The sequence below is a fragment of the Bactrocera dorsalis genome, chromosome 4, assembly GCF_023373825.1.
Source record: "Bactrocera dorsalis isolate Fly_Bdor chromosome 4, ASM2337382v1, whole genome shotgun sequence".
NCBI lineage: Eukaryota > Metazoa > Arthropoda > Insecta > Diptera > Tephritidae > Bactrocera > Bactrocera dorsalis.
Window position 1 is genome coordinate 59,561,157 of NC_064306.1, and position 231,628 is coordinate 59,792,784.

The 231,628-nt window shown below is 34.0% G+C and overlaps 9 protein-coding genes across 15 annotated transcripts; 2 read left to right on the plus strand and 7 right to left on the minus strand.

Moving 5' to 3' along the window:
• Window positions 1-3,670: 3,670 nt before the first annotated feature.
• On the plus strand, window positions 3,671-5,205 carry LOC125778049 (putative exonuclease GOR). The gene has a single exon (XM_049454153.1). The coding sequence runs from the start codon at window positions 3,868-3,870 to the stop codon at window positions 5,179-5,181; it is 1,314 nt and encodes a 437-aa protein (XP_049310110.1). The 5' UTR covers window positions 3,671-3,867; the 3' UTR covers window positions 5,182-5,205.
• Window positions 5,206-48,828: 43,623 nt separating this feature from the next.
• On the minus strand, window positions 48,829-178,348 carry LOC105232943 (transcription factor kayak). Of its 7 annotated transcripts, none has more exons than XM_049454146.1 (5): window positions 178,175-178,348; window positions 169,282-169,817; window positions 164,697-166,384; window positions 81,575-81,940; window positions 48,829-51,188 (listed from the first exon to the last, which is right to left on the minus strand). In XM_049454146.1, the coding sequence occupies exons 3-5, from the start codon at window positions 165,625-165,627 to the stop codon at window positions 49,282-49,284; spliced, it is 3,204 nt and encodes a 1,067-aa protein (XP_049310103.1). In that variant the 5' UTR covers window positions 165,628-166,384; window positions 169,282-169,817; window positions 178,175-178,348; the 3' UTR covers window positions 48,829-49,281. The 7 variants fall into 7 exon arrangements, with proteins under 7 accessions (XP_049310103.1, XP_049310100.1, XP_049310099.1 ...); XM_049454143.1 differs by having other exon boundaries at window positions 178,106-178,348; XM_049454142.1 differs by having other exon boundaries at window positions 178,067-178,348.
• Window positions 178,349-187,665: 9,317 nt separating this feature from the next.
• On the minus strand, window positions 187,666-188,457 carry LOC115066648 (putative exonuclease GOR; the record flags this gene model as incomplete). The annotated part of the gene is given in 1 exon segment (XM_029553263.2): window positions 187,666-188,457. A coding segment is annotated over 1 exon segment (792 nt), but the record flags the coding sequence as incomplete, so codon positions are not given.
• Window positions 188,458-191,865: 3,408 nt separating this feature from the next.
• LOC125778047 (uncharacterized) lies at window positions 191,866-193,674 on the minus strand. The gene has a single exon (XM_049454149.1). The coding sequence runs from the start codon at window positions 193,622-193,624 to the stop codon at window positions 191,936-191,938; it is 1,689 nt and encodes a 562-aa protein (XP_049310106.1). The 5' UTR covers window positions 193,625-193,674; the 3' UTR covers window positions 191,866-191,935.
• A 3,978-nt stretch (window positions 193,675-197,652) lies between these two features.
• On the minus strand, window positions 197,653-200,844 carry LOC115066649 (uncharacterized). Its single transcript, XM_029553264.2, has 2 exons — window positions 200,558-200,844; window positions 197,653-200,286 (listed from the first exon to the last, which is right to left on the minus strand). Exons 1-2 carry the CDS (start codon window positions 200,643-200,645, stop codon window positions 197,741-197,743), a joined length of 2,634 nt encoding a protein of 877 aa, XP_029409124.2. The 5' UTR covers window positions 200,646-200,844; the 3' UTR covers window positions 197,653-197,740.
• A 903-nt stretch (window positions 200,845-201,747) lies between these two features.
• LOC105232945 (putative exonuclease GOR) lies at window positions 201,748-203,374 on the plus strand. Its single transcript, XM_011214855.3, has one exon. The coding sequence runs from the start codon at window positions 201,912-201,914 to the stop codon at window positions 203,268-203,270; it is 1,359 nt and encodes a 452-aa protein (XP_011213157.2). The 5' UTR covers window positions 201,748-201,911; the 3' UTR covers window positions 203,271-203,374.
• A 2,340-nt stretch (window positions 203,375-205,714) lies between these two features.
• LOC105232944 (putative exonuclease GOR) lies at window positions 205,715-207,860 on the minus strand. Its single transcript, XM_011214854.3, has one exon. The coding sequence runs from the start codon at window positions 207,808-207,810 to the stop codon at window positions 206,431-206,433; it is 1,380 nt and encodes a 459-aa protein (XP_011213156.3). The 5' UTR covers window positions 207,811-207,860; the 3' UTR covers window positions 205,715-206,430.
• Window positions 207,861-211,868: 4,008 nt separating this feature from the next.
• Window positions 211,869-214,418, minus strand: LOC105233039 (putative exonuclease GOR). The gene is made up of 2 exons (XM_011214983.3): window positions 214,251-214,418; window positions 211,869-213,847 (listed from the first exon to the last, which is right to left on the minus strand). The coding sequence occupies exons 1-2, from the start codon at window positions 214,318-214,320 to the stop codon at window positions 212,475-212,477; spliced, it is 1,443 nt and encodes a 480-aa protein (XP_011213285.3). The 5' UTR covers window positions 214,321-214,418; the 3' UTR covers window positions 211,869-212,474.
• Window positions 214,419-222,013: 7,595 nt separating this feature from the next.
• On the minus strand, window positions 222,014-225,480 carry LOC105229720 (uncharacterized). The gene is made up of 4 exons (XM_011210150.4): window positions 224,976-225,480; window positions 223,424-223,592; window positions 222,670-222,981; window positions 222,014-222,601 (listed from the first exon to the last, which is right to left on the minus strand). Exons 1-4 carry the CDS (start codon window positions 225,329-225,331, stop codon window positions 222,191-222,193), a joined length of 1,248 nt encoding a protein of 415 aa, XP_011208452.2. The 5' UTR covers window positions 225,332-225,480; the 3' UTR covers window positions 222,014-222,190.
• Between the last annotated feature and the right edge of the window lie 6,148 nt (window positions 225,481-231,628).

A 231,628-nucleotide genomic window follows, 5' to 3' on the forward strand; every position in this document is an offset into this window, starting at 1 on the left:
TTTTTGCATTTTTTTGGCCTTTGTGGCTTGGCTCAACTATGTTGCTGCTGTTGCACTGCTGCAGTTGCAGAAACATAACACAACTGTGCTGCATGTTGTTGCGACAGCGGTCGGTGAGCCGATTCCCAGCTATTTGCCTGATGGGGCCACCAACCCACTGCCAACGTCAGTGACATTTCATTGTGTTTCTCTGTGCTTCCGCTGTCTGCAATTGAGTTGGATGGGCTCTCTTCAACTGCAATAGATACTCTTGGCGTAGCAAATTTTTTGCAATTTTTGATATTTTGCGCTAATTCGCGGCGTTGCTGAGCTGATATCGCACTTAAAGATCAAATCGATTTGCCACACACAACTACACACTCACACACATATCTGCAATTGTTAAGTAAATTTGGCTACCTCAGCGGCACAATGACCGCCCCCACTGCTGTCCGCCAACTCACCACCCCCTACCTACCCACCTGTCTACCCAAATTATTCACTCGCTGCCGTTGATTGAAGACAACTATTTGCCTGCGCGGCGTTGAATTGAGTTTGAATCAAATTGATGGCGACGTTGATGTGCCACCAAAGCAGCAGCAATAGCAACAACAATGCTGACTTTTGTTTAATTTCGCTTTGTTTAGCGTTTTCAATTCCTCTCGTCTGTTTATTTATTTACTTGAAAATTAGAATAATCGAAATATTCGCAAATGCCAAGAAACCCGTTTTTAGCGTTTATGCAAAAACAACAATAAAATATTAGTAAAATGAAATTTAGCAAAAGTAATGACTGGTCTATGCATGTTTGCGGCGAGCCGCAGCTAAAATAGGTGAGGTCAAGCATTCTTTCTTCATCCGTTACGCAATGAGAATTCGAAATCTAAACAAAAGGTGGGCGCAGAAATGCCATGAAAAGTAAGTAATCGCGTTGCAAAGTGAAATTGAATTTTATTTTTAGTTTCCTGCAGTTTCATCAGATTTCGAATTTTTGTTTCAAGTGGCTAACAGGTGATTTCGAAAATGAGACTAGCACAATTCATTGTTAATATTTTAAAATTTGGAAATTAAAATCAAATCTAACATTAATGTATTGACTAATTTTATTACCGATTTGTCTGGAGGCATGACTTTCAGGTGATTTTTGAAGTCTTGTAAAGAGGCAAATACTATTTTTAATCTTTGTTAACATTATAAGATTACAGAAAATAATCTAAAAAAAGTTAAAAAATCAAAAATCAGCAGCTGCGGAAGTAGGGGGTCTGTAGGTGAGCATATCCAAGAGTTCAGACCTCTTATCAAAAAAAAACATAATAAAAAAAGAGACAATTTTTTCACAAAATGGCGACTGCCTAAAAAAAACATTTTTGGATCATTTCTTCGACTGTATAGAATTAAAACAAAAATATTTTTTGTATATGATAAAAGTAAAAAATCCAAAAAACAAGAATTGAAAACAAATAGATGAACCCAAATTTTCATAATTTTTTGCAAACTACTTTTTTATGAAAAAAAGAACAGTTTAATAGCGGGTGATCCGAGTAGTGGTACCTTTTTCCAATTGCCATGTTCTGATAGACCACGCGTCAGTCGTAAAAGCTGTCATCTTATTCGTGTGCATTATTGTTTAGCATTTCGTCATGGAAAGACAATATTTACAAATTGTTCAATTTTATTACAAAAATTGCTGTCTTATAAAGAATGTGTTTCTCGCCATTCGCTCAACTTATGGTCAACATAATCGGCCTACTGAGCATACTATTCGTAACACCATCATGGGACCCAGCATTCATTATTGTATAACATTCGACCGAATAGACCACATCCAGCACGCAATGAAGAAAAAATAGCAGCCGAAGCGACGATTCGGTGCCATTCACAGCAACTCGGACTGACGTATGGAATGACCTAGCGCAATTTACGTCGAGATCTTAAGTTAAAAGTATACAAAATACAGCTTGTGCAAGAACTGAAGCCGATCGACCTTCCCAAGCGGCATCGCTTTGCTCTATGGGCTCTTGAAAAGTTCCAAGCAGATTCGAAGTTTGTGAGCGAAATTTTGTTCAGCGAAGAGGGGTATTCATGGCTCAATGGAGATGTAAACAAGCAAAATTACCGTATTTGGGACGATGAGCAACTTGAAGAGATTCAAGAGCTGCCATTTTATCCAGAAATAACAACGGATTGGTTTGTGAGCCGATGGAATCATATTTCTTCAAAAATGTTGCCAGTAAGAACATAATAGTCAACCATATAACCGACTGTTTGATGCCTGAAGGTCGTGATCCCGGCAACATTTAGTTTCAACAAGACGGCGCCACTTCTCATACATCATATCAATCAATGGATTTATCGAGAGAACATTTCACGTTTTGGGGCAGGTCGATTGGCCACCAAGATCGTGCGATATCATACCATTAGACCTTTACCTGTGGGGATATGTAAAGTCTAAAGTCTATGCGGACAATCTTGCTTCGGTTCAGGCTTTGAAGCAAAACATCACTCGTTTAATTCGCCAGTTACTAGTGGAAATGCTCGAACGGGTCGTCAAGAATTGGACTCAACGGATGGAGCACTTGAGACGTAGCCGCGGCCAACATTTGAAAGAGATAATCTTAAAAAAAATGAAAAAGATGTTTCTTTCGCATGATAATAAACATGTCCCCGCTATTTTGAATAAAATAAATTGATTTTGCCGAAAAAATCATTTCTTCTGTTTTTTTTTTTTAACTTTACTTTGGAACGCACCTTGTATTAATATCACAAAGATATTGGAAACATAAAATTAAAAAAATCCAGGAGAAGAATATTGTATACAGCGGTAAACTCCCTAACCTTTTCAAGTTGAAACCATTTTCAAGCAGCGAACATTTTTTGGGGAAAGCAAATATCCATAAAGGTTTTAAAAATTAAACGTTTTGAAGCAAAATTCCCACAAATTTTTTCAAACAATTTCTTAAATGAAATGTAAGAATTATACTAATAAAATTTGCACTTCTCAATAACACTAAAATTTTACAAATTATTTTGTTTTATTTATAATATTATTGAATCGATGTAAAGTCTCATTCGGGCTACGTTCAAGGTGAACTATTCTTAATTTTAGATTATTCTTCCCACGTATTGTTCAAAATTAAGTTTCATAATGATTTCGAACTAAAGAAATACCTAAGAATCAGAACATTATCCTTCCATTCGAGGCCATGAATGGGCTTTAATCATAATTACAGCTTTTTACTAAAATTGTATAATAAATAATTCTTAGAAGACACTAAAAATAATTTCCACAAAAGTTAAAGGTATTGTCTGTATAATGATTGATCCTTTTGTTATATAAAAATTCAGCGACCCAAATACAAAAGTAGGAGATTACAGGTAAAGTTTGACATCATTGTTTCACAAGATAAATATAAAATTAGATAACAGAAAAATCTAAATCAAAGGATTACGTTACCCAAACATGCACAGGTAGTCGACTACGACAAAATCAAGTTCTGCGAAGGTCCAAAAATAAGATTAACATGAAGAGCCGAAGGATCAAGCCGAACGTACGACCAAACAAGTTCTTGGAAGCCGAAGGATTAAGCCGAACGCAGTTAAATCTCCTTAATCAACTTCGTTACCTGTGTCTACCTGCAATGTGTGCCGAATGACTGAGAGTCACCTATAAAAGAAGCGACAATCCTTTCGAAAATCTAGTATCGTTTCGACTACGTTAGCGCCACATTCTTCTTAAGGAAAAATCAGCTAAAAAGCCAGCTAATATCTGCCATTAATAACACCACCGAAAACTATATAAAAGCGGTTGTTTTTTAAAACATAAATCTAAACAAAAAATACTAAACAACTTTCCATCTAAATACTCACAAAAAACGAAAAATTTAAAACATGAATAATTTTGAGGAACAATCTAAAAATTTGTTTTTGAAACAAAGTTTCCAGAAACCTGGACTAGTTGACTGGTTACAAGAAGAGCGTAAACCTTTGGCTACAAACTTAAAACTGAATTTCTTAAAGGTAAGACAAGTATTAGTGAAGATCGCTACAAATCAACTAATACGTCAGAAAGAAGAAATAAAGAAACAAATTGAAGAGCTATCAAAACAACAAGTAGAACTCGATCAAAAAGAAGAAGAACTTAAGAAGCGGAAAGAGTTAGAAAGTCTTTCAGAAAAAGAACTCAAACTTAAAAATACCGAAAACTATAATGTTGCGGTACTGTCAAAAACCTTGCCACCATTAGATCAGTATAAAAAACTCAATTTATCAGAAGTTGAGTTCGTAAAACGCTTACGTCTGTATATCTTGGCACCAATTGATTTACATCGTTATGGCTACCCATGGGAACGTGAAGATGGCTCTGTCTCGGTCTACTTGCACCGATTTAAGCGACGAAAGCACTCAAACTTTTCGAGCCGATGTTCATTGGAACATCTTTGCGTACGTTGTGATCGACCCTTCCACGTGGATGTTTCGGGAGAATATTTTACCAAAGAAGAGTGCATATTTCATTGGGGAAAGTTTAAGGAGAGGTTTACTTGCTGCGGCGGCGAGAGAGACTCAGAGGGCTGCGACCGTAATAAGCTGCACGTGTGGAACGGGATTATTGAAGGGGTAAACGGACCCTATACAGATTTCCTGTGCACACAACCGCGCCCTGATAAATCCGATATTGAAGCCAAAGTGTATGCTTTGGATTGTGAAATGTGTTACACTGGACGTGGAGTCGAAGTGGCCAAAGTATCCTTAGTTGGTTATGATGGACAAGTGGTATATGACCATTTTGTGAAGCCGACATGTGAAGTTGTCGATTATTGTACACGCTTCTCAGGCGTAACCGCAAAAGATCTATGTGAAGTGCAAAACAAAAATTTGAAGACCTTTGCCGAAGTACAAAAGGATTTGCTGCAGCTTATCGACGCCGATACCATACTCATTGGCCATAGTTTGGAGAACGACATGCGTGTGCTGAAGATTGTTCATAAAACGGTAGTCGACACAGCAGACGAGTTTCCACACCCATTCGGCTTTCCATATCGTCATTCGCTTAAGAATCTGACTAAAGAATATTTAAAACGCGATATTCAATGTGGCAACAACGGTCATGACAGTGCGGAAGACTCTCGTGCTTGTTTGGAGTTGATTATGTGGAAAGTGCATAATAATATGCCTCCAAAACTACCAAAAGAATTGATAAAATAAATATTTTATATTAAAACAAAAAAATATTTACACAAAAAAATGGAAAATTATGAAAATTATTAAAAATAAAATTAAACAGTTGAAGTAATTTCTAAGCGTATAAATATTTTTATATTTTACTAGAAGACCCGCCCACGTTTTACTGTGGTTGATACATAGGTAGTATTACTATTCCATTAGTTAGATTATAAGTATTACTTAAGGAATAATCGGATTTTTGGTGAAGCATACATATATGTACTTCATCGTTCCAGTTTAAATATTGCATTGCTCTGTGCAATGCTTCGAAAAGATTTCTGTAAATCTCGAATTTTAATAGACCTTTTTAACAACACTTCAGTTATGCCCCTATTTTTTATGCCAGATCTTTTGTAATTTTAAATTGCCTGTCAAGATACCCCCTCCAATGGTTGGCAAGTATGAAAAAATTGTTATAGCTACCCATAGATGTATTGAATCACCCAATACTTAAAAACGAACAACTCTGTCCACATTATGAAAACTTGTCTACAGATGTCGCCTTTTACTTTGGCACCGTTTTGTTTAATGCACGTTTACGCAATTTTAAGGTTTGAATATTGGATACGGCGAAGGTAGCGCAATCTATCGGTTCCAATGTAAAACATTCCAAAATTAGCAATTAATTACAAATGAAAAATAAATTTAAAAAAACTTTTTCCAATGGACCAAATTGTGAATCTAAACCATCCTGGAATCTCCTTGAACACACAAAAAAAATTTCAGCAAAATCAGTCCAGCCGTTTAGGAGCAGTTCAATTACAAACACACGTACAGAAGATTTATTTATATACAGATTATTTAAAAGTGGGTAGATTGGGGCTTGATAAAATTATCTTTAAGCAAGGAAGTCATTTTTGTCGCAGCAGTGTTAGAGAATGGCTTCTAAGTGGGAAATTGAAATTTGTCCATGTTCGAGGTAGTCGCTGAAGATAATTCCTTGCAAATCCCAAAAATTCACTTAAATCCATTGCAAACGGGAAATAGCAGAGTTACAGGTAGTGCCGCTTGGAAAGGAATGTTTTTAAGCTTTTAGAGTATTTTAGTTAAATTTAGTACGCCGAGAGATGGGTAAAGATTTTTTGTTTAACGCTAACTCCCAATCAGAGTTTTCGACCCATATAATACATTAGTGGGTCTTGTCCGCTTTTTGATACTTTTCCGGAATCCTTTTTAGTTAAGCTACTACCATGCTTATACCCTGATAAAAAATACTATACTACGAGGTTTGACAATTAAGTAATGAGACTGATTTTATTGCCGCGCTTGTGGTAAACCTGTGACCTTGAAATTCCCTTTCTCTTTTTCCGGCATCCCTCCCCTCTCCATTGATATACATATGTACCATCGCTCTAGATTGTTTAGTTCGCCTGCTGCGTCAAGTTGAGTAGACGTGTGTTTATAGTGCTCGTTACGAAAATAAAATAACCGAAGTCAAGAGCAACGCGTGGCGATAAAATTTTGCGCCAGATTGGGCGAAACAGCTTCGGAAACGTACGCTAAAATTGTAAGAGTGTATGGTGATAGCGCTCTTAGATCCGGAAACCAAACGTCAAAGCTCACAATGGTTGTCTCCGCGCGTCCCCCGCCCGAAAAATGCTCGCATGAGCAAGTCGAAGGTGAAAACGGTGATTATTGCCTTTTTTGATAGCCGTGGTATCGTCCACAAAGAATTCGTTCCACCGGGGAAAACTGTGAATCAAGTCTACTATTGCCAAGTACTCGAAAGGTTGCGAAAACGAGTCAACAGGGTGCGCCCAGACATCGCTCGTAACTGGATCCTTCATCACGACAACGCGCCGTGCCACACCGCCCTCAGCGTGTCCCAGTATTTGGCCTTTAAAGGGATCGCCATGTTGCAACAGCCGCCTTATTCGCCCGACATGTCACCCTGTGACTTTTTTTGTTTCCTAAAACAAAAACGGTGGTCAAAGGAACCCATTTTGAGTCGATTACGAACATCCAGGCGGCCGTGACGAGGGTACTCGCGGACATCCCAGTCGAAGCGTTCCAGAAATGTTACGAAGCATGGAAAACGCGCTGGAATCGCTGTATAGCTGTCCAAGGGGACTATTTTGAAGGGGATGGTAGAGTTGTAGAATAATTTTCAAATATACGGTTTTTATGGAACCAGTCTCATTACTTAATTGTCATACCTCGTATTTTTTGGTTTTAATTTATAAAGAAAATCAGTTTAAAACCTTTATTTATTTGCGAATTACTTTCAAATCTTAAATGAAACCTTTCCATTTCAATACAAAAGTGAATGCATTTCAAAATAATTGACCTAAAAACTAAACTAAATGGCAGTTTCATTCACGCTCGGCATTGTGACAGCCTAAATCAAGTCGAAATGAAAGATAAACAAATCGGAAAATGGACAAAAACAACACTCACACAACTACGAAAGCAGTTGAACTTGCACAGCCTACGAAATTGGCGCAACAAATCTCAAATCGACATAAATAATATTTAATACTCGTACAAGCAATTTGGTGAACGGTAGTGCACGCGTAGCGCTCAACTACAATTACAACAAAAAAATAAATAAAGCAAAACAGTGTTGTAAATGTGCATTTCCAGTTACTTTGAGGCGGCGTGAAAACATTTAGCCAGTGACCTTCCGCCGCCGAGACCCTGAACTCCAATTTCGTGTGCAAATGAATTTTACTTTGCTTTTGCTTTTACCTGCCGCTGCTGTTGTTGTGCCATTTTTGTTTTCGCAAAACAAATGTTTAATTGCACCAATTAAGCTAGAAAAAATCAATTTCACAATGTGTTTGCTTTTGCGCATTTATGTGTGTGTGTGTATGTGTATGCAGGTTTGTTGGAAATGAAAAACGGTGCGTTTACTTGGAACGACTGTGTGGTGGAGCACGTACCGGTGGTGTAGTCTCAAAAACGCAAACAAATAATAATTATGGGGCAAAAATAAGTCACAGTTTGACGTGCATGCAACAGTAAACATAGAATGTGCTTGCCACTGAACTAAATACTTATGTATGTTATGTACATACATATTATATAATATACATACATATGTGTCGAAATGCACGTAAATCTAGTGGGTAAGACAAAGTGGCGATCATATGAATTGGTTAAATGGAAATTTGAATACATTTTTTCAGTAAAAATATGTATTTTATTAAATAAATATTATATTATATTTATTCAATAAAAATATATATAAAAAAAATTTTTTATAAGTTTCTAAGAAAATTTTTATAAACATATTTAGTTTGAAATTTTTTTTTTCAAAATATTTTGTTTTAATTTTGAGACATTTTTATGCTTAAACCTTAATATTTTTTCCAAAATATATTTTTCATCGATTTTTTATCAGCTTTCTAGTTTTTTTATATGTTTAGTTTGCATTTTTTTTTGTAATTGAAAATATTTTCAAAATAATGTTTTGCTTAATTATTTACATTTTTAGGAGTATTATGCTTAAAAGCTTATATTTATTGCCAAACATTTTTTAAGTTTTATATTTTTATTAAATGTCTGGGCAATTTTTTAATAAATTTTTTTTTGTGCGAAACGCTATTTTCACTTTTAATTTTTTTCGCTTAAAAATGTTTTTTTTTTTCAGTAATAATATTTTCCAAAAAAATATTTTTTTGCCAAAAGTTTTAATTTTTCATAAGCTTTCCAAGACTATTTTTAAAAAATATTTTGTTTGAAGAACCGATTAAATTTTAAAATAATTTGTTTATTTTTTTTTAATTTTTATGAGAATATAGTGCTTAAAAAATTTAGTTTTTTTCAATTTCAGAATATAATTTTTTGCCGAAAACTTTAGTTTTTTAAAAACTATATATTTATAAAAATGTTTCGTTGAAGAAACTAAATTTTTTTCAAAATAGTTTGTTCATATTTTTTTTAATATTTTATAAGAATATTGTGGTTAAAAAATTTATTAGGTAGGTCTGCCGCTTCGCAGAGGATCAACCTTAGACTGTTATGTGTAGTTCTTTGTGAAGCCACATGAAAAACTCTCGTAGTTGATCAAAAATGTGTTTGGGTATATCATTTCTATTTCCGCTATTTCCCCTGGATGTCTAAAAGCATGAGATACAAGTTTTTTTTGCTTTGATCTGGCAAAGAAGGGACATTTGAGGCAAAAGCGTTGAGATGATTCTATCTCCATTCTCCATTCTATCCAGATCTGAGAGTGTCCAATTAGAACTCCTACAACCATTTAAAGCGCGAAGAGTTACCTAAACCTCTTACGATTTATCTTGAGATCTTGCGACTGCACAGCTGTTAGTAGTTGAACAAAGCTTACCGATTTGGCCTGAGGATCCATAGTACAGTAGCGAGCCCGAAAAAGTCAACGGAGCTCCTGCCCGCTTATACTCGCTAGTAATAGAGACTGATAAATCTGTCCTATCCTGACATCAGATTTCTACAATACCGCTGTTTCCAGCCACTAAAATATTTAGGGTGTTCACATAGTCTCATAAAGTTATAAGTTATAACGATCCAAAAATATAGCGTTCAGATTGAGTGTAGCGTTTGCTGTATGGCACGTAGCGCCGTCTTGCTGGAACCAAATCTGTGGACTTTTGGAAAACCCGCTTAAGTCGAGATAAGTAAATTTTCCAATTTTATCATAAAAGCACATTTTCATAACGGTCATTTCTGTATCGGCGTACTGATAGAGTGATTAGCGACGGAGATATGAATTTTGAAAAAGCATCATAAGCGGATATTTTTTTCTAAAATCAGTTTGGAAGAAGCACTTATTTCCTTTAAACTTGGTTTAAAATAAAACTGTTGCGGTTAGTCAAAGATAGTTAACTGGGAAATCATAAGAAATCATGATCCTTTTATGTAATGGTCCTATTTCTTTTTAATATGTATTAACAAAAGTTTTCTCCTGTAAAATTTGGTTTTTAGACTTAAGTGGGTTTTCCAAATGTCCACAGAAATGTTGTCCAAGTCTTCCTGTTCAATTTGCTTGAGGAAAAATTCGGTTAACATTGCGCGATATCGCTCACCATTGATGGTTACGGCGGTTCCTTCTTCATTTTCGAAGAAAAATGTCCACAGAAATGTTGTCCAAGTCTTCCTGTTCAATTTGCTTGAGGAAAAATTCGGTTAACATTGCGCGATATCGCTCACCATTGATGGTTACGGCGGTTCCTTCTTCATTTTCGAAGAAAAATGGGCCGATGATTCCACCAGACCAAAATCCGCACAATATTATTCGTGCTGGGTGCATTGGCTTCTCGGCGATTACGTGCGGATTTTCTGTGCCCCAAATGCGACAATTCTGCTTGTTAACGTAACCATCGAGGTGGAAATGAGCCTCGTCCGAAAAGATGATTTTTCGGTAAAATTGACCATCCTCGGTCAAACGATCTTCTGCACAATCTGTGAACTGTAGAATAGTGAATAGCGACTCATTTCGTAAATTTTAGAGTTTTTACTGAATATCCGTCACTTTCCGAATGGTATTTGACGTTTCCAATGTCGAAATATAGATAATTCAAATTTAAAACGTTAGATGGCCCACCCGTTATAACTCGTTAGTAGAGATTAGAAGTCTAGACATCCCTTAACTAGTATTAAGCACACAGTCTGTGAACTCAAGGCTAATATCGCTGCCCTATTACAAAGTTATATTGCCACGTCTCTGGATCAGGATAAAAATGGAGCAGTTGGAAAATTTCCGACAGTGAACTCCTCCGTCGATCGTCTCCGCAAGCTTTGATCCATTCGTAAAAAAGCTTACCGTACCCAAAATAAAATTCAAGCAAACAAAAATTCCGTAGAACTTAAGGGGATTAACTATGGTTGCATAAAGCCATAGAACTACTTTGGGGAGAGTCCCCACCTTTTGTCAATGGTCTATATGTCTAACGTCGTGTCGTTTGGTAGAGTTTAAAGCGCACACAAAAGTTACCCTATATGATATTTAAAAAGCTGATGTGATGGATAATATAATAGTCAATAATAGATAGAAGATAATTTTTGAAAAAAAAAAAATCATATTAGGATGAAATACATCGGAAATTAAACACCAAATAACAAACATTATATAATGGTGAAATAAATTACGGGTGATCTGAGGTCAGGAAAAAGGGAAGAGACGTGATTAAAATTATAATGATCAAAAATGGTTTATCTCCGACAGAACTATGTGTCTTATACAAAAAAGTTATATGGCAATGTTGTAGGTAATGAAAAAATCTATAACTTTTTTTACATACTTTTTTCACATAACCTATAAATTTATGTGAAAATTACATATAACTCAATTTTTTATTATCTTGTACAATAACTTTTTCTTTCACGAAATTTGTTGTACGCTTTCCATTTTATGTGGACTTAATGTCTGAAATAATGCAAATCTTAATCAAAAAATTTAAATTTTTAGTTAAATCTCAAGCAAGAATCAGCTCATCTAAAAATCATGAAAGAAAAAAAGTAAAACTACTACTTTTATTAAAAAAGTGCTCAAAATATGACATTTCATAAGTTGGTTGAGAATTACACATGGCCACTAGTGATCGAGCGAAATTGCAAATGTGGCCTAAAAGTATGCATGTACATTTGTATATGATGGTATTAAGGAAGCATACTTATGATCACTCTCCCTCCCTCTCGCTCCTTTTCTCTTAATTATCTCTCTCTCTATCTAAGGCAATCGATAACTACAAATCCTTCCACAGTCCAACTCCATCACTCACAGTTGAATTTGCACATTATTTCGGCTTTTACTTTCACTGCTGCACGAAATGCATGAAATATAACTGCCGCCAGCAATATTTATTTCCACATGATAAATTTCAAAGCCTATAGTCTTTCCTTTATCGCTTGGCTGCTTGGTGGTTTATTTATATTTCGCTTTTCGTGGAAGCTCGAACATCAATTTCCTTTCACTTCGTAAGCCGGCACTGGCTGTTGCTATTATTAGGCTTTGTTAGCGCTCCGTCGCGCCTCATTGCATGACATTATATGCATGTATGTATGTATATATGTATTCATATATATTTACTTATATATACACATCGTTAGATGCTTTCATTTCCAGCGCTGCGCCTAGCACGTGCCGCCTCGGCCGCTGCAATTATTTTTGCAAGCGCCGCTTGGCTTTGAGTCCACTTTTTTATATTCTTTTTTTTGATTTCGTTTTGTTGACTTTGTTTATTTGTTTTTGCTCGCCGCTCGATTGCACACATTAATGACATTGTGTTTGCTTTCCGATTTCTGCTGTGCCCACAGCTTTCCGGCCAAAGCCAGTATTGAACTTGAAATAGTAAATTAAAATTCGTCAGCATTCGAGGCGTGGGCGTGGGCCACCGAAATTACGCAACAACAAGCTGCAATAATAAGCAGCTCAAAAAAAAAAATAAAATAAAAAAACAATAGATTCGAAATTGCCAATCATAGTTGCTTTTGTTTTCATTGATTTCATTATTTCTAGTCATTTGTTTTGTTCGAATGCGCTTTGTGACCGGCCGGCGTAACGCGGTCGTGCCATATGCGCTCTCTAGCCGCTGCAGACACGCTGACACGCCTGAAAAAGCCGCAGCTGGCTGGCAAGTCAAATCAATGACCGCAATTACATGCGCCACTGACACTCGTGTGCTAGGCACGCGCATGCGCATGCGCCAATTTGCACATTTTCCGGGCATTCAAAGAGCAGCGCACCATTGTGTGGCTGGCGGCCATGGCGTATGCGCAACATATATAATTTTTTGTTTTACAGACATTTACTTTGGATTTGGATTGCGTGCGCGCTGTTTCCCTGTGAACATTACGTTACGTTGAGCTGTGGCTAGCGTGTTTGTACGCTCAATTGGCGCATATGAAAACAATTTACAAATCATAAATTGCGGAAATTAAAAATTTGAACGCACAAAAAATATAAAAGTGCATGAAAAAATTTAAAAAAATTATGAAAAAGCAATGGCGCAAAAATTTTATGCCTGCGAGATGTTTAGTATCTGCGCATGCGCAAAAATATTAAGCAAAAGCTGTTGCTTTAACACAGCATAAAATTCAACTTTTCCATAATTATGCGCAGAAAATTGCGCTGAAGCTGGTTTGTTATGCAAAAACCGCTGAAATTACAAAAAATCATCGATACAAAAACAACAAAAAACTAGAAAAAACCTTAACTTCGGTTGCATAGCAGCTGTAATACCCTCGATCAGTGCATTTTTGATACCATAAAAGGTTATAAATGTAATTTTACTTGATTTTTATGGGTCAATTTGTATGGCAGCTATATGCTATAGTGTTTCGATCTGAACAATTTGTTCGGAGATTGGATAGTAATCCTTGGATAATAATCTCTGATAAGTTTCATGTAGATATAATTTTAAATAAAAAAGTTTTTCATACAAGAACTTAATTTTAACGATCAGTTTGTTTGGCAGCTATATGCTATAGTAGACCGATCTGAACAATTTCTTGGAAAAATGCATTATTGTCTCAGGCAATAACGTAGGCCGAATTTCGTGAAGATATCTTATGAAATGAAAAGGTTTTCCATGCAAAAACTCGATTTTGATGGATCAGTTTGTATGGGAGCTATATGCCATGGTGGTCCGATCTGAACAATTTCTTCGGAGATTGCAGCGTGTTTTAGTAAAATAATCTCTGATAAGTTTCGTGCAGATATAGTTTTAAATAAAAGAGTTTTCCATATGAGGACTTGATTTTGATCAATCAGTTTGTATGGCAGCTATATCCTATAGTAGTTTGGTATAAGCGATTCCAGTAAATAAGCAGCTTCTTGGAGAGAAAAGTACATGTGCGAAATTTCAGTTCGATATCTCAAAAACTAAGCTCAAAAACGCGTACTAGTCGCGTATATACAGACAGTCAGCAGAACACGGCAAAACTGACTCAGCTCGTTACACTAATCACTTATATATATCTTATAAGGTCACCAATGTTTCCTTCTGGTTATTACAAACCTCGTTACAAGCTTAATATACCCTTCTCAAGGTATAAAAACGACTTGAAATCACAGCTCTTTGCACCATTTGGTACCAAACACACGCTTGCACCGCCAACAAGTTGTTGTTGCTATCAGTTTTAGTATTTTTTGTTCTTTGTTTGATTTTTGCACACACTCACCTCTCGCCGGCAGGCAATTTTAGAAAGTTGCACAACAATTTTTTCTTAAAATTTTCTTTTTACTTTCAACACATTTTTTTCTGAAAACTCTTTTACGCGCGACAAAATTTTTCAGGCGGCAAAGTGCCCACTTAAATTCAATTAAATTGTCACAGCAGTCACCGAAAGTAATGCAGCGCCAAACTGCGCACACACACATGCACATATTATACACGCGTGTGTTTGCTTTGCAAAGAAGAAGAAGACAAATTGCATAGTGCATCGGGTCTCGCTTACGATTTATTAAATCTTGAGCACTAACTAACGCGCCACATAAATTGGTGTCGTCGACTGACAGCGCGCTAAGCATACGCACACACACTGCAATACATACGCATACACATACATAGATGGATGCGCCACCGCCGCAAAACGCATACGCCGCCGTGCCGCGCGCCAAATTGGCAGCTTCTCCGCTGCCGCCCCAAATGCGTTGTAATGTAATTTTGTTGGCAATTATTGTGCCATACGCACAGCATAGGCGCTACAGTGGCGTGGAATTGGTTAAAACTGTGTCAAATAAGTGATTATTTAATGCAAATTTAAAGTTTTCGTTATTGAGAAATTTCCAAACATTGACGAGCCCAAAAAAATAAGTTTTTTTGTTAAATTAAAGTCGATTTTTTTCTTTTTTACTGACGTTGACACCGCTTACGCGGTTATAGCCGAGTTTATAACAGCGCGGCTTCGTTCTTTGGCGCCAATTGAAGAGTCGGAAGTGCAACCAGGTCCTTCTCCACCTCGTTTGTTCCTCTGAGAGATCCTCCCTCTCTCTGGAGATCGTGCTCTTACTCCGCTTCCCCCGACGGGTGCTGCGTCGAATACTTTTAGGAAATCCAATCTAGGTTAGATAAGAATAGCGGAAAGCTTTGAGTGTAGGTCCTTTTATATACTCGGACCTATCGTGAATTGACGAAGCGTTTAGAACTTTCCACAAATTATTTAATACTGCTGTGTATACCGAGATATTTCCATCTCTATACTAGCAGTGGGATGGGATTTGCTAAGAGTACGTAGTTTAGAGGACCTCTAACGTTCCAATCTGCCTTAGAAAGATCCCGCAGCCGCACAAGTGTTTGAATAGTGTCAACTGGTTTCCCTGTTCAATTTTCTTTGATGTCGAAGTATATCGGTCAGTTTTTTTTTATTTTTTATTTTGTTTCATATATCATGAGTTTCTGGAAACATCCATGTTTAGAAAGACGTCCGCTATTTGTGTATCAAAATAAGCTATCTCAAATCCGGACAATACTCACATTTCTTGATAGTTAAATCGGAAGTATGCATTCTGGTTTCATCAGAAAAAAGGTTGATTAGCTCAAGTTTCGTCAGTAGGTCTGTTACCTTAGTTTACACGTTTAAAGCACGAGCCGCTTGCTCCAATACAGATGCTTGTTGTACTCGCTACTATAATATGAAACCGAGGCAAGAGACCTTCTCCCTCGTAGGTTGTCTTATGTGGATTGTTTTAGCTTTGGCACACACCTTCGAGGTTATCGGCTTGGGAGGCCCTGATAGTAGTTAAGCTACCACCAGAAGCGCTCTCAGGATGGTTCTGAGCGCCCTCTGTCAACCCTTTTCGGCCAGCTTGTCAAGCTCTAAAGTACTCACGCATTTCGGCCGCTCTCTTTTTTTGTCTACAAATGCGTCTCGCTTTCCTCTTCAACTCTCGGTACGTTGCGAGGTAGGCAGTCTGTTTTCTCTCCACTGCGACACGGCACTTCTCATCGTACTAGCTGTTCTTTGGTTTTTTTGAAAGCAATGGTTTAGTTTCGTTCGGTTGTCTGCTGTGATTGTAGCTTCTCGATGTTGAACCTTCCTTATGTTTGCTGATGTTTGTTTTTTGCTGGACAGAGGCGGGTGCATATCTTCATTGTAACAAGATAGTGGTCCGAGTCGATATCAAAACCTCGGAGCGTACGCACGTCTAAAACACTAGAGACGTGGCTTCGTCTATCACAACATGATCGATTTAGTTAGTGGCTTTTCGATCCCAAGGCAGCCAGGTAGCTTGATGGTTTTTCGTATGCTGGAATTTAGACTACAGATAACCACATTTCAAACTCCGGCGAAGCCGATCAGCTTCAACCCATTTGAGAATGTTTCATCATGAAGGCTTAATTTACCGACCGTTGTGCCAAAGACACCTTCTTTGCCAACCCTGGTGTTAAACTCACCAAGAACTATGTTGACATCGTGACGAGGGCAGCTGTCATAGGTGCGCTCCAAACGCTCATAGAAAGCATCCTTGGTTTCATCGTCCTTCCCTGATTAGTTATAGATTTGGTTATATTAAACATATGTCGGCTCAAACTCTTGAAGATTCATGCGAGGTTTGATTTTTCTAAAAGTTAGACTATTGAGTCGAAGTTATGTTTGACTTGATCAGTCTTTCAAAAAAAAAAAACTAAAAAAATGTCCGGGAATTATTTCCACAAACACTTTAATTCCACTATGGATCTCCCACACACGTCACCGCCGCACAACGCTTTTTACCTCATTTAAATCCATTGTGCGCCACCTACTAGCAATCATCTGTACGAAGTCTTTGACATTTGTGATAATTTATGATGTTGGCTGGCAGTTTGCGTTGCAATTTTCCATAATTTATTTAACCACCTGAACGCCTTCGGTGTTCGTAAACACTTAATAAGTTGATTTTCGTGTCATTACAATTTGTAATGGTGAATTTAAAGTCACTAAAAAATCGTCTGTCGACAAACTACGCACTGATAACACTCAGTCCATTACATATGCGGGTATGTCGCCGCGGCGGGCGCTTGTGAGCGGTGACAGGAAAAATTGTCCGCTTCAATTTGCAATGCGGCACGCATTTTTCGCCATATTGCGTTGAATGAAAGCGAAAGCATTAAATAGTGAGTCGTCAAAAGCGACGATATGGCACCAGGCAACCGTAATTGGTAACTACGTCATTACGGGTAGTTGAATAGTGAGCGATCGAAAGCGACGAATATATTTAGTTAAAGCCGGGGTGGTGTTTCGATTATAAAAAAAGTAAAATGTTTGTTGAGAAAGAATAAATATTTAGGTTAGGTCGTAGGGTTGATCCTAATCATTGGATCTCACTTGATCTATAAACTCTTAAAAATGGATCACTAGATTCTCTTAGATCGACGGTGTGTTTCGAGCTTAACACAAACATAATTCCGGCGAGATTGACTTTGCTCAGAGCAAGTAGCTCAGAGAACGTCTTATGGTTCACTCTGGGTCAAAAGAATATTACAGTCATCCAATTATTGTTTTGACCAGCGCTTGTTGTGCTCGCAAGACGTCCATAGGTCTAGCGGTAGAACGTAAGAGGGAGGATAACATAGTACCAACTCACTTCCAGTTGGTCGGAGTAAGCGTGACGTCCCAAGCCAGCTCATCGGCTCTGCAATTGCCGGGTTCCTATATAAGTCTAATATGGCAGAAGCTTGATTCTATTGCTAAATCGGTCATGTACTTCTTCACTAGTTTTGAGTACACTGTCAGCGAACTCAAAGGCAGTATAGCCGCTCGGCTGTCGGAGTGAACGCAACCTCTTTCTCCTCCCTTTGGAGCAGTACAACTATTACAACCTTGTTGACAGCCACCACTGTTTGAACGACGCTGTTTATGGAGAGCTCTCGACTCTACTTTCTATCCTCCTTCTTAAGTTCGATCTATCCGTGAATTCTTCAACGGCTTCGCCCCGCCCACAAGTATATTGCAGATGTGCAGAGAAAGAATCGGCAGTACAGAATATATTTAGGTTAGGTTAGTCTATTAGGTTAATGAGCCACGCATAGACCAGTTTTGGTTCATTGTGATACCAGATAGAGTTCCGTTACGATATATATATAGCTTAAGCCTCAACTGAATCACCATTTACCTCTACCCTAACACAACGGACCGGCGTTATAAGCTGTTTAAATGAGATCTATGCAAGTATCGATTTCATAACCTAACCTATCTCTACCATATGGCATACAGAGAAATGATTCATATCATATATTCCATGTCGATTCACACCTTCAAGCAAAGAAAAATTTGAAAAAACCCTAAAAATAGTTTACTCTATCCCCTCCTTCAATATGCTGGGTCGAATAATTCGCCGAAATAACCAAAACAATCAGGGTAAACGAAATTAGTACCCAAAATATTCGGCAATCAAAACCTCGACTGTATATTTAGCAGACAGTAGACATTGCACATGACCAGCCTGCCAGTCAAGAAAGAGGCTACGTAATCGAACTCGTTGCGTTCACTTACCACCGACTTGCTTTACCGGCTCAAAGAGATCACGTACTTCATGCAATGCATTAACTGCAGCTAACTGCACTTTATATTAAATAACCTAAAAAGCGTAACAATAAACTACGGACAGGTTGAGTGCGTCAAGTGTCTGCGAACATACAAACATTTGTTTACATATTAACAAGTATTTGTTTGGATTGCCTGCCGATTGCAACGGCGCTTTTGATACCAATTTATATGGCTCACTCGTCCAGATCGTCGCTTTTTCGCTTTTACACCTTTTTTAGCGAATGGGTTCATTCGCCAAACTTTTACTTTCATTAGGTGATAAATTCGGTTTTTAATTGCATTTGGTTTTATAAGACGAAAGTGGCTGCCCGCTTGTCGGCTGAAAATTCGCAGAGATAGCGCAAATATGGCGAAAACACGCAACAATAAATTAGAGCAGCTGCCCAATGAATGAATGAAGAATAATTAATTGTTTATATAATATTTGAATAGTTTAAAAATAATATAATTCCGTTTTGTATAACTGTAGTTGTTTACAGAAATTTATTAATATGAATGAAATGTTATAGGGAAATGCTTACTAATTTGATTTATGTTATACGGAAAAGTACAAATATACGTTATACTGACATTCGAACGATAAATCTACGATGACTAACGAAATAACTGATGTAGTTGCACATCTTTCTGAAGGTATCACTCATATACCAAATCCACTGTCTAGGATAAAAACATTCAGTTTACAAAACTTTAGTGTTGAAGCTCTCTTTTCCCCTTGCTCTTTCCAACGGAGTAGAGATCTTCCTCTGCTTCCTTCCGGTGGTCGAATACCCTCAGAGCTGGAGTGATTTCATCCATTTGGACGAGATGATCTAGCTAGCGTAGCCGCTGTCACTTTATTCGCTGAACTATGTCCATGTCGTCGTATATCTTGTACAGCTCATCGTTCTATCGACTGCGGTATTCGCCGTTGCCAATGCGCAAATGAATATAACTCTTCTTTCTTTCGAAAACTCGTAACGCCGATTCATAAGATGTTCTCATCTTCTATTCCTCTGCACCATATAGCAGGACTGGGATGATGAGCGACTTCGTTGTTGTTGCTGTTAATGCTGATTCCAAGAAAGAAGTTAATACTGGTTTCAAGATAGACGAAATTATATACTTCGAAGTTATGGCAAACAACATTGACGTGGGAACCAAGTCGCGATTGCAACGTCTGTTTGTTTGATGACAACAGATATTTTGTCTTGCCCTCGTTCTGGAGATTCAGAACTAACGCCGCGGTTGTTGTGGACAATAGTATCGATGTCTTTGGTATACGCCAGCAGTTGTACACTCTTGTAGAAGATTGTACATTCTCAGTTCAGCTCTGCAGCAATATATTGAAGAAGTCACATGAAAGGGAGTCGCCTTGTCGTAAACCTCGCTTAATGTCGCACGCCTCGGAGGGACTCTCTCCGATCGTGACCGAGCTTCTTGCATTGCTCAAGTCTTTATCAGTTCTTCCATCACGAACATGCCCTCCATTTGTTGACGTGCGTTTTTGCTGCACAGAGGAGAGTGCTTGCTAGGACGTTGGAGAGTAGGCACGCCTGCAACACTGGAGACGTGTCTTCCGTCTATCATAACATGATCGTTCTGGTTGGTGACTTTTCGATCTGGAGACAGCCAGGTAGATTGATGAGTTTTCCTATGCTGGAATCTAGTACTACAAATGAGCATATTTCGAGTCCCAGGGAAATCGATCAGCCTCAAACCATTTGGCAGTATTTCATCATAGATGAATTTACCGATCGTTGTGTCAGAGATACCTTTTTTGGCCACCTTGGCGTTAAAGTCGCCAAACACAATTCTCACATCGTGGCGGGTTAGCTCCCATAGGTGCGTTCCAAGCGCTCATAGAAGGCATCTTTGGTCACATCGTTATTCTCTTCCGTCGAAGCGTCTCTGTCCCACCACGAATCCCACACCGAGCTTGCGCTGCTTTATAATGCCACAAGGACCTACTCGCCTCAGTCCTTGTCCCGTCCATCGCACTTTTTAGACGACGGTGATGTTAACCTTTGCTCTAACGGGGGTCTCTCATCCGAGTTTGTCGTTTCGTTTTTATTAGGTGGTTTATGTATATTGCGGGTCCCAAACCCAACGTACAACACTGGGGGAGGATGACTTGCCTTCTTATTTTAGCTCGCATTCAAACGGGTATCCAGAGGAGAGGAAAGGAGAGGTGAGGAGAGGAGAGGAAAAAATCGTAATAGAAGTCAATTCAAACTTTATTCGTAAAATTATTTACATGTTGCACTCTTTGGAAAATTTTTGTCCATCTGTAGTTTTTGGATTTTGAAAAATGTTGCTCATTTGTATGCTCGCCCATATTTCTATATGTAGATATACATATATGTATATAGTGTTTATTATATATGTTTGTAGTATATCTGCCACTGTATCATAATTTTTGCCTACTTAATGCCATCTCTACTAGTTTTACAAGCCACTAAACGCCTACCCAACACGCCTTTGAAGTATAGTACATATTTCAAGCAAATTCCATCAATATTTAATATTTTCGTTTTCAATAAATACACCTGCCTTTTAAGCAACTAAAATCCATAAATTATTCCACAGCTTAAGAATAATAAATCGCTACAAGTGAGGAATTAATTGTTCGACGCAGAAATAAAGGCTTGGCGGCTGCGGCAATTAACAATTGCCGACCAAACAAAGGCTGACTTATGGCCAAGGAAATATTAAATATGCGCACATGTATATGCATATGTCGGTGTGTGCATGTATAAAATACTTGCTGAAAATATATAGTAGGCCTATGACCAAATTGGCGCCAAACCAAAAACCGAAATTGATTTGACAAAAATTGTTGACTTTTGACTCAATTTATTGAATGGTTGGACATACATATGTATGTACGTGTGTATGGTTGTGTGCATGGCGTTGAGTGTTGTAAGCAAATTAGGTTTTTGTAAGTATTGACTGCATAAAAACTCCAACAGCAACAAAGAAAACTGCAATATTTGCATAAGAAACGGAATAATCAAGATTTTATGCGAGATAAACAAGTGTTAAAGTGACAAGTGTTGGTGGTTTATGTTTGTTGCGGTGTTGTTGTTGCTAACTGCATGTTGGCGTTGTGGCTCACTAAGCAGCATATACAAATATTTATACTTACATACATATATTTAGTATAGCTTCTGAACAAGTTTTTTGTTAATCCACAACTTTTTCAACCCAATATATTGTATACGAGTATAAGTGTGTTAGTGTGTGTTGGCGCTAAGGTGGGCAGATGTCACTTGTGGCTTTGCGTTGAACCATTTTATTATCTCGCTTACAAAACGGTTTCGTAATGATCACACAAACGCACATACATATGTACAAATATAATCACAAGATGTGTTATGACATATGCAAATTCATATATACATTCAGATTTGCATATGAAGCTGAGCATTATTCAATGGGCGTATTATGAACCGACTGTGATGTCATAACCCGCATGTATATATATATGATATGTATGTATATCTATCTACGCATATAATTTGTATGTTATGTATGTTTGTGTGTCTCAATGTCTCAATATTCATAATCCAGTTTCATTTTGCATATTTCATCATTTCATACATACATATGTATGTATTTGTTTTGCTGTAAATAATATTATAAAATTACAAACAAAAGCCCGTGCGAAAGATTTACATATGACTATGAATTCCATTCGGAAACTGGTTTGCAAATTAGAAATCTTTTCTTCTTGTTACTTTACGCGTATATTCGGCAGCATAATTAGGCAGCTGGAGCTCAAGGCCTTTTAACAGGATTGCAGCATTTACAGTTGGCAGTGAGCGCAAATGTCGCAGTTTCGGTGAAAATATTTCCGAGCGTGTGGAATTCATTAACTCCTCGCACATGGGAACAGTGAAATTAGTTATTGTTATATAAGATATGCGAAAAAGTGCGTAAAAAGCTTTTAGCACATGTTATTTATTTAATATATGTAGTATAGGTAATTTGTTAGCTTTTAAAGGTAGACATTTAAATCGATAGATAAATATATAAAAGAAGTTTTGTGATAGGTTTTTGTTGTTGTAACGGTTATATAGCCCCTTTAGGGTGGTTAGGTTCAGATAAGTTGTCATTGAGGTCTTCCAACAGTAGGCCCAGGAAACTTGGTCGACTGGGTCGGACCATAGAGAGAGGAGTGTCATCTGTGTAGGGTTTGCTGGGCATGCAAAAAGATTATTAAAGTCATGCAAGAAGTCGTTGCATACTGGACATATATTTGCTAAGTCGGGGTCGATTCTGGATAAGTAAGAGTTTAACCAACAACAGCATACAGAACGAAGCTGCCCGAGGGTCACTCTCGATTGTATGTAATGTGTGGTGGCTTGACTACAACCATTCACTAAGAGGGAGTCGGTGAAGGTGTTTATGGCTGAAGTAAGTTGCGTCCGAAGTCTAGTCGGCGTATTGTCTTATGCCATGGACTTAGTTGTGGTAGGTCCTCTTAATGCTCATAAGAGGCGGTTCCGCTTCAAGCAGATGACTGCAGGGATGGTATCTAGGAAAACAACTCCGCAGAAACTGTATGGAGAGGAGTTGTTAAGAAGCACTGGGGGCAGACAGGCCTCACTGTGCAGATGTTCGATAGGAAACATCAAGAGGCATCCCATTATAGTCTGGAGTGCAGTGCTCTGATATGAAGCTTTCTCGTATGCGTTTCACTGCATCCAGGCGACCGTATTGGTGCGGCGTAGTCAAGGACGGGCTGGCCGATTGCCTTGTATGTTGCCGACAACGTTTCTTTGCCTTGTCTCTATGTGCTGCCAGCTAGCGACTTGAGGATTTTGTTGCGGCTTTGTACTTTGGCAATAGTCGCGGTCGTCTGGGAAGTGAAGAAGCACAGGCTGTCGAGTATCACAGCTAAGATCTTAGGGTTATTGAAAGTCGGATATTTAACGCCATCGACTGCATAATTTGGACGTATTATTGAATATGGTCACTGTGGATTTAGTGAGGGAGACTGTTAGTTTCCGTGCAGCGAAGAAGCGAGATAGGTCCGAGAGATAGCCGTTTACTTTTGAGCACATGCCGTCGATTCCGTTGCCCGACGTTTCGTGTAATCATCAACGTACGGTGATAGAAATTTCTTCAGGTGATGGGGTCTTGTCGGACGCTAGTTGTCAAAGTTGTATGAAGGAGGTTGAGGTGAAAATATTCAGCACTTTCCCCTCATTGCCAATTGACGGCATTCGTGATATCAAGAAAATAGTTCTATGTAGTAAATGAAGGCTAGAGGATATAATAAACCGTTTCGTCTGATTTTCAGGTTTAACCACACTATTGAACGTTTTTCGCTTACTTTCAATACGATGCTTGGCAATTCTATCGATATTTCTGTGAAAACGTCAATCCGTAAGACGTGGATTTTCTTATTCCGAACATTGGTCTAAGGGGAAAATTTTTACTATTTTCTTGTCTTTTTGGTATTAGACACGAAAAAAAGCTCGATATATGGCTGCTACTCGAATTAATGCAGAAAAACGTTAAGGATCGTAACCCCGTCTGCGAATCGATGCTAAATCGCAACAAAATCGATATATTTCTGAATTTCTGAGGCGGATGGTTGCTCGTGAATAAAAGTTAGTCACTTACGACAAAGTCAAGCGAAAACAGTTGTGGTCGAATCGCAGTGAGCTGGTGCAAGCATGACGGTCAGCAAGGTTTTGCTATGCGTTCAGCAATATTGACAAGGAATTATTTACTTGGAGCTGACTCCCTATAGTCAAACTCCTAATTCGAACCTATACTGTACCATCTGTCCAATCGCCCAAAAGAGACGAGCTTTGGCAAATAGTAGAGGAATTATGTTTTCAATAAGGACAACAATCTGCAGAAGCTTGGTTGGAAAGTTCCTGTATATCCATCTTATAGCCTGGTACTCCTAACACGTAATTACTATCTGTCCCTGTCTATTGCGAATAATTTATCGTGTCAATGTTCGAATAAAGGTCGATTATTGTTTTATGTTTTATCAAGACACATTCTAAGTACCAATATCGATAACTAATTAGTAAAAACCTTATCGATATTGGTGGCAATAAACAAATAAGCGACCTTCTCGGAAGTGCAATAGCCTATAAGAGGCGAAATCCGCTTGAACTTGGCTCATTTTGGATTTTCCAATAATTTTAGCAAAAAATATGAAACTAGGTCACAGCTACCAGCAGAAGCTAGATGTTGGTGTCTTACATATTAGTATGCATAAGTGGCCGAAAAAGAAATCAACAACAAAATTTATTAAAGAAGTTAAATAACCGCCCAAATCTCACTTCCACGCGCTGCAAACGTGAATCACCACCGAAGCAACAAGAAAAAAGACACCAATAACCGAGACACTTAACAACAGCGCCTACAAGTGCGTGTGTAGGTGTGCCGTCGCAGCGCGAAACTCGCCACTTTCGCTTTCGAAAAGGGAAAGGCCAAACAAAACACACCGACAAACGTCAAACAACAACAAAAACTACATAACATAATAATTAAACAAATACAAGGCACAATATGAAACCAGCCGCGCCACGAACAAATCAGACACGATCAAGACCAAGTCAGCTGATTAACATTGACGCATGCGCTGACAGACGCTTAACCGTTACCACACTGGCCACACAACGAACGCTGCCGTCGCTGTTTATGGTGGCACTGGAAGACTTTGACATTAGCAGCGACATCACCAATATCGCCTCAAGCAGTCAGCGGTACATACATACCATATGTATAGCCAACAACAACAGCAACAGGTAACAGCGCCATCTCCAATGACAATAAATGTTAAGGCGTTTTGGGTGCCACACACTCTAGGCGTATATATGTATATACATATATATGTATTTAGAGGAAGAGTTGTGGAATAAATATATATGTTTGTATATATGTCAGCTACGTCTCATATGATAAATATCATATCGCATTACATTCATGATGGTCGCACATCTCTATTTACTGCTTAGCCCGCTGCTCTACCATATTTTCTCGATTTGTTGGTAATTTAATCGCACTACTCGTATGTGTATGTATGTATGTTTGTATATATGCATATGCGTTAAAAATGCGGTTAAGCTTTGGTTAGTGTACTGAGCTGCTTGAGATGGTCACCTGGTTGTATTTTGAATGTCGGCTTAAAGCGCTTTGTAAGCTGTTGTTGTTGTGTTTTTTTAATCGCAAACGAGGTTGTCGACTGTTGCTGTTTGTTTAATTATACCCTCAGCAGTGTTTATAAAGTTTTTCATGAAGTTTGTCATATTGAAAAAGAAACTTCTGAGACCTGATAGTACTTTATTGTAAATGTTTTGAGCGTGGAGGGTTGAGTCCATTTAACTATACGAACTAATTCCTTAGTTTTTGAAATATCGCTCTGAAATTTCGCACACGTTCTTTTCAACCCAAGAATCTGCACATTCTTCCGAATCGCCGATATGGAATCACTATAACATATAGCTGCCATACAAACTGAACGATCGGAATCAATTGCTTGTATAGAAAACTTTTGTATTTGACGAAATATCTTCACTAAATTTGGTACAGATCATTATCCAAGACAGGTCTATAATTTTCGAACAAATTATTTAGATCGGACCACTATGGCATATAGCTACCATACAAATTGATCGATTAAAATAAAGTTTTAGTATGAAAAACTTTTTTATTTGATTCTATATCTCTACGAAATTTGACAAATAATATTATTAAAGACAGAGCTACAATCTCCGAAGAAATTGTTTTGATCGGACCACTAGCATATAGCTGCCATACAAATTGACCTATAAAAATCAAGTTTTTGTAAGGAAAACTTTTTTATTATACAAGATATCTTTACGAAATTATGTACAGATAATTTTCCTAGGCAGCATTATAATTTCAGAACAAATTACTCAGATCGGACCACTATAGCATATAGCTGTCATACAAACTGATTAATCGAAATCGAGTTTTTGCATGGAAAACTTTTTCATTTCATGAGATATCTTCACGAAATTTGGCCTGCGTTATTGTCTGAGACAATAATGCATTTTTCCAAGAAATTGTTCAGATCGGTCTACTATAGCATATAGCTGTCATACAAACTGGCTGATCAAAATCAAGAAAAAGGTCTTTTTATACATTTTTATTGCATCTGAATGCACATGTGAAGGGTGTTGTAGCTTCAATGTAGTCGTAGATAACTTTTTATTGTTGTTGTTGTTTTTTTCTTTTTGTCATTATCGCTTTGATTATGCTCTGCTTGTTTTTGTTGCCAATAAAATTATTAAAGTACAGCGAAAGTGAACTATGTTTATATATTTATGTACATATATTTATAATACATTTTATATCTATTCTGTATATGTACATACATATATACACACATACACACATAAAAGTAACACATTACTACTTACAACTCGCCATTTTCAGTTGTTTTGCGCTTTAATTTACCATTTTTTTGTTGTAAGTTATGAGTTACTTACCCACATGGCTAATACATGCATAAATACATTATACAAATTATATACTTATGTATGTATGTTTATTTGTGTTTGTGTCTCTCCAATTGTGACTTCAGTTCAAGTTGAAGTTTATATGTTGCAGCTTTGTCGTTTGCCAGTTTGCAACATTTGCGGCTTGACAAATGTGGCTTCTGGCATTCACATACACATACATACATTGCCATACATATACACACACACATCGTTTTTCCAAACACAATAACCTTAGTCGGAAAGAAGTCTTTGTTACAAGCGACAAGCTTTTTTTCTTCGTTGCTACAAGTAGCGTTAGACCGGCTAGCTGGCTGGCTAGCGGGCCGTCAGGTAGATATGTACGAAAGCTAGTGTAGCAGCCAACCAGGCGACCAGCGACGGCCAGCAAGCTAAGCTAACATGTTTTACAAAATACAAATTTTACTTGACGCTCAATGAGTATCTCCAAGCAGTGGATATAAATAACGGGTGATTTTTTTGAGGTTAGGATTTTTATGCATTAGTATTTGACAGATCACGTGGGATTTCAGACATGGTGTCAAAGAGAAAGATGCTCAGTATGCTTTGACATTTTATCATGAATAGACTTACTAACGAGCAACGCTTGCAAATCATTGAATTTTATTACCAAAATCAGTGTTCGGTTTTTTTTTTTTTTTTCGGACAAATTTTGTTCAGCGATGAGGCTCATTTCTGGTTGAATGGCTACGTAAATAAGCAAAATTGCCGCATTTGGGGTGAAGAGCAACCAGAAGCCGTTCAAGAACTGCCCATGCATCCCGAAAAATGCACTGTTTGGTGTGGTTTGTACGCTGGTGGAATCATTGGACCGTATTTTTTCAAAGATGCTGTTGGACGCAACGTTACGGTGAATGGCGATCGCTATCGTTCGATGCTAACAAACTTTTTGTTGCCAAAAATGGAAGAACTGAACTTGGTTGACATGTGGTTTCAACAAGATGGCGCTACATGCCACACAGCTCGCGATTCTATGGCCATTTTGAGGGAAAACTTCGGACAACAATTCATCTCAAGAAATGGACCCGTAAGTTGGCCACCAAGATCATGCGATTTAACGCCTTTAGACTATTTTTTGTGGGGCTACGTCAAGTCTAAAGTCTACAGAAATAAGCCAGCAACTATTCCAGCTTTGGAAGACAACATTTCCGAAGAAATTCGGGCTATTCCGGCCGAAATGCTCGAAAAAGTTGCCCAAAATTGGACTTTCCGAATGGACCACCTAAGACGCAGCCGCGGTCAACATTTAAATGAAATTATCTTCAAAAAGTAAATGTCATGAACCAATCTAACGTTTCAAATAAAGAACCGATGAGATTTTGCAAATTTTATGCGTTTTTTTTTAAAAAAAGTTATCAAGCTCTTAAAAAATCACCCTTTATAAATATAAATGTGTCTATATAAAATTATAAGTAAGTATTTACATACTTACATATTTACAAAGCTACATACATATTTACAAATATATGTGTAAAAGCACGAGCATTTGCTTATTTGTTATTATTATAGCCATGTTTCGGCCTGTTTTGTTGTTTATCATGTGCCAGCAACTTACAAATATATGTATATGTACATACTTACATGCCTTATACATTCATATACATACATACATACATATGTATGTGTGTGAATCTGTATGCTTGTAAATATATCGAGCACTTGACTTCAAGTGCACAATAAGTAAAGCGGCAGTAAAATTAAATGGAAAACAAATTATCAACTTCGTGTTTACTTTCGGCCGTTCAGCACTTTGCTTTGGCTTTGTTTTTGTTTTCAAAATTTTACTACTTTGACTCATTTAATTCTTTATATCTTAATTTTGTTTGTTTTTTCTGTTGTTGTTGCTTTCATTTTGTTTATAAACACTTGTTTATCACTGCTATTTAGATTACTGCCTTTAAAGGTTAAGTTCATGTTAACTGTTTTTACGGCCTACCAGTGCAGCCAATTGAAATATATTTTTCTCAATGTCTCAAAAGCTGAGATACTAGTTGTTTATGTTATTTCTAAGAAATTTTTAGGACTAAAACAAGTTATGTCAAAAGTATTGGGACATCCCAATAATAACTCCCTCTTTCTTTCTTTCTTTATTGACACTGCTTACGCTTTTATAGCCGAGCTTATGTTTTAGAGATTCCAAGTGTGGCCAAGACCTCTTCCTTTACTTCCTCCGTTGGGTATTGCGTCGAGTACTTTCAGAGCTGGAATGTTTTCATTTATTCGGACGACATAACCTAGCAAGAGTAGCCGCTGTTTCTTAATTCGCTGAACTATGTGAAGGCAGTCGTCTATCTCGTACATCTCATCGTTCAATCGACTGCCGAATTCGCCATTCCCAATGCACAAAGCGCCATAAATCTTCCGACGAACCTTTCTCTCGAAAACTCGTAACGTCGACTCATCAGATGTTGTCATCGTCCATGCCTCTGCACCAAATAGCAGTACGGGCCTTGTTTTGTCTTTGTCAGAAGCGGACTTATAGACAAAATTGTCTACGACTTAAAAGTTATGACTCCCACAGTGACGTGGGAGCCAAGTGCGCGAGTGCGACTACTGTTTATTTGAATGCAGGACATTTCGTCTTGGCCTCGTTCGCAACCAACCCATTTGCTACGTTTCTTTGTTCAACCTGAAAAAAGGAGACCTAACAGCGTGGTTTTTATGGCCAATGATAACAATGTCATCAGTGTACACTATGGTAGAAGATTGTACCATCTCAATTCAGCTCTACCGACCTCTATCTGACGGAGCTTTTAGTATTGCTCAACATCAGTTTACACAGCCGTATTAGTTTTGCGGGGATACCAAATTCAGATATCGTGGCATAAAGCTGTGCTCTCAAGAGCTGCTTTAACATCGACGCAGAGGTGGTGTGTGTCGATCCTGTTTTCAAGGTCTTTTCCACGATTAGACGCATGATGAATCTTTGGTCGGTTGTTGTTTCCCAAGCCTAAAGCCACACGGATAAGATTCAATTAGTATGTTGATTGTGGACTTTAATCTTTCACACAATATGCTTGATAAAACCTTATATGCGATGTTGAGGTGGCTTATCCCACGGTAGTTGGCGCAGATTGTGGGGTCTCCCTTTTTGTGGTTTGGGCAGAGCGCACTTAAATCGGCGGGCATGCTTTCGTTCAACCATATTGTACAAAAAAGCTGATGCTTGTACATTCTCAGTTCTTTTCCGCCGTATTTGAATAGCTCAGCCGGCAATGCATTGGCCCCCTGCCACTTTGTTGTTCTTCAGGCAGGCAATTGCTATTCGAACTTCTTCATGGTCGCGCAATAAACTGCCGCTTCATCGTCATCGATTGGGGAATCGAGTTCACCATCTCCAGGTGTTATGTTTTCACTGCCGTTCACCAACTTGGAGAAGTGTTACCTCCATAATTTCAATATGCTCTGAGCATCAGTCGAGTTCTCTGAGGGTTCAACATGAGTATGCTCCGGTCTTGAAATCTTCTGTTAGTCGCCGCATCTGTTCATAGAATTTCGAGCATTACTTCTTTCGGCCAGTTTGTCAAATTCTTCGTACTCGCGCATTTCGGCCTCTCTCTTTTTTGTCTGCAAATGCGTCTCGCTTTCCTCTTCAACTCTCGGTATCTATCCTATCCCGCACGTGTTGTGGTCGATTGTAACGTTGCCTGATAGGAAATCTGTTTTCTCTCCACTGCAACACGGCACTCCTCAACGTACCAACTGTTCTTTCGCCCTTTCCGAAAACCAAGGGAGACGTTGTCTGTTAACCAAGTTCATTAATGAGGAAAATAAAGAAAGTGCAATTTTTAATTACAAACTCTACTGTACTTTACCATATTAATAATATTTTATAATGACAAAGAGATTAATCACCTCGTATTAGCATTTCCTCTTACGGTTTCAAGCAAAAAGCGCACAATTTTCTTACTTTGTTCTACAAAACTAGCTGTAAAATAATAATTCTGTAATATATAACTGTATTTATTTGAACAATTGTTTGCGTTACAAAAAACAAGATATTTAATTTAATTAAACAACTGAAGGTACTTCCTTTTTAATATTATTTTAACCTTAAAAACTTTTTATAGCAAACTTCTTGCCACGAAATTTATGATTATTTATTAAAAGTATATGCAAATAGGTTAGGTGTAAAGGTAAAACCCAGTACTAGGCTAGTAAACCGATCAAAGTAAATAATTAAGTACGAGTGGTAGGCAGAGATAAAAATAATTGTTATTGTATTTTAATATATGTTTGCAAATATTAATAAAACGTTATTTCAAGTAGTAAATATTAAACTCATACACGTACTTTAGAACCAAAGTGTACTTATTTATAACAGTATTTACGCAAAACTCACGTTGAGTGCCAGCATGTGACCCTGAAAGAATACACGGTTGACAAAAGGTGAAGTGCGCATATGGAAATTGGAAGGGGTTAATAACTGTACTTTTAAAAAGTTCATTGTTATTAACACTAACTGTCAACTTGTGTAGAAAAATGTACACAGAAACACATGTTATTCAGTTAAGAGCGTTAATGGTAGTGAAAGAGAGATAGAGAGTGTGAGTGACAGAGTTGCACCACTATATCAAATGAGGAAATGTGTATTTGAAACAGCGAGAGAAAGCATATAAATATTAATTTTAATTTTAATATTTGTTTCAAATATTAATTGTTTATATGTGTATTTAAGGAAATTTTTAAATGTTTGCTGTTTATTTAACTGATAAATGTTAGGGAGTATTTCCTGTTTGTATAATAGGCGCGAAATTTCCACAACGAAAATTATGAGTCAAAACAAACGGTAACTCTTAAAGGAATTTGGAAGTATCTAGTAATGGTTTCGAAGTAAAAATTATATTATCAATTATTTCTCATATTCATGGAAGACATTTCTTTTACTGAAAAAGCGGTGCGGTGTGGAGCAGACTTTTCTGCTTAAAATTAATGCAGAGCCAAAAAGTAAAAAATATTATAGAATTATGTATATTAATACAGGTTAAAATTTCGATTTTTGACAAAATTCTGGCTTCCCAAAATAAAAATTCGGCTTTGTGAAAAAGTGTCTCCTTTTGAGCGACTTAAAAATTCACAATTATTAACAAAAAATTATTTCTTTTGTTATTATCTTTAAAATATATCCAAGAATGTCGAAAAAGGCTTCAAGGTTTAGCCATTTCGGAGAAAATTTTCCCATCGCCGTTCCGTTTTGAGCAAAACGTGCTTAAAGCTTTGTGAGTCAATAATTTAAAAAACTCTTAGAAATACGCTCAAATCTCCGAAAATATTTAGACATGATTCAATTATATAAAAGTTATTTTGGTATATTTTTGCCATAAAATTCGAATAATTCTAAAGATATTGGAGATAATATTGGGCAGTCGAAAAAGTCTTTTCGTACTTTGTCAATAGATGTCGTTTCAGTCGTATATCTATCGTATCTGGCCTAATAATGAAAATAGGAATATTTATCAACGAAAATGGTTTTATTGTTTTTCAAAATATTCTCCATCAAGATTTATACACTTTTGCATGCGCTCAAACCAATTTTCGAAGCACTTTTTCCACTCCGATTGAGACACCTCCAAAACATGGTTTTTGAATGCTTCAACAGCATCTTCTGGCGACGAAAATCGTTGACCACGCATTATTTTCTTGATGTATGGGAATAAAAAGAAGTCATTGGGTGCCAAGTCAGGGCTGTACGGCGGATGACCCATCAATTCGACGTTTTGCCCGGTCAAAAAGGCACTGGCTTGAGCCGATGTGTGAGAGTTCGCATTGTCATGGTGCACAATGATTCGTCTTCTCTTGTTCGTTTTTTCGAATTTCTCCGAAGACTTCAGGCAAACAAATGGTGGTGTACCACTCAGAATTGACCGTCCTACGTTGCTCAAGCGGAGCAGTCGCCACATGACCAGTTTTGCCGAAGAAACAGGCGACCATTTGCTTCGAAGTGCTTCTTCCACGAACAACTTTCGTTGGATTTGGCTCGTCTTGGAAGACCCACACGGTCGATTGCTGTTTTGTTTCGGGCTCATACGCATAGATCCATGATTCGTCACCTGTGACGATCTTATAAACGTCTTTTGAAGCACCGCGATCGTATTTTTTCAGCATTTCTTTGCACCAATCCACACAAGCCTTTTTTTGAGCGATTGTCAAATTGTGCGGGATCCAACGAGAACAAACCTTTTTTACGGCCAGGTGTTCATGCAATATCGAATGCTGGTGGGAGAAATGCATAGGCATGCCTCTATTTGAAGGTATGTTACATGACGGTCTTGCATTACCAGTTCTCGTACGGCATCGATGTTTTCTGGCACAACGGCTGTTTTTGAACGACCTTTCCAATGGAATTATCAGATTGCACCTGGCAATACTTAGTGTTGCCTAGGCCAGAAGTATATATAGCAGCCCTCGTACTATCAATCACATTGTGCTACCATATATACATATATGCAGTTTGATTAGAATACGAAAATACTTTTTCGACTACCCAATATTTTCACATAAGAAGCTCTAATTTGGGTTTTTTTTTTTAATTTCTAAGCTGAAAAATCAATTAGAAGTAACACAAAATTTCACCTTACCTAATGGCGAAACGAACACTCAAGTTAGATTAGTCTGGTAGGCCAATGAGGCACGCACAGACCAGTTTTAGCTCTTTGCGATACCAAATGGAGCTCAGTAAACTAGGTGCATTAGGTTGCCTGCGCTTGACGTGAATTTTAACAGACTCTGTGGCCTCACCATCATACCGTGGGAACCGCAGATGCTTACATATAGTCTTGCCAATGCGGGACAAATGCACAGACAGATGCTCCATTGTTTCCCTGGTGCCTTGCTCTAGACATTTCCAGCAGCCTTCCGATCTGTCAGCTTCAGTTTCAGACAGTGACCAGTTAGTATTCCGATTATGTTCCTACAGTATCTTCTAACGAGTGAATTTTGCAGTTTAGCACCCAGATAGCTCGTTCAATCGGAACAGTCAACTATTTATATAATTATAATCTATTAGCAGCATTTAAAAAGGTCTTATTGAGGCTTAGACTTAACTCAGATTTGAATATAAGGACTACAGTGTTCTTTATATCTCTTATCAAGAGCAACACGTAGAATAAATCGTTATTCATATCTTTAAAAATTCAACAACTGACAACTTCGAAAATCAGCCTTGAGTTCACTGTACGCAACTAAGCACCCAATAAATATGCACTTACTATATATGTAATTGTATATTATTGATGAATTGCATATAATTCGCAATCACCCATCCTATTCGTGGGTAAACATTTGTATCGTTGTGCCGTCTCGTATCTAACATTTTTTATTTGTTTAGTAGATTTCAGTTTCACTTCCTTTTCATTTCACATGTGCGAATTTGCCAAACACGCGATAGCGAAAACGAGCCGCGAAATGGTCACACCTTAAAAAAATCTCGCCTTGCAAATTATGGGGACGGAACATTTGAATTTCACATACACGTATTATCACACTGGCAAGTGAAGTTATTTGCAAATATGTACTTTATACTTCACAAAAAGATGTGTGCTCTTTGGAGAAGCAACAACCCACAAATAGAAAAAAAGTCATAAACATGTGTACCTATGCATTTCAAGTTCGTAGGCAAACAAATTACAAATTCGAGTACTAGTACTAATAATAAATATAATATTTATTGTACTTATAACTTAGTTTTGAGTGGGCGCTTGTTACTGAGGACAGGCCCTGCTGTATTCCCGTGCTAATTAATAAAAATAATATAGTTTTGCAAATAATGCAAATGTTGAACAAATTATTTATTAGTTTAGATCAAGTGCCGCAGTCGTGATAGAAATTATCATATGTACACACCGTGTTATTATGCAAAATATAAGCTTTGTTTTTTTTATTTTTTCCTTTCCTTTTGATAGCACTGTAATTTCTTATGGGATTTACATGGCTTCTATATAATTCCAAGTATCAACTAACTTTTGCTAACTCCAGTACTAATTGTCGTCTATCATTGGTTCGTCAAGAGAGTCCCTTTTGTCGCCAATTCGTTTGCTATATATTTCTGTTCTATATTCCTATGCCCAGGAAACAAAACGAGGCAGTCATTGATGCTCTAAAGATAGTTAGCGATATCCTACACTTTTAGATCTGGTCTTTGGTAACTCTAATGCCTTTCAGAGTAACATTTAAGATTTTTTGTGAAATGACCGGCAAGTTTCTCAACCCTAGTTCTGGAAGATGCTTACTTCGTTTTCTAGATAGAGACTCTTCATGTGGCGCCCTAGAATATATAATGTATATTATGGTATACGACGGCAATGACATAGTTCATCGAATTAAAAGACACCGGTTATGAATGGATATCATCCGAATGGATGAAAACACTCCTGCACTGAGAGTATTCGACGCAGTACCCGCCGGGGGAAGCAGAACAATACTAAACATCTTTAAAAGGTCTTGACATAACCTACAAAACGACGCTATGCATGATTAGTTAGGATTGATATTGCGCCCAACAGTTATAGACGTGTAAACATGGAGTTCACTAACGCCGAAATTCGCGCTATATTAAAGTTTTCCTTCGTTAAAGGCAAATCCGCTAGAGAAACGTTCCGTGAGATTAATGGTGGTTTAGGGGAGTGTACTATATCACTTCGAACTGCAGAGGAATGGCTTCGACGATTCAGAGTGGGTGAAAATACACCATGGATAAGCTAGCCGTCGCAAGACCTGCGCCGACGAATACCGATCAAATCATGGAAAACATCGATTTAGACCGGCATGTGGCATCTCGTGACATCGCCCAGAAAATGGGAGTTAGTCACCAAGCCATTTTAAACCATCTGCAAAAAAGCAAAAAAAACCTTCTGGAGCGAATTAACGCCTGCGATATGCTGCGGAAACGGAACGAACTCGACCCATTTTTGAAGCGTATGGTGACTGGCGATGAAAAAAGGATCACTTACGACAATATCAAGCGAAAACGGTCTGGGTCGGAGGCCGGTGAATCGTTCCAAACAGTGGCCAAGCCGGGATTGACAGTCAAGAAGCTTGTGCTGTGTGCTTGATGGGATTGGAAGAGAATCATGCAACATGAGCTGCTCCCATATAGTCAGAGGCTTAATTCTACTATCTACTGCGAACAACTGGAGCGCTTGAAGCAGGCGATCGACCAGAAGCGTCCAGAATTGACAGGAAGAGAGTAGTGTTCCACCAGGACAACGCCAGATCACGCACTTCGTTGATGACTCGTCAGAAGCTATGGGAGCTCTCATAGGAGGTTTTATCGCATTCACCATATAGCCCGGATATAGCGCCAAGTGATTACCACCTATTCCTGTCCCTGGCGAACGCTCTTGTTCTTGTAAAGTTGAACTCAAAAGAGACTTTTGAAAAGTGGCTGTCCCAACTCTTCGCAAATAAGGAGGGGGGTATTCTAAAGTTGCCGTCTAGATGGAAACAGATTAACGAACGAAACGGCGTAACACTTTTTATAAAGCATTGAATAAAGAGCAAAAAGGCGGAAGGGAGATATTTAACAACCTAATATTTGAAGCCCTCAGTGGAACTACTTATCTTCGTTATGCTCCTTGTAGTCAGCTCTTCAAGGATGGGTACCTGATGAATTCCAAGAGATCTATGTCGTGTTTTTTGGACATTCACTGAGAAACTGGTATCATGCATTTGGTTATTAATTTCGATCTGTTCTGAGCTACTTGTTCTAATTGTGTCTAGCGATCCCACTTTATCCTTCTTGGTGGGCACGGTACTGTCACTGCTTCGGATTTGTCTAGAGAAGCTCATAATTTGGCCAAATCCACTGCTTTTCAGTTGCCAATAATGTTCCTGTGACCGGGAATCCAGATTATGGACAAGGGGAGTCGATTAATCAGAGTATCTTTGGCGGCGACAAGACTAGCAACTTTGCCCGGCTATTTGTGAAAACTGCCGGTCTCTGAATTCTACCGTAGTTATTAAGTAGAATACCACAGGCGTTCTTCATGCCACATACTCGTATATTCGCTTGAAGAAAACTGAGTTTGGAAGATGGATAGAGAGAGATATTAAGATCCTTCAAGTATACTCCCGTCCCTACTTCACAGTATGGATGAATAGTATCCTCCTTCCCTTACTACAACTTTTCCGAATATAGGGTATTCCCACCTCGGAAGTCTACCCTTCAGAACTGTTTCAGAATAACGCTATGCCCGATATCGGACAGACCTTGATTTGGAACCCTGATTCTATAATCTACAAAAATCACTACCAAACGTAGTTAATTCAATTTATTTTTACGTTTTACAATTCACACGTTTTGAGAAGAGATTTAAATTGCTTACTGTAAACACAAAATGGTAGCCCTTTGCCACATTTTTCTTACAAAATTTTATATTCACCATAAATAACACCTGATTTCAATATTTTCTCTCCCGAAGTAGGTAATCTTCAAAGTCTAGACTCTCAACATTTCGCGACCCACACATTTTTCACATGACAATGCCATGGTGAACCTGCTAATTTTTATGTTAATTTAAGCTTTTTTAATTTTTTTATTTCTGCCACAACTCTTCTATTGACATATTGTTGTAGCATCGGTGATTGACGTTGTTGTGCGCGCGCTTCCGCCACTTCTTTGTGTTACGGCAACGGCGGAACACGGTTTAACACTTTCTACTTTCACTACCGTCATCGCTGCAGTCAAACATCACAAATGAAACAAATGTATACGGGTAAATGGAAACGATACGTTCGTAACTGTATATGTACACAGATAGCCGTTAATATAAATATATACATATATGTGCTATTCGGTCGAATGGGCAGTGTTATTAATACTATATGTATGCCTATATTATACATACTTATCGCACTTACCATATTTTTATCCAAATGCATAATAAATTAGGCGACCCAGTAGGAAATTCGGTTGGAGTAACAGCTTTGACTTAATATCGCATCTTTTCCTTTATAACTTGGAACTCCTTTTATGACCTGGATTTTTAGGAGATCTTTAGTGTACGTACTGAAGGGACGTACGGGTATCGCCCGTTATACGAAATTTAAGTTAGAAACATTTTTCCAGTGATTTCAAGCAATTTGTAAGGCATTTTCTTCACGATTGAAAAGTACAAACCATTTATCTCAATGGGCATTAGAGAAACTGTGAATGCCCCTAACGAAGATTAATAGACTCTTGACTAAAGGAAATTGTATACAATCCCGAAAATATGAAAGAGACAGGAAACTAGTCACTCCCATCTCCAATTCAGTGCAATGTCATCAGTAACCACGGATATACTCGTATTACTATTATTAAAATAGTTTTTGACATCTGTTCGGGAGCATGCTTCCCATAATACCACATCCGGTCATCAAAACTTCGGCCCAATAAATTCATACCATCCTTTTTTAAATGACGTGGCGTTTTTGGGCTAAAACAAACTGAAGAGCCACACACATTTTGTGGCAATCTTTAAAGTTTCTTTGAGACCGTAGAATACACGAGAAGAAATTACAAAATTTTCTATCGTTTTCATTGATGTTGGGAGACCTGAGCTATATCACGTTGTTAACTACCATCTGATCAAAATTGACCCGGACTAAAAATAAACTAAAACAATATTTTCATGTATTTCTTTCGTTTTTATTGATATTGGAGGCCGGATCACAGTCACGTTGTGAAGTACCATATGATCAAATTTGACCCGGACTAACAAAAAAAATATTTTCATGTATTTTTATCGTTTTTCTCGATATTGAAGGCCGGAGCACAAACACGTTGTAAACTACCACATGGTCAAATTTGACCCGGACTGATTCATTTTAATTTATTTTAATAAAAATACTTATTGTCAGCCTCAAAATACCAAAACTTTATCTAATTTTTCATATACTTGTTATAAGCCTCGCCTGGAATGGTCTTCAGTGACTTCAGTGAATTTTAGTTTCTTCGGTTTCGGTGTCACATTCATAAACGCACGTCTTAATGCCAATGGTAATGTGTTCGATGAATATAAGGTTCTCAGCTACGTTATCAAATATCTCTTCTGAGATCTCTACTCGACGTCGTCTTTTGTCATTTTTGTAAAAGATTCAGATCCCTTGGTACGAGTCTACCCAAAGCATTAACCTAAATGTGTTGCGTCCATTCATAAGAGATATTGAAATCCTCTTTTTTCTTTCTGATGCAAACATGACAATTTTCAATCACTGTTTCATTAACTTTTTCGATGTTATCGTTATTAATAAAAGTGGATGAAGGACTCGGATGAGGCAAGTTTTCGATGACTTCGATGACGATCACGACCTTCACTGAATGCTTTATGTCACTAAAATAATTGTCTTCGTGATGATGTAGACTTCCCAAAAACATTATTTAAGCAAATTCGCCTTTCAATTATTTTTTGGATGGATAAAGTTTCAAGTAGTTTAAATAGACCGCTCTAAGTAAAATATGCTTAGACGGTATATATTTCTAAAAAGACATATTCATTTTTATTTGTAAGTCGGTGACGAAGGACCGTGGCTATTAAAAACTTCAAGTATGAGCCCTTCCAATAAATTTTATTACAATAAAATTATGTAATTCAGTTTACAATTAATTTCAATATTTACAAAACTCGATTGTTGAGTTGTGTGCTAACACTTTGATAGCAACTAAAACTTAGTTCAGCTACATCGAACAAAATTAATTGCTCTCGGCTTTTGAAAGCAATCGACTTACTGTCTTCTTTTCGACTTAAACGACTTACCACACGTGATCTATAACTATTTTGCGGGCTGATAGCGTGTAAATAGTTGTTTGATTTTTCGCTAAGATTTAATTGTACTTAACTTTAATACATCAACAATTATCGTGTTTGCCCCTCATCTAATATTGTATCTACACACACAGAGTGCGGTAGCTGTATGTAAGTGAATTTGTGCATTGCTGGCATTTACTGCAATCAATTTCAATTCGTCTTAATTTAGATGGCTATAAAAATAAGTTTGAAGGTCTTTTTTATTATCTAAACAATGTCAAAGTAGAATAGCCATTAAATAGATTCACTCGGTCTTTTGAGTTCGAAAAATTATATTTGGATATGTCGTATGGGTATATAGGTAAATTGTATATGTACCAAAATGGCAGGTAATGGCAGTAAATAGACTTCAGCTTACTTCCTGCTTTGGCTTTTAAGCGAGTCTAATGAATTAATTTTAATTTTTATTTGCGTTCACTTAATTTAATTTACTTTTTTCTTTTCAATATTTATTTATTTATTTTTACATTTTGGTTTTTTGTAAATAACAAGCAAGGAGAGCTAAGTTCGGTTGCAGCCGAATATTTTCACTTTCTTATAGAAATGATAAGAGTAGTATAATATACTATATATATTATATACTATACTGTGCCCAAAAAATGAGGTCTATTATTCTTCCAAATCAATTTCATCCCCTTCAAAGTGATCACCTCCCGATGCAATGCACTTATGCCAACAGATTTTCCAATCTTCGAAACACTGGTTGTAGTCACTTTCCGGGATGGCTTTCAGTTCCGTCTTCGCTGCGGCTTGAATCTTCTCTATTGATCGGCTGTTTCGGGGTCGTAAGCATATATCCAAGTCTCATCGCCAGTTATAATGCGTTTCATGACACCCTGGTAGTCGGAAAGCATCGTTTCACACACTTCAACGCCTTTTTTCCAAAAAATTCAATGTTTTCGGTACCAGTCGAGATTTGACGCGCTTGAGGCTCAAAACATCCTTCAAAATGGTATTGGCTGAGCCTTTCGATATGCCAACTTCATCAGCAACGTCTCTATTTGTTAGTCGACGGTTTTTCAACACCAAATCTTTGATTTGTTGAACGTGAGCTTCGCCGGTTGAGGTTGATGGTCGCCCTGGACGCTCTTCGTCTTCGACTCGTTCACGGCCGGCTTGGAACTCACTATACCACTTGTAAACATTTTTTTTTAGACATAGCTTCATCATCAAGGGCTTTCTGCACCATCCTCAACGTATCCGCAGCAGAAAATTTAATCCGTAACAAAAAACGAAAAACTCACTTTTAGCAGCTCACAAAACGACACGTCACTCATCATATCCGCCCTGCTGTATGGTGCAGAGGCTTGGATGATGACAACATCTGATGAATCGGCGTTACGAGTTTTCGAAAGAAAGGTTCCGTGGAAGATTTATGGTTCCTTACTCATTGGCAACGGCAAATACCACAGCCAATGAAATGTTGAACTGTACGAGATATACGACGACATTGACATATTTCAGCGAACAAAAAGACAGCGGCTACATTGGCTAAGTCATGTCCTCCGAATGGATGAAAACACTTCAGCTCTGAGAATACTCGACGCAGTACCCGCCGAGGAAAATAGAGGAAGAGAAGGACCTGGTTACACTTAAACCGATATATCATCTGATCAAATTTGACCAGGACGATTCACTTAAACTTTGCGCGTAAACCGAAACTTTTTTTCCTTTCACTTATCTGATACGAAGAATTCATCCACCTTCGTTAATGACGATAACATACAAAAAGTTAAAGAATCGGTATCTCAACGTCGTCTTGTTGGCATCAAAAAAACAGCAGAAGAGCTTAACCATACGAATCCAGTCAACATATTTTAGTTAATCTTTTAGGTATGAAACTTGCCAATGCTAGACTCCTACCAAAAAGCCTGAATCTTTTGCAAAAATGACATATATTTATCAAATGCAACATTAATGCTCACGAGGTACTATAGCTCCAAAAATAAGTCGAACTCGAAAAACAACCGAATTCGCTAAAGGCACTGATGTTTAGGCGATGTTCACATAAAATAGATAATCGAGTGGGAGTCTTCTCTTTAGAAATCTATTTATATACACATATAGGCAAGCGGCTTTGAAATCATTTAAGTATATCGTCACCTGAAATGCAAATTAACGTAACAACATTTTCAGAAATTGACAGTGGCATGAATGAAACACGGAATAAAATGGAACATGAGTGAAACAAAATATTAATATTGGTTAAAAGTGGTTTATATATGACCGCAGAAGCAGAAAATGTTGAACATATTTAATATTATGTATATAATTTGAAGTAGTGAAGCGTAATCAATAAGACACTCAATTTCGATTTTTTTGATGATACGTTATTTTGCATTTCAGGTGACGATATAAGGCTTTCGTCAAAGATAGGGGAAGAATGCCTTGATATTTTAGTTCTCTATTTCAACCTGCTATGTGCTCCAGGACATACATACATTCCTGGTAACTGCGAAGCAGAGGAGCTAACCAGATAATGTATACGTTCCGATGAACTTCATCACTCCAGAGAGGAGACGATACAATAAGGGGATTTTAGTACCTAATGGGACAAGTATATAAAGGGTGATTTTTTAAGAGCTTGATAACTTTTTTTTTTAAAAAAACGCATAAAATTTGCGAAATCTCATCGGTTCTTTATTTGAAACGTTAGATTGGTTCATGACATTTACTTTTTGAAGATAATTTCATTTAAATGTTGACCGCGGCTGCGTCTTAGGTGGTCCATTCGGAAAGTCCAATTTTGGGCAACTTTTTCGAGCATTTCGGCCGGAATAGCCCGAATTTCTTCGGAAATGTTGTCTTCCAAAGCTGGAATAGTTGCTGGCTTATTTCTGTAGACTTTAGACTTGACGTAGCCCCACAAAAAATAGTCTAAAGGCGTTAAATCGCATGATCTTGGTGGCCAACTTACGGGTCCATTTCTTGAGATGAATTGTTGTCCGAAGTTTTCCCTCAAAATGGCCATAGAATCGCGAGCTGTGTGGCATGTAGCGCCATCTTGTTGAAACCACATGTCAACCAAGTTCAGTTCTTCCATTTTTGGCAACAAAAAGTTCGTTAGCATCGAACGATAGCGATCGCCATTCACCGTAACGTTGCCTCCAACAGCATCTTTGAAAAAATACGGTCCAATGATTCCACCAGCGTACAAACCACACCAAACAGTGCATTTTTCGGGATGTATGGGCAGTTCTTGAACGGCTTCTGGTTGCTCTTCACCCCAAATGCGGCAATTTTGCTTATTTACGTAGCCATTCAACCAGAAATGAGCCTCATCGCTGAACAAAATTTGTCGATAAACACATTTCGAACCGAACACTGATTTTGGTAATAAAATTCAATGATTTGCAAGCGTTGCTCGTTAGTAAGTCTATTCATGATGAAATGTCAAAGCATACTGAGCATCTTTCTCTTTGACACCATGTCTGAAATCCCACGTGATCTGTCAAATACTAATGCATGAAAATCCTAACCTCAAAAAAATCACCCGTTACATACATATGTACTGACGAACGAAGGGACAGAGGTCACCTGGAATTTTAATTATTCACTCCAACCTGTCTCCTTTGACAGCTATCTCGTTTACTTTTAAACGTTGCAAAGAAACCTTAAATGGACAAAACTATTTTACTCTGTACAACATGTTGCAAGAATAAAAAAGTAAACCTTTTGGCACAACTTCGCAAATGCCATAAATTTAAGAAAACAGGCTCAGCAGAACGCTCTTTACTAAAATCAATATGACAAATATTTTTATGAAATTGTTGTTATGTTCACCAGGTTTTCGCATACATTTATTTCCATTAGCCTTAATGTCTACAAACATTTTGAGTCCATAGTTTATTTTTCTTAACACTTAATTTTCTGTTTATATTTTTGTTCCGCCAACCTGTGAATTGTGTTAATTGCTTGTTGCAATAAATAATGCGATCATGCGCTTTCGACGTAGTGCCCTCCTCATTTGTTGTGACGTACATACATACTATATATATTTGTGCATGTGTATCACTATGCCGTAAGTAGACTAGAACTGCGAGAATTTCGTTCGTGAAATATTGTTGTATGACAGCAATCAATATTTATTCGAGGTTATGGCATTCGTCCGTGTTATTGTGTAGGTTATGGAAATTTTCACACAAGTGAAATTAACACTCCTTAATTGACAAAGCCAATTATAACTTTATATATTAGCAAGTTTTATAATAAAATTCAACTTTCATATATGAAGAAGTCGCAATAAAAGAAGAGGAAAGTCAATTTTATAAGCAAGGAAATAGTGATAAATCGAGTTTTTTCGTTTCTGAGAGGTTTCGTTTCGAGAAAGGCTTGCTTGATTTAACTATAAAATGGTGAAAGCAAAATGTAAAGCTTGTAGAATGCTTTCATTATTTGTAAGCGTCCGATAAATAGTTAATTATATCACCTTTTACCGAAGAAAGTGTGTTTTTCTGGTAACTCCAAGTTAGGCTTTACTTTATGTTACCATCTGCATATATAGTATTTCACTGTCAATTAGGGCTCCCCAAAGTAATCTCAGTTCACTTGTAATATCACTTAGTGTTTGAACTTTTATTATAACCAAATTTGACCTGACTGACAAGAAACTCCATTTTCTCGTATTTAATACAAATTTTCATTAGCGCCTTCTAAATAAGTTCCAGAACCTTGCTTTAAGCATGTAAATGTTTAATCCAATTTTCCATATATTTGATATGAACTTCAACTGAGATCGTCTTCATTGCCTCAGCGAATTTTGGTTTTTTTCGGTTCCGACACATTTTTGGAGCGCTATTCGTTGGATTGTTTAACAATTTCGACCTTATCTTCGTAAAATTACGTCTCGGTATCAGTAATGATGGTTTTGGTGAATGAAGGGTCCTAAACAACTTTTTGACGACCTCTACTCGACGTCGTTTTTGGAAAAGATTGAGGTCTTTTTGGTACTATTTTAGGTTTGACACGCTGTATACCCAAAGCATTAACCAATATTTATAGAGTCGATTCATATGTGATGTTGAGATTCTTTGCTATCTCTCTGATGCTAATACGAAGATTTCCAGGCACTTTTTCGTGAACTATTTTAACTTTTTCGTTGTTAACGTTATTTAGAGAGTTGGATGGACGACTCGCATGAGTTCAGAATTCCATGACTTTTCAACCTTCTTTGAATGTTTTCTGGCATTCATACTTCTGTTCGTGATAAAGTAGTTTTCCAAAACCCGTCTGCAATATTTTCATGGATTTGGTAACCGGGTGAAATTTGATCTGATAGTGTTTTCAGAGTTGGGAAATACCTGTTTGCAAGTTTGAGCAGCAGAAAAAACACAGAAACTTCAAATTTAATTGGGAAAGGTTACTACCATTCAAAAGAACATTACATTTATTTTTTGAAGATTATCTCTTTCAAATGTTGGCCGCAGCTACATCTCAGATGGATGGTTGAGTCGAATTTTCCATGACTCTTTAGAGCATTTCGACTGGTAACTGACGAATGACTTGCGTGATGTTTTGCTACAAGGCCTGAATCGAAGCGTGATTGTCCACATAGGCTTTAGACTGTACATAACCCCACAAGAAAAAGTCTAACGGTGTGATATCATACGATCTTGGTGGCCAATCGACCCGACCAAAACGTAAAATTATCTACTCACCAAAGTGTTCTATCAATAAATTCGTTGACGCGATATGTGGGAAGTGGCACAGTCTTGTTGAAACCAAATACCGCCGAGATCACGAGCTTCAATTTCAAGCATCAAATAGTCGGTTATCAAGTCGCCATTGACGATGATGCCCTCGCCAACCAACAAACCACACCAAAGCGTTTTTTTTTTTCTGAATGAAATGGCAGGTCTGGACTCTCTTCAGGTTGCTCTTCGTGCCATTTTTGCTTTTTTTCATACCCATTGGCCTAGAAATGGGTCTCACCGCTGAACAAAATTTGACTCGAAAACGTCGGATCTTTTTGGAACTTTTAAGAGTCCAAAGAGTGAAGTGAAGTCGCCAAACAATACTGAACAAAAATAACAGCTCGACACGACTCATGCGGGAACTGTCAAAAGAGGCTATTGGAAAAAGTATCTTTACTTGGACAACCCCTTTTGGGATTGAAACTGGTCGGAATTGATTCCTCTATCATTCTCTTTTGAAATTCTTGATACTTACCCATTCTGATAACGGTTTATTTTCGTAGTTTGTTCTCCAGTGTGATCACTACCCCCTCCCACCACCACGCATACCACTGCATCCTATGCACGTGGCATGTGAAAATGAAAAGATAGTTTTGTTTTTGTTTCAAATTATCGTAAAAAATAAATCGAGCTTTATTTTTTAGCAGCCATAAAACATCTCAACAAAAGTGTTGAACGACATTTTATGTTCGTTAGGTTTAAGTTTTTTTTTTTTTGAATTTTTGTTTTTGCATTTTGTTACCATTTTGCTTTTCAAGGCTTAAGTTTTGCTGATAATTGATTTGTTATCCATTTTGTATTTTTGTTTTTGTTTTTACATTTTGCTGTTGTTGTTGTTTACTATTTCTTAATAGAAAAGTCGATACTTTGAAAATGTGCGCCATACAAAAAGGTGTGAAAAATTTGTTTGCTAATCATAATAGTAGAGTAAAAAATACAGAAAAACTTACATAAAAGCAACAATAACAACATTGCTTTGCTTAGCTTTTCATATACGTTTGATAAAGTAAGATTTGCTTGCGCTTGCTTCTGCGTTTTTCTCGCTTTGTAAGAAAAATTAACAACCTTTTATGCTCAGCTTGTGCTACATATGTGTGTGTGTACATGTATGTATGTGTATGTGTATGTAGTATAATTTTTTAAAAACTAGGAACATCTTTTTACAAACGGGTTTTGATTTTCATCCCGCATATACATTAATATTTTTGTTTTTGTTTTTGCTTTGATTTTTCTTACTTCAATTTTTCTTTTTTCTTGCATATTCATACTTCATTCTTCTTACATATGTATGTTTGTTTAAATATAATAAACAGCGCAACATTTTTGTACAAAATATTGTTTTTTTTCTTCACTGCTTTTTTTGCCAACCGCTTTTGGCTGCCAGTGTTGCCTTTGAATGCAAAATTTAAATATAAAAAAAAATATTTTTCGCAATATTGCTACAAAAAAATTACAGCTTATACAATATTTCTTGCTTTTCCTTTCACAAAATGATATATTTTTATATATTCTCGCTATCGTAGTAAACTTACAATTACAATTACAAAAAAATCACTAAACTAAACTTGCATGAAATGGTGGGAGGTCAACAAATGTGTTACCACCTTACAAACGATTTAAAAAAAATATATTTTTTTTGTGCTTTTAGGTATGTTTTAGTTTTTTGGACATTTCTTGTGTTCTACTTTAATTTTTTTCTTAATTAAATTAATTTTTTAAATTTTTTTTAATTAAAATTAATTTTTTTAATTAAATTAATTTTTTGAATTAATTTTTTTAATTAAAATTAATTTTTTGAATTATTTTTTTTATTTAAATTTTATTTTTGTTTAAAATTTTATTTTTGTTTTAAAATAAATTTTTAATTTTTATTTTGCATAATTTTTTTGTCTAATCGTAAATGAATGATGTAATCGTCAATAAATAAAAAATAACATGTTATTATGGAAAATTAATTGTAAATTAATGAACTAAAAATTCAAATGTTAAATCGTATGTATTTTAACAATGTTAAAAATGTATAATAACAATGTAAAATTTTAACTACATTCTTTAGCGTAGCTTTTACATGTGTTTATGTATGTGTTTGTATGTACGTTTTGTAAAAAAAAATTGTATGAAATGCAAATACGTAAAATAATATTCGTATGTTTCCTTATGAATGTTGTTGCAAATCGATATATTTTTGTCTGTTGTACATTTGTATTGACAATAATGGTAGTTTGGCAAAATTGGAGTGAAATTTTACAAAAAATCTTACACAATTTTTATAAAAAAAATTTTATTTCAAAAAATACAAAAAAAAAAAATGATGAAAAAATAATTTAAAAAATAATAAAAAAATTGAAAAAAGAAATTAAAATAAAAAAATTAAAAAAAATAATAATTAAAAAATTAAAATAATAATTAAAAATATCGATAACTTAAAAAATTGTAATAATTAAAATAAATACTTCCGAAAAAAAAACTACAAGAAAATATCAAAAAAATTATATATGTATAAAAAAATTAGCAATTTTGAAAAAATATAGCATTATTTTCCCAAATTTTGAAAAAATTAAGGGACTCTTAAAATTTGTATAAATTTTTTTTTATAATTTTTAAAAATTTTGAAAACAAAAATTTTTTTAATTTATTTAAAAACTTTTTTGCAAAAAATTCAATTTTCAAAATTGTTTGAATTTTGTTTGAATAAATTTGGAAATTTAATTTTTTTTAAATATTTCAAAAATTAAAAAAAAAATAGTTTTTGAAAAAACATATTTTAAAAAATTTTTCAACTTAATTTTAATTCATTTTTTTTTTTTAATTTTGAACAAGTATAATATTAATTACATTTTTTTCGAACACAAACATCAAATAAAAAAATATTTAAAAAAAATTTTAAAATTGAATTTTTTGTAAAAAAAGTATTTTTAAAAATTAAAATAAAAAATAATAATTTTTAAAAAAAGTCATTTGATAAAAATATTGAAATTTTTTGAAATAAAATCATTTTACGAAAATTTAAATTTTGTTTAAAAAAAATTAATATATTTCATTTTTGTCTATATTTCGTGTATTTAACATAATTTTTGTTTCTTGAAATTTTTCGATTTCACTCATCATGATTCATTTGAATTTACGAAGGTGGTGAACTGAAAGATATAAATGAGAACAGCGCGCGCTAGTGCAAAAAATCACAGCAATAAATCAGTACATTTTTTTAAAAAATTCCGCTCCATTTTTGTAATGTGAATATCAGCAGCTTTTTGAATAATAAAGAGATTTTCCACTTTCTTCTGGTACGGTTTTGAGTTAATTGACGCGGGCGTAGCGGCATTTGGACCCGCAAGCAAGTTTTAAACTTGTAAACATATACTATAACATATGTATAATTGCATGTATGTATGTAAGTGTATTTGTATGCCTGATTAATTAGTAAGAAATGAAACGAGAGCTTGTAAATAAAAAAATAAAACAACAACATTTTCATTTAGAAGTTTAACCAGCAAAAGTTACAATATACGCACACGAACACAATATACAATATGTATATGTATGTATAAAAAATCGCAGACACACACACTCACTCACACTCAAACACAACCACACATTGCGAAACAGCCCACTGTTTCACATTTACCCCCCCACATACATACTCAACATATGCCCGCTTGCCGCTCAATACGCCGTCGGTCGCATTTCCTTGCGCACTTTCCACAGCATCAACTCCAGGCAGGCGCGCGAATCCTCAAAACTGCTGTGGCCCGCATCGCTGCACTGTATGTCGCGATTGAGACACGCCTTCGTCAGGTTCTTGAGCGCGCGCCGATAGGGGAAACCACTCGAATGCGGGAATGCGATCGATGTGTCGATGATCGTTTTATGCACTATTCGCAGCACACGTAAATCATTGTCCAAACCATGACCGATCAGTATGGTCTCGGCATCGATCAGTTGCAGCAGATCGCGCTGTACTTCGGCCAGCGTTTTGACGTTCTTATTCGAGTGTGCACAGAGATCTTTCTCGGTGATGCCCGAGAAACGTGTATTATAGTCGACAATTTCGACTTCGGGTCGCACGAAATGCTCATAGACCAGCTGACCATCGTGACCGACCACCGTCACCTTGGTGACTTCGAGCCCACGCCCCGTGAAGGACATTTCACAGTCGAGCGCATACACTTTGGTCGGCTTGTCATCGCAACGTGCACGTGTATGCACGAAATCGGTGTAGGGGCCGTTAATGCCGACCACAGCGCCGGTCCACACATGCAGCGGATTGCGCGAGCAACCCTCTGTATCCTTAGTGCCGGCACAGCAGGTGTATTGTGTCGTGTAACCCTTGCTGCCGGTATATAGATTATACAGTTTACCCCAGTGGAAAGTACAACTCTCGTAACTGAGGTACTCACCGGTCTCGGTGACGTGGAAGGTGCGCATACAACGTACACACTGTTTCTCCAACGATTGATCGTATTGTGAGAATATCTGATAGCTGCCATCGGGTGTGAAGCAGGCAGTGGTGGTGGCCGGTTCATCCTCACCGGCCTCGCTCGAGTCCGAGTCCATTGAAGGCGGACTGGAGTCGCCTGAACCCTGACCCGAATCGTTTGAATTGTCACCGCCGAGCGTCCATTGCGACTTAAAACCTGTGGTGGTTGTCGTGCTGCTGCTGCTGGTCGAGGTATAGTGCACCTGCAAGCCGTCGACTGTATTGACGACATCCGTTTTGGTTGTCGAGTGATGTGTATGTACGCCGGAGGGGCGTGGCAGACACTTGTAGATCTCGATGCAGCCCTCATGTATGGCGCTCTCGACCGGATAGCCGTAGACGCGCAACAAATTCGGATCGATGATGTAACGGCGCAATTGTTGCACCAACTCGTGTTCAGACATATTCAGTTTGGTGTGCTGGCGCAGCGGTGGTGCGAGTGCGCGTGCAATTTTGCGGAAATTCTCTGCATTACGCTTGCTGGCGGTGGGCGAGGCAGTGGGTGAGCAATTTGCCGAATTGGTGGGTGAGCTCGCGGCCGACGAAGTGCTCGAGGCCGAGGATGAGAGCGAATATGTGGACGATGCCGAGGAGAGCGCGCTGCATACTGATGAATTCGATGCTGAATTGGCGAGCGCGTGTGCGCCGCTATTCGGTTTTGCGTTATTGCTGTTGCTGTTGTTGCCGCTGTTGTGTTTATTGACCGCTTTCAAAGCGGCTGCCTTTGTGCATTGCTTACGCAAGTTAACGCTGGTTGCCTTTACTGTTGATTGTTGTTGCTGCTGTTGTTGTTGTTGTTGCTGATGTGCGTGCTGTTGTTGTGCGGGACGTCGATTCTCTTTGCTGTCCTCGTCGACATCCATGGGAATGGCTTGAAGTTGGTCGGCGCTCTGCTCGTCGAGACGCTTGCGGCGGCGCTGTTGTCGATTTCTGCGTGCCTTGTTGCCAGTTTTCTTGTCCGGTTGCGACATTACCGCATAGACGGCGCTCAAATCTTCATTGCTGGAACTGGAGTTGAGGTCGTCGCTGGCGGCCGCGTCGCTCGAGGTGCTGTTACGATGCGCTGGATTGTGGCGTGCGGCCAACAAATTGTCTGTAAGAGTAAAAGAACGGAAGAGTGCGTTAATTAGTGGAAGTTTGTGTGTAGCCTTAAGCTGAAAAGTAATATACATTATATTGGAAATCAATAATTAAGATGCATAACTTGTTGGCGTGCGCGTCCTTGAGCATAGGCGCGTGAAGTTGTTAGCAAACTCATCACGCGCTTAACACTTCTGGTTTTACAAGCCTTATCGCATTGGCTAACAAAACGCCGACACGACAAAGCGCTCGCTCACACGTGTATAGACATTGTTGGCATAAATCATATAGCGCTCAAGTCAAAGTATTCAAAAAATCTGTATTCCTATTCAACTTAATCCCTCTGTGGGAGACATAAATAAAAATTTGTCTTTCGCCGCGCAAATTATGACAGTGTCAGCTGTTGTTGTCACTTCGCTGCGTTCGAACGAAAAGTAAATATTGATTTTGTTTTTGTTTCATTGTGTTTGCTGTACCATTAAGTAAATAGCAGGCAATCAGCCAATTTGGCTGGGCACATGTTTATTTGTACAAATTAGCTTTGCAAATAGTTTATTTCATTGTAATTTCATTATTGGCAGTATGTGCTGCGCTCAATATAGTTTTTCTACAATTTTTGCGGGCTTTTGTTTGCTTCTCAATTTGTATTTTTGGCGCTAGTTAGCGTCTCTGCATAATTTTGTTTCTATGCTACTGATTTTGGCACAGATAATTCTATAATAAATTAGATATTTCGATCGCATTTCAGATAGCATTTGGCTAAGTAAAGAAATAATATTGAATCTTATGACCAAAGAGGAGTTTATTCGGTTATTATTGAAAGTAAAAATTATACAAGTTATGAAGCATATTAGGAATAATAAACAAAAAATCAGAAAAAAAGTCTTGCCTGTGGTTGCCAAACGTTTTGAATATTTGCAGAAAAAATATTTTTATATATTAATTTAATTTCATTATCATTTTTTTGTGGTTAACTACCCAAAATGTAACCAAAAATCATACCTCGAACGCAAATTTCATTGATCAGCTGGTAGAATGGTTGGCAAAGACACCAAATTTGCACCAATTTTATTAGCTAAGATGAATTATTATTATTTTTTTTTTAATTTTAAGGGTTGCCAGACTATTTTCCGATTGCATCAAATACGATTTTTTATGAAAAAGACTTCTAGAGTAACCACATACAATATGAATAAATCAGTAAAATATTTTTATACAATATTTAGGGTTGCCAGACTATTTTTCGATTGCACAAAATACGATTTTTAATAAAAAAGTTTATTGGGGTTCCACAAACATTTGGAGTAAAATATTTGTATAAAATTTTTTTCAGGGTTGCCAGACTGTTTGTTTATTGCATAAATTGTGAATTTTTATATAAAGGTTACCTATAGTAGCCACAAATATTATGAATAAATTAGTAAATATGATTATAAATTTTGTAGAGTTGCCAGACTGTTTTTTGATTGCATAAATTGTGAATTTTTATATAAAGGTTACCTATAGTAGCCACAAATATTATGAATAAATCAGTAAAATATTTGTATACAATTTTTTTGGGGTTGCCAGACTGTTCTTTGATTGCGTAAAATGTGAACTTTTAATAAAAAGTTCCCTAGCGTTCGCACAAACATTTGAAGTAAAATATATGTTTACAAAATTTTTAGAGTTGCCAGACTTTTGATTGCATAAAAAGTGAATTTTCATAAAAAAAAAGTTCCCTAGGGTAGCCAAAAACATTGTAAGTAAATCTGTAAAATAAGCTTATTATTTTTTTTAAGTTGCCAGACTGTTTGTTGATTGCATAAAATGTAAATTTTTATAAAAAAGCTACACAAGGGTTACCACAAGCATTTTGAGTAAAATATTTGTATACAAATTTTCAGCTGTTCTAACTGTTAACATTTAAAGCAAATAAGTAGTCTTTTAGGGTTGCCAAATTGTTAATATTTATTAAAAAAGTTTTTTTTAGTTGTTAATCAAAGGAAAACAAGCTCATCTAGTCTTATATCAGATGCTAATATAGCAGAAATTCTGTGTAAGGAAAATTTTGACACCCACAAAGGTTATATACATTTGTATGTATGTATATACAGCACCCTATATGTATAATAATTTGCACCTAACAATATGCTCCTCTAAAACATTCCTTTTTTGCTTATTTCACTTTCTTATGCAAAATTGCTGCTACTCTCTTACTTTTAAATTTTTCCTGCTACCTCAACTGCCCACTTTCCGCCCACATAATCACAAAAAAATCACAAGCAAGTGAAAAAAATTGTATTTCCTCATTTACAAGCGTTTACGGGATACTTGCAAGTGATTGGAATACCCAAATGCGGGCGCGACACCGACCGGGCGTATACGTAACCTCAGACGGGGTTGCTTACACATTTTACATAAGTAAGAAAGTAAGTATATGGAAATGCATGCTTATGCAAATACTTACATACACGTGTGCCTACCAAGCGCCTTAACTATGTAAATGGGAAATGCAACGCGCTCAAGCGTGCCTTACTGCGCTCATGCATGTGCGTTTTTACATACAGACATATGTGTGTGCGTATATGCGCATGTCATAAATAATTTATTGCATGCGGAACGGCGCTGATATCGCGGCAATTTAAAGGAAGTAAAATTTATTTTAATTTCATTTATTTTTATTTCCTTAGGCCTTTGTGACGAAGCAATGTAATGCGTAGCCAAGTAATGAGTAATATACATACATATGTGTATGTATGTATGTATGTGTGTTTGCTTTTGTGTGAAATCAGGTGTGTGTGTGAATGCGGGCGGAAGACAATGCGTGCGTCTGCTTTGATTTATTTAAATTACTTGCTAAATATATTTTTTTGTTATTGTTGTATGAAATTTTTTTTTGTGGTTTTGGCCACGTGCTTTTACAGGCGTATAACTAAACGTTTTAAGAAGTCTGAGGGGATTTGGCGGTTGTGTGTGACATGCTTCACATAAGAAATTAACTTTTTGGAAAATAAAAATGTATATGAATTTTTTATTAAAAAATTTTAGTATTAAAAAAAAATTATACAAATTTAAGAAAATAAAAAAAACTGTCATAGCATAGAATAGCATAGGATGACATAGCGTAGAATAACAGAACATAAAAATAAAGCGAAAATGAAAATATAATAAAATAACCTAACATAACATAACAAAGCATAACATAACATGACATAGCATAACATAACATAACATAGCATAGCATAATAAAACATAACACAATATAATATAACATAACATGACATAACATAATATAACATAACATAACACAACATAACATAACATAACATAGCATAACATAACATAACAAAATAAACCATAACATAGCATAAAATAACACAACATAGCATACCATAACATAACAGAATATAACATGGCATAACATAACACAAACTAAAATTTATTTCAAAGAAAAAAAATTCATAAAAGTGCTGATTTAAGCGCCACAGCGCCTTAAAACACTTGAACCCATTTTATGAACTTTATATTAACTTTATTATAATTTTGTGGGCGTAACAGCTTAGACAATTTCGCAGTTTATTGAACTAGTGCCTCAATCATTCACAAAGTCGAATAATCGAGAAATTAATGCCGGCAAAGAGTGTGCTTTATATACAAATTTGATTATCACATACACACACATATACATATGTACAAACACACATACATATATATTATATTAGAGATATAGTTCTAAGACCGAGCCATATATGTTCATTAGTATGTGCGTAGTATGATCAGCAGCGCCTTAACTTCCACCCGAAATCCAGCGCTTACTTAGCCATTTGTCACAGCCGCTGCCGCTGCTGAGCTTGACACTTGCCAAGGACGCGTTGTTCAAACACTGTCGTGCTTAATTTATGGCCGAAAAGTCAACTTGTTTTTTCGTGTAGTTGAATATATTTTCCTCGTTTAAGTTATTTGAGTATGTGTGTATGTGTGTGTATCTACTTTTTATGTGTTTATATGTTTGCTTTCGTAGTTATTGCTGTTGACTCGAGATACTAGTGCCTGTGGAGTTTGTTTGCGCGTTAAGGCGCTGCGTACGTGAACTGAAATTTTTTAGCGTAAACTTAAAACTTAAACAAACAAAAGAAAATAAATAATAAAAAAATTAAAAAGGAAAATATTTGAACAAACCTAAAAAAAAAATAAATAAATATAATAAAAAAATGTACAAAAATATTTTTTTTTTAACTAAATAGAAATTAAAGAAATATAAAAATAGAAACTAAAAAACAAAATTTCAAATAATTAAAAAAATTAATAAAATAATTAAAAAAATTAAAAATACTTAAAAAATCACAAAAAAAATAAATTATAAAAAAATTAAAAAAATATAAAATCAGCGAAAATGAGTTTAAGAAATTCGGCACGTCGAAAAAATGAATGAAATAATTCCAGATAAATCTTGCTTAAAGAAATCACTTGTCTGTATGTATGTAAGTGTGTTAACTACAACAACCTGAGCAACGTGCTTAGCATTTTGAGGAAGTATTTGCACTCATGATAATAATTTGCGTATGCTGTTACGTCAATTGTGTGCGATGTATGCACCCATTTGCAAATTGGTCTCAAGGTGCAAAGGCTGATTATTCGCACAGCACTTTTTTCATTTCTTTATTAAAAATTTATAACAGACCTGGCTCAAGCCAGAAATTATTGCTATAACTGCAAAAAAATAACATATTTTTACTTATTTTAATTTAAATTTAGATAGGTTACTTTTATGAACTAGCGTCAGACTGGTACTTTTGCAACCAGTCAAAGCAATGCTTTAGAAATAAACGTAAAATGCAAAAATTTTAAAGCTTTTATATTATTTGTACTAAACTGCAACTAGTGCAAGCAGAACTAGTTATTTTGAAACCAGTGGCTAACTAGTTGTTTTCTAGAAACTTGAAACAAGTTTAAATATATTTAATTTAATTTTAAAGCAATTATGCAATTGAAAAATTATTAGTTACAGACTGCTTAGACATAGTTACATATGGAACTAGTTTCGGGCGAGTTAAACTTTTGTACCTAAAAACTATGCGAAACGTTTAATAATATTTAATTACATTTCAACGCAATTATGCGATTGAAATAACGTTAAGACTGGTCTTAATGAAACTAGTTTCGGACTAGTTCACCATTATTTTCTATAAACTAAATAAAACATGTTTAGTAATATTTAAATGCATTTTAACGCACTTGTGAAACTTAAATATTGTTAGTTAGAGACTGGTCCTTATGTAACTAGTGTCGAACTAGTTCAACATTGTTTTCGAAACGACTTTATGCGATATAACTCGCACGCTTCTGTTTAAATCAACATTTAAAGTAAATAAATTTCATTGAAAATACAAGAAAATTGAATTTTTAGCTATTCTATACATATCTACATATATACATATGTATGTATGTATGTTTTTGTATTTGGACTGTTGTATGTATGCTACTTCATATACGTACATATGTATGCGTCTATGCATGCAATTCTTCATTTATGGTCACTGGCAAATAAGCCGACACTTTCGTGCACATAAAATATATTTTTTTATATCCAAATATAGACATTCAAAACTGACCTTAGCTTTAATTGTGTTTTGTTGTTGAGTTGTGGTTAGTACACAAGCAGTTAAGACTTAGCAAATATAAAATATATTCTATTCGCATTTATTTTTGTTGCACGCGCTTACAAATAATGACATAAAAAATATTTATGGCGCATAAACGCAGAAAAAATTTCAGAAGAAGAAGAAGAAACAGCAAAGTTAAGACGAGACATGAAAAGTATAATACCACATAATTGCGGCTAAAACAACAACCACAGCAACAAATTATAAGTGGTTAAACAAACTTCACTTGATTGTCACGTAAATTGGCCGCCGCAGCTGAGTGGCGAATATTAATATAAATAATAATAATAAATTTAATATTATATAATTCACATGTCTGTCCGGGGATATGAGGAAAAATGTTCGTAGCTCAATTTGTGATTATTATTTTTATTATCATTTTTTTGTTTTTGTTTGAAGTATTACCAGCAATTAGCGAGCATCTGGCGGCGCCGCTATTAGCCAACCAAGTGCTTGTGTTTAATTATAGATGTGTGTGTGTATGTATGCACATATGTGTATATATGTATGTACATAGATATGTGTTTAATCATGCTTTACTATGTACATATAAGTACTCCAGCTGCGTATTTAATAGCGTGCTGTTGACATTTTCATGCTGGCCATCGCCATGTTCGCGGTGTTTCACGCTGGAGGATGAGCCCTGTAGCGTAATAGCAATAGAAACTGAAAGTTTTCTGTGGTAAAATTTTTTGCTTGTGTGCTGTATGTACATAAATTTGTGTTTATTATGCTGTAATTATAATTCTGCGTACGAGATAGCTATTAATACAAAGCTTCTATAAAAATTTTATTGTTTATACATAATTAATGCTGCGCGTCACAGCGACTGGAGGAACGTGCAAGCCCATAAATGTTGCTGGAGTTAATGGAATTTTTTCCATGCGTTTTTGTCACTGCCTTATCGCCAAAAAATATGATGAGGCAAGATTTTTTATAAGCTGTCATATTTCTAGTTTCTCGCTTGTGATTTTTTTTATTGCTTGGATTTGGTTGTGTTGGACTGGGCGTTTGGCAATGTTTTTGGAAAATATTTTAAGAAAATTGAAAGGTTATGCATCTCTTTAATGTAGTAATTTTCAAAATAAAGGGTGATTTTTTAAGAGCTTGATAACTTTTTTAAAAAAAAAAACGCATAAAATTTGCAAAATCTCATCGGTTCTTTATTTGAAACGTTAGATTGGTTCATGACATTTACTTTTTGAAGATAATTTCATTTAAATGTTGACCGCGGCTGCGTCTTAGGTGGTCCATTCGGAAAGTCCAATTTTGGGCAACTTTTTCGAGCATTTCGGCCGGAATAGCCCGAATTTCTTCGGAAATGTTGTCTTCCAAAGCTGGAATAGTTGCTGGCTTATTTCTGTAGACTTTAGACTTGACGTAGCCCCACAAAAAATAGTCTAAAGGCGTTAAATCGCATGATCTTGGTGGCCAACTTACGGGTCCATTTCTTGAGATGGATTGTTGTCCGAAGTTTTCCCTCAAAATGGCCATAGAATCGCGAGCTGTGTGGCATGTAGCGCCATCTTGTTGAAACCACATGTCAACCAAGTTCAGTTCTTCCATTTTTGGCAACAAAAAGTTTGTTAGCATCGAACGATAGCGATCGCCATTCACCGTAACGTTGCGTCCAACAGCATCTTTGAAAAAATACGGTCCAATGATTCCACCAGCGTACAAACCACACCAAACAGTGCATTTTTCGGGATGCATGGGCAGTTCTTGAACGGCTTCTGGTTGCTCTTCACCCCAAATGCGGCAATTTTGCTTATTTACGTAGCCATTCAACCAGAAATGAGCCTCATCGCTGAACAAAATTTGTCGATAAACACATTTCGAACCGAACACTGATTTTGGTAATAAAATTCAATGATTTGCAAGCGTTGCTCGTTAGTAAGTCTATTCATGATGAAATGTCAAAGCATACTGAGCATCTTTCTCTTTGACACCATGTCTGAAATCCCACGTGATCTGTCAAATACTAATGCATGAAAATCCTAACCTCAAAAAAATCACCCGTTATTTATAAGAATAGGTAAACATTTTCAATATTTTTTAAAAATATTTTTGAAAACAGTAAATTTTAATTTTTAAGTATAAAATTTTCAATCAAAAAAAAAATAAATTAAAAAAAATGCATATTTTAAATATAACTATAGATAAAAAAATTAAATTTTTCTAAATAGAACTATAGATAACTTTTTAATATAAATTGTTGTTTATATAAAGCTCTAATTATTTCATATTAACTTAGAAAATTTTTATAAAAATAATTATTTCTTGTCAATTTCAGATTAAAAATGATTAATGTGTTAATTTTATATATTTTTCTTTGGCTTAAATTAATGAAAATCTTTGAGAAGTCAGTTTATTTTAATGTTCATAAAATATATTTTTTTTATAAAAAAAAATTAAATTTCATATAAAATCATTTTATTTTAAATTTTTTTGGAAGATTTTACTTATTTATAATAAAAAAAAAATTTATTTTTTTTAATTTTGTTATAAAAAAATTTTTGTTTTTTTTTGTATAAATTTAGAATAAAAATTACAAATATGTTTTTTCATATACAAAATTTTTTTATACATAATTTTTTTATATAAACTTGTTTTCTATTTAAAAATATTTTTTCAACATACTATTTCTGTTACATACAATATGTACATAATTTTTTTTTTTTCAAAAATAAATATATTTGCCATAAAATTTTGCAATTCATCTTGACTGTAATAATCAGCTAATCACAACTCTTGAGTTACTAATTACGCTGCACTCAAACGCTTATACTACGATTACTAAAATAAATATTTTTAAATTACTTGTAAATATATTACCTAACACCTTGGTAACTAATGAACAAAGTTAAACGAAAAAAAAAAAAATCGAAAAACTGCAAAATAGAAAAATTCAATGAAAATCCGCTACAAATGCGTTGGGTGGCGCAAAAAATCGCAAAGTCAACACCAAAGCAAAACTAATAACGCAACAACAGTAAAAACAACAACAATAAGCGCAGCACGCGCTGCATATTTATGTTAATTTATATTTAATTACATCATCGCCAAGCGGTGCGCAGCAATAACTGGCATAGATATATATGTATGCATATATACATATAAGTATGTGTATATGTATGTGTGTTATTTTGCAGTAAATTTGTAAGAAGCATGCAATATTGAGCGCTACTTATACTAAATACATATGCATTTCTATATTATGTATGCATGTATATGCGTGTGTGCGTTAGCTGTCATCATGCAATTATGCATAGTTGTTGCTGTTCGCATTGCCAACGAGGCTATTGACAGTCATGCAATTGCAATTGTTTATAAACAAACCGAATTGTTGCTAACAAGCGAGCAATGGACGGCAACAAACAGACGCACACATGTATATCATATATCGTACACACATAAGCACCTACATACATACGTATATGTATGCGAGTGTGTATGCTTGCATTTAGCTTGTAGTTACATGCATGTATATATATGCATATTTGTATGTGTGCGTTTGCATTTTCAATGCTGTCGATTGACTCATAAGCCGGCTGCACATTGTTGACAACAACAAAATTGGCCAATAAATTGGCGTCGCACAAACAGTTAAGCGAGGTTAGTTATTAGCAAGCAGGGCGGGGCGTAGCAGTTTCTAGACGCCGACAGCTGTGTGTGTGTGTGCAAGAAAAATATAAAATCAAAGAAAATGAAATAATAAACGCAGCAGACAGGCGTTGCAGCGGACGGCCGAGCGACGCACTTGACAGTCGCGGGCCATTTAAGGCGTCATCGAGGAAAACGACATTGCAATGTTAACGTCACGCTGACAGTTGTACGAGTATTTATGTGCTTAATGACGGGTTTATTAAAATGTTTTCGTTGTTGTATATACTATATGTTATATTATTGTATATATGTATGTGTCTAAGAGTATACGGTGTGCACGCTAAGGCGTTGATTATAATTGCACCAACTAATGTTGTTTTTGCTTTTTATGTTGTTTTTAGGTAAATAAAAAATTTAGAGACTTTTTTGGCAGAAATCTTGAAAAAAAATTTAATAAAACTTATAAAAATAATAATAACTAATTTTCACTAAAGCCTAGGTTACTTGAAATTATTTTCTAATCAAAACAACCTTTGAGCTACCACTAAAAGCTTTATATTTCTCTTTAATGTGCCAAAATTATTATTTTTTATTTTTTTTAACTTACTTTAAACAATTTTTTTAGTTTTTGCTCAGAATACACCTTCAGTGTTAAAAATTATTGCAAATTTGAATTTTTATTTATAAATTTTTTTGTTAAAAAAGTTTTGAAAAACTATTTTTGAATAATTTTTTATGATTTTTTTATTCAGCATGCATCAACCTTGTTAAAAATTATTACAATTTTGAAATTTTGTTAATAATTTTTTTTTAATTTCGGAAACATATTTTTGAATAATTTTTTTAAAAATATTTTTGATTTTACGTATAGCAAATATTTCAAAAAATTATCATAATAATTCTTTTGGCAAGTTTTAGAAATATAACGGTGTTATTTTACTTGTTACCTTTTATTTAAAAAGTCTTGAAAAACCTTTTTCGAAAAGTTTTTTTTTTAATTTTTGATTTTGCAACAAATGTGTAAAAATTATTATAAATTTGAAACTTCAGTAAATTAAACTTACTTTCGATTTTTTTTTTAATTTTAGATTTTGTATGTAGCAATAGTGTTAAAAGTTATTACATATTTGAAGTTTCATTTACAAATTTTTTATGAAAAAATTTTGAAAACTTATTTTCGAATAATTTTTTCAATTTTTTTGATTTTGTATGCAGCAAATGTACAATGTAACAATTATTAAAATTTGAAATTTTGTTCAGAAATTCTTTTCTTAAAAAATTTTCAAAACTTATTTTTGAATTAATTTTTTGAAATTTTTTATTTTGCTGCATGCAGCAAATGTGTTAAAAATTATTATAATAATTCCTGAAACAAATTTTAATAACATTACAGAGTTATGTTAATACATCCCAGCCTGTGTTAGAAACACAACTCTACTGTTATTCACATTTCACATATTTAAATACTTTTTCTGTTTTTTTTTTATCAATTCCACAATATTTATGGCACATTTCGTTTCGACCTCTCCTTGGAAACCGATTAGCAGTCTAGCCTTTTTAACATAGTAACAGTTGTTTACAGTTGATGTTATCAGCAGACATATGCATTTGTTTGTCAAATTTTGATTTTAGCAAAATTTTGTAAATTTCTAGCGGCAAAAATTTCCACCACAAAGCTAATCAAGACTTTACAATCGTTTAATTATAGGAAAATTATGAAATCAAATCAAAATAAAAGAAACGTGTGTAGTCTATCAGCTGCCAATCAGGCAAACAAACTGCTATCTCTTACAAAAAAAGCGCACGTTCACAGCCTGCCTCAATATTCGCGCATACACACACATACACAGAAACATATTTATGGCATATAAAGGGAGTGTTGTGCTAGAACACATGTTTTGTGCTGTTTACTTAAACCTACAGTGGGTTGGTGGTGATTCTATGCACACCTCTTCTTTATATTATATTAAATATATGCTTACATATATATATACATATGCTTGGTATATATGTATATAATTTCATACCTGCTTACTATTTCACTTGCAAAGAACAGAGAGAAAAATGCATGTGTGCAAAGCGCCAATTTCAACATAAAAGCACAAAAAACAACAACAATGATGTTAATATACATATCACGAGCAGCAGCAGCAGTGCGCGGCTAAAATTGCTTGAGCTGTCAAGTTGTCTTGTGTGTAAAATGATTTTGACATTTTGTCATTTTGTGTTGACATACTCAAGTATTGTTGTTGTTGCTGCTGTTATAAGGAAGTTTGTGTGCGCGTAGGCCACATGCTGCTCCTCAAATGGTTAGTGAGGAATTTGAAAATTTGCCGGCCAACAAATTGCGCTGACAATTCATAAAATGCATATTATTTATAAAATTGTTGTATTGCTTAGAAATATTTTATTTTTTAATTTTTTTGTTGAAAAAAATAAGAATAATAAAAAATTTTAATTGACTAGAAATAATACCATAAGAGATTTTATAATTTTCAAATAAGTGTTTTTTTGTTGTGAAAATTTTAATGCCACTTATCATTTTATATGTTTTCTATAAATATAAAAATGTTTATAAAGTTAAAGAATTGTTTTATTAAATTTGCTATTATTTTATCTATGTGTATTATTTTTTGCCCAATACTGCCCACTGGTTAGCTATCACCCTACATTTCACTGCCGATAACCATCCAATTGGCTACTCAGCACGTGGTGGCGCTAGTAAAAGCAATAGTAAGAACTTTAGTGATATGTTAATAGTATATTATTCGACGCAAAAATGTTGCTGATAAGCTCTGCGTCATTTGTCAAGTACAAATGGTGATTTTTTTTCGTTTGTTTATCAATTAATTTGATTATTGCATAGTGAATAAGAGCAGTAACATTTATTTAGAAATTTTTTGGTAAAAAATATTTTTGTAGTTTTGGGTTAAAAAAATTACTTCGAATAAACTAAAGAATATTGGTAAATAAAATTATATTTTTTTTTGATTTTTTTCAAATAAATTATAAAAAAATATTTGTTTTATAAAATTTTTTTTTTTATAAAAGAAATGTATAGTAAGTTATAACAAGCCTTTAATTACTTGAATTGACTATTGTTTAAGGTGAATATTTGAATTAGAATATTTTTATACGATATTTGGAAAAATGTAAAGAGTTTAATATTAAAAAAAGAACAATTATTTTTTAATATAAGAAAATTTTATATATTTTTTTTTATAATTGAAAAATATTTATTTAAAAAAATAATATTTTGTTCGATTTTTTTACACAAATTATTGTTAAATATACAAAAATTATGTTTTTGTATAAAGAAAAAATTATAAAATGTTATATCAAGCTTTATGAAATTAGTTAAATTGACTATTGTTGAAGTGAAATAAACTTTCATATTAAAATAAAAAGAACAAACAAATTTATTTTGGACTTCAAAAAATATTTTTTTTAAATATTTAATTTTTAAAACTAAAATGGTTTTATTTCATTATTATATAGTAAGTATAATTTAATTTTTTTCTAGTACTATTATTTAAATAATTTGTAATTTCTTTTTGTTACAGAAACAAAACATTATCGAATAAAACAAAAAATAAAAAAAAAAATTTACAATAACAATTTTTTTTATAATTTTTAAAAATAATTTTTGAAGAAATTTTAATGTAACTGTTGAATATTTTGATCAGAACTATCAACACCAAGACATTTTCAACTGAAAAAAAATTAAAATTTTTTTATATATGTATGTATAACATTTTTTATAACTTTTATAATTCTTTTTCAAAAAATATTTTTAATTTGTAAAAAAAAATATCGAACAAAATATTGTTTTTTAAATACGTTTTTTAATATTTCACTAAAATTTTAATACAATAATTTCTCTAAAATATTTATAAAAATTTCATTAAATTTATTTTTCAAAAATAAAAGCTGCTCTACTGCAATAACCCATTAAAATATGTGTGTTTCCATGCTGAGTTACATTCTAAAAATTGTGATGACCGTTGCTAACTACGATACCCACAAATGGTATGTACATATAAATATATAAAATCAGCACGTTGCGGCAGTTAGAAAAGCGTGTATGCGCATATTTATGAATATATATATAAAAATATATTAACACGTGTAAAGGCACCTGTTCACTTACAAGCGTGTTTTCTTGCTCATTTTGTGGTTCTTGCTTTTGTTCCCGCTCTAATATACTTATATACGCATGATCTCCATTAATACTGGTGATCACCTATTTCACAGAGTAGCAGCCGCCATGTGCTTGGCGGTTAAGTCGGTGATCGTGTTCAAGGCAATGCGTAATTATGCTAACTACAAACATATATAAATAAATATATATACAAATAAATATATATGTACATTTATGTGTTTATGTATGTATGTGAGTATATATGCATATTCATAGCAAGATTTCGCAAGCCAAACACGCGCTTCTTTATCTCTCTATCTATTCATTTATTTACTAATGTTTTTAATTATATTTGTTTTCACGAAATAAATTAATAAATTATTTAATAAAATACGTATTAATTTCACGCGCTCGCTTATCTGCTTGGCAATGTTAGAGTTTATGAAATATAAAACATGTGTTCTACTTAATTTTTGTGCGCGCATAAAATGAATGCGTCAGTGCGTATGAGTAACTTACATGTATAAGTATACATACATATGTATGTATGTGTTCATCTATACAGATGTGTTATTATAACCTGAATAGTGGGTATATTAAGTTTGTAAAACACCGAAAGAAATATCGTATATACTATAAAATGCATATATAAATGATCAGCATGATGAGCTGAGTCGATTTATGGAGCTATATTCGACCACCTACTGGTACATAAGCGAACTAGTGCTTTAGTTTTTGATTTATCAATCTGAAATTTTGCACACATAATTTTCACAACAAGATGCAGCTTATTTGTCGGATTCATCAATATGGTAGAGCTGTAGCATATAGCTGTCATACAAACAGATCAATCAAATTGCTGTACTTGTATGAAAAACTTTTTTATTTGATGAGATATCTTCACGAGATTTTGCATAGATTATTCCTTATAGTTACGATACAATCTCCCAAAAAATTGCTCAGATCGGACCATTATAGGATATAGCTGCCATACAAACTAATCGATCAAAATTAAATGCATGTATGGAAAACTTTTTTATTTCACAAGATATCTTGACAAAATTTAGCATGGAATATTACTCAAAGCAGCGCTTCAATCTCTGAATATTTTGTTCAAATCGATTCATTATAGCATATAGCTGCCATACAAACTGATTGAAAAATATTAAAATTTTGTATTTATTATTTCTATATTATGAACAAAAAACCTGTGTAGGGTATTATTCGTTGTTTTTGTGTTGTTGTATTTAGTCACATCTGCATTGTTACTGCTTGTAGTACAAAAAGTCGCACAAATATTTACAAATAACTAGTGACACAGAAACACAGTTTCCAAAAACTCAAACAAATATAACAATATACATACATATCTTTATTTATTTATGTATATTTATATGTATGCGTTTGTGTTTATTTATTGCAATCGCCAAAGCATGAAAATCACATCAACTATGCTGCTGCTGTTCAATAAATTAGCACAGCAAAAATGAGACCAAATAAAGCATTGTCACAATTGAGCTGCAAGTAAACCATATACATACATACATATGCATAGAGCTAAACATATATGTATGTGCATGTGAGAATGGGCGCATAAATGCTGTTAGCTTCTTTGTTTGCATCCGCCAGACATGCAAAATCAATTGTAACTAGTTCAAAAGTATATTTCACTCCACTTAATAGCCGTTTAACAGGCACATGGAAATTAAAGTAAAACAAAAGCAAAGCATACAAGCATGAACGGCGCACATACGGCAGCTACTTGTTCGACGACCTGCTTATTCATGCCTAGAAATACACGCTTACTAAGTGCAGATATCACACACATCAAGCAGAAGCAGGTAGTTGCGGGCAGCACGCGAAACATAACGCGGCCACTAACTTGTAAAGTGCTCAAAACACACTTATAACTAGACCTAACATACACTACATCAACTCTGCATGTGTGTGTGTGTGTTCGTGTCTGCTCGTGAGCCGCATAAGTTTGCCAATAATACGTATAAAAAAGTGCCGGCATTTTCAAGGTTCAATTTTTTCCTACTTCAATTGCCACTAACACGAGTTACTTGTTGTTCTTGATTTTTTTCTCGTGTTTTTCTTAATTTTTTATTGTCTTTTTTTTGCGTTTGAAGTGAACACGTTTCTGTTTGAGCGCATTTTGTTGGCGTTTTTATTGTGTTTTTTTATTGTTGCCAGTTACTAAGTTTGTCGTTTTTGATGTCGGCATAAAGTGTGAATGATTGATTTGAATGAAGCCGGTTTCTCTACAATAGTTGTACAGCATAAGAACAAGTCGTAATGGTGTTTTATGCCCAAGTAACAATAAACCTAAAATTCGCACACGTTGGCGACGATAAGTGGTGCACTTGTTGCCGGTAAAATATGACTGACTTAGTGACAAACTAGTTGCGGCGACCGGCATTTACACGCTACGTTAATTAAGCGGTCAGTCACAGGGGCAGTGAGTGACTGTAACAGTCGATTAGTTAAGGAGTCACTCAGATTAGTTTCGAAGCCTAGCGTTTTAGCTAAAAAGTCAGTCTTTTATACTTTTATGTAATTTCTCAGGCATTAAGTCGGTTAATTGATTTGTAAATAAAAATTTTCCGAAGAAATCATTTAGTTCATTTATGTGCGCCACTAATTTGCTAAGCAATCAATTGATTTACCCTCAAAGTCAAAATTTTAGCAAAGTCAAAAAAACTTTTAATCAATATAAGTCCTTTTTAAGGTATCTGCTGCCGACTAATTAGTTGTGAAGTCATTTCGTCCCGATTAATTTGTTAAGCAGTCAATTGATTTAGTTTCAAAGTCAAAATTTTAGCGAAGTCAAACAATTTTTTCATTTTTCAAACAAATAATTCAGTTAGTTATGTTAGGTTTAATTAATTAAGTGACTAATTGCAATATATTAGTTAATTAATCAATGTGTGACTTCTATGAGTAAATTATTTACTTTGCAGATTCTCTGATTGTCGAATTTTAAGTCATTTAGCAAAAGCAATTTTAATGTATACTTAATAAAAGGACATTCAAATAATTTATACAAGCACTCCCAAATTTTATCATTCACAAGTAAATCAATCTGTCAGTCACTTAATCTCTAAGTCACTTAGCAACTATGATTTTCTAAATATGTTGACAATCAAATAAGTTGCGTATAAATCATAATTCAACACTGAAATAAATCAGTTAGTCACTAAAAATCTCTTGTGACAGCACTTCGCCTATGTAGGTGTGCCTGTAATTGATTTGCAATCAAAAAAGTCTATTGTCACGTTCTATCTTAAGTTCTTTTTTCCTCAGTTTCGGTTGTCAAGTTGAATTTTTGGCAATTTAGCTATTAACAAAAATGATAACTTATTTTAATTTGAACAAGAATCATTAAAAAAATCCATTAAATTGTTCTTACAAAAGCTTTTAGCTTCACCACTGCTGCGTGGGTAGTTAATGATTATTTGTGGTGGTTGAATGACACTTGCGAAATATCAATTATTCGCATAGATAGATTTCATTATTTTTCGAAAGATAATGGCACTTAGCAAATATTTAATGAGTCTATTTGCAAAATTTATTATCGAAAGTAATACATCAACTATTACCAAAAATACAAAGAAAAAATCAATGCTTTAATGACAGGCAATATGACAGCTGGTTAAAAGACTTCAAGAAACCTTTTAACAATTAAAGGTGTTTTTTTTAATTTTTTATAAAAAATATAGATGTTTTTTTTTTTTTAATTTGAAAGGAAAAAAATTGTTTAATAAAAAATGTAAACTAAAAAAAAATATTTTTTAATACAAATTTTAATAAAAAATATTTTTTAATAAAAATTTTAATAATCAATATTTTTAATAAAACAAGTTTAACAAAAAATATTTTTTAATACAAATTTTAATAAAAAATATTTTTTAATAAAAATTTTAATAAAAAAAAAATATTTTTTAATAAAAATTTTAATAAAAAAATATTTTTAATAAAAATTATAATAAAAAAATATTTTTAATAAAAATTTTAATAAAAAAAATATTTTTTAATAAAAAAGTTTAAATAAAACAAAAATATTTTTTAATACAAATTTTAATAAAAAATATTTTTTAATAAAAAAGTTTAAATAAAACAAAAATATTTTTTAATAAAAATTTTAATAAAAAATATTTATAAAAAACAATTTTAACTTAAAATGTTTTTACTAAAAAAATTTTGTTGTACATTTTTTTTATAAAAAAATTTTAAATTAAAAAAAACGAAAAAAAAAGTTTTAATAAACAAAATTAATTTTTTTTTTAATAAAAAAATGTTTAATAAAAAAATATTTTAATTTTAAACACATATTTTTTTATTAATTTTATTTAATTCTTTTAGAATTTTTGATTAAGAAAATATTTTTTTAATAAATAAAATATACATAACTAATTAATACATACTTGGAGATTAAAGTTATTTGAAATAACTTAAAATGTACAACAAAACTTTTTCCATCACTTTAAATTAACTTTATGTATTTAGAACTCTTCCTTAAGAAAAATTAAAAAAAAAATACTTTCACAAAAAATTTAAAAAAATAATACATTCTTATTTTATTTTTAATAAAAAAAAAGATTAAAAAAAAATTACTTAAATTTCAAGAAATATTTTAAAATTAAAAAAAAATACCACTTATTTTTAATTAATTTTTTAAATTAAAAATTTTATTTGCTAATTTTTTGTAAAGTAAGTTTGCTAAATATGCCTCATCTGTTGCACAGCTGTGCCATAAACCCAAAAAACTGTACAATATAATGAGCGGCTAACATTTCAACAGCGCCGAAATAAAATTCATTGCAAAAATCCAAAGTCATTCGTGTAAAGTGCAAAAGCGCGATGTCACAAGTCGCGCTTAAATAACTTTTATTGCACTTTACTAGCCAAGTAACTAACGGTAATTGCAATTAAATGTCGACTTAAGTGATTTGAAGAGTCAAAAGTTGCCTGCAATAATTGCCGCGTAACGGTAACCAGTTAATTGCGTTATAATTTATATAGACACACATACATACACATATACATAAACTTAGCTATGATTAAATGCACATGCGCAACTTATGTAGAAACACACATACACACTTATATACTTAAGTGAAATTGCATGCTTGTGCTTGCAGCATATGCGCTTATTATTTTTTTTTTTTTTGTATTTTCTAAGCATTTTGAAAAGCCACACTAAACTTGCAAAACGGAAATTAATAGCAAACTGAATTACAAAGTGTTATTACACTCCGCTTGGCTGTTGGCTGTTGGCGTTTGGTTGAATGGCTTTTTACGCTTTAATGAGCGTGCTAATGGGTAATTGCAACGCCAGCGGGGCACAATGATATGTGAGTGTACGAATGGGTACAGAGTTGCATAGGTACAACATGGGGTACTTCACAAACATACATGCAAACATATGCACATTCATAGCCGCTTAGCGTAAGCCATGCAATTATAACGGTTAACACAGCCGTTAAGCAAAGTTAGCGCAAATAAAATAAGAGTGCACAAGTTTATAGTCAAACTGGCGTTATTTACATTTTTTTTGAGGTTTTATAGAAAATTAAATTAAAAGAAATATTTTTAATGTTTTGAATATTTTTTTTTTATTTTTATTTTTACTTTTTCTATTTCTATTTTTTTTTAATTTTAATTAATTTACATTCATTAATTTCCAACTAAAATATTAATTTTCATTTACTTCATTTTTCTCCTCTGTAAACTCTATTGCAATCTACTTTATAAAGGCATACTCGGCGTATGCGCAACATATTTGCCAACTGTCGCCAGCCATTTAATTGGCGCTAAAATGAGTGCACATTTCAATTGAAACGAGCTTAACAAAGTAATTGAACGTTGCTTAAATGAAATAAGCTGACATTTTTGCATTTTTTGTTTATTTCCTAAATTCATTATTCAAAAGTCAAAACAGCTGTAAAGGCAACGCATGTGAGAAAGTAAAAAAGAAAAAAAAAACTAAAAAAAAATACTTAACAATACTTAAACTGACTTTAAATAGAAAAAGTCCCGAAACCGACTGGAAGATGAGCCCCTTAATTTTTGTTGATTCTTCTAACCACTTCATAAAGTATTGGGTATTACCCAAGATATTGCTGCTCCAACTGCTCGTAGGGAATTCCTACACTTGAAGCGCTCATACAAAATTTTGCCATATCATTAGCTATCCAAAATTAGCGCACGATTTCTTATAAGCGCTCATCTCAATAGCTACCTCAGAGTAACTTGAGTAGCGCTTGCGGTGAATTGATAGACGAGTACTAAGGCTAGCGTGTGGAGTTGACAAAACTCACCAAAACTCACCAAAAATTGTTGCACACTGCGAATTGTATTTAGAAATAAATGCGCTCTATTACTCATTAGCAACTGAAAAGCGCGCTATAAACATTTATAATTACAAATTTTATACATATCTGATTGGGTGCTTGTATTTCGCGCACTAATTGCGCGCACTTGAGCAAGCAAGCGCTTGTGACATGCTTAAAGCGGCTTTGAGCCATAAAAGACGATAAAAATAAAAAACAAATAAAATCAGAAGAAAAAAATTAAAAAAAAAAATTATAAAAAAAAAAATTATAAAAAAAAATCTAAAAATTAAATAAAAAAAAATTTTAAAATAAAATTTGTAAAAATAAACAAATTTGTAGCAGCACAAAATGACAACAACAACGCACACAACAAACCGCAAACGCTGTCAAGTGTCACCTTTTAATGGCGTGAATTTATAACTTTCAAGAATATATGGAAGGAAAAAGTTGTGTGCGAGCACAGAGTTAAGCTTATACGACGTCTCCTTCACCCAAGCAGCTCATTCAAGTGATGAGCAATTATAAATTTTGCTCGAAAGCGCTGCTACTACGCATTTTAATTTATATGCTCTTGGAGGTTTTATGAGATTTTTGATTTAAAACAGCGGTTTTAAGTATTTAGTATGCATTTTTATATCTGTTATGTGAGATGTGGTTATATACCTATTCTTGGGTATCTGACTATATAATCTGCTTCTAATTACGCGTTACTGAAAGCTAATGTAAATTTGAGATAATCATATATGCTTTTATTGTTGTTTTTTTTTGGTTTGTTTGTATTATCTGATAAGCGCATCAGAATGCTAATTTTTAATCGCGAATTTCTATTTTTTTTGTAAATTTTTATATTAAAATTGGCCTGAAACGACGACTTATCAAAAGTTCGTTGTGTCTTAGTTCAAAAGTTGATGAATTTTGTTTTTCAAATCATAATTTGTATTAATTTTAGATTTTATCATAGCATTTACTTAATTTGGTTAGATTTTAATTGCTGGTGATTAGTTTTACATAGTTGAGATTGTCTGCGCTCCGAAATGTAGACAACGTTTTTTTGGAATATTAGTGTATATTACTAGACGGTGTATATTTGTTGAAAAGAACTAACTAATTGAAATGATAATTTTGTACAAACTCTTCACAAATATATTTTCATGAAAATAAATGTTTGAAACCGTAAAAAAATCGTCTAGAATAAAATCCTGTAGCACAGTTTTTGGCGAAGAAGTTAGTAGAAAAATTTGAAAATTTAAGAGCATGAAAGAAATTATTAAATACTTTTTTTTACTTTTGCTAAATGGCATTGCCGTTTCAAAAATTCAGAAAAAAAAATCTTTCTTAAGATATTTTTAGATATTTCACAATTTTGTGTTTATTTTTATTTATAATATTTTTTCAGTAACAATAATTTATTTATAAATCAATATTTTTATATTTATTACTTATACTTTTTAATACTTTTTAAATCATATCAACATTATCCTAAATGTAGGCCACATTTGGTGATATGTGTTTCATTTCTTTACTCATTTGCAGGATTTATTATAAGCAATTCTTGAATTTGCATAAAAATCTAAATAATTTGCTACAGATTGACAAGTAACAGTCAATTAACTATGGCAGCATCATATGATAAATAAATATTGGCTGTATTAGCTAGGCAAGCTGTTAGCATAAAAAGTATTGCCTACAACTAGGCGCAGAGATAGCAACTACTATCCTAAGTGCTCATAACATATTCTTTTCAGCTTTTAGTTACCTTATTGCCTGCCTAAATATTTTTATATTTGCTTTACAAACTGTTCACAGCTTTTAAGAAACTATAAAAAAATCATCTCTAAAAAACAAAACAAAAACAAAATCATTCTAATGTCTATTCTTATAAAATGACCGCTGATTCATTTGAAAATTCAAAGCAATACCAATCGCAATTAACAAATGATGCGGCTTTTGATACTTAAATTGCCACAATTTGTATGCGTTTTCTACTGATTAATCACTATTGCCACTTCAAAGTAAGCATCAAAGCATATAAATGCCAGGCCTTGAGTATTTATGAGTCTAGCGGTTATGAGTCATAACAACAAATGGCATTGATTTTCGTTTTCAATTTCAATTTCGATTTTATATTATTTTTAATTTTTAATTTTTTTTTAAATTTATTACTCGAATCGTATAAACATTGAATACTCGTAACATTAAAAGCGAAAGCTTTGAAGTTAATTTATTTGATAATAAATAATAAAGTTCAATTGGTTTGTTAGAGTTATTAATTTGTTAATTGTACTTGAAATTATTTTGTGGTGCCTAAAGTGAAAATAGTAACAAAAAAGTGCCAAACTTTTCAAAAAAAAAAAACAAAAAAATTAAAAAAATTTGATTAAAAATTTAGCTAAATTCTCCAAAAAGAAATTGGAAAATGTTTAACTAGAAATTGAGATAGATTCTACAAAAAGAAATTAGAAAATAAAAAAATTGTTTCATTCCAACTGTAAAAAACTGCGAATGAGCCACAACAAATATCTTGACAACCGCTTGTAGGCCGCCACTCGGCGTTCATTGTACGACCTCAGTGCCTACGATAAAGTTAAGCTACTAACAACGTTTTTATGAGCCTACTAAATACCCAAATGGGGGTTAGGGCCCACGTGACCCCAATGATAATGCAGCAGCGGACGTCTAAGTAGACGAAGTAGTAGCCGTTAGAGGCAACTAAAGCGAATTCGAAGTCAACGACTTGCAAAATTACAGCAAAATTGTGTTAAAAATAGACAGAACTGCAAGCGAACAGGCAGACAGACAGGCGAACAGACACAGACGAAGATAAAGTGCAATAATAGATGTGGAAAAAAGTAATGATTTACTTAGGTGCTTAGGTGCTTGCAAGTATATGTGTATATGTGTGTTTATATGTATATGTGTGTTTGTATGGATATATTGTGCCGTATCTACGGTTGCTTTGTTGTTGTAGCTTTTATTGCATGGTATATTTAGACTGCAAATATTGCAGCGACTGGCTGGCTGGTCTATACAAATGCAAGTGTGCATAACCATTGACAGCCGGCCGGCCGGCAAATGCAGCCGCTAACAAATTTGAGTGAGTGTATGCCCTGTAGGACATCGAAGAGGTGTTTGGAAAAAATAATAAAATTTTAAGAATCAAATTTGATAAAAAATAATTATTTTTTTGCAGGAAAATAAAATTAAAAAAAACTTTAAAATTTTAATATATTCTTCTAAGAATTTTTTTTAGTTTTTTTTTTATTAAATTTTAAATTGATAAAAAAGTTAAAAATATATACTTTTATAATTTGTTTAACCTCAATTATTTTAAAAGGCAGCTTCTTTTTTCCTATGCGGCCTCTAAAGGCACATTTTAAGAGATTTACTGTTGAAATATTTGCAAGACACACACGCCACGCACACATATGTACTTGCGGGTGAACGCATCTCCATTGCTTGTGTTTTTTACTGCTTGAAAGCTATTTGCATGGGCGGTCGTGTGCGGCAATAAATAGGAAAATTGCAGGAAATCTCTGTTTAAAAAACAACACGAGCAACAACACAAACAAACAGACAGCTTAGGGCAAGAAAAAACGCAAAGTAGAATGAAGTCAAAGCAAATTGCACTCACTGCCTGAATGCGTGCGTACCAATAGCCACCGGATGAGCAGATTTTGTGTTAACATAGATACGTAGATAGATAGATATTTATACATATATAAATTGTATTCTATATAAATAGGCACATATGTAAATATTTGAGGATGGCTGAAGCAATTGCAAAACGCTTGAAGGTGAATTTTGCAGAGATTATTTGGAAAAATTATGTCACATACATATATTATATGTATATAATTATTTAATTTTATAACAAAAATATTTTAGTTGAAAATATATATTCATAAAACAAAAATTAAAAATTTTTTCGAAAAAATATTTTTTTATATAAAAAAATTAAATTTTATTTTTAAATAAAAAAATATGATTTATTTTTTCGTTTAACAAATTTTTTATTTTTGGGTAATTTGAATTTTAATTTAACTATATTATTTTCAATAAATGTTAGTGCAGAGAAAATAATTAAAAAAAATAATAAATTTTTCTTACTAATTTTTACTTTTTTTTCGAAAATTTTGTATAGTTAAATTTTTTTTTATTCTGAAAATATTATTTTTTTGAGTTAAAAGACGAAAAAATTTTACTTTTTCTGGAAAAAAAGTTTTAATGACCAATAGTTTCGTTTTTATATTTAATCTTTTGTTTTATTATTTCTAAAATTTTTATTAAATTTTTAATTAAATTTTTTATCAATCACATTTTTTTTAATTTGTTTAAAAAAAAGTTTCTGCTATTTTATCATTTTTAAATTTTTATTTTTTTTTTAATTCAATTAAATTTTTTTTTACTAAAATTTTGTTTATTTATTTTCTTTTCATTTATTATACTTATTTATTTTTATGTTCTTTTTCTCCATTAACATCTTTTAACTTAATTAAATTATTTTTATTTATTGTTTATTATTTAATTTTTTTTCATTAAAATCCAACACTTCTCAAACACATTTCTCTCTTAAAATGGCACATTTTTTTGCAGTTTGACCTAGTTTTCCAGTTCTGTGCACCAAACACTTGGAAAAAGCTGTCAACTAGTTACTAACTCCACATGACAACTAAGCAAACTAAGCTAAAAATCAATATTGACTTTCGTAATTCAAGTATAAATAAACTGAAGTGTCTTAAATAACGCAAATAATTTAGTGTTATACTACGCTTATCGCCTTTTAAACAATTCGCAATTTTAAAAACACACACACGCAATAACAAAGCAAACAGAACATAAAACTGTAAATAAGAGATGCCATATGATGCAATAAAATATTCTAATTGCTTGATACAATATGGAGTATTCAAAAAATTAATAACTAAAAACTTTTAATTTAGTTTAAAAAGAGATTTAATATTTTTTCAGAAAATTTAAGGGAAAAATAAATTTGAGAAATCAAAAAAAAAAAACAAAAAAAGCAAAATTAATAAACACAAAATTGCTTAATGTTATATAACTCTAGCAGAATGTGCACAAAACTTTCGCACAAAATGTAAACAAATACATTCACTTGCTTATTATATTGCTAATCCCGCTAAAAATATTTTTCAAAAATCGATTTGTCCGCTATGACGCTACGAACGATATTCTTATCACTCAAATAATTTCAAAACAAGCGAGTAAATACTAATTTTAAATTGCAACGCAAAATGACAACACAAAACAAATGCATACACAGTATTTATTTACATACATACGTATGTTAGTTTATATGTATATTTGCATGTCATGGCTATTTAGTAAACAAAATATTTAAAGTGGTCCGACAAATTCACGTAATTATTTACTCTAGTCTATATTATGACCAATAATATTTGCGTGCGAAAATAGAACAAATCAGAAAATATTGTGATAGGCGGCAACAATGTATATGGATTTTAAATATAAACACGCATTTTCGTTTAAGACTTTTACTCTGTGCTGTAATCCATATTCGTTAACAGCAACGGTGTATTTACATTCAGGATGTAATGAACAGCGCTGCTATGAATGCCTCGCTGTTATTTACGCCTATGTAAGTAATAGCAGTTGATTTCGATTTACTTTCTAAAGTCATAGATTTTTACGGAAGAGTTCGTGAGAAAAAATACGAGTTTTTCATAAAGTGGCCGTGGCACATATTTTCTCATATATAGCCAGTATAGTTGTATATAATTATACTGCTCTGTGCTGTAATCCATATTCGCTAGCAGCAACAGAGCCATTCATCATATGTATAATGGGCAGCGCTGTTATGAGGTTGTCCCTGTTATTTGCACCTATGTAAATAATAGCAGCTTACTTTTCTATACTTTCTAAAGTCACAAATTTTTACAGAAAAATTAGGAAGGAAAATTATGGTTTTTCAAAAAATGGGCGTGGCTTATCTTAGTACTTCTATAAAAATTAAATTAAATTATTTTTTTTCTTTATAAGTTTTCAAATTACTAAAAAAAAACTATTCCTGACTTTCAAAAAAATTCTATAATATTAAAAAATTATTAATATTCGTAAGATAATATTATCTCTAGCTTCCAAAAACTTTCCCTAATTAAAAAATAACACCAAAAAAACAAAATTAATATTCCATAATAATAAAATTAAAAACAAGACAAATTACAATTATTTCTTTTAATATTCAAATTCGTAATAAAAGTTTGTCTCCTTCTTCCCAAAAACTTTCCATAATATTTTCAAAAATACTGATAATTACTAGCACGCCAAGTATGATTAAAAGAAAAGGTAGAAAAAAGGTTTGCCAATACATATTAACTCAGCGAGCAACCGGCTCTGGGAATCGCGTGAGTCAGCAAACGTAAATTACTTAATTTGGTTAAAAACAAAGGTGCTTACGAATTTCATATTTTTACAATTCTTCAGTACTATTTATATATGTACATTTTTGTTGTTTTTTAGTATACATTATTTATTTACTTATTCTTTTTGTTTTTTCATTGTTATTGGTTTTTTTGCACAGACAAGAAATGTTAAGTATTAGTCATCGTAGAACAGCACGATAATATCTATATAAACAGTTTGTGCGAGCCACGATTTATATGGCCACTTGAAATTGAAATTGAAATATGCAAAACAACAACAGCGTACAGGAAATCATGCCAAAGTTATCAACGCTTATTTGGCATATGACGAAGTCGGTGAAATATGGCAGTGACAGCAATGCTAGTAGTGATTCTTTCTCAAGAAATAAATCTTACTAATTGTAATTATTAATATCATTATGAGTTAATGTTTATTTAAAAAATGCAAAATGAAGCAGCTGAAAGTGATATGCACGACTTTGTGAAAGATAAAAAGTTTCGCTGCAAATGCAGTCGTGCGCTGATTCTGACTTCGCTCTAAAGATGAGCATAACTTTATTTATATGCCATCAAAGGAAATATTTAATCAATTTATTGTATCTAGCAAATTTTTATGATATCTAAAACATTATTTTATTGTATATAAACAAATCATTATTGTTATTATTAAAATAAATAAAAGTGCGCAAGCGTAAGCTGAAGTTCCACGCCCTGTCTGCAGCGCCAAGCTTAGTGGAGTCAAATGTCAAAATATGCTGCTGACGCCGCAATTGGCTGCTAAATGATGCGCATAACCGGACCACCAACCCATTCCGGTTTCGCATGACTAGACGTGCATTTATCGTGCTTTGTGATTTTTGAAATGCAAAAATATTTTTCTGCTGTGGTTTTGCCGTTTGTGGTTTGTGGGCTTGTAGACTGTGACAAATTGTCAAAGCGAATAAGGTTTTTTAGTGGTAGTGACGCATGTTGCTTTTGAGGTTTGGAAGATTTAAAAAATTCCCATTGAAGTTTTTGGGAAATAATACTTTTGATATTTTATTTTATTTTTGATATTTTGACTTGTATTTGTATGAAAAATTATTATTTTTTAATTTAAAAAAATCTCAAAACTAGAAAAAAACTAAATAATTAAAAATTCATTTTTTTTATTTATTTTTTTTTTTTATTCAATTTTGATGCTTTTTCTACTTTTTGTTTTTAATTTTTTTATTTCAGTTTTTTTCTTTTACAATTTTTTACCAAAAATTTTTGGTTTTTTGAGACGTCTAACTATTTTTATGCATTATTTGATTTTTATTATTATTTGTGTTTTTTTGCTGGAAGAAAATCTTATTTTTTCATATTTCAAATCACTTATGAATTTTTTCTGCCAAAAATTTGACGCGAAGTTATTTTTCTTTAAATTAATTTAAAAAAAATTAATACAAAAACAAAAATTAAAATAATTATAATTTATATTAAAAAAAAAATATTTTAAATTGTAAGTTATTATTTAAAGTTTATAATTTTTTAAAAAATATAAAAAATTTAATAAAAAAGTTGTATAAACTATTATTGAAAAATTTTCATTTTTTATCAAATATGTTTTTTAAATCTTTGAGAAATCATTATTAGCCATAAAATGTGTCCAAAAAATTATTGAAACTATGTTTTTATTATTTAACTCAAATCTAGCCGTTTTCTAAACAATTAAGAATATTTTTTTCATTCTTCAAAAACATAGACTCGCAAAAACTGCTCAATCCCAATATATTATTAACTCATCAAAAGCCAAATAAAAATTATCATGTCAGCCTCACAAAGACACAACTTTAAATAAATACAATTAAATTAATCACGTAAGACTTAAACAAAAAATTAAGCAAAAAACTGTAATTAATTCCAGCTTCCTTATTAGCATTTTTATCATCTTTATGTTTTGGCACGAATTTTGAATTAATTATAACTCAATTTGATATCAATTAAAGCCACTTCAAACTAGCTACTCGAGTTTGCTAACTACTTCAACACATGCGTGTGAGCAGCCAAACGAGTTTCCCATGTGCACAAGTACGCTGAACTCATGCTAAATGCGCGGGCAATAAGTTTCAGTGAAGGAAAAAAGTTGAAATTGCCAGAGAAACTTTTGAAATTAACAAACAAAAACTCACAAAAAAATTATAATGCCAAATAAATGGTGAAAGACCGCCGCCAGACAGCCATGCTGCTCCCATAAAACTACATACTTGAAAATAGAAACTATAATTCAACTAAAAAAATATGAAAAGTGGAAAAAAAGGCAGCTGATGGGAATGAAAACTGGCAGCCAGTTGTGAAGATGAAAAAACTGGAAACGAGCATTTTGTACGAAAAATGAAGTGTGAAGCTAACACTTCCTTGTTTTGGCCATGGCTAGACGCGTACGCGGCATTAACATAATTGAGCAATAAAATTATAGCTAATCTGGCGGGTTGTATTGCATGTTTAGGACATTTACACTTAGAGGCAGGGCGAAGATATGACAGCAATACGGGCAAGCTTGTATGTAGATTTCTATCAGAAGTGTGAACACTCACAGCCCAAGCCCAAGCCTTTAAAGTCAATTAAAAAAATAATTGTATATTTTGTGCAGACTGTTGCGACAACAACAACAAAAAAAATCATAAGTTAGCTTTAAGTGAGTCAGTCAGATTTATTTTCTGCTTTTTTTCTTTCTAGCAATAAATGCGTCTCGCCTTTGCGTTGTAGCGAAGTGTTTGCCTTGGCGTATGTGGAACATTTCGCTTCAATGTGTTTCAAAGTGTATGCAAATGCTTTTAACTGCCTATAAGCATTTTCATTTCAACGTTTAATGTTTTTCGCACATTTTCGCTTACTTTTAATAATTTCATAAAATTTCGAAATTAAAAATATTTTGCTTTCACACAAATATGCGCACTTAATTGCCTGCCAAAGCGATTTTCAAATATTTGAGCAATATTTCACACTTATTTCCGCAACGCTTATGATCTGCAGACGCTTTTGAGTTTTGGAAAAAAGTCTTCTTTTGCACGCCCTTAATTGCAATGCCGTTGAAACCTATGCCATTTCCATTCCAGGCATGTTTTATTGCCTTGGCACGTCATAAACGAATAATACAAAGTAAAGATAAACATTTCTATTTTACAATAGACTATAAGCTTTGTAAATAAGTAGTTTTGAAAGAAAATTTGGAGCAATAAAATGTTGTTGTTGTGTAAAATGACTGCCGATGCTGCAACGTTTCTGTCTTAGATGTAATTATAGTGGTGATTTTTGTTGTTGTGGAATTTATTTGTTTACTATTTTTAAATTTTTATTTGACTCACCATATTGCTATTTAATGCTACATTAACAAAATCGCTTTTCTCCACACACATGGCGCTATGAGACTTTTTCTAAATATAAACTCACTGGAATGTGGATTTTCTCATCACAATTGATGTTTATTGCAACAAACAATTTACATTGCAAAATTTCAAACGTAGAAATTTGATTACTATATATATTTTCCTATGAATTTACTATATGTCAGATGTTATTAATTTTATTTTACCGAAAGAAGTTTAGAATAATTGTTTTTTATGGTATGAGAGATTTTATGAGATATGTATATAAAAATACGGTACATTGTAGTTAATTAGAAATATTTTTTCTTGCTCAGCCGTAAAGTGTGTTAAAAATGCAAGTAAAAAATATTGAGTAAAAATTTTGAGTGGAAAAAAAATTGAGTAAAAAATTTTTGAGTGGAAAATTTGAGTGTTAAATTTTTTGTGCTTATTTTTTAACACATTTCGAAAATTACAAAATAAGCCCAGTGAAAAAAGCTGAGAAAAAACTTTTTGAGCGAAAAATTTTTGAGTGGAAAATTTGAGTGATAAATTTTTTGTGCTTATTTTTTAACACATTTCGAAAATTACAAAATAAGCCCAGTGAAAAAATATTGAGTTAAAAATTTTTGAGCGAAAAGTGTTTGAGTGGAAAATTTGAGTGATAAATTTTTTGTGCATGCTTTTTAACAGATTTTGAAATTTGAGCAATTAAGTTTGATAAATACTAAATAAAGTTATTATGGAGACGCTGCATCAACATAGTTTACACCAATTACTTCATCAAACTGACTCAGTTTATACATTTAAGTGTACTCAAACTCTGCGCTGTTGGAGCAATTGAGCTTACTTGAGTACTATTCTTCATACTTCAGTACCATTCTATTACTATTATAATATCTTCTGTGCAAATTATTTTTAATTGTTTTTTAAACTCACCTTCGGCGCATGAAGATATATACCGATGACCGTAACAGTAAACCATTTCACGACCCAACCAATCATCAACCGTATATTCGGTTGTACGCTTCTGTGTTGTTGCTGTTGTATTATTATCTTGTCGTTTACTGTTCAAACGCGTTTTACGCTGTTTCTGATTATGTTGCTGTGGCTGTTGGCGATGCGCATGATGATGATGATGTTGCTGATGACGTCCATTTGTAGAAATACCCGAATCGGATGAATCAGTTTTCGCATTTAATTGTGTATTGCTACTATTCTGCTGTTGCTGTTGTTGTTGTTGATAATATCTAGGGTTACGTATTTGTTGACCAACTCTGCTACCATTACGTTGCACAGTGTCATCTGCAAAGAGCGAAGGCAAAGCAGAGAATTCCAATAAGCATTTTGCGGTAAATTAAACTATGAATGAGCATAGAGAAACAACAACAACTACTTAAATAGTACGAAATTGAAAAATTGTTTTACTTTTGTTTTAGCTGCGAGCATAATGTTTTATTGCGCCATTGTACGCTAGTTGTAACGGTGATATTTAGAATAGCAAAATGCAAAGTAGCAGTAAAAATAAACAAAAAAAAAAAATATGAGGGGACCGGTATAAATGCAAAAATGAGCAAATAGTAAAAATATTTGAAATTTGAAATAATGAAAATTTTTGTTGTTGCTGACAAAGAATGCAAATACTGCATAGCTAACGGTTAACGCTTCATAAAGCCGGCAGCATAACAAGTTTGCATTGTATTGAATCAAGTTTATAACGAGAAATTTTATGAGCATTTTTTTATGGCAAGGAATCTGTTTATATATTTTTTTTTTATTTTTATGGAGGCATAAATACATATGCATATATGCAATTTCGGTTTTGAATATTTTTTTTATTTTTATAAGCAATTTGTTTACTTATAACTGTATTGCTGCGCTTTTATTAATTAAAAATATTTTTATTGTCCAAATTAGTGAGCTTTTTCCTCTCGTCTAGCCTAATTTAACAAGTTTTATCGATTATATTTTACCACTTCATTGAAAGGCTTACAAATGCAATGGAATTTCGTGCTGATAAAATCATTTATTAGGCTATTAAGAGAGTGCAATGACCTGTTGGTGCACCTTCTAACTTTTTTCGATTGATACCTCAATATTTTTATGCTTCAAAGAAGGTGTTGTTTGTGTTTTTGCATTATTTTATATCAATACTGGAGTTATTTTACTTCAAAGGCTGTGTTTCTGCCAATATTTTATATCAATACTAGGGTAATTTTGCATTTTAAATTTGAAATTTAGCGGAATTCTTACCAGTTATGTACTAAAAAATCCGAATTGGCAGTAATTAAAACGAAATACACTAATTTTTCGTTCACAAATATGATTCGTCTGTAATTCTACTCCTCTTTATAACTTAATATAATGACTTAATTTGTGTTCCACAAGTTCAAAGTCGGAAATACACTCCAAGTGATTAACAATATTAAAAAGAATGAATTATTATTAATAAATAAATAAAATAATATTTCGAAACATATGTTATTAACATTGTATAAGCTTTTATAAATAAATAAATAAATAAAATAATATTTCGAAAATGTTCCATCAGCATATTTTCCGTCATTATCTTTGACTCAGTTCAACCCAAATAATTTTAAAACAAATTGTACTTTTAACGCCTTCTCTATTAACTTTTAACACCTTCTCTAAATTTAAGCTTTATTGCTAATATATATTATTTTATTACCCATTAATTTTCCAAATGTGTTGACAATTATATATTATTTGTCTAGTCATAAGCGCCGGCGCTTTAAGTTTTTTCTCCTCGCCGCATTGAAATTAGCGCAATATTTCACAGTCATACTCACTACAGCTAAATTAATTGAATTTTTTTACCTAGTTAAATATGTGGCGCTGCTGTATTGACGCTCCTAATTTATTGGCTACTTAATATTCATTTATTCTGCATAATTTTTACTTTGGTAAACAAGACTTTTTAACTTTTTTATGTCTTCTATGAAAAATGCTTTTGATAAAGATTCTAAGCATTTTGCATACATTTGTTTGGATACTTGTTATTTCTGCGTAGGTCTAAGCTTCTGAGAAATTTCTATTATATTTGTTTATTTTACTGAGATGTGAGCATAAGTTGCCATACTAAGTTATGTGTATTTTTGAAATAAAAAATGTTTACGCTAAATTTTAATGTTAATAAATTTTTTTTAAACCCATTACTTTACCACTCTAAGCCCAAATAATCTCAATTTCTCGTCAAAAAACTCAACAGTTGCATTTCAAGTTCTTTTATAACTCTCTAGCTAACTTTCTAAGTTAGTAAAATTATATTACAATTCTCTAACTCAATTCTCTAGGTCAGTAATATCATTTCAAATAAGTAGCTATTTTATTTTCTCAATGCTATCTTTTTTTCTAAAGTGTGAAGTCCATCTATTTTTGTAGTTTGGAGCGGAAATTGAACCTTTATTTCTTATCAATACTGAATTTCGCAATAACTATCTTGTTGCCAATTGAATTTTTATAAATTTCTTCAGCTGCCACTCACGCGCTTTGGACAAACAGCACGTTTTTGCGCTACTTAAATCATTTTAAAGAGTAAATGAGGTCATACAGGGTGCTATTTTGAAATGTTACTTTCATAAGTAAAATTGGCTTTCCTGAGCTCAGCCATAACATTTAAAAATTTTCATTATTATGTAACAATATTGTGCTTGTTTAAGCAATGCGCCAAAATGTAGGCAACGATTTATTTGTTAATATTTTATATATTGAATTTAAAGCTTTAAAATGGCGTAAGGTGTTGTAAAACTTGTATTTGTTGCAAGAAATAATATATTTTTCAAGTGATGAAATGCATTATGTGACATGCGCCAACATGTAGGCAATACTTTTTATTATTGTTCTTCTTATATCTAAATATATTATTAATACATTAATCACAATATTTTTTTTGAAAATAAATAAATGAAAATTTTTGAAAAATTTTTTTAGTCGATACATTTTCCAGGCACCGAAAAGTATATACAATATATTTTTTTAAATTTTGTAATATTTTTTTTTGGTTTTTCTTCTTCGATTTAAGTAAATTTTGTAGTACAATTATATATTTTTTAGGCAATAAATTGTTTTGGCGCCAAAATATAGGCAATATATATTCCGATTTTTATTTTTTTTAATTTTTTATATGTATTTATTTTTTTTAACTTTTTTTTTTAATTTTTTATATTATGTTTTTAGTTTTCTTCTTTGATTTAAGTAAATTTAATGGTCCAATTATTTGTTTCTTCATCTTTATATTGTTTAAGCGCCAAAATGTAGGCAATTTATTTTTATAATTAATATTTTTTATTCAAAAATTAATGAAACATTTTTATGCATATTTAGTCATGCTCAAAAAGCACCCTTTATATCATCAGCCCATACAAATCTTATGCCAAAAATGGCAAACAATATCAGCTACTTTTTGGTTTATCTCCCATCACATGTTACTGCCTGAAAACCTAAACACTTCTATTCACTTTACCTTTCCTGATACTAAGTGCCAAGTTAAGTTTATGGTCGAATTTTAGTCGATAAGTTTTTCAGTGTGTGTAACAGGCGCGCAGCAGTCAGCAGTTGGTAGGTGACTAAAATCGCTCGATAACAAACTAAAATGTGCGCAAATATAAGCATGGAAAACAATGATACACACACATTGACACACCTACATCCACACAGTGCGCCGTTTATGCTTGCCTCTTATCAACTGCCGCGATAAGATAAACTCGTAGTAAAGTGAGATACTATGCTTGGCGCTTTTATTATTCTATAAATGTTGTTTTTGCATGTATTTGTTGCTTTTGTTATTATAATCTGCCACAATAACCAAAGGCGGTTGGGAACAATAATATGATTTTTATGAATTTATGACCGCCGTTTGCGGTTATGTATTCCAACAACATTAGCAGGAAGCTCTATAGACCATAAGTCAACATTAACGTCCTGTCACATCAGCTGCTCGTGGTGGCTTGCACGCATACATACAGCTGTTTGTGTATGTGTAGGAGTTTGCATATGTGTGTATATTATTTGCATGCGTTTGCAAGTATGTGTTGTATTAAGCAAAAAGCTTCTACGTTCTTATTTAGTGATAGCGCTAACTTTCCGAAGTTCCCAAAAGAAATTAACGAGTTATTGCGTCGTAGAAAATTACGAGCTGTAATTGTAAAATAACCCAAGAATTATTTGTCAACGCTAATGCCATTGCTCATAGTTATGCTTGTTAACTTTAGGGCGTGAAATATTTTGGAAAAAAATAAACAAAAACTAAATAAATAAATATTAAAAAAAAAAAAAATAAATAAATAAAAAATTATTAAAAAAAACAAAAATAATAAAAAATTATTAAAATAAAAAATTGAATACGAAGTATTTTGACGTCAGGAGCGTAGATTATGACACAAGATACAAAACATATAACTATGTATGTACGTATGTTCTTACTTCTATGCTGACGTATGCTTTGTGTGTGATACGATTTTCGTATATCATTTCCTTGTTTACTGTCGACATTAGCATACTAAGCACGCATTAATATTTGTATTGATATTATGATTACCACAAATGGAGTGCTCACGTAAGCGATGCTTATGAAACGGTGCAATTTTGTTAACCCAGCAAACATTTTGAAAGAAATATTATGTAAAATGTATAATAATATTAAAAAAGTAAAAAAATATATATGTAGATAAAATATAAAACTACTAAAAATAATATTTTAATATAAATAAAAAATATAAAAGTATTTTTTTTAAATATATGTATTTCTTTATTTTTTTTTACTATTTATTATTATATTTATGGCAATTATATTTGCTAATTTTATTTTAAAGCAACTATTTTTTGTAACTAGTGCTTTAGTAAACAAAAAGATGAAAAAAAACAAAAGTTAGAAAGAAAAATGTAAAAAAATTTAATTTATTAATTTCTTTCTATAAAAAAATTTTAAGATTTGAATTTTATTACAAAACAAGTTAAAATTTTTTATCAGGCATAATGATTCATTAAAAAAAATAGAAATGAACATATAAAAATAGTATTTATTGATTTTTAGCAATAAAATTTATTTTTAATAAATTTAATTTTTATTGTAATGATTAGTTTAAAGAAAAAATAAATATTATAAACATATAAAATAGTCGAAATGAATCATAAACTTTATCATAATTGCATTAATAAAAAAAATATTTCTTCTTTCATATGCGCTCAGCTTAACTCAAATTAAATATTTTTATAAAACTGTGTTAAATTTTGAATTAGTTTTTTATAATAAATTTAACTTTGCTTAGTTTAGTAAAAATTATTAACAAAAAAAAAAGAATGAGAATTTAGAAAATTTTAAATATTTTTGTTCTTGGTTCTGTTTTCTTCTGACTCAATGGTGACAAATTTGATCTAAATCGTATTTTTTTGCACCATTTATTGAAACTTATTATATAAGTTTTCAAACACGCAAAAGATTTTCTTAAAAAACGACGATATTGCCAAGCAATTACATGTATTTGATTAGTAAATTGCGATATTGCCAAGCAATTACATGTATTTGATTAGTAAATTGCTTTAAATTGTAAAAAAAAAAATAAAAAATATGTATATTATTTAAAAGTTTACAAAAAAAAATTAAAATAATGAATGTGTATAATTTTTTTTTAAAGAGTTATAAAAAAGAACTAAATATTTTTTTGTTAAAACAAAACTTAATTTTTTTTTTGGAAAATTTGGTTTGCACATTGCCAAAACTTAATTGCAAATCGACAGAAAACAAATTTCCATATAATTATTTTTTTCTAATTTTTCAACATTATGCCATAATTTTTGTTAAATATTTACCTACGACTAGTTTCTATATTTTTTTTTATAAGAATATTATTTTTACAATTGTTTTCATAAAAATAAAATTTTCTTAAAAAATTTTTTTAAAAATGTTTTTATAATATTTTTTTGCATAAAAAATAAAAATTGTTAACATTTTTTTTATAAATATTGTTTTTATAAATTTTAAAAATTATATACGTATTAAAAAAAATTAAATAATTAAAAATTGCTTAAAAAATATTTTTATAAATTTTAAAAAGTATATACAATTTATAAAAAAAAAATAACTAAAAAATTAATGAGATTAAAAGAATAAAATAAAACAATAAAACAAAGTACAAATTCCAAATCCAAAGAAATAAAACGCATTTTCTTAATTATCTTAATGTCTAAATTTCAAGATATACATATATGTATGTAAACTACGCAAATTACAAAAAATTGTAATAAAAATAATTGATCACTTACAATTCACAACGAAAGCAAGCGAGCATAATTGAACTATTTGCAATACCAGACTAATAATCATTCAATCATTTTAAATAGTTTATTGTTGTGCGTTTCAATTATTTTTCCACTCAATTAATTTATTTGCGACAATTGACACACACACTCATGCACACAACCTTAAATAGGCGGCGCCTTCGTAATTAGGTGCGTGTGCGCGGCGCTATTTTTCCGCCTAGCAGGCAAGCACTTCCTACTTTTGATATATTTTCATATCACATACAGACATTTCCATAGTTGCAAATACATATAGACACATTACACACATATACTGCTATATATGAGTGTAATCATATAACATACAAACACATATAAATATACAATATATAGTCTCATAGGCAGCTAAATAAAATTGTAAAAAGGCAAATTCATTAAAATGATGTGAATGTCATCGGTTTGCGGCGTCTACCACAACACGATGACGCATGTGCCTACGCGCGCCTATTTATTATTTGTTTCAATTTAACAATATTTCGTATTGAAATCTGTACATTGGCCGCAATCTGCATTCAAAAGCAATCAATGCGCTGATATACGCAATTTGGTATGCGCCAGTGATAACGCCGCTTCCAATAAGGCAAGTGAGTATTGATTACGCAGTGCATGAAATTTTGCTGATTAAATTGCAAGCGCACAAACACATGCACATACATACACTGTCGTATAGAAATGTACGTCTGCCTTGCTGCAATTAAAATATAAATAGGCTTGCATTGATCAAACTGGTTTGCGGCGGTTCACAGTGCGCGGGTGAGGAAATAAAAGTCGATACACGCCTACAAAATGACAAATCGCTATAAAAAGGAAAATAATTAAAAACACTTGCGTTTAATGAAATGGTTATCAAGTATGGAGTGAGTCAGTCGGTCGACATTGTGCTACAATTGTCCGTAATACTGTTATCAATACGTGCGCAACTCGCGGATGTGCAAATAAAAGCCGTTGAGCCCTTTTCGAGCATGAATATTGAAAGTAAATACTTTTGATGTTTAAAACGAATTAAAGGATTAAATAAGCTTAGTAAAATAAGCGAAAAATATTTTTTTAATTTTTTTTAAATCTTCAAAATATGTTGTTGAGGTTAGGATGAAAATTTAAATAAAAATTTATTAAGTCTGCTCGAAGGGACACATTTAATATTTGTAAAGTTTATTTTTTCAGTTTTATATATTTTATTAAATTAATTTTGTTTTTTATTTATTTTTTCTTTTAATTTCATATATTTTCAGAAATAATTTTTTTTTTTATTTTTTAGTATTTAAAATTTTTTTTTCGAAATTTTTCACAAACACAAAAAAAAATATAATACAATACCATCCAAAAAATTGTTATTTTTAATTTTACATATTTTATAATTTTTTTCGATTTTTTTTTAGATTTTTTTTTTCAATTTCATATATTTTCTTAAAAATTGTTTTTTTTTTTTTTAAATATTTAAATTATAATACTATAGCATCCAAAAAGTTGTTATCTTAATTTATTTATATTTTTTTTTATTTCGAATTTTTTTTTCAATTTCATACATTTTCAAAACTATTTTTTTTAATTTATTTATATTTTTTTTTATTTCGAATTTTTTTTTCAATTTCATACATTTTCAAAACTATTTTTTTTTTCAATTTCATTTATTTTCAAAAATAATTTTTTTTAATATTTTCGTTTAATTAAATAAAAAAAAAAATTCTCAGATTTTTCGATAACTTTTACCTTTTAAATTTATATAGTTCAAGTGGCTAGTCTTTGCGTAAACAAAAGCTTCGTAGCTGAAGCTGAAAGGATTTCTGTATAATTTTACAACAAAACTTTAATACTCGAGATAACAACAAAGTATTTGTTTCATATAAGAAAGTAATGAGAGCTCAGCACCGCGAATTTTCTGGTATTTCCATGAAAGGGTTGTATTCGTTGTAATTAAAAATGACGTACATATGTATTGAAAATAAACATGCCTTAAGCTTAGCAAAAGTAAGTGGAATTCCCTTTGTATATATTTTATAGAAATATGCGCTTCCAATTAAAAATGTTATCTACTTTCATGTTCAAGAGTAAGCATAAATTTGTAAATTCCCTGAAAAGACATAAATATATATTTCGAAGTACATATTTAGTGTAAAATTACTCTACTTTCCTGTAATATAAAATTTGTATCGAAAGCTGTGGTAATTCCACTATTTTTTATGAAAAGCGCGCGCTTTTATAAGCTAAATAATTTACCCGGGTAATACCCCAAACACCAACAAGGATATGAAAATGCTTTACTTATTTTACTTACACACACTATTTTCATGCAACAATCATTAAAATGATTACAATGTGCTCGCAGTTTACAAATTCCCACACTGACAGTGGCGCTGTAGTAAGCATATACAGTCCGTCGTAATAAATATTCATTAAAACCACGCCAGAAGCGAGCTTGTTTATGCAAATCTCGACATTTATTTGCAATTAAAAACTCTTCATATGGACTCGGCGAAATTATTTGCATTGGAAATTTTCAATTAACTCTCGTGCGCTTTTCGAAATGAGAAATGTGCAAGCAAACAATATGCGATCGTATTTTATCCACACATTTACCGTTTATGCAAAAGCGGACTTGATTTATGGCAGCCGGATGCTGGGCTGGAGGCTTTTAGCATTTCATAGCGCTGCATTTCTCTCATGAAATCCCAGGCTATTTGCTAATTTGCCCATAAATCAACGTACGGCTTTTGTAAAGAAATGTAAGCAACAAAGTAATAGGGCGCTATAAATTAAATGATACCATGTAAAATATTGTGTCGTATTCGCTTTTAATAGAAACCTTGGAATGTATGCTTTGTTGATGAAAATATCATAAACTAGAACAAAAATAGATGGCATATATTTTTCTCTTACTTCTGCTCATCAAAATATGTCACTCATTTGAACACAAGGTCGCTCAAAAGTGATAAAAAAATATGTAGGCTGAGAATTTGTTTATCTTAAGGCATAGTTTTTCAAGTATGAAATGAGAAAAATATAATTTAAATACGATAACTTTACCTATGACATTTGTAAAGTAGTTGTATTTCTTAACAAAATATTTTGCTAGATCTTTTGCTGAGTTTTCAAATATTAAACATAAATTAACAAATATTTTCCAAACAAACTTAGAGAAAAATTATTATAAATTACTTCATTTTGAACTTTTAGGTATTTGACTTCGCTATAAATAGCCTAAATGTAGGCTTTATTTATATAGGTGTGCGGCTTTGTTAAGTTCAGCCTAAATTAAGGCAACATTATAGAACACAGAATTTTGGAAAGTATCAAGTTTACGCTAAAAAAAATATCAACTGCTTTATTTTGCATTTTTAGGTTTGTGATATCGCTTAAAATAGCCTAAATGTAGTACTGATTTCTGTAAATGTGAGACTTTGCTAAGTCCAGCCTGAAACTAGGCAACACTAAAAAACACAAAATTTTGGAAAGTATAAAGTTATCTCTTAAAAATTTTTGAATGTTTTTTTTAAGACTTTTAGGTGCGTGACTTCGCTTAGCCTAAATGTAGGCCATGCAGATATTTACTTTATTTTCTTCAATTTTTTATAATAAAAATTCACTCATTCTAATTCTTTACAAGATGCTTAATTGAAGTTGAAGACGCTGCTAATCACATCATTTGAAATCGCATCTCAATAACTTATTTGATTGGGTGTGCGACTTTGCTAATTTCAGCCTGAATATAAGCAACACTACCTTTACTTTTTATTTACATACATCTTATGCTATTTTTAGTTTTCTTTCACAAAAATATATTCAAAAATATTTTATATTTTTTGCGACCAAATAGGTTTCATATTTTCAAAACATCATCATACTTTGGCTATATATTTATGCATATTTTTAAATCCCCACTAATTGTTTACTAAATATACGTAAATGACGTGCACGTGACGTCTTCCGCTTGCCACTCACGCAATCGCTCACACGAGGTTTGCCAAATATACCTTTTCGTCTTTTTGAAAATATTTTTCCTCACATAAACTAAAAAGAAGATTATGCTTAAGGTGTTGGCGCAAACAAATAGTAATGATATATGATTTACCAAACTGAAAAAGGGGGCAAACGCATATGTTTATAGTATACTTGTATAGATGTATTTTTAGTCAAATAAGAAACACATAACATAAATAAACACAATGAAATATTTATAAAATAACCCACTTTTGAGTTAGCTATGTATGTTTCAACACATTTCGCTTTTCACTTTCCATTTTCAGTTTCAATTTCAAAGCGAAACATCAACGTCAACTGAACACAAACATCTGAAAGCTATGCAAAGGCTACAACAACAACAGCAAAGTAGCCAAAAGAATGGCAGCATATAATTATAAGAGCAAATAGAATGCAAAATAAAAGTGGCATTCAAGCAGAACGGCAGGGAAGCAGCAATGTATGCGTTTACAGGGGAAAAAGGCGAAAAAATGCTGTAATACAAGCAAAGTGTTTATGTGTGTGTGTGTGCGATATATAGATTCAGATATAAATACAGTTGTGCAGCGATTTGTGAAATGTGCGCTATGAGCTAGCTGTCATTATTAATGAAGCTATTAGCATCAACAGCGGTGGCAGTGTCACAGTTGCTTGGCTGCATTTTCGGCGCACACGGCGTATGAGTAACATAATATCAAGTGCAGCAGGTGATACGGATGCCGTCATGTGTTTGAAGGGGTGAGTGGGATTTTTGCGTAAATATTTTTAATTTTTATTATATATATTTTTTAATTTTTATTAAATATTTCTTATTATTTTATTTTTTTTATTAATTTTTATTATTATTATTAATATTTTCAGGTGTTATTTGGATGTGTTTAAAGGGGAGGGTCTCATTATTTGCGTTAAATATTTTTATGTTTTAGTGAATTTTTATTATTACGATTATTTTATTTGTTGTTATTATTATTCTTTTTTTATCATTTTCTTTTCTATTTATTTTTTGATAGTTTTTTTTATATTATATTATTTTTATATAATTTTTTTTTTTATTAATTTTTATATATTTTTTATTGCTGCCTAATATTTGTTTTTTCACAATTTTTTTTTTTATGTTTTTACTATTTTTTTATCATTTTCTTTTCTATTTATTTGTTGATATTTTTTACTAGTTATTTTTTTATTTTATTTTTTATATTATTTTTTGTTTTTTATATTTATTTTTATATATTTTTTATTGCTGCCTAATAAAACTATTTTTTCCCAATTTTTTTTTTTTATTTTTTTTATGTCTGCTCATCTCGTAAATTTGACGAAATTTATGCCAAATGTCAAAACTAATCAAGCGTATAGTGCTACATATATTCTCCTAGTGTGTTTATATGTTGTATATAGTGAAAAAAACAACAGTGCTTGTTTGTGTATTTTTATAGTTTGGGGCTCCGTATAGGCTGTCAACAGAAATGAAAAGTGATTTGGGTAATTTGTACCGAATGAGTTGAGAGGTAAAAGCATATACATATGTATGTATGTATATACACAGCTTTAGGCATATAGTATGTGCTATAAATATTTGTATGTATTTATGTATATATATGAAAGTCTAGGCATAGTAAGGAGTGTTGAAATTGAACAGAAAAACATTAAAATAGTAAAAAAAAAATATATTTTGAAGACTGAGGACTATTTTTGTATATAAAAAATTATTGTATACTACATTATGGTTGTAGATTTTGTCACTTTTCAAATTTCATATTAATGTCAACTACATAATTTTTTTTCAAACTATTTTAAAACACATTCTAAAGTTAGAAGTAAAAATGTTTGAGTTTATTTGTGAAAAAAAAAATTAAATAAATATTTTTACTAAATTAATTTTTTATTAAAAAAAAATAAAATAAAATTTTTTTATTAAAAAAAAATAATTTTAAATATTCATTTTTTTATATTAAAAATTTTATTTTCTTATTTAAAAAAATGTTTAGCCATTTGGAAAAAAAAATCTTAAAAAATAATTATTTACTTATTACTTTTTTTTAAATTTTCTTTCATGATTTAAAAAAAAAATATTTATAACATTTTTTTTATATTTTTTTTTTTGTTATAAATAGTCTCGATCAATACTTACAAAAAAAACGTTATAATTATAATTATCACACAACATTAATGTCAATTTTCATATAACTCCAAAATAAACTGAATTTAACCACATCGTGAAATCCTCTTAAAAACCCCAATACATTTAAATTACGACAACACACTCCTTTATCTTGCCCACTCTACAGCAACATTTATCACTTGTGGTTTTGTAAATGATTTCAGCTTTTCCCTCACAAGAATTTCATAAAATTATAAATTTGCACCAACCGCGTGATTACATTTTCTTACAAGCTGCTTATCTGCATATACATATTTACAGTTGCAATCACAGAGTTGCTTAATATTTCATAAACTCCCTTTCGAAGATTGTATGGCAGACCACAGGCATCACCATAAACGTCAGCGTATTTATGATGAAATTTTTATGAAATTAATATTTATAATTAAACTGTTTTCATTATTGTTGTTTTTGCATGTCTTTCGCTAATTAGCAACTGTTTAAGCAGTCTCAACACGTCTCGCCTTCACTGCGGGGCACTGAACTCTCTTTGTAGCTGCTCATTGTCAAGTGCATTTCAAAATGAGAATTTTCTCTCAATTTTTTTTTTTGTATTTTGTTTCACCCTTTTTTGTTTTTATTCCGCTTACTGGCTTTCATAATGAAGCCACGTGTGCATCGGAATTTATATGCAAGCTGCAAATTTGCATGCAATTCCATTATTTCAGTAAGTAACTCTAATAAGCTTTTTAAGTTATTATTTTATCTGTTTTCCTGAGGTCGTTTGTATTATGAAAATATTCTTTTCAAAAGTAGACAAATGCTTTTGTCAGTTTTTATAAATAGAAAATAATAATTTTTCCTCCAAATCAATAATGTAATTTTAAAGCTCAAGACATTAGTTGAAAGCTACGCTGAGCAAAAGTTTTTTGTATTTTTAAAATATTTAATATTTATAATTGAAAATCATTTAATGAAAGCTTCAAGGACTTGAAGTTGCTTCAAAGTGCATTAGTTCTTCAGCCTCTTTTCGAGGTATAAACAGAAAAATTATTTTGACTTTCCATAATTCGAGGCTGAGCTTTCACCAGTTTAATGAAAGCTTCAAAGGCTTGAAGTTATTATTTTTCTTTTTATTTTTGGCGCTAACAACTAAGTGTGGTTGTTAACTTGAATTGAATGAAAGCTCTCACCATTTAATTACAATTGCAGCGGCATACCAAATTGAATGAAAGCTTTCACTATTTCAAAAAAGCTTCAGAGGCTTAAAATAATTTCACATCTTTTTTTCATTTTTAGGCGCTAAAAATATAGTATGATTTTTATACTTTTTTAGACTAAAGCTCTCTTCACTTAATGAAAGTTTCAGAAACTTAAACAATATTTCCTTTATTCTTAAGTAAGTTTCTGTTTTTCAAACATTTGTTAAATGAAAACTTTTAAATTGCATACTTGATAGGTCTAAATCATATCAATATTTCGCAAGAAAGGGTTTATTTTTAATTTGCTGTATTTTCTTAAATGAAAGCTCTCTTCATTTAATGAAAGCTCCAGCCAACTATATTATTTTGCCCATTGTAAATACTTTGATAAAAGTTTCTGCTTGGAAACAAATTCTTAAATGAAAGCTTTAAGTTCTATGAAAGCTCGAATTATTTAAAATTTTTATTAAGCATTTTTAAAAGTTTATTAAAACTTCAAATGAAAAAGTTTTATTTTAATTTTCATGAAATAAATGCATTTGAAGGTTTTTAATTTCCCGTAGTTTCTTAAATTAAAGCTCTTTTCGTTTAATGAAAGCTTCAGAATATTAAAAACTACTTTGTTTGCCAATTTAAATGCTGTTGTAAAGTTTTTGCTTTTAAAATAAATTTTAAATGAAAGCTTTTAAGTTCTATGAAAGTCCTCAAGCTGTTAAGAATATTTATTTTATTTTTTTATTTTTAAATTTTATGAAATAAATACATTTAACGACTTTAATTTCCATGCTTTATTTAAATGAAAGCTCTCTTCATTTAATGAAAGCTTCAGAAAATAAGAAAAATTATTTGTATATATACATATCTATCACTAATAACTTTATCCATGCAGATTTATAATTCAACTAAATTCTTAATTAATATAACCTTACTGCGCGATTACTTTGGTGAAAGCTTCACATGTATGTAAATGACTTACTTGCCGTTAGTCATTCCCATATATGAATTTTCTCGTACTCATTTTGCCTTTAGCTATTCCCGCTGAATTTCCCATAATTTAACTATGCTCCCACCCACATTTCCTCAGAGAAAAACAATGGAAGCAGAAAATATATGCCATTTCTTGCCGAATTAATGGACAAAAGCCAACTTTCTCTTGCAAGAATGTGTGGTGCTTATATAAAGGTTTATGTACATACATACATATAATATGTGTGTATATCCACATGGCATCAGTAATGTATACATATATGTATTTTTATATGAACATGTACTCTATGATATACAAAGCTTATATATTATATGTATATGTACATATGTTTCTTTGTATGTGTGCATTTTTTTCAAAATCGCTTGCATTGCGCAAATCCGTGAAAAACAAAAGCAACACCAATAATTAAAACGAAAAAAAAAAATATTTACAAAATAATAATCACAAAAAATTCCACAAATAATTTATGCACATTACTTTGCTTTGAAATTGCTTATTTAAAATGGCTAAAAATGCAGGAAAATATAAATGAGAGAAATATTTGCAAAATCTGGTATTCCTATTAAAGTTAATGTATACCGTTAGCGTTTCTGTGCAGTTTCAAAGTAATTGCCTTCGAGTCATTTAAAGCATGATTAAATAACTGTTGTTTAAATAATACACTTTATAATTGTTTATAAAGCTGGCAACACCAATAACTGTTTATATGGCCATATTTGCGTCGCTGTCACATATATACAAATACATACGAGTTACCGTTACAAGCGAATGAGGCCATTTCTCGGCAAACATCGTTTTCAAAGTAATTTCACATAGCTTTTTTTTGCCCATTTTTCTTTGCTTTTGCATTTGTTTTGATTTTTTTCCCCCCCTTTTTTTTTTGGTAGTTGCTAATGTTCATTTAATCGGCGCAATTTTCTATGAACTAGGCAATTCGGGTCCTAATTAAAATTGCTTTTTTCACTCATTCACGATTTGCTTTGTTTGTATGTATGTATGTTTATTGGTAGACAGACAAATTTCCCTGCAGTCGAAAGTCATCAAACAAGTACAAGTGGAATTACTCGTGTAATTAACATTTGATAGCTTGATAAGGTAGAGGTTAGTAGGTATGTGTGTAGCGGGATCTGTATGTTTGTATGTACATATGTTTCGACAGTCACTTGGCTGGGTTTTTGCCTAGCATTTTACAACTCTGCTTTATAGGTTAGCTATAACTCGTACTTTATGTTACTTTCTTTAGCAATAATTTCTAGCATGTAAAATTGAAATGTATGCCAAATACTGCTTATTGCGCGAATTATTAGAGAAAATGGCGAATGTCAAGTTGATAGTTCAAAAGTAATGCGAAAGTCGTACTCTGTGTGCTGGTTGCTGTGGGGTTCATGGTCAGGTTTTCGGTTTAATTTATTTCTTTTGAGTTGTAAAAAACATATCTGTAAAAGGTTTTAGTGAAAGCTTTGACATTATGTAGGTGAAAGCTCTTAAGACTTTTGGGAACTTCAAGAAAAGTATGTTATTTCTGTATAATTATATAAAACCATACAGCCGAGCGATAAAAAGTTGATAATATGGTATGAAAGCTTCGATGAAAGTGCTACTGGGTGAAAGCTCTTAGAGTTTTGAGAGTCTGCAAAATTCGTATTTCCTTTGAACTATAAAAACATATGTATATATAATATAATAGCGATAAAAAGTTGATAAAATGATATGAAAGCTCCGTTAAAAGTTCTGCTGGGTGAAAGCTCCTACAATTTCGAGCGTCTCCAAAAGAATTGTGCCATTTTGTTCAATTGTATAAAACTTAACAGCTGAAGGACCAAAAATGTATAAAATGGTATGAAAGCTTCGATGAAAGTGCCACTGGTTAAAAGCTCTTAAAGTTTTGTCTCAAACAAAATTTTGTCATTTCTATTTACTTATATCAAATATTACAGCTCAATTTTTATAAGAGAAAATGCTCAAAAGCTTCCAACTGCAAAACAGTGAAAGCTTTATGGAAAGCTATGCACGAATAAGGTGAAAATATATTAAACTTAATATGAGGAGACAAAAATCACCGCTTTTTCAACCGTGTATTTATAAACATCCAACAAATAAAATATAATTTCAGCTTTGCTCCACTTCCGCATTTAAAATTTCCAAGCACGTCAACTCACTCATCACCGAAATACAAGTTTAATGCTACATTTCAACATTAAACGCATACAAATTAATCTAAAATGTTGGGCGTATAATTTAAGATTTTTATTTGCTTTTAATTCAACATTTTATTTTCTTTTTGTTTTACTTCAGAGAATATTAAAAAGATATATTTTCGAGTGGGAAACTTAGTCATATATCACCGCGTGTTGGTGGTTTTCTGTGAAATTTTTCGGCTTCGCTCATAAATCAGCGGTCGCATTGTGGTTTTTATGGGTTTTTGTCCAAATTCAAAAACTAGTGGGCCACAGAAATCATTTAAAAGCACGGTGGAAACTCGTTTATTGCTTTTATATTTATATTTAATATTCTTTTTCATGATGGTTCTATACGTGGTTTCGGCGATATTTTGCATTTTACACGCACTTTGTCATAAATTCAAGCTGGTGACCCTCGCCGCGGCGACGTTGCATGAATGCGAAAAATGTGAAATTTCGGTTCCTGCTTGAGCACGCAGCTGATATTCATTCATGTTACAATGTTGCATGCAAATATGATTATAAATATTCTATATATTTTTTTGTGGGTTTTTGTTTTGTATACGAAAATAGATTTTGAAAAATCAAATTTTTGAAAATGGTGCTTAAGTAATCATTTCGGCTATGAAAATCGGGAAAAGCTTTGAAGGCTCATAAAAATATTAATGAATTTATAATGCCCTAACAAAAAAATGTATATATTTTTTCTTATTCTATATTAATTTTTAGTGAGTTCAAAATTTGAAGTAATTTGAAAAAAGCTTCGAAAGCCCCAAAAAGAATTTCTTTATTTATATTTATAATTTCCTAACAAAAACATATATGTTTGCTCTTATTCTATTTTATTTTTTAACTAAAATTAAATTTGAAAAAATTCGGGAAAAGCTTCGAAAGCTCAAAACGAAATTTTGAATAAATTTATACTGCTCTAACAAAAAATACGATTTTGTTTTCTTATTTTAAATTAATTCTTACTGAAATCAAATTTTATGAAAAATCCTTAAAAAGCTTCGAAAGCTCGAAAAAAAATTTGATATAATTTTACTTTCCTAACAAAAAATATATACTTGTTTTCTTTTTCTTAACTAATTATCAATTAAATCAAACTTTGAGAAAAATCGGGAAAAGCTTCGAAGGCACAAACAGAAATTTGATTGTAACAACTTTTGATTAACTTTTTACTTTCCTAACAAAAATATCCATTGTTTGCCTATTCTATATTAATTTATATTGCAATAAAAATTTTCTGAGAATTCCCTATAGTATTTTTTAAATAAATCAAAATTTGAGAAAAATCGAGAAAGGCTTCGAAAGCTCAAAAAAGTTTGTAGAAAATAAATGTATGCCTCTCATAATAAATTTATTTTGTATTATTATCATATTTTTAATTTGTTCCGCTTTTCCTAATATTTATAGGCCAAACTATTACTAGAGCACCAGCTCCTCAAATTTTGATTTCATTAAAAATAAATATAAAATAATAAAATAAAATTCCACAAAATGTTGTTTACAAAAATATTTGTTTTCTCACTATATCTTTAGAATTTTAATAGCATAACACAATTGCTGTTGTTGTATGGAAATTTTTCTTGAATGATCTCCATTGATAAACAACACGGTGGCACAAATTAGCAACGCTGCGTGGGCGTGTTCTAAATTCAGCCAATTTGTATAATTTTCAAATAATAAAATAGCTGAGATTGCATTCATGATTTCATTTTATTTAAAATATTCAACACAGTATGGCCAAATTTAGACATTATTTACTACATTTTAAATTTCGGTATGATGCAGCCAAATGAGTCACTTCTACATTGACATGTTTTATTGTTCGCCTTGTAAACGTTTCATATGCCATATAAAGTATTTGCATTTAAATACGCGATGAGCAACTATCAGCTGTCAAAACAGCAGCAAATGTCACTTTCTTCGTTGACGTACCGCATATTTGCTGTACCCGCAAATTTCATTCAGCCATTCGCTTATGCCCGCCAATTCGCTTGTGTTAAACACGTTGTCCTAGTCGTCTTCATTAATTTGAGAGATGATGATGAAGATTTGCGAACGAAACGCGACGTACCAGCTCGTACCTGGCGCCTACGACATAACAAATGAATTTCTTTCGACATTTTTGTTTTGATTTTTTTTATCGATTTTGTTTTATTGCATTTTTTCTAAACAACGCATTTTGTTGTGTTTTGTTGCTGTTGTTGTACATATTTTTTTTTTGTTGTATACGTAAAGAAGTGGTTACCGGTTACTGAGCAGTCAGTCAGTGAGTTGAATGAAACGCCTGCGCAGCCTAGACTGCATTGTTGTTGTTATAAATTTTTTATTGTATTTGAATTATGGGTTATTTGAATCGTATTTTGAGTAGAGCGTAAACAGTTTTTAACACTTTAATGTTTTTAATGTGCTTGTTATGTTGTTTTTGGTTCTTTTTTCTGATTCTTGCTTCACATTTTGTATACTTGTTAAGTGTTGTTGTTGTTTTTTAATTCTTATTTCGGGTTTACAGGTATATTTTTGGGAGTTTTTGTGTTTTTTTCTCTTTCTCTTGGACTTTGTATTCTATACAATTCTGTTAATTTTATACAGTTATTTTCGATAGATTATTTGAAAACAATAAATCATCATTATTTAGAGGTTTCTGTGGTTATTTTTTGTGCCAGCTATGAAGCATTTCTCAAAATTGTGATAAAATCCGAATTTTTTGTAGAATTATTTCACGGAAATCTTCGGTAAAATTATTACTTAAATAGTCCTGCTGAAACTATACATTTTTGGTTTGACAGATATTATATTTTCCAACTTCAGCTACATATCAAGCTCATTCAACAACTGTTTTCGTTATATAAGGTGGTTCCGATAGTTTTCTGTATATTTTTATTGAGCTATAATCCATCACCTAAAATGGTAAACAATGTAACACCAGTTTTTATAACTTTACAGGCGAGAAATAAACAGTAATATTGAACCAAAATCTGAGTTTTGGTTAAACTGGTTATTTATTGGTTAGCATATACCCATATTTTCATTTCAATAAGGTAAAATATCGGTTAATATTCGGTTATTATTATCTGTCAACGATTTTAATTTTTCTTTATGTTGTATTTTAGGTGATGGAATATTACTCTTACAGTAATATTTTCAATTTCTCATACAGAAATGTAAATCTGCGAAGCACTCGGAAATTCTGTGCAGATTCTTAATAGCAAAAAAATTGTTTTGTTTATTATTATTTTTTTTGTTTTAATTTTTTTAAATTTTTTTTTTAACAAATACTCCTCTTTAACTACATAAAAATCCTTACCTATAATAATATTAAGTAAAACCAAGACTCATAGCATGACGAAGTAAGCCTCACAAAACCCTATCACGAAGAAATTTCTGACTCATCAAGTATCACGCTCCATTTAAACGTAGTAACTGTAAATTTCGCAAGCAAGTCAATAATTTTAAGAATCTCTGAGACTTAACAGAGCATGACAGCACAAACAGTAAAGCAGTATGATGCATTTATGGAAGTAACAGCAGAAATAAGTCAGAAAAAAGTCACGCTCCGATACAACTTATGGACAGAAATATAGTTTTTTATATATAAACATACATATATACATACAGCGGAATTCCAAAAAGAGTCAATGAATTATTGACACTAAAAGCATATACACATATGTAGTATATAAAAAGCATACAAATCAAGCTGATTGAAAACATATGTATGTATAAAGTATAATTGCAAAAAGATCATTGGCTTTAAAAGGAATTTATCCGCAATTTGTAGTCTCATGTGCGAGGAAGCGCTTGGCAACACAAGAGCAAGCAAGCATCATTAAGTGACTAATCTTCAGAGAATTGGCGCGCAAAACGCGATGCCAAGCCACGCTATGCTTTATTTCAAAGCTTTGGTCCATTAGTGGGTAAAACGGAAAATGTTGAAAATGAGTTTGCAAAAATAAAAACAATTATAAAGGTATTAAATGTTGTAAAAAATGAGCATAGAAAGAAGGGAAGACAATAGTAATTGGCAATAATAAGCGCGGTAGCTTGGTAAGATTAGCTAGTGGAGTGCTAATGCTCTTTGCATTGAGTGAGGTAAGTTGAGCTACTTTATATGAATTAAAAATTTATTTTTATATGAGTGTGGACGGCACTTTTCAGTGATGAAACAGTTTAGTAAAAAAATAAAATAAATTAAAAAAATATACCATATACCAAACTCAGGCGAAATTTAAAAATGAAACATTTTTTTTTTAATTTCAATATATTTACTTATACAAAAAAATTAAACCTAAAAAAATCATAAAATCTCACCACAAATAAAAAAATTGATTTTAATTCGTAGAGAGAATAAATAGTATGCAACAGATAAGAAAAATTTGGTATGAGAAAAAAATTAATCACACCGATGACTCAAAAAAATTTCCCATATGCACGTCAAAAATTCCAGCTGCTTAAAAAAACATTAAAATAATCAGCAATCTTAGCATTTAAAATCAATTTATAAAGAATATAATTCTTATCAAAGTTAAGTTATTATTGAGGTCTCAACGTATGGTACTTTATCATTTTTGACGGGAAGGCACGTCCCTCAAAAGCTTAATAGACAAACATTAAATAAATACCTATAAAAAAAATATCACATGGCGGAACCGGCAATAAACATTATTATCTCACCTTGGGGTAATTAAAATATTTTATCACCCTTGGTATTAATAAATATTAGAAAAAAAATAATATTTTTGGTAATAAAATAATTTTCCCAAAGATAAGTTATATGAGTCAGACTTCTAATAGTATTAAAAAAATACAATGGCTCTGAGAAAATCAAGCAAAAAGAGACAAGATGTGAAGAAAAATCAATAAAAAGAGAAATGCATTTACAAATTATGAAGAAAGCCCTCCTAGAGAAGAAATTATCAACTTATTTTCGCAGTCGTGGGTATGATCTTAAACATAAGTGAATCTAGATTTTTATCAACAAAAGTTCTTAAAAATTTAATCCGAGACAAAAAATTGTTCGAAAAACTATTAAAAAAAATTTTAAATTTGGAAAAAAAAAATTTAAAAAAAATTAAAAATAAAAATATAAAAAAAATCATAAATTAATTATAGAGAAGAACGAGACTGTCAGGAGCAATAATATTGAATACGAAAAGTTGGGGAAAAAATATCCTCAAAACAATCAACAAAAATTATTAAAAATCATAAAGTGATTATAGAGGAAAATGTCTCTCCGGAGCAGTAATATTGAATACGAGAAATTAATCCAAAAATATCGCCAAAACAATCAAAAAAAATTACAAAAATCATAAAGTGATTATAGAGGAAAATGAGACTATTGGATACTATGATATTGAATATGAAAAACTAAGAAATAGTTATTAGTTATTAAAAATCAGAAAGCGATTATAGGGAAAACAAGATATTGAGCACGAGATATTGAGAGGACAATATTGCCAAAACTATAAAAAAAAGTATGAGAAATCATAAATTAATATAGCAGAAAACGGGACCGTCAAGAGCAATAATATGAATACCTAAATTAAGAAAAAAATGCCATCAAAACCATAAAAAAAAATGATTAAAAATCATAAAGCGATTATAGAGAAAAACGAGACTATCAGGAGCAATAATATTAAATACAAAAAATTAAGCGAAAAATATCCTCATAACAAAAATATTCAGAAATGCTGCAAAAAAAAATTAAAAAATAAAAAAAAATTCTGATAAATCACAAGTCTTTCTTTACTCTCCTCCACACAGTAAATCTCCGCAAAAATGCCGTTAATTTCTTACCAATATCACCAACAAGTTATTAAGTCATTTCTCATTTTTGTACACCATCAGCGTAGGCTTAAGAAGCTGATAAATTAATTGCGCCAAACTCGTTTCTTTTCGTGGTTAACGAAAAATAAATAAATATGACGCCAGTAATGACGTGACAATGGCAACATATGGCTGTCACCAGTGCCGAATTAAAGCATGACCAACTGGGCAGCAAAAACGATGACAGCGCCAAGCTGCAGAGCAAAGATATAGCACGAACATATGGCGCACCAAGCGTATTAACTGGTATATATTAGATACAAGTTACTGACTTGACTGAAAAAATATGCGGAGTTGGTTGTTATTGAAAAAGGTTAAAAAGCGGAGTCATATGAGACACACTTGAGGTACCTGAGTCATATGATGCGGGAGTATTTACTGTATTTTTCTCAACGCCAACACAAGCAAACACGCAACTAAATATTGATTATGGAAGTAATAATGACCTTAAATGTAGTATTTTTGGACTTCATATAAAGTATAGCCAGCCACTTGTGTGAATCACATGTGCCATCATTTGTAACTGTCTTCGCCGCGCTGCAAACTGGCTGAGAAAGAAGTGAAAGTTACAAGCGCGCTTTATTAAGTACACACACTTCTTTTTTTTTTACCGAAATTCACCGTAGTACGGTAATGTCAGAAAGTAAGAAGCAAGCAACAAAAACAAAACGAAAAAATCAAGAAAATAAAACTTTGAATTAAAATGCATGTAACTAACCGAATGTGCTACTTGAAATGACAATGCAGGCGGTCGAGCATGCGAACAGCAAAACGGGGAAATTGCTTGGAAAGAGAGTTGTTGCCGAATGGCTGCTGGTGGCGCAAATATATACATGCACACAAATATATGTACATGTACACATGAGCAATCGCTTGGAAAAAATTGGGTTCACAAGTTTTTTTTTTTTGGACGAAAGCAGACATGAAATTCAAGCGTGTTTGAAGAGGAAAGCAAAGCAATACATGAGTATATTTTATGCGGTGGCATCTTGACTTTTATTATATGCACATAAATATACATACATGTACATGGCTGTCTGTAAAGTTGGCAAGCGCCAGGCCAGGCGAGATTAAATCTGCAAGCGACCGCAACCGCAGAAGAAGATACAAAGAAGAGGCATGACGCCACCGCTGTTAAAGCTAAAGAAGAGTTGGTTATGTAAAGTATACAATGTGGTTAAACGGAAAAGTGAAGAAGCAGCAGCAACAGCAACAACATACTTTGGTATTATGTGATGCCAAAAATGAGGAAGACTGCCGTTAAAGCGTTAATAGGAGTTGCAATAGAGAAGATGGAGGTGATTAAAGCATGCTGAAGTTAAAGATTTGAATAATCTTTGGAAATTTCTTGGTTTTTAGTAAAAAAAAAAATATATTTGAAATATTTTTAAAATCTTTAATGATTTTTTATTTATTTTTTTATTTGATTAAACTAAAAAATTGCAAAAATAAAACGTAATATTTTCCCAATTTTACTAAAAACGATCTTAAAATTAAAATAATTTTTAGAAATATAACGAAACTGCGGCAAAAAAAAAAATAAATTAAAAAATCAAAGATTTTTTTTTTAATTTTATTTCAAAAATGCATACATATTTTTTAGGAGTTTAGTATTTAGCTTAAATTAATTTAAAAAAACTCAACAGATTTTTCCTTAAATTTGATGTTTAAAAAAAAGCATAAATTATTTTTAAAATATAACGATTTTTTTTTTTCATTTAAAAAAATGCCTTAGTTAGTAAATTTAAAAATTATTTTTTTTTTAGTTTTGAATTTTTTTCTTTAATTTTTCTTCAATTTTACTTAAAAAAATGTATAAATTAATTTTAAAAAATTCAACTGATTTTTTCATTTTACACAAAAACAGTGTTTTAGTGATTTAAAAAATTCTACATTATTTTCAGCCACAATATTTATTATATTAATTTTACGATTAATTTTTAAGATTCGAAATAGTTTTTAGTTAAAGCTTAACTTTTTAAAAATTTTTCAAAAATATTTTTTAAAAACTAAGAAAATTTCTCTCCATTTTATTAAAAAAAATTATTTTCAAAAAGAAATATTTTTTTTTTTTTCATTTTAACAACTACATTAATTTTAAATTTTATTAAAAAAAAATTATTTAAAAAAATTAAAAAATATTTGCTTCAAAATTCAACAAATTTGTCTGCATTTTATTTCAAAAAATACATATATCTATTATTTACAAAATAAGTTTTTTTTAATTTTTAAGAAATATATTAATGTTAAATTTTATAAAAAAAAACTAAAAAAATTTTTTTAATATTTTCAAAAACTCTACAAATTTTTCTCCACTTACTTTCAAAAAATGCATAAATTATTTTCGAAAATGAAATAATACTTTTTTAATTTTTTAAAAAATTTATTAATTTTAAATTTTATAAAAAAAAATTATTTTTGAATTAATGCCAATTATTATGATTTATAGCAGATGTTATACTCAAAGACAAGTTGTTTTGAGCATTAAAATTGTTCTACATCACTTTTAATTTCACTTAATTGAGAAATATCTCAGTCTACAGTCTTCACCAATTTTTCACATACTTCCTACTTTGTTTATCACCAGGAAAAATGAAATTTCTCCAAATCAACAAATGCCAATTAGAATTGATTTAACAAATTCCTATGTCAGCATTAGCAGTCTGTTTTATATCCAACAAATGTGCGCCTGCCGGCCTGCTGCCTACTTTTTATAAGTTAATTAACAGCATTTGAGTGTTGAAAGATTTCACAACATTTTTCATGTTTTTTTGTTTACGACAGCACAGCCAGGCTATCTCTAATATTAAATAGTGTTGTTCTTGAAAACCCGAGAATTTTTAGTTTTTACTTTGATTTTTTTTTTGTATTTGCTTTTTACAAATCACAAATTTTTAGTAAATTTATTTTTTGTAAGCGCCAAGAATTTTCGAAATCCACACAAAGTTTTTTGATTATACATACACATATATTTTTTGGCTATTATTCGTATGTTTTTATTACTTGAGAGCTATGCGTTCATTTATTTATTTAATAAATTGGCTAATAGGAATTATCATAAAATAGTATAAAAAAATAGGTTTTACTGTGGGCTGCCAAGGTTACGCAAAATGTTTATTGTTTGGACAATTGCCACAGACGGTATGTTTTCAATGTTCCAAAAAGCTTTTGTAGGCGCCGAAAAAAGATATAGGATTGTTTTTTGATGTGGGCTTGTCTACGAAAAAGTGAACACAACCTTTGAGTGTTATAAATTTTTGTTTTTTTTTTTTTTTTTGGTTTGTTTTCCTGTAGTAAAAAGTTCGTGGTTTATTATTATTGTTTCCTTCTCCTACTTATGACTCTAAATTGAGAGGTATATACAGTTCTTTTGTTGATGAACGGATGCTTTCACCTATTACATATCTAAAGGAATGTATTACGGAAAATAAAAACAATTTTGATTTAATCATTATTGAGAAATATGTGTTGAAAGCTCTCAAGGTTTTTACCATACTCAAAATTCGTTTTTCATAAATTATTTCTCTTTATACCCAGAACCAGCCAAAATCTTGAGCTTATATGCATTTATATTGCTTTAAAAATTCTTTAATTTTTTGAAAGCTCTGAAGATTGCAAATTTTAATAATTTAAGCTTTTAAGCTTTTTTTTTCTTTTCCCAATCTCTCCAGTCGAATTCAGTAGCAGTTAGCTTTCAACCTGACTTTAAATTTTGAACTGGGAGCTTTCACCTCCATTATGATTTTTTATATATTAAAAAAATGGTTTGGTGTTTGAAAGCTAAATTTCTCATCACTGATGGTTGCGAGCAGCTTTTAAGCTTACATTATTTTTCTAATCCCTCTAGAAAAATTCATCAAGAGTGAGCTTTCACTTAATAACTATTGTTTTAACTCTGAACATTTACCTTCAACTTTGTTTGTTATATGAAAAGTAGACAGCTTTCACCTGCATTATGATTTTTTATCTATAAATTAAAGTGGTTTAGTATTTGAAAGCTAAATTCCTCATCATAGCGAGCTTTCACTCGATAACTATTTTTTTTAACTCTAAGCTTTCACCTACAACTTTATTTGTTATATGTAAAGTAAAATGGTTTAGTATTTGAGCGCTAAATTTCTTTTCACTGCAGGCTTAGTAGAACTTTTAAGCTCACACTTTTCTTCTAACCTAAGCAGTATATTGATTAGTAGTGAGCTTTCACTCAAACACCACTTCTTAAACTAAGAGCTTTCACTTTAAATTTTCAATCAACCTTTTTAATATTTTGAAACTACTCACTGAAGGGTTAAAGTAACTTATGAGCTTTCCCTAACTTTTCTAAATAATTTCATTACCAAAGAGCTTTCACTTTTTATATATTTTTATTCTATGAGCTTTCACCTACAACATAATTTTTATATTTATATGCATTTTAAAAGCATATTTTCTTCCCCCGGCTTCATTTTCGAATCCTCCCAAAAAACAAAACAGGGGCTACTTCAGACTGAGTAGGCAATTGAGAAGCAAAGTCCTCTCTCGACAGACAAAAACCAAACTCTATAAGTCACTCATAATTCCCGTCCTGCTATATGGTGCAGAGGCCTGGACGATGTCAACAACAGATGAGTCGATGTTGCGAGTTTTCGAGAGAAAAGTTCTGCGAAAGATTTATGGTCCTTTGCGCGTTGGCCACGGCGAATATCGCATTCGATGGAACGATGAGCTGTACGAGATATACGGCGACATTGACATAGTTCAGCGAATTAAAAGACAGCGGCTACGCTGGCTAGGTCATGTTGTCCGAATGGACGAAAACACTCCAGCTCTGAAAGTATTCGACGCTGTACCCGCCGGGGGAAGCAGAGGAAGAGGAAGACCTCCACTCCGTTGGAAGGACCAAGTGGAGAAGGACCTGGCTTCGCTTGGAATATCCAATTGGCGCCACGTAGCGAAGAGAAGAAACGACTGGCGCGCTGTTGTTGACTCGGCTATAATCGCGTAAGCGGTGTCTACGCCAGTAAAGAAGAAGAATAATATATTTTCTTCCCGCTGCTTCATTTTTGAATCCTCCCAAAAAATGCAGCGCTAATTTTATATTCACATATAAATGGTTTTAGAAAGTTTGTTTGCGGATTTACCAATTTTATCCAATATAATATATTTATAGTGTAGATCAAATGGAGATTACGAAATTATATCATCACGATCTTTCACCAAGCGCCCTACTTACTAACAGCTTCAAAAGAATTATCAATTCAAATATATGCATGACAATATTATGCAAATTTCAAAACCAAAATAAACAAGTCAACTTTTTACATAATCATTATTTGAAGTGAAGGCGCAAGAAATCAGCAGATCTCAGCACAACGGATTATGCGGTAAATAAAATCATAATAATAAAAGATTGGGTCAGCATGAAAGCTTATAAAACTCAGCGAAAAAAAACAAAACCGAACAAACGTCACACACTTTCTTTCTTGTTGAGAAAGGTCCAAGTGTTAATACTTTAAATACACATATAATATGTATTACAAAACATAAAGCAACAACAATGCATACAAGACAAAAATCACCAAAACATGAATAATCGAAATTCAATATGACAAGGCGCAGAGATAAGCTCGAAGCTCGCTGAGCTTAAGCACGTTGGTATTAAATATATACCAAAGATTTCTGTGTGTATGTGTGTGTGCCCCTTGAAAGCCATGGAAATTTACTATCTTCACTAGCAGCTACGGCACCAAACGCTAGAAACAAGTTTAGAGCAAACTTTTATTGGCCAACGAATGTGGAAATGCGCAGAGAAAGGTTGTTTGAAGAGCCCACAACAATAAGTACAACAACGTTAGCACAACAACGCCGAACTACTGAAGACGTCCTACAAAATGAAGCCGGTAGCTTTATCGTTTTATGCTTGTGCATTGAAGTCATGCCTCTTAATTTCAACGAAATCATGCGATCCCGAAAAATCAGAGCCAACATTGGCCAAAAACAACAAACAACAACAATTCACGAGAAACATAAAAATTTAGCGAAGCGAGGTAACACCAAAGAAACTACAATGGCCTGCTTGCATATGGCCAGTGTTGTCTTACGCGCATAGACTATAAATGGAAAGAAATACAAGTAAAAGGTAAACAGCGAAAAGCAACAAAAATAACATACAAAAAAAGTAAATACGATACTAAAAAACTGAATATAAAAAGCAAATAAACAAAACAAAAGCTATGAGTGCGGCGAAAACGCTTTCTTTCATTATGCCATGGGCAGGCTGGTGGTGCCATTTGAATGTATATAATATATATTTGTATGTATGTACTTATATACACATACATACAATTATCATATGCACAAGCATGTATCACATGTCTGCGGTCAGCCAACGTTATTAAAGCTCATCACATATCGCTTGTGCGCTGCTATAAACACCGCTACTTTCGGCAAGTATGTATTTTACTTCTCAGTGTTTTCAATTCAATTTTTCATTAAAATTTCTTTCGTTTTTTGATTTTTTGTTTATCATTAATTTTCATTTTCTCTGCGGTTGGCGTGTGCATGATAAATGCTGGGATTTTCTTGATATATGGGTGGGATATGAGTTTGGCGCGCCATAGCGCTCAACAGGCAGTGCAGTGGCGCTGCTGGAAGCTGCGCTATTTTCAAGTTGATGCCCCTCTACTCTTTTTATAATTAATATAATTTTTTAAGGCAGATATTTTGCTTTAAAAAACTACTTTGGTCAACATGTTTTCAAAATTTCGACATTTTTTTAGGTTTTAGTACTAAATTTGTACTAAAATTTCAGTATTTCTACACTAGTACTAAACTCAATAGCTAAAAGATTTAAAACTTTTCTGTGTTTTCTCAAGTTTAGTCAAATTTTTGAAAGCTTTGAAATTATTTGGTACTAAAATTTTATAAGTTCTAAACTAATACTAAATTTAAATCTTAGAAAAATACATTTATTCTGTGTTTTCTCAACTTTAGTCAATGAAATTTGAAAAATTTCAGATTTTTTTTAGTTTTTCGTACTAAATTTGTACTAAACTTTCTTTTATTCAGAATTAGTAAATTTTTTTTTAATTTTGTCATTTCATTTTCCTTAGCTCTAAATTAGCACTAAACTCGACTGAAAGTGGTATACATATTTTCTGTGTTTTTTTAAGTTTAGTCAGTTATGTTGTTTTTTAGTTTCTAGTACTCTTCGTACTAAATTTTCATTCGTTCCGAATTAGTACAAAACTCGATAGTTAGAAAATTATAATTTTTCTGTGTTTTCTCAAGCTGCATCAAAAAAATTGAAAATTTTGTAATTTTTAGTTTTGTTTTAGTACTAAATTTGTACTAAAACTCGTAATAAAAGCTTAAAAATAGTAATCAAATGCTTGAATTAGTACGGCACAATTTTCAATTGCTTTTGGAAATATTCGGGAAATATCACCACTTGTAAAATAATGCTTAGAACCTTAGTTCTAAAACAGTACTAAATTCTGAAAATGAGTTTTAGAACACCTTTTATTTTATATAATATGTACATATATGCGGAAATCTATATCGACATAAAAAACCTCCAGAATATTATAATCATATGAATTAAATTTTATTTAGTAATGAATAAACAAAAATAGTACAAAAAGTAGTACTAAATACTCAAAACTAGTATTAAAACGTTAAAAACATGTTGGCACAGTTTTCAGTTGCTATTAGGTTTAGAAAATATTACGAAAATATTAGCACTTGTAAAAGATTTCTTAGAATATTAGTTCTAAACTAGTACTAAAAACCAAAAAATAAGTTTTAGTGCACTTATTACGCAATAAAATGTGTGTGAATAAATATAGAAATAAAATTTAGTACAATTTAGAACCATATTTAGAACACTTTTAGTACAATAGTCGAATCATAAAAATGTTTATACTAAATCTGATAATAAGATCTTATACTATTTTAACACAATGGTTCAACAAGCCATAAAAACCATTGTACTAAAATCCGAAACCAATATTTAGTACAATTTTAGTACAACAAATAGATATTCGTTCTCGATTTATATGATAATATCCATGTTGTGATGAATATGAGAGTCTTAAGAAACTTTATAAAAATTTATAAAAATTTGTACCAAAAAATATGTGTATCTCTTCAAAAGTGCTAACAATCAGCAACTTTCGAAGTTGTTGCCAACTAGTTGCACTGAAACTAGTTATAACCCGGCAAATGAGCGCGAACTTTGTTGCACCAACCCAACGATTTCCCACAGGGCTGGCGCAGCAAGAGAGCACAATTGTAATTGCAGCTGCAGCGGAAATGTGCATGCGTAGCGCACACAGAAACGCATACATATTGTATGTACATATATAAATATATATACATTACAGAATTGTATATGCAGCATAGTGTGTGTGTGTGTACCAAAATGGAAATGAATGAAATCTTTGCGGGAGTCGCACGTTGTGATGTAAAACAAAAAGCAAAAGAGTAAAAAACAAACACAAAAGGCAATTAGTGCTAAGAGGAAGTGAGCTTGAGTGGCTGAGATGTGGGCAGGTGCAGGTCGCACCATTGAATAACGCCTGGGGAAGCGCTTGAGAAGCATGTCTAAATAAAAACAGTGAAATGGAAGCTACAAATATTTCAAGTCACTGTGATTTTCGAGCCACAAGAAAGTAATAAAGCATGTTTTTGATTACTTTTGAGCTACCTGCACGCACACACGTGCACAGCGCTCAAAGCAAAGTGACCCATAAAAAGTGATACATGCGCATGCGCACGCCTCGCGCAACGAAAGCTTATAAAAATGATATAAAAATGTGTGTATAAAATGTTTTCAGCAGCAAAAAGAAATTGATGCATGGAAAATTTTCGTCGTTTGAGAGTTTTGCGTATGTGTGTGTGCTTTTATTGGCAAGTTGTTGAAGTTGCTTAATCATGGAAAATATTAAATATTCTGGACAAAATTGCAAAAATAAAGAGTGCGCTTGAAATGTAAATTTTATGCGCCTACAGTTGCACTCAAACTGTCACTTCCCTTTGTTTATTGCTTGGCCACTTTTTTATTGATTTTTTGTTGCTTTCTGCATTTGTTTGTCCGTATGCATGCATGCCTGCACTAAAATAATTATGCGCTTATGCTACTTTTGTTTCCATGCACGCATGTACCTATGCGTGTGTATGTGTGTGCGTATGTGCATGTAATTGCATATTTTTGCATACAAAGTCGCCCCATTTACTTCACTGCCTGCTTACAGCTACTTCACTTGCTCGCACTTCACACACGCACACACACTCGCACACTTGTATGCATATTTATGCATGTGACTCCCTGCCATGCCTGCCAAATGCATTTTAATGCTACCCCACATTGCAGGCATGCATATACATAAGTGAGTTTGTATGTTTATGTGCGTGTTTTTGTTTCAGCGTACTTTGCGCATTAATTGTGCGCTGCCGTGGAAGCTTTATTTTGCATGTCTGCACGTAATTTTCAGTGGCCGCATTTAGATATGTTTGTTGCTTTTATTGTTGTAGCACATTTTTGCATGTGCAATTTTTAATGTAATTTTTACCATAATATTTTAGTTATATTATTGCTGTTTGTTATAAGTGGCGGCATGTTTGGAAATTTATTGGGTTGAAATGAAAATTGAATTTCAGTATAATTTTTTTTTGGAATTTAAAAATAAAATTTTTTTATTTTTATTTTACTATAGATTAATAAAAAATTATGAATTTTTTGAAATGCTAAAATTTAGTATTAATTTTTTAGGTTTTTTTTATTTAAATATTTTTATATTTATATTTAATAATTTAAATTTTTTTTTAATTAAATTTTTTATTTTATGAATTTAGATTTTTTTTTAATTTTTGAAATAAAAAAATGAGTCAATTTTTTTGGTCAAAATATCCTGATTCTATTTTTTGAAAAATTTGAAACATTTTATATATATTTTTTTATTTAACATTTTTTGCTTTATCTTATTATATTAATTTTGTTTTCATTCATTATGTCTAAAACAAGATTTAAGCTCATATGCTTTTCAAATTTATATGCAGCTTAAGTCGACTTAAGCCAGTTGAGTTATTTTGAGATTTAGGAAAAATCTGACAACACTTGCTATCGCCTTTTTAATCATATTTTAAAGCCTTCTATACAAAAATATTGCTTGAGATACAAAACAAGCTCGAATGTCGTATAATATCAGCAAAATAAGCTAAAAAGTCTTAAATGACTTAAGTCAACTTAGGCAGTTTTAAATTTAAACACAAATATATTTGTAATTGAAATGAAATTTATTTTATTTTGCTTGTTCTAAATACTGTTTTAGCGAAAACAATACAAAAAGTTAAATAACGGTATAAATTTGAAGCGTAAGCATGCAAATAGAGGTTATGTAATTTCTATTGTATTATGAATATACTGAAACTGTCACTTGTCGCTGAAAAAATTTAATTAAGATTAATGAAATGGCAAAGCATTTAGTAGATAATTTGCGAAAATCGTAAACAAAATGAGGTAATGAAAATCGGAAGCAAAGCAGAGAACTAAAAAGCAGTTAAAATAATTGAATGCTAAACATATGTCGTAACATGTTTATATGTTGAAAAAAATATATTTTGTAAAATTTTTGTTGTAATTGTTGACTTTTATATTTGAGCTTAATTTATTAGCTTTGGCTTTGTTGTTTTTTTAATTTTTAAAATTTTTTTGACAAAGTGTTTTTACTAATTTTTTATTTTTATTTTTTTTTTAAAATTTTTTTTTATTTAAAATATAAATTTTTAGTTAAATTTTTTTTGTTAATTTTTTGTGGTAAAATTCTCTGATTCTACTTTTTTGGTAATTTTTTTTTATTGTTTTTGTTTTATTTAATTTTTTAAACAAAAAATATTTAGTACATTTTTTTGGTAAATTTTTAAAATTTAATAATTTTTTTTTTGGTTAAAATTTTTTAAGTATTTAATTTTTTTTTAGTTTTGAAAATTTAATATGTTTTTTTTTTAATTTTTTTTATTAAATTTTGAAACCTAAGAAAACCAAACTAAAAATTTTAGAACTACGCAAAAATATAAAAACAAAATTTACAAATTTATCACAAACAAATTTAAAAAAATGTACTAAAAATTTGTTTGTTTTTATTTTTTAATTTTTAAAACAAAAAAAATTTTTTAATGATTTTTCGTAAATTTTTTAAATTTAATTTTTTTAGTTTAAATTTTTGTTTTTTTTTTTTATTTTTTATATTTAAAATTTAATAATTCTTCTTAGTTTAAATTTTTGGTTTATTTTTTATTTTTAAAATTTAATATTTTTTTTTAATTTTTTCTAAAAATTTTAAAACTAACAAAAACAAAGCAAAAATTTTAAAACTCTGCAAAAATATAAAAATTTAAAATTACAACCAAATTTTCCAAAAAAAGCTGTCCATAAATTGCAATGAAACGGCCAAATCACTAAAAAAATGCTTTCAGTCTCCACTGCATTAACTTGAAAAATATTTGCGCGCAAACAAATGCCATTTAGAAAGCAAACAACAGTAAAAGCTTTGCCAAAATACGCCGCAAATATTTTTTTTATTTTGAAAAGACAAAAATTAAAAAAAAATAATTGCAAATATTAAAAATAGCTAAAATGTGCAAATAAATAAATATTTTTAGAAGCTAAGCAAATATTGGTACATTTATATATTCATATATAGATTGTTTATTTAGGTATAGATATATACATACTATATGCATTTATTGCAGATAATTAGCTTTTTTGATATAAAAGTGACCAGTAATTTTATTATATTATTAATTAATATTTTTTTGCCTTTATTGTGACATTAATTTAATAGGATAAAGTGAATAACATAGCTAAGATATGCAAAATGTATAATGCTCCCAAATGTAGGCACGTTTTATTGAAATCACGCTCAAATTCAGGATATATCAAGCAGCAAATATTGCCTACATCTAGGCTACATTAAAATTTGTATCAAAATAATGATGCATTCAATGATGCCAAGCCAATGTAGAAAAGTATTATTTCGAAGACGTTGAAAATTTTGGCGAAAATTTTTAATATACATAGTTTCACAACTATTTTAATGTAGTATACCGAAATTTATTTTTCTAGTTAGCAACCGACTTTATCAACACAATATGAATTCAAAAAAGTTCCACATCTCCTGATTTCAATTTCACTTAAAAAACATCTCATTTTCTTAAAACTTATTATCTCCACGCTTGTCATTACTACTTGCACACGAATTTCCAAATCAAACAATCATGTTAACTTGTACACTTCGCCGATAAGCTTTGTTGTATGCTCATGTTTTACTACCTTTCCAACAATAGGTAGCGTATCGTCGAAATAAACTTAAGAAACCAACAAAATATGTGTAAACACGCGCAGCACAAACCACAACTGATAGTGTAGCACATAAAATATCTATAAAAAAATCGCGCACATTTGCACCGACTGTGCAGTCTACCTCCTGCTGCCTGGCGCTTTAAGTGTGAGCACTCAGCCAACGACAACTAAAAAAAACACGTAAAAAATTCCAAAAAATAAATAGCAAAAACTAAAACATCTGTAGTGCTTATTATATTTAGACAGTGCAAACAATTCAAGGTGATGCCAATCGTAGTTTCTTATCAGGCGTTCGCGTACTTTAGCCGACCGCTGGTGTGCGGTCTGATTTGAATTTCACTATTACGCGAGCATATTTTCGCCGCAGATAGTTCGTATTGCTTATCGGGCTCATATTTACGGAAATCACTTGCCAGCAAGCAAACCAGTTCAAAGCGGTTGCGGTGGTTTTTGAAGAACTTTTGAATGATATGACAATTTTCGACCTTTAATAACATTCGAGATTTTCTAAATATATATCCATGTATATGCAAATAGATAACTGCCAGTTGAATTTCACAATTTGTGTCAATAATGTTTTATGAAGAATTTTAAATCATCAGATATATGCGCACTTTTTGCTATAGAAAATCTTTCCATTATCTTAAATAGTAAAACTAGTCAAATACGTCAAGCGAACATATACAAACATATGTATGCATATCGTCACTTAAAATACTAAACGATCTGACGTATCTGAAAAAATTCAAAATTGAGTTTTTCATTGCTCACGATAAACTATATCATATTACATACATGTAACATAAACTTTTAAGCTTTCTCTGATCAATATATCCAACACATACCCAATATATAACCATTTTATAACCAAACACACATTTTGTTTCAATATGAGTGCTTTCTATTACTATATTGCTATTTCCTCACTTATGAACTTATGAAAAGGCTACTTTTCAGCTTCCGCTAACCAATATATCCATTATATAACTGGTTTATATAACCACTTTATAACCAAAACTCAATTTTTTTTCGAAATGAGTGGTTTCTATTATTTCGTTTTTTCTGCACTTGTAAACTTATGAAAAGCGTGACGAAAGTATATGGTTATATTAGATTATACGTAGTATCTACTGCTAGATAATCAACGAACTTCTAACTTTAGCTCTATGATTAGAGTTGACAGACGTAAGAGCGTTGTGCGTTTGCTCAAAATGACGTAAATAACAGTCAAAATCGTAGCGTAAATGACGTGTATCACACTCTTACTATATTTATTAAGCAAATACGAAGCTAAGTACTAATACTTATACAACTAATAGTTCTAATACTTTAGTCAAATGTCGTTACTTTATCATAAAAATTCGTGGTCGTGAAAAAGGATAGCATTCTAGTAGAAATTTAGTGGAAAATGTGTTATGTAATATGAGCGTGCAATGGAATTAAGTAATTTACTTAACCCAGTGGCAATTTTTTGTTTTCAATTTTTAATTTTTTTTTTTTTTTTGTTAAGTGCAACAAGAAATTGTCATGTAAAACGTGAGTAAATTCGATCGAGATTTAAAATTTTATGACTTTGCATTTTTTTGCACTTTTTACGTAAATAACACTATTGAACATTGTGAAGAAACATGTTAATTCGATGGAAATACAAACAAAAAAAATTTAAATAAATAAAAAAAAATATTTTTAATTGATAATTTTTGCAAAATTCACTGTTCAGACCAAAGTTTTGTTAACAAAAAAATCATATAAATATTTTTTGAAAAAAATCATTTAAATATTTTTTTTTTATTTTTGTTTATTTATATTTACATAAACATATATTTATTATTTTTTGTTTTTATATTATATCTCTTATTAAAATTATTCTAATATTTGTTATTATTTCTTTTATGTGTCACAATCGCCACACAGTTTGCTTACTCATAATTTTTGTTTGTGTTTCTGTTTCGTTAATTCCCACCGGTTTAGCGAAATGAGGTCTAGGATTTCCCCTAAAATAATTCATGCCGGCACATGTTATTAAATAGGTTAACTATTTGCACCAAAAACAGCAAGATAACTAAAGTAGTACAATAATTTTCATTTTTCTTTATAAAGTTCGAACTCAATTTTAAATCTTTCAAATATTAAATTGTCAAAATTATTCTACATATATTTTCTTCCTATATATTTTGAAAAATTTAATTACATGGTTTGGCCAAAAATTCATATATTATTATAAATATAGGGATAAGTAGTTAAAAATTAAAAAAACAAAATAAAAAAAGTAAATAAATAAAATAAAAAATATTAATTTTTTAATATAAATATTTTAAAATAAATAATAAAATTTATTTTAAATATTTTTTTCAATTATTTAATAACATTTTCCTTAGTAAAATGAAAATTTTAAGACCAATGTTTGGTTAAAAATTTATTTAAATATTATTAGAAATATATGAAAAAGTGAAAAAAACTAAAAAAATACTAAAAAAAAAATTAAGAAATTAATAACATAACATTAAAAAAATTAAAAAAAAATATATAAAAGCTTTTTCTTTAAATGAAAATTTTAAAAATTAATAAAATTTAAAAATTAAAAAAAAAAAATTTAAATCAAAAAAAATTTAATTTAAAAAAAATTTAAGTAGACAAATTTGAAAAACGTTTACTGTTTAGTGGAACAATAAGAAAAATCTTCTTGGGAAAAAACCCCAAAAGTTTGTTTTCTAAAATATTAAAAAAATAATATTTTTACAAGTTTAAAACCCAAAATTTTTTTTGATAAAAACTTGTAAAAAATATTATTTTTTTAATGTTTTCGAATATTATGTAAATTTTTTTATGAAAAACAGTATATTTAAAAACTAGTGGAAAATATCTTCTCATTTATTCTCAATCGTTTTTGCCCCATAGCTAGCATTTCTAGTATTTTTTATGAGTTTTGCTATTTTTAGCAAGTCACGAGTCACAACAAAAAAATCACGCAAAGTTTTATGAAAAAAATATTTATACACGCACACACTCAAAATAAGCAAACTAATGAAGATTTAATTTTATAAAAAAAAAATTATTTTATAAAAAAAAAATTTTAAATATTATGTCTTAAAAAATTCATCTTCGCACTCACTTTTTCTCCATATCCGCCGCAGCACCAGCGCCAACACCACAACAGCCAAAATTGGTACAGCCAACAGGCTCAGCACCTTGTAATCCATTATATCCAAATGCTCGAGCATAGCAACGAAGTAATCCATTTTCACTGCAATTTTATACACTATTTGCACACACAAATTAAGCAAATATCTCTATGTATGTATATTTGTATGATATGTTTATCGTTAACACACTAAAAGTCCAAAAAAGAACTAAGAATTCTGCGGCACTACACTTTGAACACGTGAAAGAAAACAGTCCTTTCCGCACGAAGGCGTACGCGCGTTTATTTGCCAATAAGAATGAAATGTCCTGTGACTGCCAGCACTTTATGCTCTACACTTCACACACACACACGCGCGCGTTTATACACTCAATACACCGCTGTGTGTACTTGAAGCTTTTGTACAATTGTTTGCTTGCGCCTTAATACAACGCTGTGTTTGCGCCTGTGTTCGTTGTGTGCGCGAGGACACCAATTTGCATATGAAATGTGCTGCCAACGTGTTCCAACCACCGCTAGTCACGTCACGTAGTACAACGAGTGATTTGTTGTGCGGCGCGTTGCTCAATGGCTTTCGCTTTGCTGCTGTGCTGGTGGAACCACGTGTTGTTCAGTGCACGCACACCAATACTAATGCACACACAGATACAAGCGCGTCTTCGGCGTGGGTTCAATATCCTTTGGTAAATGGTCGCAGCAGCTCCTTGCTGTTGCCTGGCTGCTACTTGCGCCTGCTCGCTCTCTTTCTTTTATTATCTACGGTTTCCTGTGCGCCGCGCTGAGTCGCTGTCTATGTAACTCTGCCGCCTGTTTGCCAGATGTGTGCGCCTGCTGCGCGCTGTAGTCTCTGACTCTTATTGTTGTTGTTTTTGACTTTTTTATTGTCTGCGCACCTTTTGTGTGTATTTGTTGTCTCCTCAGCACTTGTATGTATTTGTTATTGTGACTTTTTTCACTTATCCTTACGTGTTGCGCGCTCACTTATACTCACGCGCGCGCTGGAACGCTCGTACAATTGCTTGCTGTACAGGGTGCACCAATATATTTTCTGTAGAAAAATGTTGTTTTAGTCCTTGCGCAACGTTTTTCGCTTTGACACTTTTTCTTTTTTTGCTTGTTTTTGTATGTATTGGTATTTTTTGTAATTCTGTTTCTGTTTCTATTGCTGTTTGCCTCAGTACTCTTATACCGTTTGACTGCTAGCTGTGCTTGTCTCAATTGTCACATGTGCTTTGGCTTTTACAAAGTTTCTAATATGTTTGTACAGTGTGCGGTTGCCGTCAACAATTTGCATGGACTGTCGTAAATGGTTCATTTGGCTGCGCGTTGGCAGGACATGCAACTCCATGTTAGATAAATGCACTGCGGGGGGATACAGCTGCGCACTGTTACGTTATTACGTATGTAAGTTCAATAGCGTTGTCACGAATTTTGCTTTTTTCGCTGCACTTTGCTAAGTTTTAACCGTTATGCGCGCACACATATACACATATGTACACATACACTTAAAAACTTGTTGCACTTTATTTAAAAAATTTATTTTATTTTTTTTTTGTATTTCTCTCTATTGTTCACTTGTTGTTGGCTTCACTGCAAAAAAATATAAATATTTAATTAAAATTATTGGAATAAACTTGCAATTGCTTTGTAAGCGCACGTTTTTTCGTACACTGAACGTGTCAAATGCGCCAAAGCATTGCTTTTTGTCGTAAAATTATTTCAAATGTCACGAATTTTCATGCGTTTGACAGCGAAATTATGTGATAAATTGTTTGACATTTACTTTTTTATTTTTTTTCTTATTTTTTCTGTATTTATTTCAGATTTTTTTTTCGAGTTTTTTTCAGATTTTTTTTTCGATTTTTTTTTTTCATATTTTTCATTGGTTTTTTTCGAATTTTTTTTTTAGTTTTTTTTTAATTTTTTTTCGTATCTTTTTTCCAAATTTTTTTTCATTTTTTTTTCTCTCGAATATTTTTTTCTTTTCTACTTTATACTTGTATGTACTCTTTTAGTCAAATTTTTGTAAATTTCGCTTCACTTTGTGTGTTTTGAAAGCATTTCCAAACTAACACGTTGTTTACACTCTGTCGAAATGTTCAAAATCTGAAGCGTTTATATATTTTATATTTTTTCAGCGCGCTTTCACGACAAATTATTATTTATAGTGTCACAAATGTCGCGACATTTAACGTTCTGTCAGCGCATATACACTTTTACATACATAGGTACATACGTACATGTATGTATGTATGTAGCATATATGTACTTGCAGTTATGTCTTTCTATTTACTTTTGTTTTTGCTTAGTGACAATTTCACGTTTTGTTTCCCTGCATATTTTTGTGAATCGCTGGCGTGTACATATGTATGTATGTGACTTCAAGCGCGTTGAATTTTCACACCCACACGACGTCCAAGCGCACAATGTATTTATATATATATGGTATATAGCATATCAACTATTTGGACGCGTTGACAAAGTATTTTCAATTTATTTTTGATTTTGTGTGATTTCAGTTTTTTTTTTGAGTGTTGCAGGGCAACAAATATTTTTTATTATTATATTATTGTTTTTGTAATATTTTTATTGTATTTTCTAAAATAAAATTATAATTAAATTATTACTTTTTTTATTATTCATTTTTTTTTTTATTATTGCCTTTTTAATAATTTTTTATTTTTTTTTGGAAAATTTTTATTTGATTTTGAAAACTATTTTTGTTATTAATTTTAGAATTATTTATTTTTTTTAATGTTTCAGGAAATAATATGTTTTATTATTATATAAAATTTTACACATTTGTTTTTTTTTATTTTTTTTATTAAATTCTGTTTTTGAAAATGTTTATTGTTATATTTTTTCATAATAAATTTTGAATATTTTGTTACTTTTTTTTTAATTATTGCTTTATTTTTTTTGTGACTTTTTTATTATATATTTTTTTATAAAATTTTTGTTGTTAAACTTTTGTCTTATTTTATTTTTATTTTCAAAAATTTTGCTTATTATAAATGTTTATGTTTATAATCGTTGTAATAGTTTTTTATTTTTATAATTTTTGTAATATTTTTTTAAAATATTTTAATACATTATTTTTCTTCTAATATTTTTTATAATTTTTTATAAAATTGTACGATTATAATTTTAAATTTTTTAGTTTTATAATTTTGGTAATATTTTTGGAAATGTTTGTTAAATTATTTTTGTAAAATTTTTGTTTTTGTATTTTTTTTTAATATTCTGCAATATTAAATTTCTGAAGTTTTTATTTTTGAATTTTTGGAATATTTTTTTTTTTAATATTCTGTTAAATTATTTATGAAAAATTTTCGTTATTATATTTTTGTTATTGTTGTTATTATAATTTTAGTTATATTTTTCGCAATTTTTTGTTATTTTATTTTCAAAAAAGTTTTGTATTTATAATTTTTTTGTAATATTCTTTCAATATTTTGTAAAATTATTTTTTGTAATATTTTTCCAATATTATATTTTAAATTTTTTTCTTTTAATTTTTGTTATTGTTGTTATTTGTTTTAATATTTTTTGTAATATTTTTCGCAATATTTTGTTGTTTTATTTTCAAAACAGTTTTGTGTTTATAATTGTTTGTAATATTCTTTCAATATTTTGTCATATATAATAATCCCTCTTTTAATTAAAATATTTTATTTTTCTTAAAAATATTTTTATTTTTCTTTAAAATTTAATAATTTTGTACTCCAAAAAATTTTCCGCGCTTTATATAATTTTACACATATTTTGCAATAATTTTTGTATTTTTATTTTTACACTTTTCTCACTTGTTAATAACCACTTGCTTGTGTTGTTCGCTCGTTTGTTGCTTTTCAATGTAATTATGGAATATACTTGATTGTCAACAAGCTTTGATTAGCCGTAAGCATGCAAAAATTGACATGCAAATCGCTATTTATATGCAATTAATTTTCAAAATCATTTTTGCTTTGCATTTAATCAGCATAAATAAAATTTGCTTAACATTTACTTTAATTAGATATATAATTACTTTTAATTTTTTTTTTTCAATTACTCGTTAAATGTTACACACACTTTAATTATTTTGATTTTCAATATTTTTTTTTTCTATATGTAAAATTAACCGCTTGCCAAATTGCTCGTAACCGCGCGCAAGTGTTAACACTTTGGCCAATTGTACTGAACTAAAAGCGCACGTATAAGCGCCAAGCGTACAAGTATTGCACTGACTGCGATTTGGGTGTTGAGCAAATGTCGAAAAACAATGATTAAAATCAACGAATGAGTTAGCAGAGCGCCAGAGCAGCCGTTAAGTGGCCCACGCTGCTGGCATAGCGCGCCAAGCGCCACCGTACTAGCGAGCGCGAGCTTAGAGAGCGCCAGCAAGCGTTTCGGAGCGCCAAATGTACAGCAAAAAGTTTTGCGCATTGGCAAACCGGTTTTTACTACGATTTTGGTAAATATTTGAAATTGTGGAGAAGGCTTAACTGTCGTTAAATAATAATTTTATATAATAAATATTATTTTTAAATAATAAATAATATTTTAAAATAATTATTTTACTTTAGAAAAATATTTTTTTGTTTTCAAAATTTAAAAAATCTGTTAACAGTTACCCAGCGCATTGCGCTCCGTTTTCTAATTTACCCACTCAACCCCCAATACTCTAACTCACTTCCACTTAACTCTCTCGTCGTCTCTCACTCTCTTTTGCGCTCTCGCGCCAATTGCAGCATTTTGCACGTTGTTCGAAAATTCGAACATGCCATTGTGCTCCACATGTTGGCCCCAACAAGCATGTGCTAATCATGCTATATATTTCTCGTATATATGTATGGGTATATGTATATTTGTATGCGAGTGCTCCATACAAATCTCTCTGTTTCACTCTGGCTCCCTCCACACTGCAATTGCTCCGCCAACACGCTCAGGCCCCCAATCCCAACTTGCGCGAATTTCTGCATAACTTCTTCACTTGCCCTACCCCACCACCTGGTGCCGGTTAAATTGATTTTACCGGGAAAATATTTTATACGCTGAAATTCCACAAATTCGCTGTGCTCTTGTATAGCATTTATAGATTTTGTAACTTTTATATAAAAATTGCATGAAATTCAATTTTTTTATGAACTATTGATATTATGAATTTATTTCTATAAATATGCCTTTGAGTATTTAAACCGCAACCATTGCATAATTTTGATTTAGGTATGGCAGGGAGCGAATGTTTCTTTGACAGCAGTTAGCTGTTGAAAAATGAAATGTAAACAAATAACTTGATCTCAGTTTTTGTTTAAAAATTTTGACCTCACCTCCTCACGAAAATGATGACATCGCCAATTTGAATTTCAACAGATATGAGGGTCGTTCACTCCATAAATTAGAGTGAAGAAGGCTGGTGCGAAGTTTGTCGTTCATTATCAACAAACGAGGCAGGCGGAGAGCAAAGTGCAACGAATATTGATGGCATGGTAGCTTTGAAGCAATAATTTGAGGTTAGGGCAACTTAGACGAAGTTAGTTCCAAAGAGAATATGTATGTGGTTAGGATAATTAAGACAAAATTAGCTTAAGGAAATACATTTGTACTGAGTATTTCGTTCTTATTTTAGAGAGAGCTTTATTAATTTATGTCTTTCATTTTTTCTCCAATTAAAATGAAATAAAAAATTCACGAGAACTTTAAGCTCAATTCATCCCTGTAAGTTCGTGAAGTAAGAAAAATTAACTTCACGAAGTGCATTAACGGAATGTAGATTAATATATTATATCACTGTCTGCTAAACGATAAGCATTTTATAGTCCTAGCATAATCGCTATGTCGGTAATAGCGTTGAACTATTATCTTCGATGAAAATTAGAGAGATCTAATCTAATAAACTCTCAAAGAGACTATTAATGATATTTTCACCCTCAACAGGATATTTTTAATTTACAATGAAATTTTAACATACAGATGGAAACGTCGAAGACCCTATAAAATACATACATATATAAATGATTAACATTATGAGTTAAGTCGATTTAGCCTTCCCCGTCTATCTGCATACCATATAAGCGAACTAGTCCTACAGTCTTTGAAATATCGATTTGAAATTTTGCACACGATTTTTTCTCTTCAAAAAACTTCTCATTTGTTGGAACCGCCGGTTATGGACCACTATAGCATATAGCTGCCATATAAACTGAACGTTCGATATTAAGAGCTTCTATGGACAATTTTTTTATTAGACGAGATATCTTCTCAAATTTTGGCATAGGTTATTATCTACAGCAATTATGTAATCTCCGAAGAAATTGTTCAGATCGGATCTCTATGGCATTTAGCTGTCATCTGAACTGAACGATCGGAATCAAGGGCTTGTTTGTAAAGCTTTCTCATTTGACTTGATATCTTCATGAAATTTGGGATAAGTAAGTAAGGCAATAAAGTAATGTGTCCGAAAAAATTATCCAGATCGGATCACGATACCAGAAAATTATAGATAGATTAAACGTAAAATTTAATACTTTTTTTCGAATTCACTAGAACCGAAATCGGAATGGTTGCGAAAAATTAATCTGTAATAATCGTATTATTAAGCTGACTGTTTAAATATGACGAAAAACTCTGACAAAAACTCTGACAATTACAAAGTTGGAATTGCATAAGCGAGTTATGTAAGCAAAAAAGAGTTGCCACCCTTATTAAATGTCTAGATATAACTAGCCATAACTGAAGAAAGAAAGAGAGAGTATTAAATATATAAATATAATCAGACATAATTAAATTTTTAGTAAGGGTGGCAACTCTCTCTTGCTTAATATTTGGAATATGTTGCTTAGAAGATAATTAAACTTTATATTTAACCGTCAAAGCAAATTTAAGCAAATTTTAACAACAGGTGGCAACTTTATATAGAATGTACATATACATATGTATGTATATGTATTTGTAATAGGCCCATAATTTATAATAGACTTTTAACTGTAAAAAATTAAATCGAAATTTTTTATTGAAAGCCCTCTAGATTATTTACTTTTAAAAATTCAAAATTAATAAAGTTTCAAACACTTAAAATTTATTCAAAATTTTTTTAATAAATTTTTAATATTTTTTTTATAAATTTTCAATACATTTTTTAACAAGTTTTTAATGAATAATTTATAAATTTTAGTAAATTTTTTTCTATAAATTTTTAATATTTTTTTTATAACTTTTCAATAAATTTTTTTTATACATTTTTTAACAAGTTTTTTTATGAATTTTTTATAAATTTTAATAAATTTTTTTATAATTTTTTTTAAAAAGTTTTTTAATGAATTTTTAATAATTTTTTTTTATAAATTTTTAATAAATTTTTTTATAAATTATTAATACATTTTTTTATAAATTTTTAAAAAATTTTTTTAAAAATTGTTAAGAAATATTTTTAAATAAATAATATATATATTTTTAAATAATAATTAATTGACACTTTTTTGTGTAAATTTCAAATTAACTTTTTTTAGATTATTTCCTTTTCAAAAATTCAAAAATATGTACATAAATCTCAGAAACTTGAAATTTACACGAAAAAATGTCATATAAATAAAAATTTTTAATTTTTAATTTTTTTAATAATATATTTATTATAACATTTTATTTCATCGAAAAATTTACAATTTTGTACAAATTTTACCAATTTTTTATGCTCGAAAAATTCCATTTTAAACTTTTTTATACAAATATTTGCTTTTCACTCAATTTTCTATTTTATTTTATTATATTTTTTGTTGAATACACGCTTTCTCATTTTTCAATTGTCATTCCCTCATCAATTATCAATTAATATTAACATACACACACAACAGTATATTTGGTATATATGTATTTATGTGCATATAATTGCTAATGACGACACGTGCGCGTGCCAATTAAGCCCACAATCAAGAAACACAATCAGTAACCTTGCCCTTAGTTTAAAAAAAGTGAAAATATAGCAATATAAAACGATAAGCATTTAGGTACATATGTACATATGTATGCATATGTATGAATGTACAATATACCACACGCATTCAATATTTATATTAAAACTAAAAGTGAAAAGCCCCCAGCAAACGCACGTGCTTTATTGTTATTGTAAATTCCCACACTTTAAATACAAATAATTCTATGCAAACCGGAATTCCCAGAGACGCTTTGTAAGAGACGCCAATGACACACACATACCAAAACCAAGAACAACATTTGAAAGCCTTTCCCAACGGAATACAAACTGCCCCCAACTGGCGTTTGTGGTGACAAATACCAACGGCAACGCACTCCACCACTCCCGCTGTGGCCATATTAAAATATACTAATATACACATATATGTAAGTACAGATATACTTATGTTTGTATATATGTGAGTAGCTATGTGCGCTCACACGCTCCCGTAAAAAATTCCCTGTACGCTTGCCATTCATAGTTATCGTTAAACGCCAGAAGCGCACAGAGATTTCCACTCGTAACCGCCACCATAAGGATAGAGTAAGCATAGCAACAATTTTTCTTGTCTACAAATTCGTACTTTGATACTTCGATTTGGTTTCCGTTCGCCATCACAAGCCATGTGAATGCGGTCAACATGTGCTCGAAGCCAAAAGAGCGCCAAACCAATAACTCAAAAAAGCCCTTGATTACCCACTTCCCGTTCGATAGCAAACGCACTCAACATACTACAGAGATATGGATGAACTGGGAATATGCACAGGTATGAGAAAGCGGTCAAGTCAAAACAATGACAATGCAGTTTATTTATCGCAGTTTGCTAACGATCAGCACCGGGGAACACCCCTTTCCCCGCCAGCTAGTTTGTAGTCTCCCCAACAAGTGTGTATACACATTCAAGTTTTAGAATAAGTCGTGATTAATAATATTTCCATGTAAGTCGCTTGCATGCTCGAGATGACTGCGCGCCTGTTCATTGTTGGCACTTTGCCAAGAATTGATAAACTTGTTGAGTTTTTCGTTTTACGCTTTTTACTCAGCGACCGGTGGTTCGTATGGGCATGACGTGTTGGTTGCTTGTTGCTTTCGTCATTCAAAGTTGGAAAGAACGTGGAATACCCGGCTGCAATGACTGTGAGCGCGATAGCGAGAGCGTTAGAGTGTAGTATATCTCGTAGGAGCGCTGAAGATTTTTTCTTTTTCCACAACTATTTGACTGTGTTGAGAGTGGCGCGCAGAGCATAATAGTGAGCACGCTGTTTTTTGTAGAGCTTTTTGAGTTCGCGCACGAAACCCATGTGGGGCTTTTTCGATTTCGAATTTACAATTTTATGGTGCTGAATGTTGCCACATAAATCTTTGGACTTTTGTATTTTCAATTTATTATATTTGGGTGTATAAATATTTTAAACTGATAGTGAAAAATCAATGAGAAGGTTTTTATTTAAATTTCGGAAGGAAGTTTCTGTGAAAGCTATAAGTTTCTATATTCTCAAATTGGTTCAATATTTTATTGACATTCATCTGAAACTAAGTGGGTCTCATATGATATCCAATCGCTATTAAAAAATAGTACTCGTCTGAAAGTAAGTGGGTGTCATATGTTTTTCCCAGCACTATATGAGGTCCACTTAGTCCCATTAAAAATGCAGGACCGCGTTATGTACTGTCACTTTGGTCCAATTATTTTCATCTAAGTTGAGATCTCTCATCAAGTGAACATTTTAATCGACTGTGGATTTCTTATATATAACTAGAAGAGACCTGGACTTTTATTTCGTTAAGGAATGCTATCCTACTATTTCCATATATGTTAAGATCTCTCTCCAGGTGAATATTTTAATCGACTGTCGGATCTACATGCATACATAACTAGAACGGACCCGGACTTTTATTGAGTGAGTGAGTGCCCTCTCATGAACATTCCTCAAAAGTATTTGAGGATCTTTTTTCGGTAACAAGATATTTCCACGACTTCTTTTTGTTACTCGTGGTCTGCCTACGGAGTTGAGCGTATTCAGACTCCTGGTCCCATATTTTTATATCCATAATAAAAACTCCTTCTTCCTGTAGGAACTTTATTTCGATTTTGATGAGATTAAAATGAAACAACTGTCGGATTGTACCACCGCATCACCACTCTCTAGGACCCGGACTTCACTCTAGTGGCAGACTAACACAAAAATATTCTTTTTAATGACGGTTATAGCTCTGCAGATAAACAATTCTTTGGAGGAATTTTTACTATAAAAAGGCTTCTAGTAAAGAGTAAGTCTGCTATCTTAGAAAAGCCTAAAACCTTAGATCGTTTAATTTTTGAATTTTTAGATAGGTTTGTGTAAATTGAATAAGACTTCATATACAGTATCATATATAATTTTAAAATTTATCGAACCCAAGATAGCACACTTATCCCAGATCGAGAAAGGCTCTGGAAAATTATATCTTGACAGATTCTTGGGTATATTATTCAAAATTTAAGGTCTTAACTTCTCAAGAACTGCTTCAACAATCAGATCCATTGGTTGTTCGAAGACTTTGTCTAAAGACCAAATCAAAGAGCAAGTATTTCGGTGTCTCTGCCACAAAGTCACACATAAAGCAGTACTTTGTCGACCAGTGGTCCATTTTAGACAAATTCCACTTTAGTCTACAGCATATAAACTCATCTTATTCTTCCCGATGTGCTTAATTATCTGTAGACTTTTTCAGATTACCGCCCAGTCTAGTCCATTGCGCTTACTGTTGGCCAAAAGTTTGAAGCTATGTAGGCCCTTCCCTTTCGATGAAGATTCATAGACTGTTAAGCCTTTCTACGCACCCAAGAAACATGAGAGATTATTGTATAAGACAATATTGCCTTATTGATTTCTTATGGACTTGATCTGCATGAGAATGGAGCGAAATGTCGCATATATTGCTCTCAAATCTTGCCTCCCGAGAGACTTGACCAATGAACACACATACATTGTGACAAAAAAGCACTCGGAAATTGTAATTAAATTCCTCGGGTAAATGATTAAAAAAAAATATGTTTTGCTGAGATAAATTACTATGCCAAATAAAATAACAAAGAAGCTCGACATCCCTCGCGAGTCTGTTCGAATGATTTTGATGGATATTTCGAATATGAAACGCGTTCTCGCTCCACTCGTTCCGATAAAGCTGATTTTTTTTTCAACAATATTACTGTAAACATTCCGGGAGAGCATTATAACCGACGATGAGGCATGGATTCATGAGTTTGACATGCAAACAAGACAACAATCATCGGAATGGAAGAAAAATTTAAAATGATGCTCATTGCTTTTTCGATATTTGTGGTTTGGTGCATCTTGAGATTGCTTCGGAGCGACAGACGGTCCATAGAGAGATATATTTGGCCGTACTGAGGTGTTTGCGCGAGAAAATCCATCGAAAACAGCCGGAATTTGGAAGAACAATGAATGGATTTTGCACGATGATATTGCACCATCGCATCGAGGCACGATTGTGATCGAATTTAAAACCAAAAACGCAATAAATACCATCGAGCAATAACCGTATTCACCAGATTTGGCTCCGTATAATTTTTTTTTGTGCTCCCCAAACGGAAATTGCCGCTCCGTGGAACCCGTTTTCAGTCGATCGAAGAGATAAAACAAAATTCACTGAAGGAGCTGAAGGCCATCCCAAAAAGTGCTTATGAAAAGTGTTTCGAGAACTGGAAAAATCGTTGCCATAAGTGTATTGCATCTAGTGGGGATTACTTTGAAGGCGACAAAATAAATATTGATGAAGATATTTTATATATTTTTATAATAGTTTACAATTTCCGGATACTTTTTTGCCACAAAGTATCATACATTTTTTTTGTTTCAACTTACATATACTAATATATTTCTTCTCTCTATGTGACCACGCGAAGGCATTACGAATAGCCCCACGTGATTCATTAATCGTTTTAGCGTCTATGTTTTGCTCTCATTTGCCGGCCAAACGATTTGATTATTGTTTCAAAAATGCATACATACGTACATATGTACATAGACAAAAAACTCAAACTGTAGTAATACTTATTAAGAGCACATTGATATTTCGAATATTTCTTTTCGTTTTTCCTCGCTTAATTAAACGCCTTGCATCACCCTTGTCTGGCGAAATACACCGAAAATAACTTGCAGACAAATTGGTGATAGTAAATTAAAGCGAGCAACAAAAAGCGGGTCAATAAAACATGCACTTGAATTGATTTATATACACAATCATACACATTTGATTTATTATTACCCTAATTTAATTTGATTTAAATGAATTTAATTGTATTATCAACATGGACTTATACACACACACACATTGACGAGTAGAATTATATCACGTGTATGTATTGGCGATAATGACACCATACTTGTCGATTAAGTGAATTGTGTTCTGGCATTGGGTCACTTAATTGCCTTGCTGAGCTCATCCGCACATCTTTTGGAGTTGCAAAAGCAAAAACTACTTAAAAAAATTTAATAAAAGTATTGCTCGAGCGGAACTAAATTTAGTTTCAATGCGATGCAATTTTTTTTTTAGTTCGACAGGTGTTTTGTTTAGATTTTTTTTTTCTCTTTTTGTTTTTCTTTTTCTGTTTAGTACTGGGTTTAAGTTTCCATTTTCGTTTAGAAATATGAAAAGCGAACACGAACTTTTATGTTCTTTGCTACTAAATTGGAAGTGTGTGACTTTGTAAAATAACACATGTCTTATTAGTATAAAGAAATCGTTGTAAAATAAAATAAAAATCGAAAATAGTCGTTCCACCAAGTCGTTTGAGACAAAAAAAATTAATAAAATATGAAACCTGTATATATAATCAGTTTCAGCTGAATAGTTCTAAAATTAGTTACTAATTACCTCCGCAGATTTTTCTATAATTGTTTTGAATGTTGCCTACATTTCGGCGCGCATACAAAAACTGCGCGAAAAGAGTGAATCTATGCAAAGAAGGCAAATGTATATAACGGGGTTTTCAATAAGAGTGCTACAAAAACGGTTTGGCACATCAATGAAATTTTTTATGCATGGAACTCGATTTCGCTTGCATGGATACCACGAGCACGCTTGCATAAGTCCAGACGCTGAACCCAATATTCGACGATTTGCAAGCATAAATCGACCGATACTGCTGCAATTTCACGTTCGATATTCGTACGAAGCTCATCAATCGTCACTTCTGGCTTCTTGGCATAGACCATAGACTTGACGCAGCCACACAAGAAATAGTCTAACGTTGTCAAATCGCACAACCGAGGCGGCCAATTGATTGGGACATTTCGTGAAATAACACATTCCACAAACTTGGCTTTCAATAAATCGATTGTGACATTCGCTATGTAGCTGGTGGCACCATCCTGTTGGAACCACATATTTTCAAACTCCATATCATCTAATTCGGGACAAAAATATGCGGTTATCATTGAGCCGTAGTGACTCACATTCACAGTAACATGCTGATCTTGATCATCACGGAAGAAGTACAGTCCAATGATGACGGTCCATAAACCGTACCAAACCGTAATCTTTTTGGGAATGCAATGGTTCATGAAGTACGGGTGGATTGCGGCCTGACCAATAACTCATTTTTTACTTATTGACTAAGCCATTCGCCCAGAAATGAGCCTCATCGCTGAAGATCATTTTTCAATGAAAATCCGGATCATTTTCAAGTTTTTGCTCAGCCCAATGCACGAACATACGACGATTCTGGTGGTCAAGCGGCTTCAGTTCTTCAATTTGATTTTGTAAGGTTGTAGGCCAAAGACCGTTTCGCAAATTTCGGAACAACGACGTCACAAGGATGTCCAATACATGAAAACGACGTAGAGGAAACTGATTTGGGTCTTCCTCAATGATACACTAGCGGTAGCAATATTCTTGACACTACGGGCACTACTTTATCTCATTGGCACGGGAACATTTTGTACTGTGCCTGTGGATACAAATTTTTCCACTGGACGCTCAATTGTTGATCTGACAAGAAAATTATGACGACCAATTGAACGTAGTGCTCCTAAAGTTGAGACCACTGACTCCGAATTTTGGTAGTAAATTTTCATAATTTCGACTCGTTGTTGAATCGTATATCTTTCCATGATGAAATGACAACTCTTACTGAAGAGAAGTGTCAAAAGGACAGGAAAAATAGGGCGTAGTTTACTGTCCCTATTTATTTTTATAGCGTCCCTAAAAAACCCTTTACTTTAAACAAATGCTCAAAACAGCTACAACCTGCTCTTTCAGCTTAGGCTACGGCTTAGAGGTCCACGAAGCTAATTTTTCACCGAATTCAGTAACATTATACAATATAACTCTTGCCAACAGGTGCTACTTCGGACTAAGTAGGCAATTGAGAAGCAAAGTCCTCTCTCGACAAACAAAAACCAAGCTCTATAAGTCACTCATAATTCCCGTCCTGCTATATGGTGGAGAGGCATGGACGATGTCAACAACGGATGAGTCGACGTTGCGAGTTTTCGAGAGAAAAGTTCTGTGAAAGATTTATAGTCCTTTGCGCGTTGGCCACGGCGAATATCGCATTCGATGGAACGATGAGCTGTACGAGATATACGACGACATTGAAATAGTTCAGCGAATTAAAAGACTGGCTAGGTCATGTTGTCCGGATGGACGAAAACACTCCAGCTCTGAAAGTATTCGACGCAGTACCCGCCGCGGGAAGCAGAGGAAGAGGAAGACCTCCACTCCGTTGGAAGGACCAAGTGGAGAAGGACCTGGCTTCGCTTGGAATATCTAATTGGCGCCACGTAGCGAAAAGAAGAAACGACTGGTGCGCGGTTGTTAACTCGGCTATAATCGCGTAAGCGGTGTCTACGCCAATTAAGAAAAAGAAGAAATGTAGGCAACTATTGAGCATGTTTTAACTATATTAAATATTGTATATCAAGTTGTTTACTTTTAGTCCCAAGAAAAAGAATATTGGTAATAAATATCAAATGAAGTCAGCGAAAGCTTGTCCCCGACAACACTTAATTAAAGCGATTTATTTCCATAAAAAAATATTCTAAAATAATTTAAGTGCGCACTCGAAATCAACACTCTTGCGCTTTAAGTGCTTACTACTAGCAGTACTAATAATAATACTTAATTTGTGCAAATACCTCTCAAATATTCACAAATACTCGTACAATGTAGTCTGTATTTTTTCAACGAAAAAACGCAAATCAAATGTTCAGTCATGAAATCACTAAACCATAACTAAACAACCTTAAATTTAGTCAATAATGTGCCTCATTAGAATAGTGTTACCAATCTAAATTAGCGCTAATTGTGCGCTCTATCACTAATCACAGGTCTCAATCTAAAACGAATGCAAATGAGCGTGGAGGTGACAATTAGTGACTTTATGTAAAGTGACACACCGGCGTGTGGAAAATAAATAGATTACGGAACAGACATGCATAACGGATGAAGATAAGGCTTGTAGTAAATATATTTGTGGACCTGTGTTTGATTATTTTTTATCAGCTTTTAATTCAGTCGCTCAACAACACGGTTTTCAGTGATTATTTAAAAACTAGTTTTTATGGGTTTTCTTTTTTTTGTATTGAAGTGAAATTGATTTGTCATACCCACATTGGGCCAGGAAGGTTTTATACCCAGAGGAATACTTCGGAGGCTCCATAAAATGTATATATAAATGGTCAGGGTGACGAACTAAGTCGATTTAGCCATATCTGTCTGCATATAAGCAAACTAATCCCTCAGTTTTCGAGATATCGATCTGAAATTTTTTACCCATCCATTTCTTTCCAAGAAGCTGGTTATTTATTGGAATCATCGATATCGGATCACTATAGAATATAGCTGCCATACAAAGATCCATCCTTCTGGCGAACGAGTTTGCGATTCGCCAGAGGAACTTACAGCAACTATACAGACGGATCGAAAATGAGGCGGAATATATTGATTGGAATTGAATCTGAGGTGACCCTTCAAGCTTCTAGAATACTACAGTATCTTCCAAACGGAAGACTTTGCAGTGAGGAAAGCGGCTGAGATATAATCTCACATCGCATTAAGTCAGAGAATGCGGCTGCAAAGATGCTGGGTTCCAGGACACAAAGGAATTCCAGAAAACGAAATAGCTTATGAGATTATGCCATCCTTCAGGCTATCGAACCAGTACAAGAAACGCGGTAAGTGACTTAAAAAGGATATATATACATGAATTTTCCGACGAAGCTCTCTGACGGATCAGGGCGAGTTGGAATGCCTTAAGGACATGTAGGATCACAAAGGTCATGTGCAAGAGCTCCGAAGAAACACAAAACATGGTTTTTACACACAAAGAGCTGCAGGACGGTTGTTGACCTAATGACAGATCACAACCTACTGGCAGTTCATGCGAGGCGGTTGGGCATTTGTAACGACGATACTTCCAGAAAGTGCAGAGAGGTAGGCATAGGAGACATGGTAGAACACCTCTTATATATATATTTTCCCGTACCTAGGATTATCAGGAGCTCGTCTTAAGTGTCTTGGAGCTTCGCAGTTCGAGAGACTAGATGAAGTACGAGTATCAAAATTACTAGATATGAAGCCACTCTTAAAGTTCGCAAAAAACAGTTGACGTCTTGTATGACTTGAGCTCAAACATCCATTTGTTATTACTAAGGATCATTAATTCTATGTATGGTGTGGCAACCAGCCCGTATAACCTAACCTAACGTACAAGCCTCGAATTCGCAGACTCATCAGTTAGTAACCACGGAAGGTCATCCCGTTCCCACGACAGTCGGGTCTAGGTAACCGGAACGCTGCCGGACTTTGATCCAATAAAGTACTGTCAACTCTCGGCACCATTCCCCAAAATTTCTTCAAGAATTTTTTCTGCCGCTACAACAACAATGGAAGGCCACCCTGCACTTACCCCTATACATTTATCATAACTACAGCCACTTGCCACATCTTTCATTGAAGACCCTTTATCAGCGCTCAACTTTAGCCGAGTTCAATTAACTAAGGACCACAATAAAACAAAAATCATTGAATTCGGTTGCTGATCTGTCGCGACGCCTACGCAATGAAGCCCATTAGTTGAACAACCTGTGCCACAGCGCTCATTATCCATGCGAACATATGTAGCTACATACTTACATACATATGCACATGGATAAGTATGTGTTTGCTTAACCTCAAGTAGACGCGCTTAAATTGCCTGCTCAAAGCGACGCGCTTATTTTAATTAAAACAATTAATTTCCAACAATGTTTTACAAGTTGTGGTATCTGTAACAGTTGTTGTTGTTGTTGTCATGTTGATCAACACTGTGCGGTTTTATCGTGATGCCTTGCAAAAAGGGTGGCTGCTGGCGCAACTTTTACATTTCGGGTTGAATAACTGGATTGGGATCAATGGATCTGCTGTGTGTGCATGTATATATGCTTGAGTGTGTGTGTGTGTGTATGTAAATCGTCTGGGTCATTGTGCTGTGTCAAGTTTAAAGCACTTTAGATACCAACACTTGGCGGCAGCAGCATCCAATGCTCTCAGTGTGCGAACGCTGACGCTGACGCTTGTATGGCCTTAAAGCACTCATACACACATAACTAGATATAATGGCAATGGCAGGGCCTTTATTTGCCTTGTGACTATTTCTGAGTGCAGATAAAGATATACATATGTATGTATATATGCCCTCGTATGCGCATAAATCGCTCGAAATCTGCATGTGTCATTCACATAGGCATTATACTATGCATGTGTCTGACTGTCTCTTAGCCGGCCGGCCATTCATTCACTCACTCTGTCAACTGTAAATTTCAATGAACTTTCAAATAATATATATTTCTTTATTTGCATTTTTGAAAAATGTGTTTTAATTGCATTTTACTGCATTTCTCTTGTGTTCAATTAATTTCTTTGCCTTTTGTTTTTGTCTGCTTGTCGTCTGAGTCATTCGCTGCAGCTATTAATCGCTCTGAATGTTTAGCTGTGGATTTAGCTGCTGGAATGTCAACATTTGACAAGTCTGTATTTGATTTGAACTTAATTTTGACGTTTAATAATAAATATCGCAAATTCCTCACGAACACCTTTGCCTTTGGGGTTTCTGCGATGTGAGCTTTTAATATTTTGTTAAAATTTTCTATGTGGACAAATGTCTTCATAGAGCTCCATTTGTTTATTATTTTATCTTCTTTTGAACCCACCTGAACAACAACGCTGGGTGCAACTATTTGCTGCTAGCTGCGGTCAAACAAAAATATAAATGGATGAGGTGTCAAGGTGTCAAGGTCGCCAATAGATTCAAACTTCAGTTAGTTAAGCGAAGAAGCAAAGAATGGTTTGAGGAAATCTTTATTCTTATTGACTTAAAGCTGAGGTTAAGGATTAGTTACAAATGGAAAAAAACTTAATGTTTCTATTTAGAATAGTAATATAATTCAAAAACCGGAAAAGTTAACTTCGCTTGCACTGAAGCCACAAACGAAAAATGTCCAAAAAAGAATTTGATTTATATAGGGAGCGTATCTAAAGAGTTTGTTCGGGGATTATATAATATAGAGTGATCCAAAGATACTTTTCCCAATAGCCTTTTTTTGACAGTTTACGCGACTATTTAATGCCTGAAACTGAAGCTCGAAATCTCAGCGACTTTTGGTTTCAACAAGACGGTGCCACCTCTCACACATCGCTTCAGTCAATGAATTTATTGAGGGAACGCTTCGGTGAGCAGAGCAGATCATGTGATATCATACCTCTAGACTTTTTTCTGTGGGGATTTGTACAGTTTATTCATTCCTTGGAGCAAAACATCACGCGTGTCATTCGCCGGTAACCAATCGAAATGCTAGAACGAAAACTGGAATCAACGGATGGAGCATCGGAAACGTAACCACGGTTAACATTTGAAAGAGATAATCTTCAAAAAATAAATGCCAAAGTATGTTCTTTCGAATGATTATAAACATTCCCCATTAAATTTGTAGTTTCAATGTTTTTCCTTTAAAAAAGTAAGGAACCTCGAAATGCATCACGCTATACAATTTGTGCCAAGTTGCTTGAAGTTATTTTGTCAACTAAAACGTTTTTCATATAAGAACTTGATTTGCATTAGTCAGTTTGTATGGCAGCTATGTATATGCTATAATATTCCGATCTGAAAAAAATATTGGGAGCTTATATTTTAGCCTCGGTCAAGAATACGTGCCAAATTCCGACAAGATAGCTTATCAAATAAAAAAATTGTCATACAAGAACTCAGATTGGATCGGTCAGTTTGTTTGGCAGCTGTACGCCATAGTACGCCGATAGCGACGATTCTCACAAACGAGCAACTATTTGGGGTGGAAATGACCTGTGCCAAATATCAGATCGATATCTCAAGTACTTCGACGTTTCCTTCTAGGTGTTACAAATTTCGTAGCAAACTTAATATACTCCATTCAGAGTAATATATAGTTACTAGATGGTTTAACACAATTTTTTTCTTAAATGTTGCCACCTTTTTAATAATTAAATAGAAGCAGTGGCAGTATAAGGACACACTACTTAAGTTGTGAACAGGTTTAAGAAGGCTTAGAGTTGAAAATATTGTTTGTGTTGAGTTGCCACACATTTCAAAAATGTAATCTTAAAAAAATACAAAATTAATTTCAATATGAATTATTAGTATATAAATAACCAATTAAAAATATTGCTTTTACCAACAGCTGAAAGTGCTTTTGGCAATTGTTGCCACCTGTTTACAATTAAAAAATAAAGTTAAAAAATTCAATTAAATAGTAAAAAATATAATAAAAGTAACGCAAGAAAACAATTTAAGAATAATTTTTGTTGCAGATTTTTGTGGAGTTGCCACACATTTCAAAAATATAAACTTAAAAAATTACAGTATGCATGACTTATTACTATATACATAAATAACCAAATAAAAATATTGCTTTTACAAACAACAGAAAGTGCTTTTGGCAATTGTTGCCACCTGTTTACAATTAAAAAATAAATTTTAAAAATTCGATTAAATTGTAAAAAGTATAATAAAAGTAACGCAAGAAAACAATTGAAGAGAAATTTTTGTTGGAGATTTATTTGGAGTTGCCACCCATTTCAAAAATATAAACTTAAAAAATTACAGTATGCATGACTTATACTATATAAATAACCAATTAAAATATTGCTTTTACTAACAGCTGAAAGTGCTTTTGGTAATTGTTGCCACCTGTTACAATGAAAAATTAATTTTAAAAATTCAATTAAATTGTAAAAAATATAATAAAAGTAACGCAAGAAAACAATTTAAGAGTAATTTTTGTGGCAGATTTTATTGAGTAGTGTTGCCACCTGTTTAATTTTTTTAAATAATTAATTCGAAAAAAAAAATGCAACAAACTAAACAGGTTTAAAAATAAATCGCAGACATTTTTTGAGAGACGTTGCCACTTAATTAATTTTTGTAATCACATAAATTGAAAAAATATATGTATAAAGAAACAAAATAAAATATTGCTGCACATAATTTATGTGGTTAGAATGAACAGATGTAAAAATAATTCATATCATACATATTTTTTAGAATGGTTGCCACCTTTTAAAAAATTGAGTTTGATAAAATTGATTTCACAAATTCCACATCAGAATATGGGTATTAAATTGAAGGCAAATCACAATATTTTCAATAACAATTTTACGAAATCGAAATCGAATTTCGAAAATAATGAAAAATATAAAGTTTTTTTTTTTAATTTTAAAGGGGCACGCCTAATGTGATGTCGATAGTTTTTAAATAAAAAAAATACTAAAATTGTTATCGATATCTCAAATAGTTTTTGAGTTACAGTCATTTGAAGGGTGCCCATTCAATCAAATTTTTCAGTCTAAAAACGAGGTAAAACTCATATTTTTAAGTCCCTGCCCTTTTGTTAATTTCTTTCTTTATTGCGTATTCTTGAAAGATGTCTAAATATAACCTGAAATTTTCAAAATAATCGATAAGGTAGTTTTTTTTTCAATTTCCCAAAATGAAGGCTTTTTAGGCTGTCACCTAACTCGGTGTGTTCAGTAAACCCTGAAGTATTGCTATTGAACAATTTAACTGAAAATTCGTACAAATTTTTTTACGGGTTTTCACCTAAGCAAAAGTCGAAAATTTCTAACAATGAAATGATTATGTTGAGGAGTTTATTTGGAAATTTTAAGCAAAGTTGGTAACCACAAATAACTTAACTTATTTCCTTTTCACTACTGAAACTAGTAAACTCCACTTTAGCTGCTTATTTCCAAAGATTTAAGGTTATGAACGGAGGAAATTTTATTTTGAGTTAGTCTTACGCTTCGCCTACATTTTGGCGCAATGCTTTAATATAAGCATTATCATCGAAAAAATTAAAGAATTGGGTATAAAAATCCAACTCGTTTAATAATAAATGATTTGCTTTCTATTTTTATTATTTTTTAGGTTATAAATAAATTTTGGGTTATAATCACTGCTTTCAATATGCTTTCCTACTAGTTAGCCTCAAAATATGCGAAAATTATAAATATTTAATTATAAAAAATTTTTAAATTCTTAACAACATATGGTATTTGAACAGCTGAAACCTGCAACGGCATTCACTAAAATATTTACCAATCTGTAAAAAAAAACTGTATAATTGCTAAAAATATATATTTTTCTTTAAAATCGATAACTACGCCTTACTACGTAAAAATTCTATATAAAATAATTTTTACTGCGCACAATTTTGATAAAAACATTGTTTTTGTAAAACATGTAATAACAACAAAGTAAACAGAAATGCCTTCCCATTGACTGCGCCATTTCGGTTCGGCATTGTCTGACTCAATTATTGTTATTCGCATTTATCTTATGCACGAGTATATTTACGATTAACAAATACAATATTTAAATGTGAATTATAAATATTTATTTGTATTTTGCAATTCGCAATTTGCATGTAAGAATGTGCCATATAAAATCTTTTTGTTTTTGTAGTAAAAACACATTTTTTACGTCTTAAAAAATCCACAAAGCCGAGTGCGCTGCAGAAAAGCGCTCTCGCTCTCGCACTTCCGCCGGCACAGCAGCAGCAGCTCGTTAGCCATTCCATCTTCGGGCACTGACTGCACTTTCTTTATACTTTAGATAAATATTTATTTTTGCGCTTTTGTTTTTGTTTCTGTTATTGTTTTGCTGTTTATAATAACGCTGAGAACAGCGCAGTCGATACTGGAGGTTAATAAAATGATAGTCAAGTCAAGGTTGACTGCCAGGGCACAATAATAAACACACTGACAAAGTATGTATGTATATTAGTTCGATAAATGCGAGGATTCTTAGTATAGTTAGAGGTGCCTCAAGTCAATTTGACTACTGTGTTATGTCAATGAACTCATATTGATGGCAGTTGAACTATATACCGGTATATATGTATGTATCTGTGAGAGAGTGATACTTTATTATGAATTCTTGTCACGATTGTTTACCGCTAGGTGATTGATTGATAGAATGAGAGGCGCTTTGAGCAACTTAATTGCAGTGAAAGCATGCGTAATGAGAATTTTGTTAGATCATCTGTGACGTAACTCTTTCAATACACGTTTTGTATTATTTAATTTTAATATTTAACGCAGAAAATTTCCTATTAAAATAGCCAATAATATTTCACCAACTATATAACAAACTATTATACAATATAAGACTATGAGCTCACCAATTCAAATTTTCTTCATTTATTTGTACATCAACTCACCTGAAACGAAAAAAAAATAACATTAATTGATTTCGAAACCATGAAAATATTATTTAAAATTTAATGTCAATATTTCGTTGATAAATAAGTAGGGATTAAGATCGAAGAGCATGAAAAGCAGGTTCGCCTCCGTATTTTGAGTAACACTAAATGAGCTGCGGCCTCCACGGCCTTTCAACTTCTACTTACTTTCGACACTTTGCTCTACGCGGACCTTTGACTATTGAACTGTGGCTCGACATATTCTGCCAAATAAGTATTGAAAGAGGATTGACATTCTGCAGCAAAACAGAATTAATACCAAGTCTGTTTCCGTTCCATTAAACCCTGGCAGGCTTTACATTACATCCACCTCCCTTCATCATTAGGTGGGTATGGTATGCGCAGGTTGAGATTGAGCAAAAAGGGAGTTTGCTCTGGTCACCACGTTACTGAGCTAACCTTGGTCATATAAAGCGACTACCGCAACGGGAGGTTAATAACAGCTCTGAGCGGGGACTTTTAGAAATATAAAGCCATAAAAAGGACACCTCCATCGTCAAAGAGTTGGAGCCGACCTCAAAGAATTCGGAACGTCACTCATGTTTGCTGCCATTACTTGGGCGGACGAACCGTTCCCCGAAAAAGATGATGGCATAACTAGGATCGCCATTAGGGACATCAAATTAGTGGGAGTCGACAGGTGCCTGCCAACATAAACGAAAGGTAGAGCTGAAGGACGAAGCGGAAGCACCAGCAATACATAGCAGAGGAATCTCTAATGTGTTCAAAGGATGGACGGGGTCGCCAGCAAACGCTAAAGATCCTGTCAGGAAGCATGTAGATAAAAGTATGAAGTCAATCATCTTTATCTAATTTTATTAAAACATCTCCCACTCTAATCGATATACATTATTCAAAAAAAAGCACGTGGAAATTGTAATTAAATTATCCCTGTAAATCTATTTTACAAAGAGATCGTTGAAGACATGCCCCGTTCTGGACGACTTTCGATCTCTTCAACTAATGAAAATATTAAAAAGTGAAGGTTATATTGCTTGAAAATGATCAGAAAATAGCTAGAGAGATAGAAAGAGAGCTCGACATCTCTTACGAGTCCATTTAAAGTGTTTTGGTTGATATTTTGGATATGAAACGCGTTCTTGTTCGACTCGTTCCGACAAAGCTGAATATTTTTCAAAAAGAGTACCGTAATCAGATCTCTTTAAATATGCTAGATCGTGCGAGTTCCGTTTCCATGGGTTTATAATATGCAAACAAGTCAATAATCATCCGAAGAGAACCCGTTTTCAGTCGATCGAAGAGATAAAATAAAATTCGCTGAAGAAGCTGAAGGCCATCCCAAAAAAAGGTTATAAAAAGTGTTTCGAGGGCTAAAAAAATGTTTTCTAAAAGTTGAAGCTTTATTTATTTAATTTTTCTTGTCCTTTATTTATAATTTGTGAAGTTAAATAAGCTTTCGATTTGGAAACTAAGAAAGTAGATGTGAATCATGAAGAATGTTTTGAATCCAATACGGCTCGCATCAGACGAATAGCTTATGAGATATACATATATCAGTTTTTGAACTAAATTTAATATATTCCAATTGAAGGAACCTTGTCATTTAATTTTATGTTTTGAGCATTTTTCTTAAGAGACCACCTTACATCGCTCTACTTTTCGGAGTTTTGAAAGAATTTATACAATTTCGCCAAAATTTTAATTGTAAAAAATTAAAAAAAAACACGCTATCACTTTTGATTTCATTTGAAGATTTTTAATTTTCTATATAAAACGAAACCCACAGGAAGTAATAAAATATATATGTAGAATGTATATATGTAATGCCATTTATTGCACAGGAGGCGAGTTTTCCAATTCTAAAAATACATACAAATGCACATGTAAGCCGGCATACATCACTGCACTTGCTACGTGTGCAAAATTTAAAAATCAAAATTCTAAAATAAACACGAATAAATTAGCACTTCTACCAGAATACTTCCTGGTATTCGAAAAACAAATGAAATACATTACAAAAATAAATAAATACATGTTCATATATTGGTGTGTGACTGCTGAAGCCACTTAATCTTTTGGCAAGTAACGTTTACATATGTAAGTATGTATGCTTGTAATATTTATTTGTTTACTGCCAACGCAATCCAGTCGCACAAAATACAACAAAAAAGTCGAAGTAAAAACTTCCGGTTTGGTTGCGGTGCCAGACACTTTTTATGTGTTCCAATGCCAACGGTGTCTGGCAAGTTATCTTTGGAAAGGTCAAGATTTTACAGCTGTCATATTCAAATTTCTGCAAGCAACTGCATTAGACTTGCTTCTTGTTTAGATTTATTTTCTCTGCAGAAGATTTATTAATAAATTGTGGTTAATGTTTGAAAATTTTCCAAAATCTATGTCAAAATAAAAGCCTGAAGAGCCTTAGATCCATTTATATATGCCAAGAACTAAGATCGTTTAGGTTGTTTAGCATTCTAAGGGGTGATCTAAGCAGAGGTACTTTCTTCAATAGTCTTTTTTGACAGATCGCGCGTTAGTCGTTCCAGCTGTCATGTTATTTCGGTTCCGTATTAATTGGTATTTCATCATGAAAGGACTTACGCCCGGACAAAGTTAACAAATAGTTCAACTTTATTACGAAAATTCACGTTCTGTAAAAAATATGTTTCGCTCGACTAATGGTCAACATAATTCGCCTACTGAGCGTACTATTCCCAACACTATAACCTATATTGTGGCCCAGCATTCATTATTATATAATATTCGACCGAATAGACCACGTCCAGCACGCAGTGAAGAAAACATAGCACCCTTAGCTGAGAGTGTACATGAAGACCGTGGAGAGCCGATTCGGCGCCGTTCGCAGCAACTCGGACTGAGGAAAGGAACGACTTGCCGCATTTTACATCGAGATCTTAAACTGAAAGCTTACAAAATACAGATTGTGCAAGAACTGAAGTCGCTTAGTCTTCCCAAGCGACATCGCTTCGCTCTATGGGCTCTTAAAGAGTTCGAAGAAGCGTCGAATCGCTTTCGAGCCAAATTTTGTCCAGCGATGAGGTCCATTTCTGACTCAATGGGTATGTAAATAATCAAAATTGCCACATTTGGGAAAAAGAGCACCCTGAAGAGATTCAAGAACTGCCATTTCATCCAGAAAAAACAACGGTTTGGTATGGTTTGTTCGACGGGGGAGTCATCGGGCCATATTTCTTCAAAACTGATGCCGGTGAGCAGGTAACCGTCCACGGCGACCGTTATCGCGCTATAGTAACCTACAATTTGATGTTTAAAGTTGAAGCTCGTGATCCACATCGCATCAATCAATCAATCTATTGAGAGATCACTTAGATAAACAGATAATTTAACGCTTTGGGCCGGTCGATTGGTCACCAAGATCATATGATATCACACCGTTAGACTCCTGCGGGGATATACTTATAAAGTCTAAAGTCTATGCGGACAATCCCGCTTCAATTCAGGCTTTGAAGCAAAACATTATGTGTGTCATTCGCCATTTACTAGTCGGTATGCTCCAACAAGTCATCGAAAATTTGGTCTCAACGGATGTACTATCTGAGACGTAGCCGCAGACGACATTTGAAAGAGATAATCCTAAGAAAATAAATGCCAAAGAATATGTTTTCGAATGATAATAAACATTATCCATTAAATATGAAGTTTCGGTGTTTTTTCTTAAAAAGAAGTAGGGAACTTCGAAATGGAATATTCTTATTTTTAATCGAAATACGTTTAATAAAATTCTTTAGATTATCAATCCAAACAATCAGTTATACTCAACAACTAGCTATTTTTACAAGTTAATGCTTTTATTTTGCTCATAATTGCGTTTCGCATAAAAGAAATCTACAATTGCCGCTAAAGAAAGCCATCCTTAATAAGTAAAGCCTATGTATCAGTCACTTACCATTTATCAGACAATTCCGCATTTGCATTAATTCGAGATTTCGCACAATCACTTTCTCATAAAAAATTTTACAAAGCATTTCAACTTAATGAACCGTCTCCGGCACTACTGATAACGCGTCTGTGAAATTGCGCTTGCTTGCCAAATGAACTGAAGGACCGCGCTCTATATAGACTGGCGATGGCCGACACTGCACTTGTGCGCGCCTACTTGGATGACTAGATTATGAGGCAGCGGCTCAGCATGCGGTCCGCTGTACTCCCATACAACTCTATGTATATGCAAGTGTGTAGGAGCGGGTTGCAAGCGACTTTGAAAACGAGCATTAACCCATGCAAAGCAAATAGCATTCACATAAGTAGATAATTGAGTATAAGTATGTATGTGTGTGTGTGTGGAAAGGCTTATATGCAAATGAGCAAGCAGTTGACATTGACGGGGTGCATTTCTCCCGACACTTCTGCAATTGTTGCGTATTTAATTTTAGCACATAATTAAATTGCTCAGACCTATTGTACATATGTATGTATGTATATACGGATTATTTGCAAACATTTGCTTGTTTAACATTTTATTTATTTAAATATTGTTTTCAAGCAATTATTTGCACAATTTTATGGAAAGCCCTTTCGGTGGTTAATACAAAAGCGCTCTATTATTAAGACTAGAGTTTGCTTAGCTGTATCCCATTACTCGGTGCTCAATTACGTACATTTATTGTGTTGAAAATTCCGAAAATTATTTTTTATTGTTTTGAACTGCCTTAAAGAGTTTGTTGTGATTCGAGTAACATCAAACTCCGCTTACCGGTGAACTGGGTGCTTACGTCTTGTATATATAACCATCTGAGATATTTGCTTTATCAATACGAACACGATTTTGATTAAAAACTCTTCAAAAACACAAATCTCCAAAAACATATTTCGGGATGGTTTGGTGACTAGTATCGGCTCGAAGCATCTTCCTAAATGATCTAGCACTGATATTCTGATGATAAATAACAGGAACTCTACCATTAGATTCCTATAAAGTACTATGCAAGCATGTCTCTCGTCAACGCAACTCTGGTGGCTCCTTTTGTACCCATATACAGGGGAGGCAGTTGTGGGTGGATTGAAGTCAGTCGTTGGAGGAGAGGTACAGTGACCTTCTTTAGAAGAAGGCTTAGGTTGGGTTAGGTTAGATGGCTGATCAAAGATCACACGTAGACTAATAGTATTCCTTTGTGATGCCATTGAAAAAGAACTCCCGTGTTCGGACTTACAGATTAGCGAAGCGCTTTGTAGCCAATACATACTTAGTTACACAAACGCTTAACTTCAACACCCGCCAGTTCGGTGGGATGTCCAAAGGTATGCGGCCCCAAGTGTCTAAGTCTTGACCTCCCTAGAAGAAGGCTTACTGTCGCAAGTTTTCTATCAACTCCATCGTAAGACTTCAGACTTCTTGACTATTGCAGTGTCTTCCAGGCCGAGGTTGCAGCCATTAAGCCTCCTTCAGAGAAGTGACCATCCACTCAGATAGCAGAGCGGCGTTATTAGCTTTGAAAACATAAACAGTGCGTTAAGGGCAGATCAGAGGGTGCCCAATCACGCTATCAATATCATCGAGTGTGTTTCTAATAAGACTTGTATGGGTGCCAGAATATAGAACAATCGTAGGAAACTGTAAAGCTGATGAGCTAGAAAAAAGGCACTTTAGTGGCGCTTTCGGTAGAATGAGGGCAGTTCGTTGCTCCCGTATCCTCTTGTATTTTACTACCAGACTTCGCGGTAGCTTGTCTAGCGCTGAACCACCATCGGTAAATGCGCTGTCGCAGAAGGCTTTTGGCCCAAGATCGATCTCAAAAGATCTAGTGATCTCTTTCTCCTCAGTAAGGCTAGCCTCTCCCTGGTTAGGTAGTAAAGCTGGGAATCCTACTAGACGCCATCTGCAGAAGCTGTGTGGAAGAAAATGAGGTAGAAACAACTCAACACTTACTTCTTGACTGTCTCCCGTTTGGAAGGTCAAGATTTAAAAACTTGGAAGCTCATTTTAGAGATCTTTAGACATCCCAACGAAACTGACGAGAATGGCGCCTGTGCAAAATTTATATTGGCTACTAAACGTTTTTCAAATTTATGAGTTCGAACACAGGAGTTTTTCTTTTCTATGGCTTCACAAAGTAGTCCACGTGCGACCTTTGATCAGCTATCTAACCTAAAACCAATGCCGTATGCCACTCGCTGCCTGTAAATATGGTTTCACAGTGGGCTTTTTGGCGACTTTTCACAAACTACCCATATGCTGTCTAATATATATCCCCCAGAGAAAAGCTCTTTAACTTTTTTAGATAAGAAATGATCGTTGCAATACATCGAAAAGACGGCAGATTTGAAGTGGAAAGCCGACAGCGGTCCTCACACGACCGCGATTATTGCCAAAGTACAGAGCCGCAACAAAATACTCAAGTCGCTAGCCGGCAGAACATGGGGAAAAGACAAAGAAACGTTGTTAACAACATACAAGGCAATCGGCCGGCCAGTCCTTACGATGACAGTTCAGACATGCTAGAACACTGCAATCCGGACTACATATGTATGTATAACAGGATGCCTCGTGATATCTCCCATCGAGCATCTACACGATGAGGTCCATTTCATCCCGGTTAAGGGGCATAATAGACCCCTCTCCAAGCAGTTTTTGCCTTCTAGGTTCTTCAAGAAGTTCTTCCTCAACTACATCGACGATATTTGACAATACGTTGACCAGACTGCGGACGCCACTAACTTCAGATATGCACTGAACGTCATTCACAGTGGAGCCATGAATACCTTCACCGACTCCCTCTAAGTGAATGGTGTCCTTGGAGCCAAACCAGAACATTTTTGGATACCGAGCAAACCCTGCGCATCTGACACCCCTCTCTCAAAGGTCCAAATCCGTCGAAACAGCACGTTCTCTGGGCCTACCGTTGTATGATCTCGATGACAACTTTTCTGAACTTTATCACGCTAACGGGGTCTAGATAACCGTTACAACAACAACAACAAGCATCGGACCCCAGAGCACTTTCGCAGTAAAGTGAAGTACTTAAGTACCTTCTCGCACCAAGTTCTTTTAGTCAAACATTCACTGGGCCGCTAAGCGAGAACACTTGAATTTTCCCACAAATACATATATGTATTATAGACAAGTATGTATGTAAGGTTCATTCAGTATGGTGTAATCGTCTTAATATAGCTTTGGCGTGCGATTCTTGTCACTTTCTTCGATGTTTCTTTTCATTTTCCCTAATTTCGTAATTTTAATTTAATTTTTATTTTTTTTTGCGATTTTTTTGTGGCATGCCACAAGCGGAAGTAGACAATCTATTAGGTTCTCAAAAGCTGCAAAAGTCAACCATTTACACACCAAAATACATAAATACATAGCATGTATTTTGGCATAAGTATACACACTTGTCTTATGCTTCATCTTGCTGATTGATCTTGTGCGAGGACAAGCCAAATTAAAAGTCACCCGAAGCAAGCGCACGTTGGCTCAGGTGATGTTGGCAACATAACGTTGCGGTGAAAAGGCGTGCGCGTTAATTTTTCTTTTTTTTTTGCATTTTTATTAGTTTGTCATTTATTTTCGCAATATCATCTGCTTTCAATTTTAATGACAATTTTTGTGTGAATTCATTTAAGTGCTTTTAAATATTTGAGCTCGTGTGCGAGAAAACTTGTGATTTCACTTGCCATGTGAATTGTGATGAAATAATCAGTGAAATTGAAGGCCAAAACCATAACCCAGTGAAAAAAATTGAATGTTGAGGGTGATCAAGGAGAGAAGTTGCTTAAAAACTAAAACTTAAGAGAAGAAAATTGAGAAGTTGGAATGAGGATGAAGTTCAGGCTTGGTTTAAAAACTTAAACGACACATGAAGTTGGTGAAAGGAAGAAAAAAGAAGATAGTCTGGACTAAGTTATGCGATCTGACCGGTAGACCACAATAAGCCAAAAAAAAGTCTGGTCATGTGGTCATTAGAAGGAGCACGTACGCTATAGCTTTAAGTTGTTGAAGTTCAAATTAAAAAAAGAAAACTTTCTAGATCGCTGTAGAATCTTAGCTGTAACAAAAGCGAAATTTTTTTTTAAGAAATCTGTCTGAAAGATGTGTATCCTGAATAATTCCCATACTAAGGTCACCTACTGGTTCTATCTTTTTGTGCAAATTACGGGTTCTGCGACAGAAGCCTAAAACTGCAGAAGACCTGTTAATTGACTGCATGACAGACTGCAGGCGGAAGATAGAGACCACACCACAGATCCACAGAAGGGATCACATCACCTCACTAGCATCCAGCAGTATATTGGAATTTATCAATATATTGGATCTAAAGGAGTCGTTGTGACTTAGGAGAGGAGACAATAGACCTGAAGTCGTAGTGCAATCTCACCTACTTGAAGTATCAGAATCTACATCCATTGACTGAATATTTTGTTCTTGGCAAATTTTGTCTAATTGCTTTGACTCTTCCTTGACCTTTTGGACATCAAATGGGGTTCTTACCAATAAAACCCTCTAGTAAGGATCAATTAACCAATTTGTATCAATTTTCTGTGGGTCCCACCAGAACGCAGTACAAAATCTTCGTGAGCCGATGAAGATAAACGAGTGTGGCTGTCACTAGAATTCGGAAGTCGCAACCTTCGAATCGAAAACCGAAGCTGTAGTTTTCCAAGATAACACAGTGATGGCGTTCGACTAAATTTATTTGACTTTTCAAGTGCTGGAACTAATCTGAAACAACTTATACAGGTCTTCTTCTCAGACACCGTAGACAACGCTTCCGTGGTTATGGGCGAGTTTACAACAGCGCGCCAGTCGTTCTTCCTTTTCGCTGGCCATTCTCCACCTGATCTTTTCAACTTCTTCTCTTCATCTGCTTTCCTCGGCAGATACTTCGTCGAATATGTACATATACTTTCAGAACTGAAGTGTTTTCGTCCATTCAAACGACATGACCTACCCAGCGTAACCTCTTCTTCTTCTTTACTGGCCTAGAGACCGCTTGCGAGGTTATAGCTGAGTTAACAATAACGCGCCAGTCCTTTCTTCTTTTTGCAAGGTGGCGCCAATTGGAGATTCCAAGCGAAGGCAGGTCTTTCTCCTTCTGGTATTTCCAACGGAGTGGAGGTCTTCTGCTTCCCCCGGGGTACTACGTCGATCACTTTCAGAACCACTGTCTTTTAATGCGGTGAACTATGTCAATATCGTCATATACATATCTCATACAGCTTATCGTTCCATCGATTTCGATATTCGTCGTGGCCAATGCACAAAGAACCATAAATCTTCCGCACTACCTTTCTCTCGAAAACTCGTACTCCTAACGTCGACTTATCAGATGTTATCATCGTCCTTGCCTCCGCACCATATAGTAGGACGGGAATAATAGAATTTGGTCTTTGTTCCTCGAGAGAGCACTTCACTTCTTAATGCCTACTCAGATCGGAGTATCACCTGTTGGCAAGAGTTATTCTGCGGCTGGCGTTGTTGTTGGAGTTAATCCTGGCTCCAAGATAGACGAAATTAACTACGATTTCGAAGTTATGAGTGTCAACAGTGATGTTGGAGCCATGTTTCGAGTACGACGGCTGCTCGTTTGATGACAGGGGATATTTCATCTTGTCCTCGTTCACTTATACAGGTCTGAGCTAGCAATTTACGTAAAAATTTCGAGTTTTCTTGGTATGTTTTTACACAAATCAATGGTTCGATATTTAATAAATTTTTATTTTGCCTTTGTACCAATTTTAGGCCATTGCGAATAATAATAATTATATATAATTCGATAACCATCTTTTAAACAAAAATGGCTTTTGAACTGCAGTACTGAAGGTACATCCTGAGTAATGTGGGTCCAAATAATCTCAAATCGACTCCTAAGGACTGGTTTACTTTAGCTGTATTCGGAAAAAAAATCGTGAAATCATATATTGACTTACAGGTGTTTTTAAAAATCTCAGTAACTGAACCTTCGACCTACTGCGTGACTCCCAGTCAACCCTTGAACACCGTGATAAGTGTTTTGTTTACATGGCTTTTGTTAATTGTCGTCTGTCATCGCCTTTTTAAGTAACATTTCAAAAGTACAGAAAATCAATATTACATCTCAAAATTATCATAAACTTAACTGAAAAGCCGAAACGCATTGAAGCTCTCAACCAAAATAAAGAAAAAACTCAAAACAAACTATCAACAAGCTGCGGAGCTGCGGTCGTATTGTTGCCACACAAAGAAGGTTAACCAAATACGGTTATGACCTACGCCAACTTCATGTAAATTTACAGTCAACAGATAAACAAACTCACATAAGTACATACATACGAACAACGAACGGTTAATAAATACGACCGACAATTACATGGCACAAAAGAGTGAAAGGTGCGCCGTAACGCCACCGAACAATGGGCGCTTGCCGCTGTACAATCAGTAAAAAGTATAATAATAATAAAAATAAATAATAACAAAAGCGTTACAACAATAAAAATAACACTAACAACACCAAAGTCACAATGGCCATACATACAAATAAAGAGAAACCTTAACGGTTGAGTGCCGGTCTGTCAATTTTTACTTTGTCTCTTTACTTGCACGCCTTTTTAAGTGGGTCACATAGAGGCCAACACAGCAACAACAATAATAATAACAACGATGATATGTAGCGGAAGATGCCGTAAATGGGTTGTGTGCCTTTGCTGGTGGCAACGACAATGTTTGCAACCAAAAATAGTTATACAGATGAATGTCACTCCAAGTGAAGAATATATGGTGGATATAAAGGGTGATTTTTTAAGAGCTTGATAACTTTTTTAAAAAAAAAAAAACGCATAAAATTTGCAAAATCTCATCGGTTCTTTATTTGAAACGTTAGATTGGTTCATGACATTTACTTTTTGAAGATAATTTCATTTAAATGTTGACCGCGGCTGCGTCTTAGGTGGTCCATTCGGAAAGTCCAATTTTGGGCAACTTTTTCGAGCATTTCGGCCGGAATAGCCCGAATTTCTTCGGAAATGTTGTCTTTCAAAGCTGGAATAGTTGCTGGCTTATTTCTGTAGACTTTAGACTTGACGTAGCCCCACAAAAAATAGTCTAAAGGCGTTAAATCGCATGATCTTGGTGGCCAACTTACGGGTCCATTTCTTGAGATGAATTGTTGTCCGAAGTTTTCCCTCAAAATGGCCATAGAATCGCGAGCTGTGTGGCATGTAGCGCCATCTTGTTGAAACCACATGTCAACCAAGTTCAGTTCTTCCATTTTTGGCAACAAAAAGTTTGTTAGCATCGAACGATAGCGATCGCCATTCACCGTAACGTTGCGTCCAACAGCATCTTTGAAAAAATACGGTCCAATGATTCCACCAGCGTACAAACCACACCAAACAGTGCATTTTTCGGGATGCATGGGCAGTTCTTGAACGGCTTCTGGTTGCTCTTCACCCCAAATGCGGCAATTTTGCTTATTTACGTAGCCATTCAACCAGAAATGAGCCTCATCGCTGAACAAAATTTGTCGATAAACACATTTCGAACCGAACACTGATTTTGGTAATAAAATTCAATGATTTGCAAGCGTTGCTCGTTAGTAAGTCTATTCATGATGAAATGTCAAAGCATACTGAGCATCTTTCTCTTTGACACCATGTCTGAAATCCCACGTGATCTGTCAAATACTAATGCATGAAAATCCTAACCTCAAAAAAATCACCCGTTACATATGTATATTATACATTAGAGCGGGTCGATTTTTATTTCTAAAAAGTCCGATATGTGAGAAATGTTCTCCGGATCAGGCATCGAACAGGCTTTCGGTCCAAAACCGGTTTCGAGTGAAGTTTAAAAGATCTGAATAATTGGTTGTATAGACCTAAAAGACTTTTAGTCTAAAGCCAGTTACGAGTGAAGTTAAAAAAATATAAGATATGTGATCGATTTTATCGAAAAATAATCGACCCGCTCTAAAATACATACATACATATATGTATAGGCTCATATTGAGTTATATATATACATATGTATATGTACATAAACTTATATAAATAGAAGCAGTTATAGAGGAATGAGACTAAACGCGCCTTGAATCCCACCTTCATAAATAAACTTTTGATGATAAAAGTACTGCTAGTGCTTCAAAGTAGAGGTCTCAGTATTCCGCCTTAAAATAGCTTAAAACTTTCGAATTTCTACTTCACTTTAACATTTATTGACTGAATGTCCCGAACTTGCATAGAGTGCCAGCAGAGAAGGATTAAGCAGATTCGCGAAAAAAAGTAGACAAAAAAGTCCATTTTTGCCGATTTTGTTCCATTTATTTTGATTCAAAAGCACCGAACTGGAAGGATAGTAAATATCGATCAAATAATGGAAATATCAAGTGGGAACTACTATTTCGATTGCACAGAATTGGGTTAGGTTAGATTATACTGGCCAGCTATCACGCCATACATAGACCTACTGGTCCTTAGTAATGCTAGATGGAGGTTCAGTTTAGTTTGGGGTAAAGAATTTCTCACTCAGGACGTTAACGTTTTTTGCGAACTTTGAGAGTGACTTGAGGTCTACGCTTGATACTTTGTCAAGTCCTTTGAACTCCTGAGTCGAGTTCTAGATAGAGATGGACAAAGACTCATGTCAACTTCTCTGCATGTATCGCTATTAATTATTCCAACCGGGTAGCAAGTGATGCCAGTAGGTTGTGACCTGTCAAAAGATCAACAGCCGTCCGGCAGTCCTTTCGAGATCATATGACATGATCTTGCAATCACATGATCTTCTCAGTTCTGCATGTACTTAAAGCATTCCATCTCGCCCTTATCCGCTTTTTAGCCCTTTTGGGAATATCGTTGTATATCGTTTTTCCCAGTATTAAACATCACAAAAAATTTGCTTTAACACATTAAAATGAGGCAGGATACAAAGAGGTCCATGTATGGGGGTCACACAAATTAAAGTAAAAATCCTCATTAACTGAATTTCTCTTGGCGATTCGCTGCTAAACCGCAAAAAAAACAATCCACTTTTGATGATGAAAAGTTGGGCACTTATGACAACTTAAAACAAAAATCACGACAAGCACGATGGTCAAGTACGGATTAACAGTCCGGAAAGTTTTGTGTGTTTATGTGAGATCGGCAGGGAATCATCCCTTAATTCTGTACTACTGTCAAAAATTGGATCAGCTAAAAGAAGCAAGTGCCCAGCACCGGCCAGCTTTGGAAAATTTGAGAGAAATCCTGTTCCATCGCGACAACGTTAGGCCATGCACAAATGTAGTTAGCGACTTGACAGAAATTGCAGTACCTTGACTGGGAAGTTTTTATGCATCCATCATGGGTTCTGTTACTACTTGCTCCTGTCTATAGTGCATGATTTGGATGGCAAAAGGAGGATTTCCTTCAAAATAACTGCACTATAGTATAGCAGAACGGGGATGATGAGTGACATGTAGAGTTTGGTCTGGTCTGCATAATAGCAGCTCCTTTTCGTCTTTAAATACCATTTCTGAAATGGTGGTTAAGACCGTAACAAAACTTTTTCAAAAAAAACTACTTTTGAAAAGTAATTGTTTGTTTTCTCGAGGCGTAAATTTAAAAGATAAACGTATACCTTCAGGAACTTTCTAACTAGAAAGTCTCTATATCTATATGACAATACTCAGATAAAAATTATTTACGATAACATTCATATATGGTATAATATATAAATTAAGTATCTTTATTATGCCTGCGACAATATCTTTATTATTAAAGCTTACAATCATAAAAATTATAATGTTTACTCATTAATTCATAAACAAGCCGAGTGCATGATATTAATTAATGGACTACGTAGTAAACGCCGGTCAACAAACTCAAAATTATGAAAAAAAAATATGCATAAAACAATTAATTAAGTCAAAATACCGGCAGATATAGAGTGAGTAGTCGGTCAGTGGAATATACTCTCATATTATAAAATACTATATCATACATACTATACATATATACTCTCTAAGAAGCAATGAATGCCGTCTGTGCTTATTAGCTTATCGCCATCATGTGCGCAGGCATACTCAAAGCCCTAAAAATCTTGACACTTGCAAAGGCGTCTGTGTTGTTCTTACTGTTCACTTGGATGTGTGCAAATTCTTAAGCAAATCAGGTCAAATGCCTACAGCAATAAATTCGTATCTACATATATATTGACTTATATACTTGTTTTATATTTATATAGAAGACTGTGCGATTGTTGTATGCAAATATGTGAGTGTGAATCTCGGTGACGTGTGATGGGAGACGATTAAAGCAAGCAAAATAATAACAATACAGTGGTGTGACAGTGACACATAGAGGGGTTTGAAATGGGGTACGATTGCCTCCATATATTGCTTTCATTATTATCTCGAGAATTTATCTCAGTATACATACGTAATTTGATGAAATACTGAGGTCGCTGCAAGCTCAGGAAGCGTTTGTCTAATATGGGCATAGTCTCATGCGCAAACTACCGGTTTGCAACATGGTACAAGAAACTCTAGAATGCTTGATTCTAGATTATCCAGCAGCTTGTTGAAGCAGGCTCAAGGGCCTAGGTTCCCTCTACGTGAGCAGGGATCACATCACCTCAGTCGCGTCCAGCAAGCTTCTGGAATTATTCAGAGTGCTGAACCTTTGCGACCTTCTGTGATATAAGAGATGGCACAATTGACCATAGGTCGCAGTGTGAAGCCTCAAATATTTTTTATCTATCTATCTATCCATAAATAAGTTAAAGCTCTATCAAGACCAGCATTTATCGATAGTATGGTGAATTCAATCGAGGTCGTAGAGCACTTCAGGACAAATTTCGCCGAGTTCGTCAAAACTCAGTTCTTGTTCCGAAACCTATTGATGCTCTGCGGGACAACTCTCGAGAAAAGACATTCCAAGGCCTACGTACTTTATGCGTAACATTAAAATTACATTGAAGAATAATTTTATTTATTTTATCAGAAATCCTATTTTTTGTGTCGTTCTTCTGGGCATTTTTCCTTAGAAGCTTATCGCCAAGTATTGAATCCATTCCAAATTCCTTAGTTAAATACTTCCGAAAACGGATCACTCTTTACAATGAAAATGCGAACTCTCACAGGTCGACTGGAAAAAACTACATTATTGGGCTCAAAGCATCGATTTTGCGAATAGGTCTAACCTGACATGGCATAACTTCCCTTTATTCCCGTACGTAAAAAATAAACTAATAGGTCGACAGTTGAAGATGAGGTTGATGCCCTCCGAACACTTGGTTTGGAGATACCTCAATCAGAGGTAGAAAACGCAAAAGCGCTTCGACAGTTGGTTCAAATTTATGGAAAAGTGTATATGTAAAGAACATTTAAAAAACAATAAAACGATTTTCGTTAATCAATATTCGTTTTTGTTCTCTAATCACGTAATGTAAAAGGCAATTCTCGCATTATATACCAAATTTGAACTTGATTTTGATCGTTCAGTTTGTATGGCATCTATGTCCTATAGTCGTCCGACATTGGCGATTTTGATAAATTTTCAGCTTCTTGGTCAGTAAAGGAAATACATATAAGCTTTTGAAAATTTTTAGGCTTGAGATTTTATTTGTATTTAAGAATATCTTGTTAATTGAAAGTAATTTAAACTCTAACAACTTCTTAAAAAAATTATTTTCTTTGCAGTTATCATCACCGGACTCACGACATGTTGGTAAGTCAAGATACATCTATTTATTATTTCCATTGCCAAAATTCTACATTCCACCATTTAAAGCTGACGATGAAAAATTGTTGCCTACATTTAAGCGCGCAGCTCAAAAAGTGCAATCGAAAGCGAGTAAAAGTAAACATTTCTTCACTAAAAATTTTTGATTTAACACTTTCTCCTCTGAAAATTTTTAATGATTAATTGCATAAAAGCTATCGAATTAACACGTTGACTGCCAGTGTATCACCGGTGGTCACTATGGGGAATTTGCCCGATTTCATGGTATTTAGTCATTTTATCGAAGGTTAAATATTTGGGTTTTTTTTTAAGTTAAACATATTAAAAACAGATGGCTCCATATGACTCCATACCAAAAATGTTAATTAACAGTGCACTGTTAAGGCTATGCACTGTTAAAGTCAGCTGTTGCAGCCCAAAAGCACGTGGTTGAGAAAAGGCAGTTTTGGTTAGTTACTTTGAAAGTGCGATACTTAAAAGTTAAACAATTTATTAATTCAATTTATGATGGAAAACAATCATACTGGTTTGTATTATATGTTGTGCGTACTAATATTTTGATATGTGCCTGTCTTACTAATATTTAGCCAATTTTAAAACAGGTCTAAAAGGTAATTTTTTGAAAAAAAAAAATTAACTTTACGTATACTTACAAAAAATAACTTTCGTTTGTAACAGTTTAAGTCCAGTATATGTCGTAGAGCCATTAATTATGAATAAAAGACAATTTGTCTCAATGTGCACAAATGCGCACAATCTGCGTAATTTCGTTTTTTTGTCAGGTGTATCTTCGAGTTTTCGAACGCGGAGCTTTTTGAAGTATGGCTTAAGGAGACGGAGAACTCAAACCAAGAAAGATCAATTCTTGATTTTCTTTCGAGTAAAATAAGTTAGAGACATTGATGTTGTAAAACACAACAACTATTTGAAAAAGAAAAGCAGTTTATTTTGCCTAAATATAAATGGTAAATGGAAGATATGCAAGAGAAACAAAAAATATTTTGAGAAGAAGTATGCAAATGGCTGCAAAGTGCAATAAAACTTTGTTTTCTCTGAATCGAATCAAATCGAGAAACGCCAAATTGGACGCCCGAAATTGGCTTATTCGGTTAAAGGAGAAGAAGCACAGAGGAAAGAAGCTGCAGCTCTATCTAAATCACACGGTTGCAACGTCTCCTTGTTAATTCAACAGCCAGTAAAGCTGCCCGATCTCAGGGTTTCATGATCTTTCTGTAGTCCTTAATACTCTTGCAATTAGTCCGGAAAAGGCAAAGGATCTAAGGGAGATTTTGAAATGCCCTATTAAGCAGCCTATTTCGTGCATCAAAGGACGAAGCATTGGCCCTTTTATTAGATCAAGGCTTAAGCAAGGAGCAGTACTGCGCAATTAGGGACGATGCTAAGCACAGAGATGCCGACATATACCCTCTATATAAAGATGTTGTTGAACAAAAAAAGCTTTGTAGACCTGCTAATATATACATTAGCGATACTGTAGCAAAGGTCCCAATGCAAGATCTTTTTAAGTCATACGGCTACTCGAATTGTTGTGCTTCAAGAAGAAGTCATTATGAATACGATGAGGCAGCAGGAGGTAGATTTTATATCAGCTGATTTAATCCTAAGTTATGGGTTCGATGGTAGTACCGGGCAGTCGAACTATAACCAGGCCTATGCTGACCAAGGATCATGCGATTCAGATGCAAGCCTATTTGCCTCAACCGTATGCCTCCTTCGACTAATTGATGCTTCTGGACTTGTTTTATGGAATAACCGTACTCCACAGTCGATAAGATTTTGCCGCCCTCTCAAATTGGAGTTTTTGAAAGAAACAAGAGAAGCCATATTAAAAGAGGACCTGAACATCAAGAAGAAATTAAGAACTTTTACCATGCAAAATAATGTTCAACGACAGGCAGTGCATTAACATAAAATTTCAACTTCATTTGACTGTCATAGATGAAAAGTGGTCAATGCACTGACAAATACAACGTCTTCTCAAGCATGCCCAATATGTAATGCAACACCTAAGGACTTCCTTGCCAACAAAAATTTTAAGTGCTCGAGTTTGTTCCACTTTTAGATAATTTAAAAACACGGGTTAAGTCCGCTTCATAGCTGGATAAGATGTTTTGAATTTGTATTACACGCCGGTTATAAGTTAACTGTTCAGAAATGGCGAGTGACAACATCTGTGGACAAAAAAACGATTGCAGATCGGAAAAAGGAAATTCAGCGTATGTTTTGGGAGAGGCTATGCTTAAGGGTCGATAAGCCAAAACAAAATGGATCTGGCAATACAAACAATGGAAACACGGCACGGCGAGCATTTACCAATTTTGAAACATTTGCAGAAGTTACCGGAGTTGATAAAGAAATAATTCGGAACTTAAGAGTTATATTAATTTGCTTGTCTTGTCTTGTCAACTGCCGATTGATTTGGAGAAATTTGAACAATTTTGTTTTAAAAACTGGGGAACAAATTGTGGATTGTTATCCATGGTTGCCAATGACGGCAACTGTTCACAAAATAATTGTCCATTCAAGGCAAATTATGGAAAATACAATACTTCCCGTTGGATATTTCGGAGAAGAAGCGTCGGAAGCACGCAACCAAATTTATAAAGCAGATAGACTGCATCACGCACGTAAGCATAGTCGTGTCAATATTTCATGGATGTTTTCAATAGAGCCTTAGATACTTCTGATCCTGTCATTTCTTCAACAAACCTAATGAAGCGAAGTCGGAAGCATAAAAGTATGGAACTTCCTTCAGAAGTTTTAAGCCTTTTATTGTGCAATTTTGAAGGCCAGGATCAAATTGAGGAAATTGGAGATGAAATTGACGATTTTTATTTTATGTCTGACGAAGACCTTGAGAATGAAAATATTTTATAAGCTTATTATTGTATTATTTGGTTGTCACTTTATCAACTTTTCTATATGAAAAAAAAAAAATTGTTTTCTCGTCCTGGGAGGGCGGAACCACACCCATTTATACAACAACTATTTCCAACAGAGTCCATATCAATAATAAAAAAAAACTGTTTTGAAAAATCTTATTTATTTTAAAAAGTTTTTGATTAAATTTATCCAAATGGGAGGGCGGAACCACGCCCATTTTACCAAAAACTATTTCCAACGATCTCCATAAGACTAATACAAAAAAAACCGTTTCAAAAAATCTTATTTAGTTTAAAAGTTAATAAATAATATTTCGTCAGGGAAGGGGCGGAGCCACGCCCATTTTTCTAAAACATTCCTATCGTGTCTATAACAATAATAAAAAACCGTTTCGAAAATCTTACTTAGTTCAAAAGTTATTAATTAATACCATGAAATCGGCCAAATTACCCCATAGTGCGGTGGTCATGACAAAAATCTATTTCCAGCTGCCAAGCAAGAAAATAATTGTTTTATTTTGGCATAGGTGTGTACACCAGCGATAAGTTGGTTACTTTTTGTCATGTTTTACCGGTGCGATACCGCAGTCAAGGTGTTAAAATATGAATATGAAACTTCTCTCCAAATGAAAAAAGTTAGCGGCGCCACTGTATGTAATGAAAGCCCAATGACGCTATAAAGAGTATTTTTAATCAAATTAATTTGAGCACATTTAGGCTACTGACCCATTTAATTGACATTTTAGAACTACGGCAAAAAATACACAATAAACAGTAGAGGCCTGCGACGCCATCAACGTGTGGTTTAGCTCACCGCAGCTTAGAGCTTTTGGCTTGAAGCTTTTTAATTTCATTTTTTTTTTGTCTGGCTTTTTATTATTTCTTATCAAATTCAGTTTTTATTGCTTTTTCTATATTTTTTTCTAACTAAATTGTTTTTTCCTTTCAAACTTAATTGTTTCTTTTCTTAGCATTTTTGCTACTTTTTCTCCAAAGCTTTGTCTTTACTTTGCTAGTGCAATGAACTCTTTGCTACAAGTTGTTGTTGTTCTATACTTATATGAATTTGTTTTTATCTTTCACTCAGCTGCTCGCTGCTCGAAGGTGTATGCGTATTGTGAAATTATTCTAAACAAATTTAGCGAACTCGTTTTTACCGCTATTATGCAGTCGCGCCAACCAAAAGCACACCCCCCACAGGCCACGCAGTCAGCAAGCCAAGCAATTTGCGCTTGAAATTTTGTTTATTTTTGCTTAAATTTTATTATTTTTGGACTTAAAGATTTTTTAGTTTTTTTTCTTTGTTGGACTTTGCTATTTTAAGCTTTTGTTCGACGTTTAGAGAACACTTAGCACCAAATTTGTTTGTTTGTTATTTCTTGCTTCTATTTTTGTAGCTCTTTTCTTTTTAGTTGTTGTTGTTGTTGTTTTTCGTGTAGATTCACATGATTGCTGGCTGTTATGACTATTATTGTTATTATTTTTTTATCTCATTTCTTCTGCAAACTTTTTTCGCTGCCGCGTCTTGCCTAGCCACCCGCTTGGTTGCTCGTGCGCTCGACTGCTGTTTCGGCTTTCGCGAGTAGTGTTTGCTGGCATTGATTGTGGTTGTGGGGTTTTGACCTCGAAAACAAGCGGCAACCTTAACCAACAACTGCAAGTTCAATGCCACGCATTGACCTTGAGTCGTTACCACCCCTTTGCGACGCAAATGGGCTAGCTGTCTGCATGCATTGCTGTGTGTGTGTGTGTGTGTGAGTTTGAGCGCGCAGAGGTGTGTTGATTTTTCATGTTATTTAACTGGAATTGATTAGTTTGAATTTGTTTTTATCAAATGGCAGTTTGCAAATGCAAACGTAAACGCAAACAAGCGCATCCAACACTGTACATTGTATGTACCTACGCACACACACAAACATACAACATAGAAAATATTTTTTTTTTGTAGCAAAAACAAATATGTAGCTAAATAAGTGTAGACGCTGGGTGTAATAACCTGTGAAAGAAAGCAAAAGCAAAAACGCGCACAACAATAACAACTACCTAATCACCTACAACAACAATGATGATAACAACTCGAGCACTTTTTGCCAAAAACAGTTGCAAGTCATTGAAAGGCGTTGAAAGGCCTCAAATCATAAAATCTCACCTCGTTTGCCATTGTTTTCATTATTTTTATTGTTGTTGTGTTTTTGTGATATCTTATTTGTGTGCGTACTTGCATTAGCATTTATTTAATTAAACTGAGTTATCTGGAATTTAGAATGTTTTGTGATGACTCCACAAAGTAGCAAATAAACACAGTTGCTTGAATCAAATTAAGTTGAAGCGGGAGTCATGCAAAAATTATCAAGAAAAAGTGCAACTAAGACATAAAATATTTTCATTATAATGGTGGTAAGGCTCTTGAAAATTTCCAAGAAGATCTGACGTTTTCGAGCCAACTTTTGTGCAGCACTGGGGCCCATTTCTGGTTCAATGGGTATGTAAGCAAGCAAAATTGCTGGTGATAACGTAACCGTCAATAGCGATCGTTTTCCCGCACTGTTAACCGACTATTTAATGCCTGAAATTGAAGCTTGTGATCTCGGCGACGTTTGGTTTCAACAAGACGATGCCACTTCCCACCCATCACACAAATCCATGGGTTTTTTGAGAAAACACTTCGGTGAACAGATACAGCGTTTGTCCGGAAAGTAATAGGACTGATTATCTTCCGCCGTGACTGTTCTTCGCGCACCGACTGAGTTCGGTAGTGGGCGTTCCTAGCTAAAGAACGAGCGGCCTGTCAGTTGTCTCCGAGCACCTGGAGAATCAGCACAAACATTTTCACTTGACGTGTTTCTGTGAGTGGTGCAAGCCGAAAATGCAGAGTTCAATTGAGCAGAGGGACACAATGAAATTCTTTGTGAAACTCGGTAAATCTGTGACAGAGACGTTTGATATAATCAAGCAGGCTTACTCAGATGTTTCGGTAGCAAGAAGTGTTGTGCTTCGGTGGTGCCAGGCCTGTTTGGAAGGCCGGGAAGAGGTCGCTGATAAAGACCGTGCTGGGAGGGAAGAATGAACAAATCCAAAGTGAAAATGATGCTCATTGTCTTTTTTGACATCAAAGGCATCGTCCGCCATGAATTTGTTTCTTTTGGACAAACAGTCAACGCCAAGTTTTAAGGGAAAGTAATCAAGAGACTCTAACGAAGGTTGAATCGGGTTCGACAACACATGGCAGTCGATTTGATGTTGCACTACGACAACGCCCCGATTCACATCGCCTTTCTTGTGAACAGCTACCTAACCAAGACCGGCATTCCAAGGCTTCCGCAGCCGCCCTACAGCCCAGATATAGCCCCCGGACTTTTTTTGTTTCGATGAAAGGGGATCCAAGCAGCATACACCTCGGCTCTCAAGGCTATTCCGGAGAAGGCCTTCCGTGACGCCTTCAATGCTTGGAAATCGCGCTTCTGGAACCCAGTTTACTACTTAATTTGAACCGATCAATACAATATTTAATCCAACCCTAGGTTAACTGATTACAATAAGAAAATAAGTACGAGTATAGCTTTGAGGTTATGATTCTTTCAAAAATTATTTCGTGAACCAGGAAAATACTTCACAAGTGATCGTTAAACTAAAAAATGGTGTAATATTCTTGAAATATTGCACAAATATAAATTTTATACAGATATACTGAATTATTTTTAACTGCATAACGGTTCATTAAAGGTTAACACTCACCTTGCTTTGTCGATATTTCCGCCTCTTCAACCAACTGAGTTGATTGATTTGGCAATGTGGTTGTACCATTACTTATTGCTGCAAGTGTTGCCATATTGATATCTTCATCCACTTTGTTGTTGCCGTTATTGTTGTTCGAAATTGTATTTTTGTCGATAACAATATTATTGCTATTTAAATTATTGTCGTTTACAACATTAATGTTGATAATTTCTTCAGCCGCTGGCAGCAACAACAACGTAGCTTGGTTGGCGTTTGTTGTTGTTGTTGCAATTGTTAACTTCGGCGAAAGCGATTCGTTTGTTTTATTCGCAATCGGAAATTTTGTAATATTCACAGCTTGTTGTTGTTGTTGTAGTTCCGTTAATTGTTGTTGTTTTTGTTGTTGCAAGGCTTGAGGTTGCATTTTCTGCTTCTTGCGCCGCTGCTGCTGTTGCTGTGCAGACACTTCCGGCGTTATTGCTGCTGGTGCTGTCGCTTTTGTTATTTGCTTACGTTGTTGCTGTTGTTGTTGTTGTCGCTGGCCGATTGCGGCGTTTAAATTCTTCCGCTGCGTCCACTGATTGTGAAAGTTCGGCAAAGTTCTTTGACGCTGTACAAAGTGTTGCAAATATTGTTGCTGATGTTGATGCTGTTGTTGTTGTTGCTGCTGGCAAAATTGCAAGTAATTGCTGTTGATGCCGCATGGATAGTATGCCGCGGCATTGTTGACGAAAGGCCAATAGCCGCCCATATTATTGTTCTTGTGCTTAATGTTGTTGTTATCCGTTAGTTTGCCGAAAGCAGTTGGCGTTACGACGCCTAGGGCCAACGCGGACTTGGGCGCTTTAGGGTCCAGCAGCGACACGCCCGACACCTTCAGCTGTGTCGCCGGCGTGGCGGTCATTGGCGCGTTATTGCGCGGCACAAAAACCGGACTATCGATATTCATGGCGCCGCACTGTGCCGTTGCCACTGCGTTCCAATGTGTTTCGTTTCGTTCCGTTGTGTTTCGCGAAAGCGATGTTCGCACACACTCTTCTGTTCGGCTGAGTTTTCTTTGTATAACTGGGAAAACAATTCGATTTCTTTTACTGTGTCTTTTTTTTGGCGTTAATTAACGGGGCCGTTGACGTTGTCGCAAAAGCGTTGTTATTGCGTCGTTGTTGTTGAGGCTGCTGCTGCTGACGGTCGCCGCGCGCCTATCTCTTCGCTATGTGTAATCGATAAAATATCTCAGCTCGGCGCTCGCGATCAGCTGATGCGCACGTCCGCTTTGCAGGAAATGTGTGATCAAATGCAATAAATTGCTAAACGCGCTCAATTGTCGCTGATAAGCGCTTAACAAGCGTATATGATGTATAAGTAAACTTTTGTTGTTGTTGTTCTTGTTGTCTGAACTTGTTGTTTTTGCTTGTTTGCTAGCAAATTGTATTGTAGTCGCTCGTGTTTGGCGTTGCGTTTGGTGCAGTTCGCGTGTTGTTTGAGGCGGTGGTTCTTGTTTTTGGTGTTGTTGTTGTTTTGGTCGTTTAATTAATTTTGATGATTTTTGTTGTGTTTGTTCGGACCAAAGTTGCAATTTGTACATAGTATGCGCTTATTTATCGATTTGGCGTTGCTTTGCGAAATATTCTATTTTGCTCGGCAGCGGCGTCACTACGAAATGACTGCACGTACGAGGTCTGCCACGTCAGAAGAATTGATATATTCTGTAATTGGAAAAACATAATCTTCAGTTTTTTGCATAAAATATCTATATAAACTAATAGTAATTATATAAAATTAATAGCGTTTAAAAAGGTTAGGTTAGGTTAATCTGGTAGGCCAATGAGCCACGCATGGACCAGTTTGGGTCCTTTGCAATACTAGATGGCGTTCAGTTACTAACTAGATCTAAGAGGTCTAGTCATTCTTTAGGATGCCTGCGCTGGACACGAATAACAGACTATGTGGCCTCACTATCGATACCTCCTCCAGTGTATTACACCGTGGGGACCACAAATGCTTACAGCGAAGTCTTGCTAAGTCGGTACAAGTGCATAAGAAATGCGCCATTGTTTCCCTGGTACCTTACTCTAGACCTTTCCTGCAGTCTTCTTGATCTGTCAACCCCATTCTACGCGCGTGTGTTGCCACCCGACAGTGACCAGTTAGTATTCCGCTCATGTTCCTACAAGAATTTTGTGTACCACCCAGGTAGCTCGTTCCATACGGTTTTGATCTCCTTTACCATGCTTCTTTCCACATCGTCGTATAAACAATAAATGGTTTCCCAATCCTGATTACATTTTCGGGTGTTAGACGTACACCATTCTTGGCAATCTCGCCAACTATTTCATTACCCTCGATGCCTATGTGGCTTGGCACTCAATAGAAGTGAAGCCGCTTGCTTCTGGCAATACTTTTCACTGCTGCTCTGCTCCCCAAGATACTCCTGGCCGATATACGATACCAGGTTATTGCCTTGATTGCTGCTTAGCTGATATTTTTGACTAGTTTTGAGAACATAGTGAGCGAATAGCCTAAAGCTACGATTGACGGAGAGTTCAGCTTACAGTTTCCACCTCCGACCTTCCCTTTAGTTTCGACCCATTAGCGGACTCACTGCATCACTTCTCTAGTGACTGCTCCCCATTCACATATCTCCCGTTTAGGTCTTAACGACAGAACCGTAAGCGCTGCCTTTTCAAGTCTAGAAAAAGGAACGAATGTTAGTGGTGTTGTAGTGGACGAGGTCAAGACAAAGTAACTTGAAGGCACATACAAAATTTCCTCGCGCCTAGCGAACTACGTTTGCGATCGGGAGGCAATAAAAGTAGATCCCTCTCACGCCGACCAAGAAATACACGCTATAAGTCGCTTATTATTCCCGTCCTATTCTACTAGACTACTTGAGACGATAAAGCACTTGGAGTATTCGAAAGAAATGTTCTCCGAAGAAGATGAAACCACGAACCGTGGCGACATGGATATAATTAAGCACATAAAAATCCAACGAATCCAGTGGAAAGCTCCTTCGACTCGAGACTCATGGACGGACAAACAAAACAAGGGCGCCCACACAACCAATGAAATAACCAAGTGCATTGCGACCTGTCTGCACTTGGGACGTACAATTGGCATGACCTCGCAAAGGATAGAAGCAATTGGCGAAGTTTCGTGTTCTCGATCCAGACCAACTCACGATTGTAGTACTAAAGAAAAAGAAGCTGTGTTGGAAATGACATTAAGTGTTATGGTTGGTGTAGTCCGTAGTGCACCGGAGATGCCGATGAAAGCAAGCTTCTTAGTATGCAATTCTGGCGCCAGCCACCAGCCGAATACACCATAGAAAATGTTTGGCTTAACTACGGTCTCGTAGAGCCAACACACCATCTTTGGTGAGAATCTCTACCTCTTACCTATAGCTCCTCGGGCATTTAGGAATTTTCTTTTAACCACAAGAACAACATCATCAGCTGAGTTATCACCCGATAGCCTCGTTCCTGGAGGTCTTTAAGTAGGCCGTTTACCACCAAGATCCGAAGTAAAGGGTGGTTTGTAGACATGTGGTTTTCAATAAGACAATACGTTAATCGGAATTCACCTCTGTGACAGCTGATATTTGATTTATACTCAGCCAGACGACCATCAGTCGCGACGCACTTTCGGTGAACAGGGCCAAACGAGATAGCCATCAGTCCCGATTTCTACATTTAAATGAAAATTTCATTCAAAGATGAAGCTTCATTTTGGTTGACGTTAGGTTCGTTAATAAACAAAATTGTCGCATTTGTAGTGATGTTAATCCACTAGTCAGTATTAAGACGCCGTTATATTCGCAAAAAGTTAGTGTTTAGTGTGTATCTATGGACCAATGATTCTCATATTTCTTCAAAAATGAAGCCGGCCATTGTGGCTATTGTCATTGGGGAACGCTATAGAGCCATGAGTAATGACTCTTTCGTGCTTGAATTGGAGGCTGTTGATACGGAAGACCTCTGGTTTCCACAAGATGGCGCTTACAACGAAAAAGCCAAAACGAATGTCAATGGAACAATCAACTTATTGAAGGAAACTTCTGTTGAGCGCAATATCTCGCGTGCCGACATGTATCGTGACCTCCAAGAACGGGTGATTTAACACCGCTGGACTATTTTTGTGAGGTTATATGAAGTCGCTTTTCTACGTAGATAATCTCGAGAAGATTGACGCCTTGGAAGAGTATTTTCGGGTTATAGCTGACATGTGGCGCCATTTGCTGTGAAATTTGTCGAACATTAAGTCTTTTGGCTGGAATTTATTCGAGCCAGCCACGCGCTAACTTGCCCTAAGTCACTTTCAAAATATAATTGCATTGTTGGAGACCACACACTTTATTTTTGCTCCATATAGTTGTATTTTATGCTGAACATCAACTATTAATTTTACAAAAACTGCAAACTAAAACCCAATTTTAGTATCTGCATTTTGCAATCCATCGTTGCCACTTCGTCGTACACTAGTGTCAACATTTGTGCAAATACACTTCAGTGCTTAAAACAAATCACTAAAAAGTTACTTTTAAACATATGTACAAGTATTTATGTATGTATGTCAATAATGAATAATTGTGCAAAATATTTACCGTGTTAATTTGTCGTCTTATTTACACGTCACAAGCTTGCAATAGCATTAACAACTCGAGTGCATTTCACAAGCAAAAAAACAGCACGAAACGCAAGTAAAAATCTATTCTAAATAACTGGCGATTTTTTGCACTAATATTATAATTTTTGTTATTATTTACTTTCGTCAATTTGTGTTTTTTGACACGTTTGCCCGCTTTTTCCACATTTATCGGCGATTAAAGTGAATTATTTTCATTTATTCCTTTAGCAATTGGCTCAACGTTGCCTTTTCTGCGCAAAACAAGTGCAAATCTCTGCTCACATGTGAACTTAAGTACGTACTAACAACAATAAGCAAATGTTTCTGTAGGTGCGCACGTTGTCGCGCCACACAGACTGACGTCAGCGCAATTATTTAGGGATTTCTACGAAATTGCTATGATTGTATGCGATTGCTTTTTTGCAGTTTTTAAATGTTATTGCTTCGACACTGCTTGGGCAAAACTTTCTGCGTTTTAAGCACAAGCGAGCGCTTTGTAGTTACAAATTTTCACTTGAAAGAAAAACAACAACAAATATTTTAATAGGTTTTATTATATATTTTTAAGTTTTTGCAATTAATTTAATTTAAAAAAAATTAATTATTTTAAATTTTAATTAACTTTAATTTTTGTAATTAACTATAATTTTGTTGAATTAATATTTATTTACTGTAAATAACTTTAATTTTTTTGTAATTAATTTAATTTTAATTAATTTAAATTTGGAAATAATTTTGTTTTTTTTTTTAATTTTTTTGATCCACTTTAATTTTTATAATTAGTTGAATTTTAATTTTTTAATTAATTTAATTTCATAATTATTTTTATTTCAACTAATTTAAATGTTTGTAATTAATTTTAACATATTTTAATCCATTTTATTTTTCGTAATTAATTTAATTTAAATCGTTTAATTAATTTTAACTATTGTATTTAATTTAAATTTGTTAAATTTTTGTAATTAATTACCATTTTGTTATAATACATTAATATTAATTTATTTTAAACAACTTTATTTTTTGCAATTAATTTAATTTCAATTTTTTAATTAAATAAAATTTTGCTATTGTTTTTATTTTTTAATTAATATTAATTTAATTTGTTTAAACTTTTTTAATTAATTCTAATAATTTTAAATTATTTTTCATTTATTTTAATCCACTTTAATTTTCGAAATTAATTAAAATTTTGCTATATTAATATTAATTTATTTTAAACAACTTTAAAATTTTGTTATTAATTAATTTTAATTTTATAATTAATATAATTTTTGTAACTATTCATATTTTTTTAATTAGTTTTAATATTTGTAATTAATTTTAATATTATTTTTACCCACTTTAAGTATTTGTAAATAATCATAATTTTATTCAAATAATATTAATTTATTTTTAAAAATTTCCAGTTTTTATAATTAATTTAATTTTATTTTTTTTAAATTTATTTATTTTTTGAACTTTTTTTATTTTTTTAAATTAATTTTAATTTTTGTAATTAGATCTAATTTTTTAATTAATTTTAATATTTGTAATTAGATCTAATTTTTTAATTAATTTAATTTTTGTAATTAATTTTAATTGTTTTAATTAATTTTATTTTTTTTATATTAATTTTAGTTTAATTTAATCCATTTTAATTTTTATAATTAATTTTATGTTTTTATCTAATTTTAGTTTGCTTAATTTTTTTTTTTGTGTTTGTTTTCTTTTACACTTTAATTTTAATGTTTTAATTTAAGTTTTTCCCATTTCTGCAATTATTTTTTTTTTTTTATTTTGTAAATTATTTTCCAAATTTTATTTTTAATTTTATTTTTTAATTTTATTTTTTTGAGCTAATTAATTTTTTTCCCAATTTTTTTTTTAATTCGTTTCCTGCTTAATTTTCTCTATCGCAGTTTGCACTGCCTCCAAAAACAGCTGATTTTAAATCACCTTCACTGCCTTTGTTTACATTTGCACTGACTGCATACAAAATGAATTTTAATTGTGCAAAAGAAAAAAGCACACCTCATCGTTAATCTCAAAGTTCAGCGTCTGTGTTATGTATGTCAACGACGAAACGTTGTGGAAACGAAACAAAACAAGTCTCAACCTTTCGATAATGTATATTAAACGGAACCGTTGGTTTAATTAAGCGACGCTTTCTACGTGCTTTTTTCTTTTCAGTTGTTCTTGTTGTTTTATTTATACTTTTTTTAATAATCTTTTTTTTATAATTTTTGAATTTTTGTTTTAATTTTTATGTTTTTTAGAAATTTTTATTTTTTTTTTAATTTTAATTTCAACTTTCTTCAACTCTTTTCGACTTGTTTCTTCTTTTTGCATTCTTTTGCTTTGTAACTTCTTACCACTTTGTTTATTATTTAAATTCTTTACAAATTCTTGCCGCTTTCACTTTGCACCGTTATTAGCTAGACATATAAACATAGGTATGTCGATGTGATAGATAGATATTTATCTTCGTTTAGTAAAAACACTACAAATTCTAGCGGCTAACAACAAATAGCGCGTCCCCAACGACTGACGACTGCAACTGACTGCCGTTGTTGACACAACAAATTCGTTTTGTGTTTTGTAAAATTAGTTTTTATTGTTGTTGTTGTACATTTATTAATGACAACTACGCTCTGACTGCAAACAGACTTGGCAGCGGCCATTCAAAATTTTATTTTCACGTATAGAATATAATATTTTTCTCGCATGCAGCAATTTCAGCCGCTGAGTTCACTTCACTTGACCTCTTCGAACTTTGCACGGAAAAAGTGTGATATTTATGTATATTTCGTATAATTCACTATAATTTATGCTTTCTTATGGCATATACTGCTCTTCACGTTGGCAGCGTTACGTTAAGGCATGAGACAGCAATTTTCGAAAACAAAACACTATAGTTGAAATGAAAAAAAAAATTTATTTATTATCAACAAAAAATATTTTAATCGTCATACAATTTTTTAAAGAGCAATAAACACTTAATCAGTCAACAAAATTCCCGTTAATAACACGCTTACGTATTAAAAAATTCCCGTTTTCCAATTATCAATAATTCATTTTTTGCAATTTTTTTGTAATTTTTTCACCTTTCTTGCACTACGCGCCAGCATCAATCTAGTATTTTTTTGTATATTCTCGTAAATTTATTTTAAACTCGTGGCACAACGCTGGCAGCGCGTCTTACCGTTAGGCGAACTACGAACGTTTTGAATTAATTTTTGACTTGCACAATTTTTAACACAAAATTGATAAAAGCAAATCACAACGTCAAAGCTGCGCAAGAAGAAGCAGCAGCAGCAGCACACCAAACCAAAGCAAAGTCAAAGAAAAAAACAGAACGAAACCCAAGGAAAAAACAAAAAAGCACCCAGCAAAAGCAAAGTAAAAGCAATAGAGCATTCTGATAGTGCCGTAAACAAACACAAACACACACACATGCGCTTAAGTGTTGTTGTATTGACATCAACAATGGAGAGCTTTTCAATTTCTTCGCAGCATTTTCTTGTTGTCTGCGTAAACGCGAGCGTAAAGTTTACAAAGAAATGCTTTACGAGACGCACACAACATGAATTAACGACCGAGGTGCTCTCAGAACGACCGCACTCACACACAGGCAAATCATACTAACCCATGATGAAACAAAGCCAAAAGTTGATGAAAATTAACCACATGGAAATCTTAAAAATCAAACACAGCGTGATAAATGAAAAAAAAAGTAATAATAAAGACTGCACTGAGTGGAACAAAGAACCCAGCGGCGGTCGAACACTGGAAGCTTTTCATTCTATATACATATGTTTGAATGTACTATATATGAAGGTGTGCGGTTAATTGGTGTCAAAGTTTAGCCCGCAGTACAAGCTGCCATGATTCATAATTTATTCTATGATATTCTTGAGGGTCACTAAAGATCTAGGTCTATATGGGTTACTTTATAATATTTCAATATGCAATCAAACTTACTTATCTTAACCACAACTACTCATTTGCAAAAATATTACTTAACCAGAGTTCGAATGACTAGACAAGAATAACTAAGTCTAGAGGCTTTTACAAGTCTAACCATTGACAAAGAAACCTAGCATACCTTTAGGCTTCAAGAGAATATCAAATAATATAATATCTCTTCCAATGATAGTATTGATAAGAAGCAGTAACTTAAGGACGGAGAACACAGTCAAATAGCTTTCGATTGCATCCAAATTATCCTTTTTTGATAGGCCTTGGAATCTTTAGACGATTTTTTATGGAATTGACAAAAAACGTGGCATACCTTTAGGCTTCAAGATCAAATATAATATCTCTTTCAATTATCGTCTTGATATGAAACAGTAAGTTAAGCACGGATAATATAATTTCAAAACTGCAGTGAGTTCAATACCTGTCTATAAAGAAAAGCTTTATTTCGGATATCAAAATTGTACGACATAATGAAATAACTAAATATATACCCAAACTAAGCATTATTAGATCAGCGTATCCACTTAAGAATCATATTTTGTTGAAATTATCAAGGCGTTGGAGCGCTTCTTTTACTGGTTCATTGTTACACTTTTTTTTGAAAAGGGAGATAAGCCAAGTTTTGAAATTAAAATAAGTCAAGGACGCAATATTTTCCAGAAGGTCTGTCTCAGAATATCATATACCCATCTGATTTTGATTGATTTTGTATAGTCGACCAATTTGTTTCAATGACAATTGCGACAATTGAGGATCAAGAAACACAATTACGTATAAAATTGTTCCAAAAAACACTGTTAGGACATTTTTGGTGAATATGATCTCACTCTTCCCCTAAATTTACAAATGGTAAAACAAAATTATAAAATTTCATTGTCTAAGACTACGCTCGAATCAGCCTTTTATTTGTCATATATACCATTGTGGGCAAAAAATAGTGAGACTATTTATCATGAAAAGTATTATTACAGGCGATGAGTCTTAAATCTATGCTTACGACCCGGACACAGACGATCAATCGGCCGAATATCGTGGCAAAAGTAGGCATGTTTTTTCGACTATTTTTTGAATTCATTCCTCGTGAGTTTTCGCGAAATTTTCAACCAACATCATGCCACAACGACCGTATTCGCCTGATTTAGCTCCGTGTGACTTCTGGCTATTCAGTACGCAATATGCCTTTGTATTATATATTTACAAAACTAAGTGTGCCCTACTCAACCCTAAAAGTAGACTTAAATAAAATAATGTTTCTTTGTTCTTAAACTAAATCTTCCAATTTAATCCAAAACCCATGCCTTCCTCACCTACCCACGTACATATGGGTATTTTCTGATTTCATAATTTACACATTTTCATTAGTAAAACACAATAAAATACAATCTCTCTCTCTCTCTCTCTTTCTGTGAATGTATAAGAATGCTCTATGCTTTATGTCGGCATATTCTAAAGCGCTCTTTTATGAGTAAACAAATAAGTTGGAAAAAGCTACATAACACAATCAAAGAATCTTTAGTCAATTTAGTTGTTTATTGTAATTTGAATGCAACAATAACAACAAAGCGTGTATACAAAATCAGCTGTATTGATTGAGAGAAAGTACAACAGACGGCCGAGCAACATGGCATGCAAATAAAAACGTTGTACTGTGGGCAATTTTGGCAAAATGACGAGGTAATTTATTTTGAGCTAGAATGATACACAAATTATTTATTGCTAAATTTTTTTCTAAAGTGAGGTTAACAAATTTATTTTTCACTGTCTTGAATTTTTATTAAGAGAAAATTTGGTGATAAGTTAGGTTAGGTTGGGTTAGATGCAGAGGTTAATCCTAACAGGGATCTCACTTAAACAGCTTAGAACGCCAGTCTGTTGTGTTAACCAAAACTTCCATAAATAGGTTATGAGACCTTACAATTCAACAAAGCGCTTTGAGCCTACCTTAAAGTTGTTGAAGCAGAGAATGTCAGTTTCGACTATATCTTCTGGTTCACCGTATTGATTATTCCTAAGTCTAACTTAGGCTGGAGAAAGTGGCTGGATGTTTCTACCCATCCTCTTCTATACAACTTTGACAACTTGTTGTCATGTGAAAAGAAAACTAATAAATGAAGTTCCCAAATTTTATTTCTAAATCCAATGTCGATAATAATAAATTACAGTAAATACCGATATATTTTATTGCATTACCGAAGATATAATCCCCTCACAAATAAAAAAAAACTTCCACAAAGAACTTGATTTCAATCGGTCAATTTGTATGACAGCTATAGGTTATAGTGATCTAATGTCGGCAGTTCCAACAAATGAGCAGCTTGTTGAGAAGAAAAATAAAGGTGAAAAATTTCAGACCGATATGTTCAAAACTAAGGGACTAGTTCTACATATAGACAAAGAGACGAACGGACTTACGGACAAGGTTAACTAACTAGGCTCGTCATGCTGCTCATTTATGCATTTTATAGGGTTTGCGACGTTTCCTTCTGGGTATTATAAATTTCGTGGCAAACTTAACAGGCTCTGTTCAGGGCATATCGAGTATTGTTTGAAGAAAAAAATTGAAATGTTGCCTACATTTAGGAGCTAAGCAGACAAAAAAGCCGACAAGAAAATTGTTGAACTGAAATATTATATTTTGAATATGTGGAAAAAAAAGAAATGAAATAGGAAACTGTGAATAGCAATCTAAATTAAATATTCTGAAATTCAATAATTTGTTTCCAGAAAAATTTCAACAAAAGACCAATTTATTGCTTCGTAGGGTGTTTAACTTATGAGTAAAAAGAGGTTGTAGTACTGTTTAATATTAGAAATAAAGTAAAAGAGTCAAAACACAAACAAAAAAAATTAAACAAATAAAATTTTAAAATTTTAAAACTTAAAAATTTAAAATTTGAATTTTTTTTTAGATTAAATTTTTTTCTTATTTTTTTTTTGTATAAATATTTATTATAATTTATTTTCAAATATGAATTTGTTTTTCTTAATTTTTAATTTTTTTTTTTTGTATAAATTGATTAAACAAATAATTTAATTTATTATCAAATTTGAAACATTTTATTTTTTTTAAATAATACAAATTTTCACACATTAAATTTTTTTTAAGACAAGTTCAGCTGAGGAAAAACTTTTGTGAATATTTCTCCTAAAAGGGTTAAAAAATAATGCTAAATACTTAAAGGAACTGGAAGCGTTTTCTAAATTCTCTAAAATACAGCAAACTTTACTAAATCTGTCATCTTCTAAGCCAATGTATACAAAAAAGATCCCTCCTCTGCGAAAATCTAAGGAACTCATAAAACTATGAATATAAATAAAAAAATATATAGTATAGCAAAAAGTTCATTAGTTCAAAAGCATTTAGTAAAATTTTATTTCTTAAAATTCAACAAAAATCGCCTATAGTGCCATAATTCTTGTGACATCTGTTTTCGCTGCTGATTGAGCAGTAAATGTGTAGCGCTCGCCACACGTACGCACACACACCCACTTACAAAGCACAAACAGTTAATAATGATCCTCAAAAGGCAAAAAATGAACCACAATTTAAACTTGCTGAAAGAGAGTGTGGGTACCAATAAGCAGTGCGGGTATGTGTGTATGTGTGTCTGTTCGTGCAGGGAGCGCATGTTTTGTGTTGTTGCAACACTACCAATGTGTGTTTGAACTTATGACGCAAACACTTTGCATATTCGTTTGAGTACAAATTTTAAAAACTGTGTGTGGCTGCCGTTTTGTTTTGCTGTTCGGTTGCGAAAACTGCCGTAAAGGTAACACGATAGATGACATTGTGAAATTTCGATTGCAATATATGGAGGTACACAATGGACAGTCATTCAAGGGAAATGGCAGTTGTTTGAATTTTTATTTATATATATATTTTTGATTTTATTTTAGGTATTATTGTTTTCAAGTGTGAAATAATTGTTGTTGTTTATTTTTAATTATTGGCGAATTAATTTTTTGGAAAGAATATATTTTACTAAATTTTTATTGAATAGTGTTACGTTTGACTTTTTATTAAATTTTTTCGAAGCGAAATTATGTTTTTTAGCGTTGGTGTTTTATAAAAAATATATTATCTGAGACAGAATTTATTTTATTATTTTATAATTTGTTTCTATAAAATTATTTTTGGTACTTAGTGGTAATTAAAAAAATAAATAAAAAATTACATAAATGCTTCTGTGGAAATAAATTATAAAAAACAAATTTTAAACAAAAAAATATATACAATTTTAAACTAAGAAGCGATTCCAAAAATAATTCTATAGAACTACATTATAAAAAAAAATTTATTATAATAAAAAAATTTATTATAAAAAAAATAAAAAACACATTTGCTAAATTAGTTCCATAGAATTAAATTATAAAATTAATTTTATTTAATTTTCTAATAATATATAGATTTTTTTATTTTTAATTTATTTTTTTTTATTTTATTTTTTTTTTAATTTAATTTATTTTTTTTATTTTATTATTTTTTTATATAAATTAATTTTTTTTGTAATATGTTTTTTTATTTTTTCATTTTTTTTAATTAATTTTTTTTTTTTCAAATATTAGGTTTTTTCAAATTTTAATGAAGTTTTTTTTATTTTTTCAATGTAATTGTAATGTTTTAAATATTTTTTTTTCTTAATTTTAAATTTTTTTTTATATTTTCGGTTTTATTTTTTTTCCAAATATTACTTAATGTATTTTTTTCTTTTAATTTTGATTTTTTATTTTCTCAAAATTCAATTTAAATTTATTTTTCTTTCAATTTTCCAATCAATTCTCACATAATTTCCTAAACTACCAACCCAAATAGTTTTCGTATTGGCATTCTTCACTTCACTCACACTTCCCCGTCACTTGCTTTCTATTCACACGCGCCCAACTTCCGCAATATAAACAGCTGATTTGCTTACGTTTCGTTTTCGAACTGCGCGCACACACACACACATACACACGCCACTGAAACGTTTACAGCTCACACTTAACACACGTAACACGTTGCCGTATAACGTTCAACTTGCCGCGTGCCTACGTCCGTCTACTCGCGTCGCCAACAACGAATCGCGCGTTGTTTCGTACAAAACTGAAATGCTCGCCAACGCTTCTAGGCCTGCACACCCAAAGTAGTACACGCGCCGCGTACGCACACATACACTCTCGCATATTTGTAGTGGCACACACGTACGCTCAGTTGGCTCTCATGTCGGCTTGCTCCATATAGCGAAACAGGCCTGTCCGTAAGAGGCATGTTTTTTGGGGTACTTGGGGCACCACACTTCCATGGACTGCTATACGACGTTTGTTGTTGCTGTTTGCATTTACGTTTATTGTTGTTAACGGCGGCTGGTGGAGCCACAGATAAACAGCGCAGCACGCGGCCAACTTGTTGTTGACTTGTCTACCTCATTGCACACGCTGGCTCTCGCGCCGCGCCGCGCAGATTGCGGCCGACTTGGAATTTGTCGATTCCGCTGTCAAGTTTGCGGTTGAGCAACATTGTTGTCAATTGTTTTGGCAGTGTGTGAGATGAAGTTTTTATAAAATTTTTTTTTAAATATTTTTTTCATATCTTAGCTGTTATTTTGCGCTCCAAAATTATCTTGATGTGTAATAGACCTAAACAACATGCCAATGCCATAATTTTATCAGCAATCAAATATAACCATGGCACAGGTCGCTCTTTTTTTCAAATAGTAACGCATGTACACATTTACATACAGTCAAGCATATGTACATATCTAAGTACAAATTATAAGTACAAATATATGCGACAATATCATCGGTCAATTAGTCATAGCCATTTGCGAATTTTCAGTTAGTCCACTCGTTTTGTTTGCGAGTGCCAATAGCCGCAAATAAAAAGTGAGATATTTTCAAACATTTCTCTATTGAAATTTTGTAGCACATACTAGTGCATACATACATACATTTGTACATATGTACTCGCATGTGTCATTTGATATTCACTCACTGAGCTATCAGATATGAATAGATGCTATTTTGAACAAATTGATTGCACACTTCGCTCGGTAAATATCTAGCAGGAACATGCAGAACAGTGTGTCCGAAAAGTATACATACAACAATTTACATTCACAAAGTTTGATTTGTACATCCTGGTCAGGCTGTTGTATGTTAACTACGAATTTTACGAGTATAACACCCAAAAAGAAACTTCGATGACCCTGTAAAGAAGCTATATGTACATATGAAAAATGATCCATTTCGAGGTTCTTTTTTGAAGAAAAAACACAGAAACTTGAAATTTAAGAGGAAATGTTTTTTATCATTCGATAAAACATTCTTTGGCCTTTTTTTGTTGGGGATTATCGTTTTCAAATGTTGACCGCGGCTACGTCTCAGATGGTCCAACCGTTGGATCCAATTTTCGATGACTCGTTCGATCATTTCGACCAGTAACTGACAAATGACAGCCATGATATTTTGCTCCAAGGCCTGAATCAAAGCGGTACTTTTCGCATAGACTTTAGACTTTATATATCCCCATAGGAAGAGTAAAACGGTGTGATATCACACGATCTTGGTGGCCAATCAACCGACCCAAAACGTGAAATTATCTGCTCACGGAAGTATGCTCTCAATAAATACATTGATTGACGGTTACGTTCACACCGGCATTAATTTGAAGAAATCGGTGGAATCACCTCACCAAACCTTTGCCTTTTCTAGTTGAAATAGCAGCTCTTGAATCCCTTCAGGTTGCTCTTCGTCCCAAATGCGGCAGTTTTGTTTGTTTACATACCCATTGACCCAGAAATGAGCACCATCGCAAAAAAAAAATGGGCTCGAAAAAGTTAGATCTTCTTTGGAGGGTCCTCATCCATCCGGGCAACATAACCTAGCCAGCGAAGCCACTGTCTCTTGATTCGTTAAACTATGTTAATGCCGCCAAGGACCAGAAATCTTCCACTTTTCTCTCAAAAAGTCCTTCTTCTCCATTCTATTGGCGTAAACACCCCTTACGCAATTATAGTCGAGTTTGCAACAGCCAGTAATTCTTCCTTTTCGCTGTTTTGGTTTTTGTTTCCAACGGAGTGGAGGTCTTCCTCTATTTCCCCCAGCGGGTACTGCGTCGAACACTCTCAGATCTGGAGAGCTTTCATCCATTCCAACGACATGACCGAGCCAGCATAGCCGCTATCTCTTAATTCGCCAAACTATGTGAAAGTCATCGTATATCTCGTACAGCTCATTGTTCTATCGACTGCGGTGTTCGCCGTTGGCAACGTGGAAAGGACCATAAATATTCTGCAGAACTTTTCTCTCAAAACTTGTAACGTCGACTCATCAGATGTTGTCATCTTCCATTATTCTGCGTTGGATTTCCAAGCTGGCATTGTTGTTGCTGTTAATGCTGATTCCAAGATAGGCGAAATTATCTACGATTTCGAACAGTGACGTGTTAGCCAAGTCACGAAAGCAATGACTGTTTGATGGCGGGAAATATTTCGTCTACTTCGACAGATCCCTATACTTCTCTCCAATTAAATATAAATATCACCAGCGTACGCCAGCTCTATTTGACTCTGCAGCTCGTATTATTTACTCGAACAACAGATCGAAGAAGTCACATACCGGAGTTTCCCTGTTTGAAACTTCGTTTGGTGACGAATGGCTCTGAAAGGTTGTTCCCGATCGCGAGAGAGCTGTTGGTGTTGCTCAAGGTCTGTTTGCACAGCCGTATTAACTTTGCGGGGATACTAAGTTCAGACATAGCGGCACAGAGGTAACTCATATGCTGTCGAAGTCGCCTTTGAAATCAATGAAGAGATAGGGTGTCGATCTTCCTTTCATGGGTATTTTTCAAAAATTGGCGCATGGTGAAGTTCTAGTCTATAATATACATATATTCTAGGCCTAACCTTGATAAGGTTCTATCAGTTTGTTTACGATGGTCTTCAGTCCTTCACACAGTATCTTGGACCTTGTATGCGATTTTGAGGGATCTCAGCCCATGGTTATTTGTGCTGATTGCGTAGTCTTCTGTTTTGTATTTTAGACGGACCGCACTGAGGATCCAATCGTCGGACATGCTTTCATTCAACCACAACCAGCAAAGAAACTAGTACATTCACCATGTCAGTTGTTCGTCGCCGCATTTGAATAGATATCTGCTGCCGAAATCAATATCTTCTAAGGCGATTTTAGAAAACGAAAAATTTTTCTTTGCAAAGAGAGTATTTTCTAAATATTTGCTATTTGGATTTCAACAAAATAATGATGTTCTTAACCTATTTCGAAATTTGTTGCATACTTTAAGTAATTAATGTACTCTGATCAATATATAGAGCAAGACAAATAAATGCACTTCCAAGTCAACACATACGAGTTCATATGCTCCATATACCATAGAAATATCATTTTTATCGACTGATTTTTTCTCTCTTTTTCATCAAGCTCATTTGCTTTTATAGCTCACATCTAAAGTGACGAGACATATACCTCTGTACCCATTGGCATACATTACTTTATTTGACTTTGTCAATACATTGATCTCTCGGTTACGACTGCGTCATAGTTCAGTGCCATTTATCTCAACTGTTGCTCGCTGCCAATATACACACGAACGCATAGATTGTCTTCGACCGCAACTGTGGGCGTGAGTGTACGCGTGTGTCTGGCGACACTGGCACGAGTCTTATTGCGTAAATGACCCTCAGGCAGATGTCGTTGAGCTAAAAGCCCTCAACACAAGTCAGATTTATTTTAATTATTTCACGCACACGCATACGCATAAACATATAAACTAACGTGCGAATATAACATTGTAATGTAATATGGAGCTATTTTGCGAGCTATTGTCACATGCAGCAAGCACTGCAAACCAATAGAGGCACACTTTGAAGTCAAATACACATACTTATATAAAAACGTAGTTTTGATATCTCTGTGATTTTTATATTTTTTATTGTTTTTGTAATGTAATTTGCTTCGCACACAATTCTTTCGCTCGTGTCTGTGTTGTAGGTGGCGCCGATTTGCCTATTAATGCTCAGCCGCACACGCTTTAAGAAATATCTACGTATGTACATATACTTATCTTCTCAAGTCACTTTTGAAAAGGTCAAGATTGGATTCACATTATTCGGTACATTTGCATACGAATGCGGGATGAAGTGAATGAGCAACTAAAACAAACAAAAGCAAGAAAAACATTGAATATGACTAGCAATTGAGGTCATATTTTGAAGGTCTTTACAAGATAGCCAGCGCCCGCAAGACAAGAGCTGACCTTTGTTGGAGGAAGCAGATGTGAATATGAAGCAAACAATAGTTGGTAGCACCCATTTATTGGTGTTGGCTGGAAGCCAAAGCAAAGTCACCTGGAGATTCGAAAATCCTTGTGTTAGGTATATGGGAGCTAAGGGATGTATTGATCCGATTCAACCCATATTTGAAACACAGAAATACTATTATCAGAAAACGATTCTCTCTGAATTTCAATTCTATATCCCATACATTGACCAATATTATCGATCAACTAGGCGATGGAGTCCACATTTCCGAAATAAGAGGGCTTGAACAATTTTAGTTGGATTTGGACAATTTTTGGTCGTAGGCTGGCATATTTTATAGGAATTATTAGTATTCCGTTATATAAATTACTATTGATTTGTGTACTGGAAAGTGCAGGAATCAGATGGAATTTAAAATTTCGTTATATGGGAAGTAGGTGCGCTTGAAGTCCATTTTCGTCTATTTTCGCACTGTGACATAGGGATGTGAGGAGAACGCCACGGACTAAATTTAATCGAAATCGGTCCGACGGGTCCCGAGATATGTGTTTTCAACAAAAAGTTGGCGTTGCTATACTTCTAATCCAATTTTTATGCCACGGACTAAATTTAATCGAAGTCGGTCCGACGAGTTCCGAGAAATGTGTTTTACCAAAAAATTGGCGTTGCTATACTTCTAATCCAATTTTTATGCCACGGACTAAATTTAATCGAAGTCGGTCCGACGGGTCCCGATATATGTGATTTCATCTAAAAGTCGGCGGTGCCACGCCCAAACGTCAAATTTTCACACCGGCTGCCATATAGCTTTCTCATACCATCTCGGATGTAAAATTACATGTCCCTGGCATATTTAGTCATTGATTTACCGCACTTTTCGTATAGTTTTACCAGTGTCGATGGTTGTGAATCGTTTTTCATACGATATGGTTTTGTGGACGTGGCAGTGGTCCGATTACGCCCATCCGCGAACTCGTAGTTTTTTTGTACTAAGGAGCCTACATATCAAGTTTCATCGAGATATCTCAATTTTGACTCAAGTTGCGGTCAGATAGACAGTCAGTCACCCGGATTTCAACTCGTCTCGTCATCGTGAGCATTTGTATATACCATATAACCCTATATCTATCTCGCTTAGTTTTAGGTGATACGTACAACTGTTAGGTGAACAAAACTATTATGCTCTGTATCACCGGGTTGCAAGATTATAAAAATATACCGTTATACTTAATTAAAAGATTTCCAACTAAACCATATGATAACCGATTAATACTTCGCGTGTGAGCTTCAATGGAAATTCAACTGAAGTAACAATGATTAATCACCACTCGTATAATTCCCAGCGATTTTGCGTCCCACAGCGTCAAAGCCCAGCAATGCTATTACAATTAATTGATTGCAAAGTGCAAAAGCTTAGCAAATTATTGTAATTTATTTATAAGAAATTAATCCAAATGGGAAACTATGAGGTAAACAAATCAAACTAAACCGCTTGTGGAGAGTACCGATTGCAACACACCGCTCACTTGTGCTACGTCTCACACACACATGCACACACTTGTAAATAAACAAATATCTTTGCAAGTCGGCACCTACAATCGCACATACATACATACATATGTACATATTTGCTCTCCTCTAATTCCGCATTGCACCTCATTCTAAACAAAAGCAAGCGCGAGTTTTATTTCAAAGTTTATTTTTCTTAATCTTCAAAAGCGACGACAGCATAAAAGCGCTAAATACAGTAGAAAGAAAAGCCAATGCAACAATTATAAACAAATACGCTTAATTATACATGAAGTAGAATCTCATTACTGGGAAAACAGACACAGATAAGCTTTGAGCTGTTTCGATTTGAATATATGTAGATGTGTTTATATTTATGTTTAAGTTTATCAGCTTATAACTAGAATTTATTTATTTTTATTTCCTCACTTCGATTTCATTGTAATATAATATTTAGACCTTGTGGTCCTTCTACAATACATGTGAATATGTATATTTTCCGTTCAACAATCACTCCTATTTACGAACCAGTCTCTCAGCTTTTGAGATATCGATCTGAGATTTAGTACACCTCCTTCTCTACCACCCTTCGCTACCCATTTGTCGGATTTAACGATGTCGGGTCATTATAGAATGTAGCTGCCATGCAAACTGACAGATCCAAACCAAGTTCTTGTATCGAAAACTTTTTTATTTGACATATGTACATACATATCTCGTAATTTAGTATGGATAATTGTCCTAGACAATGGTACCTACTATAAGTTGCCTGGCAAACTAATTGACCGATGAAAAATAGATCTCCAGTGATGGCAAACTTAATCTAAAACTCACCGATCCGCACGGGGTTAGATATCCGAAAAACAGTCCTTGGCCAGATAAAATCCGGGTCAATTCCGGCAACGCAGAACGGGCTGTTGTAGGAATTGAATCACTGAAGCAACTCCTTGCAGCAGGGTTGCTCTGAAACCTCTTAACTTGTGCTGGCATTGAGTCCAACTCGGACAAGGAGGAATTTTTCTGTTATGTCGGCGCCAAAAGGCTTCATCCAAACACCAACTCGGTTAGGTGTAATAACATACATGTAATGCATGGAGCTGCCTTCGCATTAATGCGAACATAGCCTCTACAGCTGTACATTATGCACCAAATTCGCTCACAGCACCGCCACTCCACCAGAGTGGCCGTATGGTTCATAAGAGCTCCAACAGGGAGCATGACTCCCATTTTGATCCCCCCAGCGCTCATCTTATTCCAATCCTCGTGCGAGAACCACTCAGCAACTTCTGGTTCCTCGCACAGTCTGTTCCGTGTGTCAGACCGTCAAACGTCGGGCCATTACATCAGTGTTCCAGCCTGCGCACCACATGTGACTGGAGTCTCCCCCAACACCACAGTGCAACAACCGTCCTTCGGGTTCCACAGCTGAAAAAACAACCAGCTATAGGCCACTTCCTCACTTCCTGGATCCCCCACGGACACTCGCGATAAACCAATACAAATTAAGTTCTTGTGTGTAAACTTTTTTACTTGACAACATACCTTTACGATATTTGGCATGGATTAATAACCAAGTTAATGAGACGAAATGTGAGTCGAATCTGTTTAGAAAACGTGATTTAAACAATTTTCATCGGAAAGCATTAAACTTTTTTCCTATGAAGGTCATTACTCGCCACTGAAGGTAGGTTAATCGCATTGTCGTTTTCATTAAATGACTTGGAGAGGATAATAAGGATGATTCATCATCTGTTCAAAGTTCGTAGGCAAATTCGGAAAGCAGTTTCCCTGAAACTACTAAGATTCATTGATAGAGTAGTCACCATAACGGAACTGTATGTTCAGGAATTCTTCTTTTTCGATGTACAGAACCAATTTCACTTGTTCCCACTTACTGTAGACATACTATAACAATTCTTCCCATCATAACACATATACTAGTATATAGGACAATCGATCATTTCTGCTACCTTCAGCACATATTTAATATAGAATATTTCCACCGAAAAACTCGGTTTACTGCTAAACCCCAAGTACCACATGATTTTATTTGTCGACAAACAGTTATGTGTTAACTAAAAATAGACGTCCACGGCACACCTCAATAAAGTGCCGACAAAAAACCAATTTCACCGCCAACAAACACAAACGCGCCTATCAAATACAAGTGCCTACACTTGTGCATATATACCTACATAATTATATGCCAAGTAAGAGCAAGAATTCGGCGGAAAAGAAATTACACAAAAACCGCAAACTGTTTCATCAGCTAAATAAACAGCTGAGGTATACACAAACAACAATAAATATTTGTAAGCAATTAGGTTAATAGCCGGTCGAATGAAGATGGAAATGAAAACCACAGAAAGCAGGAAGGAAACTCGACGTATGAAATCACTACAAAAAACATGAAAGTGAAATTAAAAATACTAGGAAACATATGTGGCGAATAGTTTATTTGCAAATATTTTTTCTCTAAAATTAATAAGCTGCAACTTTTATGCAAATATTAGCGTGTGGTTTTAATTGATAACACTTAACGGCTGAGTTAGCTAAGGAATGTGGATGTGGATTTCAATTTTAAATTTTTATACATAGTAGTCTTCAGAAGTTTACCGTTATACACTGTCCACGTGATGGTCTTATATAATCTTTCATTTCCGTTTCCCTACAAATTTACTCCATACAAGAGCTGGTATTTGATTGGTAGGTTTGTATGGAAGCTATAATATATCTTTCGTTCGATCTGAACTTCGGAGATAGTAGCGTTATTTTGACCACAACAATCCAGAGCCAAATTTCATACAGATATCTTCTCAAATAAAAAAAAAATCCGTACAAGGACCTGATTTGGTTTGACCAGTTTGTATCGCTGCTTTGTGGAATAGTCGTTTGATTTCGCTGGTTTCGACAAATGAGACCAGAAATGTATTGATATCTCGAAAACTGAAGTATTACTTCGTGTATATTCAGATAGACAGAAGAGCAGGCAAGCGGACAAAGACTTCGCAAGCGCCAGGAAACGCTTAGTGGCCCGGCAAGATTTTAGCAGCAATTTTTGAGATTTGCAAGGAATTATCTTCAGCGGCAACTTCGAAAGTGATCAATAATCAAAAAACATTATTACTGTAATTATTACTTTAATGAATCAATTTGCATGTCGAGTTCAGAGATAGGACAAATTTTTATGCAAAAAACCTTTCAGCTCATGGAGTACGAGGGTTACGAGAGTAACTCACTCTATTTTATTGTGTCCTAAACCATCATACTTTATGATTAATAAAACTTTAAGTTTCAAACAATTTTCGAAGTATTCTAATTGAGAGAATTTGAAACATTAAACCATCCGAGGGCACTATTCGTCTGCTCTTATTTTGAAATTGTTACATCATAGGTGAGGGGGTACATCGATGGCATAACCTGTCACATCAGAACTCTTTCGAATTTCCCACTTAGAAACCATTCTTTAATACTGCTACGGCCAAAATAACTTGCTTGCCGTTGTGTTTTTACAATATCATCAAGCCAAACCTACTCACTTTAAAATAATAAAATATAAAAATATTTATACGTTAACAAATTGCTTCAACTATTTAAGTTTTTTATTTAATTTTCATATTTTTTATAGTATAAAATATTTATTTTATCCATTCCTTTGGTCGTCTTGGAGGCATATTGTTACGCACTTTCCACATCACCAACTCCTAACAGGCACGAGAGTCTTCCACACTATCGTGACCGTCGTTGCCACATTGAATATCGCGCTTTAAGCATTTTTTAGTCAGATTCTTTAGCGAATGACGATATGGAAAGCCTGATGGATAAGGAAATGCATCTGCTGTGTCGACTACCGTTTTATGAACAATCTTCAGCACACGCAAATTGTTTTCCATACTATGACCAATGAGTATGGTATCGGCATCGATCAGTTGTAGCAAATCCTTTTGTACTTCAGCAAAGGTCTTCAAATTTTTGTTTTGGTTTTCACATAAATCTTTGGCGGTTACGCCTGAGAAGCGCGTACAATAATCGACAACTTCACATGTCGGCTTCACAAAATGGTCATAAACCACCTCACCATCGTAACCAACTAACGATACTCTGGCCACTTCGAGTCCACAACCGGTGTAACACATTTCACAATCTAATGCGTACACTTTGGCTTCAACATCCGATTTTTCAGGGCGTGGTTGTGTGCACAGAAAATCATCATAGGGTCCGTTCTCCCCATCAATAAGCCCATTCCACACGTGCAGTTTATTACGCTCACAACCCTCTGAGTTTTTTTCACCCCCGCAGCAAGTGAATTTCTTTTTAAATCTCCCCCAATGGAAGACACAGCTTTCTTTGGTTAAATATTCTCCAGACTCGCTCACGTAAAAGGATCGATCGCATCGTTCGCAAACACGTTCCTCCAAATTCAGGCCCCGTCAGTCTGAGCGGTTTCGTGGCTTAAACGGGTGTTGATAGATCAAGACAGAGCCGTCATCGAAGTAACTTGACACTGGGTAGCCATAGTGACGCAAAAATTTTCGTGTCAAGATATGCCGATAGCGACGTAAACGTTTTACGAACACGACTTCTGATAAATTGAGTTTTTTATGCTGATCTAATGGCGGTAAGGCTTTAGGCGGTATCATGTCATTATAACTTTCGATCTTGTTAAGTTTGAGATCTTTTTGTAGTTCTTTTTCTGAAAGACTTTCTAACTCTGCCCGTTTTAGTTCTTCTACTTCTTCATCGAGTTCCTCTTGTTGCTTTAATAGCAAGTTAGTGTTACAGTTTTTGGACGCCCAGGACGTTCATCATCTTCCAAGCTCCTGCGACCACGTTTAAATTCAGCTGCCCAAAATTTTACGGTAGTAAACGATGGTGCAGAGTCACCATACACAGAGTCCAACTCATCTTTGATTTGTGAAGGCGTATTGCCTTTCAAAAATAAAAATTTAATTACAGCTCGATATTCAATTTTTTTCATTTTGGGGAAATCACCGAAATAGACTCACAAAAACGACTGTCAACAGATAATTGCGCAAGATAAATTTCTGAAATTTTGGCGAGTAGCTATTATAATATGCACAATTTGAAGTAGAAATTTTTTTTTTCAGATGTGCCGCTAGCTTCACGTTGAGGTCGGTTATTTATCGGACAACCCTCCTAATTGATTTGTAGCGATCTTCACTAATGTTTGCTTTAGCTTTAAGTAATTCAGTTTTAGATTTTTAGCCAAATGTATCTGCTGCTCTTCTTGTAACCAGTCAACTAGTCCAGGTTTCTGGAAGTTTTGTTTCAAAATCAAATTTTTAGATTATTGCTCTAAATTATTCATGTTTCAAAATTTTCGTTCTTTATGAGTATTTGGATGTAAATTTGTTTAGTATTTTTTCCTTAATCTTTATGTTTTAGAAAACAATCGCTTTTTTATAGTTTTCGGTGGAACTTTTAATAGCAGATATTAGATGGCTTTTTAGCTGATTTTTTCTTAAGAGGAACGTGACGCTATCGTAGTCGAAACGATGCTAGATTTTCTCAAGGATTTTCGCTTCTTTCAAAGGTGACTCTCACTTATTCGGCTCACGTTGCAGGTAGACACAGGTAACGAAGCTGAGTGAAGGTGATTTAACTGTGTTCGGTTTAATCCTTCGGCCCTTCGTGGTAATCTTATATTTAGGCCTTTCCCAGAACTTGCTTTGTCGTAGTCGACTACCTGTACGTGATCGGGTAACATTTATCTTTTGATCTAAATTTTTATGTAATCTAATTTAATATTTATCTGTAAAACAGTGTTGTCAAATTTTACCTGCCATCTTTTGTATTTTTAATTTTTTATGTAACAAAAGGATTATTGTTTTTACAGATAATTCTTTTAGCTTTTGTGGAAATTATTTTTGGTGTTACCTGATGCTTTCTATGAATTATGCATTATACTATTATATTTTTAAAATTATGTAATTTTGATGAAAGAGCATTCATGGTCTCGTTAGGGATCATATTTTGAGGCTTTGGTATTTCCATAGTTCCAAATCATTATGAAACTTAATTTTAAAGAATTTGTGGAAATAATAATCAAAAATTAAGGAAAGCGCACCTTGAAATTTGAGAGTTTAAATGGATTCAATAACATTATAACTAAAATAAAGTAATATGCAAAATTATAATTTTTTATGGATAATTAAATGAGGATTGAAATGTTTTGTTGATAAATGTAAAATTATTTAGTCTTATTTTTGAATTTTGTTCAAGAAATTGTTTGAAAAAATTTATTAAGGGATAGTAATTTTGTTCTAGAATGTTTAAGTTTTAAAACCTCTACGGATATTTGCTTTCTCCAACTAATGTTCGGCGCATGAAGCTCGCTTTTGCCTTGGTGATACCAAATTCTTCTTCTTGAAATTTTAATTGTTATGTCGCCAATATCTGTGAGATGTTAATAGAAGAAATAAACGTGTATTTAAATTTGTATTAAACCCTTACCTGTCGTACAAACGTAGACTTGAAAATTCTTTTATTTAATAAGAGTCATATACAGAACACAAGAGAGAGCACAAAAAAGCCCATTATGCCACCATTTATAATTAATAATAATTGTATAAGCCTCAAAATTGCTCTAAACATTTAAGAAACAGATTCATCATAATTATGTGGTTCTTATATCGACTCCCTCTTGTAACTAAAATTCTACAATATCGCTTATTTTGTTTCATAGATTATCATTCGGAGTTACAAAGGACTATAAACAATTTTTCTGATTTCTTAAAATGTTGTCTTGATATTTCATATAGACACTATCAACTATATATGTCGATATAAAACCCTTAACAGGGAATCTTTTATAAAAAAATATTTATCTTCATTTTCAACGTTACCTTGGACAATAGTCTAAGCCAAATCTCGTTAAATTTGATAAAACTTGTACCAAAACGTTTCAATTGATGAAACAAGTTTATGGCGATGATTGCCTATTCCGTAGCAGAATTTTCGGAAAAATGCATTAGCCCATGAAAGGAAAGCATTATGCAGACGTAGAGGCCATTCAAAAGGGAAAACCCCATTTGTCCTGTTTTTTTTTAAGTCCTGTTTACTTTGGAAAGCACCTTGTATGAATGTATGGTTATAGCGACATCGTCGAAATAAGGAAACATATTCATGCGTACATCACATAGAATACGGGCCGCACCACTTCTAGAAAAAGAAACTGGCAAATCCAAAGCATAAAGAATTACTACAGAAAATTCGATCGAATGATATAATACTACTTTTCGTGACCGAACAGTCTCGATCTCTTTGAATTTCCATATATATAAAAAAAAGTAAGCAATAGCTCAGAAGAAACTATAGTTATGACCTATAGAAGAAGAATTGTGTTCCACCAGAAAAACGCCAACGATAGATATATCTCCAGGAGCCTGGTTGGCATCTTCCTTATAGTCACCTGACACCAAGTGATTACTACCTGTTCCTATCGATGGCTAATAATTTTGTTCTTGAAAAATTCCTCTCAAGTGAAGCTTGCGAAAATCGACTGTCCTAGTTTTTTTCGGAACATATGAAGATTTCTATGTATACGAGTATATTATGAAATTACCTTCAAAATGGTAACAAATTTTCAAACAAAACGGTGCATATCTCACCTCAATCGGTTTATGCGAACCATGTTAAATACACGCCTAAATTTTATGCAACAATAATGGATTGCTTTTCACTAGACCTATTATTCGAATTTTTTCAGATTTCAATTTCGTCCAGTAGGAACGCTAATGTTTCTTTAAAAACTTGAGTTGTAATTTGTATTATGAAACAACAATTTTAACAGTTTAATATCAATTTTAAATATTTTATATTTTTTTTTTCTTATTTCTTACAACTAACTGCTTAATCTAATATAATAAATATATACAATAATAACAGCTACGCTAGATCAATGTATTTACGCACTTTCCACATCATCAGCTCCAAACATGCTTGCGTATCTTCCAGACTATCGTGACCCTCATTTCCACATTGAATTTCGCGCTTTAAGTATTTTTTAGTCAGACTTTTAAGCGAACGGCGATATGGGAAACCTAAGGGGTGTGGGAACTCGTACGCTGTGTCGACTACCTTCTTATGAACTATCCTCAACACACGCAAATCGTTCTCCAAGCCATGACCAATGAGTATGGTATCGGCATCGATCAGTTGTAGCAAATCCTTTTGCACTTCTTTGAGCGTCTTCAAATTCTTGTTTTTATTTTGACAAAGGTCGCTTGCAGTCACACCGGAAAAGCGTGTATTATAATCTACAATTTTGACTGTAGGCCGTACGAAATGGTCATAAACCACCCGACCATCGTAACCAAGAACTGTGACCTTAGTCACTTCGAGTCCTCGATCGGTGTAACACATTTCACAATCCAATGCGTACACTTTGGTGTCAGCAGGCGTTTTACTAGAGCGTGGCAGTGTGTGCACGAAATCACTGTAAGGTCCATTTATACCATTGACAACACCGCTCCATACGTGTTGTGAGTGACGTTCACAGCCTTCCGAATCCTTAGCACCGGAACAACAGGTGTATTTTGTGGTATAGCCCGCTTTGCTGTATGTGCCATTTAGTTTACCCCAGTGAAAGTTGCAGCTTTCGTGGCTTACATGTACAAAGGAATCCGTAACGTGGAACGAACGTCCGCATCTTGCGCAAATTTTCTTTGTTTCTTCGAAAACGTCTTCTTCATCTTCACTTGTTTCGGTTGACTCACAGTCCATTGCTGTTGAACAGCTATCTCCTGAATTCGAGCTCCTTGAGGGTGAACGTGAACGGCTACTGTTTTCCGACTCGCTCGAGTTGCTTCCTCCTAAACCAAACTGATAAGGTATATACTTAAAAATTTCGATGCAGCCTTCGTGAGTGGCGCTCTCCGTTGGGTAGCCATAGAGACGTAATAAACACGGTTCCATAATATACCGTTGTAAATGTTTCACGAACTCAGTCTCCGACAAATTAAGCTTGGCGTACTGCAGTAAAGGTGTGACAATATGTGTTTTGATATCTTCGATTTTTTCAGTTTGGACCTCTGGTATAACTAGCTGGTTGCATAGGAAGTCCTCGTCTTCAAGCTGTTCAATAAACTGCTGTTTCTGCATCAGCTTGAGCTCATATTTTCTACGTAGTTCTTGTTGGCGATGTTTCTTCTCTCGTTGTTGTTGCCTTTTCAATTCGCGTTGCTGTTTCAATGTTTCTTGTCGCTTCTTCTTCTGCAATAATCTTTTTTCTTCACTCTGCTGTTTCTGTTTGAGCTTTTGATCGCCTAATTTTTGTTGTTTACTTTTCTCTTTCTCCAACTTTTTTCTAATTTCTTGTTCTTTCTTCAGCTCTGCTTGTCTCCTCTCTTTCAGCTGTATCAGCTCTTGCAGTTGCTTCGATGGCAATCGTTTCTGCCGACGATTGACATTAATAAAAGTAAAGACCCGGTGATCTAGGGTTTTTGGTGCAAGATCACAGAATGTTATCAGAAGCACTGCTGCACGTAGCAGTGGTCTGATGACATAGTCGAACAGTGGTCTAACATCGTGAATAATCTGACTAAGATAGACTGGTTGCAGTTGTCGCTGACTCATTTGTTAAACGCGATGAAAAAATTTTCTATTATCTCAGGTGGTGTGTAGCTTTCAAAGTCTGATCGAAACTATGCGAAGGAAAGGATAACAGCTACTTATATACTCTGTAAAAAAATATTAGTAACAGGCAGGTAGAAATTTCAGATTTTTCGGCTTTTGGTGATCTACCACACAGGTACTCCCTCAAACGAACATTTTCCTGTGATCGAGTTTACAGGAGTGGTAAACTAAACAAAACAAATTAATTATCAAATTAATGCATTTGTAGTTTTCAAGGTTTTCTTTTCACCATGTTAATCTCAAAAAATTATATCCGGAGTGTTTGTAATTTAAATACGAGGGCTGCTATATATATTTCTGGCCTAATAATGTAAATAGGCATATTTATCAACGAAAATGTTTTTTTTTTCGTTGGATTTGGCTCGTCTTGGAAGACCCACACGGTCGATTGCTGTTTTGTTTCGGGCTCATACGCATAGATCCATGATTCGTCACCTGTGACGATCTTATAAACGTCTTTTGAAGCACCGCGATCGTATTTTTTCAGCATTTCTTTACACCAATCCACACGAGCCTTTTTTTGAGCGATTGTCAAATTGTGCGGGATCCAACGAGAACAAACCTTTTTCCGGCTAGGTGTTCATGCAATTTCGAATGTATGCTGGTGGGAGAAATGCATAGGCATGCCTCTATCTGAAGGTATGTTACATGACGGTCTTGCATTATCAGTTCACGTACGGCATCGATGTTTTCTGGCACAACGGCTGTTTTTGGACGACCTTCACGGAATTCGTCTTTGAGCGAGCGTCGGCCACGATTGAATTCGTTGTACCAGTTTTCCACAGTGCTATAGGATGGTGCTTCATAGCCATACAAAGATTTTAGTTCATCGATGCACTCTTGTCGTGATAATCCACGTCGAAAGTTGTGAAAAATGATCGCACGAAAATGTTCACGAGTTTTTTTGGCCGAGATGAATTTTTTAATTCCCTGTAAATAAAACAATTCACGATTAAATGACAAAACTTTCTGAGTGATGTTATGCTAAAAAATGTCAAACTTTCCAATGGAAATGTCAGATTGCACCTGGCACCACTTAGTGTTGCCTACGCCAGAGATATAAGTATATAGCAGCCTACGTAGTCTTATACCCTATACCTGATATATTTCGTGTGCAAGCACAAGCCTCGGACTAATGCAAAGCCTTCAAAGATGGTCGAGAGATCGTTGAAGACAAGAGATCATCGTTCTGGACGACCTTCGACCTTTTCAACTGATGATAATGGGCCAAAGATTCCACCAAACCAAAATCCGCACTATACAGTGATTCCTGCTGAGTGCATTGGCTTCTCGACGATTACGAGCGGGTTCTCTGTGTCCCAAATGCGACAATTCTGTTTGTTAACATAACCATCGAGGTGGAAATGAGCCTCGTCCGAAAAGATGATTTTTCGGTAAAATTGACCATCCTCGGTCAAACGATCTTCTGCCCAATCTGCGAACTGTAAAATAGTGAATAGGGACCCATTTCGTAAATTTTAGACTTTTTACTGAATATCTGTCACTTTCCGAGTGGTATTTGACGTTTCCAATGTCGAAATATAGATAATTCAAATTTAAAACGTTAGATTGCCAACCCCGATGAGACATGGGTTTATAAGCTAAAGAGCCGAAACCAAAGAATCCCTGCCAAAGCCGCAAATTATGCTAATTTTTTCTCGATATTCGTGGTTTGGTGCATCATGAATTTGTTCCGGAAGGACAGATGGTCAATAAGGAGTTCTAATTGGCCGTATTGAGGCGTTTGATTAGGAACATCGAAAACGGCCGAAATTGTTATGAAGTACCATCGCATCGAGCCACGATTGTGACTGAATTTAAAGCCAAAAACGCAATGAATACCATCGATCAACACCCGTATTCAACAGATTTGGCTTCGTGTGATTTTTCCTTGTTCCTCAAACTGAAATGGCTGCTCCGTGGAAGCCGCTTGCACTCGATCGAAGAGATAGAACGAAATTCGCTGAAGGAGCTGAAGGCCATCCCAAAAAGTGCCTATGAAAAGAGACTGGAAAAATCGTTGTCATAAGTGTATTACATCTGGTGGAGATTACTTTGAAAGCGACATAATAAATATTGACGAATAATTAAATATTATGCGTTTATTAACAATTTCTGGGTACTTTTTTGCCACAATTCATATATGTGAACTGGTCTCTCAATTTTTGAGCACTTCCCAAAAAGCTGTTCGTTTGTCAAAACCGCTAATATCGGACCATTATAGCATACTGCTGTCATGCGAACTGAACTGTCGATATTAAGAGCTTGTATTGGCATCTTTATTATTTGAAGTGATATATTCACAAAATTTGGCATGTGTTTCAATACAAGGCAACAGTACAATCTCCGGAGAAACTATAGCATATAACATAAAGCTATCGTAAACCAACCATTCCAGAAATGTCTAGATTGTAACGCCCACAAGAATATTGAGTGGCAGAAAGCGTTCATCATCATCAAGACCATGAAGTCATCGAAAACTTGCTTCAATCGCTTGTGGAATCGCTTTTTCAGCATCGAAAAGGGCCTGTGCATCTGTGCAGGGCTTCAAAATCGTCGTGTTGGCATCAAAGAGGTAGAACAGAACATCTCATATGGATCTACTCAACAAATTTTGGCTAATGTTTTGGGTATGGAGCTTGGCAATGGTATACTCATATCAAAAGGCCTGACTGAATATTTTGCAAAACGACGTCGAGTGGAGCATAAAATAGATGTTTTATAACGTAGGGGTCTACATTCATCAAAAAAATCATTGGGTTCATGATTATGACGTCGAAATTGTCCTGTCGAGTGGAGCATGAAAGAGGTGTTTGGCAACGTAGCAGGGATCTCAACATTCATCAAACGTATTATTATCGGCGACGATCCTTTGGTTTGAGAACATGGCTTGATAAAAAATAAAATTCACTTAACTCAAACATGAGTATGCTAATCCAAGGCTTGTAACACGTTTTCCATACGCTTCGATTAAGCCGGGAAAGCTGTCGGTTCGATCTGTTCAACCCCAAACTACTTCAGACAACAAGCATAATCTTGAGGCAACGTAACGTTACAAACTTAACCACCATTGATTGATGAAAAATTGTTCTACTGGATTATACACACCAGAGACCAAAAACAAACGAAATAGTTAACTTCACTCGATGAACTTTTTGCGAAAACAGTTCTATTCTCAGAAAATATGATAACCCCATGTTCTGGGATTCTCTAGTTGATATGCGTACATCAAATAACTAGAGAAGCGCAAAGCACTCACAGAGCTATAAAATACTAAATTTTGACCATGTTATGCTTTTACGGCTTTTTTATTATCTTATTAAATCTCCTAGAGTATTGTCCTAAGTTTTCAAGTTGAGCCAAGAAATAGTTTTGGAGATACAGCCTTAAGAACTTGTGCGCTTGACGTTAGCTAGGCTAAGTGCGCCGTTTTTAAACGCGTTCTTTTTGAAACTCTGTTTTTGAAGTCGGTTGGCAAGGTTTCTCGAGAACTACTCAACTGATTTTACACAGGGCATTGATATAAAACTCTTAAAGACTTAGACGAAAGATTTTCTTTCGATTACAACTATTTGAAAAAAAAAAAATTCACGAATTTTTCACTGAAATATTCTTTTTTTTTTTGTAAAAATGTCTGCCAAAAATCCAACTTAAATTTTTTTTCGTTCGTCCAAGTTAAACGCATATTTTTCACTTTAGATGATGCTGTAAGGAGTTGTCCTGCCAACTGGGGTGCAACTTTTTCCAAGGAGTCAACGGAAATGCCTTCCCAATGTCCGAGTGTAAAATATTCTTTTCCAAAAATTTCAGAATTTCTTTATTATTAGTGTGTATTTGTAACATTAAAAAATTCTAATAAAATGTTTCGTTTTTTATATGAGAAAAAATGATGTTTTTCACCCGATGGAATTCCTTCCACTAACCTGTACTACAAAATTAAAATATAAATTACAAACAGATTCAAATTAGTTTCTAGCTGTTGTTGTATTCAATATTTATTATAATTTTTCAACAAAATTAAACATTTCATATTTATTGGCATAAAAACATAGAAGATTAATAAAGTTCCGGTATTGGGTTAGATCCGATTTGGCGCTTATGTTCTCGCACTCTCCACTTCATGAGCTCTATACAAATGCGCATATCGTCCAAACTATCAGCACCTTCGCTGCCACCTTGAGTGCCACACCTTAAATAAATCTCAGCCAAGTTCTGAAGTGAGCGACCGGGGAACAAACCCAATGGATGTGCGAATTCGATAGCTATGTCCACGATATTGTTATGCAAAATGCGCAACACACGCAACTCATGTTCTAAACAGTGTCCAATGAGTATGGTGTCGGCATCGATCAGTTCGATCAAATCCTGCTGCACATCGGTCAACCTCTTAAAACTTCTACTTTCAAGTTTATCTGTGCGACTGTTGTCCGCGTAGTACATCCAATAATCTACGATGTCAGTTGACGGCTGTACATACTGGTCATATACTAATTGTCCGTCGTAGCCCATCAACATTACCTTGGTTACTTCGAGTCCACGCCCAGTGAAACACATTTTACACTGGAGCGCATACACTTTGGGCGCATCGCCGGTTTTCTCGCAGCGTGCACGTGTACGTAGGAAGTCATTGTAGGGCCCGTTTACACCGTCCACAATACCATTCCATATATGTAGTGGATGGCGTGCACAACCTTCGGAACCTTTGCGACCCTCACAACAGGTATATTGTGGAATGTAACCCCGTTTACCTTTATAGGCGTAGTGTAGCTTACCCCAATGATAAGTGCAAGTTTCACGATTTAAATATTCGCCGAATTCGTTGACGTAAAAGGGTCGCCCACAGCGTACGCAATCTTTCCGCAAGGACTCATCGAATTTCCGGCAGTTTTGAACCCTTTCATTGATCATTAAACGATCTACATTATTATCGTTCGTATCTGATATGACTGGCGTTGGAACTTTAGCGAACTCAACGAGCTGTGTGTGATTTGAATCTTTGTCACTTTTGTTAGCGATCGCTAAATCGTCAACATTATTATCGTTCGTATCTGATATCACTGAAAATGAGCTGTTAGTGCTTGACGATACCATTTTTGACGATTTGTGTTTTTCTGGCGCTGGAATTGAACCGAATTCAACAACTGCACCGAGTGAGTGGTTTTGATCTTTTTCATCCTTGTTAGCGATCGCTAAATCGTCAACATTATTATCGTTGTTTTCCGATATCACTGAAAATGAGCTGTTAGTGCTTGACGATACCATTGTTGGCGATTCGTGTTTTTCTGTCAGCGGAATTGTACCAAACTCAACGAGCTGTGTCTGGTTTTGATCTTTGTCGCCTTTGTTAGTGATCGTTAAATCGTCAACATTGTTATCGATCGTTTCCGATATCACCGTGAACGAACTAGAGCTACTGTTAGCAGTAACCCCATTGTTTTTAATAGATTCTGATAAGTCAATAAGGTCTGGTTGGTATTGGTAGATCTCTACACAGCCATCATGAGTGACGCTCTCGACTGGATAGCCATGGCACCGCAAAAGTTTTGCTTCGATTACGTGACGTCGTAAATGCTTGGCAAAATCAGCCTCCGACAAACTGTGTTTGGAATGTACAATGGAATTTTTTTGTATTTCTTCACTGTCATTCGCTTTTTTCAACTTCTCGAGCTCTATTTCCAGCTTCAGCTTACGTATCTCTTGCTTTAGCAACTGCTTCAGCTTCTCTCTTTTTGAATTTTCTTGACTCTGCCGTTTAGCTAATTTTTCAATATCTTGTCCCACTTGAACTTTCGTTTGCTTTTCCTGTAACTTTTGTGGTTGCTCTTGTTTTAATGTTTGTTTCTTCAATTCGCAGCGTTGTTTTCTTAATATACGCTTACGATTTAATATTAATTCCTTCACTCTAAACTCTTCCTCTAAGTGACGCATATGTAATGACTCCTTGGCTTTCAGCTCTTCCTCGAGTTGTCGCTCCTGTAGCAATCTCTTTTCTCTAAGCTCTTCTTCCATCTGTTGCTTTCGTAACGATTGCATAACCTTGAGTTGCTCTTCCAAGTGACGTGTTTGCAATTCTCGTTTGGCTTTTAGTCGCTCTTCAAGGTGTCGTTTTTGCAACATGTGCTTCGCTCTAACCTCCTCTTCGAGGTGACGATTTTGTAAAGAATCTATAAGCTCATTTTCCAATATTTCCGTTTGTAATGCCATTTTTTGGCTCTTTTTTTCATCCCACTTCGGGATCTCCCACGTACAGGTCAAGTCAGTATTCATCTCTTGTTTTTGCTCTTCTTTCAGCTTTAGTCTTGTTTCTTCCTTTTCTTTCTTGAGATTTTGGTGTTCTTGCCATTCTAGTTTCTGTTGAATATATTGCTTAAATTTTTCCTCCTCTTCTGTTTTCAGAAACGCTTGGTTTTGTAGCTCTTCTCGCCATTCTCGTTTCTGTTGAATATAATCTCTCAATATTTCCTCCTCTTGGGTCTTCTGAAAAGCTAGATGTTTTTTCTCTTGCTTTTCCTGCTTAAAATCGTGTTGCTTCAGTGCTGCACGCTGCCTATACTGCAAGCGGTTTCTATATTGTTGCATGAAAGTCATTAGACTCCGATTGGCTGTATTTGTAAAATGGGAGAAAATTGTAAAGATTCCATTATTCAAACATGTGAAAAGTAAGTTTAAACATTAAGTTATAAAACTAAACTTTAATTAGTTTCAAAAATTCCCGAAAGATCCCTTGTCAGAATATGCTGAAGCAGCCTTTCAACTGCATCGTATACTCGTACAAGGTTTCGTTACTCAACTGACTTCAAGAACTTTTGCTGCCAGTCGTATTCAACTCAGATCATTCGCTATGTATGAGCTTTATATACGATTTCAACTTACCTCGCCCTGGTTCAATAAAGATCACGTAGACTGGCATGACGCCGAAGTAATGTTGATGGAAAGTGAAACTAGGGTGATAACGGTACATTTTGGGTAGTTTAATATATTATGTAAATACTGTTACTATGTTTTTTCGATCACGTGGCTGACTTTTTCGGTTTTTTTATTATTATATTATGGAACTGTGTCTTGGAGAAATATTTCTATGGCTTGTTTTTATAGTATTTTGCGATATTGCTTTGGAAAATAACTGCGTACGTGCTGTCATCAGATGCAAAGTCGGAACTGTGACAAGGCAACGGTTTCGTTCGCCCTTTATAATGCCGGTGTAGAGCGACTTAGTGTGCAGGTAGTCTCGTTACCTGTTATTCAACATAATCCCTCGGAAAGTCCCGAAAAAGTGCAAAATACATTTCTAAGTAACTTACAAGGTCAAGCTAGAGATTAAGCGATGTACGATTTTCTTAATTCCGATGATGAGATTAGTATATATGGAGCGGTTACGCCCATTTTCTGGATATTAATTTATACATATATGTAAATATTAAAAAAATATAAGGGTTGTCGAGTTTAGATTCTACGGAAGGAATACTATGAATCAATCATACATCATACTTAAATAATCGTATTTCTTTCTATTAACACTATTTCGACAAAAAAATTTGATTCAAGCGGGAAACCACGTTATATTGTCAAAAGAATACGAAATAAAATTTAAAAAGAAGTTAAAGAAAACCCATGTAAAACCATTCATCCCTTTGATACATAAAAAACCAAACGACCCTGATATTAATTACCAATGCAGGTAGATGACTTTTGATAGATGAATTGAATCGAATATATGAAAGACTGTTAGAAACTTGTAAAAATATTTTAAATACTGACAACTTTTGTTCGGAAAAAAAGTGACAAAACAGGTAAAATGTTCGCTCATTGTTTCACAAATAAACAAAAAAACTAGATCAAAGGATTAAGTTACCCGACCATGCACAGGTAGACGCCTACAGCAAGCCAAGTTCTTAGAAAGGCACAAGATAAACGCGAAGAGCCGGAGGATCAAGCCGAGTGTAGTTAAATCACCTTTGCTAACTTTGCCTACCTGCAACGTAAGGTGAGTGACTGAGAATCACCTATAAAAGAAGCGACAATCCTTTCGAATATCTCGTATCACTTCTACTACGGTAGCGTCACATTCATCTTAAAAAAAAATCAGCTAAAAAGTCATCTAATATCTGCTATTAATAACTCCATTGGAAACTATATAATAACATTTGTTTTCTAAAACATAAATATAAAGAAAAAATACCAAACAACTTTTCATCTAAATACTCGCAAAGAACGAAAAATTAAAAAAATGAGTAACTTCGACGCACTGTTAATCAATTCCTTGGAACAGTCCAAAAATTGCATTGCAAACAAGCAAGACTTCCAAACCTTTCTGAAACCTGAACTAGTGGACTTGATTCAAGAAGAACACGCTACAAATCTACAATTAACTCTCTTAAAGCAACGGAAAGAAGGAGCGAAGTTGAAAATAGATATGCTAACACTTCAGGAAGACGAAATTACGAAACAAATTGAAGAGCTATTAAAACAACAAGAGGAACTCAATCAAGAAGTAGAAGAACTTATGAAGTTAGAAAATTTTTCAGGAAAAGAACTACAAAAATATCTCACGCTTAAAAAGATAGAAAGCTATAATGATAATGATACCATGCTGCCAACAACTTTGCCACCATTAGATCAGCATTTGAAACTCAAATTATCAGAAGTCCAGTTCGCAAAACGTTTGCGCAGCTATCGGCATATCATGACACCAAATTCTTTGATTGACTATGGTTACCCAGTGGAAAGTCCCGACAAAGACGGGATCATCATCGACGAGTACACATCTAAGCCACAAGAGTACTCATCCTATAGATCACATTGTAAATTAGAGCATATTTGCGTACGATGCGATCGATACTTTCACGTGAGCGAGGCAGGGGAATATTTAACCAAAGAAAGCTGTGTCTATCACAGTGGCGAATTTAAGGAGAGGTTTACTTGCTGCGCAGGTGAGAGAGACTCCGAGGGTTGCGAGCGTAATAAGCTGCACGTGTGGAATGGGTTTAAAGATGGATTTAGCGGACCCTATAATGATTTTCTTTACACACAACCACGCTCTGATAAATCAGATGTTGAAGCCAAAGTGTATGCGCTGAATTGTAAAATGTGTTATACCAGTCGGGGACTCGAAGTGGCCAAAGTATCGTTAGTTGGTTACGATGGACAAGTGGTTTATGACCATTTTGTGAAGCCGACAAGTGAAGTTGTCGATTATTGTACACGCTTCTCAGGCGTAACTGCAAGGGATCTATGTAAAAACCAAAACAAAAATTTGAAAACCTTTGCCGAAGTGCAAAAGGATCTGCTGCAACTTATCGATGCCGATACCATAGTCATTGGCCATAGCATGCAGACCGATCTTCGTTTGCTGAAAATTGTTCATAAGAAGATTGTCGACACAGCACATGAGTTCCCACACCCACTAACCATTCCACGTCAGTTTCATTCGCTTAAGAAGCTGACTAAGAAATTCTTAAAGCGCGATATTCAATGTGGCAACAACGGTCACGACAGTGTGGAAAACGCTCGTGCCTGTTTGGAGTTGGTTATGTGGAAAGTGCGCAACAGGATCCTTCCAAGGCGGCCGGTCAGATGGTTAAGATAAACATTTTATATTAAAAAAAATATATTATTTGCACAATAATTAGAAAAAGTATGAAAATTAAAAAAATTAAACATTTGAAATTATAAATAAATGTAAATAGTTTTATATTTTAAAGTGGGTTGGTTGGGGCTTCGTACGTATGTATGTATACTTGATGAAATTCTTAAAAATACACCCTCTTTAAGGAAGCATGGCATTTTAGTCGCTGCAGTATCAAATAATGGCTTCTTGGGATGGTAAGGAAATTTACTGCTCTATAGAAATGGTCTTTTATGACTTTTCGAACAATATATTTTTCAAGTAGTTGGAAGCGAGATATAAATTTTTCTATCTAAAAATAAGAAAAAATACAAAACTGTATGTAGGAGGACCTTCCCGTTACAATTAAGATTAACTCATGCTTGGAGAGGCTTTCTTAGAGGTGTCTAGGAACCTATTTTTCTGACTACCAAAAGGAAATTTTTTTTTTGAATCACCCTAGTATATATATTAATACATAATATATAAAAATTAATAATAATATATTAATAATTTAATAATAAACAGTTTTTTAAGTTTTATATTATATAATAATTTTACTTTTCGTCTAAACGTTAGGATTTAAAGAGGCCTAAAGTTAACTTTCTTTCTTTCTATGAAAGATAAAAAAATCTGCTTACGAGATTGGTCCGATAAGTTGTCAGATTCATCGCCCTCCACTCAATAATAAATTTTCATACCCTAGACTGTTGCTGTTCGAAATGAACTCGTAGTTGCCTCTATCCTTTGTGAGATCACACCAGTTGTACATTCCTTCTATATTCAAGGCTCACGCGGCCGGCTTCAAACGTCCTTTTAAAGAATAGTTCTCTCGAATGCTTCAAATTCTTTTTCAGCTCGCTTAATCATACTCGTAGCTCATGTTTCTACTGCCGATGAGAGACTTATAAAGCGTAATTTTTGTTTTAGAGAGGGATCTGATTGCTTCACAAATGTCTACCAATCCCAAAGTAGCACCTGTTGGCTGGAGTTATTCTGCGCTTGATCTCCTTATTTAGATTATTGGTAGATTGATGGTAGATTATTGTATGGCTTCGAAAAAAAGTCCTTCAATTTTTCACATTTATAGTTGCCAACAGTGACGCAGATACTAAGGCGCGGGGAATCCTTATGTGTTGCTTTGAGGTACTTTGATTGCTCACTCTGTACAACCACTGGTACAGTGAGACAACTTCTAACCAAGATTTGATGCTGTTTAAGCCCATTTCTAAAGAGTTTATACATACATATGTGCAGTAATGACTGCCGACGAAATATGGAACTAGTGGTACACACCAGAGACCAAGGAACAATCAAAACAGTAGACTTTAGCCATCATAACCTATATTCTACTAAATGTCTGCTTTATTAGTGTTTATTTGTCGGCACACGGAATTTTATTTATAGCTCTTATTACTGAAAAAGTCTTCATATTTCGTGGATCTTGATTTCATCAAAAGTAAAGTGAAAGGGAAGTCGAAAGCCTGATTGCTGAACATGACGTAGTTTTTTTGAGCAGGGTCAATATTTTGGCGGAGATGTCTTAATAAAAGATCTTCTAAAATACAATTTATTAATGTTCCATACATATAACAGGTAAATTTAAAAGTCTTCAGCCTAATAATTTTTTTCAGCAATTTTTTTATTGAACATAACTAGTTTCCCCCAACTTTTCGAGACCATTTTTGCAATACGATTTGTCCTTTGCTTCAAAATAGGCCTCAGTTTAGACAATCATTTCATTCGACGAAAATTTGTTCCCAGGGAGCATTTTTTGAGATCTGAGGATAGGAAATATTCGCTGGGAGCCATATCTGTAGAATACGGTGGATGCCGAAGCAATTCGAAGCTCATGGTGGTTTTCCTCAAATGTGGTCGTTATTCTACAACTTTGGCCTTCAAACAGTCATATAGCCATATGTAATAGGCGCTGTTGAAGGTCCTTCTTTTTCAAGCTAGTTAATATCTCAAAATACAGGAGCCATAACCTTACTAGCCGACAGCTTGGATTTTCAAATCTTTGAGTTCATCGTGTGCAGTCCACTCGAATGACTGTGGATGGAAATGATGGAGCCATGTTTCACCCATTGTCACATGCCGACTCAAAAATTCCATTTTATTAATTATTATGCGTCGTTTGCGTGAAGCTATGTAAAAATTCGTGCCGGAATTATGGGCACCAGCATAATGCATCGTCGCTTACTGCATTGATTCTTCGTCAGTTTTTCGGCAAATTTTCAACGAACATCGTGCCACAACCACCATATTTACCTGACTCTGGCACTGTGTGACTTCCCTCTGGGTGTTATAAACTTCGTTGCAAATTTATAGGAATACACTGTTCATAGCATAATACGCTTATAAATCTTCGGAGCAAAGCTTGTTGGTTAAAAAAATATAATAAAAAAAATTCAAAACTTTTTTAATACATTTGTTCTCTTTTTCAATTTTTATTGATATTTTAGATAAACAAGGTATTATATTTCTTACATCAAAATTTAACAGCTTTTACCGCATAGCTCCTGGCTGGATCTTCTTCTTTACTGGCGTAGACACCGCTTACGCGATTATAGCCGAGTCAACAACAGCGCGCCAGTCGTTTCTTCCCTTCGCTGCGTGGCGCCAATTGGATATTCCAAGCGAGGCCAGGTCCTTCTCCACTTGGCTCATGGCTGGATCATCTGAAATTAAAAAAGCAAATTGATTTTATTAGTTCATAAGTTTCCTCAGGTACACTGTCGAGTTTTTTTTTAATGATTTTTCAATTTTTTATAACGCTCGGAACTCAAAATACTGAAGGAACCTATGTAATTGCAAACGAATATTTCTCTCATGCACTCATACAAAGAAACGTTTCCCTTGGGTAAGGCCAATTATTCTAAGACGAAAGTTTTTGAACTGCGGTGGAGTGATTTGAAGGACGACGAACGGCAAAACTCCGTGGTAAAACACCTTTGGAATGTGGAGAGACATGACGCAGCAGCGCCGAATAATGAAGCATGACATGCCCTCAGAGCGATGAGAAATTCAACGCAGAACATACTTCGTTTGGAAGAGCCACGCCACCACAGCGTTACTAGTACAATGGGGCACCCAACGTAGACATAGTGTACTCCTAGCCATTAAAATCGAGATCCATTTGTCAGCCCTCCTGTTTGTCGTTGGCCACCTTCCAGAGCATAAGCTCCCAACATGCTACTGTATCCTCTAAAGTATCGTGACTCTGGCCATCTAATTGAATGTTACGTTTCAAATACGTTTTGGTCAGATGCTTTAGCGAGTGTCGATAAGGAAAACCGTTGGAATGTTTAAATACGATCGAAGTGTCGACAACTGTCTTATGGACCATTTGTAAGACCCGAAGGTCGTTCTCGAGGCCGTGTCCTATAAGTATTGAGTTGGCGTCAATTATCTGAAGCAAATCACGCTGCACCTCGCTGAGCGTCTTAACTGGTCTTTTTGATTTGAATACTTCTCTGTCAGTAACTCCCGAGAAACGCCTATTGTGGTCTACAATAGGCGTTTCGGGACGCACAAAATTCTGATAAACTAATTGCCCATCGAAGCCGATCATAGTAACCTTGGTCAAGGCCAGTCCACGTCCCGTATGAAACATTTCGCAGTCTAACGCATACACCTTGGGCTCGTCGGTAAGTTGGCGTGTATGTACAAAACCGCTATATGGTCCATTAAGGCCGGACACAACACCGGCCCATACGTGCACCGGATTAGATGCGCAGCCCACTGATTCTCTGGAGGCGCCACAACATGTATACTGTAAGTTGTATTTCTTCTTTTGAGTATATACCCTCCGTAACTTTCCTTTATGGAAAATACATTTCTCTCGCGTTATATAGTCGCCAGTGGTAGTCACGCGGAAAGGACGTGAACAGCGTACGCATTGCTTAGGCTCTTCATCGTTATTGGGCACGTGTTGTCTCTCCAAGTCAGCTGGGTTCACGTTGTCATCGTTGTTGGGCGCATTCGGCTTGTTGACCTTATTTGTGTAAAACCGGGGTGGCAACTTCTTATAAATTACAACTTTACCGTTGTAGACAGCACTGTCAAATGGGTAGCCATAGATGGGCAACAGATTCGGTGCGATTAAATATCGTTGTAATCTCTTTACTAACTCCGTCTGTGAAATTTTGAGCCAATAGCGATCGCCCAGCGGTGAAGCGATCACTTGTTGATTTTCCGCAGCAATATTAGTGGTTTTTCGAACCACCTGAGGTTTTTTCCTTCCATATTTTGCCTGTTTCTGTGGGGGTTTCGCGTCACTTTTGGCAGCGGTCGTTTGCGATTGTTGATGTGCAACTTGGAACTGTAAAATCCTTAGTTCCTGCAGAAGTTGTGGCAAATGTAGTAATAGTCGTTGACTCTGCTTTGGTTCCACTTGTTGCCCACACATATGTGATGCACTGCGAATGGATTTGTAGGGGTTCGAATGTCTGGTCCGTGCCTCAACATTTGAATACATTTCTTGTGGCATAATGAAATTGTCTGCAAGAATGATTTTCATGATGTCAGTTTTATCGAACGTGTTGGAAATAAAAAAAAAATATTTATAATTTATGCTTATTATTTATTTGATGCGAATAAATTGGAAATATAACTGGTATATGGTAAAATATGCGCGACTTTGTTGTGTAATAGTCAAAAGCTTAAGGCTGCTAGAGATGTTTCTTTGATCACTTCGTAATCGTTTATAAATCAATCCTGAAAAATTATGGCTTTTATAGTAATTTCAGGTAGCACAGAGGCTAATTAATGTTAACCGATATCCTGCCACGCATTCGTTTCGGGTATATTGCTCTCTCTGTCGCTCTTACAGTTAATGCGCATACCTGCTTAGACGGCAGTTAGTCAGTTACCTTGAAAAATTATGCAGGAGGAGAAACGAAATCTTTGTTTTCAATTGTTGTTATTGTTAACAATTAGTTCTTGAAAACATGTTTTGGAATTTTATAAAAATAATTATCTTTTTGAATTTGTATTGAAAATCTTGTTTACAAAAGTAATCATTAAATATTATGGATTTTAAAAACATTTTATTTTTTATTTAAATACATATATTATTATCCAAAACCTAAGGCATGTTTTCAAAATTTTCCGAAGATATTAAAATCATTACATAACGAAAATTTCAATCTATTAAAAATTATGCTCCCAGTGAAGATAATATAGCAGTCATAGCTGAGAGTGGAATACCGTGGAGAGTCGATTCCTCGCCAAATTACAACTTGTGCAAGAACTAAAGTCGCTCGACCTTCCCAAGCGACATCGCTTCACTCTACGGGCTTTTGAAACGTTCAAAGAAGATCCGACGTTTATGAGCCAAATTTTGTTTAACGATAAGGCTCTCATTTCTGGCTCAATGTGTATGTAAACAAGCAAAATTGCCGCATTTTAGACGAAGAAAAATCTGAAGAGGTTCAAGAGTTGTCATTTCAGCCAGAAAAAACAAAGATTTGGAGTGCAGGATTCCGTCGGTTCATTTTTCTTCAAAAATATTGCCGATGAGAACGTAACCGTTAATGGCAAACGTTATCGCGCCATGATAACCGACTATTTGTTGCCTGAAAAAGAGGCCCGTGATCTTGGTGACATTTGGTTTCAGCAAGACGACGCAACTTCGCCCACATCGCGTTAATCAATCATTTATTGAGAGAACACTTCGGTGACCAGATAATTTGACGTTTTGGGCCTGTCGTTTGGACACTAAGATCGCTGTATACCACACTTTTGGACTTTTTCCTGTGGGGATATGTAAAGCCTAAAGTCTATGCGATTCAGACCTTGGATCAAATAATAACAAGTAACATTCGCCGGTTACCAGTCAAAATGCTCGGATAGATCATCTGAGACGAAGCCGCGCCCAACATTTGAAAGATATAATCTTCAAAAAATAAATGCCAAGGAATATTTTCAAAAATATTATATATAATTACATTTTATTATCTATGTAGATCGCCCGTTAATTCCATAGAGAAAAAACTGTTCCTTAAGGGGGTATTCTAGAATTTTGAAAAATTCGATTTTTTTCATATATTTAAAGTTTAGACCCTTAAGAACATATCCTCCAAAGGATTTTTAAAAATTAAAATTATTTTAAGAGCTACAGTTACTTTAGTAACGCAGTACCTAGCCCGGTAGATAGGTAGACTCTCCTTTTTAAACGCGTTTTTCTCGAAACTACTTTTTTCCACACGGTGCCGGCATAATCTCAAGTTCTATACAACCGATTTACTTGAAATTTTGTATGAACCTTCTTTATATAATCCTATATTCTTTATCTTTATATAATCCTTAATCCTTTGTTTATAATATTTTAAAAAATTCAGGAATTTCAAAAAAAATCGTAAAAAATGATTTTTATTTTCAGGCAGTCGCCAATTTTTAAAAAAAAAATTTCGTGTTCCTTGAGGTAGGGACTTTAACAGCATCCTTACTCATTAAGAATTTCTTTTGATTTTTTTTCTGACCACCAGGAGAGTCAGGATCAATGTCACCAGGATGCGCCATTTTTTTTACACCTGTCTTTCCCTCCCCTCTAATTATTTTAATTTTTAATATATTTTTTGTAAAATTTTTTTTCTGTATTCTTAAGATATCAATAAAAACACCATAAAAAAATGGATAGTAAAAATATTTTTGGTTTTTTTTTTATAAAATTCAAAAACTGCCTAAAATTTGATTTCTTGCGTATAATACCCTTTAAATACCTAAGTTCTATAGTTCAATAAATAAGTTTTATACAAAAATTCGTGAAATCGCCTTATTTATATGTCTCTCGACTAAAGTCCGTAAAGAGAAAATAGGAGCCCCGGGAGGATTTATGATTCCACACCAGATTCATCAATTTATTGACATTATATTTTATACTTTAGGAAAAACTTAGTTTTTGTTACTAAATGTATATTAATATTTGACTATTTGATAATATAGAGTGATCCATTTCGAGGTTTCCTACTTTTTTAAAGAACAATCACAGAAACTTTAAATTTAAATGGGAAATGTTTATTATCATTCGAAAGAACATTCCTTGGCATTAATTTTTTGAAGATTATCTTTTTCAAATCTGGGCCCGGCTATGTCTCAGATGGTCGACAGTGATGGTCTTTTATTGGCTCATTTTTTGAGGTTTGATACAATAGATATTTTAAAAGACTGCGTGTACGAGGTTTGACAATAAAGGAATGAGACTGATTTTATTGCCGCGCTTGCGGTAAACCTGTGACCTTTATATTCCCTTTCTCTTTGGTTTCATTTGATTATTGCCTTTTTTGATAGCCGTGGAATCGTCCACAACGAATTCGTTCCACCGGGGAAAACTGCGAATCAAGTCTACTATTGCCAAGTACTCGAAAGATTGCGAAAACGAGTCAACAGGGTGCGCCCAGACATCGCTCGTAACTGGATCCTTCATCAACGCGCCGTGCCACACCGCCCTCAGCGTGTGCCAGTATTTGGCCTCTAAAGGGATCGCCGTGTTGCAACAGCCGCCTTATTCGCCCGACATGTCACCCTGTGACTTTTTTGTTTCCTAAAACAAAATCGGTGGTCAAAGGAACCCATTTTGAGTCGATTAAGGACATCCAGGCGGCCGTGACGAGGGTACTCGCGGACATCCCAGTCGAAGCGTTCCAGAAATGTTACGAAGCATGGAAAACGCGCTGGAATCGCTGTCCCAAGGGGACTACTTTCAAGGGGATGGCAGAGTTGTAGAATAATTTTCAAATATACGGTTTTTATGGAATCAATCTCATTACTTAATTGTCATACCTCGTGTCTTGCAAATAGCGCTTCCTAATTTCCTACAACTACCAAAATCGTGAGACCATTTTCAGCAGAGTTTGATGCTGTCTAGTTCTACGAAACATGGATCCGACCATCACACCAACCAGAAACTAAGTCGTAATAGTGGAATTCACCCGACGAACCTCCACCAATGAAGACATGTATCGAAGAGGTGATGACCACCACTTTTTGAAGTTTAAAAGGTGTGGTCTATATCGTCCTGGAGGAGGGCAAATGGTCAAAGAATTGTACTATGAAGATTCGTCACTAAAATGGTTCCATTAGGTGAAGATAAAAACGCTCTTGCACCAATGATCAGCCTCATTATGTTCTCATGGCCCCAGAAGCTTTCTTTGCAGATTTTCAGGAAAAGTGTTTTTCAGGAGGATTAAGGGGCACATCTAATATCACCGTCTGAAAAAAGGTGATTTTTGTCAGATCTCAACAATTTGGATATTGTGGAGTTACTTTGTAAAATACTTCATGACAAATTTAGTCAAGTCGAAATGAATATACCCTATTAGTAATTAATTCCAGGTGCCAGTTGGGCGCGACTAAGGTGATGTGTTCCCTGTCCACATAGATGGCACCTAGAGCCTTTTGCCTGCTCCTGGAAATTGCTGGGCAATCCAGAATCAAGTTTCCTGTCCTTAGGGATTACAAAGACTTAAAACACTTCAACTTGTTTTCTTTTCAGTTCCAACTTCTCCTAAAATAACTGAAATGAAGTTTCCTAAAGTAGCTTCAAATTGTTTAAAATCTAAACTTTGTTCAAATTAATTTATTAAATTTGTATTTTTATTATTTTAATTTTTGCAATTTTCACAAGAACACACACGTATGTATGTATATATTTTAAATAATCGAAGTAGTACAGTTCTCACTTGAGAATATTTTAATCTCCAAATACATTCTTAAACTTAACTTATAAATTATTAAGGAAAAACAACCTCAGGCTCGGGATACACAACTCATAAGCAACAAAACTCATGTACTCATACACTCTCATCTCATACAAACTCTGATCACAATACACATCTCTCAATTTGTTGAGAAGGGAGACACATAGGCGCCGAACCAGCTTAGACCAGCGTTAAGCCTATTGTGCACTAAATCAACCATCTCTCTCGTTTACTCATACATACAAAACAATTTCTCGAGTGAACCCAAACACTTTAAAAGAATCCTAACCCAATACAGACATGAAACGAAGCTTTCGTAATTTTGCTTGGACTGTGGTGGAGTGATATTTGAGAAGTACGGAGGGCAAAACTCCGCGACATCTTTGGCATGTGGAGTGACACGCCACCACAGCGTTGCTATAAGGGAGCCCCAAACAAACGTGTCATGTTCCTAGTATTTACAACCGAAATCCTTTAGTTAGTTCTACTGTTTGTCAGTGGCCACCTTCCACAGCATCAGCTCCAAACACGCCCGTGCATCCTCTAAACTATCGTGACTCTGGCCATCTAATTGAATGTTACGTTTCAAATACGTTTTGGTCAGATGCTTTAACGAGTGCCGATAAGGAAAACCGTTGGTATGTTCAAATACTATTGAAGTGTCGACAACTGTCTTGTGGACGATTTGGAGGACCCTCATGTCATTTTCCAAACCGTGTCCTATAAGTATTGAGTTGGCGTCAATTATCTGAAGCAAATCACGCTGCACCTCGGCAAGTGTCTTAACTCGCTTATTCGATTTGGATATGTCACTTTTGGTTATGCCAGAGAAACGCGTATTGTAGTCGACAATTGCACCAATGGGGCGCACAAAGTGCTGATAGACTAATTGCCCATCAAACCCGATCACAGTGATCTTCGTCAAAGCCAGTCCATGTCCAACAAAGGACATTTCACAGTCCAGTGCGTACACCTTGGGCTCGTCGGTAAGTTGGCGTGTGTGCACAAAATCGCCATATGGTCCATTAATGCCGGGCACAACGCCGGTCCATACGTGCAACGGATTAGACGTACAGCCCACTGACTCGCTGGAGCCACCACAACAAGTGTATTGTTTATCGTATTTGTTATGGCGGGTATTTACTTTGTACAGTTTACCCCAATGAAAGGTACATCTCTCTCGCATCAAATATACGCCAGCGCTTGTGACTTGAAAGGGACGTTCACAACGTACGCATTGCTTAGTTACTGCATCCTTATTCGGCACGAGTTGTCGCTCTAACTCAGCTAGGTTCACATTGTCGTCGATGTCATTGGTGCTAGCATTGAAAGCGGGTGCTAACTGCTTGAAAATTACAACTTTACCGTTATGCACTGTGCTTTCAGTGGGATAGCCATAGTTGGGCAACAGATTCGGTGCGATCACATATTGTCGTAATTTCGCCAATAACTCCGACTGTGAAATTTTGAGCCAATGGTGTTCGCCCAGCGGTGAAGCGACTACTTGTGGGCTTGGAGCAGCAAGTTTAGTGGTTTTTCGAACCACTTGAGGTTTATTCGCATTGTGTATTTTATTCGGTTGTCTTTGTGGTTTTTTCTCGTGTCTTTTGTCTTTAGTCCTTTCCAATTGATGGTGCGCAATTATGTGTTGCACTTTTCTTTGTTTCAGCACCATGTGTGGCAACTGTTGTGGCATCCGACGGTTATATCTTGCCAGAGTGGGTTGCTGTTGTTGTTGCCCATATATTTGTGGTACATTTCCATTATGGTTGTAGTAGTTTCGATTAGTATTTTGATGAAACCTTTCGAGCTGTGTTCCACTGTATTGCTGAGTTTGTTGGGGTATAATGAAGTCGTCTGCAAGAATAATTCAGGTATACTTTTATTATTAGTGAGAACTTAAATGTAACGGTATATAAGAGTTGTATAACAGTAGTAGTAATTATAAGCATAAATGTAGGTTCTGTTCTGAGATAAAATAAAAATATCGAAGTCACACACCTCTTTTCTTACTATTATGGCTTTATTTAAGAATTTTTAGCTTGGTTATGAACCATATGTTTCGAAGTTATTGTCGTTATTTGTAGTGCAAACCTTAATCAAATATTTAAGATGGAACTCCAAAAAGCATATTATATTTCAAGAATTTGAAAAATTTCACAACGTATAATTCTGTCTCAAATTTAATCTAGAACCGTTTTTCAGTTATTCAAAAAGTGTTACAAATATAAATATACATATATTCATAGTTTATACTTACCAATTATTTGTTGAGCATAAATTTGCTGAATTGCATATAGAATTTGTTCTGCTTGATTAAAATAATCCATTTTTAGTTGTTTTGTTGTTTTGTTGTTTAGTTGTTCACTGTCCAAAGATTCAAGACTACGAAAGAAAAGCCGTTTTACCTACGATCACTTCGAAATCGTTTCTAAATATATCCTAGAAAATTCTGGCTTATATACGGAATTTTCTACTATAATTTCACCTTCAGAGTCGCATTTTTGCAGGATTGCAATTACCGTTCATGTGATATATATGTATATGATATGCGCTCTTCGTCGCTCTTAAAGTTAATTAACCTGTTTATTGAGACGGAAAGTGCTTAGTTACCTTGAAAAAGGGATAAAGAAAGACAAAGCTGTTTATATTTTACTTTCTTGTCCAAATATTTATGTTTACTAAATCTTGAATCTATGTTGACGAGAAATTGAGATATTTTTTCATAGTCGTCATTCTTTTGTCTATTAAAAATTACGGGCTTGAAATCCCCATTTTTTCTTTTTTTCTCAGACTTAAGTAAGGGATTTTACGCATGGAAAATACCCAAACCTGAAAGACATAACCTTGGCCTTCCCATAATTATTATTATTTATTTGCAATAATTACAAAATAATTCAAAATAAATTAAGTTTTTCAAGAAAACAAGTTTAGCGAAACCGTATCGCTAAATAATCCCTTGAACAATACATACAAAGAAACGAAGATTAGAATAGCGGAGGATAACAATGCAGGTAGAAGAGGTAGATTAATTAGTTACATTCTGAAGGACGAATTATTTTGTTGTAATAAAACATGAACACAGATTTGTAAAACTCGTCTTAAGTATCTAGAAGCTTCGGAGTTCAAGGGAACAAACTTTAATATCAAATTTATATTAAAGTTCGCGAATACTAAACGGAATCTCCATCTAGCATTACTAAGAGCCATTAAGGGGTTACATGGGGTTTTTCGGGTAAAAACAAAATTTTTTCTCATATAAAAAATTAAATATTTTTTAGCTCTTTTTATTGGGACAAACATACACTATTAAGGGGGTATTCAGGTCTAGACGCATGAATTTTACGCATAAAAAAAATGAAAAACATTTTTACTATCCATTTTTTTTATATGTTTTTTATTGACATTTTAATAATATAAAAAAAAAATTGCAAGAAAAAAACCAAAGTTCGTCGAGATACGGGCCGGTGGAGTGGGGGCTTCAAGAAAACGGTGCGTGCTGGTTGACGTGATTTCAACCCTTGTAGAGATCTAAACACACAAAAAAACAAGAAGATTCTCCATTAGTAAGGATGTCGTTATCGGGTTGACCATTTTCAAAAAAATTACAAAATGGCATCGACTTGAAAAAAATGATTTTTTTTACCCGATTTTTTCGACCTTTTCAAATTTTTTAAAAATACTTCAAATCAAAATTGTTGGAAGTCCAAGGCAGATACGATAGAGCATTGTATAAAGAAAATATATAGTGTATACCAAATTTCAAAGGAGTCGGTTCAGTAAAACTTAAAATATCATGTCCACCACTTCAAAAAAAGTAGTTTCGAGAAAAACGCGCTTAAAGTTTAGGAGACAATTCTAGTGAATGCGGACGCCAAGTCACAAAATCGGCTGTATCTCCGAAAATGAGTCGAATTTTGAAAAATTCTTCCAAGGTAATATGTTTGAAAATCTAAACTTTCAAAATATGCAAAAAAAAGTCGATTTTTCAAAATCCTAGAGCAGAATACCCCCTTAACAAAGAAAATCTGAAATTTTTGGAAAAAAATATTTTAAATCGCCATTTCCGGTGACCCCTCGGAAAATAGATGCGCCCGCGTTGGCTGAATAACTTCTTTATAGGATCATATAAAGTAAAAACATACTTTAACTTAGAACTTGGACAAAGGAAAAGAACTATAAGTTGGAGTTTACATTTTTACAAAAAAAATTACAATTCCAGAGAAAACATTTTTTCTAAACATTTTTCTTTTCAGATAGTTGTAATAGAAAAAAATATTCGCTCAAGTTTTCAAGAATTGTATCTAAAAGACATTTCATGAAGATCGATTGAGTAGTTCTCGAGAAATCTTGCCAATCAGCACCAAAAACACAGTTTTGAGAAAAATGCTCTTAAAGACGGCGCACTTATCCTAGCTAGGCTCGAGCGCACAAGCTATCAAAGCTGTATCTCCAAAACTGTTACTCGGATCATTATCAAGTAGAGCATTATTCTAGAGGAGTTGTAAATCGATTTTTAAAACCCGTAAACCCATATAACCCCTAAAGTTATATCAGAAGAAAACGTTGGAGATCCTTTAAAGTATGCATATATACTTATATAAAATAAGGGCGTTATGAGCTGAGCCGATTTAGCCATATCGAATCGCGAAACAGATCTCAATTTTTGGAATATCCATCAGAAATTGTGCACATGTCCTTTTCTCCCTAAAGAGCTGCTCATTTATCGGAACCGTCGATATTAGACTACCGCAGTCTTACAAACTGACTCACAAAAATTATGTTCTTGTATGGAAAATTGTGTTTTTTTTAATTTTATTTTACAAATAATCTTCAAGGTATATTGTCTAAAAAATCGCAACAATAGTTGCCATAAAATCTGAGTGATTAAAATAAAATGAAGGGAAAGAGTTTAACTTCTTTTTGATACAAGAAATGTGCTGTGAACGGTTCATCCGTTACATACAGGGTGCATGAAATATGTTCGAATGAAACAATCGACTTCATAAAGAAAATTTTGTGTTAGATTAAAGGTCGACATCATCAAATTTCACAATAACCCTACTAGTCAAAAAGGCGTTAGGAATTATCATATACCGATTTCATTGCTATTATATACTATATTATGTATATATAACTTCGGTAACGTAGACACTTCAGTGCTTATTATTAATTTCATCTAAATAATCGTCCAAGAAGCTATAGAAAAGATCTGTTGAGAGGTATTTTAGTGTCTTTGAGCGAACAACTATGGTTAAAGAAAAATTCAGCGCACTAAAATATCAAAAAAGCTATAGGAAAGATTTCTCAGATAAGTACGTTTATTAGGCACATTGAGAGGTGTTAAGTGCTTTCGGGGGCACAATGATGGTTAAAGAAAAATTCAGCGCACTAAATATTCCAAAGCTCCGTTTAATTATCCTTATTGCGTAGAACATGACTTTTTGATATTTTTTACGATTTTTTTAAGTAATAGAAGACCAATTTTCTGAAAATATCACAACAAATAATGCTTGAAGCGATATTCGATCTGGTATCTAAATAACACAATCCAAAGTGTGGTATTGTTGCTGTGAGCGCAGTTACAACAACTTTCCTTTGTTATAGTATAAATTAGCCAATAGAAATTTGCACAGACGTTTAATTTCCATTCCCGCCAGCTCTGTGTGTTGTCTGAAGGTTCGCTTCCAAGTACTTAAGTCTAGTGCTTAAGACTAGGGAAAGGCTAGCCTTACAGAGCACAAAAAGATCACTAGTTCTCTTGCGATCGATCTTGGACCAAACGCATGTACCGATGATGGCTCGGCTATTTCCTAGTAGAACACAAGAGGATACGGGAGCACCGACCCGTTCCCATTCTACCGACAGCGGTTCTAGTCTGCAACAGTTAGAAAGTCTGACTCTCTATCAACTCCTGACAGTAAACCCTTCCACCAACATTCTCCCAAGCTTTAACCCATCGGTGAAGAAGCTCTCTGCCACTCTCCTCCAACGACTTCTTCCCACCCACAACTCCCTCGCCGGTGTATGGGTGGAGAAGCAACCGCTAGAGTTCAGGTGAACGACTTCCGTCACATTTTTAACCTCAAAATAAGCCTCAGTTGCTGCCATTACTTCTTCATTGTTACTAAATTTCTTTCCAGCGAGCTTTTTCTTGATGTCTGAGAACAGGAAATAGCCACTGGAAGTCAGATCTGGCGAATATGGTGAATGCAGAATCAATTCGAAACCCAATTCATGAAATTTTGATATTGTATTCATTGATTTATGACATGGTACGTTGTCTTGATGAAACAGCATTTTCTTCTTCTTCAAATTGGGTCGTTTTAATACTCCAGTAACACAATATAATTAAGACTTTTAATAGTTCATCACTTACCCGCCGACTTTTGTTTCTTTCCATAATGTGCAGTCCACTCGGCGGACTAACGATGGATGGAACCATGCTGCCAAATTTGTACACCTATCTATTAAAGGTAGGGACTAACTAAAAATCATAAGTTTATGTATCAACCTACGAACTTTTCACCAGTTCACCAGTTAAATTTCAAAATACTTTAATTCTGCTATATAAATATCAACATGCCACTACGAACTTATCTGACCAAAAAGGTGGTCACCACCAACGGCTACTTCATAAATATTTTGACAAATTTTTTCACGCTTTTCGCTTGTAACTCTTTTGCTAATTTGTCAAATTTGCTTTTGTAATTTTATCGCTACATAGCAATCGCATTTCGTAAATTTTTTTGCGCACTTTGAGCTTCTAAGTGGCTCATGATTTATGTACCAATAAATCTTACTTTGAGTTTTACCACAACCCCCTGCCCACCCTTTTGAATCGTTAAAAAGGCGTGAAAATGTTAAAAGAACCAGCTATGAACCGGGCATCACTCAGCGCATGACATGACAGCGGCCATAAACTGGCGCTCGGTCTCTGGTGCGCAATCTGCCGGCGGACGGACGATCTCTTACAGCCGAATAAGTGCTAAGTCAATTACCAAAAAGGTGACAATAAAAAAATTTGAACAAAAACTTAGCTGCCAACCATTTGTGAATTGGCCAAAGTGGCCGCTATGACCAAAACTAGTTGTTGTAGTAATGTTGTTTGTTTTGCTGCCGAGTGTTGCATTACAAGCAAATAAATACCACCAATTGGCAAAATACACCCAACCAACAACACACCAAAAACAAACGTGTGCAAATAATGAATACAAAATAATTTAAAAGAATTACCGCAAAACGGTTGCAGTACAAATCGTTCGTGCCACTGCCAACGACCCGCCAAATGTCGTAGAAGCCATCAGCCGACGTTTCTCGTTGCATCGCCTCTTCGTTGTGGAAACGTGGACGCTGCTGTGACATGTTTACAAATGGAATAGCAAAATATTTGACAAATATCGACGCTTACGCATGTCAGCCATTTGTATGTGTGTGTGTGCAATTTTTCAATTTCATTTTACGAATTGACAGCTTGGCCGTACACTATTTGACAGCCAAATAATTTGGGCATGACATACCGTTCGCTTGTCCAAATGCCCATGCAAGACCACACATTGTTTGATGTCGAATTTCTTAAGATTTCGCGAATTGCGTTCGGCAAAAATTTGCTTTTGAAAATATGCAGTTCCAAATATATCTGTATATACATACATACATATATATGTATATTATAAACGCCAAAGAAAACCAATTTCGCATTAGACACACACAACAATTGATGGACGGATTAGAGCATATTATTGAGGATTTGCCAACTGTGCAAAAATATTGCAGCATAGTCCACGTAGATCAGTTCTGACATGGGATTTGGAATATGCTGTTTGTATAAATAAGCAAACATGCCTTATAAAGTTAAAAATAGCAGATCGTAAAATTGCAATTGGAATATTCTACATTTTCGAATATTGCAGAATGTTAGCTGCTTCATTACTTTTTCAGTATTTCGGTGAAGTGCGGCATAGAAAAGTAGAGTATCACTTTTGGTCATCGAAGTTGAAGAGTGATGGAATTTTTATTTTTGGCAATTCACACCACTCTCTAGAGTATGTTTTTACGAAGCAAAATGACCAAAAATATGAAAAGAGGGAGGAAAATGGAAAGAGGTTCAATCTCTTTTATTAATTTTTAATGATTTTTTCCCAAGGTTTCTAATAAAATTCGGAAATTATGATGAAATTAGGAAGAAATTACTGCAAACCGAAATTGAATTGAAGCACACAAACACTTTTTATCGATATATTAAAAAGTGCTTCAAATCGATTTCTATTTGCTAAAGCACGTTAAGCTTTTTATCGATACATTAAGAGTCGATGGATTAAATAAAAATCGATTTTGAAAGTGTTTTGAATCGAATTTCCACTTCTGAAGCACAAAAGAAAATTTTATCGATAAATTAAACGTCGAAAATTTAAAAAAGTTCTTCAAACCGAAATCCAATTTCTGGAGTACCACAAAATTTTTATCGATATTTTAAAAAGTGCTTTAAATCGAATTCTTTTTTCCAAAACATACAAAAGATTTTTATCGATACATTAAATAAGTAACTGATTACAAAGGTACTTTAAATCGATGTCCAACTTCCGAACTACATAAGAATTTTTTATCGATAAATTAATAATCGAAAGATTAAAAAAGTGTTTCAAACCGAAATCCCATCTCTGAAATATCAAAAGCTTTTTATCAGTATATTAATAATCGGTCGATTAAAATAGTGATTCAAATCAAATTATATTTTCCTTATCACTTAAAAGCTTTTTATCCTTACTGTAAGAATCGATAGACTAAATTAATAATCCGCTTAAGAAGTGCTTTAAATCGAATTCTCACTCCTGAAGCACATAAGAAGCTTACATTAATAAATTAATAATCGATAGACCTAAAAAGTGTTTTAAATCGAATTATATCTTCAAAAACTTGCAAACTTTTTTATCGATAAATTTAAGAAGTGTTTTAAATCGAATTACCACGGTAAATTATTAATCAAAAGCTTACAAAGGCTCATCAAACCGAAATCCAAATTCTGAACTACCAATAATTTTTATCGATAAATTAATTATCGATAAATTAATAATCGATAAATTAAAAACGTGCTTCAAATCGATTTTTTCCTAAAACATACAAAGGATTTTTATCGATAAATTAAAAATCGATATATTAAAGTAATAATTGATTTAAAGAGTTCAGATGTAAGTTAATCAGATGGGCTCAAAAACTGGCAAATTTGATTTTATTATTTAAAATCGGCGGAGATACGCCGATTACAGTAATCTTGCCAATTTTCGATAGTATTTTTGTAGAACGGCTTGCCGTACCTCGTGTTTTGAATACAGCGCCTCCAAAACTGCAAGATTTCCTGTATCTGCAGTAGACCTACAAAAAAATAGAAACTGTACAGATGATAAGCGATTAATAATAGCATTACGGAGTCTGTTATTCTCAAGTCTACACCGTGGAAAATTGTGAATTGGACTGAAGGGCATAATTCTTCTATGACAATTATCTCGCAGAGAGAAGTTTTATTATTATATAAAAATATAAAACTCGTACAGATCGCGATCAGATATGTTAGATTACTCAGAAAGGAGATCAATAGATCTTTAAAGAGAATAATAATGGTAATCAAACTATAGAACTTATTAAAAGAATGTTAAGCTGAAAAGATAGCCGATAGTATAGATCCTATCTACTATATGAACTTATCAATATCTTCAATTGCATTCTACAGAGTGGGTCTAGATAACCCATAGAAATATTTGTACATGACCATCTCCAAGTCTTAAGAATGGAAAAAAAAAAATTCTTCAAACTACCAATATACATTATACCTTGCATGAATTTTTATCTCCAAAGCTGAGAAAGACGATATTTTCGATCAATCAACCATCAAACTTAAACTTGACAATCTGTCCCTCCAAAAATATTTCGAAATCTTACCACGAATTCACAAATATTTTGACAAGGTAGCAAACTATCAGAACGGAAGAAACTTTTTTCGAACCGAAAATAAAAATCCGTAACAAATATCTATTGTATAATATATTTCCTCTTTAAACTATTAAATATTGCATTACATTGTAGACTACAACTAAACAATACAGATAATTAATGTAAAATAATGAAAACAACCCGAATATGAAATGAAACCAAGAGCTTTACCAAACCCCTCACGTTTTATAACCCTATGTTTAAAATTCCGCCTCAATCGAATATACCCAAATCATCGAAACGTTTGACGGCATAACGTAATGTATCTGTGGTCCTTGGATTTGAGGAGAACATTTGTTGTACTTTTTTGCGTGCAAATTCCTGATTACTCAAAGCCTCAATACTGTTATCGTAAGAGTCCTCTTTGCGCATCGCCACCATTGGCAAGAAGGCATACGACGAGAAAAAGCCATACAATTCGCGTGCGCGGATCTCCATTTCGATGTCGTGCAGCGTCGGTATGTGTTCGTAGTGCATGTGTTCCAGCGAGCTTCGCAACGCTTCATAGTAGGTACGTACGAGGAAGTCGCGACGATTAACCAACACATCCAGCTGAACGCTGCTGTTCAGAAAGAAGTTAATGTCGCAACCGGGACTGCCAAAAAAGCTGTTCTGGAAATCGAGCTGTCAAACGTAAACAAAAATTAGATTATTTATAAAGGTCTTTTTTAAACTTCTCGTTGGAAACTCACGAAGATTGCATCTATGGGCTTAGTTGCATCCTTCTCATCATATTTGTACATGAAATTGTTCACCCACAAATCGCCATGATTTAGCACAGTTATTTCACCAGGTTTCGGTTGTCCGGTTATCACGAGGTTCTCTTTAATATTATCGCAGTGACGATGTAATTTCACAGCTATCGCCTCATAGCCTGACCACTTGGATACAACTTCGGCGAGCGTGCGTAATTGCAGTGACATGAAGTGGATGAAACGCTCATTGGTCCGTATATAGTGTTCGTCCAGCATGCCGGTGGTGAAATGTTCACGTACGCTGGGGTCCTAGGGTGGGTCAAAATAGTTAAAAAATGTTTTCTATTAGAAATACAAAGAAATATCTATTGTTTATGTTTATAATGCTTTCGAATTCTCCTCAAAATGTTTAGGGAAACGCAATGAAATAATTACACTTTCACTTCTTAAATTCAATTAAAATTTTACGCTTCTTACAGGCATATTTATGTGTACATATATGTTCAAGTCTTTCAGTTATTGTCAACAATGAACTCAAAATGTTTTCTTTTTCAAGCTTATCGCGCCGTTTAAGTCATAATACAACGCCTCAAGTGCAATAGATAAGACGGTGTTCGAAGAAAAACATAATTTACAATCTTATTGATAAGTAGGGTAGGTATATATGCGCATGATCGAATACAATAGTATGTCTGTATGTACATACGTAATAATAAATAGCAACATTTTACAAATTATTTGAAGTACCAACCTTCTCCATTAAAACCATAGAAGTCGCATGAAATTTGCCCAATTTTTGCAATATAACCACACAATGTTCCTCGTCGAGCCCATTTTGGCGACTAGCCAATTTATAGCCATACTGCGTGAGGTCGTCGAATACTATTGTTTGTATGGGCTCCCGAGTGGTGTAGAAACATCTGAAAATGTTTAAAGGGGTTAAAGATAAGGTAAGGTAATAATTACTCGATTTAAAATCTTTTGGTAACATAAAAGGATGGACCCATGTGTAGAAGTTCACGCATGTAAGGAAAGTTCACTGAGTGCCATTCACTTGGGAGTGGCCAGAAACGATTCTTTTACATATGACTCAAGTAGCTCACGAATTCCGATCTTAGCTCAAGTATCCTCTAGATAGCCAAAGACCGTCTTTTTGGAGGAGAACTAAAGTGAGAAGGCGAATGATCCCTGCCCAGGATTGAGATATCTTTTTGAAACTTGGTACACGTGTTTCTTAGCAAGAAAGTGAGGACGCGTTTATAGATCCATAATCGGATCGCCCAAAAACGGCATTAAAAGAAAACTTATATGACACCTTAACTCTGCAATAACCACGTCTACTCCCCATATAAGCCAATTTTAAATTCCATTTGATTCTTTCACTTTCGAAATTTTTCCCGAATAGTGCGCTTTAAGTAGGCAACTTTATGACCAGAAAGTGTTCAAATCGTATCGAAAATATGCAAGCCCCCAGGTAACGAATGTGTGGATCAAAGGTCCGATTGCGAGCTTTTTATCGATTTTCTGGTATTGAAATAACAGATATCTGATATCCTGAGGACATATAGTTTCTTCGTTCGTTTTAAGGAAGCAATTTCCTAATAAGAGTTTACCTGTATTTCAAAAATCGGTTGAATCAGGTCATCAATTTCTTTAGCTCCTGTAGTATGAAATTTTCGGTTACTTAGCTCTTCGGAGCTTAGCACTTCCTTACTTGTTTATGCAAAGTTTTGCCAACATCTGAAGGTATTTAGCCCTTTCTTACTTGTTTCTTGTTTTTTTGTTTTAGTACCCATTGTACTTTGTACTTTCTTTATACAGACACCAAAAATGTCATCCCCTGAACATGACCAGAGATCAGGTTTTGTTATCCATGCTAAACCCTTCTTGTGAAATCACAGTTACACAGTCTCAATCACTAATATTGAAATTGCTTCCCTGAAACAAACGAAGAAACTATATGTTCTAATAACATCAAAAATCTATTATTTCAATAGCACAAAATCAACCTTAGTCTCAAAAACATGATATATGAGGAAGTTCTGATTTGATTCCACATCACATTAAGGTTTAGAGGCGTTCGAAAGAATGATTATCCTTGTAATCTGTTGAGTCCTACAATTTTCAGCTAATAAGCTCTATAACTCTACATCCAAAAACCACTATTTTCAAAACTTCATAATTTTTACAATTTCCTGTGACACTCAGACTCTAAAAAAAACGACACGATCTTTTTGAGAAAACTTCTCCAGATTACTGCTTGAGTAACCATATCCAACTGCCGAACAAATCGCCTTACTCACCTTGGCCCAAATTTTGCACCATCGCCAATTAATACTTCCAATCGTCCGAGCACGTCAAAATAGAAAATTTTCTCACGCAAATATACCGCTAATTCCTCTAGAAACTGTGTGGCCGGTGTTATAGCAATACTCTTCACAATCAACGCCAATTCTTCATCCAACTGACGTTTGCTACTCCGATACAAAGCTTTGGCACGATATATTTTACTGCAATAATTCTCACCGCCACCATTCGATTCGGCGAATATGATTTTCTTTATATCGACACGCATATCACGCAGCCCATCCTCCAAGGCGGTTTTGAAGAATTGCTCATTTAAATACTGCGGTGGCTCATTTTTCGTTTCTAATTTCATGCTGTCCTTTAGTCCTTATCACTTGTCTATTAATATTAAATCCTCTCAGGCTAAAATATTTGTATTACACGATTACACGTTAATGATACGAGTACGCGATATTTGACAACTTGCGAAACGGTTCGAGCTGGTATGGCAATTATATGGGAACTGTGATCGATATGAGGTGTATACTTCTAAATATAAGCTCGGACCTTAGTCGCAACTTTGGCAATCGTTTGGGCTTATCTAAGAAATGTGCAGCAGCTAACGGTGAACGGCAGCGGCGTCGCGACACTCAATGTGGCATTGTGCTTTCAGCGAACCGTAGTTGCCGTGCTGGAACAGCGGGAGCGCACCCATATAGACATATTCATATGTATATTGATAATGTAATCAACACCCACGGGTGTCGCAGCAGCAGCGCTCACACACACAATCGGTCAGACAAGAATGAAGCGTCCATTTATTGGCCTCGTAGATAGCGCGGCATTATCTCTGAAGTGATTGCGTCGTATATTACAAATTTGTAAAAAGACGGGGATTTGTAGGTGAATTCTTTGTAGGTGTGTGTTGGTAATGTTATTTATTTTTTTGTTTTCATTGGATAGATGCTCTGCTAATGTTTTTTTTTCGCCAGCTTCCTGTTTCTACATAATGACTCTTCTTTTCATTTAAAAGCCAAAGTGCAAAAACGATAAAGAGAGAGTTCCTGGAAATTGTTGATAAGCGTGAATCGCTATGTTTTCGACAATTTTTCCTTTTTTGATATGCTGCCTGAGAGATCGTTATACCGGAACACTTTATTCCACTCATCCGCAGTCTTTATAACATAATTTGTAGAAAATTTTATTATTTAAGTTGATTTGAAGATTCTATGTGTAGCCAGGTCCTTCTCCACTTGATGTTTCCAACATAGTGGAGCTCTTCCTTTTCGTCTGCTTCCCCCGGCGGGTACTGTTTCGAATACTTTCTGATCTGGAGTGTTTTCATTTATTCGGAGGATATGAACTAGCCCACGTAACCGCTGTCTCTTAATTCGCTGAACTTTGTCAATGTCGTCGTACATCTCGTACAGCTCATCGTTCTATTGACTGCGGTATTCGCCGTTTCCAATGCGCAAGGGACCATAAATCTTTCGCAGAACCTTTCTCTCGAAAGCTCATACATCGTCCATGCCTCTGAAATGTATTCCTGCACGGGGATGATGAGTGTGTAGAGTTTGGCCTTTGTTCCTCGAAAGAGGACTTTACTTCACAATTGCCTACTCAGTCCGAAGTGGCACCTGTTCGCAAGAGACATTCTGTGTTGGATTTCGAGGCTGACGTTATTTTTGGTGTTAATGCTGGTTCCAAGATAGACGAAATTATCCACGACTTTAAAAAGAATTTGGCTCAAAAAGTGACATATTCAGACGAGAATAAGTTTGGGATGCAAACAGATCTCTACAAATCTTTTGTTGGGTTAATGTTGACACAAATGTCCAAGATCGATATAAAACGATTTAATCGATTTAATCGACCAGTGCTTGATCCTGGAGACATCTATTGGAAAACGGCGGAAGCAAAGTTGTAGACCTAATAATATTGGTAAATTGTCGCCAATAAAAATTCTAAGTTTTTAAAACCCACTGTTCATACACTTGGTGCCATTTACTTCCTAAAAGCACATGCCAATCTTCAAAAGCATCGAACATAATTAAAAACATACATATTTCAAGCGGTCATAAGACTCATAATTTTTTAAATTAATTAATTTTGTCTATCATTAGCAGCATTTCTTAAGAAAATAAGTGCAAATTCACTTGATCTAAAAGGCGTGACGATAACCTTGGAATTACAAGCGCCAATAACATTGATTAAATCTGTACTAAACAAATTTACATACATATGTATGTATATGGATGTATATTTCAATAGATATTTGTATATATTCGTAATATTTTTGTGTGCCAATTTTTTTCCAAAATATTCAAACACATACTAACATACAGAGAGAAAAGAACTTAAAGATTACAAATCTCATTGCTGCACTCACACTTGAGTCAGTTCAAGTGCTCTCCTAAATGCTTGAGTGGAAATGGCTTAGTATTATATATGTATGTATGTATGTATGTATGTTATATAACAGTTTTTTGAATGACTTTAGTAATTTTAGATAATTTCATCCAGCATATAAGACCTTTTGCGAAGAAAGGAGAAGGAAAAATAAAGTTTCCATATTAACCTAAAAATTAGAGTTCAAACGAATAGGAATATATGTACATATGTTTGGTATCAATCGGAAACCCTAAATACTTCTTTAGACATACAAGGTATTAAATAGAAGCATAGTAAATATAACTTTTATTATCTTTTCAACATTTTATTGTTCTAGATCGAGTTGGCGTAACTCAGTTGAGTGGCTATAAGCTACTAGAAAGTTCACTTACATTTTATCAATCATATCTACTTCAGTTTATTTATATATATGAGTATATATAAAATAATGTAAATATTTACGCGCAATATTAAATAAGACACTTATTAAATACCATAACTGTCGCATAAGTGTGACTAAAGGTCAATTGTTTTAGTAAACTGTCTGAGCCCACAGACTGCACAGTGCGAATTGGCCCATTTCAAATCGACATATGCCCGAGCCATTTACAACTGATATGTATACTATATAATATATATATATGTATATCTATAAGTGAGCTTTTAGGAAAACTACCAGTGCAATCAGCCACGATTGTATTGAATTGTAAACTCCGACTGTGTATTACATATGCTTTTTTGGTGGTGAGGTTGAGATTAAACAAGCGTAATATTGCTAAGCTGATCAAAGCTTCGAGCTTTGTTCCCTAGATAAAAGATTGAGAACGACCTACGATAGATAATGGAACCGCCGACCCTATTTCTGTCCTAGAAAACTTTATTCAAAAATCCATTGAAGTTCTAGTTCGGCCGAAACTCAGACATTCCACAACTTGTCGAGATAACATCAAAATGTTCGCTACAAATGGTATAAGAAACTTCGCAAATAATCTTACAGTGATATAAGCGTCAAAAATCAAACATTTTTGAACAGCTTTATTTCTCTAGACATCTTGATACCATAGTACAAAAGAGCACAACTTAGGGAATTTCCATGCATCCGATACAATTCATTTGAAACTTTTTCCTCTCGAAGATGATTTGTAGTTTTGTTTGAATCGTGCAAGCCCGCGGATTTTCTTCTTCTTCTTTATTGACGTAGACACCGCTTATACGGTTATAGCCGAGTTTACAACAACGCGCCAGCCGTTCTTCCTTTTCGCTGTTTACCTGGTCTTTACAACCGAGTTTAGGCCTTCCTCCCCTCTGCTTCCTCCGGCGGGTACTGCCTCGAATACGCTCAGAGCTGGAGTGCTTTCCTCCATTGAGATGATATGCCCTATCGAACGTAGCCGCTGTCTCCTAATTCGCTGAACTATGTCAATGTCGTCTTATATCCTTACCACCTTATCGTTCCATAGACTGCGGTATTCGCCGTGGCGAATGTGTATGCGACCATAAATCTTCCACATAACCTTTCTTATGAAAACTCGTAACGCCGGCTCCTCAGATATTGTCATCGTCCATACCTCTGAGCCAAATAGCACGACGGGAATAATGAGTGACTTTTCGAGTTTGGTCTTTGTTACTACCATACCATATATAATAGCAGAACCGGAATGATGCGTGATTGAAAAGTTTGGTCATAGTTCGTCGAGAAAAGACTTTAAAAATAGAAGACTAGGGAGACTTAGGTATTTTCTGACGATTTTTATGTAAAACTTTTTCTTCTCCATAGACAAAAGTTTCAACAGTTTAGCCTAACTGGGCTTGTGTTTTTGCTTGGACGACTTCATGGTGTAGGCGGTCATGTCCGGGCATTTTAGATAATAAAGGCAATATCGGTCAGTGACCCGTCGGACTTTTATGATCCGAGCTCAAGTGCTCCAAAAACTATCCGCAGGATGGGTGCCATATTTGCTAAACATTGGCAAAGAAGGACAACTGTTATTGCAGTTCTTACCGCTATTTAAGCGCCTGCCGAAAGATTCTCTCAGTGGTTTCAAGACTATCGATGGATCTACTGGTATACAGTAGAGATTATGGAACAGTCAAAACAATGAACTTTATTCGGCAAACCTTCTCTGAAGAAGGCGAAGACTGATCTATTGACTATAAAGGTTATGTCTATCCTTATCTGTGTTTCAACAGCCCAGAATTCTACCAAATTATTGTTGAACTGCAAAAAACCGCTGACCCTACCCTAGCAAAGAAATAATTGCCCTTGAAACTTGGCAACGCACCGCTCACTATAGAACTGTTGCTAAATTGATGGAATCAGACTATGAACCGAAACCTCATCAATAATATTCTCCATATTTTAGCCCCATTTTGTCCCCAAACCTTAAAAGTTCATTATTCAGGCATAAATTCTAGTTGAATTTACAAGTTATAGTCTCCATGAAAGCTTACTTTGCAGAGCTCCAGTTTAGAAATAAAAGAGTGTCATATTTCGCTTTTTTTAAAAACATTTATTCGATTAGGGTTTCCCGTTAAGGTGGATATGTAGCTGCGGTGATATCATTTATCGTCCCATCATCTTCTGATAGCAGTGACAAACACAATACTGTTGTAAAGTTATAATTAATTAATAATGGCAATATTTGCAACCTTTTATGATGTCTTAATAGAATTGCCTACAATCTAATTGAATATAAAAAAATACAAAACTCACACATTAATTATAGTCATATCTATTAAAGGGTGCTATACTTGAACCACAAGCAAGCTTGCATGCAATTTAATATACAGCATTGCCACTTTAATTACAGTTATTAAATATTTAAAGCTCTGATTATTTTATAGGGTCTGAATTTTGCCTGTGGCGTCGTGGCGTTGCCCATTTCAATCAAGCAGCTAAACACCGCAGAGAAATGAGTGCAACGTCGTTGGCTTGAAGCACACACAGTTTATGGTATATAAGTATACATACATATATATATGTATATTATATATACTTATATTTATATGCATTTTGCTTTCTATGACTTATTTTCTTTCTACAGTTACTTTATATCAACACACATACATACACACATGTACTTATACTTACATGTCAAATAAATAGGTCTTTCAAACGCCTCATTTATGCATACATATGTATATTTGTAGTAGGTAAGGTCAGATTTGTGGTAATGAAGGCATAATGGCCGGAGAATGGAAAACTCTGGCGCAATATTCCGCACAATCGTTACGCTTCTCTAAAGATATACTTATGCATATTACTAACCATATGCATGTACATTTGTATGCCTTCAAGACAAGTTACAAGCATATAATTACTATATGCCTAAGCACATTTGTATTTGTGCCGGTATGATGTAGTAATCAGTTGCACTCATCATAAGTGGGTCAGTTAACTGTATCAGCAACCTTAAGTGGCAAACTGTTTTCAAGTTGACTGCGTTTATAAGTCAAAATAGTCTGCGAGCTTCAGCGGTTCCTAAAGCATTACAGTATAAATAAAAGGTATAAGATACTGTGTGCTTTATATCAAAAATATAGTATGTTAGAAACTGATAAAATAAGATTTAGAAAAGGCTTCATGATTGGGACTCAACGGTATCATTTACTTGTTGGGTCCGACATAAATTTGTTAAATAAATACAGACCCTAAAATGTACGAGCGTACAATGTAAGGCTACTTTGAGCATACAGCGTTAAATTTCCGACTCTTTTCTTTTGATAAAAAGAACTTCTCATAAAATCCATAAACCTTACAAGATTGGCTTATAATATTCATTTATGTCATATAATCAAAAATGACCCGGACTTTCACATATTTTAACAAAAATCTTTCTTTCTATTATTGCCTTCAAAGTAGACTGCTGAGCCAATAGAAGCACGCTAAGACTTAGTACAATTCTCCAAATACTTGTTATAAGCCTCTGCTGGGATGACATTCAGTGTTTTCAGTTCTTTTGTGTTGAGTCGATCCATAAGAGATATTGAGACACTCTACTATCTTTCTAATGCCAACACGATTATTTTCAAGTACTGTTTCTTTAACTTTTTCGATGTTATCTTCATTATCAGCGGTAGATAGGTGACTCGCATGAGGGAATTTTTCGATGAATTCACCACCTTCATTGAATGCTTTGTATAAATTACTTGTATTCGTTATATAGTAGACTTCCCAAAACACTTCTGTAACACTTTTCGTAGCTGTGACTTTATTAGAAACCCAAATTCTCAAGCAAACTCGTTGTTTAATTTTTTTCATCGTAAAAATTGCTGGACA

Coding starts and splice junctions, on each gene's coding strand:
- LOC105233039 (XM_011214983.3), bottom strand. CDS start 214,320: ATGGATTATTTTAATCAAGCAGAACAAATTCTATATGCAATTCAGCAA. Junction 213,848..214,250: donor TTATGCTCAACAAATAATTG/GTAAGTATAAAC, acceptor TTATTCTTGCAG/ACGACTTCATTATACCCCAA.
- LOC105232944 (XM_011214854.3), bottom strand. CDS start 207,810: ATGAAAATCATTCTTGCAGACAATTTCATTATGCCACAAGAAATGTAT.
- LOC125778049 (XM_049454153.1), top strand. CDS start 3,868: ATGAATAATTTTGAGGAACAATCTAAAAATTTGTTTTTGAAACAAAGT.
- LOC105232943 (XM_049454146.1), bottom strand. CDS start 165,627: ATGAATATCGATAGTCCGGTTTTTGTGCCGCGCAATAACGCGCCAATG. Junction 81,941..164,696: donor GGAAATATCGACAAAGCAAG/GTGAGTGTTAAC, acceptor CGCTCTTTGCAG/ATGACACTGTGCAACGTAAT. Junction 51,189..81,574: donor TATATCTTCATGCGCCGAAG/GTGAGTTTAAAA, acceptor TTACTCTTACAG/ACAATTTGTTGGCCGCACGC.
- LOC115066649 (XM_029553264.2), bottom strand. CDS start 200,645: ATGTACCGTTATCACCCTAGTTTCACTTTCCATCAACATTACTTCGGC. Junction 200,287..200,557: donor CTTTATTGAACCAGGGCGAG/GTAAGTTGAAAT, acceptor TTACAAATACAG/CCAATCGGAGTCTAATGACT.
- LOC105229720 (XM_011210150.4), bottom strand. CDS start 225,331: ATGAAATTAGAAACGAAAAATGAGCCACCGCAGTATTTAAATGAGCAA. Junction 222,982..223,423: donor CTATGGTTTTAATGGAGAAG/GTTGGTACTTCA, acceptor GACCCACCCTAG/GACCCCAGCGTACGTGAACA. Junction 222,602..222,669: donor AGCCCATAGATGCAATCTTC/GTGAGTTTCCAA, acceptor TACGTTTGACAG/CTCGATTTCCAGAACAGCTT.
- LOC105232945 (XM_011214855.3), top strand. CDS start 201,912: ATGAGTAACTTCGACGCACTGTTAATCAATTCCTTGGAACAGTCCAAA.
- LOC125778047 (XM_049454149.1), bottom strand. CDS start 193,624: ATGAGTCAGCGACAACTGCAACCAGTCTATCTTAGTCAGATTATTCAC.